Genomic DNA, 285,339 nt, shown 5'->3' with positions numbered 1-285,339 from the left:
TCTATTATTGAAACTTTGTGGCCTTGAGAGGAGCTCAGAGCCGGCCAGGGCAGGCAGGAGGGAAGCCTCCTGCTCGCTCCAGCTCCATGGCCACGGCCGGCTGAAAGCAGGTATCTGGGGTTTGTTTATCTTCTATAATTGAAACTTTATTGCTTTGAGTGGAGCTCAGAGCCAGGCCGCGGCAAGTGGGAAGCTTGGCTTCCTCCATCGTTGGGGCAACCAAGCCTCCTGCTTGCTCCAGCTCCATGACTGCCAGCCGCCATCTTGGTTAGGTTAATTTGCATATAGTCACTCTGATTTGCTGGCGGGCGTGGCTTGAGGCATAGCGGAGATACAGTCAATTTGCATGTTTGTCTTTTATTAGTGTAAATTACAAGAAGTAGAATTGCTGGGTCAAAGGATAGGTGCATTTGTAATTTTGATAGTTGTTGCCTGTTTACCCTCTGTAGAGATTATACCAATTGGCATTCATACCAATAATTTTGAGAATGCCTGATCTCCACACTCTTGCCAATTATGTATGTTGTTTATTCATTCAACAAATAATTTTTTAAAATATATGTTTATTGATTTCAGAGAGGAAGGGAGAGGCAGAGAGAGATAGATACATCAATGATGAGAGAGAATCATTGATCGGCTGCCTCCTGCACGCCCCCTACTGGGGATCGAGCCTGCAACCCAGGCATGTGCCCTGACTGGGAATCGAACCCTGACTTCCTGGTTCATAGGTTGATGCTCAACCACTGAGCCACACCAGCTGGGCAACAAATAATTTTTTAACATCTACTCTGTGCCAGAGTGTCTTCTATAAGCTGTGGATTAAGCAGTGATGAAAATAGACAAAAAGCTTTATGTTCATGGGCTTACGATCTAATAGGTGAGATAGACATGAGCTGAGTGGATAAAATGTACAGCATGTGAAGTGGCGATAACAGCTAAGGAGAAAAAGAGCCACCAGGGGAGGTCAGAGAGTGCCCAGGAAGGGAGTGTTGACGTTTTAGATTATGGAAGGAAGGCTTCCCTGAAAAGATGACATTTGAGCCAAGACCTAAAGAAAGTAAGGGAATGAGCCATGTATGAATCTTGGGGGTGGGGCAGAGAATGCTCCTGGCAGGAGTGTACCTGGTGTGTTTAAGGAACAGCAAGATGGCCCAGGTGACTGGAGGAGGTGAAGTCAGAGAGTTAATGGTGGGGCAGGAGGAAGGCAAGACCATGCAAGGCCTTGAAGGTTGCATGTGGGCCATGTGTATAGGCCCTTGTAAGGACTTTGGCTTTTATTCTGAATGATGTGGAAGCCATTGGGGGATTTTGAGAAGAGTGATATGACCTGGTTTATATTTCAGCAAGGCCGCTCTAGCTCCTGTGTTGAAGATGACCTGTAGGAGGCGAGGGAGGAAGCAGGGAGATGCTTTTGGAAGCCATTTCAGTTTTCCCGATAGAGATGATGGAGGCTGGTAAAACCAAGGATGTTATTAGAAGAGGTTGTAAGAAGTGGTTAGATCCGGGATGTATTTCACAGGCAGAACTGACAAGGTGTGTTATGGAAGGAGAGACAAAGTTACAGAGAGAAGTCAGTGATGTCGCCAAGGTTTCTGATGTGTACAACTTAGAAAGAACTTTTGTTTACTAAGAAGGAGGAGATTTCAGGGGGAGCAGGTTTGGGAGGAGAAAAGTTGGGAGTTTGGTTTTGGATGTGTTCTGTTTAAGATGGGAATGTTGAAAAGCAGCTAAAAACATGAGTATGGCCCGGCCCAGCTTGGCTCACTGGTTGAGCGTCGACCTATGAACCAGGAGGTAACGTTCAGTTCCTAGTCAGGGCACATGACCAGGTTTCGGGCTCAATCCCCAGTGTGGGGCATGCAGGAGGCAGCCGATCAATGAGTCTCTCTCATCATTGATGTTTTGTGTGTTTTTTTTTTTATCTCTTTTCCTCTCTGAAATCAATGAAAATATATTAAAACAAAATAACAACAACACCTGAGTATAACTCTTTTTTTTAAAATATATTTTATTGATTTTCCACAGAGAGGAAGGGAGAGAGAGAGTTAGAAACATCGATGAGAGAGAAACATCGATCAGCTGCCCCCTGCACATCCCCCACTGGGGCAGTGCCCGCAACCCAGGTACATGCCCTTGACCGGAATCGAACCCGGGACCTTTCAGTCCGCAGGCTGACGCTCTATCCACTGAGCCAAACCGGTTTTGGCATGAGTATAACTCTTAAGGGAAAGATCCCTTGAGATAGAAACTTGAATGAATTAAATCATTCAAGGGAATGAGTGTTAACAGAAAATACAACAGGTTCCAGAACTTAATCCTGGGTACAGTGTGTGTAGGTCATAGAGATGTGGAAGTAGCAAAGAAGAACGAGAAGGAGCAGCCAGTGTAGTCAGAGGGAAGTCAGGGGAGTGCAGAACCCTAGATAAGGAAATATTCCAGAAAGGACACAGTGGTCAACTCATCACACGCTGCTGTGGATAAGATAAAAAGACTAAGGATTCACCACTGGACTTAGCAACGTGGGGAACTTTGGTGACATCAATAACAGCAATTTCCGTGGAGTGGAGAAGCAGAAGTCTGACAGGGTAGGTTTAAGAAAGAATGGGAGGCCCTAGCCAGTTTGGCTCAGTGGATAGAGCGTTGGCCTGCAGTCTGAAGGGTCCCAGGTTCAATTCCAGTCAAGAGCACATGCCCAGATTGTGGGCTCTATCCCCAGCAGGGGGCGTACAGGAGGCAGCCGATCAATGGTTCTATCTCATCATTGATGTTTCTATCTCTCTCTCCCTCTTTCTTCCTCTCTGAAAGCAATAAAAATAAAAAATAAAAGAATCACTTTTTTAAAAAAAATGAATGAGAGAAGAGAGATTAGAGACAATGACTAGAGGAATTCTTTTGAGTTTTGCTGTAAAGGCATCAAAGAAACGTGGTGCTGGCTGGAGCACAATGCAAGGCCAAGAAGAAATATATGGCTTGTTCATATGCTGATGAGAAAAACTCAGTACGAAAGGGGGAAATGATGATGCAAGAGACGGAAGAGAGAATTGCTAAAGCCATGCCCTTTAGTTGGCAAAGGGCAGGGGGCCCTGTGCACAGGACTGGTTTTAGCTGAAGCACGGAGTTACCCATGGAAACAGCAGTGAAGCTGGAAACCCGAGGGTCAGAAGTGGGTAAACGGGTATATACAATGCGGGAGCTTGCAGCCATTCTCTTCTGATTGCTTTGTTTTCTCAGAAAAATAAGAAGCAAGGTCAACAGTTGAGGATGAGGATGGAAAGGGAGACATTAAGGCATAACATAGTTATGTCCAGGGGAGTGAATGGCCCTGGAAATGTTGTGTGATTGCCAAGAAGCACTAAGGACCCGCCTGAGGTTTGTGGTCATAAATCTAAAGTGAGACCTTTCTCCAGCCATGCAGAGCTGCACATGAGAGGGCAGGAGAGTGAAAGTGTACTCAAGGGGTGTTTACAAAAATGGAACAAGAAATTTAGGCTGGTTAAGGAGAGGACTGTGGGAGAGTGAAGAGAAGGCAGGATAAGTGGAACATGGGTTCTGATGGAGCCAGAGAACTACTGGAGTTGAGGTCCTAGGGGGAGGTTAGAGAGTGGGCTGCCTGTGGGTAGGACTATTGGGGGATGGCCTTTACTGGTATTGCGTGACCTCGGGAGGTTAGAGAGTGGGCTGCCTGTGGGTAGGACTATTGGGGGATGGCCTTTACTGGTATTGCGTGACCTCGGGAGGTTAGAGAGTGGGCTGCCTGTGGGTAGGACTATTGGGGGATGGCCTTTATTGGTATTGTGTGACCTCGGGAGGTTAGAGAGTGGGCTGCCTGTGGGTAGGACTATTGGGGGATGGCCTTTATTGGTATTGTGTGACCTCGGGAGGTTAGAGAGTGGGCTGCCTGTGGGTAGGACTATTGGGGGATGGCCTTTACTGGTATTGCGTGACCTCGGGGGGCTGGAGACTAGGCTGTTGCAGGAGGGATGCTCAAGGAGTGGAGAAGAGAATGTGTTGGAGGAATGATGTATCTATATTGATATTGAAATAACCAAGAATTATGACAGGACCAATGTTCAAGAGCATATATAGTGATCCAGGGATAAAATCTTCAAGGAATAAAGGCAGGTGATCTCAGGGTTGAGGAATGACTGCAACAAGCAGTGATTGCCATAATTTTCCCCCACCTTTCTTCATCATACAAGTCAACTGTGATATCGGAGTGAATTCCATTGCTCTTACTCTGAGGTTGAGCACACTGTCATGTACTTAAGTCCATTTGTAGTTCTTTTTCTGTGAACGGTTAGTGCATATGCTTTGTTTATTTTTCGGTAACGGATTGGCTTTTGTTACTGATTTGTAGGAATATATGTTAAGGAAATTAGGCCTTTGTCATGAGTTGCACCAATTTTTTTTCCAGTTGGTTGTTGTCCTTCAACTTTTTTATGGTGAAATTTACCCAGTCCCTCAATCTATTAAGTACTTTGAATCTTCATCATATTTAGAAAGTTCTTTATCATGCCAAGATCATTTTTAAAAATTTATCCTGTAGTTTCTTTCAGTACTTTTATAGTTTCATTGTTTACATTAAATACTTGATCCATTTGAAAAAAATTGTAAGTTATACCTAGATAATACAGAGTAAAGAAAATATAACAAAATAAAAATTAGGAAGCATGATAGCCAATGTACATTTGTGAACCTACCGACAAACTTAAACTTAGAACATTAAAAATAGCATTGATGCCACCACCATCTTCCTTCCCCGTCTCATACCACTGCCTGCCCCCTCCTAAAGGTAATAAATAAATTGAGGTTTGTGTTTATCATGACCTTGCTCTTTAAAATAATAAATGATCACAAATTATATAACATTAAGCATGTTGTTTAGTTGTGCTTATGTTTAACTTTATAAAAATTGTTATTTTATATATAGTAGTCTTCTAAAATGTTTTTTTAAATTCAGCATTATATTTCTACATTTTTCTGTTACTATATTTAGCTGTAGTTCATTGTATTTCATTTTTGCTATGATAGGCAAAGCTGCTATGCACAGACTTGTTTGTCTCTCCTAATGTGAGTAGGTACAAGAGTTTGTTTAGGATATAAACCTGGCACTGGAATGCAATGTTTTTTATTCATTTTCCTTGCTGGGTTGTACTAGCCAGGCCTTCCAGTACAATGTTGAATAATAGCACTGAGAACAAACATCTGTCTTGTTCCTGATCTTAGGCGGAAATACTCAGTGTGTCACCATTATGTATGTATGTGCGCATGCATGCATGTATGTATGTTTGCATGTATGTTGCTATGTGTTTTTCATAGATGCCTTTTAACAGGTTGAGGAAATTCCCTACTCAATTTAGTTACTCAGAGTTTTTATCAGGAATGCATGTTAGATTTGTCATGTGCTTTTTCTGCATCTTTTGAGATGACCTTTTTTTTTAGTTTGTTATGAATTACATCAATTGGTTTTCCAATGTTAAAACCAACCCTGTATTTCCCATATAAACTTCACTTGATCATGGCATATTAACCTTTTAATATACTGTTGGATTTGATTTAATAACATTTTACATAGATTTTTGCATCGATGTTCATAATGGATATTTGTCTCTCATTTTCTTGCAATTTCTTTGTCTGGTTTTGGTATCAGATATGATATGCTGGCCTTATAGAATGAGTTGGGAGGTATTTCTTCCTCTTCAGTTTTTTTAGAGTTTGGGTAGAGTTGGTATTACTTCTTCCTTAAGCTCTTCTAAAATGGGTTTTGTGAATTTGTATCTTACAAGGAATCTGTCCATTTCTTACAAGTTGCTGAATTTGTTGGCATAAAATTGTTAATAATATTCCCTATCCATTTAATATATCTAGAATCTGTAGCGATGTCACTACTCTCATTTCTGATATTGGCAAATTGTATCTTCTCTTTTTTTCCTGAGCAATATAGCTACAGGTTTATCCATTTTATTGATCTTCTACAAGAACCAGCTTTTTATTTCTTTGGTTTCCTCTATTGATTTTCTGTTTTCTGTTTATATTTATTAGTTCCTATCTTCTGCTTACTTTGGGCTTAATTTCCTCTCCTTTTCCTGGTTTCTTAGAGTGGAAGCTGAGGCCTCTCTTGTTGTCTAAAACAGGCTTTTAGTGCTATACATTTCTCCCTAAGTACTGCTGTAAGGGTATACACAAATTCTGATATGTTTTCATTTTTATTCAGTTAAAAATACTCTCTCATTTCCCTTTTGAGTGTTTTTTTTTTAAATACCTATGTGTATTTAGTTTCCAAAAATTCTCCTAGAATCTTGCCTTTTTTGATGTCTTATTAACAAAACTTTATTTTGTTACTTTAGTGATTACTTTAGGACTTGTAGTGCACATCTTTAAGTTACTGCAATCTATTTTATTATACCATTTCATGTATAGTATGCTATTGTATCGTGGATTTTTTTTCCATATGTTCTAAAATCCACAATACATTGTTATTATTTTTATTTAAACAGCCAAGTATTTTTAAAGAAAATTAAATAATATGAAAAAAATTTATATATTTGCCTATGTAGTTACCATTTCCTTTGTGTTTTTTTAAATATGTTTTTAATTTTATTTTATTATTAGAGGCCTGGTGCATGAAATCTGTGCCCGGGTAGGGTTCCTAGGTCTGGCAGGTGATCAGGGCCAATCAGGGCCTTCCGGCTGCCAGCTGGTGGTCAGTGCATCTCATAGTGAGCGATCGAACTCCCGGCCTCCTGGTCAAATGCCCAAGGGGACAATTTGCATATCAGGCTTTTATATATATAGATTATTGTTTTTTATTCCTCACCTGAGGATATTTTTCCATTGATTTTTTTTTTCTTTTTAGAGAGGGTGGAAGAGAGAGGATAAGACAGAAATATTGATGTGAGAGAAACACATTGATTGGCTGCCTCCTGCATGAGCCAACCAGGGCCCAGCCTGGGAGGAGCCTACAACCAAGTTACAAGCCCTTGATCAGAATCTTGTAGCTTCCTTTGACTTAATCCTTTTATCAGCATTTTTAAAATCATCTGAGGAGTGAGGATATTTTTTTCCATTGAGTTTAGAGAGAGTGAAAGGGAGGAAGGAGGGGAGAGAGAGAGAGAGAGAGAAACACCGATATGACAGAGATATTTTGATTGGTTACCTCCCACGGGCACCCTGGCAGGGGGTGGCGATTGGACCTGCAACACTGGTATGTGCCCTTGACCTGGAATCAAACCAGCTACCTCGAGTGCACAGGCTGACACTCTTTTTTTTTTTTTTTAATATATTTTATTGATATTTACAGAGAGGAAGGGAGAGGGATAGAGAGTTAGAAACATTGATGGGAGAGAAACATTGATCAGCTGCCTCCTGCACACCCCCTACTGGGGATGTGCCCGCAACCAAGGTACATGCCCTTGACTGGAATCGAACCTAGGACCCTTCAGTCCGCAGGCCGACACTCTATCCACTGAGCCAAACTAGTTAGGGCTGGGCTGACACTCTTAATGACTGAGCCACACTGGCCAGGGCTTATCAGCATTTATTGATCCTTTATTTCTAATAATATTTTTGCTTTAGTGTCTATTTTATAGATATTATTTATAGGCTCTATCAACTTACTTTTGGTTATATTTGCTTCATATTCCTTTTTACATCCTACGATTTTCAACCACTATGTGTCCTTATGTTTCAGATATTTCTCTCTTAACTGCATATTGCTGAATTTTTTAAAAAATCTAGTTTGTTTTTCACCTGGCAAGTTTAGTCCATTTACTTTATTGAGATTATGATTTATTTCAACTATTTGCTATTATCTTTTCTGAATAATATTCACTATGATCTTTGTACTTTCTATTTGTTCCACTTCTATTTTTTTTCCTTTCTTACTATTTAAAATGCTTTAACTACTTTGTTTGATGTGGTTGTATGTATTTCTTTTTTTAAAATATGTTTTTATTGATTTCACAAAGGAAGGGAGAGGAAGAGAGAGAAAGAAACACCAATGATGAGAGAGAATCGTTGGTCAGCTGCCTCCTGCATGCGCCCTACTGAGGGTCAAGCCTGCAACCCAGGAATGTGCCCTTGACCGGAATTGAACCTGGGACCCTTTACTCCACAGTCCAACGCTCTATCCACTGAGCCAAACCAGCTAGGACTGTATTTCTTATTTTATTTTCCCCTTTACCGGTTTGGAAATTTATTCATTTCATTTCTATTCTTTTAGTCATTATTCTTAAAATTTACTATATATTCTTAATAAAGTCATAATTTCTTTCCTGACTAATATTAGAGTCTTTGACAGTGGTGTGCTGGAGCTGGCTCATACTGACTCACAAGAGCTAATTATTAGTAATTCTGCTCAACTCCATATTCAGAGACTTCCCATTGATAGCTTGAAATCAGCCATGGGGGAACATATAACCATGGAAATCAACAAACACTATAAATCAGGGTTTTCCCCTCTCTAGAAATGGTTGTTAAACACTTGCCAGCACACCATCAATCTTAGGACATTCGATTACCCCATGAATTTTGATTATTTTTAAATTATACACATTATTATTATTACTAGAGGTCCGGTACACGATATTCGTGCACTGGGGTGGGAGGGGGGGTCTGGGACCCCTCGCTCCTTACTGTCCTCCTGCTTACTGCTTCTTACAGCTTGACTTGTTGCTCCCGCCACTGCCGCTGCGCTCGCCAGCTGTGAGCTGAGCGGCACTTCCCTGTGGGAACACACTGAACACCAGGGGCAGCTCCTGCATTGAGCGTCTGCCCCCTGGTGGTCAGTGCACATCATAGCAGCCAGTTGTTCTGGTTGTTCTACTGTAAAGGTCGCTTAGGCTTTTATTATATAGACTAGAGGCCTGGTGCTTGAAATTCATGCACTGAGGTGGAGTGTCCCTCAGCCCAGCCTGTACCCTCTCCAATCTGGGGCCCCTCGAGGGATGTCCGATTGCCCGTTTAGGCCCCACCGGGATCGGGCTTAAATGGGCAGTCGGACATCCCTCTCACAATCCAGGACTGCTGGCTCCCAACCGCTCTCCTGTCTGCCTGCCTGATTGCCCCTAACCACTTCTGCCTGCCAGCCTGATCACCCCCTAACCACTCTCCTGCCAGCCTGATCGACGCCTAACTGCTCCCCTGCTAGCCAATTGCCCCTAACTGCCCTCCCCTGCTTGGCAGGTCACCACTAACTGCCCTCCCTTGCCGGCCTGGTAGCCCCCAACTGCCCTCCCTGGCAGGTCTGGTCGCCCCTATCTGCCCTCCCCTGCCAGCCTGGTTGCCCCCAACTGCCCTCCCTCCCCTGCTGGCCTGATCGCCCACAACTGCCCTCCCCTGCCGGCCATCTTGTGGCAGCCATCTTTGACCACATGGGGGTGGCCATCTTGTGTGTTGGGGTGATGGTCAATTTGCATATTACTCTTTTATTAGATAGGATTATTATTATTATATATAAACTAGAGGCCCGGTGCACAAAAATTTGTGCAATCGGGGGGGCGGGGGGGGGTCCCTCAGCCCGGCCTGTGCCCTCTCGCAGTCTGGGACCCCTCGGGAGATAAAGACCTGCTGGCTTAGGCCTGCTCCCGGGTGGCAGAGGGCAGGCCCAATCCCTAGGTGCAGCCCCTGGTCGGGCTCAGAGCAGGGCCGATTGGAGATTTGGGGCGCTGCCCGCTGTCATGCACAGAGCAGAGCCCATGGGGTGGAGGTTGGGGCACCACCCTCTATCACCCACAGAGCAGGGCCGATCAGGGGGTTGGGGCGCCGCACCCTGTCACACACAGAGCCGCAGGGCGATCATGGGGTTGGGGAGCTCCCCCTATCAGACACAGAGCAGGGCTGATCAGGGGGTTGGGGCGCCTTCCCCTGTCACGAACAGAGCAGGGCCGATAGGGAGGTTGTGGCCCCGCCCCTGTCACACACAGAGCCACAGGGCGATCAGGGGGTTTGGGCGCTGCCCCCTGTCACACTGATCCCGGTGCCAGGAGGCCTCTCGGCTCCGCTGATCCCGGTGCTGGGAGGCATATTACCCTTTTACTATATAGGATGGAGGCCTGGTGCACGGGTTGGGGCTGGCTGGTTTGCCCTGAAGGGTGTCCTGGATCAGGGTGGGGGTCCCCACTGGGGTGCCTGGCTAGCCTGGGTGAGGGGATGATGGCTGTTTGCAGCTGGTCACACACCCTGCAGTGTGGGGGTCCCCACTGGGGTGCCTGGCCAGTCTGGGTGAGGGGCTGAGGGCTGTTTTCAGGCTGGCAGGTGACTGAAGCTCCCAACCGCTCCTTTTTTTCTTTTTTTTTTATTCTGGGCCAGCTTTAGCTTTGAGGCTTGGCTCCAGCTCTTAGGCCTCCGCTGCTGAAAGCAGGTTTCTGGCCTTTGTTTACCTTCTGTATTTGAAACAATGTTGCGATCATGCTGGCTGAAGCCCTGTGACTAAAGCAGGTTTCTGGGGTTTTGTTTAGCTTCTATATTTGTAACATAGTTGCTTAGAGTTGCAGCTCAGAGGCCGGCAGCGGCAGGCGGGGAACATTGGAGTCCTCCGTCACTGAAGCAAGCAAGCCTCATGTTCGCTTTAAGCTGCCTGGCTGCCGGCCGCCATCTTGGCTGGCAGTTAATTTGCATATCGCCCTGATTAGCCAATGGGAAGGGTAGCGGTCGTATGCTAATTACCATGTTTCTCTTTTATTAGATAGGATACTAGGGGCCCAGTGCACGTAGGATCCCTAGCAGCTGCCAGCTGCTGGCCAGGGCCTCCTTCCCTTCCCCCAGCTGCCTGCCTCCACCCCCTGGTCGAACTCCTGGGCAACTCTCAGTCCAGGGGGCAATTTGTATACTATGCTTTTATTATATAGGATTTTTTTATATTTACCAAATTTTTGCTCATCTTTTTCTTCTTGTATCTCAAACAACATTTTGTGGGGTTATTTTTGGAAGTACATCTGTTAGAAATCCCTCCTTCAGTAAAGGTCTGCTGATGGTAAACCATTCTCACTTTTGTTTTACTATAAATGTCCTGATATCATTCTTTCTTGAAAAATCGTTTTCCTGGGAACACAATTCTAGATTGATAGTTATTTTCTTACTTAGAGCTTTGAAAATATTTCCGTTGTTGCTGTTGAAAAGTATGACATAGTTGTCATTTTTTAGTGAGTAAACTCTCTTCTCTGGCTCTATATAGGAGCTTCTTTTTGTCTTTAGAGATTTTTAGTGAATGGATTATTCAATAATTTCTCTTGGGGCAAGTGGCAGCTACTAGAAAAAAAAATAGAGGTGGATTGAATAATTCATCTTTCCCCACCAGTTATAAATATCATCCATGCTATATTCTAAATGTAATTGTGTATATTCCTGGACTTTCCATTCTATTTCACTATTTCATCTATTTATTTATGTGGAAACATGATGCTGCTTTCTGAAGATTTATAACATGTTTTAGTAACTGGTAGGTCTAGCACTCCTTCACCATTACTCTTATACTTTATAATTTTTTCATCTCTCCTTGATTATTTTTTTCATATTACCTTAATGATTAGATTGTCTAGGTCACCTCAAAATTACTTCGCTGTGTCATTTTTAACCCTTTTTGGTCCAACGTGGAGGCTGACTCGACAGACCAAGCGCTAGGAGCAGGTCCAACGTCGAGGCTGAGGTCGACACCACGAACCAGTTCAACATTCAGTCCCGTCAATTAATTCGGACCAGACTGTTTAAATTCCAAAAATAAAATTGGACCACAAAGGGTTAAAACTGTGGTAAAGAAAGATATAACAGCCCGGCCCGGTGTGGCTCGGTGGTTGAGCATCAATCAATGAACCAGGAAGTCACAGTTCGATTCCCAGTCAAGGCACATGCCTGGGTTTCAGGCTCAATCCCCAGTGTGTGGTGTGCAGGAGGCAGCCGATCAATTATTCTCTCTCATTGCTGATGTTTCTATCTCCCTCTCCCCCCTTCTCTAAAATCAATTTAAAAAAAAAAAAGGAAACACATAACATGAAATTTACCATCTTTACCATTTTAAATACACAATTCAGTAGTGTTGAGCATATTCACATTGTTGTACAACAGATCTCCAAAACTTTTTCTTCTTGCAAAACTGAAACTATACCCATTAAACTACAACTCCACATTTTCCCTCTCCCAGTCCTGGACCCATCAGTCTCCTTTCTGTTTCTATGAATGTGTCTATTTTAAGTACCTCATATAAGTATAATGATACAGTATTGTCTTTTTGTGACAGGCTTATTTCATTTAGCATAATTTCTCCAGTTGATCCTGCTGAAGCATGTAACAGGACTTTCTTCCTGTTTAAGGCTGAATAATATTCCCTTTTATGTATATACCACATTCATCCATTAGTGGGCATTTGGGTGTTTCCATCTCTTGGCTATTGTGAATAATGCTGCTGTGAATATGAGTGTGAACATATCTATTTGAGATATCAATTCTTTTGAAGATATGCCCAAAAGTGGTATTGCTGGATCTTATGATAATGTTTAATAGATTTTTTGAGGAACTCAATACTGGTTTCCATAGCCGTTGCACCATTTTACAATCCCACCAGCAGTGCCCTAGGATTCTTATTTCTCCAACACTTGTTATTTTCTCTTTATACATTGTAGCCATGCTATTGGGTGTGAGATGATTTCTCGTTGTGGGTTCTTTTTTCATTTCTTTATTAAGTGATGTTGAGCATCTTTCAGATACTTTTGGAACATTTGTACATCTTTTTTGTTTTTCTTGTTAATCCTCACCCAAGGATATTTTTTTCCCATTGATTTTTAGAGAGAGTGGAAGGGAGGAAGAGGGAGAAAGAAAGAGAGAGAGATCAATTAGTTGCCTCCCTCACGGGGCCGGGGATTGAACCTACAACTCATTTATTGTATGAGATGCTATAGGTAGGGTTCAAATCTTTTATTTCCTTTTGATATTCTGGCTAGTAGTTGTATTCATTATTAAAAGTAGGGCACTGGATCTCCAACTATTATTGTTGAATTATCTGTTTTTTCCTCCAATTCTGTAATTTTTTGCTTCATGTATTTTGGAGCTCTATTGTCAGGTGCACATATGTTTACAATTGTTATTTTTTCTGGTAGACTGACATTTTTACATTTATAAAATGTCATTCTTTGTCTCAAAGCAGTTTTGTCTCAAAGTCTATTTTGTGTGATATTTTTAAAATATATTTTTTATTGCCCTGGCCGGTTTGGCTCACTGGATGGAGCGTTGGCCTGGGGACTGAGGGGTCCCGGGTTCGGTTCCTGTCAGGGGCATGTGCCTTGGTTGCGGGCACATCCCCAGTGGGGGGTGTGCGGGAGGCAGCTGATCGATGCTTCTCTCTCATCAATGTTTCTGGCTCTCTGTCCCTCTCCCTTCCTCTCTGTGAAAAAGCAATAATATATATATATATATATATATATATATATATATATATATATATATATATATATTATTGATTTCAGAGAGAAAGGGAGAGGGAGAGATAGAAACATCAATGATGAGAGAATCATTGATCAGCTGCCTCCTGCACGCCCCCTACTGGAGATCGAGCCTGCAACCCAGGCATGTGCCCTTGACCAGAATCAAACCTGGGACTCTTCAGTCTGCAGGCCGATGCTCTATCCACTGAGCCAAACCGGCTAGGGCCATTTTGTATCATATTAATAAAACTGGTCCAGGTCTCAATTGGTTAGAGTTTGATTGATATATCTTTTCCAATCCTTTTATTATCAACCTATTCCTATCTTTTAATTTAAATTATGTCTCACATAGACAACATAAAGTTAGATTATGTTTTTTTATTTTTATTTTAGGGGAGTTGTTTACGAAAATAGTTCATTTAATAATAATGTGTTACAACAAATATATGCATTCAAACAACATGAAGTAATTGAAGTAACATGATGTTGACAATGGCACTCTCCAAAATGCTTCTGATTCACAATTGTGGGATATTCAATGTATTTAAAATACTAGGTGAAATACAAACAATTACTATTTCATTTCAATTTTAATGTTTATATTTATACTAGATTTATTCATTAAAATTATATAAATTAGTCTTTAGCATTTAATGTTTTGAAAGTAAATAACTATTATTGATGAGTCCAAATTTCTCTCTGTTTTTGCATGGAAAACTGTCTAAAAATGCACATCAAGAATAATTGTATTTAAAGGAAGCATTGTCCTGGCATCAATAAGCCCACTATTTCTTTAAGAACACCAGTATTCTTGCTGATAGGGCACAACCAGAAAACAGTGTTTTATACACTGAGTGGCCAGATTATTATGACCACCCCGTCAGTACTTCAGTGACACTTCCAAAAATACTGAATATTGAAAACTTCCTAAGCAAATACTCTCAAGGTTTTATTATTATTATTATTTGCATAACTAATTCACTTCATTGTACTGATGGGGTGGTCATAATAATCTGGCCGGTCATAGTAATCTGGCCACTCAGTGTCTTTATTTAAGTAGCACCACATACTTTTCATTCATGATCAAAATTTATTGAGTTCCCACTAAATGCCAAGCATTTGCTAGGCTATGAGGAATATAAAGCAATAACAAGACACAGACTCTGACTTCAGTAAGCCCACAGTCTATTAAGGGAGATGGACATATAGAAAAATAATTATAATGCAACATTATAAATTACCATGCATGTAGAATACAAGATATTCCTGGGATGATAATAAAGTAATAGTGGAGAAGTTCTAAATCCAAGGGAAATCTAATATATAAATAAGATGTGTGGGCTCTAACCTCTTCAGCTACCTATGCAACTCAACAGACTGTAAAACTTTAAATTTGCATTTTCTAAGTTTATTTTTTTTCTTTTTTTATTGAATTTATTGGGGTGACATTGGTTAATAAAGTTATATAGGTTTCAGTTGTGCAATTCTATAACATCATCTGCATATTGTATTGTGTGTTCACCACACCAAAGATTATGTTTTTTAATCCATTTGGCCATTCTTTGCCTTTTAATTGGAGTGTTTAATCCATTTACATTTAATGTACGTCCTGATAAAGTAGGATTTATGTCTTCGATTTTGCTTTGTGTTTTCTGTCTTATTTTTTGTTGTTGTTTTTTCTCTATTACTCCATTACTGTCTTTTTTGTGTTAAATGCATAGTTACCAGTATACCTTTTTTTGCTGTTGTTGTTATCTAATTTTGAGTAATTATCTTAGTAGTTTCCCTGGGAATATAAATTAATATTTTAATTTGAAATAATCTAATTTAGATGATCAAATTGGCTATAATAATGTACAGAAACACTGCTGCAATATAGATTCATTCTCTTTCCTCTCCTTTTTTAATTAATTCTCACTTGAGGATATTTTCCCATTGATTTTTAGAGAGAGTGGAAGGGAGTGGGAGAGACAGAGAGAGAGAAACATCGATGTGAGAGAGACACATTGATTGGTTGCCTCCTGCACATGTCCTGACCAGGGCCGGGATCAAACCTGCAACAGAAGTATGTGCCCTTAATTGGGAATCAAACATGGGACCCTTCATTGCACAGGCAGATGCCCTACCCACTGAACCAAACTGGCCAGGGCTCCTCTCCTTTTTTATATCCTTGTCAATCGCAGTGTATGTTTACACATCAAAAGCCCATCAACACAGTTTTATAAGTACTGCTTTGTGCAGTTTTCTTTGATATATTTCATTTTTTAGAGCAGTTTTCGGTTTATAACAAAAGTGAGCAGAATGTACAGAGAGTTGCCCTACCCCCCCAACCCCCACACACACATGCAGTTAGTTGTCTTTTAAATTAGGTAGGAAAACAAAATAATTATAAACAAAAATAGATATGTAATGTCTTTTATGTTTATCTGTATGGTTACTTTTACAAGTACTCTTTATTCATGTGGATTCAAATTACTCTCTTGTGTCCTTTCATTTCAGATTGAAGGATTCCTTTTAGTATTTCTTATAAGAAAGATCTGTTAGTCATTAATTCCCTCAGTTTTTGTTTATCTTCTTAAATCATCCTTCATGTTTATTTAATTTTAATTTATACTTCATATTTGAAGGATAGTTTTACTATAATTTTTGGTTGACAATTGTTTTCTTTCAGCACTTTCAATATGTCATTTTACTGTCTTCTGACCTTTATGGTTTTTAATGAGAAGTCAGCTGTTCATCTTATTGAGGATCCCTTGTCCATGATGAGCTGCTTCTCTCTCTTGTTGCTTTCCAAATTCTTTCTGTGTCTTTGTCTTTTAACAATTTGAGTATGCTTCTATGTGTGCATCTATTAGTTCATGTTATTTGGAGTTCATTAAGCTTCTTAGATGTGCAGAATAAGGTTTTTCATCACATTTGGGAAGTTTTGGGCCATTATTTCCTCAAACTTACTTCCTGCCCATTTCCTTTCCTTCTTTCCTGCTGGGGGTCCCACTATGTGTATGTTGGCATTCTTAATGGTGTCCCACAACATCTTAGGCTCTGTTCATTTTTGGTCGTTCTTTTTTCTTTCTGCTCCAGAGCTGGGTACTCTCAATTGACTTATCTTCAAGTTCACTGATTACTTTTTCTTCTGTTAACTCAGATATGCTGTTGAGTTCCTCTAGAAAAATTATTTTTAAGTTGTCCTTTTCAACTCCAGAATTTAAATTTGGTTCTTTTTTATAATTTGTAACTCTTTATTGATGTTCTGTATTTGGTGAGATATTATTATCATACTTTCTTTTATTCTTTAAACATGGTTTCCTTTAATTCTTAAAGTATTTATAATAGCTGTTTAAAGTATTTGTTTAGTAAGTCTAACATGTGGGCGTCCTCAAGGACAGTTCCTACTAACTGCTTTATCTCTCATGTATGAGTCATAGTTTCTTGTTACTTTGCATGTTTCATAATTATTTGTTGAACATGAATAGTTTAATTATATAATGTGGTACTTCTGCAACTCAAATTCCCTCTTCTAATGTTTGTTGCTGTTGCTGTTTGTTTAGTGAGTTTCCTGGACCAATTCTATAAAGTCTGTATTCCTTATTATGGCCACTAAAGTTTCTTCTGTTCATTTAGCTTAGTGGTCTCCTCATAATTGGACAGGTACTTCCTTAATTGCCTTGGACCAATAAGTCTTCACCTTTTGCCAAAAGGTTGTATGTATGTATTAGGGCAGCTTTCCTTTACCTTCACTTCTTGCTTGTGCAAGGTTTCAGGGTCAGCTAGAGATGGGAGACTAGGGAGGGCTTTCTGAGATCTTTTCTGGGCACCTGCTCTTCCCAGAGTATACATATGACCTTTTAAATTTCCAGGAATATATAAGAACTTTTCAGTCTCCTATAAACATTTCATTCTCACTTTTTCCAGACTCCTGTTTGCCCCAAGTAGTACCAGTGCCTCAAGCAACAGCAGTGTTGAACAGTTGCCACAGGTTGTTTTCAACAAACACCCTGAAGATAGGGTTTTTTCCCCACTAAGAAAGCTCTGAATCAGGGCAAATAACAAGTATTGAGAATGGGGCTGCTAGGGAGCTGCCAGGTAGGTCAAATAGTAACAATTATCTGGAAATACAGACTGTTGAGAAGTTCCAAACCCAATTTGTCCTTTCCAGTGGCTACTAGACTGTTGGTTGTCGTAACTACCAAGGTTTCAAGGCTGCTGGTTTTCAAAGCTACCACAGAGCTGGGGAAAAGGGAAGGGGATAGGACAAGTTAAAACACTGCATAGCTCTCTTTTCTTACTAAGATTACAGAGCTGTTGCTATAAAACATAATTGTGTAAGACCTGGCTGGGTAGCTCAGTTAGTTAGAGCGTCAGCCCAATACACCAAGGTTGTAGGTTAGATTCCCCAGTCAGGGCACATATAAGAGGCAACCAATGAATCCATAAATAAGTGGAACAACAAATCAATGTTTCTCTCTCTCTTCCCCCTCTTCTCTCTCTCTCTCTCTCAAATCAATAAATTAAAAACATAATTATGTAAGCTTTTACATAATGGTAAGAGGAAATAAAAAACAATGTAAGGCTCTAAGACAACACTGTCCAATTGAACTTTCTGTGATGATGGAAATGTTCTACACTGACCAATATGGTAGCCAGTAGCTACATATACGTATTTGGCACTTGAAATGTAACTACTGCAGCTGAGGAACTGAATATTCAACTTTATTTAATTTTGACCAATGGAAAAACATTTTTAAAATTTATCTTTATTGTTGAAACTATTACAAATGTCACCCCTCCCACCCCCCAAATTAAATAGCCACATTAAAATGACTGTCTCATTAGACATCACAGTTCTAAGATGAAATAGTTGCTTGATTGGCCAGAATGACCCTGGTGCAGGAGTAGGTGAGGAAGATTTCATCCGATGAGGGGCCCACAGCTCTCCTCCTCTGGCTCCTGGGGGTGGACAGGAGCTGTGGACTATGAACGCTCTGCATGTAGTTGTACCTGATGCACAGTGGGTGTTGCTCAATAACTATTGAAACAGGTCATGTCTGAGCCACCTGGCTGATGTAAGCTTTCATCTATCCTATTGGTGGCAAACGTAGACCTCAATCCCTAGATCAAGTACAAGCTGACAAATTCACTTCGATGAGAAGGGGTTGTAGAAGCTGTGAAAGAATATGCCCCTCTTCCTAATCCAGTACTTCATGGGACATTTCCCGTTTTCCTCTACAGCCACAAAACAAGCCCATGATAGCATCTGTTTCCTTCCACCCTTTCCTGTAGGGTCTCTTTTCTCCCACACTGCTGCAGGTACAGGCTTCTGTCTAGGGTCCATTCTGTCAATTCCCCCTTGAGGTTCCAGAACCTTCCTGCTGATTCAGTGCTGAAGCAGGACTGAAATTTTCCCTCTTGCCAGAGAATGAACTGCACTTCTTCCCCTGACCCCCTTTCAGAGCTGGGAGCATTTGAGGGAGGAAGTAGAGAGGGTTCATGAGAGGTTCCTCCATGTGCCCTAGGGTTCATGTGGGCTAGGATGCCAATCATAAAGCAAGGGTCCCCAAACCACCCCTAATCCAGGGATTTAAGGTAAAGTATCTGGGCAGCTGAAACTAAGCTTGAGATCAGAGTGGCTCCCATGCTGAGGCTGGAGGGTGCTGTGGACGATGCCTCCAGAGGATGTTGGTGGAGAGTGTGAGTATGGGCATGATGAGGCCTGGGGACTATAATAGGCGGAGTGGGAGATAGATAATAAGTGGACAGTCTGCAATTTGAATGATAAATTCTCACCATAAAGCTAAGGGCTATTCAGGGTTGGGGACTGAAGTCAACCTGGAATGTGAGGCCATATGACTCTGAGCAAGGTCTCACCTTTCTCAGCTCCAGTTTCCTCATTAGTAAAATCGGGCTGACTTGCCCTAGCTGGTTTGGCTCAGTGGATAGAGTGTCGGCCTGCGGACTAAAGAGTCCTGGGTTCGATTCCGGTCAAGGGCACATGCCTGGGTTGCGGGCTCCATGCCCGGTGGGGGGTGTGCAGAAGGTAGCTGATCAATGATTCTCTTTCATCATTGATGTTTCTATCTCTCTCTCCCTCTCCCTTCCTCTCTGAAATCAATAAAAAAATTAAATGGGGCTGACTCTTAACCTCAGCTGGTAGGAATGTTGTAAAGGTAAGTGAGAAGTGTTTACACAATGTCCTGTACAGGGCCTGCCACAGTATAATTTCTTACCCCACCTGCTCTCAACTCGATTGACCGTCTTAGAAGGTAGTGCAACTGAGCCTAGACAGCAACAAGAAAGTCAGTTAGAGGCAGGGATGAACTTCCTGACTCTGACTCACAGAGATGAGCAGGAGAGAGGAGTTGGGCCTCTGTCTGAGGCCCTGGGATGTCTGGGCTGGGAATGGATCTGTTTCTGAAAAGGAAGGAAGCAACACTCAGTCTTCTATATGTTCTCTCTCTGTCCCTTGGGGCATTATAGAAGGTGCCAGCCCCGCATCTCTGCCTCTCTCATGATTCATAAAGAAAAGGTGCCAAGATCCCTGGCTTTGGAGCCTGGCTCACCCACCCAAGGACAGAGGAATATACAAGTTCTTCCCTTCAGTCTCAGGACCTTATGTCCCCAATTACCCACAGTACACCTCTTCCCCTGTGGCTTCCCTCTGCCCATCCATCCCCAGCCCACCAGTCATCCCACATTTTCTCCATCCCTCCTCTTCTGTTCTCCCCATCCTGCATTCACAGAAGACTCCCTGGGCTGGGGTACATGCCAGGGGCACATGTATCTCTGTGTCCACAGGGACACAGTGTGCTTCATGCTTAGGTCCCTGCCACTCCACATGGGGTGCCCAGAGGCCTCCCATTAGCAGCCTCTCCCCCTTCCCCTCAGGCCCCATTAAGGGAAAGTGAAGTCACCACCACTCTCATGGGCAGCTGGGGGCCGCTTAGCAGTCTCTCCCCCTCCTCTTCCCTTCTCCTCAGGCCCCATGCCCGGCCCTGAGGTTTGGAGAGCCTAGTAAGTGCCCTATCAACATGTTAATCAAATTACTTAGGAGCTAAAATTGACGCTGTTCATTAATTATACAAGATTATGCTAATTGTGCATGCAAATGCATGCAGGGGAACAGAAGGTGTTCAGGCACATGGTGGGCCATTAGCATAGAGGATGGGGTTCGGGTGCATTGGCATGCTAATGTATGCGCCCTGGCTATTTATAGTCCCCCAGCCCATCTGCACTGCAGCCACCTCTGCCCCAGTGAGGATCTTGGTGGGGAGACCAGGTCCAGGCCTGGCAGGTGGCTGTGGCCCTGGGGACACTGGGCCTTGGCTGCTGCCCCAGGCCAAGACCAGGAAGGGTCACTCCCACCTGGGCCTGAACTACCCCTCCTACCAACCTCCTCATCCACCATCCCTTCTCTAGCCTAGGCCCTTTGGTGCCTGCTTCTCCCTGGATGCAAAATGACTTTTCCAAATGACACAGCCAATGAGGCATCCTCCGCTGACTTCCTGTCACCCCCAGGGTCCAAATACCGCATGATTTGGTGCCAATACCCCACGCCCCCCAGGCCCTGGTCCACAGCTGCCCTCCTCAGTCTCATCAGGCACCACTGGGAAAGTGCCATGCATCCCGCCTGCCCCATGGCAGGGCTTTTATTCCCTTTGCATGTGGGGCCCCTTCCTCCTACTTCTCTTCCAGGGAAGATGTCTCTGGTGCTCCAAGACTCCAAATGCCCAAGGCCACATGTGACCTCAAGGACCCCTTCTACTTCTCCAGGCCGAGTGGCTGCTACAGATTACACTTGGCAGGTTGTCCTGTCATGCCCACCACTCTGTCCTACTAGCTGTGCTTTTAAGTTTCTCTCTTTCCTGAAGTATTGTACTTTTCTTAAGATCGTGTTCATCTCTAGATTGCACTACCTGACACCTAGAAGGTGTTTAATGCCTCTTTATGAATGGGTGTGTTGAATGAATGAGGGAATGAATGGCCCAGCCATCTGTATCCTCTTCTGTCCTTGAGCTGGGGGCAGGGGCAGCAGACAAGAAAAACAGTGGGGAGCACAGACCCTGCCCCAGATGTTCTGTTTTTGCTGAGGCTCCTGAGCTCAGAGGGAAACCATTCGAGGTGAAAATTAGTGGAGGATTTCCCCACCCCTGCTCCCACCCCCCACTCTGCTTTTCCCCATCCCTGGATGCAGTGCCATCTTTGGTCTTGGAATAAATAACGAGTTTTATTCCACCTTTTGCTCCCAATCTGCATTTTTCCCCAAGGCCTTCGCAGGACACGTGCTTTGGAAACCCTGCCCCAACCCATGTGTCCCTTCACATTGCTTCCTCCTTCTAGAGTTGCACTGTCTGATATGGTAGCCATGAGCTACATGTGACTGTTTACATTTAAATTAATGAAAATAAAATGGAAATTTTAGTTTCTCAATCACACTAGCCACATTTCAAGTGCTCAATAGCCACATGTGGCCAGTGGATATCATTTTGGGAGAGGTTCTATTGGACAGCACTTATAATCTAGACATTCATTTCCTTGCTCTTGACAGTCCTGTATTTGCAAGGACCCTTGGGCCCAGTTACTAGCAGCTTTCTCTTTGGAAGTGGGAACATAATTTCAGCTCTAAGTATCTCACAGGAATATGAGGAGGGGAAAAACAAAACACTGGTAAAAAGCTCTGCAGCCTGGTTTCTTAGGATGACATTCCTGGAAGCAGGGCTAGAGATGGGGATTCATGTGAACGTGGTGTATTGGAGCCCTGGTCAGTGTGCTCAGTGGTTAGAGCGCCAGCACCTGCACCAAAGGGTCACAGGTTCGATTCCCAGTCAAGGGCAGGTACCTGGGTTGCAGGTTCGATACCTGGCCCTGGTCTCTCTCACATCGACGTTTCTTCTCTCTCTCTCTCTCTCTCTCTCTCTCTCTCTCTCTCTCTCTCCCTCTCCTTTCCCTTCCTTCCACTCTTTCTAAATATCAGTGGAAAAAATATCCTCTAGTGAGGATTGACCAACAATTTTTTAAAAATTCAAAAAAGAAAGTGATGTATTGGAAGAGCATTCTGAAGAGACAAGCGAGGGAAGCAGGACCCGGCAGGAAAAGGGATTTAGGAAGAAGATGGTCTCAGCTAGAGTCCAGTGTCAGCCTGATCCTTTGGGGAGTTTGGGAGTATGAGTAGCACTAAGAGTTTATCATCCCTGTAATGTCAGTCTGTGGGCTGCTGGGCAGGAGGGGGACCTTGCTTCTGGCTGAGGATAATTCACAGGTAGTGGGTTCCTTAACAGCCAGCAGGCGCAGAGGCTGGGGTGAGGGAACCCAGGCAGGCACCAAGTCGCCATGTGATGCCTGGACATTGCCTTCCAAAGAGCAGCTCCGTCCACTCTGCACTCCAGCCCCAACGACCCAGAGTTGAACAGTGAGCTCACATCGGTCACCTCCACATTTCCCTTACGTCTTGCTTCTTTTGAGTAAAGTACTGTGCTAAGGGAGGTTTCTTTAGGCAGTGGTGTCACACCTGAGAAGTTGTGTATAAGTCAAATGTTTGCACTTGAGTCAATCCAGCATCTGCTTTGATAGGGAATATTTCATTGACAAGGAAGGTTCATTTTAATTTCATCTTGAGTTGTTTTTACAGGAGTGAATAAAAAGCACTTATAGAAATGATTAAGAAGGCTAAACTAAGTTCAGGAAGTGGTAAGGTAGGAGTGTGAGTGGACTGCATCCAGAGTCATGACGAATACCTACCACTCTCAATGGCTTTATTAGTTGGATGACCACTGTCCACAGCTCCTCATCTGGCATTTTATTAAGCTTTCCATTATGGAGGGTGTGGAGCACACAGACAGAACAGAATAATGGAACCATGCGTACCCTTCACTGAACTGCAACGCCGGCCAACTTTTGGCTCATATTAGGCAACTGTTCTCTAGTTGCCAAAGTCTTCTCTGGCTGAGAAGGCCCCAAACTAGGAGTAAGGACACCTGAGTCTCCTTTGCAACCCTGAGGAATGTGTAGCCTTGGGGAGATCCCCGTTCAAGGGCGAGCCTGGTCCCTGCATGGCCTGCTTCTTTTGAAGGACGGCTCACTGAACAGCCTGGCTGGGGCTCGGTTGGACACTGAGAGCCCCACTTAGAGGGATTTTTCCATGATTCTTATCAATGTCAGCAGTGCATGGAGTCCCAAATTGATACCCCAACTTTGGCACTCACCGTGACTTTGTAGCTTATCCTGTCTTCTCATCTGTAAAGTAGGAATGATTGCAGACCTCGGGACTATGAGAGGATTACACAAGATAATGCGAGTGAGAACTCAGCAGTTTCCAGGCTCTTGCTGAGTACTGTACTTGTAAATTAGACCTGGATGACCTTTTTTCTTTTTATTGTTTCAGAGAGGAAGGGAGAGGGTGTGAGAGATAGTAACATCATTGGTCGGCTGCCTCCTGCATGCCCCCTACTGGGGACCAAGCCCGCAACCTGGGCATGTGCCCTGACCAGGAATCAACCGTGACCTCCTGGTTCATAGGTGGACACTCAACCACTGAGACACCCCGGCCTGGGTGGATGATTTTTTAAATTAATTTTTGCAGTTTTATAATTTATTTGTAACTCATGCTTGTAATTATGGTGTTTTCTTCTAGTAGTTCCAATGGCAGCTCCTGGAACTTGACCTTTCTCTTACCACCCTTTCTGTGGGATCACACCCGCAAAGAGCCTCATGGCCACAATAGGGAAAGCTCTGGGCACAGGCTCTGTCTGACCCAGGGGCATAGTAAAATGCTCACCCTCCCTAGGGGTACTCAGCTCAACCAGGGCTGTGGGCTTGACTCTGCCCAGCCAGGTAAAGGTAGCTTCCCCAGACTTCCAGCCCCATGGGAGTAGTGGGGCTTTTCAGAAACCCCCTCCCCTCTTCTCCCATCTCCTCTTTCTTCCCCACCCCTGGAATCATACAGGCTTGAGGGGTCATCAGAGCTTCACAGCCCCTCAACACAATTCACATCCCTTCCTGTCTTAGGTCCCTGTAGGATGTCCCCGGCTCCGGAGCAGGATGGCTCATCCTCACTTACCTAGACCCTGCCAGGCTCTCTTCCTTCCAGGAGAGTATGTAGTTAGGAAACGGGGGGGAGGGGAGGAGGGAGAACTGGAGAAGAAATGGGATATGTGAAAAATACTGGAATGAAATTGCCAAGTTAGATATGAAGCTAGTTAAAGTCCATAGGGCAATCAATAAAATTGTAACCGTTAGGGTTAATTTCTCTACCAAACAGAAATATTTACTTCTCCCAACAAAAATCATTTGCATCTTAGTAATTTTCTGTAGATTAGCACCTAACTTTATGTCATCTGGGCCCCATCAATAGCAAATATGAGTCAAAGTTACTTTCCCCTGGATAATCAGCTAACTCTTAAATGGCTTTGTTAACATAATACTCTATAGCAACATAGTCAATATAAATATAATTCAAGCCACATATGTAATTTTACATTTTCTAGTAGCCACATTTTTTAAAAGAATGGTAATATTAATTATGAAAATATATTTAATTTAATCTAGTATATCCAAAATTATTATCATTGCAACATGTAATCAATACCAAATAAGTTACTAATGAGCCCTGGCTGGTTTGGCTCAGTGGCTAGAGTGTTAGCTCATGGACTGAAGGGTCTCGGGTTTGATTCCTGGTCAAGGGCACGTACCCTGGTTGCAGGTTCGATCCCCAACCCAAGTTGGGGTGTGTGTGTGAGGTAACCAATTGATGTCTCTCTCTCTCTCTCTCGCTTGCTTGCTCTCTCTCTCTCTCTCTCTCTCTCCCCCACCCCACTTCCCTTCCCTCTATTCTCTCTAACAAAAAAAATCAATGGAAAAAATATCCTCCAATGAGTATTTAAAATCACACACACACACACACACACACACACACACACACACACTAATGAGGTATTTTACATTTTTTCTAAGTGACTGAAATATGACAGGTATTTTATACTTACAGCACATCTCAGCTCAGACAAACTGCATTTGAAGTGCTCAATGCCACACGGGGCTTGTGGCTGCTGTGCGGGGTAGTGCAGCTCTGGAGCAGTGCTTCTCCAACTTTAGGGAGCATCAGAATCACCTGAGGGCTGCCCGGCTGGTGTTGCTCAGTGGTTGAGCATCAACCTATGAACCAGGAAGTCACTGTTCAATTCCTGATCAGGGCCCATGCCCGGTTGTGGGCTCAGTCCCCAGTGGGGGGTGTGCAGGAGGCAGCTGATCAATGATTCTCTCTCATCATTGATGTTTCTATCTCTCTCCTCCCTTCCTCTCTGAAATCAATAAAAATATATTAAAAAGAAAAAAGAATCACCTGAGGGCTTATGAACACACAGATGGCTAGGCCCCACCCCCAAGAGGTTCTGATTCAACGTGTCTGAGGTGAGTCCCAAGAGTCTGCATTTCTAGCAAGTTCCCAGGTGATGTGGCTACTGGTGGTGTGGGTGCCACACTTGAAAACCACTCTTCCAAAATGTGTTTGAAAGGGCTCACAGGCATCTTTCTGCCTTATTTGCAAGTTGTGGATAACTTTTCTTAACAGCTCCGAGGCTGACAGGGCCGCGGCATGTGCTGCTGCTGCAGCAACAGGCTCTCAGGGGAGTGTGTGCATTGGCTGGGCCTCCGACGGGGTGGGAGCAGCCCATGGACGACCAGCTGGCAGTGGGTGAGATTTCAGCAGCAACACCATTGATGGCATTGACTGTGTGCAGTTCTGAGCCGCAGGCTCAGAGGAAAGGGAAAAGGGAACTGACTCTCATCACCCCCACGGAAGGCTCAGGCCTTGCGTGGCTGCTTTTTACTCAACACCTCTCTGCAAGTAAAGCCAACCAGGCTCAAACGCTGAGATGTCCTGGGGCAGGTCTGCACAGCTGGAGGTGCCAGAAGGGCCCTGGGGCTCTCAGGGAGGCGGGGTCCCCAAAGGCCAGACAGGAAGTGGGAATTGGTGTGGACCCAAAGGACAAAAGCAACCTGTACTGGAAAGGGAAAGGGTGGGAAGACCTGCGGGCAAGGGCTGTAGAAGAGGCCAAGACGGGAGTTCCCCCAGGGGGAGCCAGGACCCTGCAGGAAACAGCAGCCTGAGGCATTGGGAGGTAGGAACTAAAGCAGCGGTTCTCAACCTGTGGGTCGCGACCCCTGAAAATACATCCTGCATATCAGATATTTACATTACGATTCATAACAGTAGCAAAATTACAGTTATGAAGTAGCAACGAAAATAATTTTATGGCTGGGGGTCCCCACAACATGAGGAACTGTATTAAAGGGTCGCGGCATTAGGAAGGTTGAGAACCACTGAAAGGATGTCCAGAGGCAGAACTGGAAGGCGCCTCAGCAGCCATCAATTACTGCTCTCCTGGTTTATGGCTGAAAGTGGATGCCAGAGATGCGGGATTTACTCCAGACCACACAATGAGCCTGCCTGGGCCAGAGCCTAGCTCTCCAGCCCCATCCAGGGACCCTTCCTCTGGAGACTGTAGGTTGGGAGTGGATTTCATGCAATGGGCACATGTGAGCATGTAAGAGAAGTGGTGTCATCTTTGAAGTTGAATCATTGGTGACATCCCAGGGTTAGCATTAATCCCCTTTAAGACTATGTCCTATCCCGCTATTTTGTCCTCCTCAGTTTAGCACCTTGTAAAGGACTGAGTACATTAACATGGAATTTAAATAAACTGGTCTACACTGTGTGTGATTAGGGAGTCAACACTGTCATAAATGTGGGGCATGCATGGTGACTACTGTGGGCAAAGAAGTGTCTGTACCATGGGGTATCTTATAGGGGTGTAAGGAGTCCTTATGATGGCATATAATGTGATATAAATGGAGTGTCTACACTGTGCAGGTGTACTGTTTGGGAGCATTTGAGTTGCCTGCACCTTGGGGGGGACCTATTGGATTATATATGGCATCTACACTGTGGTGATGACCTTATGGGGACATAAAAGCTGTCTGTCTGCAGGGTATCTTATAGAGGTGGATGGAGTGTATACATGATGGCTGTGCACTATTTGGGGTCACATGACATGTCTGCACCTGAGTGTTCTACAGGGGTCTATGTGTGAGCGAGATCTGCTGTGCGTGAGGGGGATTTGTTGGGGAGATCTGCTTACTATATGTGATGACTATACAGTACTTGCAATGGCTGTATTTAGGGTGATCATATATAACAAAAGGGTATATTAATGCATACTAGTATACTGTCATATTCTTTCTGTGCATATACTATGAACGATGGTCATACACTGTGAGTAATGGAGAGACTGCATGTGATTAGTGTACCATATGTATGTGATAAGTACAGACTGTGTGTGGAGTACATATTGAATAGGCTTATATGAAGGATATACCCTGAGTGTGGTGAGTATACACTTTGTGATGGCTATGTTTTGTGAGTAATAGTATATAAGGCATCTACAGTGTATAGAATGGATATACTTTTATGACAAGTATACACTGTGTGGGTGATGGGTACACTTTGGGGAGGCACATGCTATGTGATATGGATGCACTACCAGTATATGTGAGATGGGCATATACCAGTGATGGCAAACCTTTTGAGCTCGGCGTGTCAGCATTTTGAAAAACCCTAACTTAACTCTGGTGCCGTGTCACATATAGAAATTTTTTGGTATTTCCAACCATAGTAAAGCAAAGGCTTATATTTTTGATATTTATTTTATATATTTAAATGCCATTTAACAAAGAAAAATCAACCAAAATAATGAGTTCGTGTGTCACCTCTGGCACGCATGTCATAGGCTCGCCATCACTGGCATATACTATGACATATACATGGAGTGGGATAGGTTTACAGGTAAGTGTGAGTACCTGCTGCATATGTATACATTGTGTGGTGGGTATAATCATGAGTAATAGGTATATATGGTATACATAATGGACATATTCTTTAAGAATCCACTTTGTGGGACAAATAGGCATGGTGTGATTCGTACGCTATGGGGGGTAGTCTGTGTATGAAATAGTTGTTGGGATGGGTCTACTGTGTGGATATCAGGCATCCTGTGTGTGTGTCGCTTGTGATAGGAATATTGGGTGTGTGTCTGCATGTGAGCAGACAGAATGCAGTCACTCTACTGGGAGGGGGCATAGCAGGGAGCAGTTGGATCTTCATCTGTTTCCAGAACCTCCAGACCCTTGAGCCCACCGCCATACTGTTTCAGGTTCTTCCTCAAGTTCTTCCTCAAATGCAACCAGAACTGCCTAAAGAATGCCGGGAATCCCCGAGACATGCGTCGCTTCCAGGTGGGTCTGGGGAGAGGGTTCACGCCTGCAAACCTGCCCTTTCCTGTTAGTGGGAGTCAGGGGTACCCCTGCCACCCCGGGAAAGGCCTCGAGGGCAGATCCCTGCCCAACCCAGCCCAGCCCTGTGCTTCAGGGTCTGATGCCTGCTGGGGGTGGGGTGGCTCCATCTCAGCTTATGCTGGCTGCCAAGGGAGGCTTCATTAGAGCCCCACTTAAGGAGATGCTAATTGTGACATTTTTACATGATTAACGACCCAGCTAATTTGCATAGCGTGAAGCAGCGAGCAGCTGCCCTTAGCACATCCCCAACCTGCACACCCGTCCCAGGGAAGGAGGGGGGAAGAAGGCAGCCCCAATTTCCTCCCAAGGGTGGGGGCTCCTGCTGGTGGGCTCTCAAGCTGATGCTGACCCCCTCATCAAAACTCTCACTTCACTTGCCTAAGACCCATTCCTGCCATGGAGCCCCAGGAACAGAGCCTGGGCTACTGTGTGTCTGCAGAAACCGTAGCCACTCCACCCGAGGAGACAGCCTCCCCCCCCCCCCCCCAACTCTTGACTTTTCTAGCTCCGGGGGTCAGTTGCCCTGGGCCGTCAGAGACTGGGCTTCTGGGAATGTCACCTGCCCCAGCTGGCTCCCTTGCACAACCCTGCGGGGCTGAAGCTCTTCCCCATGTCCATGACCCTGAATTCCAGCCTCCAGGTGCTGGCGCCCCACAAGTTTCCTCCTGGGGGCCTCCCCCATCCCCAGGGCTCCAGCCAGGCTGGCCTCGGCTCTCCCCGCAGGTGGTGGTGTCCACGACCGTGAGCGTGGACGGACACGTGCTGGCCGTGTCTGACAACATGTTTGTGCACAACAACTCCAAGCATGGCCGCAGGGCGCGCCGCCTGGACCCCTCCGAAGGTCAGGACCCCCGGTTCAGGCCCCGCGGCCGCAGGCCCAGCCAGCCTCGCGTCCCCACCCTGGGGCCAGCCCCTGACCTGGCTCCTCTCCCGCCTCCCAGCTGCCACCCCCTGCATCAAGGCCATCAGCCCGGGGGAGGGCTGGACCACGGGCGGCGCCACCGTCATTGTCATCGGCGACAACTTCTTCGACGGCTTGCAGGTCGTGTTCGGGAACGTGCTCGTGTGGAGTGAGGTGGGCCACCCCCCTCCCCGCCCCCGTCAGACTCTCTCGGGGCTTGGGGCTGGGCCTTTCTCTCCCGGGTCTTCACCCGCAGGCCTCCTCTCTCCCCTCGCAGCTCATCACGCCCCACGCCATTCGGGTGCAGACGCCCCCGCGGCACATCCCCGGGGTGGTGGAGGTGACCCTGTCCTACAAGTCCAAGCAGTTTTGCAAGGGAGCCCCCGGCCGCTTTGTCTACACAGGTGAGGAGTCAGGCGGGAGAGGGGAGGCCTAGGGTCCCGGGAGGGAGCCCTGGCCTCGGGGTTAGTCAGATCTACCTGTGGCCTCGCCCCCTGGCGGCTGCTTTCCTCCCTGTGCACCTCGCGCTGCGTTCTTTCCTTGCGATTCTCTCTCTCCTGGCCTCTGGCTCCTCGTTCCCCTCCCAGGCGCCGAGTCCCAGCCCTCCTCCGCCTTCTCTCGGCCTCGGGCCTTCTCGCCAGGGTGTCCAGAGCACCCCACTCCTCAGGGTCTAGATTAACATCTCCACGGGAATGTTTATTTCCAAGGTGCCCCCAATAGGCTCTGCTCTCTGAATCCTCCCTGGGTGTCTTGGTTCCTCCAAGCCTCACTCTGCATGCGTGTGTGTACACACACACACACACACACACACACACACACACACACGACCCGAGTGAAAGCCACTCCCTGGAGATGCGGGGTAGAAGCCTTCATCCCGGCTCTGTTTGGCCACTGGCCATAAATTCCCACCTAAGCCCAAGCCACGCACTTCTCCACTCTCCACCCCCCACCCCACCCCCATCCAACAGATATTCACGGAGCCCTTCGTGGGGCTCCCCCACTGGGCAGTGACCCTACTTACTGACAGGGAGTGCCAGCCTGGCTGGGGGCTGGAGATACACGCGGAGGGGATGTCAGCCAGGGGATTCCTCCTGCAGAGTGTGTGTGTGTGTGTGTGTGTGTGTGTGTGTGTGTGTGTGTGTGTGTTGGGGGGGGGGGTAGGCATCCAGGGAGAAGGGAGAAGGCATGCAAGTGCAAGGACCCGGGGTGAGTGTTCTACACTTTGGGGTAAACGAAAGGAAATTCTCTAAATCTGACGCCGAAGGTGAAGGAAGGTAAGGCTTCCGCTGGTGCGTTAGGTTGGGGTGAGGTGCTGCTGAGAGTGCACCTGAGCTGTGATAAGTGGAGATGGTTGAGGGGTTTCTTTTTTATGGCAAATAATTTACTCCTGATAAGACCAAATGCAGATGATTAATAAAAAAAAAGCTTTCCCTCCAGTCCTGCAGAAGCTAACATGTATATACAGTTTCCTTTTTTGTCATAAGAGAGGAACTCAAGAAACGTCTAAGATCACCGACCCGGGATTTTCCGAGAGGTTGGGGCGGGGCTGGGTGGCGGCTCTGCTGCGCCGGGCGCTGGGAGGGGGCGTCCTCCACTCGCTGCCGCTCTCCCCAGCCCTGAACGAACCCACCATTGACTACGGGTTCCAGCGGCTACAGAAAGTCATTCCCAGACACCCCGGCGATCCCGAGAGGCTGCCCAAGGTACTCGGAGGGGCGCGGCGGGGCGGGGCGGGGGTGAGGGTGTCCTGTGGCCGAGGCGGGAGTCCGGCTCCCGGCCCCTCCGTCGCCCCCAGGGACTGCTCCTTGGTCCCGCTGTCTCCTCCCCTGCCCCCAGGAGGTGCTGTTGAAGCGGGCGGCCGACTTGGCGGAGGCCCTGTACGGAGTGCCCAGCAGTAACCAGGTAGGGCGCGCCCGCCGCCGCCGCCCCTCGCGCGCTGCCTGCGCCCCGGCGCCCCGGCTGCCCGGCCTGCCCTGCTCCTGTCTTCGCAGGAGCTCCTCCTGAAGCGCGCGGCGGACGTGGCCGAGGCTCTGTACAGCGCCCCCCGAGCGCCCGCGCCCCTGGGGCCGCTGGCCCCCAGCCACCCCCACCCCGCCGTCGTGGGCATCAACGCCTTCAGCAGCCCGCTGGCCATCGCCGTCGGGGAAGCCACGCCGGGCCCGGAGCCGGGTGCGTCCCGCAGTCCCCAGCGCGCGGACGCCCCCTTCCCGGCGGCGCTGCACCCCTGACCGCCGCTCTCCCGCAGGCTACGCGCGCAGCTGCAGCAGCGCGTCCCCCCGCGGGTTCGCGCCCAGCCCCGGCTCGCAGCAGAGCAGCTACGGCGGCGGCCTCGGAGCCGGCCTCGGCGGCTACGGGGCGCCGGGAGTGGCTGGCCTCGGCGTGCCCGGCTCCCCGAGCTTCCTCAATGGCTCCACGGCCACCTCGCCCTTCACCAGTGAGTGTCCCCTGCCCGCGGAGGGAGGGACCGGACCCCCGGGAGCAGCGTGGGGAGCAGCCCTGCGCCTCCTAGCCCTTGGGGCGGGGGGTTTGGAGGGGGGGAGGCTTCCGGCACCTGTCCCTTGAGCATCGACACTGGCCTTGCCATTGGGAGCCAGGCCAGCCCTCGGCGTGCGCGATCTCTCTCTCTCTCTCTCTCTCTCTCTCTCTCTCTCTCTCTCTCTCTCTCTCTCTCTCTCTCTCTCGTTGGGCTCCCGCCCCTCAACTCCACCCCTCTGCTTCACATCCCGGGCCCTGGGGGACAGTTCTTGCACCGTTAACTCTCTTTGCTGACTTCATCGCTTCTAGCCTTCCCGTCCCTTTAAAACGGGCTTTTAACTAGGGAGCGTCCCTCTGAACCTGGCGGACCGCCACCTTTTGGTCTTAAACCAGAACTTCTGGAGGAGCATGGCGCCCCCTGCCGGAAGCCTGAGGGAACTCGGGGATCAAGAAAAGGGGGTTTCCACCTGGCCCCATGCTCCCCTGGAGCGTTGGTCTGAGAGGCAGGGGAGACGTGGCTCCCTGCGATGGGGTCATGCAGAGCGAGCGAATTCTGTGTGGTCAGACGGCGGGATTCAACGTTTGAGTGTCCAAATCAGGAGCTGTCTGACATTCAGCTAGTTATTTACTTTGAACGTCAGTTTCTTTGCTGTAAAATGGGATCATTGTCACCCCCTGCCAAGGGTTGTCCTCAGGGCACTAATCATTCTCTGTCTGGCTTCTTGGGGTGGAGCATTTCAAAGGTAGGTGGATGGGCAACAGGACATTTAGGCTTTTACTGTTTGCACTGCCCTCAAGTCCCTCTTTTCAACACCAAGTTCCAGGGCAGCCTGTTTTCAGCTTCTTATAAGGGTGTCCCAAAATTTACGCAAGAAGTAATTTTGATAGAAAACACAGGTTTATAATTAAAAATTCTAAATTTTTTATTGATTCATAAAGTATACAGGATAGGGTTATGTATGGAATAGCATATCGGGTAAATGGCCTCCACGGCACAAAAAACTGGATTATCATGTCGCGATAGTGAGCACCACTAACTGTTATTGCCTGAGCAGCCGCATTTCGGTCATGGAAAATTTCAACAAAAGAGTGCGTATGTGCCAGCAAAGCCGTGGAGGCCATTTACCCGAAATCCTATTCCATACATAACCCTATACTGTATACTTTATGAATCAATAAAAATTTTGCAATTTTAAATTATAAACCTGTGTTTTCTATCAAAATTACTTCTTGCGTGAATTTTGGGACACCCCTTAACTTAGCTATTAAGCTGACATTTATAAAGCACCCACTGTGTGCTGCAAAGCACCTCCCTATCAATTGTAAGAGAGATTGTACCTCAAGTCTAGGGGGATGCTGCTGAGCCAGAGAAATGAGGAAGGCTGTGCGAGAAGCTGGTCGTGGCTTTTCCTGTGCTTTCCTCACCTGCCCCCCATCTTATGTTTGCTATTGCTGAGGATCAAAGTCTCTGGCCACCTGTCTAGCCTTCCTTGCCAGTGACCTGCACCCTGGGTACTGCTCTTTCTGACTGTGGGTTTGAGTCTGGCACTCTACTCCCTTCCCAGGCTCAACTTCTGGAACCCTAAGCCCCGTATTCCAGCATCCACACAGGCGATATCCCTCCGGAAGCCTCTGTCTCTCCTGGCCATTTTCTCAGGCCAGGCTCCACTGCTCTTACTTCCCTTCAGTTCTAGGAAAGCACTCTCAAACCTCTCTCTGGGTGCCCCTTGGATTTGGAGCTGCTGGAGTCTGGAGCACCAACCTCCCTCCTCCACTATAACACAGTGCCATCAGCAGTGGAGGAACTCACTGATCCAGTGGGCAGAAGCCAGGCCACCTGGGGTCTCCCCATTCAGCCAGAGGATCGAGAATTCTAGAGCTGCTTATACCCCACTTCCAGCATCAGCTGGGGACACCCTGGCCTAGCCCCAGTGCCAGTCCCATCTCGTAATATTGTAGTGCTGACCCAGGTCCCCATCCACTCCTCATGTGCAGAGGACATTGTGGTATAGCTTCAGGGACTGTCATTTTCATTGAGTGATAGGATGTGCCTGGAATGACATCCAGAACTGTCCCAGCCAGTGGGTCTGGGCTATCTGTGTGGACTGCCCCTTGGTCTTTACTTTGGCCACCAGCAGCCCTGGACTGACCCACAACTCCCATCCTACTCAAGCTGCAAAATGTGGCTGTGAGCCCCTGGCCTTGAGAGATAGAGTACATTTGTTTCAAGCCCTCCGTGGAGCTCATGTGGAGCTCATGGCCTCGTCAGCTAGCAGTGAGCATTGTCTTAAAGGAGATGACCATTCATGGCCTGAGGACATTTGGGACAAGGGCAGCAATGAATCAATGGGAGGAGGAGGGGTGCTTTGATGCCAAAGGCAGCTAGCCTTCTCAGGCTCTTGGTTTCTTCCAGAAAGCCTCTGCCCCACCCCGCTGCTCAGACAACACTGAAATCACAGCCGGATTGGTCTTTAGGAAAGGCAGGGAACTGGGTTCAGATGAAGATATGGAAAGAGGAGTCCAGAGATACAGTGGGCAGGAGCCCCCAGGAGAGGAGGCTGCAGGGAGGAGGGACAGACAAAGCCTCTATGCAGGGCTGCAAGCCACAGCTCCGGGTGACTAGGGGGTTGGAGGACAGGAAAATCTGAGGATGTGATCCCTACACTTCATTTATTTTTTTTAAATATATTTTTAGCCCTAGCTGGTTTGGCTCAGTGGATAGAGCATCGGCCTGTGGACCAAAGGGTCCCGGGTTTGATTCCAGTCAAGGGCATGTACCTTGGTTACAGGCTCCCCTCTGGCCTGGGCCCTGGTCGGGGCATGTGCAGGAGGCAACCAATCAATGTGTTTCTCTCACATTGATATTTCTCTCTCTTTACCTCTTCCACTCTCTCTAAATATCAAAGGAAAAATATCCTCGGTGAGGATTTAAAATATATATATATATATAAATTTATTTATTTGATTGATTTCAGAGAGGAAGGGAGAGAGAGAGACAGCAACATCGATGATGAGAATCATTGCTTGGCTGCCTCCTACACGCCCCCTACTGGGTATGGAGCCTACAACCCAGACACGGGCTGCCCTGACCGGAACCGAACCATGACCTCTTGGTTCATAAGCCGATGCTCAACCACTGAGCCACGCCAGTCGGGCCCTATGCTTTTCTTTAAAATTGACCAGCTGGACGAGGGTGATGTAGGACCTGGGCTGGAGATGACAAGGACCTACATTAAACTGGGAGAAAACAAAATACCCAGAGTGAGAGGTGATTGATAAGGGGAGCATATTTGTGGAGGAAGTTCAAGTGCTTGTTGTGTGAGCTCTGGCCCTGGACAGAGAGCCTTGTAACAGGAGCCTTCATCTACCCCCAAACTTTACCCCTGACCATTTGCCCCAGCTCCACTATGAACCCCAATCTTCAACTCTGAGAACTTTGGTACTCTAGGGGCCATAAATATTTTTCAGCTTCTCAGACTTCCAGTGGTTTTCAGCAGGAATCCTAGGCTGTTCTATCTCTTGCTCATCTTTGGAGCCACCTCCCAGTATTTGATTTTGTTGGATATTCTGGTTTTGCTTTTGTTTTTACCTAATCTGACTCTGTTACCTCCAGCCCCAAGAAAGGGTCTCCAGAGCCCCCCAAAAGGCAAGTGTTGGCCCAGGACCTCAGAGGCTCCCAGCCTGCCTCCAGACCCTGCCCTGTATGGGTCCCCCCAGGACCTTCGCAGCCCCGAGTGAGGTCTGGGCCTGGGGTCAGCAGCCCACGCTGCTCACTATGGTGCTGTCTCCCTGTTGTGTCTCCCACTGCCTTCCCTGCTGCACCTGCCCCTGCCCGCCCCGCCCCGGAGTCATGCCCTCTAGCCCCCCGCTGGCTGCTGCCTCCTCCATGTCCCTCCCGGCGGCTGCCCCCACCACCAGCGTCTTCTCCTTCTCACCTGTCAACATGATCTCCGCTGTCAAACAGAGGAGCGCCTTTGCCCCCGTGCTGCGCCCACCAAGCTCCCCAACCCAGGCCTGCCCCAGAGCCCACGGAGAGGGGCTTCCAGGTGAGTGAGTGGTTCATTCTGCCCCACTGTGGCCTGGTGGAGCAGCTGGGCTTGAGGGGCCCATGCCATCCACATCTCACCAGAGCCTCATGCCAGTTGACCAGGTCTCCCAGTAGGGTACAGAGCAAAGAGCTTTGTAGGAGTCCAAGGGGACCCCATTTCCCTGTCCTCATAGCTTGGGATGGTCACCACTCCTGATGCTATCAACTGGCCACTTGACCAAGGGAAAGGGGACTCAAATTCCAGTTGGAGAAGGTCTGAAAACCATCCCAAGGCCCCACCCCCATCCAGTTGAACCCAGGGCAGAGACCTAATACTCAGCTGGAGGAACCCCACGTGGACTGCGTGCTTTTTAACTGTGTGTCCACTGGAGGGTAGCACACACCACTGTGAGGGACTGGGTCTCTTGCTGATGGAAGGGGACTGGCCTTGGGCAAAGTTTAGCCCAGCTTCCTCTCCCCCATTTTCCAGATAAGAAATTGAGACCACATCATCCCTCCACATCCCAATTGTGAAATGGTTGTCATTTGCCACTTCATTTATCAGTCTCCTCTAACTCAACATCCAATTTAACAGCCTGAGCCCTAACCAATAGTGTATAGCGAGTCAAAAGAAGTCACATCCCCTAGAAGATGACTGTTAGGATGGGCTTGGTAGATAATGCTCTAGGATGATTTGAAAGGGCAATCCTTTTTTTGCCTTGTTGTTTTTTTTTAACCCAAGACAGTTTAAAATGTGAAGGACATCAATACCAACCATGGGAGGGGGGTAGGCAGGGGCAAGGGTGATGGGAGTGATGAATGTCATGGAGATAGGGGAGGAAGCCACGCTGCTGCTGCCGCTGCATTGGCTATCAGTGCTCCTGGAGGCTGACCTCTTTTCTTTTCTGTCCTGGTACCTGGCCATCTGCTTCCTCACCTCGAGCCAGGCCCTCTGGCACGCCTCGCCTAACTCTCTGCAATGCTGGTTCCAGACCAGAGCTAGGGCTGGCTAACTACCTCCAAGGCTCTTGATAGCACTGTACTCAGCCCTGTATACTGTCCCCAGCCCAGAGAGGACAGGCAGATAAGCTCCCCAGGCCACACATGGCTCATAGCCCCTCCCCTTTGTTACTACAGACCAGCCTTTTGAGGATTCTGAGAAGTTCCACTCTCCAGCCCGGGGGCTTCAGGGCCTGGCGTACTCCTAATTACGGTAAGTCTCTGGCTGGTCCTTTCCCGGCCTTAGATGGGCTATCTCTCCCAAAGACCTTAGCATGTATGGGGAGCTGGGTTACAGGTCTTCCTCTCCAGGGCCCATCTAGACCACTGTCAGGGCCACGGAGCCCGTGCAGTGGCCCATACTGAACAAGTGTCAAGAAGTGGCTTCCTGTCCCCTGCAGCCAGCCTTCATTCAAGACCTTCTCTCCATCTCCCAACCAGGTCTGCAGGTCTGGCCCCTGCTGGCCCGGACTGGAGGTCCCACCAGGATTCACACCCATGCCCTGGATGGCAGCACAGACAGAGGCAGGGCCAGGGCTGTGGACAGACCTCAACCCATGGGCCTGAATGGGGAGAGGACTTCATCCCCATGCTCCCGGCCCTCCACAGGCTTCTTTCACCTCCCTTTCTTGGGGCTGGTCGAAGCCCCAGCACTGTGCTGATGCTTTTGGCAGGAGAGCATCCCAGGGAGGTGCTGGGATGTAGGACTTCACACTCTGGACCGGTTCCTGTGGAAGAGATGGACTTTGTGCAGACCTGAGGCATCAGGTGACAGGAGCACAGGAAGTGGACTGTGGGAAAGAGGATAGCTCAGGGAGAGGTGGCCTGGGAAGATCCCATTTGTGTCTGGCCCATCTCGCTGGGCCAGAGCCCACTTCTCTTTAGGGCAAGGGAGATGTCCAGCAGCCTCAGAAGGCTTGCCCAGGCTCCCATGGAGCTTCCGATGGTCGCTTGGCCCCATGGCTGCCCCACTCCCATCGCAGCCTGCACTCTCACGCTTGCCACATCATGAATCCCAGTGGGGGCTTCAGGCATGGCAGTGCAGAAGAGGGGGTGCTAGGCCCCTGAATTATGGGTCTTCCTCCCAATAGATGTCCCATGGACTCTGACCCACACACACATGACTCTGCTGGTCCCATAGAACCATGGAACGGGCCCAGCTGCCCCTGGACTCACACTCTGCTCTGTTGGGGTTGGAGAAAACAGAACAATAAACACAGATGCGGGTGGCCACCCAGCCTCTCCTGCCTGCTTCCTTGGCGTGGGTCTGCTTTTCTAGGCTTCTCATGAAGCCCGTCTAAAACATGCCCCTGGCAGTGTTCTTGCACGTTGGGCTTTTTCAACAGCCCCAGAGTTCAACTGAGCAACTATTCCCTACCCAGGTCTGCTTTCAGGTACTGTGTCGGGGTGTGGGGAGAAGGCGTACAGGCCTGAGGACCCAGGACATGGGCTGAGCCCTGAGATCTTTGGCTGGGAGCACATTCTGGCCACTGAGGGCTCCATCCCCTAGCTGTCTGGCAGGACCAAAGTAGGAATTTTCACCCCCCAGCGTAGGGGTTGCTGGGGACCAGAACATAACAAATTAAACATTACCTAGGTGTACACAGTCCCAGAAGTAAGATCCCTCCTGGCTAGAGGCTGCAGGGCCTCACTTGGGCTGGGTGGGGTGGCTTTTGGCTCCCAAAGTTGCTATCTGAGCGAGGTCTGACCCCAGGCCTAACCACTTTCTGGCTTTCCTGTCTCAGAGTTTTGGAGGAAGGATAGTAAAGATGCAAGATTCCTGGACTCATTTACCCCCTCTCCAGGATGAATCCCTGTTGTTCCCCTGAGACATGTGCCTGAGACCTCGGACCCGGGGAGCCATTTTTTGACTTATTGTCCAGGGATCCCAGTGTCCAGGCTGGTGGCACTCTTTTGCTCTGACCTGGGGAAATCCTATTCTTTCCCAACCCATGTGCCCATGCCCTACAGCCCTCTGGGCAAAGACACTTGCCAAGGAAGATGGGCTGGTCCTGCCACTTCCTTCTCTTGTGATCCTGGCCAACATCTGGGACCATAACAGGTAGCCTTCTGGTCACCCTCCCCTATTTATAGTGCTTGCCTGGTCTCCCCCTCAGTTCCTGTTTCCAGCCTATGTTGCAGAGCCCTGAAGGCTACCATGCCACACCCTGCTCCATTCAGACTCTGAGCAGTTTCCACTGCCTGGGGCTCTCCACTGCAGTCCACTGGACTGGATGCAGATGGTAGCCGGACAATGGTCATATTCTGGTTCCTGAGATGGGTCAGATGCCATGGATGATAGGAATGAGATGTGATATCTGTCTTCAAAAATCTCTCAACTGTGCTCAGGCCACCATTTGAGTCGGCACTGCCCACTCCCTGGTCCAGAGTAGGCAGAGCTAATCAATTATGTTTGCTATCAGTTTGATGGACTGAATTGTGTCCTCCCCAAATTCATCCATTCAAGCCCTAACCCTTTCCCCCCATATGACTATATTTAGAGATAGGGCCTTTAAGGAGGTGATTAAGGTTAAATAAGGTCATGAGAGTCGTGCCCTCGTCTGATAGAATTGGTGTCCTTGTAAGAAGAGACCCCAGAGCTCTCTCTTCACTATATGAGGACACGGTGAGAAGGTGAGACTGTCTACAAGCCAGGAAGAGAGTCCTCGCCAGGAACCAAATCAGCTGGCACCTTGATCGCTGGTACTTGTAGTTTCCAGAACAATGAGAAAATAAATTTCTATTGTTTCAGCCACCTCGTATATGGCATTTTGTTATGGTAGCCTAAAGTAACTAATATAATTTTCTTTTTCACATGTCCTAGATTGGGTTCCCCTAGAAGCAGAATCTGAGACAAGCTTCCTGCTGGAGAACTGGGGTAGACAGTGTAGAACACACCTCAGAGTTTTTCCACCTGAGGAGCAAGGGAGCTGGAGTATTTATACACCAACTTCCATCAGTCAGTGGGTGAGGGCTTCTGTGGGGAAGGGGAGCATTACCTTCCTGGCACTTCCAGTCAGCCCATGGGTGGTAAAACAGGTCCCAAAAGCTAGAGAAAATCTTCAGGCAAAAAGATGCAGGTGTTGGCAGATGGAGTCAGACAGGTGTGCACTGAAGAGATCAAGATGAGGAGGTGTGGGTGGGACACAAAAGTGTCTACCGTGGAGATAGTCCCGGGGTGTCAACCTGTGGAAAAGGAAGTTGATTTTTGTACTTGAAATAAGTTCAGAGCGGGCGTGAATTTTCCTTTATCTGCAAGTCCCAATTCTCCTGAGACCACATGACAGAAACTGCCCACGTTATTTCTAGATGCCAGGTGACAAAGAGCCCCTTCTCAGCATCAGCCCACCCACAGGGCCAATCAGGATAAAGATAAGACAGTTGGTTACTCGATCTTCAGAGAGACAACATCTCCCAGAAATCCTCCGCTTTCTTCCCATATGTTTCCCAGCAAAACGAGGCTGCTGTGTTCTACATCCTATCCGGGGATCAGACAGCCTCTGAAGCTGCATTTCGCTCAGACAGGACCCACTGGGGGACTGGACTCAGTGATTCAAGGGAAGCCAGGTAGCAGCTGAGACCAGCCCAACTGCTGACTATTCTGCAAAACATCTTTCTCCCCATCCCACCCAATCGGTGGGCCCCTTACCCTCTTGCAAAAACAAAAGTCTCCCAGAAAAATGGAAACTGCCATGCAAATGGGGAAAGGATGGTTTTTTAATCAATGGCATTGGGTCAATTGGATATTCAAATGAAAAAAATTAAACTTAACCTCTACCTCACAGTGGCAATTTTATCATAAAACAAGTATCCATAAATATATGGGCTTGTTCTGGATTCCCTATTCTGATCCATTGATCTTTTTGTCTATCTTTATACCAATACCACACTAATATAATTACTAGAGACCCAATGCATGAAATTTGTGCACGGGGCCTTGGCCCCGGCCCCTGCCCACCACTGCCGTGGCCCCTGCCCACTGTGGCTTTGTCTGGAAGAAAGGACGTCCAGAAGGACGTCCAGTCTAATTAGCATATTACACTTTTATTATTCTAGACTAGAGGCCCGATGCACGAAATTCATGCAAGAGTAGGCCTTTGCAGCCGTGGCGGCTGCTTGGATCCCTCCCTCGCAGTTGTGGTGGCTTCCTTGATCCCATGGCTATAGCCCAAGTTTCGTCTGGAAGGTTGTCTGGAAGGACATCTGGTCTAATTAGCATATTATGCTTTTTTATTATAGATGTTAAATTAGTAAGGTTTTTTTAAATATATATTTTATTGATTTTCCACAGAGAGGAAGGGAGAGAGGTAGAGAGTTAGAAACATCAATCAGCTGCCTCCTGCACGCCCCCCACTGGGGATGTGCCCACAACCAAGGTACATGCCCTTGACCGGAATCGAACCTGGGACCTTTCAGTCCGCAGGCCAACGCTCTATCCACTGAGCCAAACTGGTTTCGGCAGATTAGTAAGTTTTTAAAAATATCTTTTTAATAATTTTTTAGAGAGAGAGAGGAAGGGAGAGGGATAGAGAGATGGAAACATCGATGAGAGAGAATCATTGATCAGCTGCCTCCTGCACGCCCCCTACTGGGGATTGAGCCCGTAACCTGTGCATGTGCCCTTGACCGGAATTGACCTGGAATGCTTCAGTTCGCAGGTCGATGCTCTATCCACTGAGCCAAACCAGCCAGGGCTATTCTTAATTTTATTTAAAATTTTTAAAATTATGAATAGATGCAAATTTTATGAACTTCTCTTCTGCATGTATTGAGATAATTGTGTGACTTTCTCCAATATTTTGTTAATGTGCTGAATTACACTCATTATGTGTCTAATGTTAAGCCATTGCATCAACTGTCTAATTACATGTTTTAACGGTCAACTCCAGTCTATTTTTTACCCCACTCCCCATGCCCCTCTTCCTCTCTGTCTTTGCACTACTCTCTCTGAAGGCACCTATTGGCTCTTTTCTTCCCCACAAGAAGCTAGGCTTTTGGGAAACAAAATGTAGAGATCTACAGACCAACTCAGTCCTTCACCCTGCCATGCCGTCTTCAGCTAACTTCTTGAAGTAGAGGGGGGAAAACATAAGAACAAACACACGTTAATCTCTCACTAAGTCATTCTACCTCCATAACCTGCCTCTTCCCAGCTGGACTCATAGCTCTGGGTCCCCCTATTGGAGTTCCAGAATAGCACTCATGGGTAGTCTGTCCAGCAGCCCCTGCTTCCACTCTCCAAAGGAGAAGGTGTGCAAACCTCCCCCCTGGCCTCAGCCTTGGAGCTTCTGGGTTTAGAGCTGCAGGGACCGCCAATGAGAATAAGTGGGAGGATTCTGAGTCCACAGACCCTCTCTCCGCTTCCACTGGCAGCAGAACAGAAGAGACTTCATGGCCCTAAAGATGTAGAAGAGGCTTTCCAGCAGGGCAGTAACAGAAACAAGTACATTTTTATTTTATTCCCTGAGAGGAAAGGAGCCAAGTGTTTAAAGGGGGAAGGAAAAATGCTGTAAAGTAACAGGTCTGCTGCTCCTTGGGGCCCAGCACCCTGGCATCTTGGTTCTCCAAAGCCCTTCCTTCCATCGCCTGCCTGGGAATGAACGCTGCTCCTGATGCGCCCTTGGCTGTGCGTGGGCCTCTCAGGCTAGGCTGCCAGGGCTCCTTGGCTGAGTCGGGGAAGCTGTGAGCTGCTGGGAGAGGAGAGGTGGGGAGGTCTCCCCATGGCAGGGTTGAAAGGGCTGTCTATCTGGCACTGTGGCCAAGGGCCACTCCAGAGCTGGGCAGCCACCCTGTGGGTCCAGTTCCTGATGGCCTGTCTCGGGATGGAGTGTCATCAGGAAAGCCCTCTGGCCTGGGTCCCTGCTTCTGCTTCCTTTCTTGGCTTTCACCCACCTGGGGGTCTGGCTCCCCTCCATTCATCCTCCCCCTCACCACTCTCCCAGAGCATGAGTCCACTTTTAGGGGCGCGGGGTAGGGTCCGACCACTTTTGGGCTGGCACCAAGTCAAGCCCAGCCAGCATTGGCTTCTGTGGTGAAAGCTGGTTTGTCCGGGCTGCCCCTGGGCCCTTCTTGGAGCGGGGCCCAGAGGGCCACCTTGCCAAGACAAACTTTGGCTGCCGGGTGGAATGTGGTGGAGCGGCTGCTGAGCAGGCCCAAACCTGGCAGACCTGTCAATGGTGTCCCCGCTGTGGTTTCCACAGCACGCGGTCCTACAGGGTCCCCGGGGTCAAGCCAGGCCAGGAGCAGGTACCGAGAGGCCACTGGACATCGCTCTGCTCCTGTTGAGTAAGGCTAAAGCATCACCTCTTGATCGCACCTGAAAATCAAAACCCCCTAATCAAGCCTCAAAGATCAAAGAATTCCTCCAAACCCCTTCTTTGGGGTGTGTGTGTGTGTGTGTGTGTGTGTGTGCGCGCGCAGTTCAGTAGCAGAGGGAGGTGTGTGTGCACATGCACGTGTGGGGTTGGGAGAGGGGGGTGGGGGGCTGCCAAAGCAGAAGAAAGAGCCCCAGCAAGGTTTCTTCTTCCCTCAGAAGTGCAGTATGAGGGGACTCCATTGCCATTAGCTCCCCCATTTCTTCGGCACTTGCCATAATCCCATTCCATTAGCTGGGATTCCTTGAATGCAGGACCTGAAATGGGAATTCGTGTGCTCTCTGGAAGAAAAGGGGTGAGAGAGGCAGGGTAAGGCAGGGGAAAGAGCGAAGCAAGAATGTGCTCTCAGCCCTAGCTGGTTTGGCTCAGTGGTTGGAGCGTCGGCCCGTGCACTGCAGGGTCCCAGGTTCGAGTCCCATCAAAAGCACGTACCTCGGTTGCAGGCTCAATCCTTGGCCCTGGTCAAGGCATGTGTGGGAAGCAACCAATCGATGTGTCTCTGTGTCTCCCTCCCTTCACTCTCTCTAGAAATCAATGGAGAAAATACCATCAAGTGAGAATTAACAAAACAAAACAAAAATGTGCTCTCAGCAGGAATCCAGCATGATTCTCTACCCCCGACCTCACCAGGGTCTGGAGCATGAAGGGCAGGCACCACAGTTGGACCTTCTTTGCGGCAAGGAAATGGCTATCACACCCCTGTTCCAGTCCCGGGCTGCAGACTGCCGCAGTGGGGTGGAGCATGCAACCTCTGGGTCAAGCAGCTCCCATTTGGCCAACCGTAGTCCTTGGGGGAAGGGGGCAGTTGTGAGCTGTTATCAGTCAACACTCCACAGTTAGGGGATGGGTGCGCTGGCTGGCAAGGACGATCTGGGTGGGACACCACGGGCCTCCAGTATACCCATCTACCTAGTACCTCCAAAAGCAGGGGCTAGGCCTTTTTTTATGACATCACAATCTCTTGGGTGGCAAAGACTCCCCTTCTGTATATTCCACTACCATTTTGGGGAGTGTCCTGGGCCATTCACATACCAAGGGCAGGAAGCCGCCCAGGGAGCTGAGATGAGGTTCAGCAGAACTCTGCAGCAGAGGTGGATACATATAGCCAGGGGAACAGTTGGCTCAATAGTGGTCGCTGGGGGAAGGGCAATGGGTGGTGTCTACATTGGCTCTGCCGACCTGGGGCTCTGCAGCCATTGCCCAGACGCCTCTGAAAGCTGACCCAGCCTCTTTTTCCTGTCCTTTTCCTCCTCCTCAACCCCACTATACAAGTTGGGCCCCATTTCCCTTCTCTTCTACCTCCCAGATCAGGTGACCCTCAGCCAGTTCCCTAGGTAGGGGGAAGGGTGGCAGTCTTGCTGTTCCTCTAGTCTCTTTCCAAGATATTATCTTGGCATCAACTCCTGCTTCCCTCTGGCTTTCCCTTTTGATACTCAAAAGCCAATTTCCAAAGCAAAACAAAAAATACTGAGCCTGCTCTGTTTCTCCCTCTGAATTTCTGGGGCAGCCATCCTAATTCTACTTTGGGCAATGTGAACACTACTGACTGTCTAGAGCAGCGGTTCTCAACCTGGGGGTCGAACGACCCTTTCACAGGGGTTGCCTAAGACCATCGGAAAATACATATATAATTACATATTGTTTTTGTGATTAATCACTATGCTTTAATTATGTTCAATTTGTAACAGTGAAAATACATCCTGCAGATCAGATATTTACATTACGATTTATAACAGTAGCAAAATTACAGTTATGAAGTAGCAACGAAAATAATTTTATGGTTGGGGGTCACCACAACTTGAGGAACTGTATTAAAGGGTCGTGGAATAAGGAAGGTTGAGAACCACTGGTCTAGAGGGAAGAGCACAGAAATGAGAAAAGACAGGAGGAGGGGAAGTTCAAGGGGAGGTGATATAGTGTCCAGAGAGTAAAAATAGCAGTGGGCTGTGGGAGGGTCAGCTCTGGGAAGGGAGCACTCAGCAGGAAGCTCCTGGGAGGGAGCATTAGGAAAAAATAAAGAATGGGCAGAAAGCACTTTATGCACCAAAAACAACAAACAAAAACAAACCAACAGAAGAGCAGTAGAGACTTCCACTCTGAAAGAATGGGGTAGTTGTGCATCTCTATTCCTCCGCTAAGTATAACTTAAAACCCTGGACATTGTATATAGCAAAGCAAACGTAAAAAAGACTCTCAAAGGTGGAAAAAGAAGAAAGATTATCTGGGGACCTCAGTACTGAGGAAAGACTCAATAGTGAGTGCCGCAGCCTTTTGTAGCAAGGGTTCAGGAATCTGGAGAAGGGGCCGTGCGTAAATTGATACACTAGACAAGAAATATAAATTTAGAAGGCATGGGGAACCAGGCAGAAGCTTCACTCTAGTGATGAAGCTAGCTGAATCTCCAGACCCATATTCTTTTTATTTACTGGAATACATATTTGCCCTTTAAGAATGCAAACAGGCATATCAAAGGTAAGGTTTGGTAAACAGTAAAACATTATCAGGTTAGGGCAATGGTCGGCAAACCGTGGCTCGCGAGCCACATGCGGCTCTTTTCCCCTTGAGTGTGGCTCTTCCACAAATACCACGGTGCGGGCGCGCACGTACTGTGAGATTGAAACTTCGTGGCCCATGCGCAGAAGTCAGTATTTTGTGGAAGAGCCACACTCAAGGGGCCAAAGAGCCGCATGTGGCTCGCGAGCCGTAGTTTGCCGACAACTGGTAGGGGATCGTCTTCAGCATAGTCTTTAGCCCTTGCTAAAAGCCCAAGGTCCATCAGCCTTCTGAAGACTTCTTGCATAATTATGACCTGCTGGTCTTAGCCTCCAGCAAGTGAGTTCTTTGGGTTTTCTTTTTGCCTCATAATTCCTAGATTTGGAACTGTAGAGGCCAGAAATTCAGAAATGCAAGTGTTACGCAAGCAACAACAACAAAAAGCACCGCCCCCCAAATGTGCCCTTTCCAGCCAAGGGACCAAGAAAGGAACAACTCAGGAAGACAGAAGCTTTGAGACAAAATGTTCCTACTCTGGCCAAACCTCCGAGCTAACTAATTAATGCAAAAATATAGGAACAGACAAGTTTTCGTGTTTGCCTAAAGTTGGGATGGGAGGGGAGACTGAATACAAAATTCTTAAAATATTCATGTAGTACACCCACACCAACAAAGGCCCAGTGAGGAGCCTCAACTTTTACCCCTCCAGGCTGCAGTGGTGCCCCAACACCCGCTCCAGAGTGATGTTCGAGAAGACCAGTGGAAAGCTGAGACTTTCATCCCCACCAGCTGGTAATGAGATTTCCCCACCCCACCCACGTGTTCTCACTGGCTCCTCCGTGAAAACCATGTGAGGAACTTGGATTTCCACCCCACTCAGCAGTAACAAGGTGACTCTTGCCTTCCATGCTGCAATAGTATCACAGCAAACCTAATAGAGTCAGGACTTTCACCGCGGCCCAGAGGTGAATTGCTATCCCCAACCCATGGAATCAGTGGAGATCACACTTGGAGCCAGACCTCCCACCTCTGCCCATCAGCAAAAAGGAACCACCCCCACATGCAGCCCCTCCACCCCTGGTCCCACCAAAAGACCAAATTTCAAGGGCGTTTTAGAGTGGACTGAGTGTCTCTGTGGGCGTTTTGGACAGGATCACATGTCCTACAAGGAAAAAGACAAATAACTTCAAAGTTCTAAGAAGCCAGTGGAGTAGGGGCGCTATAGTGGATGTGCTCCCCTAATTCTTTCTGCACACAGATTTTTAGTGAGTGACAATTTGACATTAAAGCGTGAGCCTGTGGCCTTTATTTCCTCCACACTGCTTTCACACACTTGGGGCATTTATCTTGAGATTTATCTGTCACTGGCTGAAACCATCTTTGTCTTTCTTTCCATGGACATTAAATAGCTTTCATCCCAAGCATATGCTAGTACATACGGTCTCTGTACAAATTAGAAAGAGATGTCTCTTCCTCAAGTGTTATGTATTTCTTAACAATAATAATTAGGACAAACATAGGGAAGCACTTGGTCACCCCAAAGCTGAAAGACAGTGACCTTGCTAAACTTGCTTATTAGTTCTAGGCCAGTGACGGCGAACCTATGACATGCGTGTCAGAGGTGACACACGAACTCATTGTTTTGGTTGATTTTTCTTTGTTAAATGGCATTTAAATATGTAAAATAAATATCAAAAATATAAATCTTTGTTTTACTATAGTTGCAAATATCAAAAAATTTCTATATGTGACACGGCACCAGAGTTACGTTAGGGTTTTTCAAAATGCTGACACGCCGAGCTCAAAAGGTTCACCATCACTGTTCTAGACACTTTTTAAAAAATGGATTCTGTAGGATTTTCTGCATGGATGATTATGTCATCTGTGAATAGGGAGAGTTTTATTGATTCTTAACAATATTAAGCCTTTTATTTCTTTATCTTGCCTTATTAAACTTGCTAGGACTTCCAGTATTGCATTAAATGTAAATTTGGCTATTGTGAGTAATGCTTCTATGAACGTTGGTATACAAGTATCTGTTTGAATTCTTGCTTAAAATTTTTGGGGTATATCTGATATACCTAGGGGTAAAATTGCTGGGTCATTTGTTAATTCCACATCTAACATTTGAGGACTCATTAAAATCTTTTCAACAGCAACTGTAACATTTTACATTCTCACTAGCAACACGCAAGGGTTCCAATTTCTCCACGTTATTACCAACACTTACTTTCCATTTTATTGGTAATAGCCATCGTAACGGATGTGAAATGCTCTCTCATTGTGGTTTTGATGTGCTTTTCGCTAATGACTAATGATGTTGAGCATCTTCTAGGGTACTTATTGGCCATTTGTATATCTCCTTTGAAGAAATGTGTTCAAGTCCTTTGCCCATTTTTTAATTGGTTTGTTTTGTTGTTGAGTTGTAGGTGTTTTTATATATTTTGAATACTTAAATTTTTATAAATATTTTCTCCCATTCTCTGTATTCTCTTTTCACTCTCCTGCAGTACTTTTACACTCTTATAGTATTCTATGATGCACAAAAGTTTTTAATTTTGATGAAGTCTAATGCATCTATTTTTCTTTTGTTGCCTGTGCTTTTGGTGTTATATCCAAGAAGTTATCAAAAACTATAAAATTCCTAGAAGAAAACAGGAATCCCCTTAAGTTTTGACTTTTGATCCATTTTTTAAAAAATATGTTTTCATTGTTTTTTTGTTTTTGTTTTTGTTTTTTTGAGAGAGAGAGAGGAAGGGAGATTAAGAGAGAGAAACATCAATGAGAGAACCATGGATCGGCTGCCTCTTGCACGCCCTCTACTGGGGATCAAGCCCACAACCCAGGGATGTGCCCTAACCAGGGATCAAACTAGTGACCTTTTGGTGCATGGGATGATGGTCAACCAACTGAGCCACACTGGCTGGACTGACCTATTTTTGAGCTAATTTTTGTATAAGGGTCCAATTTCATTTTTTTTTGCATGTGCATACTAGCCAACTTTACGATGTGTCATAAAGCTACAGTCATAAAGACAGTGTGGTATTGGTGAAAGGATAGATACATACCAATGCAACAGACTATAAATTCCAGAAATAAACCCACACGAATGGCATTCCAATGCAGAAAGAACAGTTTTTCAACAAAAGGTGTTCGGAAAACTGGACCTTCGTACGCAAAAACAAGAAACCTTGACTTACATCTCACATGTATAAACACTAACTCAAAAGGGATTCTACATCTAAATGTAATATGCAAAATTCCCAGAAGAGAACATAGGAAAAATCTTCATGATTTATGGTTAATCAAAGATTTCTCAAATAGGACACAAAAAAATCTACAAAATAAAAAATAACAAATTGAACTTTATCAAAATTTAAAACTTCTGCTCTGCAAAGAACACTATTAAGAGAATAAAAAGACAAGCCACGGATTGGGAGAAAATATTTGCAAATCACATATCAGACAAAGGACATGTATCCAACTCTCAAAACTCAAAAATAAGAAAACAACTACCCAATTTGTCTAATGGACAAAAGAACTCTGTTTTGTCCCCTGTACATGACGTGTCACTTCACTCCCTTGCTGCTGTCAGGGTTCTCTCTGTCTTTGGCTTTTGACAATTCTATGTCTAGATATAGATTTCTTTGAGTTTATCTTGCTAAGAGTTCATTGAATTAATGCAAAAATATAGGACCAGACAAGTGATTCATGTTCGCCTAGAGTTGGAATGAGGGGAATCTGAGTACAAAGGGACAGCACAAGGGAACTCTTTATGCCTGCGCCTATGAATCCATACGTGTGACTCCCTGAAGTGTTCATCAAAAAACTGGATTTTAGCCCTAGCCAGTTTGGCTCAGTGGATAGAGCCTCGGCCTGCGGACCAAAGAGTCCTGGGTTTGATTCTGGTCAAGGGCACATACCCTGGTGGCAGGCTCCTCCCACGCCTGGGCCCTGGTCCGGGCTTACTGGAGGAGGCAACCAATTGATGTGTTTCTCTCACATCAATGTTTCTCTCTCTTTCCCTCTCTCTTCCACTCTCCCTAACAATCAATGGAAAAATATCGTTGGGTGAGGATTAACAACAACAAAAAAACCACACTAGATTTTAGCCCTGCCTGGTAATCTCAGTGGTTAGAGCATTGGCCTGTGTACCAAAGCTCCTGGTGGTCCTGGGACCACTGGTGGTTCGTGAGGTCCGAAAGGTTGGCGACTGCTGCCCCAAAGGGTTGTTGGTTCGATCCCCAGCCCCAGGGTGAGTGTGGGAGACAATCAATTGATCTCTTTCTGTCTCTCTCTCTTCCTTCTACTCTCTCTAAAAAGCAATGGAAAAAATATCCTCAGGTGGAAAAGTATATCGCTAGTACTCCGGAAACCCCCATGTCCTCCTCCATGATTGTCATTCTATGGCTTCCCCAGAATCAATCACTATCCTGAATTTTATCATAATTATGTTCTTGATTTTCTTTATCAGTTTATCACTCATACATCCATAAACAACATAAATCAGTTTTCCTTTTGTGTTTTGCTTATTTCACTCAAAAATGTTTTTGTGAGCCATCCATGTTGTGTGTGTATAGTGATTATTTTCATTCCTGTATACAATTCCATTACATACATGTACCATATTTTATTCTACATTCTACTCTTTTAAAAAAATATTTTTTATTGATTATAGAGAGGAAGGGAGAGGGAGAGAGAGATAGAAACATCAATGATGAGAGAGAATCATTGATTAGTTGTCTCCTGCATGCCCCACACTGGAGACCGAGCCTGCAACCCAGGCATGTGCCCTGACCAGGAATCAAACCGTGACCTCCTGGCTCATATGTCAGCGCTCAACCATTGAGCCATGCCGGCTGGCTCATCCTCCTCTTGATGGACATTTGGGCTGATTCCAATTTGGGTCTATTACAGATAAGGCTGCTATAGGCATTTATATAGATGTACCTTTTTGCACATGGAAGAGTTTCCCTATAACATACATTGTACACAGGGACATCTGTGCCTTCAGTTTTACTAGATTATGCTGAAGGGTTCTTCATCTTGTCTATAGGTCAAGAGAACGGCAAAGGCAAATGCCTCTAATGACACATGGTGCGGACACAATTGTTCGGAGTGTATTTGAGGGAACTTTCAGGCAAAGCGTTGGGAGAATGCATATATTGCCCCAAAGTCCCTTTATCCAAAAGGTGGTTTGCTAAGCCAGACAGGGCTGATCTCACTGTTAAAGGAGCTCCAGGAGGAGGGCCCCACTCCCATTAACTTTACATAGTTATGAGGAAGGAGGGATCTGGGAACCTCTTGGCAGCTATGCAGCTTTCTGGCCAGGGACATGTCTTGCTAGAACTGGGGAAAATCCAAAGCCTGAACATCAGCTGGGGGAGTTCACATGCCATTTCAGTTTTGCTGAACTAGTTGATTCTAAGCTACCCAAGGGACAATCCTGGGTGTGTTCAGTTATTATATAATGATGTCCTTTTCTGTCTCTGGTAATTGTCTTTGTCCTGAAGTCAACTTTATCTGATATGAAGATAGTCACTCCTGCTTTCCTTTGATTGTTTGCATGATACATCTTTTTTCATTCTCTTCCTTTCAGATGCCTTTAGATGTTTATATTTGAAGTGAGTTTCTTGCAATATACAGTCAGGCCATGTCTTTTAATCCACTCTGCCAATAAGCTGTGCACTTACATGTATTTTCATTATGTATATTAAACTCCGATGAATAAAAACAAAAATTTTTTCAGTTGATGCTGTATAAGAGGAGTTGGAGGTGGGGGGTGGGGGCGGTAGGGGAGGAACAGGGAGCAGGGAGATGAGGCACTATATCCCTGTGGTGATCTCAGATTGAAAATGTGAGAGGCAGAGACAGAGAGACCTCAGGGAACAGAGAGCACAGCAGCCCAGCACTAGGCAGAGCTTACATCACAATAGGCTGCATGGCTGTCTTCGCCCCATGTTTCCTGCTAGTATCTGCCCCATTCCTGCCCTTGCAAGCTCCCCTCGAAATTGCAGGGGTGCGGGGAGCCTGGAAAATACATTTTGTGAGCCTCCTTGTAAGCTGGGTTACAGTTATATTTGCCAGTGGACTTCAGAGGTTGGAGATTAGAAAGTGGGAGGAAGAACTTCTGCTCGTAGCTGTAGCCAAGGCAGGTGACCACAGTGATGATAGGTGGCCCCAGGTCATTGGCACCGGAGCACCAACATCAGCAAAGCACAGGCTTACAGACGCCAGAACATGTGTCCTCAGCTTTCTGAATTCTAGGGGAAATTCCCTTCCCCTCTTTTTTTTCCATTCAATTCTTCCAACCCCTTGATATCCAATTTCCAGCACTACGTTTTCCTCTGCTTCAAATACCTAGAGTGGGCTGTTTTCCTGGCCAAACACAGACTGACACACAACTTCCCCTTCAGTCTGAAACTAATCAAATCCTACCATTTGTACCACCACTTTCCAAAAATGGCTGGTGAAGGAAATTCAAATGTTCAGCTGTTCTATCCTTGGAGGTGTCCCTGTCCATATCTCCACACTTGGCCCACCTCCCATCTAAACTCCTAGAACCATCACCTTTATCGCAACCTTGACGGTTTGAGTCCCCGGGGATCTGCAGTGCTGTATTTCACGTGTACTAGTATGTGACTCCCCTATCTGTGCTCCCACAGCAACCAGCCTCTACCTCGGCACACCTCACACTGTACTGAACAGTCCCATCCTTGACTGGGAGCCCCAGGTTTGGGGAGTGGGGAGGGGCACTGTCTAGCCTGGACTGCTTGCATACTTGGCACTGAGAAGGTGCTTCCAGAATGTTCCACAGCTCTGTATGGCACCAGCTGCAGAAGTTGATGGGTTGGTGAGATGCCCTGCCAAACCCTAAGTTAAAAAAAAAAAAGGAACCCAGGTGGGGTCCTTTTTTCACTCTATTTTTCCAGAAATCAACTGATGAGAGTACGCAAGTGTGTGCAGGGTAGGATGGGGTAGGACGGAGAGCTGAGGCCTGGCCCAGGCAGAGGATTTGGGACACAGAGTTCACAGAAAGACTGGCTGAGGGGCCACATAGCTTTAATGAGCCCGAGCACCTTTTCCCCACTTTGTCCCTCCCTCCCCACTCTTCGTCCCCCCTCCTTCAGTTCTGGACAGGTCCAGCCTGCCCAAGGCTCTGCAGCTGACCGGAAGTGCTAATCCTTCTGTCCCCTCAGCCTCTCCAGTCGCCTCCGGAGGTCTGGGGGCACCTTAGCCCCAGCTGCCAGCAGCTCTCGCAGTCTCTGCTTGGGAGTCTTGGTGAGGTGGAAATTGCAGGGGACAGGGCCCTCTTCAAAGGTGACCCGGCAGCTCCGTGTCACTGAGTGGTAACCTTCAGCACTGGCTGTCACCATATAGTCCCCTGGGGTCAGCAGGCGCCAGTAATCTCCACCCCACGCTGAGAGGAGTGAAAAGCAAGATCAGGGTCCAGTGATCCTCAGCCTCTGACCCAGCCCAAAGCCCTCTCACCCCTCCACCATCCCCTCTCCGCCACACACACCCGTGGTTACATCATGGTTGATCCCATCCACGGCGATGACAGCATCAGCAATCCCGAGCTCCGTGTCCTTGTCCCGCACAAATCCTGCAATGCCCATGCGCACCTGTGTGGGGAAAGCTTATCAAACCCTTTCCCTTCTGCATGAGACTGTGACCTTCAATTCATTTTTCTGGCTGTTTCCCTGCAAACTTGATAAAGCTGGTATGTCTATGTTCCTGGGTGACAGACTCTGATAAAAATATCTCCTATTGATAAATTACACCGGGACTGGGAGAACTATAACTCCCTGGTAGGAAGGAGCATCATCGGGCTTCCCCAAGTTCAATGACCCTGGTTATGAACTTGTCATTTTGGAACCCTTGGAAGCTATCCTTATGGAGTCATTGCAAGGGACATGAGTTCCTGTGGAATCTGAAGCATCTACACCACAGCACTTCCTGGCCTAATGGGAGTCATTTCTGAGAACAGCTCGGGAGCACGCTGTGGACCACAGCCTAGACTGCTGTGGGGTCCACTCCTACAGGCAAACAGTGTCTGATGCCGCCTCGCTGGCAAACTGTGCTTCCTGTCCTATAGCCCTCCACGCCAACCTGCTGGCCCGTGGCATCTTGTGAGTCAGAATGCGGGCTGCGGAACCTTGGATGGATGACCCCGGGGTGGGAGCTGCAACCTGAATGGAGAGCAGGTCAGTCGGGAGTGAGGGGCTGGCTGGGGGTGAGGATTCGGGTCCCACCTGTTCCAGGTAGGTGAGCAGGGCCTCTTTGTTGTTCTCCCATTCCTGGGGCAGTTCATTCTCGTGCGGGAACTTGTCACAGGACAGTTCCACAGTGATCTCAAAGCAGTTGGTGTGTAGGTAACTGAAGTCATTCATGCCTAGAGGAACCACAGACACTGGAGCCCAAGGCGGCAGGCAGCCTGCCCTCCTGGTACCCTCCTCTGCGCGACACTCCCCAATGGGAAGTGACACCAGCATTGTGTGTGACAGCAGATTCTGATTGGGACCACCCTCGGGCACATACTCCCAGGGACCGTGTGCCAGTCAGCCCCGTTGATGATGTTGCCATGTAAGGAGAAGTCCTGGTTGTGGCACGGTCGGCGATCCGGTTCCTGCATGGCCCAGTTGGTGCCAGCATAGACGGTGCTGAGCCAGCGAAACACAGGATCATCCGGGGTGGGTGTGAGTTCGCGGGCAGCCCATGGGGTCCGAGTCATGTCAAATGGGTAGGACACCACGAGCTCGCCCCCGTGGAGGTTGGCACTCAGCACAAAGGGGATCCGCACCATCCACTCGATCACCGCCCGAGTTTCAGGAGCCACCTGGACAGGGGCAGGTCAGGACAGGTGGGAGTCAGAGACAAGGGTCCCCAAGGTGGCCCTCCACCACTGCCCCCAGAATACTCACAGTGGCGTTAGGCAGGGTGTAATAAGTGGGCAAGGGCAGGTGGTGGTTGGGGACAGTGTCGGGCATCAACCCGTCGTCCTCCGCTTCCCACAGTGGTGTGTTGAGGTCAGCAAAATTATGGTTAAGGTCAATGCCCTGCTGGTTCCAGCGGCCCTCTGCCCAGCCCACCAGCTCCGAACCCTGCAGGAATGGGGGCTTGGTCAGCCACGCAGGCTCCAAGCACCAGGGGAGAGGGAGCAGGGTGGCCCTCGGCCCAGGTGGCTTACCCGGCGGAAGGCAGTCTCATAGCCATCAGGGTTCATGGAGGGCAGCAGGTGAATGCGTGTCTCCTTGAGCAGCCGGGTCACCCGTGGGTTCCCTCGCAGGAACTCACGGCACAGGAACTGCATCAGGAGCAGGAGCAGCTCCCGGCCCAGGGCCTCATTTCCGTGCATGCCAGCCACATAGCGCACCTCAGGCTCTCCTGGGAACACACAGGGGCTCACGTCCGGCTCGTGCCCAGAGCCCTACCAGCGCCTACCTCTCCCACCCCACCTTCCAGTACCCAGCTCGTGCTCCCCAGGATGGTCCGACATTTCCATCACATACAGCTTCAGACCCTGGTAGCTCTTCCCGATGCTGTAGACGCGGGTGATGTTGGGGCATTGCTCATTCACCTGCTTCATCAGCTGGGGGGAGGGGGCGGGTAAAGTGTGATGTGTGAGACCCAGGGGTCAGACCCCATGTGGCCATGGAAGAACTTAAAAAAGCCAGTGGCAAATGGGGATCCCATGGCACAGTACAGGCAGGGAACAGCAGAAGTGAAGAAAGGCTCAGACAGGGAAAGGGCCGTAACAAGGGAATTTGGAGCAGAGTTTACGAGTCAACAGGAAAGAAAGGTGAGACAGCGAGGGTGGGAGAGGGGACATGAGGGTAGTCACAGCAGGTTATGCTCTGGTGAGAAGGGGACCTGAGGCAGGCAGCTCCTCCCTCCTGGTCACAGGGGTTAAATCTGACCTTCCTCATGGCCTTATAATTATGATGCCGGAAATCCAGAGGGTCAGAGGATGCCAGTGCAGGGGTCTCAGGGAATGGATCACTAGGATCTGGTGAAGGGCAAGTTCATGGTTAAAGGTAAGTTCACAGTGAAGGGTGCATCCTGCCCACCCAGCCCCTGTCCGACTGCCCACCTGAAACCGGGCAGGCCAGGATCTCAGCCCGGAGGCAAGATGCGCCTCCCTGGAGCCAGGTCCGGGGCAGCAGGCGGATGAAGCGGGCCACCTGGGGCTCGGGCAGGAGGTTCAGCACTGGCGACTCTGGATCCGAATTGGCAGGAAATACCTGGGGGTGTCAGGTACTTTGATGGGGCTGCTCGAACCCCAGCAACCCAGCCCAGGACCCACACTCCCCATCAGACCCACCCTGGTGGACTCAGGTAAAAATTTGCACTTGGCATCCTGCCCAAGGGCAGCCCTGGGCAGCCATGCTTTCTGGCTGGCTCACAGCTCATTATACAAATATGGCCACATGACTCAGAAGCAGCCAAACCTAAAACCAGCCAGGACCCCACACGACAGCCCGATGTATAAACGGGTCCATGAGATGGGGAGGTGAGAGGTGATGCAAGAACCAGAGACCCATCGCCTCAAGGGGTGTTCCAGCAGGAAGCCATGGCATGAAGTGGCACCCACCCCATGGAAGAAGTATTTGGGGAGAATACGGGCATGTTCCAAAGCAGCCTGGCTCCTGAGATTGCCTGCTTGGTGCCACTCATCCTGAACCCCTTTCTCCTGGAATGCCCCAGTGGGAATCTGTTCCCTGTCCCCAGGCCAGCCCCACGCCAGCCCAGCACCCTAAAATGGGCTGGGTGCCCAACCCTCAGCTCAGAGGGCCCAAGCCACATGGCACTACGCACCGCATCCATGCCAGTGCTGCGGTTCCTACTTCCCCACCAGGTCCGACTGTCATTGCTGAACTGGACCTTGTATGAGGTGACCCAGTCGTACCTGGCGGGAGGGGTGGGGAGAGATCATGGGTGGCCCTTAGGACTCCCGCCCAGCCCATGAATCCCTGGCCTGGGGCTAGCCCACCTCACCTCCAGATAGAGTTCCTGCCCTGGGTGATAATGCCTGAGAAGCGGACAGGGTGCCTAGCGTCCACCTGAAGCCACGGCTCAGCATCCTGCTCCTCAGCACACCAGGCCCCATCATACAGATCGCCATCCTCTAGGCCTGACTGTGGGCATAGAAAATGGTGATCAGGCCCAGGTGGGCAGGGTGGGGTGGACTAGAATTGAGGGGGAGAGCAGGAAAGAAGGGTCTAGGGGTTGCCTTGCTCTGAGCAAGGTGCTGACCTGAATATTGAGCCGTCCTCGGTGTGGTCCAAGACCAACGGACTGGCTGCTGGATGCCTCAAGCTGGTTATCTGAGACTCGAAGGGACTCCAGGCCCAAAGGTGGACAGCCTGGGGGCAGGGACAGAGCAGTGGCACAGGACGAGAGAGAGATGTTCATGGCATGTGGGAAGCTGGGCCTAAGCTGGCGCAGCTAGGGGCATGCCTATGTTGGTGAGGTCGTTACGTTAGTGCCTAGGTGCCCCAGGGGCTGCAAATCTGGGCAGGGCCCCTGGAGGGACAGTACCTGGTTCTTGCACCTCAGGAAGATCAATGGTCCCTGCAGGGCTAGTGGTCACAGGAGGCCTGGCAGTCACCAGGGGACTGGGGCTACTTAGCTTCTTTCGTTTCTTCACAATGACCTTTTTCTTCTTGATGACACGAATCCGGACGCGCTGTCGTGAGGCCCCTGGGGACCAAGGAGAACAGCACGGGGGAAGGGAAGAATGGCATGAAATTCCAGGTGGAGAGGGCTGCCATCCCAAGAAGGCCTGCACGCCACAGCAGGTTCCACCACAGGCATCTCCAGAGCTGAGCACGGCTGAAAGGCCTGCACAGTCTGATCCCAACCTGCCTCTCCAGCCGCTCCCTTGGCTCCTTCCCCTTCCCGATGTGACCACATGCTTGGCCGGCCTCCCCTGACCCCCTCCCATGGAGAGCGACACCCCGCCACTAGGAACTATGTGGCAGCTCCAAAGAGCTGAGTGTGGTTCTTTACCTCTAGGCCAGCGGTTCTCAACCTGTGGGTCGAACGACCCTTTCACAGGGGTCCCCTAAATACATCCTACATATCAGATATTTACATTACGATTCATAACAGTAGCAAAATTACAGTTATGAAGTAGCAACGAAAATAATTTTATGGTTGGGGGTCCCCACAACATGAGGACCTCTATTAAAGGGTTGCGGCATTAGGAAGGTTGAGAACCACTGCTCTAGACCTTTGCACTGGCTGTCCCCTCCCCAGCATACCACCCACCACCGCCTCTGATTTTATTGCCTAATTCCCATCCTTCCTTCACATCTCAGATGCCCTTTGAGGAGCCCTCCTTAGCTCCAGACTCGGTCTCTAAAAGCCCCCGTGCCACCTCCATCACTGCATCTGCCCTCGGGGCGGCGATATTCTGTCCTCAAACCCATGCCTGCCTGGTGCTCAGGCCTCCCGGGGCTGGACCTGTGTCCCGCTTGCCCTTCAGCACAGGGCCTTACAGGGCAGGTGCCACTAGCTCCCCACGCACTCAAGCTCCACAGGGACCTCCAGGAAACGCCATACATTTTAACGTCTGGTGCCCTGTGCCTTTCGCACACGCAGTGTCCTTCTTGGCTGCGCCGCCCGCCCCCTTCAGCAAATCCTGATTCAGAGATGCCCACTCTTTGTGAGCAACGACCCAACTCCACATGCCTCCTCTGAGAAGCCCTCCTTGACTGCCATCCCCTTGCCTTTCTCCTCTATGCTCCCACATCTGGAGGTCAGGCGGCCTGCCTCTGCCCCTGCCCCATTCCTCCAGACAGCCTCAGCAGAGCTCTCGCCCCCGCCGTCTCTTGTTCCTTCCTTCTAGCTCCTGCCCCCCAACTCGCTCCCGCACACACAGTCCTGCTCTGAACCTTTTAGTGTCAGTGCCTTTGTCTGCCTCTTTCCCCCTCCTCCTGACTCTGGTCTCAGCTTCCTTATCTAGGAAAAGGAAGGTCTGGGGCTGCAAGAGGCAGCATCCCACTGGCTCCGGTCCCAGGACTGCTGACTGGGTCTGGCCGGGAACTGGGGCTGCTGAGTCAGCATCTATTGCACCGGTCGGAAAGCGTGTGTGTGTGTGTGTGTGTGTGTGTGTGTGTGTGTGTGTGTGTGCTGGGGAAGGGTCGTCGCCCGGAGGACGGGGGTGTGGGGGCACCGACCTGTGGGAGAGGCGGGCCCTGCGGGAGAGCCACCGTTCTTCTTCCCCGCGGGCGGCTGCGCCGGGCTGCTGGGTAGGGCTGAGCTAGAGATCGGGGCCTCAGTGGTCCTGGGCGGCGCAAGGCCCAGCACGGAGGCGCCGGGCGCCCCCAGACCCTGACGGACGGCAGGCGCGAAGGTGGCCACGGTGAGCAGGAGAGCCCACATGGCGAGGTGCGGAGGTGCGGAGGCGCTGCACCGCGGCTGTGGGTGGGTTGTCTTTTCCTGCCCGCTGCCCCAGAGCCCCCCGCCCCTTCCTGCGGCCGCCACACGCCCCCTGCGCCTCCGGCCCGCCCACAGCCCGCTCACTGGCCCGGGACCCCGAGGAGGAGGGGGAGGGAGGGCGGGGCGGAACGTGCGGGGCGGACCCCCGACGGGCAGCGGACGTCTCGGCTCTCACCGACCGCGCCCCTCCCGCTCCCGCCTCCCTCGAGCGATGCCGACACCGTCTGCAAAGCCCCTCGGCAACCTCGGCTTCAGTGCGAGGCTCCTCCCCGCACGAGGCACCTACGAGGTGCGGCGCACCGTTCCAGATGCTGTACGCGTGGCCGCTCAGTCCAGCCTCATTCTCCAAGCCGGTCAACCGAGGCGCACAGCGGCCGCTGCCTTAGCCAAGACAGCCAAGCTCGGAACTTCGGAGGAGGCAACTACAACCCCAGAGGGAAATCCGTCCAGACTCAGCCAGAGGCCGCCTGCCGTGGAAGAGTGAGGGGACACTGAGACGGGGCGGGGGTGGGAGGAGGGCTGGCCCACTAGGAATCCTTCTGACCGACAGCCCGAGGGGCCCACCAGAGGCGGCGCCTCCCGGCACCACCGCACCCCCACCCCGGCCCCGCCTCCCCTCTCGCCTTTCCCTCCCTTCGCCTCCTCCTCTGCTCGCCCGGCTGCCACGTTCTGGTGTTATGTAATCCAGGCAGAGAAGCGGATACCCACGGGGCTGGGGCCCGGGATGGATGGGGCCAGGTTTGCTGGGCGTCCTGCCCTCTCGCCTTCCTCGCAGCCCTTGCCTCAATTCTCCTCCCCCGGCCCGAACCTCGCAGCCTCGGGTGCCCGGCCGCGGGAATACCCGCATCCTTGGATTCCAGAGCGCAGGACCCTGCTCATCCCTCCGCGCCCCCCCCCCCTCCCGAAGACCCTATTGACTCTCCCACGCCAGGGCCGCCTTCCCAGAAGGAAGGAAGTGCGTCCGCTGTGCGCCTCTGGCCGACGCTTTGCCCTTGCAAGGAGCCGGCAGAGAGAGACTGCTATGCCCACGGGGAAGGGATGCCCAGAGGTGGCCAGGAATCTAACGGAGGACGAAGGGCCCCGAGCAAATATTTTTGGCAGGGCCACTATCTATCTAAGCAGTTCGAATCGCCCAAAGGCAGCGTCTCAGCACCGTCTGGTGGCTCTATCTGCAGGATCTCTAGAAGGAAATAGCGTCCCGCATTCCTGGAACTGAGGACACCACCAGCCCAGTCCACTTCATATAGGGGAGTCCTGGAGCTCCCCAGGCATCTGGTCCACCCACCCGCGCTGGGTAGGCGCCCTAGGCGTTGGGGACGGCCAGAGCATCACCAGGTGTCAGACCGGTGGGGTCAAACCGGGCCTCGGTTCAGCAGACTCGGTACAGAACTTGAGTTCTGGCTAGGAAAGAATTCAGATCCAAGACTCAAACTGTAAGAGAACATTTATTTGGGAAATCACAGAGGTAGGAGAAGTAATTCATAGAAGAGATGGGCTTAGGAAATAAGTTATAGAGGTAAAGGAGAGGCCCTTGGGGCTAAGAAGTGAGGAAGGTAAAGGGGCGTGGCCTGGAGGAGTGGTGGTGGGGGGGGGGAGAAAGGGGAGGGGATAGGCACTGGCAGGCTCCTGGGAGGGAGAGCGCACTGGGTCCTCAGTCCGAAGGGTTTTAAGGGTGGAGAGTTGAGGGGAGGTCCCGGGGGATGATCTCAATAGAATATTCAGCTGCTTTCCACGTGTGTCCTTTCAGGGTCCGGGTCTCCACTGATTGATTGGCTGTCTGGGCAGGGGGTCATTCTTTATTCAGTGCAGCTGGTTCTGAGGTCAGCGGTGGTGTGGCCTTGCTTGTCTGGTTTTGCTGCTTTTCTGGGCCTGAAGCTGAAATACAACTGAGACCTAGATGTCATCCCTAAGGAGAGAAAGTCACCCCTCCGACAAGGTCCCACACTACAATTATCCTTTGCTAGGCACTCAGGGCGTCCTGCCCTGGTAACCTTCTGTACCTGGCCCCTCAGCCTTGCTCTGCTCATGTCTGTCTAACTACCTACCACAGCCCGAAAGGGAGTAACCTGGACAGGACCCACCGTGGAGTGCCCTGCCTGGACGGCACTGCCAAGGCCCCAGACACCAGAGGGGCACTTAGAAAAACTCAAGGTAGGTGCTCCAAGCCAAGGCTCCTTGAAGTGCAACCAGATCAGAGGCAGAAGGATGGTACTACAGGCCACGGCTTGGTGGGAGTGGGGGTGGGAGATGGAAGGCTGGGACAGGCTCCTATAGAGAAGCAGGTCTGAACAAAGCCCAATCTGTCCACTTTCCTGTCTTTGGCACCCACCCCCTCCAAGTTGGTCCCCATACAGCAGCCAAATCCTGTCAAGTTCCTCCTGGCTTAAGTCCCTACTGGGCTCACCTGCAAGGCCCTTCATGACAAGGTTCTGCGCCCACACCTTTCCCACCTCATCTCCCCACGCTCACCCCCTGGCTCACATCCCACCAAACACACAGGCTTTCCAGCTATTTCTCCAATGCACCAGCCCATCCAGCCATGGGGCCTTCACATTATCTCACTTCCTTATTCAGATATGCATCCTCATCATCCAGATGGCCTTTCAGTGTCACCTGCCTCCTAAGGCCTTCCCTGACCATTCCGATGGAATAAGCTTCCTCCTCTACACACACACTCAGCTCTCACCCTTTTTTATTACGTTGTCTTCAAGGCACTTCACATGACTGAGATTATCTTGTTTAATTTGTTATATGTTCACTGTTAGGTCTCTCCTCCCCTGTAGCCAGAGGTAAGCAACCCTCCAAGAAAGCCTTTTTTTTTTTAAATCCTCACTTAAGGATATTTTTTCTATTGATTTTTAGAGAAAGTGGAAGGGAGAGGGAGAGACAGAGAGAGAAACATCAATGTGAGAGAGACCCATCGATTGGTTGCCTCCCACACACTCCCTGACCAGGGCCAGGGATTAAGCCTGCAACCACGGTACATGCCCTTGACTAGAATCGAACCTGGGACCCTTAAGTCTGCGGGCAGACACTCTATCCACTGAGCCAAACTGGCTAGGGTCAAGAAAGTCTTTTGCACCCAAATGTTCACTGCACCTCAGGGCCTAGAAAAGTGCCTGGTCCCTAGTCAGTGATCAAAATATTTGTATAATATATTCAAGGTTAGAGAGAAACAAGAAAAGCTGGAGGGTCTGGCTGGTGTGACTCAGTGGTTGAGCGTGGACTCAGGAACCAAGAGGTCGCTGGTTTGATTCCCGTCAGGGCACATGCCCGGTGGAGGGAGTGCAAGAGCAGCCAATCAATGACTTCCTCTCTCATCGATGATTCTATCTCTCTATCCCTCTTCCTTATTCTCTAAAAAATCAATAAAAATAATAAGAAGAGCAGAAGGGAAGTTGACCCTTCCCAACAGTACCAGGTTTTGTGGGACAGGAGATGTCAGGCCATGAACCGGGACACCTGCCCCCACAAAGGGACTGGCAGGATAGGGCATGCTGGCCACTTCCCACCATTCCCTTAGCTGCTGGGATTTGCAGGATATTCATACCTTTTGTGTCCCGTGTACCTCTTCTTACCCCTCTTACCCCTTTGTGCCCCTTGTCTCCCTGCCTTGTCTATTGCGACCTTTAGGGCCTCTTTACATCCCTCTAAGCCTCAGCACCTTCTCATGCCCCTTTATAACTTCATCCCCTGACACTCCACTGTGTTCCCAGCCAGGCTACATACTGCCTTTGGCCCTTGCCACTGGGTCTCTGGGGCTGCAAAGCCACCAAGCCTGGAAGCAGGTTCTGGAGGTAGCAACTCCTAGGCTACAGGTTTGCACCCAAGTGAAACTGGACCCCCCCAAATCAAGGCCGTTACTGCCTGTCACTGCTGAGCCAATAAGCAGAGACAAGGCTGAACCATTTAGGAGTGTTGATTTCAAATTGCCAGCAATACGGAATGAGCAGCGGGCTTCATGCCCTAGAAATTAAAAAAGCACTCCCTCCTTCCTTCTGCCAGCTGGCTGATTATATAGGGGTGAGGGAAAAGAGCTCTGTGTAGCTGGGAGGGCAACAGGGTCAAGGGAGCTTTAGGGTCTGCAGTCTGTGTGTCTGCCCTCAGGAAATGGAAGTCCGATAAAAAGGTGGCTTCAGCTCAGCCCGATCCTGGGACCAGAGAATGGTCAGCATTCCTGAGGCAAACTCCCGGAGGGGGCCAGGGTCCCGGCACAGCAGCCAAGTTAAAGCATGTCCTGTCCTCGGTTTGCTCTCAAAATGTATTTTCTTTTCTGAATAATGGACCCATCTGGGCTTCTCCAAGGTCACCGTATTTTTGCAGCCCTGTTTTTTCTTCTTGCAACACATCCTCCAGTTCCCCAGGGTCTGTCAGAAACCCTCTTGGCTTTGGTTAGCAGGTGAATAATCTTTAAACAACTGTGGTTCTATTCCGATTTAAGTGCCCTTCTTCCCATCATAAGTACTTGCACAGCCAGATCGCTAGCCCCAGGAGCCAGGGAGAGAATCTTTTGTAGCCTCACAAGGGCTACTTTACAAGCACAATGGAGCCAGACTGGGTGGGGACACCTGCCTAAAGGGATCCTGGTTCAAGGGATGGGCTGGGAATTGCCTGCCAGCATTGCCTGCCGCTAGTGTGGTCGGGTGGCTGGATGTGGAGAGGATAAATGACTTGGAGCCACACTGGTTTAATTTCACATCCGGTTTCTGCCGTTTACTTGTTCAGGTATCCTTGAATAGTAATTTCTCACCTCTTTGAGCCACAGTTTTCTCATCTGTAAAATTGGAATGATAATATTTTCTTCCCAGGGCCGTGATGATAAAGTGAGACAGTAGGTGGTTCTAGGAACTGGTTCTAGGAACCCTGACATTAACCAGATGAATTAAAGATGGAGAAAACAGCTTAACACAGTCTCCTTGCTCCCACACACATGGATGGAATAAAACAATATTAAGAAAAGAAAGGAGGTTACGTATTTGGCTGCACAAATAGAAAAGTAGCGAAATCTACTGCCTACTTGTGTCTCCTAATCTCCTGTCCTGGTGCTGAGGAGAACTCACTGCCCACTAGGTACCCTCCAACCCCATGGTGCATGTGAGCACTAATGGGGACTCCCGTGGCACCTAGATGCACAAGAGGCACTTTCCCACATGCCCATCCTTCCCTCACCACCACCTCCCCAGCTCTCTCTTTCATACATCAATGTCTTGGAGATCCTTGCTCCTCAAAGTGTGGCCAAGGACCAACAGCATCGGCATCTCCTGGGAGCCTCTTAGAAATGCAGAATCCCTCCCCAGACCTACAGATTAGAACTTGCATTTTAACAGGACTCAGCCCCAGGAGAGTCGTGTGCATATTAAAGGCTGAGAAGCCCTAGGTGGAGATTTAGGGCACCTGCCCTTAAAATGCATGAGATTCACAACTTCCTGAGTTTGATGTTGCCACTGAAAATGTTAACTCAAGCCACAAGAATACATCCACATAACATTAGGAAATCAGCCCTAACCGGTTTGGCTCAGTGGATAGAGCGTTGGCCTGTGGACTCAAGGGTCCCAGGTTCGATTCTGGTCAAGGGCATGTACCTTGGTTGCAGGCACATACCCATTAAGGAATGTGCAGGAGGCAGCTGATCAATGTTTCTCTCTATTCCTCTCCCTTCCTCTCTGTAAAAAATCAATAAAATACATTTAAAAAAGCAAAACATTAGGAAATCAGTTTCATTCATCATGGGAGGTTGTACTTCTGACCTCCACAATGTGAGCTATATTAATTTTTCATTTTTTAGCAAAATTATTTTTATCAAAATGATTTATAATAGTTTTAGAGGCAACTCACATTTAGGCTTGTAATAGAAGACATTTTTATGCTTCTCCATTCCCAAGTCAACCACTCTAAATTCTATTATTTTTCCTTGTATTGACCTCTATGCTTCTATTGCTATTTCTTGATTTTTCTATGGTTAGATGTTATCTGTGGGTTTCTTGCTATGGAATTAATCTCTTTCCTCCCACCCTCCCACCCATACACATCCAAATACATAAACATACGTTTCCCCTCCTTCCATTTTCCCAAAAGAGCCAAATCACTGAAGTCAATATGCAGAGCTTATGTTATGAACATGTAAATGTTATTGTTCAACCTTTTGTGTTCCCTGGAGTTATTAATTACTTTGTTTTATCATTTGCTTGGTTTTCTGGGCACCAATTGTAAATTCAATCTCAATGTTTCCAACAGAACTGAACATTTATTTTGAATATGTCCAAAACCAGATAATTTCATTTTCTTCCGGAAACATCCCTCTTTGAACATCTACCTTTTGATTCCAGGCTGGGTTCTTTCTTTCTTCCTTTTTAAATAGTTTATTGATTTTTAGAGAGAGAGGAAGGGAGGGGGAGAGAGAGAGAGAGAGAGAGAGAGAGAGAGAGAGAGAGAAACATTGATGTGAGAGCACAACATCTATCAGCTATCCTGGGGATTGAGCCCACAACTCGGGCATGTTCCTTTGACCAGAATCAAGTGGTCAACACATGGGATGAAGCCCAACCAATGGAGAATGGAGCCACATCGGCCAGGGTGCTTTCTTTCTTTACCTGGGAGCACAGCTGACATACCAGGCCTTGCTCATCATTCTTCTTCTGTGTTTAGCCTCATTTATTTATTTTTATTTTTTTGTTAATCCTCACCTAAGGATATTTTTTCTTTTTTTTTTTTTTTAGAGAGAGAGTGGAAAGGAGGGAGGGGGAGGGGGTAAAAGAGAGAGAGAGAGAAAGAAACATTGATGTGAGAGAGACACATAGATTGGTTGCCTCCCGCACATGCCCTGACCTGTCCAGGGATGAACTTGCAACCCAGGTACATGCCCTTGACTGGGAATGGAACCCGTGACCCTTGGTATGCAGGCCAATGCTCTAACCACTTAGCAGCGCCAGCCAGGGTTTAGCCTCATTTCTTAAAATTCCATACTGCCCTCTTTCTAGTTTAATTCCTGTTTTTCTGAAGTACACACTCTAGTAACTTTCTAAGAAAAAGTATATGCAAAATCAAATTGCCGAGACCTTGTATGGCTTTAAATGTCTTTATTCTGCTTTCACACTTGAAATCATATGAACAGATACATGTTTCTAGGTTGAAAATCATTTTCCCTTGAAATTTTGTGGATATTGCTTTATTTCCCTGGGAAGAGCCATACCAAAGGCAATCACCAAATGGTCCCGAGGGCTGGTGGCATTGGCTCCATGGATTGTTGAGCTCATCGCCTTCAAAGATGTCAAGGCCACCACCTTGAGTCTTTGGACAGGGCCTGCTGGAGGCAAATATGCAGCCTGATTCTCTGTCTCCTCCTCTCCTAGGGGCTGTATGGCCACTGTTTCCCTGACTCCACTCCCTTCAGTTTTCCTTCAAAGTATACTATGTGGACAAAATTAAGTTCTCTCAATTACAATCTATTTCCATTCTTGCCTCTCAGGTCACTAAACTAGGATGTGTTGGAACCATCACGCAATCACACATCATCAATGGAAGTAGGTTTCTTTCCTAAGTGACCAATCCCTTTATTACGTGTTCATTTTCCTTAACTGCATTCTCAGAGAGTGACTCTAACGTCCAGTTTGGGGGTTACTATGTTGTAGCCCTCTATGCCATTTCTGGAGTCCCAGTATCCCAAACACCTACACACCATCGCACTTACATGCTTAACAGCTGCCTCTTGCCCCACTCCCATGTCGCAGGTCCATGGGAGCTCAGCCTTAGAAAGCCTCTGGTTCCTTCCTGACAGAATCTCTGCCTTCCAGGGCTGCAGTCCTGAAAAATCCCCCACAAGGCCCACAGGCATCACCCTGCTCTCAGGGCAGAGAGCAGTGGACGGGAAGATTGAATGACTTGTCCCTGGACACAGCTCCAAGCATCTGCAGGAGAAAGAAAGCAGCCCCTTCCCTTTGGTCAGCCACCCATGTAGTGATGGGGTTAGAATGCCTTCTTGGCAGCTCAGATCCCTATGGGAGGGCCCTAGGGCAGAGAGATAGCAGAAGCATCATGGGAGGGCCCTAGGGCAGAGAGATAGCAGAAGCACGAGGGCGAGGGCGAGTCCTAGTTCTCAGAAAGAACTGACCTCTGGCTGAGCCCCGCCTGAGCCACCAGCTGCTTGTGAGGCCAGAACCAGCAGCAGCCCCTCCCTACGACAGAGCCCCACCTAGCAAGAGGTCACAATGTCCCAGCTGCCCAGTCCCAGAATGGCAGACCGAAGTGGCAGGAGGTGAGGAGGATTGGTGGGTGGGTGAGTGGGTGGGTGGCGAGGGGGAGATTCCCAAGGAGCCCAATTCCCCACTCCCTGAGCTCATCCTTGCTTGTCTGTCAGCCATCCCCTCCCACATACTTCCATCACTACCTCCAGGACAGCCCCTTCCTATAACCTCCCCCTCCCTCCATGACCCAGCTCTGTTACCCGGGCCTGAAGTCCTTGCTTATCCTATCCCTGTCTCTCCCAGGGGCCTGGGTGCTGGGGAGGGATTGGGTAGTTCAATGGGTCCATGTGTGTTCGTTCTTCTGGGGCCCTAGCCCCGCCCAGCTCCTGGACAGTGTCCTAGGGCTGGGAGCACTGGGGTTGACAATTCGGGCAGTCTTTTCCATGGCTGGGCCAGCCTTGCTGCTGCTGCTGCTGCTGGTCAGCTTCCTGGCCTTCGACCTGCTCCACAGGTAAATGGGCAGCAGCCTGGCAGGTGGGCAGGTGCAGGCAAGCAAGCAAGTGGTCAGCCTCCCGAATCCCAGCTGCTACCCTCTCTCTCCACAGGCCCACAAGTCCCACCCGGCCACAGCACACACTTCTCACAGGGGGCCAAAGTCAAGGGGCTGGTGAGGGCCCAAGACAGCAGGAGGCTCTACTCCTGCAGACAGTGGCAATCACAGGACGACTCAGCCTCCAGGAGGCTCTCCTCCTACTGCTCCTGGGCCTGGAGCTGCTCTTGGGAGCCCGAGGCATGCCCTTGGCCCTGCTTGGCATGGCTTTCTGCCTCTATCCTTGGGCCTGACTGCCCTCCAGAAATACACTGGCCATGCTGCTTCCCCAGGCTTCCTTTCCTCCATTATGGGCTGGGCAGGTGGGAGGGTACACCTTTTGCCCCAGCCTGAACATCAGCAGACCTCCAGCAATGATAGGTGAGATGAGGTAAGGGACAGGGAGCCCAGGGCAGGATGTGACAGCCATCTCAGAACCTCCAGGTTGCGGCTGGCCATTCTGGCCGCCTCTGTGGTTCTAAAGAATGAAGGCCCAAAGAAAGACTTGTGAGAGAGCAGAGTGGGACGCATTATTAGCCAGTAGGGAAGGGACGGGATCCAAGAGGGCTTTCCACAAGAAAGCATGAGGAAGTACATCTGTGGGCTCCCAGACCTCCCTGCTAGCCTAGAGGGTCCCCAGAGAGAGGCCCAGGTGAGGCTCACACCCTGGATTGGCTCCTTTCTTGGCTGGACCCCACCCCAATCCGGGTCACAATGGGGGTCCTCTAGGGAGGGGGTGGGGGCGGGAGAATGAAAGAGGGGCTCAACTCTGGCTGCCAGGCCATCCTGGGCGCTGCAGGCAGCAACATGACTTAGGGACCACTGCCCAGAGGTAAGACCCAGACCCCAGCTCAAAGCCCCACCCCACCCACACTGGTGCCCTCCTGACCCCTGCACCCCAGGCACCTCCAGGGCTGCTCCTGCAGCTGGCCTAGCCTCTCCCCAGGTGCACCAGCTGTGATGCAACAGCCTCGAGTGGAGACGGACGCCATCGGGGCCGGTGAGGGGCCGCAGCGGGCGCTGCCCTGGTCGGCCTGGGTCACGCGGCAGGATTGGGTGCGCTGGTGCCTGTGCCATGTGCCCCAGAGCTGGACCCAGTGGTGGACCACATCGAGCTGGCGGCAGCCGCTGCAGCGTATGCTGTGGAACCTGGAGGGGATCCTCTACCTGCTGCTGGCACTGATGCTGTGCCACGCGCTCTTCACCACCGGCTCCCACCTGCTGAGCTCCCTGTGGCCTGTGGCGGCCGCCGCGTGGCGCCATCTGCTGCCCGCCGTCCTGCTGCTGATGCTCAGTGCCCTCCCGGCCCTGCTCTTCACCGCCTCCTTCCTGCTGCTGTTCTCTACGCTGCTCAGCCTTGTGGGCCTCCTCACCTCCATGTCTCACCCAGGCTACGCTCAGGACTTGGACCAATAGAAGGGCAACCCATCCCGCTGCCTGTGTCTGTTAGCCCTGGCCTAAGGCCTGAGGCCCCGAGGGAGGGGGAGGGCAGTGAGACTAGAGCCTTCCTGCTTCAACAGGCCCAGACCTCCAGTCCCTAGCACAGGTTGTGGCATGGGTGATGTTGCTGGAGCTGGCAAGGTAGACTGGCCTGACCCTGGGCACCTCCCTCAAGCTGATGCTGCAGGTACTTGGTGTGGGGGGCCAGGGGCTTTGAGGAGAGGGGATAGGGCAGAAGGCTTAGCGAGGGGTAGAGCTTGGCCAAGCCACCAAGAGCTCCCATTGGGTGTGGTGACACCACTGGGGCGCCCTTAGAAACTGGCAACATCTTTTTTCTTGCAGCTGCCTCAGCTTCAGGCTCATTGAGAACTTCTACCCGGGTACCCCTGGACTTGCCATTCCTCCCACCAACCCTCTTTTTCCACTTCCCCAAGCTCTAGGAAGGGCCCACTGACCGAAGCCTCGCTAGAAGAGGGCTGGCCACAAGCTCCATGAGACTTCAACTAACTCACCTCCCAGGCCTGCCTGCCTAGACATTCCCCTGCTCCCTAGATACCTTAGCTCCTGCCTTAGTCCACATCCCCAAGTCTGGAAAATGGGCTGAATAGGGTAGTAAGGTTCCCAGAGAGTACCCACTCTTTAAGTCTCCTGAGATCTGTTCTGGAAAAACAAACAAGTCCCAATTCACCCACCTACACATGGGGCCTTGGCCAATTAATTCTTTTGAGCTTGTGCTAAGTGCGTCAACAGCAATACCTATGTATGAAGTGCTTTGTAAAGTCCAGGAAACAATAAGATACTATATTGAACTCTTGAGAACATTCTGTAGACTCAAAAGGTCTTTTGAGCCCTAAGGCCACAGAAAGAGCAAGACGCTTCCCTGGGCCTTCGGGGAAATGTTCCGCCATGAGTAGAATTATAGTGGTAAACAGAGGATGGATGGGTGTGGACAAGATGTAAAAATGTCATGTGTCATGAAATCTCAAAATCTGCAGATGTCGAACTCTCCTGATTGTGAAATGCTTGGGCCTGGGGCTTAGTGCCAGGAGATGCTTGCACAGCTATGTGAGTGGGAAAAGCATAGCCCATAGTTTCCAAAATGGACCCAGCTGCTCACAGCTCCAGGCGGGTCGTGAAAGGTGGCTTTCCTGATGCCCAGGGGGCTGGCTGTTTGCACATCTGCTAACCCTCCAAACAAAACAGTGAGCGATCAACTGTTACCAAGTAAGACACATGATAGACAGCTTTACCCATAGCTAAGACCCAACCACCTGATCCCTACCCCACTTCTAACACCCACCCAATTCCTGATCCTCCCAAATCCTGTCCATCCCTGACCTAGTGTACTTCTAAGCCTACAAGCCCTGCTCTTAAAGCCCTCGACCCAAAGTCCTCCTCTCCTGCCACCTAAATACTCAAGCCCTGAGGACCAGCCCCTAGACCAGTGATGGCGAACCTATGACACACATGTCAGAGGTGACACACGAACTCATTTTTTTGGTTGAGTTTTCTTTGTTAAATGGCATTTAAATATATAAAATAAATATCAAAAATATAAATCTTTCTTTTACTATGGTTGCAAATATCAAAAAATTTCTACATGTGACACGGCACCAGAGTTAAGTTAGGGTTTTTCAAACTGCTGACACACCGAGCTCAAAAGGTTCGCCATCACTGCCCTAGACCCTAGGTTCATTTTTGCCAAAATCCATTTGCTGTAGAATTTCATGACCCTCCATGCCACTGGTTAGAAGCCTTCAGCATCCATGCCTGAAAACCCAGACATAGTTCTTCCTTCCCACTTCCTTGTGACTGTCCCTGAAATATGGCCTGGTAGCAAGGGCAAGGCAGGACATGGAGGTGGATAGCCTCGTGGTTAGCACGGGCTCTGGTGTATTAACTGAGGCTGGGTTTGAATCCCAACATTGTCACTTTCTATCTCCATGGCCTTGTGGAAATTGCTAAGCCTTCCTGAACTTCATTCTCCTCATGGGTAAAACAAGTAAGAACCCCTGTCTTAGGGCTCCTGTGGGGCTGCTGGCATGTGGGTGAAGTTCCTAGACTGACTCCTCACTCTGCAAACCATAGCTATGCTACTGCTGTTCCATTTTCGAGATGAGAAATCAGGTTCAAAACAGCTACTTGCCAATGGGAGGGCCAGGTTGTTGGAGTCCTCGTCTACTTAACAGGACACTAAAAGTAAAGCAATAGAGAAAATGCAACCTAATGGGAGTCTCCTGGATGCTATCCTCAGGTCCACCATAGACTTAGCCCAGCATTGCTGGTCAGCAATATCACTCCCGAGCCTTGAGCCCATTGGTTTGGGCCCAGACCAAACACATTGCGGGACAAGATGTGGGCAGAAGCAAGGAGAAGGCCTTCTTCCCTTCCCCACATAAATACAGGGAGGGGCAAAAGTAGGTGTACAGTTGTTTTTAGGGAAAATACAAGAATTAATAAGTAATACAAGAATAAACTCTGTGATTCACATACAACTGTAAACCTATTTTTGCCCCATCCTATATATACTTCCCACTCTCCTGCTCTGCTGATGTGGAGTAAGGTGGTACAACCAGACTGGGTAGCAGATGGGTAGTACTTACCAAATTAGATCAACACATGCCCTGTGACCCAGCAACCCAACATGAGTTCTCACAGAGGCCCCTAAGGGCCCTGCTCAAAGTGTGGCCCCAGGACTAGCAGTATCAGCCTCATCTGGGAGCTGGTGAAAAATGCAGAGTTTTGGGCCCCACTCTCGGCCTGTGGAATCAAAGCCTGCATTTTTTAAATTTTTATTTCAGAGCCGGCATTTTAAGAAGAGTCTCAGGTGATACACAAGCACACTGTTTGAGAAACACTGCACAGGAGGATGTGTTTGAGAGTAATGACTGCACTGTTATTAGTGGTGGCAGGAGATAAGAAAAGTCAGACATAGTGTGAGCACCGCTGAGAGGAAGCAGCAGAAGGGGCAGGAGCTATAGAGATTGATCTTGAACTCCTAGCTTTGAGTGGCAAACTGAATGAGAAATAATACAATTCTTTGGATGAAAATTTCAAATGCATGCCAGCAAAACACACTTTGGCGGAAGGTGGCAAGAACACATGAAAACAAAAACGGTGGAATGGCTGGCTCTAGGGGGCAGGCAGAGGGGAATGGAGTGTTCAGTTAAAAGTGAATGAAGTGAGGCACCTGACAGACGAAAGGAAAATGATAGCATGATCATAATCCCTGAAATTCCTTTAAATGTAGACCAAGTCACCCATGTAGGGTTAAAAGGCTTAAACATGCAAGCTCAGGGAGAATGAACATGCTGGAGCGAAGACGTCCTAAGCCTTTGGGTTTGGGCCAGAGGGAGAGCTGCGATGTTCCAGTGGCCGGAGTGACCTGGGAGGCTGAGTGGGATCTCGGCCTGTCCTCCCCCGCCAGCCACAGCCTGCTCTGTCAGGATTGGGACGGGGTGGGGGTCCGGCCAGAAAAATAATCAGGTTGGGCGGGGAATGAAGAACGTCAGCCTCCAGAGGCCTTCCATGTAAGAAAACAGGAATCCACAGCCGCATGTGCAGGAGCAGGAGCGACCAGCGGCAGGGCTTCCCTCTGCCCCAAGGAACAGGGATCGGCCAGGACACGGGAGGGCCCGAGAGGGCGGTGTCAAGGGGACTCCTGAGGCTGGGGGACCACTTGAGACAGTTGTCCGTGGCCATCCTGGGGAAGGAGAGGGGTCCCTGGAAGGAGGAGGCGCTCTCCCTCAGACCCGTGTGTGCAGGGGAAAGGGAGGCCATGTCCTCGCTGGAGGATGAGGGAAGCTGCTCTCCTCCCCCGCAGTCCGTGGCCACAGAGGACTTGGGGGAGACCGGGTCATGGCGGGAGGGGGTGGGGGAGGCAGCCTGCGCTGCATGGGAGGTAGCCCCTAGGGCAGGTGCGAGGTGCGCAATTCCCCAGGCTCGAGTGCGCCGGAGGGGGACCAGTTGGGCGACGGCTCGAGGGCGTCCAGGCGGGCGCATTGTCTGTGGGGGCGGAGCGGGGCGGACAAGGACCTGAGGCTGGAAATAGCAAACCTCCTAGGGGTTTGCAGGGCTGTGGGCACCCACCCAGGGAAGGTGCTCGGTAGCCGTCCGGGAAAATCGACAGCCAGGGAATCCCAGCTTGCGGACCCGGCGACCGACGGTGCAAGGGCGCCCTCTGGCGGCTATCTCCAGCTCTGGCCGCGAAGAATCGGGGTGGGCTGGAGTGTTGGTTGAAGGAGGGGAGACATATTTCACAGGCCAGGCGAGGGTGGATTCCGGGGAGCGTCATCTCCGGTCCACGGTCCTCACAGTGGCGGCTTCGTTGATTCCTCACCCCTGACCCCAAATCTTCAACCTGGGTCCCCCAACCAGAAACCCAGAAGCATAGAGGGCTGAGCTCCTGGGAATCCTGGAGAAGGAAGGGCCCCATCTCGCAGGCTTCACTGTGTCTCAGACTCCTGGCCCACCCCTAGTCTGTCTGCCCGTTCCTCCTGGGGTAAAAAGCTGTCTTTTGTGAGGTCTGTCGGGGTCTGGAAGTAACCAACTTTGGACAGGTTATTTTTTCCTGAGACAACATTTCCTTCTATAGTTTGGATCGTGCATCCTTTATACTGCCTTCTTACTTTTCAAATATTTCCCATTTTAAAAATAAAAGAACTTGATTTAAGATCTGTTGTTTCCACCGTGCCCAGCGTGCTCAGTGGTTAGAGCGCTGGCCTGCGCACCGAAGGGTTCCCGGCAACCAATTAATGTGTCTCTCACGTGATGTTTCTCTCTCCCCCCCCCCCTCCTCTCTCTCTAAAAGTCGATTTAAAAAGAAAATCTTAAAAATACCCAACATACAACCCACTTACTAGAATGACTAATATTAAAAAAACTAATATTAAGTGTAGGCAAGGATATAGATGAACTGCAACCCTCATACACTGCTAGGGGGAATGTAAAATTGGAAAACCACTTTGGAAAATAACTTAGTAGTTTCTTAAAAAATGAAACATACATCTACCACATGATTCGGCCATTTCATTCCTAGATGTTTACCCAAGAGAAATGAAAATATATGTCTATTCAAAGATTTGTACATAAATATTCATAGAAGCTTTATTTGTAATTGCCAAAAACTAAAGTACACAAATGTCCACCAACAGGTAAAAGGATAAATAAACATTGGTTTAGCCACAAAATGGAATACGACAAAATTATGAAAAAAGTGAACTACTGATACACACAATGACATGGATGTTGTTCCACCAATCCCATTAATTAGACTGAGTGAAAGAAGCCAGAAGAAAAAGAGTACCCATTGAATGATTCCATTTATATAATATTCTAGGAAATGCAAATTGATCTATAGTAACAGAAAACAGATCAGTATCAATAGTTGCTGGGGGACAGGAGTAAGGAGATGGGATGGGAGGCAGGAAGGGATTCTAAAGAGGCAGGATACATTTCGTTGATTGTGATGATGATTTCACAGATGTATACATGTCAAAATATATCAAATCGTACATTTGAAATATGTGCAGTTTACTGTCAGTGACACCTTAATGAAGCAGGTTTTTAAAAAGTATAGGTGTATTTCTTTGCAATCAGAAAGTTTATCTTTATCTTTCACCAACATATGTGAACTAAGATGAACTCAACACACAATCTATGCGACAAATTGGATTATATAACAGAAGGCAGGTCATCGGTTTTTGTTGGGACACTTTGTTTGGTTAAACTGTTTTGAAAAAAAATCCACTAATTTTCTTTTATTAAAAGACTTCTCCCTCCTCCCCCAACACACACACTGGGAAAATAAAGGCTGGCATCACATCTGAAGTGCTCTTGCATCCTCTACTCCTTTCAGGAATATATTGGTATGGCAAAGAAAAGGATACTGGAGGCATTCTTTAAAAAACAAGAATCTAGTGGAAAAACAGTATGGAGTCATCTCAAAAAATTACAAATGGAACTGCCTTATGACCCACTGATTCCTTTTCTGGGAATTTATCCAAAGAAACCCAAAATACAAATTCAAAAGAATATCTGAGCCTCTATGTTCATTGCAGGGTTATTTACAATAGCCAATATTTGGAAGGAGCCCAAGTATCATCAGTAGATGAGTGGATAAAAAAAGCTATGGTACATTTACACAATGGCATACTATTCTGCTGTAAAAAGGAAGAAAATTTTACTCTTTGAAACAGCATGGATGGACCTGGAGAATATTATGCTAAGTGAAATAAGCCAGGCAGAGACAGACAAGTACCATATGATTTAATTCATATGTGGTTTCTAATGAACAAACTGAACTACAGCAAAATAGAGACAGACTCATAGGTAAAAATCATACAGACATCTCTGGTGTGTGTGTGTGTGTGTGTGTGTGTGTGTGTGTGTGTGTGTGTTGGGGGAGTATTATGGGGTGGAGGGATTGAGCAAATAAGAAAAAAAAAGAGCCGAAACCGGTTTGGCTCAGTGGATAGAGCGTCGGCTTGCGGACTGAGGGGTCCCAGGTTCGATTCCGGTCAAGGGCATGTACCCTGGTTGCGGGCACATCCCCAGTAGGGGATGTGCAGGAGGCAGCTGATCGATGTTTCTCTCTCATCGATGTTTCTGGCTCTCTATCTCTCTCCCTTCCTCTCTGTGAAAAATCAATAAAATACATTAAAGAAGAAAAAAAAAGAAAAAAAGAGAGAACTCATGGACAACAGTGTGGTGATTGTGGGAGGGGCTGGGAGGGGAGGTGAAAGAGGGCATAGAAGGGATAAATGGTGATGGAAAAAATTAAAGTAGATGAAATAAAAAAAATAATGTAGCTGGGGAAAACATTAAAACCAAGAATCTAGTCTGGTTGATGTGGCTTAGTGTTTGAGCGTCGACCCCTGAACCAGGAAGTCATGGTTTGATTCCTATTCAGGGCACATGCTCAATCCCCAGTAGCAGGCATGCAGGAGGCAGCTAGTTGATGATTCTCTCTCATCACTGATGTTTCTCTCCCTCTCCCTTCTTCTCTCTGAAATCAATACACACACACACACACACACACACACACACATGCTGGAGGAACATATGATTTTCATCGTTTTCATATCTCAAAACAATGGCCGGGAAATAATTCAAATGCATGTAATGACTTGTATGTGGCTGTTTAAGTTTCTTGTTTCCAGTCATGACTGAATAAAATCTATAATGCAGAGGTCAAGTGTCTTGTATTGTAGGCTTATATGACAACAAACTGAAGATAACTTATCACCATCCATTGTTGTGATGACCTTCAAATCTATGTTGGGGCACTGAAGAAAATGTTGGGAGACACACAGCAAGGTGGGGGTGGAAATTAGACGTGCAGAGGTAAGATGATGGGGACATGGAGCCCTCTGCAGTCTCAAGGTGCTTACAAGGTGAGAGTTCCAGAACTGGGATGGGGTTTGAAAAGAGTGGAAAAGCCTAGGAAAGGCTCAATAGGGAAGGTGACGGAATTCTTAGAGAGCAGGATGGCAAGCAACAGAGAGGGGTCCCATGAGGCTGAGTAATTCATGATTTTCTTCTGTAAATCTGTCCAGGTGTAGTTTTTCTCCGGCAGTACCGAGAAGCTTCAGAAGCAGAGGTGCAAAATGTCCAGACAGAGAATAGGTTTTGAGGAAAGGCAGAAAGGAGCGAACATGGGATTGGACAAACTGGATGCAGCTGAAGAGGGCTGCTCAAAGGATGGGTATTATTAACAAAGGAAGTATTTTATCTTATCTCCTGAACAAAAGGCTTGCTTTTATGTATGTATGTTCCTATCCACTTTGGGGCTCTACCCAAGAAAACCAACCTTGTTTCAGGCACTGTCTCCTTTGATTCTCAACTGCTCTGTTGAGGTTGCTCTCTAAAGGGCTCTGTCTACTAGTGTACCAGTTTCCCCAACACCAGCGTGTGCTAACTTAGCAGCTTCACTTGCACTTAGATTGCTAGCAAGGATCAACACTTTTGTGGTCTATTTCCATTTGTTAGGTGTTATATCCTTTGCCAAGGTAAAATTTCAATAAAGTATGTAAAGAATGCCTGGGTGGGAGGCAGGCCATTGGCACATCTCTGCATTCCTCTCTTCCATCCAATTCTACTTGAAGATTATTTGTGAGTCTGTTTCCTTGTTTTCCTACTCCACACTCCATCCTCCACCCCATGCCACCATTTAGCCCGTCACCCCTGATGCTTAGTCACAAACTTAAAGTCGCTCATCAAAGCTGAGACCCTGTACTCTCTTCCTTACAGAGTTTGACACATCCTCTACCCTCACCCTGGAATTCCTTCCCCCCCACCCACCACCAAATAAGGTCTGTGTTCACTTTGCCCTTAGTGCACATTCTATTATTAAATAATGGATTTCTAATCAGTCTCCCACTTGGGTTTGGGAGCTTCTTGATTAGTTCCAATCACTTGAGTGTCCACTATATGCCAAGAACTGTGCAAGGTAAGGTATATGTCTATTTCCAGGAACAGATGAATGTTGAATGTACACATGAATACATGAGAGAGACTGGTATAGATAAGAATTAGCCAGATCCATAAATTCCATATAAAATGTTGACAATTTCGCTCTGGCCAAATAGCTCAGTTTGTTAGAGCATCGCCCCAATACACCAAAGTTGGGGGTTTGATCCCTGGTCAGGGTGCATACAAGAATCAACCAATGTGGGCATTGTCCTGTGCACCAAGAGGTTGCTAGTTGCTGGTTTGATTCAATGTTGTGCTCCCACAACGATGTTTCTCTTTCTCCCTCTCTCTAAAAATCAATAAATCTTTTTAAAAAATCAACCAAGGAATGCAACAATAAGTGGACAATAAATCAATGTTTCTCTCTTCCTCTCCCTAAATCAATTAATCAACCAAAATTCATTAAATGAAGTAAAAATGTTGACAATTTCAACTCAGCCCTTGCTATCCCAATCCCGGAGAACTGCTGACGAGAGGTAACCTGCCAAGATCTTTTTTAGTGTATATGTGTCCTGGTGGGAATGAGGGTGTGAGGCAACAGGAAAGTCACACTCAGTGATTTCTAACAACGTGAGGTGAAAGGTCCAAAGCCGGAAAGAGCCCAGAGGCAGCCTCCCAACTCTTAAGGTCATGGTTTGGAAGACACAGGAAGATGCCACTCTGTTCTTCCAGGCCTTTATTGGTGACAGCAATGGACAAGAACAATGCCAGGCACAGCAACACCATGGCCCAGCACCTGGGTGGCAGGCAGGCCCTGCAGGGCCATTGGCACATCCAGCCCCAGCCCAAGGTCCAGTCTACCCCGGCCATGTCCCCGAATGTGCCGGAAGCCGCCTGTCCAGTTTGTATGTGTGGACCAGTCTGTCTGAATGTCTGAGCCGCTGCCTGCAGGGTCCCCCCATCCTCGGCACATGGTAGGGGCTGCTGGGAACACAGCGTGGCATTCCCCGGTGGACCACCGGGCCCCGGTGCTGACCGTGGGGGAGAGGGCCAGAAACTGGAGGTGGCAGTGGACCAGGCACAAAGTTCACTCCAGGGCCACATCCTACAAAAGAACATCATTTATCAGAGTGGGCTTCCAGCCAGGGGGAGCCCAGCTCTGCCTTTAGGCTGCTCTGATCCTCCAGGGTGAGTTTCTTTGGGCTTCAGTTTCCCCATGTACAAAATGGTAATACTTCCTCCACATCAGGAAACTGTGACAATCAATGAGCTGATTAATGAGTCTACATATGCTGTTCTAGACTCAGCTATGACTGAACCCAATCCTGAGGAGGGGGTGAGGAGGCTGGAGGACAAGGGTTACCCAACTACTCTCAGCCTGCCTGAACACAGGAGGCTAGGCTGGGAAAGGTGCAAGGAGAGGCTGGGAAAGTTGTGATGGGAGGCTGCAGAGGCACCTACCTAAATGGGGTGGCACTGAGAAGTCTTCCGTTGTATTATAATTGAAGAATTCATGGGGTGGGAAGGGCTGGCATGGGAAGAAAGGGGCATCCTGGGGCAGGGGTGGGAACAAGGGAGGTGGGGAGGGCTGAGGAAGGGGGTAGAGAAAAGGCATGGGAGGGGGCAAGGGAGAAGGTGGGGGCAAGGCCAGCTGCTCCCCAAAGTCTGGGGGCTGCCCCTGGCTTCCCTGGAACAGATGATCCGGCTCTGGCCAGTCCTCAATCCATGGGTCTAGGAATGGGATGGTTGTTTTAGGAAGGCCTGAGAGGCCAGGCTGCCCTGAACTGTAGCCCTCCACACTCCTAAACCTCTACTCCCTCCTCCAGGCGGGAGTACCTTCTGCCATCTACCCAGTTTTCCTCATTCCCTCTCATTTCAGGCCAAGCCCAAGGTGTGCTCCTTCTCCCTTGCCTTTCTCAAAAGTCAGCAGATCCACCTTTGTTCTGACCTCATGCTCCCCTCCAAAGAGCCTTCTACCTTTGTTTGCCCAGATCTTGGGTCTTTAGTCTTTCCCTCTCCAAGCAACTAACTGCAGAGCAATAAATAAGTTAGTAAATCTTCTCTCTTATAAACATAAAGATCCTGTCACCCTCTTCCCCAAGTAGTGCCTGCTCCTTTCAAATGTCCAGAGTATTGTGCCCAATTTCCATCCCCTCAGCAACTGCTCACTACCTCTTTTACCCCTGCTCCAATTCTGCAACACTTTTCCCACTAAATGTAGCCACTTCCTGGCAAATTTAACAAATTCCTTTCTTCCTGAGGGTCACATGACATGGCCAATAGCCTTGTCCTCCCTGAAAATGCCTCTAACTTCATCTTTTGTTTCCTCCATTAGCCTCTCTTTCCTTCCACCTCCAAAATGTGGCTGTTGTTCTGTCTCCTCTGAGGTTCACACTCATGTCCTTGAGCTTCCATCTCTGTGAACACCACTGACTCCAAGTCTACTCTACCTTTCCACAGTACCTCAAACAGAACTGTCCTGACCAAACTCACCAACTCAGTCTCCCATCCAACTTTGCCTTTTGATGCCCCTATTTCTGTAGCTGTAAACTGGACTCAGGAGACCTGAGCCACCACAATCTAGCCTTACAGCCTTTAGAGCATCCCTTCTTTGCTGGGGATCAGTTCTTTCATCTAAAAAAACAAGGAAATTGGACCATTATATAGTCAAAGTCCTAATTTACCTCCCTGATGCTCCAAATCCTGGCTGCCAAGCCCCAGAAGTCTGCCTCTATGACATTTCTGGCCTGCCCACCATCGCCTCCAGTGCTTTGATAAACAGCTTTCTGACACAACTCATGTCTCTCATTCATCAAACACTAACCTGTAGATACTGTGCACACAGCAATTGTGCTAAACATGGAAGCAAAAGGGCTCGTGAGCCGTCAACAAGGGAGACAGGAAACTTTTCCTTTGAGGCTGTGATCCAGAGGAGAAGCAGACGGAAAAACACTCAGCCATGATGTCCCCTTTGGAGTGGGCGGGAACTGAGCCTGACAGCACCAGCCAAGGGACTTCTGCACACTGCCTGGCTTGGCCTTCCTCCCTGTCTTTCTTTCTACCCTTCACTTCCATGCCTAGCTCAAAGTACTCCCATTTCTTTCTAGTTCATCTGCAGGGTAGGGATCTTTTGACAGGCTGTCTCATGTACTCAATGCTTGTAGAAGACCGAAGAACCAGAACTTGGACTGCCCTGTTGCTCCTGTGATCTTACCCTCCCCAGGGGGGGAGAAAGAAGCCATCCTTAAGGGGCCTCTATTCCCCTAGAGTACCTCTGTTCTGTTCTGTTTGTGCGCCCTGTGCTATGAGGGCCCTCTCTGCATCACGACCCTCCCCACTCATGATAGGGCTCACCAGGGGTGTAGTCACGCTTGGGCAGCTCCACACCCCAGGCGTCAGCCACATGGGTCAGAAGCAAGTGTGAGAGATGTCGGTGGGCATGCTGGTCCCAATGGACACCATCCCGGTGCCGGTGCCGTACTGCATGCCGGAAATGAAAGTGGAGGTCCAGGACGTCGAAGCAGTGGTCCCCAGCCAGCGTGGCGCTGTAGAAGTTCCCTTCAACCACATCCCTCCGCAGAGAGGCCGCCAGGGGCTGGAGCTGAGAGAAAGTACAGCATATAAGAGCCACAGAGTGAAGCAGGCTGGGGATGGGCGGTCCTCTACCTACTAATCAACTGTCCCCTCCTTCCATCCTGGGGCTGGGTCACTTGCCTCAGGCAGAAGGAAGCCCCCAGTGACACGCTCTCCCAGGGGCATTGCCATATTCCACACCAGCAGGCAGGAGTCTGGCAACACCTGGTCCATGCGCATGAACACCCGCTCCAGGTTCTCTCGATAACTCTCCATTGAGAAGCGGCCATACCTGTTGGGCAGCACAGGGGGTGGGCAACAGCACAGAAGCAGATGGCCTCTGAGCCATACCTCCACCCCCAACCAATGATTTCCCTCTCCCCTCGCCTCAACCTGGACAGATCCCAGAGGCAGGAGTTGATGATCACCAGGTCCGGAGTAGGCCCATAGGTCAGCTCCTCCAGGACGCCCTCCAGGTACTCGGAGTAAACTCGGGTGAGGAAGTAGAAGCGCACAAGGTGGTGGCCAGAACCCGAGCAGAACTGGCGGACCTCTCGGTACTGTGTCCCGTTGTGCAGCTCGCCCAGCTGACCCCCAGCCACCAGCTGGTCCTGTTCAAAGCTCAGTTCCCCCTGCCCACCCCCATACCCAGCTGGTCAGACCCATGCCAGGGAGGAGAACCCTGCCAGGCCAGGGTCTGTGCCCACCCACCACTGGCATGGCTACCGAGTTTCCCTCACCTTGGCTTTCAGCTGGGCGGCTGTGAGCAGCGAGTCTTTCTGGAGCAGGAGCACCAGGTCCTTGTACACAGCTCGCTGGACTGCAGGGAGACAGATCCCAGGGCTAAGGCAAGCCTCACCCCGTCCCCGTGTCTCCCAAGTCCTAGGGCTGGGGTTGCCCAACACCACTTCTTTGGGGTGCTGACTTTGAGGCAGGAGAAAGGGTGAGGTTCAGAAGTCCTGGCACTGCCACCGATCCTTCTAGTTGTGCACCACCCCCACCTTAGTACATATACAGGGACCTGAGATCACCTAGCTAGCAGAAGTCAGCCGAGTCACCTGCTCCCATAAGGGAAATTATGGGCGATGTCAGGGAGGAAAAAAAACCACTAAGCAAGATGGTGTGAAAAGCCTGACAGGCTACATCTGTCAGGACACCTGTGAAGGTGCACAGGGAAATAAAATGAGAAAACCTACTGGCCTGGAATAAACTAGGGGTCAGAGAGGAGGTGAGAGATGGAGGCAAAGTCTCCAGACTTAGAAAACAGGCTGCAGGTGCGGGCCTGGGACGTGTGATCCTAGAGGAGCACTCACTTGAGTCCCCCAAGATGACCACGAACTTGTTGTGTAGCAGCTGTTGGACTTCCGAGGCCTGGAGGTGGACCATGGTGCTTCGCCGGGGGCGGCGCGGCTCCGTGTTCTCCAGACAGAAGACCATGGCGCTGTGGACACGGACCGGGCTGCAGGGAGAGGCCACTTAGCCGCGCGAGGGCGGGAACGCGGGGAGGGGCGGCCGCAGGGCCCAACGCGGGAGAAATGAGAGCAGCGCCGGCCCCTCCCCGGCAGCTCCAGGCTCCAGGGACCAGGAGGCGGCGGTGGCGGCAGAGTGGGGCCCATGGTGGCGCGGGCCTCGGCCACCGCGGGCGCCAGAGGCAGGGGGTCGCCAGGCACGGAGGCCTCCGGGGCACAGAGGCGCTTCCCGCCCGGCGCCGCCCAGCGCCCCGCCACGTGCCCGCCGCCGCCTCGCGCATGCGCGCGCACCCGCTCGCGCCAATTACCGATTCCCGGAGCGCCGGGCAGTTCACCCGCGAACAGGGCAGGCCCGCGCCCCGCGCGCCTCGCCTGCAGTGAGCTCCAGGCCTGGCCTCATGTTCCCGCGCCCGGGGAGGTCGGTCGGTGCGGCACAGTCCCCGCCCCGCAGAGCCCGTGCGACCCGGCTAGCCGTCGGTACGAAGCCCGGCGCCCATCGTTCTCCATGCGTGCGTCGCGGCGGCCCCGACGGCGCCTCGAGCCTCGGCGCCCGGGGCAGCGACGCTCATAGCTCCCACTTCCGGTCACCCATGTCCCGCCCTGTGCACCCTCAATGCCCGAGGGGACAGGAAGGAGGCGGGGCTGGCTGCCGTGTCGGGGCAGGAACCAGAGCCAGGCCCACCGAGGCGGGCACTAGGCCCGGGTGTGGGCGGGGGAGCGGCGGCAGCCGAACGCAGCTGCCCAGAGCGCTCCAGGCAGTGGCGGCGGCCTCGCCACGTGACCCGGGAGGGCGGAAGCGGAAGTGCCGGCCCGGAGCCCTGGCTAGGCGGGAGTCCCTTCAGTGCTGCCCCGCAGCCCCCTGCACCAGCCATGGACTGCTACACAGCGAACTGGAACCCACTCGGGGACTCTGCCTTTTACCGGTGAGCCGCCCCGCCCTCCCACCCACCCACGGCCTGGCTTACCCCGCTCTCCCGCCGGCTCCAGTCGGGGCGGAGCCCGCCGCGCGCGACCCCGTCACTCGGCGCTGGGGTCCGCCCCTCGCCGGCTCTCCCCCGGCGTCTGCCACTGAACGCACGGAAACTGAGGCAAGCCTAGTGGTCACACAAGTAGGGACCGAGCCCAGCGCTGAAGCCCAGGTCTGCCAGCCTCCGGAATGATGCTCCGGTCCCGTTGGAGGAGGCCGCCGGGTGATAGCGCGTGCCCAGTCTCCTGCCCGGAGGTCCTGCTGAAGCCAGACCGCAGGGGCGCGCCGGGAGGCGGAGGGGCGCGCGGCGGGCGGGGGAGCAGTGCTGACCAAGGCGGGGAGAAGGGGACCAGTCGTCCGTGGATCCGGGGCTGCGCGAGTTGGGACCCCCAGCTCAGGACAGCCCCCTCGTGGGAGTCGTAGAGCCCACTCATCTTTCTAAAGCGTACCTTGTTTACATCATTATCCTTGGTGCAGACGACTCTCGGTTCAGCCGTGGGCAAACTACGGCCCGCGGGCCGGATCCGGCCCGTTTGAAATGAATAAAACTATTGAAAAAAAAGACCGTACCCTTTTATGTAATGATGTTTACTTTGAATTTATATTAGTTCACACAAACACTCCATCCATGCTTTTGTTCCGGCCCTCCGGTCCAGTTTAAGAACCCATTGTGGCCCTCGAGTCAAAAAGTTTGCCCACCCCTGGTCCACAAGTCGGCTCCTGTTGATCTCTCCAACTTCATTTGCCCTCTTGTACCCAAGTTTTGTGTTCGGTTGCACAGAACAGGACCCCAATCTATCGTGAGGTTTCATGGCTCCCTGTGTTTGCCCCAGCCTGCAGTTACTTCTGTGGGCGCTGCCATGTCCTTCATTATTTATCTGTCTGGACCATTCGTGCTCATCCTTTAGGATAAGTTCAAGGGCCCTTTCTGTTCTCTTCCCTGACCCAACCCAGTAGAGACAGCTGACCTTCCTTTGGACCCAGTGCCCGGGTCTGCTATGTATGACACAGTAGGGCCATGTTTGTATAGTAGGTTTCTTCTGCCAAACCAAGTTCCTTGAGGGCTGAGAGCATATTTCTTACATCTCTTTATCTCCAGTGCTTATTTAGAACAGTGCCTGCTATGTAGTAAGTAGTTGCCCAATAAAGTTTTTTTAAAAAATACTTTATTGATTGCAACTAAAGATCACAAAGACATCTCCTTGGGGTCTTATATCAATAAAAGACACCATGTTGCCCTTAAGAGGGACAAATGCCTTGTGGCAATTTTTAGACCTCGGTTGCATTTGTTATTTCTAATAAGTATGTTTCTACAATATGGGGAAAAAATGCAACAGTTAAAATCGGTAAAGTGAGGAAATAATATCTATTTTTGTGGAGAAGGGATGTAGTTGGCATGAAATTTAGTGTCTACAACAACACAGCCATACACTTTTGAAAATATTAACTCGTATTACTTTTGAAAATATATGTTGCCTATGCAGGCTTGTTAAACAGGAGAGTACTAAAAATAATGGCCTCATTATTACAGAACTCCTATTTATGATATGAAGTTTTAGCTTTGTTGATGCACTAGGAAGTGGAAATGTTGGCCTGCGTGGCTAGCCCACGTTTACCTGTCTGTGCTGTGCTGCAGAAAGGAGTAGAAGTCTAAGCCTTGCTGTGGAGCTATATTTTTTTTTAAATATATTTTATTGAGTTTCTACAGAGAGGAAGGGAGAGATAGAGAGTTAGAAACATCGATGAGAGGGAAACATCGACCAGCTGCCTCCTGCACACTCCCCACTGGGGATGTGCCCGCAACCAAGGTACATGCCCTTGACCTGAATCGAACCTGGGACCTTTCAGTCTGTAGGCCGACGCTCTAGCCACTGAGCCAAACCGGTTTCAGCTGGAGCTATATCATTTGGGCTAACAGCAGTTGTGCCTTTCTATGTACTATACACTTTGCTAAGTACTTTTGTCTGTATTAACTTAAGTCTCACAATCCCACGAAATTGATAATCATTATTGTTGTTTGGGTTTTTTTGTTTGTTTTTAGGTATCATTTTTTTTTTTTTTTTTTAGGTATCATTATTAACACCATATTACTGATGAGGAAACTGAGACACAGAGAGGTTAGGTGACCAGGTTACACAGCTAGTAAGTAGTGGGGTGAGGATTTGAACCCAGCCTTATTCTAGAACCTGTGCTAAAGCATAGGTTTGTTTGGTTGGTTTTTACAGGAAAATAAAATAGTATTTCCTAGCTTCTCCACCAGAGTGGAAATGCTTTAAGTGCAGATACTTGGTGTTTATCTGTATTTGTGTATAGCCTTACTACATGTTCGAGTGAAATGAATGAATGATAAACAGGTGGCAGGCAGAGCATTTTTGAGTCCTATCTATAGGATAGGATTCTTTTTCTTTGGAGGTGGTGTTCTGGAAAACTTACTAATTGGAAAAGGCAAGGAGAGGGAATGATGATTAATTCTATGGGGCTTCAGAATTTTAGCTGTTTTTATCCTAGAAACCCAATTTGGGATAATCCTATTAATTAATTTTGCTCAACCCTCTGCCAGGCTGAATGTATCAACCAAAGAAAAGACATGGGCCCTGTCTCCCCTCATAGAACTTACAGCTAGCAGGGGAGACTGTTGATAAACACTAATGACTCAGTATTTGTTTGGTCATAATCACTGTAAAGGCAGGGTATAGGGTTCTAAGACAGCGTATAATAACAGAGTTTATTCTTGTACTAGAGGCCCGGTGCACAAATTCATGCACCAGTGGAGTCCCTCAGCCTGGCCTGCAGGATTGGGCCGAAACTGGCTCTCCGACATCCCCCGAGGGGTTCCGGATTGCGAGAGGGTGCAGGCCAGACTGAGGGACCCCATCAGTGCACCATCGGGATCAGGGAGGGACGTGGGAGGTTGGCCGGCCGGCCGGGGAGAGACCACGGGAGGGCTCCAGGGTGTGTACGGCCTGTCTTGGTCAGTCCCGATCAATGGACCCCAGCAGCAAGCTAACCTACTGGTTGGAGCACATGGTCAGTGCACATCATAGCAACTGGTTGACCGGTCAACTGTCTGCCCACTGGTGGTCAGTACACATCATAGTGAGCGGTTGAGCAACCTTAGCATATCCTTAGCATATTACACTTTGATTGGTTGAACGGACAACAGGACACTTTGCATATTAGGCTTTTATTATATAGGATAGGATTATATATTTTTCCATATGAACAACTATAAACTTACTTTTGCCAAACCCTGTATATTTCTGAAACTCTTCTTAGAAGTAGACTATTTTAGCAGATTTTTTTGGAGTTTGTGTGTTTGGGGTTGTTTTCTTTTTTGCATATATAAAGATAAACGTTTTAAAACTTGTAGTTAAACACATATGATAAAAAAAATTACTATCTTATTCATGCAAAAGTACAATCTGGTAGTGTTAGGTATTTTCACATTTTTGTGCAACCACTCCCCCAAAATTTTTCATCTTGAAAAACTGAACCTCTATACCCATTAAATAATAATTCCTCATTTCCCCCTCCCCCATCCCTGCCAACCATCATTATGCCATTTTCTGTTTTTATGAAATTGACTACTCTAGATAGGTCATATAAGTAGAATCATACAGTATTTGCTGCTTTGTGACTGGCTTATTTCACTTAACATACTGTCCTCAAGGTTCATCCATGACACTAGAATGTATCAGAATTACCTTTCTTGTTAAGTCCATTGTAAGTATATCTCATTTTCCTTCTCTGTTCATCCTTTAATGGACACTTAAGTTACTTTTACGTCGCAGCTGTTGTGAATAATGCTACTATGAACAGTAGTGTAAAAATAGCTCTTCAAGACCCTGTTATCAATTTTATTGGATATATACCCAGAAATGGAGTAGTTAGATCCTATGGTAATTCTGTTTAATATTTTTAGGAACTGTCACACTGTTGTCTGTGGTAGCTGAATCATTTTACATTTCCAGCAACAGTGTACAAGTGTTCTTCAGTAGTATTTGTGTTTGTTTTTTTGGTTTGGTTTTTTTTGTTTGTTTGTTAATCCTCACCCAAGGATATTTTTTCCATTGATTTTTAGAGAGTGGAAGGGAGGCAGGAGTGGGGGAGAGAGGGAGAAAGAGACAGAGAAACATCAATGTGAGAGAGACACATTGATTAGTTGCCTCCACATGCGCCCTGACTGGTGCCGGGGATCGAACCTACAACCCAGGTACATGCCCTTCACTTGGAATCGAACCTTCTACCCTTCAGTACATGGGATGACACTAATCATTGAGAAACACAGGCCAGGGCACTATTTGTTTTTGAAAGAGGTAGGAGTCAAGGGATTTCAGGGATGATGATGGATTCTCTTTAGGGTCTAGAAATTTTGTAATTAATAGATTATTCCCCAAGGCCAGATGTAATCTGCTTCTTCATTCCCAGTTGTTTGTCAACCCAGCCTGGAGGTCATATATTTTTTCTTCAATGTTTTCGTTGATTTTAAAGAGAGAGAGGAAATATTGATGAGAGAGAACCATCGATTGGCTGCCTCCTGTGTGCTCCCTACCAGGGATCGAGCCTACAACCCCGACTTGTGTTCTGACTGGGAATCGATCCAGCAATCCCTGGGTGCATGAGAAAATGCTCAACCAACTGAGCCAGAGCTGGGGATCATCTATTCTCACACCATACTGGATCACTGGATTAGATTCTAGTTGAACATTTTCGGCAGAAATGCTTTGTAGGCAATGACATGGTGTTTGTGCTGCATCACATCTAGAGTCATCATTATATTGGGTTGTCTGCTGTGAAGGATGTTGACATTAACAAGGGGGTTAGGATGGTGATGGCAGATCCTTCATTGTGAAGTCATATGTCCCCCTTTGTAACAAGCAAGTGGATTGTGGGATGGTACACTGGTTGCATCAGTATGAGTCTAATCAGGAGACAGAGAGCAAGGACTGACTAAATAGGTGAAGTTTCATGTAAAGAACTCTTAAACTGTGATAACAAAGTAACTATAAGATAAAACTCTGTCCTCCCGTAGGGCTGAGGAGAAAGAAAGGACAGACTTAGAAGGAGATGGAAGTACCCTCCCTAATTGGTGTTCCAACCTTGATGGGAAAGGTATAGTTGCAGCCCACTGGATAGTGGAGAAGATTGTTGGTTTGCCAGGGCCAGAGCTGGTCCATAGTCACTATACAAGCAGGAAGCAGCCCTCCTTGACACAGATGAGCCATAGCTGGTGGCCAGGTTCCTGGGGTTGCACAGAGAGTGAGAGCACCAATGTGAGTGGGAGACCTGAAGCATGCACTGTCTGTGTGGAGAGAGCCACAGGAAGATGGACCCCAGTCTAGGCCACGGCTGTGGGGTTATCAAGGGATTGTTGGTTCTGGGTGTATGGTTGAGGCAGAGCATCACCAGGTGGCCTCATACCCACACTGCTGACTGACCTTGCTGCTGCTGGAAACAGAGTTCCCTCCTCCTGCAGTGTCCCTACACTGCCCTCTACTGAGAAAAGCTAACATCTAGTTCACGAGCAGCACGTGTTGAAGGGTAAATTTGGAGTTGACAGATAAATTGGTAACTACTTAGCTCCATATGCACCCTCTATACATTTTCGAACTTCCTCATAACAACAAAAGTCTATATTTTTGCTAACAAAGCTACCACTATTCTTCTTACAAGTAAATACTCATTCCCAAAATTGAGAAAACAATCTTAACAGTCATTATATCTGTCACCATATTAATTTCTCCTTCAGTCCCACTGAATATTCGTGTTACCCAAAAATGAAATTGTAAAGTTAACCTCCAATTATTTGTGTGTAAATAAAAAATGAGAAGGAGAGAGAAGATAATGGCTAGTGTATACATATAAACACATGCATATAACAGGCATGAAGAAAATGTGCACAGTGACTATAGGCTTCATTTCTGTAATTGGTCATGAGATTGTAGTTGTTATCTATGGCTTCCTTCAACTGCCCATTTCTTGTCCTCAGCCAGAACCTCCTCTCCATTTTTTATTTACACACAAATAATTGGAGGTTAACTTTACAATTTCATTTTTGGGTAACACTAATATTCAGTGGGACTGAAGGAGAAATTAATACAGTGATAGATATAATGACTTTTAAGGCCAGCCACTTCTGGTGATGGGGTATTTGGGTAAGACTAATTGATCTCATGGACCTGAGCCCACTGATGCTCTGGTTCTTTACATAATGGAGTGACCCAAACCTTCATTTCAGTCATTCTGCTTTCTTTGGTTGCTGAGGTTTTTCGTTAAACTTTATGATCAGGTACAGAAGTACTAAGAGGTGCCGCAGGGGATCCCCTGGGTGTCAGACATAGTCCTTCTTGCCTCCATTATGTAGCAGCAACTCAATTTCCCCTTGGTAATCAGGATAATCACTTCAGCCAGTAAATTAACACCATTTTCTTAAGCCTGTTGGTTCAGTGGCTTAAGGAGCCCAGAATGGCAAGGCGGCACTCTTACCTTCCAATTCAGTGAATTTATTGTTGTATCTCCTGGTGGAAACATTCTCCCCATGGAGACTAACCTCTCCAAACCAAGAGATCTCAAAGTTATGGAACTGGAAGCAACATGTTTGTAAGAGTCAGTAGGTGTAATAATGAGAAGAGCGAGCCACTCTCACTTCCATCCCTTGATTCTGACTCTAGAGCGGTGGTTCTCAACCTTGGCTGCACATTAGAATCACCTGGGAATCTTTTTAAAATCCTGATTTCTGGGCCTCATTCTCCGGAAATTCTGTTTCTTTGTTATGGGGTAAGGCCAAATAAGTAATTGTTTTGGGGGTGATTTGACCTCCAGGCTAACTAGCTATGAGAGTCCGCTGTGTCTGCAGTGGGAGAGCTTCTGTCATGGATTGTTGTTTTCATCTGGGTCTAACCAGATATCTTCCTTCCAGTTTTCAGGATTCCTTTCTTTCCTTACTAGTGCCCTAAGGTTCACATGAGAAATGACATGTTGGTGAATTCAACTGTTATAATTTAACAATCCATGTAATTAAAATTTGCTTTTGATTTTCAGCAGTAACAGCTGTGTGGCTGTAATAACTATGAGATTGTTTTAGGGCTGTTATAGACGCTTTCTGCTTCTCAGACCATGACTTGAACTGAAAGTTAACAGACTCAAGCTTGTAATTTTCTCTTTGTAAATGTTCAAGTGCACTCAAAACAATCCATCCACACCACAGCCCTTACAATCATTATTATTGCCATACAATCAGGCACAGAAGTCACTCCCAAAGCATATGTTTGACTTGGCATGTCACCACAGAAAACTGCAGGCTGGATTAATTGTGATGTCACTGGGTGCAATGGGTTACTAATATCCATTTCCCATTGGCAGGGAGCTCAGCAATGTTCCCAAGCTTTAAGCACACGACCAAACTAATCCTCAAATCCCACCTTTGGGGTCTGTCTCTTGGGACCACTCTCAGAGTGAAGTCTTTATCAGTCTGGGTCCAGTCAGGAGACTTAAACTGGGAAAGTTTGAGAAATATAAGGAATTATTATATTAGCCGTGAAAAAAGAGTAAAGAGATAAGAAAATGTTATATGGTAGCCTAGGAGAGTACCCAAGGAATGACAAATTAAGAAGGGGGGCCCTTCCCAGGCTGGGGTTTAGGCCTCATTAGAGAAAATACAGGGTGGGGCAAAAGTAGATTTACAGTTGTTCAAATGGAAAATAATAAATAATAATACAGGAATAAATTGTTTTGAATACTCATAACTGTTCTTTTGCCCCACCCCGTATAGTTTTAGCCCACTAGATGGCAGAGAAGTTCACTGGTTTGCCTGGCCGTAGCTGGTCCATAGTTCCTACGAAGGCAAAGAAGCAACCCTCAGCCCTTGGCCAGATTGGCTCAGTAGTTGGAGTGTCAGAGCACAGACCAAAGGGTCTCGGTTTCAATTCCTGGTCAAGTGCAGGTACCCGGGTTGCAGGTTCCCCAGCTCAGGTAGGGGAGCATGCAGGAGGTAACCAATGGATGTGTCTCATGTAAATGTTTCTCTCCCCCTCCTCCATCTTTCTCTTCTCCCTTCCACTCTCTCTAGAAATAAACAGAAAAGATATCCTTGGGTGAGGATTAAAAAAAGAGGAAACCCTCTGGGGTTCAGGGGGTAGGGGAATATAGGTGAGCTGCAACTGGTGGTCAGGGTTGTGGGTGTGCAAGGGTGTTGGGGTAGCTGGTGCAAGCAGGTAGCCTGGGACACCAGTGTCTAAGGTGAGCCACAGCCAGTGGCTGGGAGCATGGGTTTGCAGAAGGGATCAGAGGAAACGCTCAAGTGGGCAGGCAGGACAGCCAGTGGCCAAGCATCTCGGCATGCAGAGGAAGTACAGCCTGGGCAGGAGGCCAGGAATGTGGCATCTGTCCAGGGAGCCGTGGGAAGGTGATCACTAGTCTGGGCAAGCCTTCTAGGTTGTTGCAGGGCTGGGGCAGATCTCCCGGTATCTTACACCCTGGCTGCTAGCTAAGCCTTGCTGGAAGCAGCAGTAGAACCCCTTCCTCATTCAGTGTCCCTCCAGCGCCCTCTACTGAGAAAGTGTAGCATCTTACTCACTGTGAAGGAAAAATGTATGCTGTCCCTTAAACACAACACACTGAAGCGTGAATTTGGAGCTGAGCAGCAATGAATTGATAACTGGCATGAAAGGTCTGTGTGGCTCTATTTTCCCATCAGATTTTCACCCATGATTTTAGTAACAAAGTGTCAAAAGAAAGGCATATGGGATTGTAAAAAATTCAAATAATACAAAAGTATATGGCCTACAAATTGGAAGTCCCCCTATCTCCTTCCCCCACTCACCACCTTCCCCCAAAGTGACCACTGTCTGGTTTAATGTGGAGGCCTCTGAGCATTTGTTCTATGTATTTTTATACATTCATGTGATTATATGTAAATATGCTTGTAAAAATATACATATGTGTGTACATATATATAAAGGTGTATACACACACACACACATACACATACACTGAGTGGTCAGATTATTATGACCGGCCAGATTATTATGACCACTCCGTCAGTACTTCATTGACACTTCCAAAAATACTGAATACTGAAAACTTCCTAAGCAAATACTCTCAAGGTTTTATTATTATTGTTATTTGCATAACTATTCCACTTCATTGTACTGATGGGGTGGTCATAGTAATCTGGCCAGTCATAATAATCTGGCCACTCAGTGTATATATACACACATATGCTCAGCCTGGCCAGTGTCACTCTGGTTGAGTGTCGACCCATGAACCAGAAGGTCACGGTTCAATTACTGGTCAGGGCACATGTCCGGGTTGTGGGCTCAATCCCCAGTAGAGGCGTGAAGGAGGCAGCTAATCAATGATTTTCTGTCATCATTGATGTTTCTATTTCTCTCCCTCTCCCGTCCTCTCTGAAATCAATAAAAATAGTATCTTTGGCAAATATGTTCTCCCACGCAGTGGGCTTCCTTTTCATTTAAGAAAAATATATGTGCTCTGTTTTTATTACATAAATGAGTTCATACTGAGCAGCAGCTTACATGTTTTATTTAACATGTTAGTTCCCTCAGTCACCTTATTTTGTTGTTGTTGTTGTTGTTAATCCTTACTTGAGGATATTTTTTCATTACTTTTTAGAGAGAGTGGAGGGAGAGAGGGAAAGGGGAGAGAGAAAGAGAGAGAAACATCAATGTGAAAGAGATACATCGATTGGTTGTGTCCCACACGTGCCTCGACCAGGGCCAGGGATTGAACCTGTAACCCAGGTGCTCTTGACCAGGAATTGAACCCGAGACCCTTTGGTGCTCAGGTTGATGCTCCAGCCACTGAAAACACCGGCTAGGGCCAGAGCCACCTTATTAATAGCCACATGATATTGCCCAGAATGGGCATACCATCGTTTATTTAACCAGTCCTCTTTTGATGAACATTTAAGAAGGTTTTTCCAGGATTTTCTGAAACTATTTTAAATAGTGCTCAGTGAATTCATACCTTTGTGCACTTGTACAAGTAGTTTTCTAAGTTAGGCTCTTGGAAGGAAACTGGTAAGTCAGAGGGTATACATATTTAAAAGTTGAATAGCTATTTCATGTAATAAAATCTTTTCCTTGTTAATTTCTGGGTTTTGTGTCTTGCTCTAAAAGACTTTTCCATGTTCACATTATAAAAATATTAGATTATATTTTTTCAAGATTTTTATGTGTAGTTTGAAAAGTGTTTTCACATAAAGTAGTATGATATGGCTTTTGACTAGCTTTCTACTTTAGTTTTATTTTCATTTAAAAATTTTAATTAGAAGGTAAAGAGGAGATAAATGGTGATAGAAGGAAACTTGGCTTGGGTGGTAAGCATAATACTAAATATACAGATGATGTGTTGTAGAATTGTATACCTGAAACCTGTGTAACTTTGTTAATGTCACCCCAATAAATTTAATAAAAAAATAAAGAAAATAAAATTAATTAGAGCCTTTTGTATTTTTTAAGAAAATATCTCTTCACGTGTATCACATTTTTCCCATAGTTTGTCTTCCTGCTTTATTTTAATGGATATTTTTTAATGTATAAAAGTTTTTTAATGTTAATTATCTTAACAAATAAGTATTGGCCCTTGCCAGGTAGCTCAGTTGGTTAGAGCATCGGCCAAGTACGCCACGGTTGTGGGTTCAATCCCTGATCAGGGCACATAGAAGAATCAGCCGATGGTCCTGCCCAGCATGGGTCAGTGGTTAGAGCATGGGCCTTCACACCAGAGGGTCTCTTGGGTTTGATTCTGATTAGGGGCGCATACCTGGGTTGCAGGTTTGAGTCCTGCCCCCCCACTTCCCAAATCCCCATTGGGGCACATGCAGGAGGCAACCAATCAATGTGTCTCTCTCATATCCATGTTTCTCTCTCTCTTCCCACCGTCACCCCCTCCCTTCCACTCTCCACTCTCTAAAAATCAATGAAAAAAATATCCTCACTTCTTAGGTGAGGATTTAAAAAAAAAATAATTAGCCAATGAATACATAAATAAGTTGAACAACAAATCGATGTTGCTCTCTCAAGTCAGTAAGTTAAAAAAAAACTTTCTTAAAAATTAAAGAACTGTTAATGTTTAAAAACTCAAAGTCTCATTCCTATCCCTGGTCTTATTCAACTAATTCCACCCCTCACCTACAAGTAACCATTGTTACTAGATTCTTATAAATCTTACCAAAGTTTCTTTTTTTCAAATGTAAGCAAATGTGTTGTTTTTACCCCTTTTTACATAGAAGTATACAGAAGTTCTTAGTTTTGTTTTTGTTTTTTTTTTTAAATATATTTTATTGATTTTTTACAGAGAGGAAGGGAGAGGGATAGAGAGTCAGAAACATCGATGACAGAGAAACATCTACCAGCTGCCTCCTGCAACCCCCCCCCCCCACTGGGGATGTGCCCGCAACCAAGGTACATGCCCTTGACCAGAATCGAACCCGGGACCCTTCAGTCCGCAGCCCGACGCTCTATCCACTGAGCCAAACCGGTCAGGGCAAGTTCTTAGTTTTTATTTGTTGGTCTTTTTCACTGTGGCTTCTGGGTTTTATGTCATGCTTAGAAATCATTTCTACTTTGAGATTGTTAAAATAGCCAAGATTTTTTCTGATGTGGCATTCTTTTTTTAACATTTAAATTTTGAATTCCATCTGGAAAATATTTTATTGTAGAGATTAAGTAATGAAATAGTATTTACTATGAGTCTTCCTGTATGGGCCATTGTCTCATTTCAGGTATCATTTTGCACTTATTTGAAATGCCAATTTTATTACATGTTCAAGTCTCAGGTCTTTTCCTGGATTCTGTTCCCTTCCATTGATCTATTTGCTTATTCCTGTGCCAAAACAAGTTTTAATTAACTTTAGTTTTATATAGTACTAGAGGCCTGATGCACGAAATTCGTGTGAGAGTAGGCCTTCATTCCCCTGGCTAGCTGCCGGCACCTGCTTCTCTCTGGCACCCAGAACCCAGGCTTCCTTCGAAGCCCTGGCTTCGTCCGGAAGGTCGTCCGGAAGGACATCTGGTCTCATTAGCATATTGCACTTTTATTATTATAGAAGATACTTGATATCTAATATACATGTGTTCTCATATTTTCAAATGTTTCTAAATATCTTCCAATATTTACTTTTTCAGATTATCTTTTCCCTCCAGACAAACTAGAATCAGTTTGGACTTCCCTTCCCCCCAAACATTGGGGGTGATTTTTATTGAAATTCTTGTGCATTTATAGATCATTTTAAAATATTTTCTGTCTTCTATATCCTTGAGTAAATTTTGATATGATTTTGTAAAAATGTTTTTATGTTTATTTTGGGGTACCTTATAGTTTTATTGCTGTCATGATCAGGCTCTTTTTAAAGTTACGTTTCTAATTGGTTCTTGCTCTAGTTATAGACAGTTGATTGGTGTAGACAATATATTGACTTCTGCCCGGCTGGTTTGGCTCAGCCGTTGAGTGTCGACCCAGGAACTAAGAAATCACCGGTTTGATTCCCAGTCAGGGCACATGCTTGGTTTCAGTCTTGATCCCCAGTAGGAGGCGTGCAGGAGGAAGCCGATGGATGACGTTCCTCTCTCATCGATGTTTCTATCTCTCTATCCCTCTCCCTTCCTCTCTCTCTTAAAAAAAATTTTTTTTCAATAAAAATATATTTTAAAAAAGAAAATACATTGACTTCTGTTGCTCACTCAACTGAGCTCTTTTATTCATTGTTCCATAGACTGGTTTGGATTTTCTAAGTAGACAATCACATTATTTGTAAACAGTAACAATCTCACTCCTTTTCCAAAATAGAAACTTCTCTGTTTTGTTTTGTTTTTTTTTCTTAAATTATTTTGGCTAGAACCCCAAGAAGAATGTCAAATAGAAAGACGGTAATGGTGAGCATCTTTCTGATCTTTAATGGGAAGGCTCCTGAAATGATACCAGCCAAAGCACTCTCCGTAGCCACCGATTTTCCTTGACATCCTGGAATAGTGCCTACTCCTCTGTTCCCTGCTCCCCTCCTACTTTGTCTTCTCATGTGGCACACACTGTCCTCACACATCTCAGATTGCAGTCATCTTGTGCTGGCTTGTGATTTCAGTTTCCTATTGTAAGCCAAGCATTCACAGATTGACATCTCTAACCCAGGACTCTCCCCAGCTCTGGACTCACCGAAGAGCTCCTCTTGGGTTTCTTTCAGGCACTGCTAACTCAGTACTTCTGAAACTGAGTTCTTTATTTAACCAGTGCTGAGCTGGACCCCCGGGTATAAAGCCCATGACCTGACTCAGTGTTATGAACCAGAAATAGCCCTGGTCAGTGTGGCTCAGTGGGTTGGGCGTCTTTCTGTGCACTAAGAGGTTGCTGGTTTGATTCCCTGTCAAGGGCACAAGCCCTGATTGTGGACTTATGGGCTCCTGGGCTCAATCCCCAGTAGGGGGGTCATGCAGGAGGCAGCTGATCGATGTTGTGCTCCCATATTAATGTTTCTCTCTCTCACTCCCTCCTTCTTCCTTTCTCTTTAAAAATCAATAAACTAAAAATAAATAAAATAAAAAATTCAATAAACTATTCTTAAAAAAAATCAGAAATAGAAGAAAGGCTCTCCATCCTGAGAGACCCTCTGGCAGGGTTTTATTTCCTGCTAATACAGACTCAAGCCGGCCACCCACCCCAGTCCTATCTCAGTTTGTGTCCTGGATATTGGCCACACAGCCTGTCTGTCCCAGGAGCTCCTGCCATCCTTGTGTACTTGCCCAAGAACCCCATCCTTGCCTGCTGCACCTAAGCATGCATATTGTTTCTAGTCATCACCTTCCCTCCCCGCCCCTAGAGGGGCCTCAAGTTTCCTGTGGAGAACAAATGGAGGTTTTAGGGGTTCCTCTGGGGCTCACTTCATCTAGATGCATGGGCACGAGGAGGCTAATTTCTGTTCACCTTTCTGTGGGCAGGAAATATGAGCTGTACAGCATGGACTGGGACCTGAAGGAGGAACTCAGGGACTGCCTGGTGGCTGCTGCGCCTTATGGAGGCCCCATTGGTAAGTCACCCCTCTGCCTCGGCATGCTCTGGGACCATGGGATGAACTCAAGGTCCTGATTCGTAGGGGTCTTATTGTTGGGTTGTTCTCGCTGGCATATGCCACCCTTCCCCCAAATTGAGATGCTTTTAATTCTGGTTCTCGTGAGGCCTGCTTCATATGGTGGGCCTGAGGAGCAGGAGTGAGGCCTGCTTCACGTGGGCTGGGACTAGGGAACTAGGACAGGAGGTCTCTTCTCCAACTGCAGCACTGCTGAGGAACCCCTGGCGGAAGGAGAAGGCTGCAAGTGTACGGCCGGTACTTGACATCTACTCTGCTTCTGGCATGCCTCTGGCCAGTCTGCTGGTGAGCATCCTTGGCCTGCCTTGGGGGTGGGGGCCAGGCAGTGCTTCTGCGTCCCAAGATAGTCTCATGAACTTCTTCTTCTCTACAGTGGAAGAGTGGGCCAGTGGTGTCCCTGGGCTGGTCAGCTGAAGAGGAGCTCCTCTGCGTGCAGGAAGATGGTGTAGTACTGGTTTATGGGCTTCATGGAGACTTCCGGAGACACTTCAGTATGGGCAATGTAGGGGCCACAGGAAGCTGGGGAAAAGGGATGGAGTCTGTGACCCTAGGATTTTTTCAAGGTCCCTCTCCACTTGTCCCTCTCCCCAGGAGGTGCTCCAGAATAGGGTTCTAGATGCTCGAATCTTCCATACTGAGTTTGGTTCCGGAGTGGCCATCCTCACAGGGGCTCACCGCTTCACCCTCAGTGCCAATGTGGGTGACCTCAAACTCCGCCGAATGCCAGAAGTGCCAGGTGAGCGCTGACTCCCCCGAGACAATCATTCAGTGCCCACAGACGTGCTTCCAGACTGCGGGATCCACAGAGGCAGAAGCTTTGGGCTCTGGTCATCCTGGGGTTGTCCTCTTGCCTGACCACAGGTTTGCAGAGCGCCCCCTCCTGCTGGACCACACTGTGCCAGGACCGAGTGGCACACATTCTTCTGGCTGTGGGGCCCGATCTTTACCTCCTGGACCATGCAACCTGCTCCACCGTGGTGAGGGCTTGTGAAATGGGAGTGAAATGGAAGGGTTGGGGGAGGCCTGGAGAAGGCTCTGAGAAGTTAGTATCTTTGGGTGTCCTCCCTGGCCCTGCCCCAGACACCCCCTGGCCTGGCCCCAGGAGTGAGCAGCTTCCTGCAGATGGCTGTTTCCTTCACCTACCGACACCTGGCACTCTTCACAGACACAGGCTATATTTGGATGGGGACAGCTTCACTCAAGGTTTGTCCTGGGAAAACACAGGGGCATTTTGCCTTGTCCAGGGATTCGGGTAGAGAAGGGGCTTTTTAACTTGAGCTCTTGGACAGGACCATGACATTCCCTGCATCCTTTCAGGAAAAACTCTGCGAGTTCAACTGCAACATCCGGGCCCCCCCGAAGCAGATGGTCTGGTGAGGATGGGAATCTTATGCTGCGGGTGAGGGTGGATATAGCATTGTTTCCTGGGACACTTTGATTCATCCTGTCTACTGGCCACGCCAAGTGGAGCTTGCATCATACCTTCTCTGCCAGTGCACACTGGAAGGGAACCCCTGCCCGCTGTGGGCCTCAGCTGGAGCTGATAGCACAGGGTCAAAGGGAAGCCCTCAAGTCAATCAGAGGACGGGATGAGGAGCAAGAATCAGGCACAGACTATCCCGAGGCAAAGTGATGTAAATAAGCAGTGACGTGAGAGAACTGGCTGAGGGCCTGGCGTCGGTGTGTGTCTCAGACATGATGTGTGGCGCTGCCCACAGGTGCAGCCGGCCTCGCAGCAAGGAGAGGGCTGTTGTGGTGGCCTGGGAGAAGCGGCTGATGGTGGTGGGTGATGCACCCGAGAGCATCCAGTATCCTTGAAGGGCTACCTGTGGGGATGGGAGAGGAGGGGGAAGGGGGGGTCATCTGGCCCGTCCCATCTTAGGAACCTTGACCAAGCTCAGGTTTGTGCTGGATGAGGACTCCTACCTGGTACCTGAGCTGGATGGGGTCCGCATCTTCTCCCGCAGCACCCATGAGTTCCTACATGAGGTTCCAGGTGAGGCCCTCACAAAGGCACCACAAGACCTGGGGCGGGGGCACCTTGGCACCACAGCTGCTGTGGGGCAGTGCTCCAGAGTAGGATTAGAGCCTTGAGGGAGAGCTGAGGGTTCCCTGCCTGCCTCCTACACTCACCATATCTCTTCCCCAGTGGCCAGCGAGGAGATCTTCAAAATTGCCTCAATGGCCCCCGGAGCACTGCTGTTAGAGGCCCAGAAGGAATATGAGGTAAAGCCCTGGGCCTCTCCCTGAACCCTAAAATGTTTTCCTTCCCTTAATTGGCCCAGCCCCCTGCCTGGGCATGGGAGGGTACAGCCAGGTGCCACCTGTGAAGAGGGCGTCCAGGCAGGACACTAGGCTGGGCTGAAGAAAGCCAGCTCAGGTGGACTAAAGTGACATGGGGCCCTCCATGTGATCATAGAGAGGGGCAGGGAGGCCCCACTATCCCCAGCCCAGGCACAAGTCAGGGCTACTATCAAGAGGTCTGAGGGCCGCCCTAACTGGTTAAGCTCAGTGGCTAGAGTGTTGACCTGCGGACTGAAGGGTCCCAGGTTCGAATCCGGTCATGGGCACATGCCCAGGTTGCAGGCTTGATCCCCCTGGCCATCCAGATATGCGAGTACTTGCGCCTTCCTGAAGTGCAGGGTGTCAGCAGGATCCTGGCCCATTGGGCCTGAGGCAGCTGATCTCTCATCATTGATGTTTCCATCTCTCTCTCTCCCTTCCTCTCTGAAATCAATAAAAATGAAAATAAAATAAAAGAGGTCTCAGGGCCTCTCACAGGCAATTGTGGGGAATACTGAACACCTTGGTAGACTGAGTGGGCTGAGGTAGCTTGGGCTCTAGCTTCTGCAGCACATTTGAACCACATTCCAGAGGGACGGGGGGCCAGATGTGGGGGTATTCTCCATCATGATGTTCCATCCCTGGCATTCCCACTTCCCCCAGAAAGAGAGCCAGAAAGCTGATGAGTACCTGCGGGAGATCCAGGAGCTGGGGCAGCTGACCCAGGCCGTGCAGCAGTGCATTGAGGCAGCGGGACATGAGCACCGGCCAGACATGCAGAAGAGTCTGCTCAGGGTTGGCTTGGGCTACACGGCTAGTGGGAGGGGCACTGGGCAGGGTTGGGCTGGTGTGAGGGGAGCTCGCTTCTATTGTCCTCTGGTTCTTCTCCGAAGGCTGCTTCCTTCGGAAAGTGTTTCCTCGACAGATTTCCACCTGATGGCTTCGTGCGTATGTGTCAGGACCTGCGTGTGCTCAATGCCATTCGGGACTATCACATCGGGATCCCCCTCACCTATAGCCAGTATCCCCAAGCCTGCTAGAAGGGTGTTCACAGCCAGGGGTGGCAGGGTGGGGGTGGGGTTGCCAGGGATACAGGGGGAAGAGGTACTGCCTGAAGGTCTTTAGCAAATAAGCCTTATTTACCAGCTGGATCCTTAACCAGGTAAAATGCAGATACAAGCAGCTCACCATCCAGGTGCTGCTAGACAGGTACAGTAAGCCCAAGGATGTGGGAGGAGGGCACTAAGTGGACAGGCACTACAGCCCCTGGTGGGCTCTTGTGGCCACTGCTCCTGACCCATTGCTTTGGAATCTGGGAGGCCCAAGGTACAGACTGTGGCCACTGCGCTCACTCTCTACCCTACCTCACCCATACCCTTACCAGGCTTGTGTTGCGGAGGCTTTACCCCCTGGCCATCCAGATATGCGAGTACTTGCGCCTTCCTGAAGTGCAGGGTGTCAGCAGGATCCTGGCCCATTGGGCCTGCTACAAGGTGAGGATATAGCACAGGGTCCAGGAACATATAGGGACTTCCACACCCTGGTGAGGTGTAGGAAATATGAAGTGTAGAGCTGAAGGGCCAGGTTCTGATTGAGGGCAGGTGGGGTGAAGGGTGAGACCCAGGTGTGTGTAACACCCCCTCCCTCTGTAGGTACAACAGAAGGACGTGTCTGATGAGGATGTTGCTCGGGCCATTAACCAGAAGCTGGGGGACACACCTGGTGTCTCCTACTCCGACATTGCTGCTCGGGCCTATGGCTGTGGCCGCACAGAGCTGGCCATCAAGGTGTGGGTGCCCAGCCCTTTCTAAATGCTCTGACCTGGGTTTCCAAGACCCCCAGGCCAGCTCCTTCTCTCTCTGTCTTCCTCCCCACCCCATAGCTTCTGGAGTATGAGCCTCGCTCTGGGGAGCAGGTACCTCTTCTCCTAAAAATGAAGAGGAGCAAACTGGCACTGAGCAAGGCCATCGAGAGTGGGGACACTGACTTGGGTGAGTAAGGTTTGGGTGAGGCCAAGGCCAGGGCCCCTGGGCTGAGCAAGGGACTGCTGGAGTCCCCACCCCACCTTATTGTCCCGTAGTGTTCACGGTGTTGCTGCACCTGAAGAACGAGCTGAACCGAGGAGATTTTTTCATGACCCTTCGGAACCAGCCCATGGCCCTGAGCTTGTACCGACAGGTGTGTGCAGTGGGCAGCGGTAGGCCTGGAGCCTCCTGAGCACCTGAGTTGTTCTTACTGTCTGATTGCCTGCCCTGGCTCCAGTTCTGTAAGCACCAGGAGCTAGAGACGCTGAAGGACCTTTACAATCAGGACGACAACCACCAGGAGCTGGGCAGCTTCCACATCCGAGCCAGCTACGCTGCAGAGGAGGTCTGAGGCCCACAGGGTGGGTGGGGCCTGTGGGCTGGGCTGTTGGTCTGGTTCCTTCACCAGGTATCTAGGCCTCATATTTGGCACACACCCCATCTGGTCCTCGCTGTTAAGGGAGAGTCTGAGAAGACATGAGGCCAGAATGAGGGTTGGTCCCACAGGAACTAGCCTTCCCACTAGGGGCACCAGAGTGGTTCACCCAATGGGTAAGGCTGGTCCTGGTGACCCTTGGCACAGGGATCGGGGAGAAAACTATCCTGGGTGGGGAGGGCTGAGATTTCTAGAGTGGTGAGCTCAGGCTTCCCTTCTTGCCCTCATAGCGTATTGAGGGGCGGGTCGCAGCTCTGCAGACAGCAGCCGACGCCTTCTACAAGGCCAAGAATGAGTTTGCAGCCAAGGTTTGGCCTACTCTTTTCTCCCTTGCCTCTTCTCCTTGTCTTCCACCTTGCCCCTCTCCTCTCCATCCTGCTTTATCCATGTCCCCAGGCCACAGAGGATCAAATGCGGCTCCTGCGGCTACAGCGACGCCTAGAAGATGAGCTGGGGGGTCAGTTCCTAGACCTGTCTCTACATGACACAGTCACGACCCTCATCCTTGGTGGGCACAACAAGCGTGCAGAGCAGCTGGCACGTGACTTCCGCATCCCCGACAAGAGGTTGGTGAGGGCTTCAAAAAGGTCCTGGGATCCCTGTCCCTCCTACAGCACCTCTAAGCCCAGTTTCCCCACAGGCTCTGGTGGCTGAAGCTGACTGCCCTGGCAGATCTGGAAGACTGGGAGGAACTAGAGAAGTTTTCTAAGAGCAAGAAATCACCCATTGGCTACCTGGTGAGGCAGGGGCCCTCCCTCCACCGCCTGACAGGGAGGATAGTCCTGGGGAGAGAGGACCGGGCCTAGAGATAGGCTGATGACCTACTGGCACATCTGTTCGACTGATGAAAATAATGGGTGCTTTCTGTGTACACGTGTTCATGGGCCAGGTACACAGGAGAATGGGCCTGAGTCGGCCTGCAGATGTCCAGGAAAAGTCCAATTTGAGTGGAGGGTGGAGGGGGACAGGGAAAACATATCTGCCAGGCAGTGGAGCCTATTTTGAGGGGGGTTGTTTTCTGTGGCAGACAGTTCAGAGGTGTAGGTAGGTGGGGCAGCCATGAGAGAAAACACAGGGCCTGAGAGGACAGGAAACACCTGTTGTGGAAGGGTAGCAGCAGCTGGTGGAGTGGGTGCATGGAAATAATTGGTCTCTGGGCTCTAACAGATCTTTGATTTCAGTTGTTTCTGCCCTGAGAATGTGGAGATCACACCTGTTGCAGGCGTGTGTCAGGGCAGGGGTAAGGGGATTACAGACACTGAAGGATATAAAATATACAAGGACAATGTATCCAGTTAGGGTTTTGCTCATAAGAGATGACAAGGGAGCTCTGCCTTATCTTCTCCCTTTATCCCCTTCCTCTCTAAGCCCTTTGTGGAGATCTGCATGAAGCAACACAACAAATACGAGGCGAAGAAGTACGCCTCCCGAGTGGGTCCCGAGCAGAAGGTCAAGGCCTTGCTTCTTGTTGGGTGCGTCGGCTGAGAACCCTGTGGGTGCTAGGTGGCTGAGCCAGTGGACTGGTGAGGGGCATGGTTTGTGTTCTTGGTCAGCCCAACACCATCTCCCCTCCTGCTCAAATCATAGGGATGTGGCTCAGGCTGCAGACGTGGCCATCGAGCGCCGGAATGAGGCAGAGCTGAGCCTTGTATTGTCCCACTGCACTGGAGCCACAGATGGGGCGACAGCCGACAAGATTCAGCGGGCCAGGGCACAAGCCCAGAAGAAGTGAGGGGCCCACCCTGCACGTCTCTTCAGGTCCTGAGCGTGGCAGAAGCGTCACTACTCCTTCAGCTTCTCCCCCGGAGCTGAGCTGAGGAGCTGGGGTAGGAAGGGAGCCAGGGGTCTGGTTGTAAATAAAGTTGAACCTTTTAGAGTGCTTTATGCAGTCCCACCTAAGCAACAGCAAGCTAGAGGCAGAACCATACAGACACCTCAGCAAAACTCCATGGTTGTGGTGGGTCTGGAGAAGGAGCTACATTTATAAGAGACCTGCCCCTTTGTACAGTTACCAAGGAAAGCTCTCTCAAGCTCCTAGCCCCCAGAAAGATTATGGGAAGGGATGACACAAAACTTAAGCAACAGTTCGTCCAGAACCATACCGAGAAGCATTGTACACACATACACAAGAAGGATGCTAAACACTTGACCATTATTTCATTTATTCCACATGCCAGCCCTGTGAGATAGGCAACATAACCCCATTTTACAGAAGAGGAATTTTAGGTCCAGGGAGGTTTGGTAACAGCAAATATGTGGCAAAATGGATTTGAAACCATGTTAGACATTTGGGCGTCTTAGAGCTTCTCCTTAGATGTTTGTGGTAACAGGAGGGATGACTCAGAGCTGGAACTAAAATTGGGCCCTTTGTAAGCAGGGGACCCTGATCAAGGCCCCGGTTTGCACTGGTTTGCACTGCAGTGCGAATTGGAGGACTAATGAGAGGAATGTGGCCAGCAGATTGTGGGGATTGGAGGAGGAGTCTTTGGAGACCCAACCACTGTTTGTAAACAGTGGTGATAATTCCTGAGTGGTTTCTGAGCTGGAGAGAAAAGGATGGAATTCTTTTGGCAATTCTGCCAAGACCTGCAAACAAGACACTGGCTTCACTCTACCTGGGAAGGAGGTTTCATCCGCAGTCAGTAGGAGCGCCTTCTTGGCCCTCTAGTGACCCTCTCTCTAGCCTTCAGTTTGCAATCCAGTGCACCTTGGCTTCATGTCCCAGTGCCCCAACCCAACACTGAGGACATAACTTTTTCCTCTTGTTACCCCCCCAGTCTAGAAGGAAGACAGAGGAGGAAACCAGAGTCCAGAGGAGGGCAAGCCTCATCACAGAGTGAGAGGCCCAGTAAGGTCTTTTTCTTCCCCCACCTGATTTGTAAATGTAAATTTGTGAGAATCCTCCCAGTAAATATAAATCAAGTTGTAAAACAACCATTTATTATGCTTACTACTTACACGAGGGTCAGGAATTTGGACAGGTAAAACAGGGATGCTTTGTCTGCTACAGTGTCTGGGGCAACTGCTGGAAGACAAAGGTTGAAGGTGACTTGATAGTTGAAGGCTGAAATCACCTGAAGTCTTGGTAATAGTCTGTGGAAGCCTGTTGTTGGCTGGAACCTTAGCTGGGGCTGTTGGTCAGAACACATACAACCTGCAGTACCTACCAACATGACAGCGTCCCAAGAGGGTCAGGCAGAGCTGTGTTGCCTTCCCTAACCGAGCTTTGGGAGTCACACCTGCCACATTCTGTTTCTTGAGGCAGTCACATAGGCACACCCCACCCAATTTCAAAGGGAAATCAAGCCTGGCCAGCGTGGTTCAGTTGCTGAATGTCAACCTATGAACCAGGAAGTCGATTTGATTCCTGGTCAGGGCACATGTCGGTTGCAAATCAATCCCCAGTGGGGGATGTGCAGGAGGCAGCCAATCAATGATTCTCTCTCATCATTGATGTTTCTATTTCTCCCTCTCCCTTCTTCTCTGAAATCAATAAAAATATTTTTTTTAATAATAAAAATAAAATAAAAAAGGGCGTGGGGGATCGACTCCACTTCTTGATAGGGAAGTTGCAAGAATCTGGAAGAGAGTGCAGAACTGGGAATGTGGCCAGTTTTTGGAATCACAATCTGGCACAGTCTATCAGATTTCTCTCAGAATCAGCAGACACCTCCAGGGAAAAGAAAGAAGATCTCCAATACTAGGCTCATCCCGGGCTTTTTTCCTCTCCAGTCTTGGCCCCACAATTCTTCACTTCCTTGGTAGCTTTACAATGCCTTTTTAAAATGTTTTCTCCAGCTTTTTTAGTTATTCTCAATGAAAAGGAGTTGGAACCATATAACTCAGTCCACCTTCTGAACAGGGTACCCTAGGCATTGCTTTTAGAATGTACACAATAAAAAGTCTGGCCGAAACCGGTTTGGCTCAGTGGATAGAGCGTTGGCCTGTGGACTGAAAGGCCCCAGGTTCGATTCCGATCAAGGGCATGTACCTGGGTTGCGGGCACATCCCCAGTAGGAGATGTGCAGGAGGCAGCTGATCGATGTTTCTCTCTGGATGTTTCTAACTATCTCTCTCCCTTCCTCTCTGTAAAAAATCAATAATATATATATAGGTCTGTATCCCCAAAGGGACATATAGCATATTTACTCCTGTCATATGCTAACATTAAACATTGAACACATGAAGTTTTAGAAATGTGAGAAATAATGACATATACAAACTAATTACAGCTTCATTAAAAAAGTTAGCCGAAACCGGTTTGGCTCAGTGGATAGAGCGTCAGCCTGCGGACTGAAAGGTCCCAGGTTCGATTCCGGTCAAGGGCATGTACCTTGGTTGCAGGCATATCCCCAGTAGGAGATGTGCAGGAGGCAGCTGATTGATGTTTCTCTCTCATAGATGCTTCTAACTCTCTATCTCTCTCCCTTTCTCTCTGTAAAAAATCAATAAAATATATTTAAAAAAAAAAAAAAAAAAAAAAAAAAAAAAAAAAAAGTTAATGCCTTTAGAGAAGTACTGGAGCTGTTCATGAGGTTGAAAATTAAAGGCAGCCATGTGTACTTTTTTTGTAAAATTAAACACTGATTTTCCCCTCTCCAACATTTTATCATGAAAACCTTCAAACATATATAAATTGAAAGAATTTTACAGTGAATACCTGTACCACCTGGAGTCTATCACTTACATTTTAACATATTTATCACACATCTTTCCATCCCTATATCCATCTTACTACTATCTTATTTTTTAAATTTGATGTGTTTTTATTGACTTCAGAGAGGACGGGAGAGGGAGAGATAGAAACATCAATGATGAGAGAGAATCATTGGTTGGCTGTCTCCTGCAGCCCCCAGGCATGTGCCCTGACGGGGAATCAAACCATGACCTCCTGGTTCATAGGTTGACATTCAACCACTGAGATACAAGGGCCGGACAATCTGCCATTGTTAATGCATTCCAAAGTAAGTTGCAGTCATTTGCACACCTACCTCTAAATATTTCAGAATGCATTTCACTAGTTAGAGTTCATTTGTTTGTAATTTGTGTTTTTTTCCCCCAATCCTATATAATAAAGAGCTAATATGTAAATGGTCCTCATGCCCTTGAGCCAGAACTGTTCAGACACTCAACACTGGGGAGAGAGGAATGGGGACCAGCCAGGCACAAATGAGCTCATGAGAGAGGAATGGGGACCAGCAGGCTGCGGCCCTGGAGAGGGACAAGCTGTCTGCCCTGCAGTCCTGGGTGCCAGTGCCTGTGGCTGCAGCCTGGGCGAACCACCCGCCCACGGTCCCCTGTGGCTGCAGCCGGCCGGGTCCTGGGTGCCTGCGGCCAGCCAGAGGGAGGGAAGCCCTGGTCCTGGGTACCTGCGACCGGCTGGAGGAGGGAATCCTGGGTCCTGGGTGCAGGGCGAGGCAGAGGTGGTTAGAGGCAATCAGGCCAGCAGGGGTGTAGTTAGGGATGACCAGGCTGGTAGGGGAGCAGTTAGGGGCAATCAGGCAGGCAGGCAGAGGTGGTTAGGGGTGATCAGGCAGAGGGGTTAGGGGCAAGCAGGCAGGCAGGCAAGTGGTTAGGAGCCAGTGGTCCTGGATTGTGAGAGGCAGTCAGACATCCCCCAAGGGGTCCCAGATTGGAGAGGGTGCAGGCTGGGCTGAGGTACACCACCACCACCCCTGTGCACAGATTTCATGTACCAGGCCTCTAGTCTATATATAAAATGTTCAGATCTTAAGTGTACATTTGCTGAGTTTTGACAAATGCACATATATACCTATAGTGACATCTTAAAAACAACCAGGATTTTTTTTTTCTTCAAATCCTCCACTGATCAATTTATAAATTTGTGTAAAATGCCTTCTACCACCCTAGCCGGTTTGGCTCAGTAGATAGAGTGTCAGCCTGCGGGCCGAAGAGCCCCAAGTTCGATTCCAGTCAGTGGCACATGCCTGGGTTAGGGGCTTGGTCCAACATGCAGGAGGCAGCCAATCAATGATTCCCTCTCATCATTAATGTTTCTATCTCTTCCTCTCTGAAATAAATAAAAATATATTTTTTAAAAAACAACTTCTACCCTGAGAAATTTGCATGGCAGGCCTGGGCCGACAGTCTGGGTGGGGCCAACTCTTGGCCAATGGATAGGACTAGCATTGGGCCTGGGACCAGGATTTCAGAGCTAGGGGCAGAGAATTTGGAAACATTTCTTCTACTTTAGGATATTAATGGCAACCCTGGAGTGAGAATCAGAGCAAAGACTCCTACTGGGCACCTTCTCAGGAGAGGGGGCTGCACTCTGTTAGGTTCCGTGCTGGCAAATGACCCTTGGGAATAGAACAGCGGCCTGGAAAGGCACCGGGCTCTCACTTCAACCTTCTCTCGTATTGCCTTGCTTTGTTTTATTACAGCATTTAAGAAGTTTTCTTACTCACTTGTTAATTGTCTGTCACCCCATCCAGAACGGTTCATGAGAGTAGAGACCTTTTCTGTCTCATTCCCTGCTGTGTCCAGCACATAGTCTGCACTCAATAAGTATTTGTGAGTAAATGACGCATTGTTCCATTTACTCCATGGGGAAAGGAGGCTCTGAGAGAGGAAGTGGCTTGTCTGCAGAAACAGTGCTTTACCCCAGCGATCGCCAACCTTTCGGACCTCACGGACCAGCAGTGGTCCACAGACCACCGGTTGGCGACCACTGCTTTACCCCATCCTCCAGCTCTCCTCGTGTAGTTTTTTTCTGATGACCCCTGAGCCTCTTGGGGCACTTATCTGTAGGTATCTGCTCCTGTGTGGTAAGACAAGTAGGACTGGGAGAAAGGGTTTGGCCTCCCACTTGGTCGGGCTTGATACAGGAAGCCTGTCTCCCCTCCTTATCTCAGGTCTTCTCTCCTCTTTGAAGACAGCCCTTTGTCCTGTGGTGATGGGGGGGAAGCTGTGTACACCCCAGTGTCAGATAGGATGGGGAGGCTGGGCTGGTCTCCACAGGTGGGCAGCTGAGGATGGGACTCTGTCCTCTTCCACTGGAAACAGGGTATGTGTGGTTGCCAAGCTGAACTCTCCTCCACGTCTCTGGAATGAGCTACCCAAGACCCTGTCTCTTTTTGGTCTGAGGTTCTGTCACCCCTGCACACACACCACAAATGGTCTGACCACAGTGCAGCTGTCTCATGGAGAGAAGAAACTGCATTTACTGAGACAGGGTTACTTGCCAAACTGTACATGCCTGCAATTCTCAGTACAGTCCTGGGAGGTTCCAGGAAGAGCAGCAGCAGGAGATTCAGGTCATCTAGCCAATGCAGAGGCTTAAGCCCCAGGGTTCTCTCCCACACCCAGTTGAAGCATTTTCCCAAGTGTGCTCAGTCAGGCTGGGGATCCTTTTTTTAAAGGATCTTAAAGAAACAAAACTAACTACTTCGCCCTAGCCTTTTTGGCTCAGTGGATAGTGTCGGCCCATGGACTGAAGGATTTTGGGTTCGATTCAGTCAAGGGCACGTACCTTGGTTTTAGGCTTGACGCAACCAATTGATGTGTCTCGCTTTCTCTGCCTCTGTCCCTTCCACTCTCTAAAAATCAATAGAAAAATATCCTTGGGAGAGGATTAACAAACAAAAAAAAAGCTATTTTAATGTAAGAAAATATAAATAGCATGTCAAAAATTTTATGGTAATGTAAGTAAAAATATAAATGAACCAAAAGAAATGTATTAAAGAAATATTAGTGTAGCTCAGATGTAGATGAAGTAAAACCACACTGGTCAGGTGTGTCCTGGGGTGCTGCGATTCTAGTTCCCCAGGTGCTTCCTACATTCACAGTCATTGTTTTTCAGGATTTCTAAACACTCCGAATGCAGACTTTTCACTTCCATCGGTGTGCAGATACTGAGGTCGGGCTTCCTGGGAAACATGAACAGTGGGCATATGAAAGAACCTGTCCTCTTTGGGTCTAACCGGACATGGGGCTTGTGGCCTGGGCGCCTTAGAGCTGAAGTGTCTGTCCCACAGGGGCGCCTTGGGTTTGGCCATTTCACACTACTTCTGGGCAAGCGCTGCCAAGAGGGAGTGAGAAACACATCTCCCACTCGAGAAGGGACTTTTCTCCTGGGGAGGGGGTGGCCCGACGGAGGCCCCCTGCATCCCAGATTTGTAGGCCGTAGCTCTGGTCTGCATACATTCACTTATTTCACAAACACCGGGGAGGGGGTGCATAGAATTTTAAGTCAGCGCCCCAACTGCTGGCGGTGGTGGTGGAGACTGAACATGGTAGGGGCACCAACCCCGTGAAAATGGCAACTGCTGTGGCCTCCTTCTGCACCAAAATGTCCCCACCGCACTCGCCCCGCCAGGAAGAACTGACACTGGCCGCAGACGCTTTCCCAGGCGGTGGGAGGGAGGGTTCAGGGTCCAGGAGGAAAGGGCCGCTGCATCCCACCCCCGGTCGCGCAGACTCCTGGTCTCGGGTGAAGGGTCATTGCCACGCTCTGCTCGCACACTGCTGTGCCATCTGTCTCCACTCTCCGGGTGTGGGTCCCGGTGTGTCGGAGGGACGCCGAATGGTCTCACCCCCCACCCGCCACGACTCCAATTGGCCTTTAGCCCCTGACGCCCACGGCCTGCAGCGTGGGAGCCCGCTCCTACTGGACAAACGGCCGGCCGGCTTTGGGGCGCCACACTGGGACAGGGAGCACTGGCGAGGAGCTACGCGCCCCCAACCCGGTCCCAGTCCGGGGGGGGCGGGGGGGGCGACGACGGGGACGCATCTTCAGGTCCTCCCTACGCTTTGAACCTCCCTCCTCTCCCCCGCCGGGCCTATCGGAAACAACACCCCACCGCAGAGCACCCTGTGTTGGGTTTCTACCCGGCTCCGTGGCGAGCCAGGCCCCGGTAGGTGCATCCGGAAGCGAAGGCTATTTCCCTGGGGCTCGGGTGGGGATGGCGCGGGCCGACTTGATGTAGACGACACCCACAGTGCCAGACCCGTTCTCGGGGCTCTGCAGTTCCTCTCCCCAGTGAGAGGCTTCTTCCTTTAAATACCTTGCAGCAATTAGGAAACAAAAAGTCCGGATGGAACACGGTTGGAGGGAGGAGTGGAAAGGCGGCATTTGAGTCCCAGGCCGCCCTCGTCGCTAGGCTTTGGTGTAACTTGTATCTGGTCTCAGTTTTCGCATCTGAACACCGGGAGGGAGGCCCACGTCTAAGGGGCTGGGACTGTAGAGAGGCGGAAGGCGTGGGTGCACCGGTGGCCGGTGCTCCCGGGGTCCTGCTCCCTCGAGGACAAGGGCTTCGACGGGCGCACACCTCCAGCGCGGTGCGCGAGACGGAACCAGCTCTGCGGCCGCGGCAGTGAGCAGGCGCTCGGAGGCGCACGCGGGCGGGACCCGGGACGCCGGGAGACGCCCTTTCGGCGCGGACCAATCGGCGCCCGCCTCTGAATGGCCAATAAGGAGGCGCCTTACAGCCGAGGCCGGCTCGGGAGCGAGGCCGCGGGGAGTGCGGCGCTGACAGAGACGCGCGCGCGCGATCCAGCCCGGACCCGGGGCCCCTGCAGCTATCACCGCCGCCCGCCCTAGTCGCCCCTCAGCCACTTCTCCTCGCCATGGAGGCGAGGCCGCCGCCGCCGCCGCGGGGCTCCAAGCCGCGGGCCGGGCGGCGGCCCTGAAGGCGTGTGGCGGGCCGAGACGCCGCCGCGCAGCCGAGGCGGAGCCGCGGTCCTCGTCCCCAGCGGTCCCGCCCAGCGCCGGACTCGGTGAGTGCTCGCGGCCGCCACAGCTCCGGCGGCTTTGGAAGTGGCGGGGCGGGGAGAGGCTGGCTCCGGGGCACGGGTGGGAGGGGTCGCTGGCGGAGCCCCAACCCCTTTTTATCCGGGAGGAAGAACCCTTCGGGTGTCTAGAACCCAGTCGGCTCTCACATCCTCGCGCTGTCCGGGGACGAGGGCGGGGGGTCCCCGGAAACGTGCGGGACAGGACGCTGACCCTGTCGAGCGCCCAGGAACTTTGCATGCGGACCAGGGCTGCCATAGTTTATTCTGAAAGAAGAAACTTGGAACGGCGAGAGCAGAATTTGCTCAGGTCCATTTAAAAGAGGGAAACGCCGCGCATGAGAAAATTTGCTCTTGCAGAGACCAACTTTTCTTCCCCCGAAAGGCCCCCAGGCCCCTCTCCCGGGCCTCCCTTTATTCGGCCCATCCCAACTGTTGAGGCCGCCGAGGAAGGGGAATTGGGGCTCAGAGCTGCCCAGAATTCAGAATAAGCCAATTGGGAATGCAGATTCCCCCCTCCCTGTTGACTTTTGGTAGAATAAAATAGAGAAGATCGTGTTGTTGTTTTTAAATTAGGTCCTAGTTGTATTTCCTGAAGATAAAAATAATAATGCCAGAGCTGAGCCCAGTGTGGAAGGGATTGTGTGTGTGTGTGTGTGTGTGTGTGTTTGAGGTCAGGTTGTTTGTAAGGCAGGAAAAGAACGTTCCGAACCTCCCTGGGCAGGGCGAATGCCTTCAGGAGCCTTTGCCCGGGCTAGGGTGGGGATTCCTGCTCTAGAACCGTCACATCTCCCCAGAGGCCCCCTCATTTGCCACCTGCTTGCTCTGGAGGCAGCCGGGGAACCAGAAGATGGTGGGCGGGGAGAGGCGTGACAGGGAACATGGGCGAACATCTTCCTGCCTGGCCACTCCTTCAAAAAACACAGAGCTGATGCTGTCACTTGTTTACTTAGAAATTCCCTCACTCTCCTTTTCCCGTGGGATGAGCGCAGCCTGAAATGTCTTATCAAGTCGTACAAGGCCCTCGGCAGCGTGGCCTCCGCGTATTCTTTTAGTCTTGGCTGGATTCTCGGACGCTCCTTCCCCAGGGCCCCCTCCCTAGCCATTCAGAGCTGCTCGTCCGCCTTTTCACGTGTCTGGATGCCGATGCTCGTGTGAGCCTCTTGCTTTTACCTACCTGGTCAGCGCGGTCTTTTCCTTTAAAGTCCTTTTCACTGGAGCAGCTTCGTGAGGGCAGGAGCTGTGCCGCGTCCACCTTTTCACCTCCCATGCTCAGAGAATTTTCCTCTCAATTGGCTTGTAGGTCCTGTCCCATCTCTTTCCCCTTATATCTTGGCTCTGTTTACTTCCAGGCACTCACTTCCCAAAAGAATCTTTGTTGACTGTTTCCTGAAGGCTTTCTTGGAGTGCCTGCCTAGGACTTTTGGGATCTCTGATTCTCCATCTTCCCATTTTCATCCCAGTCAGCTCCCCCCCACCCCCCATTAGTAGTTAGCAGGCAGGAGCTGTCAGGTCTCATACCCCACTGGCATCCAGGCTTGCTTGACTGTCTCTGAAAGGCCGAAAGCCTCACGGAGTCTTCACCTCTGCCTTCCTGAAGTGGTCTGCCCGATACGTGCACTCTAAGGCAGCGGTCGCCAACCTTTCGGACCACCGGTTGGCGACCGCTGCTCCTAGGCATACCGGATCCAGGAGGCTGTTTACTGGGACCTTTTAGCTGCTTATTTACCATCTGGGTGAAATTCAGAACCAGAAAAGCCAATCCTCTGACCTAAGTACATTCATGTGCCTTCTATTTGTTAGGGGAAGTGCTTGGGATACAAATTAAAAGTGAGGAGATCCAATTTTTTTTAAAAAAATATATTTTTATTGATTTCAGAGAGGAAGGAAGAGGGAGAGAGAGAGAGAAACATCAGTGATGAGAGAATCATTGATCGGCCGCCTCTTGCACGCCCCACACGGGGATCGAGCCTGCAACCCGGGCATGTGCCCTGACCGGGAATTGAACCGAGAACTCCTGATTCATAGGTCGACGCTCAACCACTGAGCCGCGCCGGCTGGGCAGGAGATCCAGTCTTAACCTTTGAGGAGCTCAGAGTCTAATGCAGGACAGATGAATACAAATACATCACAGGTGGTATGAAAGTGTAATAATAACAACTATTTCCTTTTATTTGCTTTGTGACAAGCTATGTAATAAATTTCCATGAATTATTTAATGCTTTCAACAGTCATGTAGGGGCTTATTCCTATTTGACAAGGGTGGAAACAGACTGTACAGTGGGCAGATGAGAGAATAAGCAGGATTTGATCTTGGCAGTCTAGTTCCAGAGCATCTGCCAGGCTGTGTAGAAGGCATTGCCTCCGTAGGTGGTTCAAGAAAGCTTTACTGAGAGGGGGCCTGTGGTCATGAAGGACGCATAGGAGTTTGTGTATGGTGGACAGGATACAGGAAAGAGGGAACAGCGCAAGTGGGTTTGGAGGTGGAAGGAACCCACTGTCCTTGGGGAGTCTGGAGGGGTTAAACATAGTTGGACTGGGTAGGAAGAAGGGTGGAAGATGAGAGCAGGGTGAGCTTGAGGGCTATATGTGCTGTGTTAAAGTTTGGCCAGAGGAAAGCCACTGGAGGATTTAAAAGAAGTCAGGGACTTGGGCTGACTGGGCTTTAGAAAGGTCATTTGGGGTATTGTGGGGCCAGGTGTTGTTACCCCTGCAATGGCCAGGCTCTACAGAGGCAGAATCACAGCCTTTTAGACTCAGATGAGGCCTATAGAGAATCCTGCCCAGTTTTAAGATAATAAATACATATAAGAAAAAATTCCAACAGTATACAAGAGGGCATAGAGAAAAATAAGTCTCCCTCATACCCTGACTTCCCCAGAGATGGCTGAAGTTTCCAGTTTTGTGGCCTTACATAGACACTGTTCCTTTATAAACATGTGTCTGCTTACCCATACTCTTCCCCTATGTAAGTTGTTTCCACGTTTTTCTGTAAAACAGTTTTTCTGTATTACAGTTTCTGTAAAACTGTGATACAGTGAATGTCCTTATACATACTTTATGTGCTCATGTATAAAATTATGTGAACAATATATTTCTGAGAGTGGAATTACTAGCTCAAAGGATACATGTGCATTTTAAAAAAAAGAAATTTTGTTGACTTTTTAAGAGAGAGGAAGGGAGAGGGGGAGAAAGAGAGAGAGAGAGAAAGATCAAAGGGAGGGTAGTACATCCAACGGCCGCTTCTTGCATGACCCCCATTAGGGAACACTCCCCGCTTGGGGATCAAACCTACAAATCTGGCCTGTGTCCCGACCTGAAATTAAACCAGCAGCCTTTTGGTGCTTGGGACAACGCCCAACCAACTGAGCCACACAGGCCAGGGCAATTCATGTGCATTTAGAATTTTTAGGCATATAGCCAAATCACCCCTTCTAAGGGGTTGTATTAATTTATCCTCTCTCCCCCAAATGTGAATGGGACTCAGTGGATCTTCATCAGAATATGCACCCCCTCCCCACATGATCCTAACATTTCTGTCAATTTACAGGGGGAGACATTGAGGCTCAGAAAGATAAAGAGACTTGTGTAAGACAGTGTGGGTGGTGGTTGTTTTTTTAAGCAGCTCTGATATTTGTATTTGCCCAACACCTTTTATTGGAGGTGCTTAGAGTCTATTTGTAATCATTGTTGCATTATTTTTCTCCACCTTCATGTGGAAAAAATGAGATACAGGTGAAGTGAAGTTTGAGGTATAAGCAGGAAGCTGGCCAAATTTAGAATCTTGTCTTTTATTTCTAGTTCAGTACCTAATAAATGTCCTCAAATGCCAAAACTGAAGAAATGGTTTTTGTTTTTTTTTTTAAGAAATGTTTTCTTTCAGTGAGTCTAAGTACAACAAAAATAGCTATAACTCTAACTTGATAAAACTGACCAGTAAACCTACAATAACCCAACGTTAAAATTTGCCTTAATAGCCGAAACCGGTTTGGCTCAGTGGATAGAGCGTCGGCTTGCGGACTGAGGGGTCCCAGGTTCGATTCCGGTCGGGGGCATGTACCTGGGTTGCGGGCACATCCCCGGTGGGAGATGTGCAGGAGGCAGCTGATCGATGTCTCTCTCATCGATGTTTCTGACTCTCTATCTCTCTCCCTTCCTCTCTGTAAAAAATCAATAAAATATATTTTAAAAAAGAAAATTTGCCTTAATATATTCTTTGTAGAAAAGAGAATCCATTAAATGTTAAACCTTACTCTATTGTAGAAAAGAGAATCCATTAAATGTTAAACCTTACTCTAAATTCATATCCATTTGTGTCATTGTAGAGGCATAGCTTTTTTTTATAGTTCTAATCAGTACATACAGAATATTTTTATATTCTTTTTAAAAAAATATTTTTTTATTGATTTCAGAGAAGGGAGAGGGAGAGAGAGATATCAACACCTGGGCATGTGCCCTGACCTGGAATTGAACTGTGACCTCCTGGTTCATAGGTCAGTGCTCAACCACTCAGCAAGACTAGCCAGGCTATTTTTGTATTCTCGCATAGCATCAACTATTTTATATTTACTTAATAGTATCCTACGCATTGATAACTGTAGTTTGTGCATTCTTTTTTATTTTGATTCTTTTCTCCTTTTTACTATTAAAAATGGTACTTCTGAGCATCCATGTTCAAAAATGTTTTTTGGATTATTTTCTTGGACTTTTATCACTAAAGTGGGTTCACTGACTTCAGGATATGGCTTCAGTACCAAACTGCTGTCTGGAAAGGCTGAATTAATTTATAACACCATCAGCAATTTATGTGTCCTGACAGTCTCCAGTTCTATTACAAACAAACACTGATATTTGATTTTATTAACTTAAAAACAGTGTAAGGTACCTTGAATTATGTTTAATTTATATTTCTTTAGAAAAAGAGACCAGTAGCTCTTTAGATTTTGAAAGTGTGATATATATCATACCCAAGAGTTATATAACTAAAAGCAACTTCTTTTTGAAGAAAGGCATTATTTTTTTTTAAAATATATTTTATTGATTTTTTACAGAGAGGAAGGGAGAGAGATAGAGAGTTAGAAACATCGATGAGAGAGAAACATCGATCAGCTGCCTCCTGCACATCTCCCACTGGGGATATGCCCGCAACCCAGGTACATGCCCCTGACCGGAATCGAACCTGGGACCCCTCAGTCCGCAGGCCGATGCTCTGTCCACTGAGCCAAACCGGTTTCGGCAAAGAAGAAAGGCATTATTGATGGGACAGAAGTAGCGTAGAAATTTAGGGTAAGATCATATTGGTGTGAAACAAAAGACTAGGTGCTGTTTGATTAAAAATAGCAGATCTTGTGCCAGGAGCTGGGAATACTCCAGAGTATCATAGATGTGATGCCTGCCCTTACAGGGCTAATACAGGAACAGGCATTAATCACTTTATGGTAATTACAAATATGATCAAAGGGGAAGAATAGGATACCTTGTGATTGCTAGAGAAGTTCGGTGTTACACAACATTTGTAGTTGAACATCACTTACAAAGGCCGTGAGCTGGGAGGGGGTTTTGGTATCTTAGGGCAGTGCTTCTCTAACTTGAATGCTCACATGAAACATCTGGGATCTTGTTAAAATGCCAAGTCCTGATTCAGTAGGTCTAAGGGGTTGGGACTTTGGATTCTGCATGACTAACCAGCTACCAGGGAGGCAGATGGCTACTGGTAGGTGGATCACACTTGGACTAGCAAGACCTAATTGAGAGTTTGGTGAGCACCGGAAGCTGACTGATCAAGATGACTAGGGGGAGTAGTTCTCTTCCCTGGCTGTACTATAAATTCACATGGGGAACTTACAAAGATTAGCAATGCAAGCCGACAGGTGGTTGAGCATTGACCTATGATCCAGGAGATCACGGTTCGATTCTCAATCAGGACACATGCCTGAGTTGCAGGTTCGATCCCCAGTAGGCAGAGAAGGCAGCTGATCAATGGTTCTCTATCATCATCGATATTTCTAGCACTCTCTCCCTCTCCCTTCCTCTCTGAAATAAATAAAAATATATTTTAAAAATATTAGTGTTGCAACTGCTCACCCCTAGGTGTTTTTTTTTTTTAAACTTTCACCCAAAGATATGTTTATTTGTTGTTGTTTTTAATCGATTTTTTAATTTTTATTAAGCTTAGGATTGTCACTGGTATCTTCTTGGGTCTACAGGTCAATCAGTGTCACCATGTTAACTACAGAACTTTGGGTGTCCTAAAGGAAGAGAAGGGAGTTCTGCAATGAGCATGCAGAGCCATATATATTTGCTTTTAGTGTATTGCAATATACTGGTAACAGTGTATATGATGCAGTTTTTATTAAACCTTTACAAAATGGACAGGTGGCTTAAAATTATTTCTGGAAAGAAATCAGTGATTGAAGAAAATGCCAATAATTTGAGCACAAACAAACAAAATGGCAGAGCTAATCATTATTCATCTCCTATTATGAACTCTTGGTGAATTGTTAAATCAGATTAAATAAGTCAGCTCTTACTATTTTGGAAATATCGAGAAGCCTATTTAAACCAGGGATTTAGCTCAGCCCTCATAGCTCAGTGTTTGAGCATCAACCTATGAACCAGGAGGTCATGGTTTGATTCCTGGTCAGGGCATATAACTGGTTGTGGGCTTGATCCCCAGTGTGGGGCATGAAGGAGGCAGCTGATCAATGATTCTTCTCATCATTGATGTTTCTCTCTCTCCCTCCTTCTTCCCTCCTCTCTGAAATCAATTAAAAAAAAATTAAAAAACAAACAATGCCCTAGCTGGTTTGGCTCAGTGGATAGAGCCTCGGCCTGCGACTGAAAGGTCCTGGGTTCGATTCTAGCCAAGGGCACGTGCCTGGGTTGCGGGCTTGATTCCCAGTAGGGGGTGTGCAGGAGACATCTGATCAGTATTCTCTCATCATTGATGTTTCTATCTCTCCCTCTCCCTTCCTCTCTGAAATCAATAAAAATATTAAAAAAATAAACAAACATGGATTTACATCCTCTGTCATTAATAGGAACCTTGCTTTGAGAGTATGTAGAAACTTGAGATATTAAATAATAAAATACTAGGCTATCACTAGCACTAGGACATTTGAAAACTAAGCATCTGGAGCATAAAAGGAACCTCTACATTTTTTTCCCAATGATTTTTAAACTCATAGGCTATTCAGTCAGATGCTGTGCATAATTTTACTAGCTTAATTATTGAAGTATATATTCTGAGGGTTTTTTTTGTTTGTTTTTTAAATATATATTTTATTGATTTTTTACAGGGAGGAAGGGAGAGGGATAGAGAATTAGAAACATCGATGAGAGAGAAACATCGATCAGCTGCCTCCTGCAAACTCCCCACTGGGGATGTGCCCACAACCAAGATATATGCCCTTGACTGGAATCAATCCTGGGACCCTTGAGTCTGCAGGCTGATGCTCTATCCACTGAGCCAAACCGGTTAGGGCTGTTTGTTTGTTTTACAAAGGGCAAAAAGGCACATACCATTTTGGCAGGTTCTTTCTGTCTTGTCCCTCCTTCCCCCCACCAAAAAAAGACTCATTAAAAAAAAAATGTACACATAATACTTAGAAAATAATGCATTCCTTTGTCAGCAAATACTCCTGTAAGATGAGTAGAAAATGTTGCTGAAGATTTGAACAATATTAAAACAAATTTTGCAGTGTGGGAGTTTTGCTATCTTCTATACTAATAAAAGGGTTATATGCTAATTAGACTGGGAGACCTTCCGGACCTCCTTCCGGACAAAGCCGTGCTAGGAGTGCCCATCGCAGAGCCCCAGCCGGGTGGGCAGGGCCTCCCTCTGAGCAGCATTGATCACAGAGCCCTGGTAGGGTGGGCAGGGCAGGTAGAGCCTCCCTCTAGGCGGGGATTAATGGCAGAGCCCAGGCCAGGTGGGAAACGCCTGCCTCTGCTCTGCCATTGGTCCCAGAGCCCTGGCAGAGTGGGCAGGCAGGTGGGGGCGGGGGCGGGGCAGTTGGGGGTGAGCAGGCCGGCAGGGTGGGAGCAGTTGGGGGTGATTAAACTGGCGGCGGGGGGGTGGGGGGGGCAGTTGTGGGTGAGCAGGCCGGCAGGCAGAGTAGTTAGGGGCGATCAGGCAGGCAGGCAGGTGAGCGGTTAGGAACCAGCGGTCCCAGATTGCAAGAGGGATCCCACATTGGAAAGGGTGCAGGCTGGTCTGAAGGACAGGCCACCCCCCCCCCCCCTGCCCCTGCACAAATTTCGTGCACTGGGCCACTAGTATAGTTATAAAAGTATAGAACAGCGGTTCTCAACCTGTGGGTCGTGACCCTTTCATAGGGGTCGCCTAAATACATCCTGCATATCAGATATTTACATTACGATTCATAACAGTAGCAAAATTACTTATGAAGTAGCAACGAAAATAATTTTATGTTTGGGGGTCCCCACAACATGAGGAACTGTATTAAAGGGTCACGACATTAGGAAGGTTGAGAACCACTGGTATAGAAGTGTTTAGCATGCATTCACTAGATTCTCTTTTTAATGGCAATTTACTTTTATTTTTAAATATGTTTTTATTGATTTCAGAGAGAGAAGAAGGGAGAGATATAGAAACATCAATGAGAGAATCACCAATCAGCCGCCTCCTGCATGCCTCCTGTTGGAGATTGAACCTGCAACCTGGGCATTTGCCCTGACCAGAATCTAACTGTGACCTCTTGGTTCATAGGTTGATGATCAGTTACTGAGCCACACCAGCCAGGCTACATTCTCTTTTAATAATTCCAAGAAAAATCGATTGTTTTGTGAGCTACTGGAGGAAAGTTGTACTGGAGAAGAAATTTTTTAAAAATATGTATTTTTATTGATTTCAGAGAGGAAGGGAGAGGGAGAGAGAGAGAGAGAAACATCAAAGATGAGAGAGAATCATTGATCGGCTATTTCCTGCATGCCCCCCACTGCGGATTGAGCCTGCAACCCAGGCATGTGCCCTCACCGGGAATGGAACTGTGACTCCTGGTTCATAGGTCAGTGCTCAACCACTGAGCCATGCCAGCTGGGCTGGAGAAGAAATTCTTAATGATAAATGACTGCCTTAATAGCATTGCTATATGGAATAATTGTCCATAGTGCTTTCGCTGAATAAAAAGATGAAATTTATTCACTGCCTCTTCATGGACTATTGAGGCAGGTAACCATTCATTGGTTATCTAGTAGAGTTGTTGATGTTATACATTTTTCTTTTATTAAAAAAAGCCAACTTTTCCTGTGATAAATCGCTACCTAGTAAATATTACTTGAAAAATTAATATCCTTAATCCTTTCTCTTCAAGTAAAGGTATTATTTTAACAGTGAATGAAAAAGTAACTGCTTTTTTCTTATAAAGAAATTTGCTATGACATAGATTTTTTTGTAATTTAAAAAAAGAGCTTTATTGAGATATAATTTACATACCATGAAGTTCATCCTTTTAAAATGTACATACAGTTCAGTGGTTTTTAGATCATTCATGGAGTTGTGCAATCATCACCATTGTCTAATTTCAGACCATTTTCATCACCCCAAGAAGAAACTCTGTACCCATTAGCTTTACTCCCATTCCACTTTCTCCCCAGCCACTGACAACCACTAATCTGTCTCTGTGGGTTCCCCTATTCTGTACATTTCATGTAAGTGGAATTATACAATATGTGGCTTTTGTGACTAGATTTTTTTATTTAGCACAATGTTTTTGGGTTTTTTTTCCCATGTTATAGCTGTATCAGTACTTTTTTACCTTTTTATAGCTGAATAATATAATATTCCACTGTATGGACATCACATTTTGTTTATCCAGACATCAATTAGTGACTTTTTGGCTTGTTTCCACTTTTTGGCTATTATGAATAATACTGCTATGAACATTCATGTACAAGTGTCTGTGTGGACATATGTTTTTATTTCTCTTGGGTATATCTAGGATTGGAATTGTGCAGTTAAAATTTTTAGAGGAGCTGCCAAACTATTTTCTAAAGCAACGGCACCATTTTATTTTCCCAGCAGCATTGCACAAGGGTGCCAGTTTCTTCACATCCTTGCCAACACTTGTTATTCTTTGTCCTTTTAAAAAATATATATTTTTTAATTAATTTCAGAGAGGAAGGGAGAGGGAGAGAGAGATGGAAACATCAATGATGAGAGAATCATCTGTCAGCTGCTCCTGCACGCCCCTACTGAGCATTGAGCCCACAACCCAGGCATGTGCCCTGACCAGGAATTAAACCATGACCTCCTGGTTCATGGATCAACACTCAACCATTGAGCCACACTGGCCAGGCAAGTCATGTATGCATTTAAATGATTAATACATGTACATGTTAAAATAAATAGTACTGAACATGCACAGTAAAAGATAATTCTCTCTCCCTCCTCTTTCAAGTTCCCCTTTCCAGAGGCATTCCCAGGTACTGTGAACAGTATTTGGAAACCTTTCAGAAATAGTACAGGTGCATACAATATAGGACTTACTTAAGTTTTACATTTCAACTAAGAATAAAGGAGGGTACAAGAATTTTATCAAATGGGGTGGGTATTAAGGCAGATTGAGATGTGTTCTTACCTTTCGGTGAGGGGTTATATGGCATTCAGTCTGATTCTCCATTGTTAGTAGGAGAAATGGCTTAAACAGTTCATACTTAACTCAGTTGAACTTAGTTTCAAAGGTTCTACTTCGATGAAGGCTGCTATAGAGCGAGTAGTGGTTAACAGAGCAGCTTGGTTATCTGTGTTTTTAATGTCTGAGTGGGATTTTGTGCACGGAAAGAACTATTTAAAATTACTTGGGCTTCAAATAAATATTCCATTTAAGTCATAAATTAAAAACCTAGGTTTTTTTAGCCTTGTCATTGTACTTGTAAGCATTGTAATTTTTGTATAGAAATAAGAACAATAGCTTTCACTTGCTCTTTAGTTAATGTTAATTTAGGCTTAACCGATTAAATTTCTTCATACCCTATGTCAGTGAATTAAATTTCCTTAGATATTTAACACATTTCGTACCGATCAGGAGTTTTCTCGTGTTTCGCGCGCCATCTGTTAAGGACCCCTCACGAGTGTTCTCGTTTTTCACGCCCATGGAAAAAGGAGCGAATCTAGGTACTTATGTAAATTTTGTTTGGTAACTCTTCATAGAGGAAAATGTTTTACGCAGTACCATACGTTAAAAAAGTAGTAGGAACTTTAATTGTTTAATTGTTTTTGTAAATAAAAATGTTATTGAAAAACAACACCTAAAGTGCATTATGATGATTTAAATAACATGCAGTTTGCCCAAAAATGTGCGGTCCCTGGCGTATGTCTTAGAGATTTCTATGCAGTACGCAATGTGTTAAAAATACATTTATAGGATTTGCCCTGACCAATTTGGCTCAGTGGATAGAGCATCAGCCTGCAGACTCAGGGGTCCCAGGTTCGATTCCGGTCAAGGGCATGTAGCTTGGTTGCGGGCACATCCCCAATAGTGGGTGTGCAGGAGGCAGCTGATCGATGTTTCTCTCTCATCGATGTTTCTAACTCTCTATCCCTCTCCCTTCCTCTCTGTAAAAAATCAATAAAATATATTTAAAAAAAATAAAAATACGTTTATAGAATTTCAGAGAGCAAGACATTACAGGGAGACAGATCAGGACCAGGACCTGAATTTTGTTTAAAAACCTACATCTGGGAGATTAAAAATGGCGGCAGAGTAGGAGGATTCTGCACGGACATACTCCCAGGAACAAGATGGAATTACAACTGAAATATGGAAACGCTTCCTGAATAATCAGTGGAAAAGTCACAGGAGAGAACCCTGATACTCAAAGACCAAAGGAGACCGCGTAGAGACTGGTAGGAGGGGCAGAGGCGCAAAAGAGCTGGCCAGACACCCACAGATGGCAACTGAAGTCCTGTGGGAGGGTGCCACTGAGAACTCAGATCTAATCCCGAAGTTGGGATCTCCAGCAGAGAGCATCAAACTGAGGAAGGTACCCACATAACATCGTTTTTCTTGAAATAAAAAATAAACTGAAAAAACAAACAAACATTTATACATTCAGTCTGTCAAGCACAACTTTCTTGACAGGTCAGAGTTACCACTTTAACAAACAGAATCTCCTTAAGTACTTGAGCAGTATTAAAAAATTAAACTTAATGTAGCAAAGCAGGTTCTTTTAAGACTCAAGTGCTTTTCATTAGCCAAATCTGATCAACTTTTTAAAAAAATATATTTTATTGATTTTTTACAGAGCGGAAGGGAGTGCGATAGAGAGTTAGAAACATAGATGAGAGAGAAACATCGATCAGCTGCCTCCTGCACACTCCCCACTGGGGATGTGCCCGCAACCAAGGTACATGCCCTTGACAGGAATCGAACCGGGGACCCTTGAGTCCACAGGCCGATGATGCTCTGTCCACTGAGCCAAACCAGTTAGGGCTGAATGATCAACTTTTAAAAGACACATGTCCTAAACTTAACTCAAAAGTATTAGCATCTTTTTTAAAAATATATTTTTACTAGAGGCCCGGTGCATGAAATTCATGCACGGGGTGCGGGGTCCCTCAGCCCAACCTGCACCCTCTCCAATCCGGGAGCCCTCAGGGGATGTCCTACTGACGGCTTGGGCCCGCTCCCCATGGTTCTCTGCTCTCTGCGGGGCCTGCCTGCTCCACACCACTGCAATGGGCAAGCAGGCCCTGCTGGGTGCTGCCTGCGGGCTGTGCTTGCCTGCTTGTGGGTCGCCGAGGTGATGCCTTCTGGGCTCACGTTGCTGGGACGACACCGCCAGCATCCTGCCCTGGCCGCTATGGGTGTCGCCATCTTTGTTGCAGAGTGATGGTTAATTTGCATATTACTCTTATTAGATAGAATTGGTTTCAGAGAGGAAGGGAGAGGGAAAGAGAGATAGAAACATCAATGATGAGAAAGAATCATTGATCAGCTGCCTCCTGTACACCCCCTACTGGGGATCGAGCCTGCAACCCAGGCATGTGCCCTGACCTGGAATTGAACCTAGGACCCTTCAGCCCACATGCCAGTGCTCTATCCACTGAGCTAAACCAGCTAGGACAAAAGTATTAGTATCTTGAGTTTAGTATGCCTTATCTTATTGCTCACATCTTTTTCTTCTGGAACTGTAGTGTCACCCAGGTAAGGAGACAGCCTTTCCATCTAAGCGAGTCAGGGTTACTGGATTGAAAATACAGAACTACAGTACAGTGATTTATTAATCAGAGATTCGAGACTGAGAAAAGAACTAAAGGCTATATGTTTTTATGATATTCTACTTAAGAAGATGTGCCCTTATATAAGAGTCTTAAATCTTGCATCAATGGGGGAGTTCCATATCTGGGATGTATTTTACAGCCCCCTGTACATTTTTTTTCAAACTAACTTCTTTTTCTAGTTAATTCTAACCTGAGAATATTTTTTCCATTGACTTTTAGAGAGAGTGGAAGGGAGGGGGAGAGAGAGAGAGAGAAACATCAATGTGAGAGGCCGGAGATCAAGCGTGCAAAGGAGGTACGTGCCCTTGGCTAGACCCACAACCCTTTAGTCCGAGGGCTGATGTTCTAACCACTTGGCAAAACCGGCTATGGCTTTAACTTATTTTTATTTTATTATTATTTTTTTAATATAGTTTTACTGATTTCAGAGAGAAAGGGAGAGGGAGAGAGAGATAGAAACATCAATGATGAGAGAGAATCATTGATCTTCTGCCTCCTGCACTCCTCCCACTGCGGATTGAGCCCACAATCCAGGCATGTGCCTTTGGCTGGAATCGAACCCTGGACCCTTCAGTTTTCAGGCCGACACTCTATCCACTGAGCCAAACCAGTTAGGGCTCAAACTAACTTCTTTTTTTTCTTCTTCTTTTTTTTTTTAAAAAAAATATTTTATTGATTTTTTACAGAGAGAAAGGGAGAGGGATAGAGAGTTAGAAACATCGATCAGCTGCCTCCTGCACACCTCCCACTGGGGATGTGCCCGCAACCAAGGCACATGCCCTTGACCGGAATCGAACCTGGGACCTTTCAGTCCGCAGGCCGACGCTCCATCCACCGAGCCAAACCAGTTAGGGCTTTTTTCTTCTTTTTAAAAAAATATATTTTATTGATTTTTTACAGAGAGGAAGGGAGAGGGCTAGAGATTTAGAAACATCCATGAGAGAGAAACATCGATCAGCTGCCTTGTGCACACCCCCCACTGGGGATGTGCCCGCAACCAAGGTACATGCCCCTGACCGGAATCGAACCTGGGACTCTTTAGTCCACAGGCCGACGCTCTAGCCACTGAGCCAAACTGGTCAGGGCTTAAACTAACTTCTTAATCAAAATTTTTTTCTAAATAAAATTGGACTTTGTATTTCTTTTATATATTCTGTCAGGCCATAGAGTTATTTTAATTTTGGGAGTTGAATGTGATTAGGATTCATAGCCCATATTGGCCATGCTTTGTGAGGTTGAACAAAGTAGTACTTCACTCTTCTGAGACTCAGTTTTCTCACCTAATAGATTCAACACTAGTATTCTTTTACTGCATATGTTTGTTGAAGGGTTAGTGCATGTCAACTACTTAGCATAATTCTTTCTTACTTAGCACATTGTAAACCTTCAGTAAATGTTAGGAAATATTATAATCTTGATTATGTCTCTTTCCTCCCTCATAGTTGGGATACAGTGTAGCTATATTAATTGTCACAGAATAACTTTTATTTTCCTGGTTTTAATAAGGGAAATATGGTAAGGATGGGAGAAGGAAGAGAGAAGGAGAAGAATTAAATAAATATGATAGTTTGGACAACATTTACTCCCTGAACTATCTTTCCTAGAGTTCTGTGACACACTCTCCTGGTTTTTCTCTGTTTCTTTAGCTCAGTTTTCTTAGGCCCCTCTCCTCAGACCACTCTTTGTTTGGCTTACCAAAGATTCCATCTTCAGCCCTCTTGTGTTTCATCTGACACATTCTTCCTGGAAGCACATGCCTATGCCCATGGTTTCAGCTTCCAGCTCCTTGCTAATTAGGAGAAAATTTGTTCTCAGCACAGACTGGATGATAGCAAACAACCTATACTGATCATTTCCATTGGACTCTTTCCCAGGCACCTACAATAAGCTCAGAACTGATCTCATCTCCCCTTTAAATGGTGTTATTTTTATATTCTCTATCTTGATAAATGCACAGTCCAGTAACCCGAACCACAGACCTGGATAATGTTGTTCATCTGGTTGGTAATGCATTTCTTTCTATTTTATATCTTTAATTTAATCTTTCAAATTTGCTTACTTTCTCCTATCTCTTTAGTCCCTTGGTTCAGGGTCCTCCTCACTTAGATGACTGCTGCAGGTTCTCTACTTGTCTACTCACTGTTACTTCCTTGTTCCAGGTAATTTATCACATTGCTTCCAAGAGTGATCTTTTTGACTTCCTTAAATATCACAGCATGCCCTATCTTAAAATCCTCAGGATAAAATCTTCTTATTAGAGCAAGCTTTTCTAGTACAACCCCTCTTAACCTTTTAGCCTTACCTTTTCCTGTGCCCTCTACCTTTGGCTGGATTGCTCATCTCCCTCTTTACTTGGCATTATAATTTCTTAGAGATTAACTCTTCCGATCAGGATTACCTTACTGACTGTCCCAAGTCTAATCTAGGTATAGATCCTGTGCTTATTTCTATCAGTCACTTATATTGTGTGATAATACATAAACTTATATTGAATGATAATCCACACATTGGCACATGCAGATTAATGGTTTTAGAGGGATTCTGATGGTCCAAAATATGTAGTCATATGTAGGCATAGATTCATATTACTTATATATTGTTTTGGTCATAGTAGATGGATGAGTTCTCTTAGCTGGTCAGTGATCTTAATGTCACTTAGTATCTAAAACTATCTTTTTTTTTTTATTCCTGGATTTTTCTTATTTATCTTTTAGTTTTGTATCTTTTATTTTCTGATTACAAAACTGGAAAATACATTTGAATAAGAAAACTTAAGCCCCTATAATGCCCTCAAAACTTAGAAGGTTTTTAGGCCTTTTTCTTTTCTCCTCCTCCCATCCCCCTTATCTTTGGCATTTAGTCAGGGGATGCAAATTCCAGTATGTCTTTGGAGGCCAGGCATGCAATATGAATAAAAGAATTAGATCTATTGGGTCCTGTGCCACACTGGAGATTCCATGGCCTATCTAAAGGAATTTGTAATCAATTTTTTTTTTAACACACTGTGCTGCCAGTTTTCAACCTTTACTATAACTGCCAAAGACTATGTATATGATTCAGTTTATCTTTGTTTTTGAAGCTGAATTCATTAAAAAAAACTTAAAGTAACCATACTACTATTGATTTTTCTAGACCTAGTTAAAGTATCACCTACTTAGTGAAGTTTCCTAAATTCTCCCAGAAATTGTTTTTCCTTCTTTTAGGATTGCCATAACAACTATAATATTGATCACAATGTATTTTATTTATTTATTTAAAAAAAACATTTTTTTTTATTTTAGAGAGGAAGGGATAGGGAGAGAGAGATAGAAACATCAATGATGAAAAAGGATCATTGATTGGCTGCCTCCTGCACACCCCCTATTGGGGATCAAGCCTGCAATCCAGGAACATGCCCTTGACTGGAATCGAACCCAGGATTTTTCAGTTCTCAGGCTGCTGCCCTATCCACTGAGCCAGATCGGCTTGGCCGCAGTTGTCGTCAAACTCATTATCAACAGAGCCAAATATCAACAGTACAGAATTGAAATTTCTTTTGAGAGCCAAATTTTTTAAACTTAAACTATATAGGTAGGTACATTGTTATTAACTTAATTAGGGTACTCCTAAGGCTTAGGAAGAGCCACACTCAAGGGGCCAAAGAGCCGCATGTGGCTCGCGAGCCGCAGGTTGCCGACCACGGGGCTAGGGCGATCACAATGTATTTTAATTACTCTTTTCTTGTCTATTTTCCTGGTAGTTTATAGAGGACAATTATTTATTGAGGAGCATGTATATTTTTAAATTTTCTTTTTTTTAATAATATTTTTTTTAAATGTTGTTTTATTGATTTCAGAGAGGAAGAGAGAGATAGGAACATCAGTGATGAGAGAGTCATTGATCAGCTGCCTCCTGAGTACCTCCTATTATGGATCAAGCCCAAAACCCAGGCGTGTGCCCTGGTTCATAGGTTGATGCTCAACCACTGAGCCACACTGGCTGGACTTTTTGTTTCTTTTGATGATTTGAAGGGCTATGTGTCTACACTAATTGGCTGAACGGACAACTGGACACTTAGTATATTAGGCTTTTATTATATAGGATAGTTTCCCAGAATCAGAAGGGACACCATGCTATGCAGTGCTACCTGGGGAAAGCACCAGTGTCAATCAGGAGGCAGAAGAAGTGAAGGGAAAGTGGTGAGAGTCTTTATTACTATAGTGGTGGGAACATCCACTGTTGGGCAGGAAGTAAAACACAGATGTTGGGGTTTGTGGTTATAAAGGTCGTAATGTTTTCATATATATATGTATGTAAACATATAAACATCCATATCTGCCTGTAAATATTGGAAGCCATAATTTCAGTCTGATACTCATTCCAACACCACAGGGGTTTTTTTGCTAGTCTTTCACCTTTCTGAATTTGTACCTCCTTCTCTGACATTGAGAATCTGGCTTTCTAGCCTTTTTGCTCCACCCCCTATAGGGAGTATCTTCAGACCAGGAGGGCCATCCCATTGCTTCCAGCCCCCCTAAAGTGTTGGCTGAGCACTTCTATCTAGTTCAGGGGTGGGCAAACTTTTTGACTCGAGGGCCACAATGGGTTCTTTTTTTTTCTTTTTTTTAAAAATATATTTTATTGATTTTTTATAGAGAGGAAGGGAGAGAGATAGAGAGAAACATCGATGAGAGAGAAACATCGATCAGCTGCCTCCTGCACATCTCCCACTGGGGATATGCCCGCAACCCAGGTACATGCCCCTGACCGGAATCGAACCTAGGACCTTTCAGTCCGCAGGCTGACGCTCCATCCACTGAGCCAAACCGGTTTCAGCCACAATGGGTTCTTAAACTGGACCGGAGGGCCGGAACAAAAGCATGGATGGAGTGTTTGTGTGAACTAATATAAATTCAAAGTAAACATCATTACATAAAAGGTTACGGTCTTTTTTTTTTTTTTTTTAGTTTTATTCATTTCAAATGGGCTGGATCTGACCTGCGGGCCGTAGTTTGCCCACGGCTGATTCTAGTTCCATGTACCATTTTTATATACAGTTCAGTTCTTACTTTGTTTGGTTCTAATACACAGGAATTTCTAGTTTAATGGTTTAATTAAAGGACACAGGTCCCCAAATATCAGTTGAGGAAATACAAAATATAACTTGTAACCAGGAATAGCTTTCTCAAAATTTAAAATTTACTCTGACCCTGTAATAGCTGTTTATTACCTCTCTAGACATCATTTAATTGAAGGTAGCCTTAAAAAAAAAAATTACAATCTCTGCACTGCTCTCAGCTGAACTTTTCACAACTCTGCATTTCCCTCTGTCAGGTCCTTTTGGAATGGTGGGTGGGTAGCAGAAGAAAGGATATGTACAATATGTATTTTTAGTTCTTTTGAACAGAGGGGTTGCTCCAGCCATTGCTGTTGATGACAGGAAGTATATTTTTAGCTCCAGGGAAGGAGAGTCCTGGTTTAAGAAAACCTAGGAGGCTCTACTTAATATGTTTCTTTAAAGGTCATTTGTACTTCATAGGAAGTTCTTACCTTAGAAATGTAGTTGAGATGAATGGATCTGTAACTTATGAAGTATAGATACCTCATAAGCATATTCAATCTGCTCCTACATTTGGAAAAACCTTACATTTAAAAACTTCACAATTTTAAGCACTTAAACCAAAGGACATTTCTAGGTTGTACAGGGTGTGTGTAGAGAATTTAGATGGTAGCATGCAGTTTACAGTAAGGATATTGAGGAGGTACTGAATATTGTTACTAATTAGATATTTATGAAGTTCTTATTGGCACAGCTTTTGTTATTGTCTTTAAAGATTGAAACCAAAATACTATATTTGTAGCTCAAATGAAGTCCTAGAAGTATTTTTAGGACTTCAGTGAAAGTGCAAAGAAAATTTCTATATTTTAAAATCTAGCAGCGCAATTATGGAGCTTCCAGCTAACCTTCATTTGAAACTAATTAACCTGCAATGTAATGATATGCTAAAAGGTAAATATTAAAAGGAAAATTGAATACAATTTTATGTGTTTCCCAAGTTATTAATATGCTCAATTAAATCATATGCTTGTGGGCTGATACTAATATTTGGCTGTACTCTGTGTGAAGACATTTTCAAAGGTGAAATACATAAAATTTCATTACAGATCAGCATTAATAGACAAGCATTTTAAACCAATTTTGATAGGACACACTAACTCTGAACTCCAACTAAACAAAATGTATCACCCTAAAAAAGAATTTAATTTTTCTCATTAGTATACCTATATTACCAAAAGTTATACTTAGTAGCAACTCATTCATTATTAATAAGAAATTTGTGTTTTCTTATTATAAAGTACCTACATAATAGCCCCAATTTTGTTTTTTGACCTGCAAAGCCTAAAATGTATACTTTCTGACCTTGTACAGAAAATGTTTATGACCCCTCCTTTGGAGAAAGGCTTTCCCTTAACATCTATACTAATAAAAGCCTATGTGTTCGTCATGCCCTCATGTCGTCACATTCCATCACTAGGAAACTGCGTGTGCAGCAAGCACGCGAGGGTGGGTGGGGCTTGATGTTGTGTGCCTGCTGCGGAGGCGGGGCCTGGCAGCTCCACGCTGAAAGGCCTGGGGGTCCCGCAGCTCTGGCCTACCTCTTTGGGGCAATCCATTGCTGGGCTCCCGCACTGTGAGAGGGCACAGGCCAGTCTGGGGGACCCCCTCCCTCCCAAGTGCAGGAATTTCATGCACTGGGCCTCTAGTAAGCATATAAGAGAATCTCCTTTATTTCCTCTAGGGATTGGTAAAAAACTTTACCCAACACAAATAGGACCTGGGCTACTTATATGAAAATAAATACAGTAAATCAAGTCATAAAAAAAAATATATGTAACTTAAATATTTGATTTTTTTTTTTACTTAAAACAAACACATGTACATTCATCAGTCAATATTTTGGTAGAAAGCCAAGACTTTGAGTATGAATCTGCTAAATAATGTTTCACATGTTCGCTCTTGTATATATCACATCCATAATACATATCTTTGATTTCAAATTTGAATTTAAGATGGAGCAAGAACTTAGACAACTGTAAGACAATTGAGCATCCAGACCATTAGTATGATTTCCTGCCCATCTTCCTTTTTTTTTTTTTAATCCCCACCGAGGATATTTTTCCATTGATTTTTAGGGAGTGTGGAAGAGAGAGGGAAAGAGATAAACATTGATGTGATAGAAACACATCCATTGGTTGCCTCCTGCACGAGCCCTGACCAGGGTCCAGGCAGGGGAGGAGTCTGCAACCAAGGTACATGCCCTTGACCAGAATCGAACCAGGGACCCTTTGGTCCACAGGCCAATTGCTCTATCCACTGAGCCAAACCGGCGAGGGCTCCCCCCATCTTTCAAAGTGTTCATGCTCACAACTAAAAAGACAGTAATGGCGGGGGGAGGAATCTCGTGTTTATCCAATTCTTTAAAAATTTTCAACTTAGCTTTATTAAAAACAACTGTTTTATACTCATTTCATTAGTTTATATAATATTTAATTAGGTTCCAAAAGTACAGTAATGAATATAAATGGCATAAACAGGTTTGGAACAAACTTGACACCTCAAATTATAGGTAAAATTCAACTATGATTGCAGTAGCCAAGGTATACTAGAGAGCAGTCAATTAGCCATGAGTTAATTCTTATTTTTAAGAATCACTTAGTACATTCTAGAGAAGGAATGAAGTGTGTGGTTAATTCAGTAATTTGGTTAAGTAGACTTTATAATCTGGTGATTATTTGAGCAATCTGAAACTGCAGTTACACCAGTTAGACAAAAACTAATACGTGAATCATGAGCCATGTTAAGGTGCTTTATACACTTCCTGTGCTGTCAAAAGTTCAAACCAGAAGTGAAATCTACATTCCCAAACAAAATTTTAGGGTGAGACAAGAGTAGGTTTATAGTTGTGAGTATGCAAACACAGAGTTTAGTCTTCTATTATTATTTATTAATTATTGTATTATTTTCCAAATGAACAACTATAAATTTACTTTTGCCCCACCCTATAGTGGCTGGAAGAGGTCTTATTGTTTTGAAAATTTTCAGTCTCAGTCCTGGTCTTAAAAAAAAATTACAATAAAACTTTACTGCTAAGCCATCATACTGCTTTGTGGTCAGGCAAGTCAGGTTATTCAGCTTTTATTTATGACAATTGTTAAGTCCATGACAGCAAATCACGTTCACCATCAACATTGTTGATTGAGTAGCACGTGATAAATTCAGATATTTTCCAGTGTATGTGCTAATGAAAAATATAAGCCCTTTTCTACTCCACATGTATTTTTATCACCATCAGTTATAACACATCTTAGCAGATTCCACTTTAGGTTGTACTGAATTAGTATTTTGTTCACTTTAAACTTGGCATTGACTCTTTGAGTAAACAACAACTAAGCAGTATTGGTAACATCTGTCAGCTCATCAAGTGTTAGGGAAATCTATTTTTATAAAAATACATTTTATTGACTTTACAGAGAGGAAGGGAGAGGGATAGAGAGTTAGAAATATCACTGAGAGAGAAACATTGATCAGCTGCCTCCTACACAACCCCTACTGGGGATCGAGCCGGCAACCAAGGTACATGCCCTTGACCGGAATGGAACCTGGGATCCTTAAGTCCACAGGCCGACGCTCTTTCCACTGAACCAAACTGGTTAGGGCAGGGAAATCTATTTGAAATCATTTGTCTTGTGTTTTGCATCTGCCTTTTCTCTCTATACATGTTTTATTCAGAGACAGAGCATACAAAGTATAGGCTCCATCAGATTTCCCCACCCCAGTCCTGCCTTTTGTATCTTCTTGGGTGTTTTACAAGGACAACCTAATGGGCATTACTTGCATTGATGCCATGTTAACTTGAAAGTTTAGGTTGTGATTTCTCAAGTGAGATAGAACTTTATTGGTTTCATTAAGCATCTGATAAATATTAATGATGTTAGAAATTTGAAATAGCTTTTTGTTGTTAATATTTTCCATTGATTTTTATTTATTTTTAATGTATTATTTAAAATATATATATATATTGTTGACAGTATTACAGAGGTCTCTCATCCTCCCCTCCCCTCCTTTAGTCCCCTCTGCCCAGCCCCTATCCATCACCTCAGGTCTTCACCATCCTATTGCCCCTGTCCATGGGCTATGCATATAAGTTCTTTGGTTTATCTCTCCTCGCCCATTGATTTTTTTTTAGAGAGAGAGTAGAAAGGAGGGGGAGAGACAGAGAGAGAGGAACATCAGTGTGAGAGAGAGACATCAATTGGTTGCCTCCCACAAGCGCCCCGATTGGGGCCAGGGATTGAGCCTGCAACCGAGGTATGTGTCCTTAACTAGAATGGAACCTAGAGCCCTTTAGTCCAAGGCCCAATGCTCTATTCACTGAGCCAAACCAGCCAGGGCAAAATTGCTTTTTAATTTTATTTTTGTTGTTTTAAGTAACTATCAGTAGAAGTAAGGGGGTGGAAGAATTTTTCTTTCTTTTAAAAAAAAATTTGCCAAACCGGTTTGGCTCAGTGGATAGAGCATCTGCCTGCGGACTGAAAGGTCCCAGGTTCGATTCCGGTCAAGGGCACGTACCTTGGTTGCGGGCACATCCCCAGTGGGAGATGTGCAGGAGGCGGCTGGTCGATGTTTCTCTCTCATCGATGTTTCTAACTCTCTATCCCTCTCCCTTTCTCTCTGTAAAAAATCAATAAAATATATTTAAAAAAAAATTTTTTTTAATATGTTTTTATTGATTTCAGAGAGGAAGAGAGGGAGAGAAAGATAGAAACATCAATGATGATAGAGAATCATCAATTGGCTGCCTCCTGCGCGCCCTCTACTGGGGATGGAGCCTACAACCTAGGCATGTGCTCTGACTGGGAATCAAACCTTAACCTTCTTGGTTCATGGGTTCATGCTCAATCAGAAAAATCCCACACCGACCGTGCTGGAGGGATTTTTCTAAACTCTTGTTTAAAACAGTTCTATCTTTGGTAGGATTCTAGATATTCCTAGATTTGTTAAATATTTCTGAAGATGTTTGGCATAGGTGCTAACTTCATGAGTGTATTTTTTTTTCTAGTTCTGAATTAAGTCAGTCATGAATAAAAACAGAACCTGTTTTTAGGCATTAGGTTACCAAGGTGAATCACAAGTAATGAGAATTCTACTTTGCATTTATTTTCAAATCAAGAGTTGTAGAATTTGATGTGCATGAAACATGCTGTTTTTCTTTTCCTATAATCTATGTAGGTGATGTCATTAAACTAGACTTTGGCTTTTAGATCTTGATTTAAAATATTGGAATGATTGGGTAAGTGATAAGTGATAATTAAGTATGTTTCATGTGGACAAGAAATAATACACTTGTCCTGAAATAAACTGATCTGATCAGAAGGAATCTTATCTTGAGCATGGCAGGAAATAAACCTGTAATGCCAGTTATACACAGTGTAGCAGCTATAACTGAGTAAAGTAAAATGTAAATTATAAGAAGTTTGGGAAAAAGTGACTTTGTGATCTAACTTTGTGAGAGCCCAAGGTGGGGATATTGGATAGACATGTACATGTCCCTAGATCTTAGGAAAGCATACTTCAAAAAGTAGAAAAGACATGGGTATGAATCAATAGGAATGATATTCCAAAAGGAAAGTCAGTTTAAAGTAAAACAAAAACTGCTCTCAAATTAAAGATAGATAGGTGTTTGCTTCTAATAGATATTCAGATTTAAGAAATTAGAAGACAAGAGTTTTGAAAAATATATGGGGCCATTAGTATTTCAATAAGTATAGAAAAAGTAAAGTAACGTAACTTGTTTTAAATCTTTGGTTTTTTTTATTGACTTTCATTTAAAGAGAGAGGAAAGAAGAGGGATAAAGAGATAGAAACATTGATGAGAAACATCGATTGGCTGCCTCCTGCATGCCCCTTACTGGGGATGGAGCCCGCAACCCTGGCATGTGCCTGACTGGGAATTGATCCAATGACTTCTTGGTTCGTGAGTCAGTTCTCAACCACTGAGCTACACCAAGCAGGCTGTTTTAAAAACTAATTAGTATTAAAATATTTTTTATGAGAACACTCTTTAATCTTTTATGGCTTTTACTGCTATTTTCTAGACCTGCTATATCCAATATGATAGTCATCAGCCACATGTGCTATTATTGGGCAGTACATATGTAGAACATTTTCAACATCACAGACATTTCTATTGGGGAGTGTGTGAAACTTTGATACATTATTATAAAATCTAGTAAAAGTAAGTAGGGGTATTGGGGTACTTTTTATCCAGAAGTTTTACTAAGGAAGAATTGGGCATGTGTGCTTTTTGTTGTTGTTGTATTTGCAGATGTGCTTTATTTTGAAATAATTTTAAATTTATAGATAAGTTGCAATAATAGTACAAAGAGCTTTCCCCCTCCCTGAACCATTTGAGAGTAAGTTGCTCACTTGATGCCTATCAACCCTGAATACTTTAGTGTGTATGGTCTACAAATAGGGACATTCTCCTGTGTAACCACAATACACCCATTAAAATCAGGGACTTAACAGTGATACAGTAGTACCAGCTAATCTCAAATCCTATTCAAGTTTTACCAGTTGTCCCAGTTATATCCTCCATAACAAAAGGATCCAATTCAGAATCACACATTGCATTTAGTTATCACGTCTGTCTTTGAGTTGATCATATATAGACTGATTATTTTGAAGAATATAGACTATTTTGAGGACTATTCCTCAATTTGGGCCTGATGTTTCTTCATGGTTAGATTCAGAATATGCATTTTATCAGGAATACCACATAAATTGTACTGTATTTTTATTCTATCCTGTCAGAGGTACACAGTGTCTATGTATCCCATTTCTATGTGTTAACCTTGAACACTTAAGATGGTGCCTGCCAGTTCTCTATACTGTAAATTTATCTATTTTTCCATTTGTAGTCAATAAGTTATTTTGTGAGAAAGAGGCACATTGTGACCATGTAAATATCATTTGTCAAACTTTGGCCCACAAGTTTTAGCATCATTGATATTTCTTGGCTGGATTACTACTACGATGGTTGCCAAATGATGATTTTTCTAATATCATTTCTTCTACATTCATCAGTTAACATACCATTGTAAAGAAAAACTTTCTTTTCTCATTTATTTTATTATATTAATGTGGATATATGGATTCCCATTTTATTCAGTGAGTAATTATTATCTATTAATATAATTTGTTGTTTGATACTAAATTTGTCCCAGATTTGGCCAGTAAGCTGGTTCCTGTATCCTTTTGGCATGTCCTATCATTCTTTGATCACATCCCTTCCTTACTTTCTGGTACAACAAGATGTTTCAGTCTCTTCCTGTTTTCCTGCCCTAACCCTGAAATCAGTCATTTCACTACGGAGCCCTGGTTCTTTTTATTGGAGCAAGTATTTAGAAACCAGATCTGGATGCTAGGTATCATCTACTGGGGCATCATTGCTCTTAGGCACTCTCAGTGCAAGGGAATATACGACTTTATGTACACACACAAATATATATATACATATGCGCAAATGTAGCCAAATATATACTATTTCTCTCCTTAAAATGCTGTGAGTTTACACTGGTACCTCTGATTCCAGTCTAATATCTCAAGAGTTCATTTTATTTTTCTCCCTTTCATATATGTAACTCTTATCTGACAGAGAAACTTAGCTCTTATTATTCTTAATATATTTACTTAATTGATCAAGCCCCTCCAATGTACCCAGTCTGTCTTTTCCTTATGAGACTATATGGATGCCAGCCTTACTCAGCATCACCTAATGGTTCTGAGGCTGAATTATTCATGAACTAAGGAAGTACAGTGGACCATCATTATTTGCAGATTCACCTACTTGCTGAAATTTATTTGTAACCCCCAAATCTACTCGCTTTCATGGTCATTCATATACATATGCAGAGGGGTGACAATTTTGTGTGGTTCAACACATACATTCCTAGCTAGGTCATACAAGGTATTGCTCTGCCTTTTTGTGTCATTTCTCATATTGTAAACAAGGATCTTTTTGAAGTCTGTGTGGTGCCATGTATTTTGGATTTTTTTGGTGTGCTTTTTATTGATTTCATTGTTTAAAATGGCCCCCAAGTATAGGACTGATGTGCTGTCTAGTATTCTTTGGCTCAGGAGGGCTGTGATGTATGCCTTATGGAAAAAACATGTTAAGTAAACTTTGTACAGTCATAAGTTACAGTGCTGTTGGCCATGAGTTCATTGTTAATGCATCAACAATATAATACATCCAGAAAAAGAAAGAGGAAGTTTGCCAATCTGTACATGGTCACTCCAGAAAGTGACATCTATCGTGCACGGCGAATTTGTAGAAAGAGGAAAGAGTGGGTAAATTTGTGCATTTGTGAGATGGTGAACAGTAAAAAGGCATAGTGGATAGCATTGTTGACCACTATGAGCATTGTTGAGTGTTTTTGTCACAAAGAGGTATTTGATTTTGTTAGATGCTTTTTCTGCATTGAGAGGATCATGTTTCCCTCTTTATTAATATTGTATATAACATCAATAAATTTTGTTATTATAAATCCTCATCTGAGAATATTTTTTCCATTGATTTTAAAATATATATATATTTTTAATTGATTTTTAGAGAGAAAGGGAGCGAGAGAGAGAGAGAGAGAGAGAGAGAGAGAGAGAGAGAGGGAGAAACATTGCTGTGAGAGTGAAACATCAATTGGCTGTCTCCTGCACACCCCCCACCGGGGATCCAGCCTGCAACCCGGGCATGTGCCCTGACTGGGAATTGAACTAGCAACCTTTCAGTGCCTGGGACAATGCCCAACCAACTGAGCCACACATGCTAAGGCTCCATTGATTTTTAGAGAGAGGCAAAGGGAGGGAGGGAGGATCAGAGAGAGAAGCATTGATGTGAGAGAGACACATGATTGATTGCCTTTCACCCGCATCCTGCCCGGGGTGGAAGTGAACCTGCAACTTAGACACGTGCTGTTGACTGGAAATCGAACCCAAAACCCTTCAGTGCGCGGGCCGATACTAACCACTGAGCACACCGGCCAGGGCATACATTTAGTTCTAGGTCTGATATCATTTCAAGTTAATATTTGTGTATGGCATGAGGCTAAGAGTCAAAAGTTCATTTTTTTCCATATGCATATCCAGTATATTAGCACTATTTGTGGGAAAGACTGTTATGTTCCCATTAAATTGCCTTGGCATTTTTGTACAAAATCAGTTGATTATCTGTGTGTGGTTCTATGCCTAGACTCTCCAGTTTATTCTCTTGGTGTATATGTCTGTTCTTATACTCATAGAACATTGTCTTGTTCACTGTCAAGTAGTCTTCCAACTTTTTTTTTTCTTTATCAAAATTGTTTTGGCTATTCTGAGTTTTTTGCATTTCTATGTAAATTTTATAATTAGCTTTATATCCTTTATTCTGCAGTTATTTTTCTAGATGAGAGAATGTTTATTTTTCTGTGAAGTATTTTAGATAAATTCTTCTGATATATATTTTTCAGTTTATTAAATGTCTCTTCAGCTGAGTCTTCTCCAGTGGTTAAACCATCTATAGAATTTTAAATTTCATTGACTTTATTTTATTCTGGAAGTTCCATTTAGTTGTTCTGCTTTATTTTCTTTTTTAAAAAGTGTTTTATGTCCTCCTTATTTTTTTTTCTTAAATCCTCACCGAAGGACATGCTTAGAGAGAGGAAGGGCGAGAAAGAGAAACATTGATCGGCTGCCCTCTGTATTTACCCTAACTGGGGATCGAACCCGCAACTCAAGCATGTGCTCCCACCCGGAATCAAACTGGCAACCTTACAGTGCACAGGACAATGCTCAATCTTCTGAGCCATTCCAGCCAGGCACCTTCCTTTTGGTTTTGATGCTTTTATCTTTAATATTGTTAAACATACTTATTTTATAGTCTTTATAAGACTATTATGTTTTCTGAATCCTGTCCATTTTATGTTGAGGTATTGCCTTTATACAGTGGTTTCATTTTGTTTCTACTAGAGATGTCTTGGGGCATTACTGGTTCACTGGCATGGGCCAGTTTTGTTAATTTCCCATGGGGGGGGGGAATTACATATATATATATATATATATATATATATATATGTCTAAGTGACTGAACAACTGAATGACCGGTCAGCCAGTCGCTATGATGTGCACTGACCACCAGGGGGAGACGCTCAATGCAGGAGCTTCCCCCTCATGGTCAATGCGCTCCCACAGCGAGAGCGCAGCTCAGCTGACCCACTGGCGCCAGATGCAGGGATCATGGCTGGCGAGCACTGCTGTTGCGGTGGGAGCCTCTCCCGATCAGGACTGACTGGGCGTGAGTTGGTGGCAGGCGTGACAGGGCCGGGATGAGCGGGAGCGGCAGGCAGGAGCAGCAGGTGGTGTTGGATTGCAGGTTTTGGCCCAATCACCACAGGCCACATCGAGGGATCCCACCGGTGTACGAATCCATGCACCGGGCCTCTAGTTATAAGATAGAGTTAGTAAATTTAGACCTCAAATCTATATGAGGTCTATGTTTGTGGTTTCAAATTCTCAAGGGGAACCTTTTCCTCACCTTACCTATAGCTTAAACTGAGGCAGACAAGCTTTCTGGTCTTGTTCATGCAGGTGAATTTTTCCTTGTTTATTGTCATTGAAAGTATAGGCCTTTGAGAGTCACAACTTTGCAAGAAATCTTAGATCTAACTCTCCACCTTTCTGAAGTGCCTTTTCTACTTTTCTCCTGCTTTCTGTCTCCTTTTCTCCACTTCCATCAGTTACTGAAATTTCTTAAATGCTTCTGGGGCCAATACAAAGATCAGCAGATACTCCCATTTCTGGCTTTTGGTTCACATTTTGTTTCATGCTATTGGCAGTTTTCTCTCCTTTCTTGAGAACTTAGCTAAGCTTTTCAAAGGTCATTTATCCAGCATTTCTAGACTTAGTAGCTAGAGAGTTTTAGTAGATTTTCTAGATTGTTGTATTGCAAGATAAAAAAGGTAAGACTGTGTACTTTCAAGATTGAGTTTAATATACAGAAATATAGGATGTCAGCCAAAGTATAAAATTACTTTTTACATATATATTTATTAATTTCTATTTTTAAATGGCAACTCCTCTTTAAAAACGTGATCAGAAGCCTGATTTTCCTGTCTGCTTCCTGAGGAAGCGAAAAGGCAGAAACTTGGTGAGTTAGCAAGACCAGTTGTTGCTATAGTAAACAGGGAACTTCCTGGCAGTGGCTCTATTAACAGTAGGAAATGAAACCATGGCAGTGTTGCTTTAATTTGTCACAAGATTGTGTGTTTTGGTTTTTTAATGTTTTCATTACTTTTAGAGGGGGGAGAGGGTGGGAGAGAGGGAGAGAGAAAGAGAGAGAGAGAGATAGTGACATCCATTGGCTGTTTCCTGCACGCACCCTGACCAAGAATTGAACTGGCGACCTTTCGGTGCACAGGATGACATTCAACTAACAGCCACATGGCCAGGGCTGCCACAAGGTTTTGTTTCCCATCTTTGACATAGGTGTTTTAGGAACTGGCCTTTATATCAAGGAATTGCCCTTTCCAGTTTATTTTACTCATTGAGTCAGACAGTGATAGAAAGTCTCACTGATTGAGTACATGGCACCATACTATGAGTTTGTAATTATTGGACAATTATGATAAATTTCAATCAGGTTTTTAAAACTTTCCATTCAGCTCTTAGAGGGGAGTCCTTTTCCTCATGTGGCTGTTGACATACATCAACCAGGGGGTAAGAGCACAGATTTCAGAATAAGATATATCTGGGTTTGAGTCTTGCCACCAATCTTTGCCTTTTTGGAATTGTGTGTTTAATGTGCTGTCTACATTTAGATGCATTACCAGTACAGCTGGAAAGAGAAACAGACCTAGGTATTGAAAAACAAGGCCAATGATTATTCTTTGCTCATCCTATGTGATCATTGGTCTCATCTGTGAGAACGGGAGGGCGAACTGAGCAGCCTCCATAGTCTCCTCTAAAAGTCTTTAAATTAGTCCAACTTTGGATTAACAAATGAGGAAGCTGAGCTTAGGAAATGTCTGTAAAGCCCACTGCCTGGTCTTTTAGTTCTTAGTACTTGGGCATATGCTTCCTTTTTTTTTGAGAGAGAGAGAGGGGGGGGCAAGGGAGAGGGAAGAGAGAGAGAAGCATCTCGCTCCAACAGGGGAGGGAACCTGTAACCTAGGCATGTACCCTGCCCAAGAATTGACCCGCAACCTTTGGGGATACAAGACGATGCTCCAACCAACTGAGCCACTTGGCCAGGGTGGGCATATGCTTTTTTGGAAGGACCCCAGCAGTTTAGTTTTGATGCAGCTCTTGGTGAATTTGGGTACATTGTGTACAACATATAACAGTTTTTCCTGCCATAAGAATATTTCTTCAGGAGCAAAATTTAGCACAAAATCTTTTTTTAATTTTTTTTTATTATGTATAAGTAATAGATGATACTTGGATAGTACAGAGGTCCCAACATTGTTAACATTTTGTTTTATTTATTGGGAGTCCTCTTTCCCCCAGTGGTTTTTGTTTCTTCATCACTGTAAATACATTTAATAAATGTGCCGGTTAGGTTCTTAGAAAGCAGATTGAGATGGAGTAGGGGAGCAAAGGGCTTATTGGTGTGAATGTAAAAGGGGCTACAGAACCGGCAAGCTCAGAGTACATGACAGGCTTCACAAGCTCAGTGACTGAAAGTGACCACACAGGATGGTTTGATCATAGATTGCTAACTGGGCAGGTCAAGGTGGTTAGTCATGCACCAGGCCTATAACTTTCTCAGCAAAAGTCAGTCTTTACCTTAAGTGAGCCCTGTGAAATATCAGAGTATGAAATCTAGATATATAAAAGGCTAAGCGACTGTCCAACTGGTAGCTATGATGTGCAATGACCACCAGGGGGCAGACGCTTAACGCAGGAGCTGCTGAGCTGTGGTAACTTGGCAGCAGTGGTTTTCTGGTGACACACCCTGGAACCAAGAGGAGGGAGCCTGATTCCAGGGTAGTCGCCCGAGAACCACCTTCTCACAATCCGGGACCCCTTGGGGGATGTCCGAGAGCCGGTTTCAGCCTGATTCCCGCAGGCCAGGCTGAGGGACCCCACCTGCCGAGGAACCCTGCTCACTGCACAGATGCCCTTCGAGCCACGGCGCCACCCCGGCTGGCCAGGGAGGGATGGCACATCTCACCCAGTCCTGCCAGCCATCTTCCAGTTAATTTCTTTTCAATGTTCATGAATCCCTGCACTGGGGCATTAGTATCAGCATAGTTTCCAGGCTCCTCAGAGTCACAATCTAGCACCAGAGCACATGACCATGAAACTCCTCATTGTTATCTTATTGCCCACATACCATCTCTATTTACTATAAATGTTAAATGTTAACTATCCTGTCCCCACCACTGTAAAAGAAGTAACTGTCTCTTCATTTTACTTTTTATCCAATCCTAGATATTTCCTTGCTTTGTTTTTTTCCGTCTCCTTAATCTGCCACCAGTGGATTTCATGTAGCCTTTCTTACGTCTTCTCTTTTGATTCTAAATGTATAAAAAAAGAACTGCCAAACTGCCATTCTCTGAGGCATTTTCTCAATTTGTTGAGATCTTGCTCCTGGGCATGTCCTCAGATTTTGTGTTCAAATAAACGTTTATAAAATTTTCCTATCAGTTTGGATTTTCTTTTGTCGACATTGGGGAATAATGACGATGAGGAAACAGGAAAAGGGTAGGATCGGGTAGGGGGAGCCACCAGACTGCAGCGCACATCTAACAGAGTCTCTGTCAGCCCAGATTGCCCAATAGTGGAGTATCTCACTGGACAGAAACACTGGGGCCTTGAACCACTTCATTGCCTAGTCATTGGCAGTCAGTGAATGTCTTTGTATGAAGTTTTCTTTTACTGTATTTAGGATTATTTTAAAGAAGTGTGTGAACATTCGGAAGGCCCTCTGTTGAAAGGGATTGTCTTTTACTGTACAGTGTCAGTGCAAGGTATGAGCAACCTATGGCATCAGGTCCCCAACAGGTTTAGATCTTGTTTTCCTAATCTTGGCTAGTTTGTAGCTTAAAAATGGTGTCTCTTCACCGTTTTGGGTTTTGTGTGTGTGTGTGTGTGTGTGTGTGTGTGTTTCAGGTTTTATTTTTATATTTTTAAAATTTTTTATTGATTAAGGTATTACAAATGTGTCTTTATCCCCCCATTGTCCCCTCATCCTCCCAGTCTTGCCCTCACCCTCACCCCCTGTTGTCTGCATCCATCACTTATGCTTATATGCATGTATACAAGTCCTTTGGTTGATCTCTCCCCTTTACCCTCACCCTCCCCTACCTTCCCTCTAAGGTTTGAGCATCTGATCGATGCTTCTGTGTCTCTAGATTTATTTTTGTTCATCGGTTTATGTTGTGCATTATAGTCCACAAATGAGTGAGATCATGTGATATTTATCTTTCTCTGACTGGCTTATTTCACTTAGCATAATGCTCTCCAGCTCCATCCATGCTGTTGCAAATGGTAGGAGTTCCTTCCTTTTTACTGCGGCATAGTATTCCATTGCATAGATATGCCAAAGTTTTTTAATCCACTCATCTGCTGATGGGCACTTAGGCTGATTCCAAATCTTAGCTATTGTAAATTGTGCTGCTATGAACATACGGGTGCATATATCCTTTCTGATTGGTGTTTCTGGTTTCTTGGGATATATTCCTAGAAGTGGGATCACTGGGTCAAATGGAAGTTCCATTTTTAGTTTTTTGAAGAAACTCCATACTGTTCTCCACAGTGGATGCACCAGTCTGCATTCCCACCAGCAATGCATGAGGGTGCCTTTTTCTCCGCATCCTCGCCAGCATTTGTCATTTGTTGATTTGTTGATGCTAGCCATTCTGACAGGAGTGAGATGGTACCTCATTGTCGTTTTGATTTGCATCTCTCGGATGATTAGTTACTTTGAGCATTTTTTCATATGTCTCTTGGCCTTCCTTATGTCTTCTTTCGAAAAGTGTCTATTTAGATCCGTTGCCCATTTTCTGATTGGGTTGTTTGTCTTCCTTTTGTTAAGTTGCATGAGTTCCCTGTAAATGTTGGAGATTAAACCCTTATCAGAGATATCGTTGGCAAATATGTTCTCCCATGCAGCGGGTTTTCTTGTTGTTTTGTTGATGGTTTCTTTTGCTGTGCAGAAGCTTTTAATTTTGATGTAATCCCATTTGTTTATTTTCCCTTTAGTTTCCATTGCCCTAGGAGCAGTATCAGTGAAGATATTGCTTCGGCATATATCTAAGATCTTGCTGTCTGTGGATTCCTCTAATATTTTTATGGTTTCCTGTCTTAACGTTTAAGTCTTTTATCCATTTTGAGTTTATTTTTGTGTATGGTGTAAGTTGGTGGTCTAGTTTCATTTTTTTGCATGTGTCTGACCAAGTTTCCCAGCACCATTTATTGAAGAGACTCTTTTTTTTTTTTAATATATTTCTCACAGAGAGGAAGGGAGAGAGATAGAGAGTTAGAAACATCGATGAGAGAGAAACATCGATCAGCTGCCTCCTGCACATCTCCTCCTGGGGATGTGCCCGCAACCCAGGTACATGCCCTTGACTGGAATCGAACCTGGGACCTTTCAGTCCGCAGGATGACGCTCTATCCACTGAGCCAAACCAGTTTCGGCAAGAAGAGACTGTCTTGACTCCATTGTATGTTCTTGCCTCCTTTGTCAAATATTAATTGAGCATAGTGGTTTGGGTCAATTTCTGGGTTCTCTATTCTATTCTCTTCACCATTTTGAACCTAAAGTCTCCTATGGTATTTAGTGGGTGGTGAAATTAGGGATATGATTCTTAATCCTCTGTCCAAGGGGATTAAGAACCACAGTCATTACTCCTCAAATCCAAGCGGGATGGTGAAGATAATGATAAGAATGAGGCCCTAGATAGAATCAGGTTGGCCAGGTTCAGATCCTGGATCTGCTGTTTACCACTTTGTGACCCTAAGAGTCTGTATCAGGTTATGTATTTGGATAATGAGGCTAATGATAGCATCTGCCTATTATAGGGTTAAATGTGGTAGAGCACATAAAACACTTAATATAATGACTGGCCCATTGTGTATGCTTAAAGGTTAGGCAGTATTTCAATATAAATTTGATTATTTTGGTACCGTGAGAATTAGAAAAGAACTTAATTCAGGCTTTACTCTTTTTCCAAGAGAAAAAAAAACTGAGGCTTAAAGAGGTTAATAGGTTTGGTTTGGGTCACTTAGCGAATGAGTTACAGAGCTTGGACCAGAAGGTGGGTCTTTGACCAATACTTGGTTATGCAAGGACTATCCTGTGATTTGTAAGACAGTTAAAACTAGCTTTAGGCATTGCCAAATGTCCCCTTGCAGACTATTCCAGGTTTTGGGAGAAGAGAGAAGTGCTCCATCTTGCCTCCACTGGAAAGACCTAATTTCTCATTGAGTTCTCATGAGCTCTTCAGTGATTTAAACTATTTAAGATGGAGCTTTGTTCTATGGCTACTGGAATGTTAAGCACAGCTCTATAAAACATCTCCTTAGAGTGTACTCCCTGGGAACAATCCATGGGTTTAAATAGGGCTGTTTTACTTTTCTAAAGGTTTTTTTTCCCCTTTAGTTGCAGGTGACAAACTAAAAAAAAAGTATTTATGGAATTCCAGTGAGTGGGGATGGATGATGCATCTCAAATAATTAAGGTAAGAGCTAAATAATTAAATAATTAAAACGAGAGCTGTGAGGAGTCTTTGTCCCCCAAGTTAGTATTCTCACAAAACAAAGCTAAAATCAGGTTTTCTCCATTCCATTTTATTTGCAGGCTGTAGAATAACTTATTTTTGTGATTAAAACATTATAATTATCATTATTTATAATGGTGGCCTTCATCCTGGTCATGAATCCAAAACATGAACACAGTAAATTTTTTCATTTATTTAGGTTTAATTTGATTACTGTTTTATCAGTGTTTTGCATTTTTCAGCATATAGATCCTAACATGTTTTGTTAGAGGAAATACATAGGTATAAGTCCTTTGGGGAAGTTGTTGTAGGCCAGCGGTTCTCAACCTGTGGGTTGCGACCCCTTTGGCGTTCGAACGACCCTTTCACAGGGGTCTCCTAAGACCATCCTGCATATCAGATATTTACATTACAATTCATAACAGTAGCAACATTACAGTTATGAAGTAGCAACGAAAATAATTTTATGGTTGGGTCACAACATGAGGAACTGTATTTAAAGGGCCAGAAGGTTGAGAACCACTGCATTACAGTATCATACAGAATAGTTTCACTGCTCTAAAAATTCTTTGTGCTCCACTAATTCATTCCTCTTTCCCTATCCCTGAAACACTGAATCCATTTATTTTTAACCTACCTTGGTTGTTATGTTATATCTGAAGTACATTTCTTGTAGGCAGCATATAGTTAGGTCTTTTTCCTTTTAAAAATTTTTATTTTTCAATTACAGTTGACATTTAATATTTTGTACTAGTTTCAGGCATGCAGTATAGTGGTTAGATAGACATTTATATAACTTAAGAAGTGATTTCCTCAATAAGTCCAGTAACCACCTGACATCATACATAGTTATTATATTATTAACTATATTTCCTGTGCTATACTTCCATATCCCATGACTATTTTGTAACTTCCAATTTGTACTTCTTAACCTCTTCACCCTCTTCTCCCAAACCCCCTCCCATTTGGCAACCATCAGTTTGTCCTCTGTATTTATGTGTTAGTTTCAATTTTGTTTGCTTATTTTGTTTTATAGATTCTACATATAAGTTAAATCATATGGTATTTGTTTTTCTCTGTCTGACTTATTTTATTTAAAATGATATCCTCTAGATCCATCCATATTGTCACTAATGGTAAGATTTCATTCTTTTTTTAAGGCTGAGGAAAATTCCATTATATATGCCACAACTTTTTTATCCACTTGTCTATTGATGGGCACTTGGGTTGCTTCTATATCTTGGCTATTGTAAATAAAGCTGCAATGAACATAGGAATACATATATGTTTTCAAATTAGTGTTTTGGATTTCTTCAGATAAATACCCAGAAGTGGAATTGCTGGGTCATAAAGCATTTTCATTTTAATTTTTTGAGGAACCTCCATACTATTTCCATAGTGGCTGCACCAATTTTCAATCCCACAGTGTATGAGGGTTCCCTTTTATCCACATCCTCACCAACATTTGTTGTTTACTAGTTTATTGATGATAGCCATTGTGACAGGTGTGAGGTGACATCTCATTGTGGTTTTAATTTGCATTTCTCTGATGATTAGTGACATTAAGCATCTTTTCAAATGTCTATTGGCCACCTGTCTGTCCTCTTTGGAGATATGCCTATTCAGGTTCTATGCCCATTTTTAAATCAGATAGTTTCTTTTTTTTTTTATGTTACGGTGTATGGGTTCTTTACACATTTTGGATATTAACCCCTTACTGGATGTATCATTGGCGAATATCTTCTTCCATTTAGTAAATTGTCATTTTGTTTTATTGATAATTTTCTTTGCTCTGCAAAAACTTTTTGGTTTGATATAGTTCCATTTGTTTGTTTTTTCTTTTGTTTCCTTTGTTTGAGAAGATATATCAGAAAAAAACATTGCTATGAGAAAGTTAGAGATTTTACTGCCTATGTTTTCTTCTAGGAGTTTTATGGTTTGGGGTCTTACATTTAAGTCTAATCCATTTCGAGTTTACTCTTTTATATAGTGTAAGAAAGTGGTCTAGTTTCATTTTTTGCATATATTACTCCAGTTTTCCCAGCACCATTTATTGATTAGACTGTCTTTACCCCATTGTATATTTTTGCTTCCTTTGTCAAAGATTAATTGACCATAAGGCATGGGTTTATTTTTGAGCTTTCTGTTCTCTTCCATTGATCTATGTGTTGTTTTTATGCTCTATCTACTGAGCCAAACTGGCTAGGCCTAGGGCTCTTTCCTTTTAAAAAAATATATTTTTATTGATTTCAGAGAGGAAGGGAGGGGGAGAGAGAGATAGAAACATCAGTGATGAGAGAGAATCATTGATCGACTGCCTCCTGCATGCCCCCTACTGGGGATCGAGCCCACAACCCAGGCATGTGCCCTTGACTGGAATCGAGCTTAGGACCCTTCAGTCCGCAGGCGGATGCTCTATCCACTGAGCCAAACCAGCTAGGGCTATACCACTTTTTTTTTTTTTAATATATTTTATTGATTTTTTACAGAGAGGAAGGGAGAGAGATAGAGAGTTAGAAACATCGATGAGAGAGAAACATCAATCAGCCGCCTCCTGCACATCTCCTACTGGAGATGTGCCCGCAACCCAGGTACATGCCCTTGACCGGAATCGAACCTGGGACCTTTCAGTCCGCAGGCCGACGCTCTATCCACTGAGCCAAACCGGTTTTGGCACCACTTTTAAGTGGAATGTAGAAACCTTACCACCTTTTAGGTTCTTTTACCTCACCCCCCCTTATCATGCAGTTATATTAAATATTATCTCTTATATATGTATTGAGAATCATAAGACAATGTTAGAATTTTTATTTTCAGTATCAGACATAATTTTTAAAATCAAAGGGGGATTGTTTAATTGGTGTATATGTGTTTATGTGTAACATAAATATATGTGTGTATATACACCCTTTCCACTACTCTTTATTCTTTCTGTGATCATTTATTTCCTTTCTGAAGAAATTCAGCCATTCTTTTAGAGCTGGTCTGCTGGTGACACATTCTTAGTTTTCATCTGCCATTGTTTCTATTTCACCTTCATTTCTAAAGTATATGTTTACTCTATATAGAATTTTGGCTTGATTCTTTCAGCATTTGAAATATATTGTACACTTCCTTATAGCTTCCATGATTCCTGATAAAAAAAAAAAATCCTTTGGATTGTTGGTTTTCTGTAAGTAATGTGTCATTTCTCTAGCAGCTTTCAGGACATTGTCTTTAGTTTTTAGCAGTTTGAGGTTTCTATCTTTAACTAAATTTGGGGAATTTTCAGCAGTTATTTCTTAAATTATTTAATCCTTACCTGAGGATATTTTTCCCCATTGATTTTTAGAGAGAGTGGAAGGGAGGGGGAGAGACAGAAAGAGAGAAACATCAATGTGAGAGAGACAGACTGAATGGCCCCCCAACCCGCACTTGCCCCAAGAGGGCCTGAGGATTCAGCCTGCAACTGAGGCATGTGCCCTTCACAGGAATCCATCTCGTGACCCCTTCCATCTGTAGGCTGACACTCTAATCACTGAGACAAACCACCTAGGGCTCAAATTTTTTTTTTTTTTTTTTTTTAAATCTCTGAACTTTTCCTCTCATTTTTGGGACTGTAGTGTAACAAATGTTTGAGCTTTATTATTGTCCCACAGGATTCTGAGTCTTTGTTAATTTTTTTAATCTCTTTTTTCTCTGTTGTACAAGCTGGACATTTTCTATTTATCTCTTTTTCAATGTATTGATTGTTCCCTCTCTTATTTCTGCTATTGTACCCATCTAGGGTGTTTTTTCCCCCAGTTTCAGCTATTGTGTTTTTCACTTCTAAAATTTCAATTTGATACTCTATATTCTGGTTGGTGAGTGTTTTCAACTGTGAGCATTAGTTTATGAACATTAGTTTTGTACCTAATTATTTTTTAAGTACACAGACTTTCACCTGCAAATAAGTTTTTTGGGAGGTTCTTAATAATTCTATCTTTTTTATCTTTTCTCATCCCATTAGTTAGAACTTCTAGAATAGGGGTCAGCAAACTATGGCCTGCCTCCCATATCCAGTTTACTGCCTTTTTTATATGACATTTGAACTCAAAATGTTTGTTATACATTTTTAAATGGTTGGGGAAAACTTGAAGAATGATATAGTTATATTAAATATGAATAACATTAATTTCAGTTGAGTTCAGTTGTTGCAACAGAAACCGTATGTTGGCCCTATTCTAGATTAATAAATCAACCCTGGTCAGGTAGTTCAGTTAGTTGGAGTGTCATCCCGTACACCAAAGGGTTGCAGGTTCAATTCCAGTCATGGTACATATCTGGGATATGGTTTCAGTCCTGGGTCAGGGCATATACGCAAGGCAACTGATCGATGTTTCTCTCTCACATTGATGTTTCTCTCTCAAATCAATTGAAACATAATAAATAAATAAATAAATAAATGTTAGTAAATCATCGTGGTGATAGCCAACATGCTTTTCTTGTCCTGATTTATTGATAACTAATTTCAGTGTTTTGCTTTTCAGTGTGTTGTTGGCCATTCTCATTATAAAGGACATGTGTATAGAAATGGAAGGAGTTTTTTTTAGCTACCTTTGTAAAAATCTAGGACCCTCCTCACCCTCCCGTGCTGCTTAAAAAATTTTTTTTAATTCTTGGATTTTCAGAAGTATTACTGTGGTATCTAGACACAAATTTTCTTTTTAAGTTTGGAGAATTTTAAGCCTTTGTCTCTTCAGATATTTCTTCTGTCTTCTTTCCTCTTATCTTGGACTGAAATTATATGTAGGATAGGTCATCTCACTATATTCTCTATACCTCTTGCCTCTCTTTTGTATATTTTATCCTCTTGCCTCTCTGTTTTTTTCCAGATACTTCCTTTTGATTTACCTCCATTTCCTTAATTATCTCTTCAGCTGTATTTTATCTGTCCTTAAATCCATCTATTGAGTCTTTACTTCAACTGTGTTCTCAGTTTTAGAATTCCTACTTTGTCCTTTTTCTTTTTTAGATTTGCTATTACATTTTATTTATGTATGTGCATAAAACTGATTCTGGGCTGAAATTTTTTATAAATATATTTTTATTGATTTCAGAGAGGAAAGGAGAGGGAGGGAGGGAGAGAGAAACATCATTGATAAGAGAGAATCATGGATTGGCCGCCTCCTGCACTGCCCCTAGTGGGGACTGAGCCTGCAACCCAGGCATATGCCCTTGGCCAGAATTGAACCCGGGACCCCTCTGTCCGCAGGCTGACGCTCTATCCACTGAGCCAAACCGGCCAGGACTGGCTGAAATTTTTAATGCTGTGGTACTGTTCTTACCTATTTTCTACTTATTCCCATGTTACTGCCTCATGGACCAGACATATTTTAAAAAATTGTTTATAATATGATTTGAAAGCTAGGATGATACCTTTTTCTAGATAGAATTTACATTTATTTCTGGCCTTGCCTAGGGTATTGAATCATTTTAATACAGTTTCAGGGGCTGAGATTCTTTTAAGCTTGACTTTAAGCCCTATAGAGGCAGACTGATCAGTCTACTACCTGGGATACCTATTATGTGTGGGCCACTTTGCTAGGTGCTGGGTAGATCCTATGAACATAGCAGTCATGTGTTTGATCTACATGGAGCATAGTCTTGATTATAATTGACAGGTAAATATCTATAATTAAGTTCTGTGAAAGCAGTGAATAAGTTGCTATGATAATGAATATTATGATATGGGGTAGGGGTAAGAATGGTTCTATTATAACTAACGAGGGCAGGTTTCATTTAAGCAGAGACCTGGCTAATGTGAAAGAACTGGGAGCAGAAGCTTCTAAACAAAAGCAGTTACCAATGTAAAGACTGGATGAGTATGGGCCCAGTGGGCATGGTGGAGGGAGAGTTGAGATTGATTTAGAACTATATTAATGAGGTCCAGGAGATACCCTCCTACACATACACCTCCCACCATTTTTCTCCCCTTTCCCTTCAGAAAAGGGAAATCCAATTAGTCAATTGGGATTTGATGATCTATCTAGCTTTGCGATCTTGGATAGTTACCTAATTCTGCACTCAAGGCAAAATGGAGGAAGGAAGGGACGGAAGGAGAAGACACACATGAAAGTGGGATGGGAAATTATGAAAGGAGCACATGAGGAAAGAGACATGTCAAGTATTTTGTATTCTATACAAGTGTTTACAGTTTGGCATATGTAGTAGGCATTCTGTAAGTTCCTGTTAATTTAGCAAAATAAGAACAGGTCAGAGGATTTTTAAATGGGAAACTAATCGTAGAGGAGAATAAGAGAAGAATTTTCCAGTTTATATTTCTATGTAAAGGAGAGAGAGTCAATGAGAATCAAAATGGGAAAGAGCCATATTCAGCTACCTCCTGGATCATAAGAATTTTATTGACTAACCTGAAATGTTTGGGTAACATGAGAAGGGTAGGTGAGAAAACACTTGAGATGTGAGCTCCTCTAAGGCATGAGCTTCTCTCTCCTTTACTTTCCTACTTGGCACATGTTAGGGAACTTAGTTGAACAGATGAGCAAATGATTGATTCTCTACTTTGAAGGAACTTATACTGGTCTTACCTTTCTACTTTTCATTTTTTTTTCAACTATTGGGGTATAATTTACATATAATAAATGTGCCATTTTAGGAGTATATTTAGGTGTGTTTTGACAAATGTGTACACCATGTAACCACCTGTTTAGTCAAGATATAGAACATTCTTATCAGCCTCCAAAGGGTCCCTCATACCCTTTTGCAATTAATCCTCATTTCTATCCCCAACCCCAGCTGCTTTCACTTTCTTTTCCTTTGTAGAATGTTATGTAAATGCAATAATACACTTCTGATTAAGATGGCAGAGTAGGTACCAGTCCAGCGATAGGCATATAGAGTTTCCTGGTTATTCAGACATAATGTAAAACAAGTAATCCTAGTGGTTTTTGTTGTAGTTTTTAATTGATTTTAAAGAGAGAGAGGAAGGGAGAAAGAGATAGAGACTGAGAGAAATAGAAACATCACTTTGATATTCCACTTATTTATGCATTCATTGGTTGATTCTTGTATGTACCCCTGAATAGGAATCGAACTTGCAACCTTGGTGTATCGGGACGGCACTCTAAACAACTAATCTACCTGGCCAGGGAAATATGTTGTTTTTGCTGCATATTCATTAGACACAAATGGTAATTTTAATAAACATTTAAATTATAACTTTAATAAATGAAAAAATAAATGCAGTCATACAGTATATACTCTTGTGTCTGGTTTCTTGCATTCAGTTCAGTATAATGGTCTTGAGATTCATCCATGTTGTTGCATATTGTCCATTCCTTCTTATTGCTGAGTGTGTCCTTATCTTTCAAGACAGGTTTACCATCCATTTCTTTGCATAAGGTCCAGGAAGAGATCAATAAATTATTTCCTCTTATAATATTATTAGCCCAAACTTCTGATCTGATCAGTGGATTATAGAATTTAAATTTCCTCGCCCAGCCGTCAACAAATTGTTACACTGAGGTAAACAAGAGCATACCTCTCAGAGCCTTACGAAGTATATTTTGTCTCTGGCCATAGGTCTTAGGTCTTGAGCTGATATTTGAGAGGGAAATATTAAAACTTAGTCGAGTCATACTCCTTGTGTCTTAATTTTCCAACCATTATGTAAGGTTTTCTTTTTCTAGAAAGAGACTAATCTGGAATGAGAATTAATTCTCATCAGTAGAAGCAAAGCTTTAAGTAGGTCATCTGACTTTACTTTGTGTTCCACATTCACCATAGTTATAAAAGGGCCTTTCATGAGTTTTCTAGGCTTTCCTTGCTGCCAGACTCTCCACAGGCATTGCGAAAGAATAAAACCACCCTCCCCTGCAAAGCCTGTCTCATGGACTCTTTCATAGAGTACATACTGCACTATGTTTAGCTCAGCAGGGACTCTTTCCAGACACTGAATATATGAATAGTCCTCCTTCCAGATAAGAAATTTCAGTATTAGTGTCATAGCCATCGAAGTTAGTGTCCATCAGTATCTAATAAATAAAATGACTTGCAGCCAAATTTTTACCAAGTAATTAGGCCAGAGTTTAAGTGTTTATATTAAAGTTATATATAAAATTTGCCTCTAGATAATTATGTCAAATCAGTTAGGAGATTGATAAGATGCTTCAAATAATCTGTGTACTCATTATTCACTTTTTAAAAGAAGATAACACAGAAATATGTAGTTAGTTTTGACAGCAGGAGTAGAGGAGGAAAGTAAACAGGGAATTTTGAAACAAGGGATATTAAACAAGATGCTTGTGACATCATCTGGGGATAGTAAAGGATTTTTATTTTACTGGCATTGAGATCCATATGTCTCAAGGAAACTGTAACTATATAGAGTTAACCATATCTATTGATTTTTCCCCCCCAGGAACTAGAGCCTATCAGTTATAATAGTTTCCAAACAGTTCTGGTGAAGTTAGTCTCTTGGTGCCTTCCAGTTTACCTGTTCTGTAGTTCTCACTGTAAAACATTCCCGAACATCTTCTGAGTTTTTAGTCACTTAAGTACTTTATTTTCTTTAGTCATCTTTAATATCTACCTTCCATTCCTATCAAGGCTAGACTCTGGTTCAGCTATTCAGCTAATTCTCTTGTCAGTACTCAATTCTATTGCTTAGAGTTCTGTCACATTCACCCAGCAAAACTTTAATTTTGTATATTCTCTAAGCTATTACGGCTTAGAGCAGCGGTTCTCAACCTTTGGGTCGCGACCCCTTTGGAGGTCGAACGACCCTTTCACAGGGGTCGCCTAAATACATCCTGCATATCAGATATTTACATTACGATTCATAACAGTAGCAAAATTACAGCAACGAAAATAATTTTGTGGTTGGGGGTCACCACAACATGAGGAACTGTATTAAAGGGTCGTGGCATTAGGAAGGTTGAGAACCACTGGCTTAGAGCATTTTTTTAGAAAAGAATTCTTGAAAAATGGGTCTTATCTTACCTGGGCCCTCAGGGCTGCCCAGTGTCAGCATTTCCTGCCATTTTCTGAAGCAGCATTCTAAGTCTTACCACATCTTAAAAGTTTATCTCACTATCTCCTCCAGTTTTTTAGCCTTTGACTTTTCTACAGACTTTACAGGAAATCATTAGCATTTACACATCGTTTGTTCCTGCTCAACCTAACAAATAAACCCTTTCTTTTCTTCTCTTTTTTTCCTTTTCTTTTCTTTGTTAATCCTCACCTGAGGATATTTTTTCCATTGATTTTTTAGAGAGAGTGGAAGGGGGTGGAGGGGAGAGACCAAGAAACATCAATGTGAGAGAGACACATTAATTGGCTCCCTCCACATGCCTTGGGACCAGGAATCAAACCTGCAACCCAGGTAAGTGACCTTGACCAGGAATCAAACACGCAACCCTTTGATGCTCAGCCGACACTCAACTACTGAGGTATACTGGCCAGGGCAGCAAACACTTTTCTTGAGTGCAAATCAGTAGCTCTTTTTGCTAGGGTATATAGGGTCTTTTTGACCCTGAATCTAGTTACCTTGATCACCTTCTTTATTAACTCTCCTTTATTATTATTAACTAGAGGCCCGGTGCACAAAAATTTGTGCACTCGGGCGGGTCCCTCAGCCCGGCCTGTGCCCTCTCACAGTCTGGGACCCCTCAGGGAATGACCACCTGCTGGCTTAGGCCCACTCCCTGGGGGGATTGGGCCTAAGCTGGCAATCAGACATCCCTCTGGCAGCCTGGGAGCCCTCGGGGGATGTCCACTTGCCAGCGGGGAGCAGGCCTAAGCTGCAGTCAGACATCCTTAGTGCTGCTGAGGAGGCAGGAGAGGCTCCCACCACCACCACTGTACCGGCAGCCATCTGCCTGGCTTGTGGCTGAGCAGAGCTCTCCCTGTGGGAGCACACTGACCACCAGGGGGCATTGAGCATCTGCCCCCTGGTGGTCAGTGTGTGTCATAATGACCAGTCATTCCCAGTCGTTCTGCTGTTAGGGTCAATTTGCATATTACCCTTTTATTATATAGGAGTGCCTGGCCAGCCTGTGTGAGGGGCTGATGGCTGTTTGCAGGCTGGCCACAACCTCCACCCACCCAAGCTCCCAGTCGAGGCTGGCTGGAAGCAGGTATCTGGGATTTATTTGTCTTCTATAATTGAAACTTTGTTGCCATGAGCGGAGGCCACAGCCAGCTCAGGGCAGGTGGGAAACTTGGCTTCCTTCTTTGCCTGGGCAACCAAGCCTCCTGCTTGCTCCAACTCTGTGGCTGCTGGCCGCCATCTTGGTTGGGTTAATTTGCATATAGCCTCTCTGATATGCTGGTGGGTGTGGCTTAGGGCATAGCAAAGGTACAGTCAATTAGCATCTTTGTCTTTTATTAGTGTAGATAATTTACCTGTAGGTTCTTCTGGATTTTCTATGCAGCATTTCCTGCAAATAATCTTATCCTATCTAATTTTTGTACTTCTAATTTCTTTTTCTTATTGCAAAGTCTAGGACAGTGATGGTGAATCTATGACACGCGTGTCAGAGGTGACATGCGAACTCATTTTTTTGTTTGATTTTTCTTTGTTAAATGGCATTTAAATATATAAAATAAATATCAAAAATATAAATCTTTGTTTTACTATGGTTGCAAATATAAAAAAATTTCTATATGTGACATGGCACCAGAGTTAAGTTAGGGTTTTTCAAAATGCTGACGCGCCGAGCTCAAAAGGTTCGCCATCACTGGTCTAGGACCTCGCATACATTATTTAATAGAAGAAGTGATGGTGGGTCACCTTGTCTTATTCCTGATTTTAAAGGGAATGCTTTTAGTGTTTCCCGATTGAAGAGGATAATTGTGTAGGATTATTGTTTTAAACAACTGTTTTATCACCGTAAAGAAGTCTTCTATTCCTAAGTAAGAGAGTTGTTGTTGTTTTTAAATCATGAATCCATGTATTTTTATCCAGTGCTTTTTTCCTACGTAAGTTGAAATGATTATATGATTTTTCTTCTTTAGTTTTTCTTCTATAAGTATAAATTTTATATAACAGATTCAGTTTGTTAATATATTGTTTAGGATTTTTAATTTATAATATTGAGTGGAAGTGGACTATAATTTCCTTTCTTGTAATTTTTTTATTGATTGATTTTAGAGAGAGAAACATTGATTTGTTGTTCTGTTTATTTATGCATTCATTTATTATTTCTTTGTATGTGCCCTGACTGGGGATCAAACCCGCAACCTTGGCATATCTGGATGATGCTCTAACCAACTGACATGGCCAGCCAGCACCTCTTGTAATGTTTTTTGACTAATTTTACTGCCAGGTTTCACTCACCTCTTAGGATGAGTTGGGATTTATCTACCCACCCACCCCACCCCAATCCTCTATCATCTGGGCCCAATGTTTTCTTTTTGGCAAAAATTTAAACTTCAGGTCAACTTCTTTAATAGTTACAAGATTATCTAGGTTTTTTATTTATTTCTGAGCTAGTTTTAAGTTCTGTTTTTCCAGAGATTTGTTCATTTCTTTCAAGTTTTCAAAATTACTTGCTTATAGTTGTTGATAATAATCTTAGTTTTTTTTCATCTGCTGTATGTTATTTCCACTTTTTATTAATATTTATGCTTTCTCATGTGTAACATGTATTGTTTTGACATGTGTACAGCAATGAAACTATTACCACAATCAAGAGAGTGTGAAAATAACTATCAACCCCCAAAATTTTCTTGTGCCCCTGTGTAATCCCTTTCTCTTGCTTGGGCTCACAGCACTGTCCCCAAGCAACCACAGATCTATTTTTTGTTGCTGTAGATTAGTTTGTACTTTCTAGTGGCTTATATAAGTGAAATCATGCATTATTATATTAACCATGTGTCCATGATGATTTGACATCAGGACCTTGCTGACTCTGGAGAGACTGCCGCCTTTAGGGTTAGCCAGTTTCTAGAGACAACTCACCTGCTACTGTGCCTTTTATATGCAAACCAATCAATCCAGACCCCAAACCCCAACCACCTGCTTTATTGGGCTCTCACACTCTGGACACTATTCACCTGGTCAGTTCACTCCATGGCCAGGTACCAGGCAACTAGGGACAGCCTCTAAACCAGCGGTTCTCAACATGTGGGTCACAACCCCTTTGGGAGTTGAACGACCCTTTCACTGGGGTCGCCTAAATACATCCTGCATATCAGATATTTACATTATGATTCATAACAATAGCAAAATTACAGTTACAAAGTAGCAATGAAAATAGTTTTATGGTTGGGAGTCACCACAACATGAGGAACTGTATTAAAGGGTCACGGCATTAGGAAGGGTGAGAACCACTGCTCTAAACCATAGAGCTGGCTGATACTTTTCAAAATAGCTGATCCTAAACCTGTTTACCCAGCCTCCACCATTCCTTCCTGTAGAAACCCCAATAAAGGTTTTTACTTTTCCCCTCACTCCCTCTTGCCTCCTAACCAACCCTGGTACTTCCCCGTGTGGCACCTGTGTGGCATTGTGTGTCACCTCCTTTTAGGAACTATGATATGAGTAACAAACTAATAAACTGTCTTTTCAGTGGCTGGTTTTTTGGTCTCACCATACCTGAATAATAATAAAATCTACACTTTAAAGCAAGTATGTACTCTCTTTTGTTTTGCTTCTTTTACTCAACATAGTTATTTTGAGATTCTGCCATGTGGTGTGTATCAATACTTCATTCATTCTTACTGCTGAGTAGTGTTCCTTTATATCGATACTAGTGGCCCAGTGCACGAAATTCATGCACGGGGGCGGGGGGGGGGTGTCTCTCAGCCCGGCCTGCACCCTCTCCAATCTGGGATCTCTCGGGGGATGTCTGACTGCTGGACATCCTTCTCGCAATCTGGGACTGCTGGCTCCTAACCACTCACCTGCCTGCCTGCCTGCCTGCTTGATTGCCCCTAACCACTCTACCTGCTGGCCTTCTTGCCCCCAACTGCCCCCCACTGCCCTCCCTGCCAGCCTGATCATCCCCAACTGCCCCCCACTGCCAGCCTGCTCGCCCCCAACTGCTAAAATATTCGTTGCTGGTATTAGTGAGAGAAATGGTGCGCCTGCATGTAAGGCGTGTAAGGGAAATGAATGCAACGCGATTATAGTAATTAGTCATTAGCAGATGTTGTAGTTCATTATTAATAATTATGTATAACAGTATATTGTAAAAATTAAGTTACAAAATTTTTATTAAAATGTTTCTTACATACTGTTAAATTGGCTGGGCCGCAAAAATACTCATTGTGGGCTGCATGCAGCCCGCGGGTCATGAGTTTGACATGCTTGATATTACAAGCTTTTGTATGAACATACTAGTACATATCCTGGTTTCTTGGATGAATTAGGTAAGAGTGTAATGACTGAGTCATATAGTAGATTTATGTCTAACTTTTTAAGAAATTGCCAAATGTTTTCTCAAAGTGGTTATATACCATTTGCATTCCCACCAGCATTGCACAAGGGTTCCAGTTTCTCTCCATTCTTGCCAACACTTAATATTTTCTATTTTTGTTTTTTCCCCCCAAACTTAAAAAAAAAAAAAAATGGGCCTCCTACTGGGGATTGAGGCCACAACCAAGTATTTGCCTTTACTGGGAATCAAACCCTGACCTCCTGGTTCATGGGTCCATGCTCAAGCATTGAGCCACACCTGCCAGGCTATTTTTGTTTTGTTTGTTTGTAATAGCCAGTCTAATAGGTGTGAAATAATATCTCAGTGTGATTTTCTTTTTTTAATCCTCACCCAAGGAACTGCTTAGAGAGAGGAAGGGAGAGAGAGAGAGAGAAAGAAACATTGATGTGAGAACATCAATCTGTGTCCGCCTACATGCTCCTGACAGGATCAAACCTGCAACCCAGGGATGTGAACTGACTGGGAATCGAACCTGCAACCCTCTGGTGCATGGAATGATGCTCAACTTACTGAGCAACTCCAGCTGTGCCTCAGTGTGAATTTGATTTGCATTTCTCTGATGATTAGTGATGTTGAGCATCTTTTCATGTTCTTATTAGTCACTTGTATAAATTCAAGTCCTTTTGCCCATTTTTAATGAGGTTGACTCTTTTGGTTGTTGAGGTGTAGGAGTTTACTTTTAGGGTGTTCCAAAAAAATGTATGCACACATACTTTGAATAATTATAAAGGCAGTGTTTATTAAAATACATTTCACTTTCAAAATTGAGCTATCAGCTGTTACAGTGTGTATACATTTTTGGGGGACACCCTACATACAGTATTCTGGTTTTCAATTCCTTATCAAATAGCTGTTTTCTCCCATCTGTGGATTTCCTTTTCATTCTGTTGATAGTGTCTTTTGATACACAGAAGTTTTTAATTTTGATTAAGTCCAACTTACCTATTTTTTTGTTGTTGACTGTGTTTTTGGTGTTATATTTTTTAAAATCATTGCTAAATCTAATGCTGTGATGCTTTTCTCCTATATTTTCTTCTAAGGGTTTTATAGTGTTAGTTCTTATGTTTAGGTCTTTGATCCATTTAAGTTAATTTTTATATATATGGCATAAGGTAGGAATCCAACTTCATTCTTTTGCATGTGGATATCCAGTTTCCTAGCACCATTTCTTGAAAAGGCTGGCCTTCCTCCATTGAATTGCTTTTGCACCTTTGTCAAAAATTATTTGGGCATATTTGTGTGGATTTGTTTCTGATTCTCTATTTTATTCCATAGATCTGTTATGTTTATCCCTTTGCTAATACCATATTGTCTTAATTACGGTAGCTGTATTCTAAGCTTTAAGATTGGGTAAATGGGTTTCTCCCATTTTATTCCTTTTCAAAATCATTCCTGGTTTGTTTTTTTATGCATATAAACTATATTTTCCTTTGGGTTCATATATTTTTAGTTTATTTTTAGTTTATTTCAAAGTGAGCTTTAAGTAGAACCACATACTTTTTTATATTGTTTCTTGTTTTAGTTAATCAGCAATATAAATTTGTACCAGACTGTTTTCTGTGTTTATTTGAAGTAATCTGCTTGACCTTTTTGCCTCCAGGCTCCTCTGTCTAGGGCAGCCGTGGGCAAACTACGGCCCGTTTGAAATGAATAAAACTAAAAAAAAAAATGACCGTACCCTTTTATGTAATGATGTTTACTTTGAATTTATATTAGTTCACACAAACACTCCATCCATGCTTTTGTTCCGGCCCTCCGGTCCAGTTTAAGAACCCATTGTGGCCCTCGAGTCAAAAAGTTTGCCCACCCCTGGTCTAGGGCCTAAACAAATCTAATTCTAACCCTTAGGACTCCGTGGTTCTCAACCTTCCTAATGCCGCAACCCTTTAATACAGTTCCTCATGTTGTGGTGACCCCCAACCATAAAATTATTTTCGTTGCTACTTCATAACTGTAATTTTGCTACTGTTATGAATTGTAATGCAAATATCTGATATACTATATGTGTTTTCCAATGGTCGCGACCCACAGATTGAGAACCACTGCCTTAGGTGAAAGTTAAAGGGAGTAGAATTTAACAATCCTCTTTTACAGGCTTACTATTCCTGTTTCATTCTCTGCATAATTTCATCTGTGGGAGAAAGCTGCTCTTTAGGGCCTCAGACTCCTACTGATTTTGGGGGGTCCTCCTTCCTTTATTTTGGACCTCTCTCACCACATTGCTTTTTTCAAGAAAAGATCTGTAGTGAAAGTTTATTTCTGGTGTTCTAGAACTTCTTCAGAAGCCTCCAGCAGTTTTTCAAGCTCTTTTCTCTAACTGGCAAGTATTCAGTGTGCTGTTCTTATTCCACCCTCCCTTGGTGGCATGTATCAGTTTTGTACTCACCAGTGCCCACCTACTCTTGCCTCCTGTGTTTGTCAGATGTCTCCTCCCTGGCTTGTTCATTGTTGCTTTTGTCACCCTTACAGCTGTTCTCTTTCTTTCTTTGGCTTACTGCCTAACTTCTGTGGCAGCTGCTCTATCGTTGCCTGTCTGCCATTCTGCCCCTTCTCCCCCCTCCACCCACCTTGCTCTATGTAGATACAGCATGTACATTTTCCTTGTTCAGCTTATAGCCTTCCCCATGATATGTTCCAAAGCAGTCATCCTCTTGCTTATAGCATTGTGTTTCACCTAAGTCAGTCACATGAGCCTTTCTTACCTCTGACATCTCATTTAAATCTTTAGTTCTGCCCCTGTAAATTCTCTTATCAGTATCCTCTGAATATTTCTGCCATGCTCTGAGGTTCTCCTGGTTTGGTGGCTAGGCTTCAGTTAACGGCTCTTCTAACCTCAAACACCACTGGTTGATCCTCCACCCTGCTGTCTGTCACTCATTCTTTCTAAAATCCAAATTGTTCCCATCAACCTCCCTGTGCTAAAGCCTTTGGTGGTTTCTCAGTGTGTTCAGTGGAAAGTTAAAACTTTTTATGTGGCCGAAACCGGTTTGGCTCAGTGGATAGAGCGTCGGCTTGCGGACTGAAAGGTCCCAGGTTCGATTCCGGTCAAGGGCATGTACCTGGGTTTCGGGCACATCCCCAGTAGGAGATGTGCAGGAGGCAGCTGATCGATGTTTCTCTCTCATCGATGTTTCTAACTCTCTATCTCTCTCCCTTCCTCTCTGTAAAAAATCAATAAAATATATTTAAAAAAATTTATTTCATATATATACATTTAAAAAAAAAAACTTTTTATGTGGCCAACAGCCCCTTTGTGATCTGATCTCTGCTTCCTCTATCATCACCACTTGCATTTCTTCCACATATCCTCACAAACTCCAATCTTACATGTTTGTAATTTTCACAGTCATTTAACAGGTATTTATTAAGGTCCTGCTTGATGCCCTTACCCAGCTCTTTGCCATGCCTGGAACCAGATAAGCTTTTTCATGCTTCCAAGTCCTCTCTGCTTGCAAGACTGTTTCTGACCCTTCTCTTGGCTAACTAACTACCCTTTATCCTTCCAAATTGAGCTCAAACATTACCTCCCCTGAAAATTCCTCCCCTGGTCTGAAGTTTTACCACTTCATCTTAGTGTTAGTGTTCATTCAAGGTTTGAATACATAGTTTATTTGTGCCTCACTACTGGTTTGTGAGCTACTTGATGACAATGTCCATATCTAAACCTTCTGTATGTTCTTAGTATCTGGTGGAGTATGAAGGAAGATGTGAGCTTTGGAGTTTTAAAAGCTCAGTTTTTGGCCCTGGCCCAGTGGCTTGGTTGGAGCATCATCCCATATACTGGAAGGTTGCAGTTCGATTCCTGGTCAGGGCACATACCTAGGTTGTGGGTTCGATCCTGGTTGGTGTGTGTATGGGAGGCAACTGATCGATCAATGTTTCTCTCTCACTCTCCCTTTCTAAAAAATAAAAAATTTAAAAAATCAGTAAAAGTTCTGAGTTTGAAATCCTAATAGCTATTTATTTAGATATATGGCCTTGAGCAAATTCCTTAACCTCTGTGATCTTTAGATTCGTCATCTGTAAAATGGGAAAACAATACCTCACTCATAAGGTGGTTCTGAGGATTAAATGGGTTAAAATTATGGAATACCTAGTACAAGGGCCTGCTGTAGGCAACCAAGGATTGTAGTTGTAAAAATGGTTTTTATTTTTAATGTAAATAACATAATGTTGATTGAGTGAACAATTAGCTGAAGAAGCTGAATCCTTCTTCTAGGTGACTTTTTTTCAAATCAGAGAACATGAACAGCTCTAGGAAAAGGCCTAGGGCAGAGCTTAATATTCCTGGCTGCCACTTACTTCTTTGGTTCTCCCACACCTGGGAGATATCCTCAATAAGGCTGAGAGTTGAGTACATACCTTTCCCAAAGGGATATTCATCTCTGCAAAAGAGTGAGTGTACTTAAAATCAGTAATAGTACTTGAGCAGACACATATGTATATTGAATATCTGAAAATCAGTGGTTGATTAATGAGTGCATTAAAAAAATCACTGCCCCTTTGTTTAGAAACTCATAAAATGGAAATAACCATCAATTAGTTTTATTTCGCATTAGGAAGATTTTTCTGTTTCTTCATTAGTCTTTAATCTTTTGAAGGATAATAAGATATGTGAAGAAAGGTAGTCCTAGATTTATTCCACTTCCACAATTTACCAGCTACATGACCATCTTTTAATTTCTTTGTCTGCAAAATGGGAGTCATAGTATCTAGCTGGTAGAGTTGCTATTAGATTTAACTGAAATAACATATACCTGATATTTGATCAGATTTTATCAGTATTAATGTATGGAATATTGAATGCTTAACTTTCAATAGATAGACCCTTGATGGATGCTATCCCAGCCAAAGCATAAACTTTGGGGAATGTGCAGATGGGCTGAGGTCTCCTTTGCTAGTGGGGGCTTCATAATATTGATTTCTCGTAACATTTTTTTTTTTTAGTGAATGTATGCAGCATTGTACTTTCTATCAAGAGGGCTGAGAAAAATGCATTCAGGAGCAGCCTCATCATTCCTATTCCTAGGTCATCACAAGTCTTATTTCTTACTAGTGGCCTGGTGCACGAAATTTGTGCATGGGAGGGTGGGTGTCCTTCAGCCTGGCCTGCACCCTCTCCAATCTGGGACCCCTCGGGGGATGTCCGACTGCCAGTTTAGGCCCTGTGGGATTGGGCCTAAACCGGCAGTCAGACATACCTCTACAATCCGGGACTGCTGGCTCCTAACCTCTCACCTGCCTGCCAGCCTGATTGCCCCCTAACCACTCCCCTGCCAGGCCAATCGCCCACAACTGCCCTCCCCTGCCGGGACCCACCTCCTCCGCGCAAGGCGGCAAAGATGCCAGGACCGGCCTCCTTGTGCTGCACAGAGCCACGGGACCTCTAGACCTCATTGTGCGGAGCAGCCGCCAGGCCCCGCCTCCACTGTGCACATGGTCATCTTGTGGCAGCCATCTGTGTATGTTTGGGCCATCTTGTGACGATGTCGCGCACGAGGGCCACCTAGGCTTTTATTAATATAGATAACTAGCTGTTTGGGGTTGGTTGGTATATCAGAAAATGAAACAGGTTTATTTATTTCTTATTTATATATATAAAAGGCTAAGTGACTGATCGACCAACCGGCCGGTACAGATGATGCACACTGGCAATTTAAAAATAAACGTTGACTCGCACATGCGTGATACATATAGCTCTCACTGACGCCAATCACACGCGTTTTGACACTAGCCTCCCATTTAAATTAATTCAAAGACAGTTTCCCGTGATGCCAGCATTTGTGATGACTATTAATAAATCACAAGGACAAACTCTAGGCAGAGTAGGAATATTCCTACCTGAACCCATTTTCGGACATGCTCAGTTATATGTTGCTTTCTCTCGAGTTCGAAGAGCATGTGACATTAAAGTTGTAAATACTTCATCACAAGGGAAATTAGTCAAGCACTCTGAAAGTGTTTTACTCTTAATGTGGTATACAGGGAGATATTAGAATAAGTTTAATCAATTTATCAGTCATTGTTTTTATTAGCATGTTTTTGTTGTTTTATGTCATGTCTTTGTTATTATTTATTAATCAATTTATTATTTTCATATACATTTTACTAATTTTCAGCTCTGGCACTTCTATTATAGAGAAAGGGCAAATAGCGATATTAAAATATTTCTTCTAATTAATTTCCTTTCAGTGTGCACGAATCAGTGCACCAGGCCACTAGTATATACAAAATTTGAAAGTAAGTAGGGCCAGTATAGCAGTTTCACAGTATCATCGGAGAACTCAATCCCTTTCTAACTCTCAATTCTGCTATGCTCAAAATCACTTCAGGGTCCATAGTGACTACTGGTTATCACATCTAAATTCCAGATTCAGGAGGAAGGACTTGGGGGGGGGGGGCGGGGGAGAAGGCTCACACCCTTCCGTTTGCACCACCTTCCTAGAGATCTCGTAATATACTTTATCTTATATCTCCTTATCTAGAACTCAGTCACTTGTCCACACCTAACTGAGGAATAAGGATTTCCTTAGCACCCAATTTTCCTCTCCTTGCTTTAGACCAGGATGGCAGGATGGCATGTCTCTCAGGGCCTCAGGGTCCACTGACAGGGAGTGTGTGTTTGGGTAAGGAGTGTTTCTCTTTGGCTAGAAGCCAAAGAGTATATCTGTGGATGATTCCTTCATCTTGGGTGCAGGATATATATTTCACACAGTTTATCCATGATATGTGTGTAAGCATGTATAATTGATTGCTTATGAATTTAATATTCAAGGTTTCTGTCGTTCAAGCCTCTCCTCCCCCCACAAAGGTGCACAGTATGGTAAGTTGTAACACCAATGGCATCATAGGATTGGGGAGGATTAAGTGAGAGGGGGCATACAGAGAACTTAGTACAGCTGGGTTTTGAGATAGGAGGGCAAGGGTGAATGATTTAATAGCCAGCAGACACTGTCCACCATCCATGCCCCCACTGTAGAATTCAGAGCCTCCACATGTATCTCTGGAGAATGTCTCAGATCAACTATGCTGAATTTGAATTTTAAGAAAATTTGGGAAATGTTCTTAGAGACTCAAATATTGGGAAAACAACAGCCATAGTTCTTTTTAAAATAAGTTTTTATTGATTTCAGGGAGAGGAAGGGCAAGGGAGAGAGGGATAGAAAAATCAATGATGAGAGAGAAGCATCGATTGACTGCCTCCTACGTGTCCCCTACTGGGGATTGAGCTCAGAACCCAGGCATGTGCCCTGATGGGAAATTGAACTGGTGACCTCCTGGTTCATGGTTCAATGCACAACCACTGAGCCACACAAGCTGGGTGACAGCCATAACATTTTAGAACTCCTTTGTCACTTATCCTAGGGCTTTTTACAAAGTATTGCTCATGGAATCTTAGTTTTCCTTTTCCTTTTTTAAAAAATATATTTTATTGATTTTCTACAGAGAGGAAGGGAGAGGGATAGAGAGTTAGAAACATCAATGAGAGAGAAACATCGATCAGCTGCCTCCTGCACACCTCCTACTGGGGATGTGCCTAAAACCAAGGTACATGCCCTTGACCGGAATCGAACCTGGAACCTTTCAGTCCGCAGGCTGACACTCTATCCACTGAGCCAAATCTGTCAGGGCCCTTTTCCTTTTTTTTTAATGTTAAAATTTCTGAACTGAGCACCCTAATTAATGTATGTGCAGTAGAGACAATTTTTTAAAGAAAGAAATGTCTTTGTAGTGAAATAATAACTGTATATTGGCCCTTTTTCTGGGTGTGGTGTAGGATAGGAGAGAGAACACAATGTGTGTGTGCCATTGTGTCCAATAAATTAGGGGAACTGCCCAGATTTCATGACTCATCTCCCAAAGCTTCCCTGCTCAGCTCTCCTATATTCACAGTTAACCAAAGGCTTATGATTCACTTTTTGAAACTATTTAGTGATCACTTTTGGGAAATGGGACTGGCAAGAGGTGAATGAGACTTATAGTTTGCTTTCTATTCCTCTCTTCTGTTTGTATATCTTGTAATGAGCATGCTTTACCTTTTTTTTAAGTTGTTTATAATTGCAGTGAAGAAGAGGACCAGTGACTTTCCTATATTATAAAAGTAATGTTTTAATAAATAACATTAAAATATTTGCTTTCATATTGATGCATGTTGAAACAATATTTTAGATATATTGTGTTAAATAAACTATCATTAAAAAAAAGATTTACTTTCTGCTGGAAGGTGAATGTGGTCTGGGGATTGGTGACTATAGTTGATAACACGGTTTTATATTATTCAAATTTGCTAAAAGAGTAGAACTTGAATGTTCTCCCCAGAAATGAATAGGACAAAAAAACAACACAGTTACACTTTGAGGAACATAAAAACTTGAGTAAATGCATAAAAATTTCTTTTTATTTTTTTTTAAATATATTTTATTGAGTTTTTACAGAGAGGAAAGGAGAGAGATAGATAGTTAGAAACATCGATGAGAGAGAAACATCGACCAGCTGCCTCCTGCACACTCCCCACTGGGGATGTGCCCGCAACCAAGGTACATGCCCTTGACCGGAATCGAACCTGGGACCTTTCAGTCCGCAGGCCGATGCTCTATCCACTGAGCCAAACCGGTTTCAGCAAAAAATTTCTTTTTAAAAAAATTTTTTTTATTGATTTCAGAGAAGAAGGGAGAGAGAGAGATAGAAACATCAGTGATGAGAGGGAATCATTGATCAGCTGCCTCTTGCACACCCCACACTCCGGATCAAGCCCACAATCTGGGCATGTGCCCTGACCTGGAATCAAACTGTGACCTCCTGGTTCATAGGTTGATTCTCAACCACTGACCCATCTAGGCTTGGCGAGAAAAAATTCTTTACAAAATTCTAAGTAAGAGAAAAATTGAGAGAATTTTATATCCACCACCTAGATTCTACAATTAACATTTTATTATACTTGTTTTGTCACATATCTATCCATCTGTCTATCCCACTATCCATCAATTCATATTGTTTAAAATATATTTCAAAGTAAATTACATATATCAGTACCCATCTTCCCAATACTTAAACATGTATATCATTTACAGTATTTGTTAATGGGTAGAGTCTTTTTTTAGAGGTAAAATTTATGTACAGTGAATGCCCAAATCTTTTTATTTTTAAATCCTCACCCTTGGATGTGTTTACCATTGATTTTTAGATAGTAGGGGGGGGAGGGCGGAGAGAAAGAGAAGGGGAGGGGAGATACACACCGATTGGTTCCAACTGGGGGCAGAGAACAAACCCCCAACCCAGATACCAGCCCTTGACCCAGAATCAAGACCCTCTGGTGTACAGGCTGATGCTCTAAACACAGAGCCATGCCGGCCAGGCTGTAAAATGCACAAATCTTAAGTTACCATTCAGTGAATTCTAAGAAATATACCCAGGCAATCCAAAACCCTGTTAAGATATGGAATACTACTATTGTCCAGAAAGTACCCTTATATTCCTTTCCAGTAAATCCTGTGTCTTTCCCATGCAACAATTATTATTTTTTCCACCATAGTTTTACTTTTTCTAGAACTTCATATGTATGGAATCATGCATTATAATATGCTCTTACATAAGGCTTTTTTCACTCAGTGTGATTTTTTTTTTTTTTAGATTCATGTAAGTGGTGTGTATCAGTAATTCTTTTCTTTTTATTGCTGAGCAATATTCCATTGTTTATATATTACCACTGCTTATATATTACCTTATTGTTGGTTACCTGGGTTGTTTTCAGTTTTTGTTATTATGACATTCTTATACTAGTCTTTGCGGACATAGTTTCTCTTAGGTGAAAATATAAGAATAGAATTACTAGACCGTAAAGTAGGTGTATATTTAGATTTATAAGATGCTGTCAGACAAACTTTTTAAAAATATCACAAATAGAGCTCATCCTAAAAACTCATCCTGTGACAAGGTGGAACCATTTCCACTATTAGACTTATGCACAGGGTGTCTGGTATTGTGCAGACTACAATTGGATGGCTGGGCTGGTTTCCTTTTGACATTTGGTAGTGCATATTTTCCTTGGATTTAAACCATTTGTTCATTCATGTTGAAACTAGACCTTAGTCATAGAACCAGTTTTTAAAATCTTCAGTTCAGAGAGAGGTGTGGAGAAGTGATGAATTTGAGACAATATGGGGTATCAGTGAGTCAGAGGTGACAGAGAGAGGTTGAGAGATTTAACAACAAAAAAGCTGTGTGGGAGATGTGGGAAAGAGGATGTGTGGGGAGAGAAAGAAATACCAGTGCTCCCCCCCCCCCCCCCAGTGAATTTTAATTTAATATATTTGTAAAAGTTATTTTTAAGTTCAAAATCAAAGGTTGTCTTGTATACTAAAATGGATTTCCAAAAACCCTCCTCATTCTGTTTAACAATTACATAGTATTCCATTTTGTGAGTATGCCATGATTTATTTAATCATGTTCACTTTTCCTATTGATAAACATTTAGGTTATTTCGAGTATTTTTTTTTAATTGCAGATAATACTGCTTTGAATAACCTTGTACATAGGTCACTTTTAAAATATGGGTATATCTGGAAAGTTCTTGGACAGAATTGTGTCAAAGGGTTTGTGCTTTCATAATTCTGATAAATATTTACAGATTGTATGAGAGTATCTGTTTATGAAAATTTTTGCCAGTGCAGTGTTGTTCAAGTTTTTATACTTGCTTCTGATAGTTAAAAATGATATTGCGGTATAGCTTTAAATTTGGCTTTCTTTGATCATGAGTGAGGTTGAGTATTTTTCATATATTTAAGAGAGATTTTTCATTTTCTGTGAATTGTCTTTCTCATGTCTTTTGCCCATTTTGGGGGTTTTTGGTCCCCTTTTTATTAATCTAATCTGTAGGAGCCCTTTATATATTAGGGAAATTAGTCCTTTGTGAATGAGTTGGAATATTGTAAACGAGCTCAGTCTTTAAAATATGGAGGTAGTTTTAGTGGAATGGTGATAAAAGAGGTCAGATTGCCGTGTACACAACTCTTTCTAGAAATTTGGCTGTAAAGTGTAGTAGGGAGAATGCTAGCTGGGGGATTGATGCAAATTCAAAGGAGTTATTATTATTTGATAAATTCTTGTGTTTAAATGCTGTTATGAAAGGGAGGAATTAAATCTAGGAGATGGTAGTAGAGGGTAAGGTTCCCAATGAACTGAGGTTCTTGGAAAGACTGCAGAGGAGGAAATTTGTAAATATGGTGATGAGAATTAAGGATGTCCCATGGCTTCTATTTTCTTTGAAGCGAAGGCAAGGCCAATAGCCAAGGGTATAGGAGGAGATGGTTGGAGAGGAGAAGAGCTTCTTTGAAATCACTGCTATGGAGAATTGGTGAGAAAGCTGAATAGGGAAATACAGAAAGATTGCAGATTTTCAGAGTTCCACTGAGGCAGAAATAGTGATATAAACTTTATGGATTGTTTGGTTTTCTTAAGCAGCATTTTGCAGTACAAGTGTAAGATTAGTTCAGGATTGGGTTTGGGTGAGGGGGTTCCCTCATCTATATGTAATGGAACAATGTAGCAACAGAACTTAGGATATTAGCAGGGAAGTGATTGAACTGACACCAATTCTTGATTATGTAGAGAGGAAAATAAAGACAGGACAGAGATATTGGAAATAAAATTAGAGAGGAACTGAAGGAACCAAAAGCCTGATGAGGTCAGAGAACAGTTTGTAGTAGAAGTAATAGCGAGAGAACTGCAGGGATAAAGGAGTGTGGTGGAGAGTGGGATGAGAGCTTTTCTTGGTGATGATAGAGCCTAGAATGAGCCATTGTCATAGGGCCCAAGTAGAGTAGAGGTATAGGTTGGAATTGAGGAAATCAAGGAACTCAGAGGCTGGCCCAAATGTGAGTTGTAGTGACTGATGTCTGTGAGGATGTTGAACAGCTTTCTAGGAGATTATCAGGACTTAGGGGTGGAAAGAAAACTGTGAACCACATTTCAATAACAGAGGAGTGCCAGCAATCATTAGGCAAAAAAGTCCTCAGGAGCAGGGACTGTTAGAGCAGGCTCCAGGAAAAATGGTTTGCAATAGCATCCATAAAGAATGAGGAAACTTCAACCCTAAATCCCAACATGCAGCTCTAGGATGCTTGGATAGAAGACGTGGTGATTAGAGGAGGGGAAGTAAGCGTAGGTGTGGTTGCAGTTTAGTCTGGAGATCAGGAAGTCACGGGAATTAGCATGAGGGTCTTTATATCCTCTGAGAAGAATTAGGCCTTCACTGTGGTTTTCCTAATTATGGTTTAGTGACATGGGTCTTCTTTTATATATATATGTAGTCCAAGCTGGCTGGACTCTCTAAATCAATATATATAATTTTATTGATTTTTTACAGAGAGGAAGGGAGAAGGGATAGAGAGCTAGAAACATCGATGAGAGAGAAACATTGATCAGCTCCCTCTTGTACACTCCCCACTGGGGATGTGCCCGCAACCAAGGCACATGCCCCCGACTGGAATCGAACCCTTGAGTCCGCAGGCTGACGCTCTATCCACTGAGCCAAACCGGTTAGGGCGACACGGGTCTTCTTAAACTGACATCTCTCTCAGCCCCAACTTTATGCATACAAATCCTCTCCAACCTGCCATCTATGCGTTTGTTCTTTTCCCTTCCTTGTGCAGTTTTCCTTCTTTTAGTTTTGTTCCTTATATTCAGACTTTTAGTTTTGTTCCTTATATTCAGACTGTAGTGAAATTTATTTTTTAACTTAATTGTATTGATTTTTATTTATAAAAATAACATGCTTTTTATTTTTAAAATTTAGAAAATAAAAAAGTACAATATAAACAAAATAAAAATCATAAAGTACTATGCCAAAATTTTTATAGATTTTTCCTTCTAATCTTTTATGCATATACATTTATAAATTTAGTTGAGATCATATGGTATATTCAGTCTTGATCTGGCTTTTTAAATTTTTTTGGTTAATCTTCACCCAAAGATATTTTTTCCATTGATTTCTAGAGAAAGTAGAAGGGAGGGAGGGAGAAAGAGAGAAAAACACCAATGTGAGAGAGACACATTGATTGATTGCCTCCTGCATATGCCCTGACTGGGGCCAGGGATTGAATCTGCAACCCAGGTATGTGGGTTGACCAGAACCTGAGACCCTTCGGTTCACGGGCTGACGCTCCAACCACTGAACCACACTAACCAGGGCTTGGGCCCCCCCCCCCCCCACCTTTTTTTTTTTTTTTTTTTTTTTTTAATGAAGGGCTTGCCTTGGCCGGTTGGTCCAGTTGGTTGGAACATCATCCCGTACACCAGAAGGTTGCTGGTTTGATTCCTGTTCAGGGCACATGCCTAGGTTGGGTGTTTGAATTCTGGTCGGGGTGGTACCAGAGGAAACCAGTCAATGTTTTTTTGTTTTCTCTCTCTCTTGAAAAAATTAATAAAAACATATCCTTGGATGAGGATTTAAGAAAAATAAATGGTTTGTTCCACTTTCTTATACTCTTTGAATGCAGCATTTTGAATCATAATAATGTATCATCTTGAATAACAACATAATACTTATTTCATCTTTTTCCTGTTTTCCCTAGTGGGTATTTGGATTGTTCTTTTCCACTTAATGACTATCTCTATATCATTTTAAAATATATTTATTTACTTATTGATTGCAGAGAGGAAGAGAGAAGGAGAGAGAGATAGAAACATCAGTGATGAGAGAGAATCATTGACTGGCTGCCTCCGGCACACCCAACACTGGGAATCGAGCCTGCAACCCAGGCATATGCCCTGACTGGGAATTGAACTGCAACCACTTGGCTCATAGGTCAACGCTCAACCACTGAGCCAAGCTGGCTGGACTCTCTAAATCATTTTAGTTTGAGTTATAGTTTATTTATATTCACTTCAGAATAGAACCTTGAAAATGGGTTAGAAAACAATATGAACATCTTTAAGATTCTTGTGTAATCTTACTGGAAAGAAATTTGTTAGGTTAGGCTAGTTGGCATTCCCACCAGTATTTGTGTTCTTTTCTGTGACTCTTGCGAGTGTGAGGGAGGAAGAAACTGTCCTCTAACCCAGGTTCTTTCTGCTGGTCTAATAACTAAATTCACCTGATAAAGATTAATAAGAGAAAATGACCTAATTTAATTACATGTGTATGCATGGGAAATTCACTTACTAGTACATGAGAGAGTCAGAGACCTCACGTGAGAGGTTCAAAGACAGAAAGAGAAATTTAAATAAATGATATCCTGAGCTAAGGATGAGGTAAGGTGCCTTGAGGTTTCAGAGGGGAGGAAGGTTATTGCAAAATGATAAGGAGAGTAGATGTTCAGTAATTAGTAGTTTGCCCTGCCATATAGATGGGTCAAAACATTTTTTTTCTGGTGGTAACTCTTATTATGGGCAAGGCCCCTAATTTAAAGTCTGGTGTGCTTGCAGGGTCTTGATTGCCTTCAGCTCAAAATAATTCACATGCCAAAGTGGCACATTTTGGGAAGGCTTCTTGTGGACCCTTATACCAGCATTAAATATTTCAAATGATTGATCTTTTCTGATTTGGAAAATAAAAATGTTATCTCATATTCCTTTGATTAGTGGGGATGGTCAGCACTTTTCATGTATTTTCTTAGTTGTTTGTTTTTCTCTTCTGTAAATTACCTGGTTAGGTTCTCCAGGTTTTTCAAAGTTGGGGTTTTAATGTTTTTCGTATTGGTATATGAGTTCTTGTTTTAATCTTTCTCTTATTTATGAAAATTTCCCCAGTTTATTTCTTTAAAAAAAAAAGACTTTTTAGATTAGTTTTAGGTTCACAGCAAAATGGAGTAGAAATTATAGAGCTCCCAAATACTCCCTTCCCTAAATATGCACAACCTCCCCCACTATTGACATCTGCCACAGTGATCCTTGTTGAACCTACATTTTGACACATCATTATCACCCAAAGTCCATAGTTTACATTAAGGTTCACTTTTGGCTTTGTACATACATTCTATGGGTTGTGGCAACTGTATAATGATATCTATCCCCAATTATATCATCATATAGAATAGTTTGACTGCCCTTAAAGTCCTGTGTTCCATGTATTCATTCTCTTTTTCTTTCCTAACTCTACAACCACTAATCTTTTTAGTATCTCCATAGTTTTGCCTTCTCAAGAGTATTATACAGTATGTAGCTTTTTCAGATTGGTTTCTTTCACTTGGTAATACATGCATTTAAGGATTCTCCTTATGGTAAGAATATGCTTAGTTTTTATAAGAAACCACCAAACTGTCTTCCAAAGTGTGTGTATCACTTTGCATTTTCACTAGCAATGAATGAGAGTTCCTGTTGCTCCACATCCTCACCAGGATTTGGTGTTGTCGGTGTTTTGGATCTTGGCCATTCTGATAGGTGTGTGGTGAGTGGTATCTCATGTTTTAATTTGTAATTTCCTAATGACATATGTTGCTGAACATCTTTTCATATGCTTACTTGCCATCTGTAAATCTTCCTTGATGAGATGTCTGTTCAAGCCTTTTGACTATTTTTTAAAATATATGTTTTTATTGATTTTACAGAGAGAGAGAGGAAGGGAAAAGGAGAGAGAGAAAAACAAACATTCCTGAGAGAGAGAAAAACATTGATTGGCTGCCCCTGCATGCCCTCCCCTGGGGACTGAGCCTGCAACCCAGGCATGTGCCTTGATTGGGAATCAAACCAGCAACCTTTGGGTGTATGGGATGACACTCAATCAACTGAGGCACACCGACCAGGGCTTGACCATTTTTAAAATTGCGTTAATAGTTTTCTTATTGAGTTTTAAGAGTTCTTTGTAAATTTTGGGTAACAATCCTTTAGGAGATGTGTCTTTTGCAAATATTTTCTCCTTATCTATGGCTTCTCATTCTCTTGACATTGCCTTTTGCAGACCAGAAGTTTTAAATTTTAATGAAGTATAGCTGATTGATTATTTCTTTCATGGATCATGTCCTTGGTGTGATATCTACAAAGTCATCACCATACCCAAGGTCATGTAGATTTTCTCCTATGTTATCTTCTAGGTTTTGTAGTTTTACGTTTATATTTAGGTCTATGATCAATTTTGAATTATTTTTTGTGAAGAGTGTATGGTCTGTGTCTAGATTTGTTATTTTTTGACATTGTATGACCATTTGTTCTAGCACAGTTTATTGCTCCATTGTATTGCTTTTGCTCCTTTGTCAAAGCTCAGTTGACTATATTTATGTTGGTCTGTATTTTGGCTCTCTCTTCTGTTCCACTCTCCTATTTGTATATTCTTTCACCAGACCACACTGTCTTGATTACTATTGCTTTGTAGTAAGTGTTGAAGTAGGATAGTGTTAGTTCTCTAGCATTGTTCTTTGGTACTGAGTTGACTATTCTCAGTTTTTTGCCTTTCTCTATTATAAACTTTAGAATAAGCTGGTCAGTATCTATAAAACAACTTGCTAGGAGATTGAGATTGTATTAAATCTATAGACCAAAATTGAAAGAACTGGCAATATTAAGTCTTCCTTTCAATGCACGTTATTTTTAATTGATTTCTTTTATATTTAGAATCATTTGTTTTTTTCTATTGTTAGGTTTCCCATTTTTAACCTTGGTGTTTTCTTATGTTGCCTTTATGTTTTTCTTCCTCATTCTGAACTCACATAAATATTTATTCCCTTTTAAAATGTACATGCAAACATTTAATTCTTCAACTGAATTTTATTTTGGTCTATGGAATGAGGCAATGGTCTGACCCCCTCTCCCCAAATACATATTTTCCCAAAAAACCATTTCATATTGATTTATCAAGAATAGACACATATACATATACAATAATCAGCCTTCCAACCTGTTTCCTAATCCTATGGAGGGAATTGTATGTTTTTCCAGTTTTGGATTATGGTCAGATGGGAAGAATGGGAATATGGTCAAATCTTGTATGGCCGCACCTTGGAAAGGCTACTTGCTGGACCCACTTCCCTGTTAGGCATGGTTGCTGGTACCAGAGGCAGCTCCTGGGATATATATTAACCATCTGCACGTCCCTACCTTTCCTCTGGAGAGGCACTACCATATTGAATTACTCTCTAGGCATGAGGCCCATGAAGATAAGACCTATGACTATTGCTCTGCAGTTGTTTCCCTCAGTGTAGGGCACAGAAATCTGAATAGATGAATGAGCCACTATTAGTTGTGGAAATGTGCCACAGCCCTTTGATATGGTTTGAGGTGGAATTAAGGTTGAGGACAGCTGTATAATGTCTGCTTCGAAGGGCACTATGCGGTCAACCTACCATTTTCATATTTCTCATTCTGAAGATGCTAAAAGTGCACATAGCAATCACCTTTTAAAAGGACAGCTACCCAGGTCTCACCCCCAGAGATGCAGTCTGACATGGGGATTTTTTATTTATTTATTTTTTTAAAATATTTTATTGATTTTTTTTACAGAGAGGAAGGGAGAGAGACAGAGAGTCAGAAACATCGATGAGAGAGAAACCTCGATCAGCCGCCTCCTGCACATCTCCCACCGGGGATGTGCCTGCAGCCCAGGTACATGCCCTTGACCGGAATCGAACCTGGCACCCTTCAGTCCGTAGGCCGACGCTCTATCCACCGATCCAAACCGGTTTCGGCAACATGGGGATTTTTTAAAGTTCTTTGGGGTAATTCTAAAGTGCAACTAAAGTTGAGAATCACTGCTCAAAAAAGTTTGTTCTTATTAAGTCTTATTTATATGTCTATAAAGATTAAATGAAGTAGTTGGATTCCTGGGGAAATGTACATATCAGACTCCTAAAAATTATTGGTCCTGTGTGCACATTTTAATAGCTGGGAAAATTTTACCCAAAATACTCCTTTGGTGAGTATTTGGACATAGTTACAATAATATAGAATTTTATCTAACATGGCTCTCTATTTTCCAGGTCAGCATGGATTCCTGGATCATTCTTATTCTGCTTGTCAGTAGTCTGATACATGTCAGTGCCAACAATGCAACCACAGGTAAATTGTCATTTAATAAGGCTGTAATATTTTACTTTAAAAAAATATTAAAGTTTTACTTAAAAGTAATGGTAAAATAAATGTTTTCAGAAATCTCTGAGTCCTAGTGAATGCTCATCATTGTGGTATACACCATACTACATACTATGACATATACCATATACATACTTCTTTAAGTAAATAAAAAGGTAATGTATTCATTCCTGAAAAGTACAAAAAAAATTTTGTTGCCATGACCGGTTTGGCTCAGTGGATAGAGCATCGGCCTGCGGACTGAAAGGTCCCAGGTTCGATTCCGGTCAAGGGCATGTACTTGGGTTGCGGGCACATCCCCAGTAGGAGATGTGCGGGAGGCAGCTGATCGATGTTTCTCTCTCATCGATGTTTCTAACTCTCTATCTCTCTCCCTTCCTCTCTGTAAAAAATCAATAAAATATATTTTAAAAAAAAATTTTGTTATTTAAGACCCTATATATTAATTCTGAGGAACTAAGTAAAGAATCCAGTTTCTTCCTCCCTTGGACTAGTAGTCTTTTGGGTTAGTAGAAAGGGTCCAGCACTAGATAAATGTGCCCACACTCTTGTTTATTTTATTCACTCTTTGGTGTCCAAGTGTTTGAGAGCTTATTAAGACTTGATACTTTGTGCTTTGTAATTTTTAAGCTATCACATTCTTCCTGTGATGTTTCCTTATTTTCTTGATGTTTATAGCTTCACCTACAAGATCTAATGAAGCATTGGTAGCAGAGTCAGTAAAAGAAGAGATCAAAACTTCAAATCCTACTTCTTCAGTAACTTTTCCTGTGACACCAACTTTCAGCCCAAATCTAACTCTGGGACCCACCTATGTAACCACTGTCAATACTTCAGATTCTGAGAATGGGACCACAAGAATAGCAAGCACCAATTTTGTAGTTACTACAATTTCACCAAATGGAACATGGCTTCCAGATAACCCGTTCACAGATGTCAGAACAGAATCTTCGGAAGGAAATTCCAGCACTGCAGCAACCACTCCAGAAACTTTCCCTCCTTCAGGTACTAGAGATGGTTTCTATTCTTTCTTTTGCTATTTGAGTTTATTCACCCTTTATTATTTTTTTGTGTGTTTTCTAGGCATAAAATTTCTTGAAATAAGTAAAATTGCCCAAACAAAGTAATGAAATCTAGATATAGGGAACGCTCAGTGATGTCTGATTAATATAGGGTTAAGAGGAAAGAAGAAAGATTCTGGAGGATGTCCTGCTTTGCATGGGTTCCTGGTTAGATTGGCGAGGTTTAATCATGTTTAAAGGCAGAGAAGAATGTTGAAAATATAAGAGAAAGAGGGGAGCTAAATGATTATACAAGAGCCCTAACCGGTTTGGCTCAGTGGATAGAGCGTTGGCCTGTGTACTGAAAGGTCCCAGGTTCGATTCCAGTCAAGGGCATGTACTTTGGTTGCAGGCACATCCTCAGTGGGAGATGTGCAGGAGGCAGCTGATCAATGTTTCTCTCTCATTGATCTTTCTAACTCTCTATCCTCTCCTTTCCTCTCTGTAAAAAATCAATAAAATAGATTTTTAAAAAAATAAATGATTATGCAAGAGACTGAAGATGCAGGTATACAGAGGTAAGTAATAGTATTATCCCTGAAAAGAAAGGAATCTATGGAGACCATGGGAAGTAAAATGGGTCTGGATGGCCTAGGCAGTTAGATATGGAGTGGGAGACCTGTGTCCAGGGGTGGAGTTAGAGATGATCTCAGAGAAACAGTTGAATTGCAGTGTCAGTTTGTTCAGGGCTTCAGCCCAGCCTAGGCAAAGTATATCAACAGAAAGTTCTCAGAAAAGGAAATATAAATGATCCTTTGAAAAACCTCACTCAGTGAAATGCAAATTAAAGCTATACCGAGCCTTGGCCAGTGTGGCTCAGTTGGTTGGGCCTCATATCTCTCTATCCCCCCACTCTCTGAAAAGCAATGGAAAAAATATCTTCATGTGAGGATTAACAAAACAAAACAAAAACTTGGCAAATACCTCCAGAACAAAGTTAGGAAACAAAAGCAGGCAGCCTTGTCTTGTACTGACTCTAAGAAGGATGCTCTCTGTGGTTTTCCATTAAACATGGCTTTTCTGACTCATTTATTGAAGCTTTTTAATATTAGGAAAATGAGCCATTTGTTTACCTGTGATAAAACTACAAATACTGCCCCCTAGTTGGTCATCTAGCTTTTCTGCATTGCAGAAACTATTATTAGCAATTTAGAAAATTTTTTAATTAAAAATTTATCATATTCAGGATTTGTCATTTTATTCCTGTTTCAAAGAGCACTTATGTCACAAATGGGTGTTAAATTTTGCCAATTACCTGTTCAACATTAATGAGCAAGATCTATATGATTTTCTTATTTTTATCATGCTATGATGAATCATATTAACAGATTTTCTATTTTTGAACTCTTTACATTCCTACAAAAACAACTGTATTTGGTTGTGGTGTATTTTTCTTCAATGAATTGTTGTAATGTGTTTGATAATTATTTTATTTGGGATTTTCTCCATTGATATTCGTAAGTTATTTCCAAATGAAATTGGTCTGTGTGTTTCCTTTGTATTTGTGCTACATTAGTTGTCAGTATTTTGTTTTGCTTCATTGAAAGAATTGAAGTTTACCTAGAAAACTATGTTTTTCATTAATGTTTTCAAAATTATTTGAATGGGATTTGAGGAAAAGCCATCTTTTAAGATCAATTTTTTATATAGCTATGAATATTTATTTTATATATTTATGGTTTTTTTCTTGCTTAGATTGGCTAACCATTTATCTGTTTCATGACTCATTGTTTTTTTTTCTTCCAAAGAACCTGCTATTATGTATTTATTAGTTCTGTCTTTTTCACTTTTTATTAATTTCTTTTTTATTCTTATTCTTTTTTCCACTTTTCTTAGATTTATTTTGTACCTTTTCTGTCTTCCTGAATTGAATGCTTAATATATTTAATGCTGTGAATTTTTTTTTATGAGTATAGCTTTAACCATATCCTATAGGGGTTCTTGTAACTAGTTGTATAAGTTAGGGTGCAGTCTAAACTACTTTGACAAAGGCACAGCAAAATTAAGTGACTTAAATTAAGGCAAAAGTATCTTTCCCCTATCACATTCTATTTTTTAAAAAATATATTTTTATTGATTTCAGAGAGGAAGGGAGAGGAAGAAAGAGATAGAAACATCAATGATGAAAGAGACTCATTGATCAGCTGCCACCTGCACGCCCTCTAGTGGGGATCCAGCCCAAAACCTGGGCATATGCCCTTGACCAGAATCAAACCCGGGACACTTCAGTCCGCAGGTCAATGCTCTATCCACTGAGCCAAACCGGTTAAGGCCCCTGTCACATTCTAGAGGTAGATAGAGAACTTCGCTTCCTCACCTAGGACCAAGTTCCTGTATTCTTGTGGCCCTGTCATCAACAAAATTTCCCTCATTTGTTTGGTTAAAGATGGCTCTCATTATTGGGTTCTGGTTTCAGCCCCTGTAAAGGATAAACAGAGGCAGTGGGAACACAAATTTTTTTTGCAAGCGATGTGACCAGATATTGCCTTCATCAGTTTCACACACATCCCACTGGCTGAATTCCTTATATGACTACACCTAGCACAAAGGAGTCTCAGAAATGTAGTTTTTAGCTAGGTAGCTTTGTGCTCAGCTGAAGAAAACAACAAAACAAAAATGGGTTCTGGCCAGGCTGGAATGGTTCAGTTGTTTGAACCTCGTCCTGTTCACTGAAAGGTTGCCTGTTTGATTCCCAGTCAGGGCACATACCTAGGTTATGGGTTCGATCTCCCATTGCGGCACCTATGGAAGGCAGCTGATTGATGGTTCTCTTTCATATTGATGTTTCTCTTTCTCTTTCTTTCTCTCTCTCTCTCTCTCTCTCTCTCTCTCTCTCTCTCTCTCTCTCTCTCAGCATGTCCTCAGATGAGGATTTTTTTTAAAAAAAAATTGGGTTCTGTACCAAAGACAAGAGATTGATATTGGGAGAGCGTTGGTAGATTTTGCCACAAGACTGATTGTTTGTTTGTTTGTGTTAATTCTAACCCGAGGATATTTTTCCATTGATTTTTAGATAGAGTGGGAGGGAGGGGGAGAAACAAAGAAAGAGAAACATTAATGTGAGAGAGACACATCGACTGATTGCCTCCCGCATGTGCCCCAAACAGGGATGAGGAGGGAACCCACCACCCAGGTATGTGCCCTTGACCAGGAATGGAATCCGAGACCCTTCGGTCCGCAGGCTGATGCTCTAACCACTGACCAAACCCAGCTAGGGCTATATTCTTGTACGTTTTATGAATATTGATGCTGCATTGTTTTTAGACTCACAGAGAAGGACAAACCACTGATTAAAAGTTAAGTGAATCTGGGAAATCTCATTTCACAGGTGTTGGAGGTTGCCTCATTCTAGCTCCAATATATATAAGGTGAATGTATCTGTATTCCTAGAGTTTATTTTGTCTTACCTTAGGTTGAATAGTAATGTTTTAATTTGAATGAATGTTTCTATTTTTCACTTGTAACACAGGTAATTCTGACACGAAGGACAGAAGAGGTGAGCCACTCACCCTATGTCTGACCCTTTTATAATATTTGTTATGTTTCCTTTCCTCAGTCTGTAGTAACCTTGTGCATTTGTGACTGTTATGTGTTTACTTTCCCTAAAGTTGTTTTTATATTAACCTCATAGGAAAGAGTAACAGGGACAAGTACTCATGTTTTTTTAAATGTAGATTACAGATTCTAATAGCTATGATGCGTTTTAACAAGTAATGAAACAACTATATCTTACTTGATCATGTCACCTTGTTAATATTACCCTGTGGTGATATTAGGCCATAGTTACCTTTAAAATACCGCCTTTGTGTTGTTTTTCCCTAGTCAACAAAATGTCAACCCTTTATCACTTTATATGGATTTCAGCCCTTTAGTGTAAAGTCCCTATGACTGGAGAAGCTGTGTCGATGGTCTGAGCAGTACTGCCAAATCCCTGATCACCAGAGAGCAGAATATGTGGTACACATCTGTAGAAATGGCATGTTTTACTTAGGACAACAATAAAGCTATAAAGAACATAAGAGAAAGAAATCATCCAACAGCCTAAGAAATGAAAATTGCATTTGAGTTTGGAAAATGTTAATCTGTGAAGCAATCTTTCTCATCATGAATTTTCTATTAAATCAGACTTTTTGAGGTATTTTTTTCTGATTCCATTATTTAACTGTGCACAATTTTTCCTGCATTAATTACGTAATGGAACATTTGAAGGCTTATGAAGTCCGCTAAGTAGGGAGCATTTAAATCAGAAAAGTAGGTACTCCAACCTTTTATGTGTTATCCATCTGCCACTGTATTTGGTGAGGAATAGTGAGATGTTACTATACTGTGTACAGAGTTTCCTCAATTTTGCAGCTCTTGCTTTCCTAAACTTAGGAACTAGATTCAGTTAATGCAGTATCCTGGCTATTCACATCCTCTTACCTGATTCTAACTATTAAATGAAGAAGTTTATAGATTTATGTTGCAAATATATTTTCTCCATAAAACTGCTCTTTTAACCAATCTTACAAGAAAGTCAAAAGACAAAGTGGTAGGCTTCAAGATTAAACATAAGATGTGTGATTCCTTCTACTTAATGTATATTTTCTTAATATTCAGCCTTTCTCTTCCCTCAGATATATCCCTGTTTTACCTAGCTAACTAATATGGATTTGAGTAGTTTCAATATTATGATTAAAAAGAAACAAAATTAGCCCTAGCCAGTTTGGTGAGAGCACCGAATCCCGACCACTAGACCAGCAGGGAGGACAAGCCAGTTTGGATCAGTGGATAGAGCATCGGCCTGTGGATTGAAGGGTCCCAGATTCAATTCCAGCCAAGGGCACATGCCTGGGTTGCAGGCTGGATCCCCAGTGTGGGGTGTGCAGGCGACAGCCAATCAGTGATTCTCTTTCATCATTGATGTTTCTATCTCTCCCTCCCTCTCGAGCCTTCCTCTCTGAAATCAATTAAAAAAATTTTTTTTAAAGAAACAAAATTACCTTAATTATCAAGATTATTGCTAATTATGAAATACTAATATAATTTTTTTAAATTTAAATTCTTTTTGTTTAAAGTATTATATGAGTCTCCTTTTTTTCCCATTGACCTCTCCCCGGATGCTCCCACCCCCAGTACATGCTCTCACCCCCCCCCCTACTGTCTGTGTCCATTGGTTATGCTCATATGCATGTATACAAGTCCTTTGGTTAATCTTTTACCCCCCCATACCCCGCCTTCCCTCATAGGTTGGACAGTCTGTTCGATGTTTCTATTAAATCTTTTTAAGTTAAAAAATAATTTTGGCTCTAGCTGGTGGTTCAGTTTGTTGGGCATCGTCCCCTGCACTGAAAGGTCGCTGGTTCAATTCCCAGTCAGGGCATGTGTGGGGGTTTCAGGCTCGATCCCTATCGGGGGGCATGCAGGAGGCCACTGATTGATGTTGCGCTCTCACATCAGTGTTTCTCTCCCTCTCCTTTTTTCTCTCTCTAAAAAAATCAATAAAAATATTAAGAAATAATAATTTTGTATATTGTTTTTGGCCAAACAGGAAATTGAAGAGGCATACCAGTACATATTCTCAGCAGTCTCTAAAGCCCTATATGTAAAGATGATTTTACCAGAGCAGATCTTTTGTGGTATTGCTGTAAATTTTTATGTCATGTTCTAATTTTAAAGGCAAATATTTGTTTTTTGAGAAATGAGGCAGTTGTTTTGAAATGCTTGTTATAAATTATAAAGGGTTTGCTGAGCAAAATATTTCTATACAGATGAACTAAGGGTTATAAGTTTTATATACTGGCCTTTGTGGTGCTTTGAACAGCAATGGCTGGTGTTTTAATTATCAAAGCAGGAAGGAATAAAAAGAGGAAGGGAGGCAGAAAGGAATAAAACGAGGAAGGGATGCGGGCAGCCTTACTTTCTTTCTTTGAAGTCCAAGAAACTGGTTATTTTTCTCAAATACATTATTTTTAAAATGTATTCCAAATTATTTTGGAATATATTGGTAGAATCAGCTTTTGTCCTAATTGTAAAATATATATAATATAAAATTTGCCATTTTAACTGTACAGTTTAGTGATATTAAGTACATTTACGTTGTTGTGCAACCATAACCAATCACCCATCTCCAGAACTATATTATTATCACAAACTGAAACTCTGTAACCCATTAAACACTAACTCCCCATTTCTCCTTCCCCTAGTCCATTCTTTTTCTGTCTATGAATTTCACTATTCTAGGTACCTAATTTAAGTGGAATCATACAATATTTGTTCTTTTGTTACCAGTTTTTCTTTCAAAGTATTTTTACTGGTGTTAATTTGGATGATTAGTGTAATACAGTAATGCATACTAGTAAATCCAATTCTAGCATTGAGTTCATTGACATTGTTGTGCAGCCATCACCACCATCCATCTCCATAACCCTTTCATCTTGTAAAATTTGAACTCCAGACTTAATAAACAATAATTTCCCAGTTTTCCCTCCCTCCAGCTCCTGGCAACTACCATTCTGCTTTCTCTCTGAATTCGACCACTTTAGGTACCTCATATAAGTGGAATCATGTAGTATTTCTTTTTTTGTGACTGGCTTATTTTTTATTTAGCATAATGTCCTCAAGGTTCATCTATTTTGTAGTATGTGTCAGAATTTCTTTTTAAAGCTGAAAATATTCCATTGTATGTGTATACCACATTTTCTTATTTATCAATCAATGGAAAATTGGTTGCTTCTACATTCTAGCTGTTGTGACTAATGCTTCTTATGAATATGGGTGTCCAAATATCTCTTCATGATCCTGCTTTCAAGACTTTGGGGCATGTACCCAGAAGTAGAATTGCTGGATCATTTGGTAATTTTATTTTAAGTTTTTTTGTGTTTTCCACAGCAGCTGTATCATTTTACATGCCTACCAACAGTGCATAAGAATTCCAGTTTCACCACAACCTGGCCAACACTTAGTATTTTCTGGGATTTTTTTATAGTAGCCACCCTGGCTGGTGTGAAATTGCTCCTTGTTTTATAGTGGCTTTTAAAAAATTAACAGTGCCCTCTTGCACAAATTGCCACATATATATTTTAAATATATTTTTATTGATTTCAGAGAGGAAGGGAGAGGGAGACAGAAACAACAGTAATGAAAGAGAGTCATTGATCAGCTGCCCTCCACACGCCCCACTCTAGGGATCAAGCCCACAACCCGGGCATGTGCCCCGACTGGGAATCAAACCGTGACCTCCTAGTTCAGCGGTTCTCAACCTGTGGGTCGAGACCCCTTTGAGGGTCGAACGACCCTTTCACAGGGGTTGCCTAAGACCATCGGAAAACACATATATAATTACATATTGTTTTGTGATTAATCACTATGCTTTAATTATGTTCAATTTGTAACGATGAAATTGGGGGTCACCACAACATGAGGAACTGTATTAAAGGGTCGTGGCATTAGGAAGATTGAGAACCACTGTCCTAGTTGATAGTTCGACACTCAACTACTGAGCCACATCAACCGGGCTATTTTTAAAGAGTTATTCTATTTTTTGTATCACGTCTTCTTCCCAGGATTACGATTGCTCTCCTTGATTTTTGTGAAGGTCACCTGTAGGGCTCTGGTTAAGCTTTGCTCTGGAGCACTGAGTGGACTGCATTGTGCTCATAGTAGGTGTCCCTTCAGGAGAACAAACAGGGACCTATCCTAAACTAGAGGTTCAGTCCCTCTCCCTCTACCCTCCTCCCTTCCTCCCTTCCTCCCTTCCTCCCTTCCTCCCTTCCTCCCTCCCTCCCTCCCTCCCTCCCTCCCTCCCTCCCTCCCTCCACCCCTCCCCCCCTCCCTCTTCTCTCCCTCCCTTCCACTCTGTCTAAAAATCATTGGAAAAAATATCCTCGGGTGAGGATTAAAAAAAGAAGAAAAGAAAAAAGAATCCTTATCACTTAGTGATACATACTAAAGTAATTACAGTTGCAGTAATACGTCTCAGATTTGCTTTAAAATAACCCAGTGGAATGGATATGGAACAATGGTTCTCAACTCTGGGCAGTTTTCCCGCAGAGGACAATTGGTATTGTCTAGAGGTGATGATTGGTCATCACAATTGGTTAGCTACTGGCAAATACTAGGTAGAGGCCAGAGATGTTCTTAAACATCCTACAATGCCCATGACAGCCCCACACAACAGAGAATTATTAGTGTGAGGTTGAGAGGATCCTAGTATAGATGTCAAAAACTGGCATAATAGTGATAATGTTGAAGTGAAGTGATAAGTATATAGTGATTTATTTTAGTGTTCACTTTACTCCTGTGTAAGTTTGAAAGTTTCCCATAATAAAAAGTTTAAAATATATACAGCATTTAAAAAAAGAAGCAGCAGCAGCAATCAGCACTCTGTGACAATTTCCTCTCCCCCCACTCTGGATAGTGCTCTGTTTTTCCAGCTGAGTCAGGATGGGACACCACAGCTTGTTACACAGCTTGTGGGTGTACCGACTCTGCTTTGGCAGGCCTTTGGTTAAATGCCATCCTCCTACCCCAAGGCTCACTTTCATCCCCAGTCCTGGTTGACTCTAGGGTATTTCCAGGCCCAGACTGGTAGAACTAGTACTTGCCTTTCAACTGAAGGTTCTTGGGCTCTGATTGATCTCTTCAGCAGTCCAATTCCATCTGTTTTGTCTTACAAAAACCCCTCAAAGGTTTTGATCTACTGAGGCCACCCTTGCTGCCTTCCCAATATGCTTTTGGTTCGTTAGTATGTTTATATTCTATTAAATCAGTGTACTTTTGGGAAGAGAAATAAGTAAAATTATTATTTTTTAATTTGTGCCAGTCACACCCAAGGACAGGGAATAAACTCATTTTATCCCATCAGCATAAAGCTGATGAATAGAAAGAAGTAAAATTATTGATTCAGCGAACCATCTTGAGCTAGATGTCTCTAATTACCCCCTTTTAATACCCCATATACAGCCCTCTGTGATTGGCATTTAATAGACATACTTAGTGATATATCAACCATTAATTCTTTTATTCACTCACTCAATATATAGTCCAGTATTTGTTTATTGCCAATTGTGGGTGAAATTTTGTGTTAGGTTTAAGGTATATCGTGAGAAACAAAGTAGGTATGTAATCTTTGCCCTTGTAGAATTTATGGTGTAAAGAAGGGATACTCATTAGTCACTGAACTCAAATAAAATAAATAATTACAAAGTGTGAGAGGTAATATCAAGGGAAATAACAGAGTGCTCTGTGAGAATAATAAAGAAAATCCTAGCTAACATTGACTGAGTACATAATGTGTGCCAGTTACTGTGCCAAGAATTTTACATGGATAATCTCATTTAATCTTCAGAGTAACTGATTTTAGAGATAAGAAACACTTAGGATCCTAATTTAGTATTAGGAAACAAAATATCTCTCTGGGGAGAATAACACTTAAAATGAGAACTAGATGACTAGGAGTTGGCCTGGCAAAGAATGGAAGGAAGCTATGTAAAAGCAGAATGAAGTAACAACATGTGACAGGCCTAAGGGAAGGATGAACTCAGCATGGAAGGACTCCAGTGGCTGAAGTTTAGTGAGCAAGGAAAGAGTGGTGGGAGATCTAGTAAGAAGAGACCGAATGGGGAGGTTTTATGGACCAGGTTAAGGATATTAGATTTCCTCTAAAGCAGTGGTTCTCAACCTTGGCTACACATTAGAATCACCTGGGAATCTTTAAAATCCTGATTTCTGGGTCTCATCCTCCGGAAATTCTGTTTCTTTGTTATGGGGTGGGGTCACAACATTAGTAACAAAGAAACAGAATTTCCAGAGGATGTGGCCCAGAAATCAGGATTTTAAAAAGATTCCCAGGTGATTCTAATGTGCAGCCAAGGTTGAGAACTATTGCTCTAGTCTAAAGGCTTGGGAAACCATCCAAAGTTTTTACATATGAGAGGAACGTGATCTGATTTGCTTTCTTAGAGATCCCTCTGCCTGCTTTGTGTAGAATGGGTTGGCAGGGTGCAGAGGCTTGCTGTGATCCAGATGAGAGAGGATAGATAGAGACTATAGTGAGGGCAACAGAATTTTTAAAAAGGGCAAACAAATTTGAGACATTCATTTTAGCCTGAGAATATATTACTTGCACTGAGTTGGATATAGAAGAAAAGCATCCACATTCATTACAATGGCCCACATTTCTTACTTTAACAGGGTGGATGGCAGAGCTAGCTTATTGAATGGAAAGGAAAATGTTTTAGACAGAAAGTTTGTATTGCCTGTGAAATTTAAAGTGGAGATGCCTTATAGGCCCAGAAGAGAGGTCTAAACAAGCAATGCAAATGTGGGGATTGTTAGCATATCATTTCTGCTTACCACCAGCTATCTGATCAGATCAACTACATAAAGTATAGAGAAGAGTTCCAAGGACAGAGCTGTGAGGAAATCAGGCATTTATAAGATCTCATGTTGGAAGAGGAACAACTAGCAAAGAAAATGTGATGGAGCAGCCAAGAGATAGAAGGAAAATCAGATGAGTGCTTTGTTGTGGAAACCAAGAGGAAAGTTCTTCCAAGAGTAGAGAGTAGTCAGCCAGTTTGAATGCTCATTTTAAGATGAGAGGCACATACCAGGGTATGTTGAAAATTGTCATCTCCCATCTCTTAAAAACAAACAAACTTTGCACTCCATATCTTCCTCACATGTATTCCTTTATGGCAGCAGTTCTCAACCTGTGGGTCGAGACTCCTTTGGGGGTCGAACGACCCTTTCACAGGGGTCGCCTAAGACCATCGGAAATAATTACATATTGTTTTTGTGATTAATCACTATGCTTTAATTATGTTCAATTTGTAACAATGAAATTGGGGGCCACCACAACATGAGGAACTGTATTAAAGGGTCGTGGCATTAGGAATGTTGAGAACCACTGCTTTATGGTAAAAGTCCTCACTTCACATAAGGAATTGATATCTTACTATCTCCTCTTTCCCTCTTTATTTCACTCTATTTAGTCTTCCTCACCAATCTTGAAAAGTTTACCAATAGCTGCCATCTTGTCAAATTCAGTTTCACTTCTCTATCTTCATCCTACTTAATCTATCACTAATATAAGATTGAACTGATCACTCTCTACTTGAAAAACTATTTTGGTATCCATAAGACCATATTCCGCTGGATTATCTCCCACTTTGTAACTGCTGTTTATGAGTCATTTAGCTAGCTGAACTTTTAAAAGAATGTAAATCCAATTATTTCTCTACCATGTTCAAAGCCCTCCAATCAGATAGTGTTTCTCATCACAGTCAGAATTAAATCCACACTCACTACAATGGCCTACAAAGTCCTAAGTTTTCTGGCTCTTGCCTCCCTCTTCAGCAACATTTTACTAAAACTGGATTTTGTGTTGTTTTTGAACCTGCCAAGCTCCTAAGAGCTATTGTACTTGCTGTTCCCTGTGCTAGAAATATTTGCCCAATATTTGCATAGTTCACTTCTTCACATTACGTAGACCTCATAACCACTTCAGGCCTTCCCAAACTACTCTAAAATAGCTGAATCTGCCCCTTCTTACCCATCACTCCCTAATTCCCTACCATTCTTTTCTTTCTTTAAATTACTGATGTTTTATTTTTATTTTTTTTAATTACAGTTTATATTCAATATTATTTTCAGGTATAGAGCACAGTAGTCAATCTTATACTTCACAAAATGCTTCTGCCTCCCCAATATTTCCAGTATCCACCAGGCATTATACATAGTTATCATATTATTGTTAACTATATTCCCTGGGACTATTTTCTAACTACCAATTTGTACTTCTTAATCCTTTCCTTCACCTTTACCACCCAGTCTTGCAAACCACACACACACAACCATCAGTCTGTTCTCTGTGTCTATGAGTCTGTTTCGATTTTGTTCACATGTAAGTGAAATCATTCCTCTTTCTCTGACTGACTTATTTCACTTAGCATAATATCCTCTAGGTCCATCCATGCTATCACAATGGTAAGATTTCATTATTTTTTATGGCCGAGTAAAATTCCATTGTATACATATACCACAACTTTTTTATCCATTCATCTATTGAGCATTTGGGTTGCTTCCATATCTTGGCTATGTAAGTAACGCAGCAATGAACATAGGAGTGCATATATTCTTTTGAATTAGTGTTTTGGATTTCTTTGGATAAATACCCAAAAGTGGAATTGCTGGGCCATAAGGCAGTTTCATTTTTAATATTTTTGAGGACCCTCCATACTGGTTTCCATAGTGGCTACATTCCCACCAACAGTGCATGAGGGTTCCCTTTTCTCCACATTTTTGCCAACACTTATTGTTTGTTGATTTATTGATGATAGCCATTCTGACAGGTGTGAGTTGATATCTCATTGAATTTTCATTTCTCTGGTGATTAGTGACATTGAGCATCTTTTTATATGTCTATTAGACATGTGTATGTCTTTTTTTTTTAATTGATTTCAGAGAGGAAGGGAGAGGGAGAGAGATCAATGATGCGAGAGAATCATTGATTGGTTGCCTCCTGCACGACCACCACTGGGGATTGAACCCACAACCTAGGCATGTACCCTTGACCGGAATCCAACCTGGGACCCTTCATTCTACAGGCCGATGCTCTATCCACTGAGCTATTGTAAATGGGCAAGGCAACATCTGTATGTCCTTTTTGGAAAAGTGTCTATTCAGATTCTTAGCCCGTTTTTGAATTGGATTGTTTGGTGTGGGTTTGTTTTTTTTTTTTTTGGTGGTCAGTTGTATGAGTTCTTTATAAATTTTGGATATTAACTCCTTAATAGATTATCACTAGCAAATATCTTCTCTCATTTGGTAGATGGTTTATTGATGGTTTTACTGATGGTGTCCTTTGCTCTGAAAATCTTTTCAGTTTGATGTAGTCCCATTTGTTTGTTTTTGTTTTGTTTTGTTTCCCTGTGTGAGGAGATATATCAAAAAAAATCATTGCTATGAAAAATGTTAGAGATGTTACTACCTTTGTTTTCTAATATGAATTTTTTGGTTTTGAGTCTTACGTTTAAGTTTTTAATCTGTTATATAATGCAGGAAAGTGGTCTCATTTCATTTTTTGCATGTTATCTGTCCACTGTTTCAAATACTATTTATTGAATACACTGTCTTTACCCTATTGCATGTTCTTGCCTCTTTTGTCAAATAGCACTTGACCATATAAGTGTGCGTTTATTTCTGGGCTCTTTATTCTGTTCCATTGATTTATGTGTCTGTTTGGTTTTTTGTTTTTTTTTTAATATATTTCTTTATTGATTTCAGAGAGGAAGGGAGAAGGAGAGAGGGATAGAAACATCAATGATAAGAGAGAATCACCGATTGGCTGCCTCCTGCACACCCCCCACTGGGGAACGAGCCCGCAACCCAGGCATGTGCCCTTGGCCAGAATCGAACCAGGGACCCTTCAGCCCGCAGGCCGACGCTCTATCCACTAAGCCAAGCCGGCCAGGGTGGTTTTGTTTGGTTTAGCTAGTACTATGCTGTTTTGACTACTATAGACTTGTAGTATACTAGTAGTTTGATATCAGATAGCATGATTGTTTATTTGATATTTTTTGTTTCTTGAGGTAGACCTGTAGTTCTGTGAATTTACCTTTTAGGACTGCTTTCACTGTGTCCTATAGATTTTGTGTTTTCATTTTCATTTGTCTCAGGTGTTTCTTGAAATTTTTCCTTTGATCTCATTGTTAACCTATTCATTTTTAGTAAAATATTATTTAGCCTTCATGTGTTTGTGTTTTTCAGGTTTTTTTCTTGTAATGGATTTCTAATTTTACACCATTACAGTGCTTGATATGATTTTATTGTTCTTAAATTTATTGAGACTTTTTTGCATCCTAATATGTGATCTGTCCTGGAAAACGTTTCATGTGCATCTGAAAAGAATGTATATTCTGTTGCTTTGGGGTGAAATGTAAATTAAATCCAGTTGGTTTAGAGCAGTGGTTCTCAACCTTGGCTGCTCATTAGAATCACCTGGGAATCTTTTTAAAATCCTGATTTCTGGGCCTCATCCTCCAGAAATTCTGTTTCTTTGTTGTGGGGTGGGGCCACAACATTAGTAACAAAGAAACAGAATTTCCGGAGGATGCGGCCCAGAAATCAGGATTTTAAAAAGATTCCCAGGTGATTCTAATGTGCAGCCAAGGTTGAGAACCACTGGTTTAGAGCAGTGGTCGGCAGACTGCGGCTCGTGAGTCACATGCGGCTCTTTGGCCCTTTGAGTGTGGCTCTTCCACAAAATACCGACTTCTGCGCATGGGCCACGAAGTTCCAATCGAACTGTATGTGCACGCCCGCACGTGGTATTTTGTGGAAGAGCCACACTCAAGGGGCCAAAGAGCCGCATGTGGCTCGAAAGCCGCAGTTTGCCGACCACTGGTTTAGAGTATCATGTAAGGCCACTGTTTCCTTATTGATTTTCTGTCTGGAAAAACAGTCCATTTATGTCAATAGAATGTTAAAATCCCCTACTATGACTGTTTTACTGTAGATCTCTCCCTTTATATCCCTCAATATTTGCTTTATTTATTTAATCCTCACCTGAGTATATGTTTTTTATTGATTTTAAAAAGAGAGGAAGGGAGGGCGGGGTGGGGAGAGAGAGGGAGAGGGAAACATCTATGTGAGAGAGAATTGATGGTCAGTTGCCTCCCAGACGCACCCTAACCAAGGATCAAACCTGTAACCCAGACATGTGCCCTGACAGGGAATCAAACCTGCAACCTTTTGATGTATGAGATGATGTTCCAACTGGCCAGGGCCAGTATTTGCTTTATATATTTATGTGCTCCTATGTTGTTGGGTACATAAATGTTTACAAGGGTTTTATGCTCTTGTTGGATTGATCCCTTTATCATTAGGTAATGTCTTTCTTTGTCTCTTATTACTGCCTTTGTTTTAAAGTCTGTTTTGTCTGATGTAAGTATTGCTACCCAGCCTTTTTTTTTGTTTTGATTTACATGGAATATCCTTTTCTAACCCTTTACTTTTAGTGTGTGTATATCTTTCATTCTGAGGTGGGTCTGTTATAGATAGCATATACAAGGTAGGGCAAAAGTTAGGTGTACAGTTGTGAATACGTGAAACACAGTTTACTCTTGTAATATTATTTATTAATTATTGTGTTATTTGTCATATAAACAACTATAAACTTTTGCCCCACCCTGTATATGGCTGTTATTTTCTTATGCATTCAGCTATACCAGGGGTGGGCAAACTTTTTGACTCGAGCGCCACAATGGGTTCTTAAACTGGACCGGAGGGCCGGAACAAAAGCATGGATGGAGTGTTTGTGTGAACTAATATAAATTCAAAGTAAACATCATTACATAAAAGGGTACGGTCTTTTTTTTTTTTTTTTTTTTTAGTTTTATTCATTTCAAACGGGCCGGATCCAGCCCGCTGGCCGTAGTTTGCCCACAGCTGAGCTATACTATGTCTAATTGGAGCATTTAATTCTCTTTTTTTCTTCTTTTCTTTTCTTAAAGAAGTCCCTTTAACATTTTTTGTGTAATATTGGTTTGGTGGTAATGAAAACTCATTTAGTTTTTTCTTGTCTGTGAAGCTCTTTATTTCTCCTTTAATTTTAAATGATAGCCTTGCTGGGTAGAGTAGTCTTGGTTATAGGTCCTTGCTTTTTATCACTTTGAATATTTCATCCAGTCCTTCTGGCCTGAAATGTTTCTATTGAGAAATCAGCTGGTGGTCTTAAGGGAGATCCCTTGTAGGTAACTGTCTTTCTTTTGATGCTCTTTGTCTTTAACCTTTGCCATTTTAATTATGATGTGTCAGGGTGTGAACCTTTTTGGGTTCATTTTGTTTGGGACTCTCTCTGCTTCCTGGACTTTTTTTTTTTTTTTTTTTAATATTTTATTGATTTTTTACAGAGAGGAAAGGAGAGAGATAGTTAGAAACATCGATAGGAGAGAAACATCGATCAGCCGCCTCCTGCACATCTCCCACTGGGGATGTGCCCGCAGCCCAGGTACATGCCCTTGACCGGAATCGAACCTGGGACCCCTCAGTCCGCAGGCCGACGCTCTATCCACTGAGCCAAACCGGTTTCGGCTGCTTCCTGGACTTTTGGGTCTTTTTCCTTTACCAGTTTTGGGAAGTTTTCAGTCATTATTTCTTTAAATAGATTCTCAGTCTCTTGCTCTCTTTCAATTCCTTCTGGAACCCGATGATGCAGATATTATTACTTGATGCTGTTCCAGAAGTTCCTCAAACTAGCCTCATTTTTTAAAAAAATTCTTTTTCTCTTTTTGCTGCTCTGATTGCATGTTTTCTGCTACCTTGTCTTCCAAATCACTGATTCATTCGTCTGCTTTACTTAAGGTTATTGATTGCATTTAGTATATTCTTCATTTCAGACATTGCATTTTTCATTCATGGCTGGTTCTTTCTTATGATTTCTGTGTCCTTTTGTATGTTTACTATCTATTTGCTTAAGTTCTCTCTAGGTTCATCCATTCTTTTCCTAAGTGTTTTGAGCATTTTTATAACCATTGTTTTGAATTCTGTATCTTGTAGATTGCTTGCCTCCATTTCATTTAGTTCTTTTACTGGGGATTACTCCTTTTCTTTGAGGCTTTTTTTCCTCCCCATTTTGGCTGCCTCTCTGTACTTGTTTCTGTGTATTAGGTAGATCTGCTGTGTTTCCCAGTCTTGGTGTTGTGGTCTTATGTAGTAGGTGTCTTGTGGAGCTCAGTGGTGTAGTCTCCCTGATCACCTGTGCTCCAGGAATGTTTCTTGTGTGGGTCATGTGAGCCCTCCTTTTGTAGTTGAGTCTTACAGTTGGCCTGTCCGTGAGTGGGATTGAGTCTCAGGTTGGCTATGAGAATCAACACCAACCACAATGTACGATCGTCTGTGTGGGGCCTGACCCCACAACATGGAATTCATGCCTGCAGGGTCTGGTGCCTACCAAGAGCTCCTTTTGGGTATGCCACTTGTGGAGCTAATTAGGTCATGATCTGATGTGGTCTGAAGCCTGCCACCAGGTGTGTTGGTTCTGGGGCCTCTTTGAGAAGGACATGGGTGCAGATCAGTATCAGGGGCTGCCCGTGCCTTGCCCTCGGCTACATGTTTGGAGCTACAAACTAATCCATGGTTTGGGTTTGTGGTTGCCTCTGCTGGGCATGGGTGTGCATGAGAGAGGGCAAATTGCGTACCAAGGCTGGCTTCCATGGGCACCAAGTTTAGGGACAAGTCAGCAAAAGGCCCAAGATACCCTGAGATCTGCCGCCAGCTACCTGTTAGGCTAGGTCACTGAAAGTCTCTGGTGGTAGGCGGGTTGCATGATAGCTTCTCAGTTAGTCACTAGGTAGGGGCTATTGTTGTTCTCCAGGTTGATACAAATTAAGACTTGGCACCAGAACTGAGTCTGATGATACTCAGCAAAAGTCTCAGGGTACAACAAGGCCAGCTGCCACCTACTAGGGGTCTGGGGATCTTTGTGGTGGCTGGGATCTCAGGGAGCTGTCCTGGTGAGGCCAGCAGAGTTCATCAGGCTAAAACAGACCAAGATTTGGCTATGCGGAGGAAGGGGAGCTTGGCACGGCAGGCCACAGGGAGTTGGGAGAGTGGGGCTAGTGCATTTACTTAGTCTGATGCTATACGGAGGGGAGTACTTGACCTAGGAAAGGTGGTTTCTCTTGGCAGTGCGGGTGAGGGAATCAGCACAGGACCCTTGGCAGCTGATCCTTTAACCTTCTCCCCAAAGCCACACAACCCTCTGAGCTGCCTTTCTTCCACTGGAGCCCAGGGTGAGTGCCCACAAATGAGATTTTGTGCTTTGGCCCTTCAAGAAGGCGCCTGGGTTTCTAGCATACTCCCTGGTGGATAGATCTTCACTGATTTTTCACAGCCAGATATTATATGGACATCTCTTCCCTGCTCTGGTGCTCCAGGCTGGGGAGCCCCGCATGGGGTTAAGACTCCTTGCACATCAGAGGGAACCTTTGCACCTGAGATACCCCTCAAGATTCTCAGCCACTGCACATGCCACCCCTCAAGATTCACAGCCCTTTTCGCATCTCCACCATTCCTGCCAGGCTGCTTCTGTAAATCCTTGGTTATAAGACTTCTGTTTAGCTAGTTCAGTTGGTTATCAGGTTTATTGTTTTATAATTTAGTTGTAATTTCAGTTTGATCCTGAGAGGAAGTGAGTGTGCTTTCCCCTTACTCTGCTGCCATTTGAATTAATCATACTGTTTTCTTCATAGCACTTGTCCCTTTCTGAAATTATGTGTTTACTTGTTAATGAACAGTATCCCCTCACTTTTCTTTTCCCATGGTCTAGAACAGTGCCTAGCATAGAATTGCTGGTCTATAAATATTTTTTTAATGAATGCTACTAAGAGGTTGAATCAGGTGTGAATGGGAATGTTTCCATTGGATTTGGTAATATGCCATTTGTGTGTTTTTGATGAGTTTTTTAATTTCTATTTATTTTTAAATATATTTTTAAATATATTTTTATTGGTTTCAGAGAGGAAGGGAGAGTGAGAGAGAGAGATAGAAACATCAATAATGAGAATCATTGCTTGGCTGCCTCTTGCACACCCCCACAGGGGATCGAACCCGCAACCCAGGCATGTGCCCTGACTAGGAATTGAATCGTTGATCTGGTTCATCGGTCCATGCTCAACCACTGAGCCACACCAGCTGGGCTTGATGAGCAATTTAAATGGAGCACTGAGGTAGGAGTCAAGAACAAAATAGGCTAAGGAGTTATCCAGAGGTAAAGAATTAGAGAAAATGACTGTTTTTATAAGACAACTGTTGTGAGAAGTTAACTGTGAAGCATGGGGCTGTTGGTGAGTAGAGGCGGATAAATGAGTCAAGAAGACAAGTCTTTGAGGTAACAGTAATAGATGTGTGGCAGGATTGACTTTCACATGGGAGGGACTTGTCCTCCCTTTTAGTAGGATGGAAAGTGATGCAGATAGTTACAAACTCAAGATGTTGTGTAGTTAGTGGTAGGGGCATGAGAGTGGAGGAGAATGAGCCAGCACCTGGTTAGCTGCCATAAGAAAGAAAGCTAAGTATTGGATGGAAAGGAAGCCAGGCCCTATGGAATGGAAATCCAAGAACCTGCCTTCCAATATATCTCCAAGCCGTATCTTGCTGTAGTTGGGATTCTGGCTGTAGAAAGAAGTAGAAAAGAGTACCGGCATTTTGGATACATAGTGCTTAAGGATCTAATGTCTGCTTGCTTTAATCAGGAACAGTATTCTCTATGCCAGGAAACAAGCTGAGTTTATGACAGGAAAATTCTTTTATCTCCTGTCTTCCTCTAGGTCAGTGATGGCGAACCTATGACACGCGTGTCAGAGGTGACACGCGAACTCATTTTTTTGGTTAGTTTTTCTTTGTTAAATGGCATTTAAATATATAAAATAAATATCAAAAATATAAATCTTTCTTTTACTATGGTTGCAAATATCAAAAAATTTCTGTATGTGATACGGCACCAGAGTTAAGTTAGGGTTTTTCAAAATGCTGACACGCCGAGCTCAAAAGGTTCGCCATCACTGCTCTAGGTGGAGCCCATTAAGGCTGGGGAGAGAGTATGTTGTTGACTCTCATACCTAGATTGCCATCAGGATTGGATGTGTTCATGCTTTCAAATATTTATTTGTTTATGTACTAAGCACTGTTTTAGGCTCTGTAGCAATGAACAAAACAGTCTATGCCTTCAAAGAGCTTTTATTCAAATGCAGGGAGACAGCTCTGGTCGGTTTTGTTCAGTGGAAAGAGCATTGGCCTGCAGACTGAAGGGTCCCGGGTTTGATTTTGGTCAAGGGCATATGTCCGGATTATGGGCTTGGTCCCCAGCAGGGGGCAGCCAATCAATGATTCTCTCTCATCATTGATATTTCTATCTCTCTTTTCCTCTCCCCTCCCCTTTGAAATCAATAAAAATATATTTTTTTTTGCTGTGGTCCAGCCCCAGCAGGTCCAGGGGTCCCCAAAGGTGTGGACGGAGTCGGCGAAGAAGGAATGACATGGAGACAGCGTTCAGTTGATCAGCAGCCTAGCCAGGATCTCTAGCCAAGTTCTGGTCAGGATCTCCAGCGAAGTTCTGGTTAGGATCTCCAGCCAGGTTCTGTGTCCATGTTCTCTTGCTAGGTTCTCCAGCCAGGTTCACCAGGTTCTCCAGCCAGGTTCTGTAGCCATGTTCCCTCACTAGGTTCTCCAGCCAGGTTCTGTACAGGTTCTCCAGCCAGGTTCAGTCACCAGGTTCTAGTCAGGTTCTCTTGCCATGTTCTATCCAGGTTCTGTAGCCAGGTTCTGTCTCTAGGATCTTCAGCCAGGTTCTCTCGCTAGGTTCTGTTGCCAGTTTCTGTCCAGGATCTTTTGCCATGTTCTGTCTCTAGGGTCTGTTGCCAGTTTCTGTCCAGGATCTTTTGCCATGTTCTGTCTCTAGCTTCTGTCTCTAGGTTCTGTTTCCAGTTTCTATCCAGGATCTTTTGCCATGTTCTCTCCAGCGAAGTTCTTCTGTCTCTAGGTTCTGTGTAGGTTCTGTGTCTAGGTTCTGTGTCCTGTTGTCTTGTTACATCTGTATTTATACCAGTTGATTCCAATCCTATCCATCTCTATTCCAAAGGTTAGGGCGTTTCTTATCTCCATTCCAGGGAGTAAAGATTATGTAGCTTAAGCATGATTGTTCATAGTTAAAGTGATTAGTTACCCGCCTGGCACTTAGTTAAGGGGTTTTATTCCCTCCCTAACTTCAGGGGAAAATCCCTACCTGGGGAAACAACCTTTCTCAGAGAGGTGACCTTGGTTAAAACACATAGTGCCAAGAAGGTGAGCAAACGTATTAAGAACAGTATGCCATATATGCCAGGTCCCTTGAAACAGCAAGGATGGACCGGCTCCCGGCATTTTTTAAATGCAGGGAGACAGAAAACAAATGTATGATAAGCAGAGATAGGGTAGCAGTAGGAAGTGTTGTCTCTCTCACTCATTTTGTTCATGCCCTGTCTCTACAGAAGCATTGAATGAGCCCTTCTTCCTGGGTATTTCCCAGAGCACCCAACTTGAGCCCTCCATTGCACACAATAGTAATGACATGTTTTCTTTTCTCAATTTCAGATGAAACACCAATTATTGCAGTGATGGTGGCCCTGTCCTCTCTGCTAGTGATCGTCTTTATTATCATAGTTCTGTACATGTTAAGGTGAGCATGTGAACTAATGCTTCTCCATTCTCGTGGCCTCTATTTCAGTAACCCCAGGGCCTCAAGCCTACATAGTTCAGAAGACAGTAGGATAAGAATAATTAAGAGGATAGAGGGAAATGACTCAGAATAGTGCTCATAAGATTAAATTTCTACTTAGAAATTATTTAAAAGCCACATAGTCTTCCTCAAGACCCAGCCCCGTCTCTTGGCTTCCACCTATCCAAGTCCAGCCTCCCAACTCTACTGCAATCTAAAGTCCAGGATGGTGGTTTGGAGGTTGAGGGAAGAAGCCACAGTCTGTATTATTATTGATAAGTGTTTAAGATCTTCATATCTAACCCTGTTGAAGCAACCCCTAAAAATCCCCTGGTCTCTATATAATAAAGCATATAAAATATTTATACCTGGGGCTTTGTCCCCAAACCCCTCTAGGACTCCTTACCCTGGCATACTGCACTAAACCATGTGAGTTATAGGGTTCCCCTTTCTGACTTTCTTTCAAGATCCTCCAGATAATACTACTCAAACGGAACAAAAGCAAGAAAGGGGAACCCAAGGGAGAGAAGAGGGAAGTGTATTTGTTATCTTCCTATCGCCCTGACTAATTAGGCTTAACTTCGCCCTTATCTTTGGCTTAAGCTGCTCTGTGTGCTCTCTTTCTGTTCTACAGATATAAAGAGAGGGGAACCTTAGACACCCCTATAATTTGTCATGTGTATCCACCATCCTGCAGGAGACTTAAGACCAGATCTGTGCTCACCCAGTCTGAAACTCTGATCTTTTCCCTGGTTGCACTGGGGAAATAACAGTATTTTTATTTGATATGGACATTCTTATCTACTCCTTCCCCCTACTATACTCTACCCACTCATCCTTTTTTCACCTGGTATGACTGTAATCTTCAGGGAGTTCTGGAACTAGAACTGCACAGAGTCACACAAGCTAGAACATACTCTTGGTGATACCTGGGTTGGATTCTAGTGCTGTGGTCGCCAACCGGTGGTCTGCGGACCACATGTGGTTCGTGAGGTCCGAAAGGTTGGCGACCGCTGTTCTAGTGTGCTGAGGGTGAGCAGGAGCATCAGGTGCAGGACCTGTCTCTTAAAAGAGCCTGGTTAGCCCTAGCTGGTTTGGCTCAGTAGATAGAGCACTGGCCTGAGGACTGAAGGGTCCCGGATTCGATTCCTGGTCAGGGCACATGCCTGGGTTGCAGGCTCGATCCCCAGTCGGGGGTGTGCAGGAGGCAGCCAATCAATGATTCTCTCTCATCATTGATGTTTCTATCTCTCTCTCTCTCACTCTCCCCCTTCCTCTCTCAAGTCAATTAATTTTTTTTTTAAAAAGCCTGTTTATTTGGTAAAGAAGGTTTAGAAAGGCTGAATTGAACGTGGAAATACAAAGCCAATGATTGGTCTCTTCTGCCTCTGTGCTTAGTTTTTCACATTTTCTCATTAGGTTTAAGAAGTACAAGCAAGCTGGGAGTCATTCCAATTCTTTCCGCTTATCCAATGGCCGCACTGAGGACGTGGGTAAGGAACTCTAATGGCATGGGAAACCTTCATGGAGAAGAAAAACAAGAAATTAGTGATTTCCCTATTCTAAAAGGAAAAAGACTTGAAGAGAGCAGCTCTAGTTCTTGGAAGCTCGGTCCATGAGATAGAATCCCGAATTTAGTTTCCAGAGAAGGACTAGTCCCCAGGGCACATAACTAACTTTCCCCTTTATGCATTGCAGAACCCCAGAGTGTGCCACTTCTGGCCAGGTCTCCAAGCACCAACAGGAAGTATCCACCTCTGCCCGTAGACAAGCTGGAAGAGGAGATTAACCGGAGAATGGCCGATGACAACAAACTCTTCAGAGAGGAATTCAACGTGAGTTTTTTGCTGAGACTGGTGTGTCAGCAGGGAGGAAGGCAGACCTAAGGTGTTGGGGGAGAAAACAGGTTTTTAATGGGTTAAGAGGTGAGAAAATGTTCACCAAGTTCTTCTGACTCCTTTCCTATATGATTATGGACAGGAAATAAATAATTTGTCTCACCTCCCTTATCTATCCATCTATTCATTCATCATCACATCTGTTACTTTGTTTAATAAATACTTATTAAGCATTTAATATGTGCTAGGTGCCAGAGCTTTGCTGGGGAGCAAAAACAGATTTAATTTCTACACTCAAGAAATTCACTGTCTATAAATAAGAACAAAAATAACTAAGTTCAAATAGCAATATAGGACATAAAGGACTGGCGCATAGTAGCAGGAGCCTGTATTAACGGTGGCCTTTTAGAGTTTGGATTAGGGATCCCAGAGTGTCTTAAGTAGACAAGGAGTAGCTCAGTGTGGAAAATGAGGACCATGGCAGACTGCAGAGTAAAGGCCTCATCTTGGGAATTTAGATTCGTATTTTTTTATAACTCCCTCAAGAAAGCAGAACATATTTGTGAATCTACCAGTTGGTGATTCTAGCCCAGGGGTGGGCAAACTTTTTGACTCGAGGGCCACAATGGGTTCTTAAACCGGACCAGAGGGCCGGAACAAAAGCATGGATGGAGTGTTTGTGTGAACTAATATAAATTCCAAAGTAAACATCATTACATAAAAGGGTACGGTCTTTTATTTTTTTAGTTTTATTCATTTCAAACGCGGCCCGCGGGCCGTAGTTTGCCCACGGGCCGTAGTTTGCCCACGGCTGTTCTAGCCCATCGGTTCTGATCCCAGGTCAGAACTTCTTTGAAGAAATGATGTTTTCATTGAGACCCAATCAAAGGCAAAGACATTGGGGAAAGGGAGATGGGAGGGTGTGGTGGGGGGGACTTTCCAGACACTTGAAATAGCAGGAGCAGACTGTTAATAATGAGGGTGGGTGAGGGAAGGGCCCATTCAGAAAATAAAGAAGGGCTATGTGTGGCCGAAGGGCAGAGACTCTAGAGAATAGTAAGAAATGAAACTGCAAGAAGATGAGACCAGGCTATAGATCTTACAGATTGTCGTGAAGGAAATAGAGCTATGGACTAACCAGGTTTGTATTTTGAAATAAAATGGTGCTATATAGAGAATGGCCCATGGGGAGATCAGAATAGGTGCAGGGAATACAGGGAGGGGCTACAACAGTGGTTGATACCAGAGGTGCTGATAGATTGGCATAAGCTGGTCATGATTAGGGAAAGGGGAATGGATTTGAGGACATAGAGGACCAACTTGGGCATTGGTAAACTCTCAGTCACTTTACACCTTTCAACTGAAGTTGGCTCCCCTTGTGACACCAAAATGGCTACCAGTTCAAGGCACCACATGGAGGTTTCACAAGATCCAGTGGACAAAGGATGACTGTTTCTTTCTGTGTGTCTCCTTTTACCAATGAGGAAAACTTTCCCAAAAGCTTCTGAAGACTTCCCTTGTCACATGCTTCTGTTTAAACCAGTCATAAGCAAGGAAGAAATAGGCTTACTGCAACTGACAGAACCCAGTCCAAATTAGTGGAGCTCTAATAGCAAGAAGGAAAGGAGCTTCAATGACCAGGTGGGTGGGTCACCACTCATCTGCTCCACCAGTGAAGGGTTTAGGGGAACAGAGATATGTGGTCAGTTTTGCACTCTGAGAAAATCATGAGCTCCAAGTGAAGAGTAGCTGGGAGGGAGGCAAGAACTGAAGCAAAAGACCGTTTACTGGGCAAGAGTTAATAGAATAACTTGGACCCTTTTTTCTGGCTGTTGAAAAAAACAGCATCATTTTTGCTCATTGTTGCTTGAGACTTGGTCCCACAATATAGCACCCAAGCGATGGCCGGGGGGGCTCAGTTGGTTGGAGGGTTGTGCCACACCCAAAGGTTTCGGGTTCAATCCCCAGTCAGGTTGCATTTGGGAGGCAACTGATCAATGTTTCTCACATCAATGTTTCTCTCTCAAAAAAAAAAAAATAATAGTAATAAAAACATATTCTCAGGTGAGGATTTAAAAAGAGTTCCCAGCCTCAGCACCATCACTAGGTCTCCAATAGACACACTATTGGAGCCTGTAGTGCCAACTGCTTCTGGGTAATGGAGTATGTGTCCCCATGGCCATACCTCTTTGTGTGTGAAATGAAGTCTTTGTTTGGAGGTAATAGTCACTGAGATCCCATGATAAGGCAACCCAGTAAATCCTTGAATAGAGGTGGTGTTCTTAGAGGCATGGTAGGCAAATTCAATAGATACTGTGGTGAGAGCCAATTGCCAGGCTACCATGGCCACTATATTCATGGGCTCATTGGACCAGCAATGGGATATTAAGGGAAAGGGCTAACCAAGATCTCCTTGGCGGTTAGCAATGAGTGCCATCTGGGAGGACATAACTACTTCCTATCTTTTTTATTTCAGTCGTCTAATACCTTGGGATCGGTTTAGATCCTGATCGCCAATGAAGTAGGTAGTGGGGTGCCTTGCTTGAAGTTCTGTTCATTAGAAGGATTTCTTTTTTATACCATTCAGGGCCATCTCTTAAGTCGATTATCTCACAGCAGTCTACCTCCAGAATGGGCTAGCATGTCTCAGAGCCATTTGTACACTAGGCTGGATGTTTTTCTTTGTCAGTCAACTGTTGAAATCATCGGGAAGTCAGAGGTGTCTATTAAAGGGAGTGGGTGTGTTGCAAATGTTCCATACACATCACTTCCAGCTGGTGGTGGAATTCTGCTGGACATGTCCAAAGTTATGGCTTGTTGAATCACATAATACTTCTTAGTTGAAGTCATTTGGATATCTAGTGTCCCATGGTTAGACTTACATTCTCTACCAGAGTATGCTGACAAGATCATGGTCTTGTCCCCCAAATCTTAAGGTTTTCTAATATGATTCTCCTGCTCAACCTTAACCAGACACATGGGGCCCCATATGCCAGTTTCTCCATGGCTTTGATCAGCTAGAGAGCCTTCTGTTTTCAGATCACTCAATAAATGAGTCAAAGCAGGATATCAACATGTGTTATATGCTGTCTCCAAAATCCAAAATGGCCCAGCAAGCATGGATTATCTCATCATTATCCTGCAACTTTTAAGTCTTCTATAGCACTTAGGATTTCTGTGACTCACCTAGGGACTTACCATTTGGTAGAGATTGCTCCTCCAGCAATTTGCATTTGCTCTTGCTACTGTATAGTCCTTATCCAAAGACTTCAGGTAGTCTAGTGTGGGGATTTTGCTGCTTGCTAAAGATATCTATTCTAACTATACATTGGGAAAATACTTTGTTCCTAATGTGAGGCCAGCTCAGCAGGCGAAAACTCCTTCCATCAGCTGGCCTGCAAAAGCTCCATTCTAGCTGGCATAAAAGAATGACATTCTGGGTTCTCAGGAATTAGTTAGCTCAAGGCCAGACCCCAAATGGTGATTCCCCTTTACCTAGTGAAGTTACCATGGCAAATGGCTTCAGAATCTTAGGGGGAAATGAAGACGACAGTTCATGGTATATGCCTGTTGATGTGCTGTGGACATACAAATTACTCGTATGTCAAATCACTGTGACGTTCGCTGCACCAACTAGCGGTGGGGTATCTGAAGCTGGCTCGTAACCCAAATTTTAGCTCCCAACTCAACTCAAAGCAAAAAATCGGCTGAGAGACGGCTCGTATCTCGAAAAACTCGTTAGTCATTACTCTCGTAAGTCAAGGCCCCAAATGCCGCATCCTCCGGAAATTCTGTTTCTTTGTTATGGGGTGGAGGCTCAGAAATCAGGATTTTAAAAAGATTCCCAGGTGATTCTAATGTGCAGCCAAGGTTGAGAACCACTGCTCTAGGATGTGTTATGCTTGCATCCTTATATCCATCAGCCGTGAGAGTGGAGAGAACTTTTCACCATGAAAACAAGATACAGTAGAGAGATTTTTAGAAGTTGGCCTTTGCCAACTCCTCTGTTGCCTTTCAGCATTATTTCAATTGTCTCACCAAGGCCCTGTCTTTCATACAAGCAACCCAGGAAAGATGTGAATTCCATTGTCATTAACATTTAGCAACCAGCAAAATTCTGAAATGTTAACATTTGGTTCAGCAAAAAACATAGCCAGTCATAGAAAGGCCCTGAGCCTCGCACTGTTTGTGCAGGTGAGCATTTGATATTGGAGCTGGGCTTTTTCTTGTTTTGTTACCAGACATTGTCAGAAGTAATTCTCAGTGTCAACATTTCTCATCTACTTTTAATTGGAATTCTCCCACCCCTTTACCACCAGCTGAAACACATTCCAGGTGATTACAAGCAGTAACTGAAGTTCCTTTCTCTTTATCTGAACACAGGAATCAGATTTACATCACCCACATTTCTCCCATCAGTTTCTCAACTACAACCCACTCACTGATACTAACTGCTAAGTCACTTCCTTTATTTAAAAACCAGAGAAGTCAACACAACTAAATGAAGCAAAACAACAAAACTGTCAGTTGGGGAGACACTGAAAAAGTTGACAGAACCAAAAGATGAGGTAGGCTACCAGCACTTGGGCAGAGCAGGCCCTGTTCTGCTGGCTCTAGGGTCCTTTCAAGAAGCCTCTGCTGCTTTCAAAGTCCTGCCTGGCAAAGAGAATCTGGTTGGCACCGTGTGGGGCAAGTGTGACTGTGCTTGCATCAGTTAACCCTATCAGGAAAGAAGCTGACAAATAACACCTAGGACAAACACACAAATTTGTGTCTTCTATCATAGAACAGTATTTTTATGATCATGGAGTAAGGAGGACCTTTCTAAGCAAAACACAAGATTCATTCCAAAATGGAATAGATTGAAAGGTAGTAAATGTATTTAAAATGTTAAACATCTCTATAAAAAAAATGTCTCCATATAAAGTGGCCAACTGGAAGAAGCTATATGCCACAGGTAGACAGACTATTCCATAATATATAGAGCTTCTACAAACCTGCTGTAGCAAAATTGGCAATTCACAGAAAAATAAAAGGTCTATAAGCATATGAAAAAAAGCTCAACTATATCTAGTCATCAGGGAAGGCAAGATTAAAACAACCATTATTTTGAGCCTGTCAGATATGAAAATTTTAAAAGACTGATACCAAGTATGGGCAAAGGTATGGGGATACATATACTGTCATTGACAGGTAGAAAGAGTTCAAATTGGTATAGCATTGGAAGGATGATTTAACAGTATCAAGCAAATTTTAAATACCCACACTATCTGACCTGACTTCTGAGACTCTAACACAGCGGTTCTCAACCTGTGGGTTGCGATCCCTTTGGCAGTCGAATGACCCTGTCACAGGGGTTGCCTAAGACCTTCCTGAATATCAGATATTTACATTACGATTCATAACAGTAGCAACATTACAGTTATGAAGTAGCAACGAAATAATTTTATGGTTGGGTCACAACATGAGGAACTGTATTTAAAGGGCCAGAAGGTTGAGAACCACTGCTCTAACAGAAAACCAAATATGTATTTGTACGTGGATGCTCATTACAGCATTATTTCTAATAGTAAAGAAAATAAAAAGCAGATATCTATCAAATAGCAGAATGGCTAAATGAGTTCTTGTGTCCATTATGAAATTCTGTACTGTCATTAAAATAAATGTGTTGGCATAGAAAAATCTAAGTTGTACTGTTAATGAAGAAAACGCATTACAGAGGACTATACATGGTATAATACCCCCTTTAAAAAATATATGAGTGTATTAATGCATTTTTTTAAATCTGGAAGAAGAATACTGTGACTGTGAGCAATGGGTTACCTATAAGGGAAAGTAGAATATAGGAGAGACATGATAGGGAATTTCCTCTTCTGAATTTATTTGACTTTTACAACAAGCATATTCTTTTATAATTTTTTTAAAGCAGAGGTTTTAAAAAATATATATGGTAAATAAAGCTAATGGAGCTTAGATTTAGGATGGATGTACTGCATGTAGAATAAAGAATTGATGTCTCTAGCTTGAACTACGCCAGGAGTCTTGTGGTCAGGTCTCTGTGAAAAGGAATGGGAAGTTGTTTTGGAGAAAAAAATGTACCATGGGGGTGAACAGCTGAAGGAACAATAGGCATAGGACACAACAGTTTGTTTTCAGATATTTGACAGGCTTTATGAAAGAGTATAGCATCTACCACGGTTGAAAGTTCCATGAGATTGTGTTTGTCCTAGAATTATAAGCTGCAACTTTTTTATTGACCAGTATTTGTCTTAGAAGGAAGCACTGAATTTGTTTAAAAGAAACATTTGAAAAGTCACTTATTGAGGTCCCTAAAGCATGTTCACACACACAAAAATTTGGTTAGCTCCTGAGAGGAAGTGGGGGATAGGGAGCGAGAAGAGAAGGAATGAGGTGGAGCTGGTGAGATGGTTAAAATCTGTGCATTGCAAGATGTGACACCCCATTGCTCAGGATCCTACATCTTTTTTTTTTAATATATTTTATTGATTTTTTATAGAAAGAGAGAGGGATAGAGAGTTAGAAACATCAATGAGAGAGAAACATCGATCAGCTGCCTCCTGCACGCCCCCCACTGGGGATGTGCCCGCAACCAAGGTACATGCCCTTGACCGGAATCGAACCTGGGACCCTTGAGTCCGCAGGCGGATGCTCTATCCACTGAACCAAACCGGTTAGGGCAGGATCCTACATCTTTAATAGAGACAGCTTAATTCTTGGATTTCCAGATGAAAAGACTTGTGTGTGTAATCTGGTGACAGGACTGTGTGACATTGGAGTGAGATAGAAGCAAAGTAGCATCTACACTGATGAGTTGTCTCTAAACAAATGAATTAGAGCCAAACACAAGAATTTAGCAGGCGCTGTGTCAAAGGCTTTGAATTCAGCATTCTAGGGAATTGGGGTTTCAGAGCTTCCAAGAGGCAGAGAAGGTGCCAGCTGATATCTGAGTTTTACACTAGTCAGTACAAGGGAAATGCAAAAGAAGTTGTGTATCTGAGTGTTGGGTCCTTCCAAATAAACTGTTCCAGGATGAGATAAACTACCTTGGAAGGTGTTGATTCCCCATCACAGCAGAATATTCAGGCACTGGTAGCTGTTAGGTGAGAGTATTTAAAAGGGAATTCAAACATAAAAGTGAATGAATGAGATTCAAAACAGTACTGGAGATCTTAGCATAGTGAAGCAGGAAAAGAAATGAAAGGTATTAAAGATTGGAAAGGAAGAGACAAAATACGCATTTTTCACAGAATAGAATATTGTCCTCAGAGAAATGCAAAGTCTCATCAGATAAATTATCAGAATTGGTAAGTTATTTTAGTAAGATTGATAGATACAAAAACAGCATTAAAAATTAATGCATTTCTTTGCATAAGCCACAGTCAGAATCTAATACTAATTTTTAAAAGATGGCCATTTGCTGTAGCATTTAAAATATAAAGTACCTAAGAATAAATTTAACAAAATATTTACAAAATCTTTAGAGAAAATATTTAAATGTTTGAAGACATTAAAGAAAAAGCCTAAATTAAAGGCTCAATATTGTAAAGATGTCAATTCTCCCCAAACTGATATGTAGATTCAATGCAATTCCAATAAAAATCCCAACAGGTTTTTTGTGGAACTTGACAAGCTGATTCTAAAATTTATATGGAGGAGAAAAGATTCAAGAATAGCCAAGACATTCCTGAAGAAGAAGAACAAGGTGAGGAGATCTGCCTTACCAGATTTAAAGAGTATTATAAAATCTAGTAAGACAGTAACGTATTGGTACTGGGATAGACGGATTGATCAGTGGAATAAAATAGAGAACTCCAAAGCAGATTTGTGTGTAAGTGGAAGCCTACTCATGACTGAAATGCTGTTGTAGTTTTGTTAGATGAAAAGATGGTCTTTACAATAAATAATGCTGGAACAATTGGGTAATAAATGAAAATTAATTCTTGTCTCATACCAGAAACAAAAATCAGTCCCAGTTAGTGTGCACACTGAAATCTAACAGACACAGTGATGAAACATGAATGAATGTAAGAAAATATAATCTCACAGTAGGAAAGGATTCTTAAGACTTAAAATGTTGATAAAGGGAAAGATTAACCAACTTGACTACATTATGATGTAAAACTTCTGTTTATAAATAGATACCATAAAAAATGAAAGGGCAGGCCACAAACTTGGCAAAAAATATCTGTAACACTTATAACTGATGAAGAATGAGTGGAATATATAAACAACTCGTACAAATTAAGAAAACAAACAAGCAATCCAGGAGAAAAGGGGGAAATACTTGCTAGGTAGTTCACAGAAGGAGAAACCCTGTTGACCAGTCATCTGTGGAAAGATGGTCAACTTCATTAATAAATCAGGAGAAGTATAAATTAAACCGACATTTGATACATTTAAAGTCTGACCATAGCAAATGTTGATGAGTATACAAAACAACTGGGAACACTACATTGCTGATGGGAGTGTAAATTGTTACAACTACTTTGAAAAACAATTTGGCCTTATCTGGTAAAGTTATATTGATACCTAAAACTCTTGCACATGTGCATGAGGAAACACATACCAATTTGTGTTTGAAGTAGGATTGTTCACTGTAAACAACCCCAGTATTCGTCACTAATAGAGTGGGTAAATAAATGTTGGTATGGACTCAAAATGGAACACTACAAAGTAAAGTGAATGAACTTTGGCTACATGGAACAACCTAGATGAGTCTTCAGAACATAACATTGGACAAAATAAAAACAAGTTACCACTTGATTATGATTCAATTTTTATCAAAAAGTAGACTGAATAATAAAAAATATTATTTAAGGATACAAGATATATGGGGTACAAATAAATTAAAGCAAGGTAATGATAAACACAATATTTTTAAGTTTATTTGTGAGGAGGAGTATATGATGAGGGAAAAGACCAAAGAGAACTTGTAAGTTAAATTATGTGATGGATATATTTGTATTTTTAGAAATATAAAAACTGAAAAACAATGTTTTAAAAAACAACATGTTTTTTAAAAATGGCTTAATCTTGCTTCCAATGAAGGCTTAAGCAGGGATGAAATGGTCTTTGATGCCACCTAGTGTTTCAAGAGATTTTATATCTAAACCCTTCTGGTTATCTGCTGCTTCCTAGCTCTGGGCTAGGTTTTTCAGGTTAGAAAGGAAAAGGAGTAGGATTCTCCTTGTTTTCATCCCTGACATAGGCTCTTCAGCCTGACCCTTTGCATCTAGCACCATGTTCTCTAGAGCAGGCCCTTTTCTATTGTCAAACAATAGCTCCTGTTTCTTCCTCACTTTGCTTTTAGGAACCTTACTTAGCATGGCTGGAGAACTAGTTTTTCTTCATCATGACCTGAGGAGCTAGGGATGCTGATAGGAGTATGGTCATGGTTATTAGCTGATAGGACTATGGTCATGTATTACTGACCCTGGGGACTATTTTCAAGCCTTGCTGTCTACCTTTGTTCTATATCATTTTAGACAAGGCGTGTACTGGGAAAGTAATGCCTCTGAATTACTTGTGGGGGCTTTAAAATCTTGTATCTTATCTTGCTCTGACCAGGGTGGAAACATGGAAATCTAGCCTATCTGGGTAAATTGGGAAATTCCAGTCTTAAGCAGGGTCTCTGTTCATGTGTAAGAGTCCTGCTCAGGATACTCTCCCTCCCTCCCGCCTCCCCCCTCTTAAGTATTGGCAGCATCAGGTCTAAAGAAATTGCTTCTCAATAAAATAACATGTAGCCCTAACTGGTTTGGGTCAGTGGATAGAGCTTTGGCCTGCGGACTGAAGGGTCCTGGGTTTAATGCCAGTCAAGGGCATGTACCTTGGTTGCGGGCACATCCCCAGCAGGGGGTGTGCAGGAGGCGGCTGATTGATGTTTCTCTCTCATCAGTGTTTCTAACTCTCTATCCTTCTCCCTTTCTGTAAAAAATCAATAAAATATATATTTTTAAAAATAAAAATAACATGTAAAATCTCCAGGGTTTTAACTCTGAACGGAAAATCGTAAGTGAAGGCAGATGGACTATGAGATTCTGACTCCCTTTATCTTAGGATCCTTTAATTTCTCTTTATCACTGTCTTGATGGTTCCCAGGAAACATGTTTGCTCCCTTCTTAGAGATCTTGCTTTCATCTGGTAAAATTAGTTCCTTTTAGGCTGGCATTTCCTTTATTTAATCATATTTTTTATTATCAAAATTAGAAACCAACGAGTCACCCTTTATTCCTGTCTCTTTCTCTCCCCAATCTACATTCCTTTCAGTCCATCTCTCAATCTAGTAACTCTTCTCCAGAATATATCTCAAATGCATCTATTTCCTTTTACCTTCATCTTTCCATGTTTCTATTCTTGTTTGCCAGTCCATTTTCCATGTATCAGCTAGAGTGATTCTTTAACATGTATATTGGATTGCAGCTTTTTTTAAAAATATATTTTTATTGATTTTTTACAAAGAGGAAGGGAAAGGTATAGAGAGTTAGAAACATCAATGAGAGAGAAACATCGATCAGCTGCCTCCTGCACACCCCCTAGTGGGGATGTACCTGCAACCAAGGTACATGCCCTTGACCGGAATTGAACCCGGGACCCTTCAGTCCGCAGGCCAACACTCTATCCACTGAGCCAAACCAGTCAGGGCATGGATTGCAGCTTTAAAACCTTGAATGGTTTCCTCCTGCACTTAAAATTCAAGCTCTCTATTGAAGGACCTATGTGGAAAAATGTGAATTAACCTTACCAAGCTCATCTCCTCCCACTTCTTGCCATCCCCACCAATCACACTTTCTGTGTAATATGCTCACTGACCTTTTAGTTCTTCCCACAAACCAAGCCTTCTCCTCTCTCTCTGAGTCACCACAGATGCTGACCACTGTGCCTAGAATACTGTTTTCCACACTCATCCTTCCTCTAATTTTGGGTATACTTTCTCTAATAGCATTTTGTTCTTTCATTACATTTATTGTGGTGTATAATTTTATATTTATTTGTTTAATGTCCGTCTTTCACACACAAGTTTGTATTGTCTATGAAAGCAAGAACTGTGTATATGATTGATTCACCACTGTTTGCTCTGTATCTAACCCGGTATCTTGAGAGGTATACAATATATAATTTGTTAAAGGAGTAAGTGAAAAATAATACATGAACCATAATTTACTTACCTCTTTTACTACTGCTGAATATTAAAGCTGTTTTCAGTTTTGGGTCATTTAATGAAGTAAATAATTTGAACATAGAGATTTTTATTTCTTTAGGCTAGATTCTCAGAAGTGGAGTTGCTAGATCAAAGAGTATGAATATTTTTAATTTTATTTTTAAGGCTTATAAAACATATTTCCAAATCACTTATTAGAAAGGTTTCTAGGTTGGAATTTTTAACTGTTTCCCTTTTTGCTTTCTTAGTTTTGAATATATGGAACATATCAAAAGAAAACAGTTCAAATAATAAGGCTTAGCTTCCTGCTCCTTTTTAAAATTAATTTATTAAATGCCTATTCTATGCCAGACAGATTATTTTATTTATTTCTTATGTGGCAGATATTAGCATCCCAATTTTACAGATGAGGGCATTTGGGCCTAGAAAGTTTAACTGTTTTGCTCAAGTTCAGACAATCCAGACTGTCTCATGTGAAACCATTTGTACTTATCCATATACCTACCAATACACATGTCCTTCAGAATTGCTGCATAGTCACTGCCACCTCACCAGGTCCTCTGCTTCCTAACTGCTGAATCCCTGTGAATGCCTGTCCTTGTTTCCTTGCTACATGATGCTAGAGGCTGGGTTGCCATGCTCCTTTGTCAGGGCCCTAGAGAGGACCTAACTCAGCTAACCGTCCAGAGCACTCCTGTGTGGTTCATTCTGAGATGCATCTTATCTTTGCATTGTGGTTAGCATGAGGAGAAGTGGCTCATCCCTTCATGTCTCCACTCCAATTAACAGGGTGGTCCATTTTGACCCAGCATTGTAACAGACCCCTAACCATGTAGTAACCATATAAAGAGCATGCTGCATAATAACAGAAGGCATTCTGCTCCTGGGGATTCTTGGTGGTAAACTCTAAGAAATTTGTAGGCACTTTAGAAAAAGGAGCACGCTCTGTGTTAGGCTGCAAGTGTTCCCTTGGGCCCATCTTTTTCCCCCAAGGAAAGGCAGAACTTGCTGCCAGGTCGGGAGTTGGTGTAGCAGTCTGCATGTTTGGTGTTTATCCCTGTAAGTAACTCCTCTAATTTCTCTTAACCTTTCAGGCTCTCCCTGCTTGTCCTATCCAGGCCACCTGTGAAGCTGCCTCCAAGGAGGAAAATAAGGAAAAAAATCGATATGTAAACATCTTGCCTTGTGAGTGTTTGTAGGGTTTCTAGGGATGTAACCTGAAACTGCATCTCTAGCCAGTTTTTCTGAGGCTGGAAAGAACGTTGTGTTTAATCATAGGCGGGTTGGTAAAGAGAGTAAGGTCAGGCCTTCTCTCAATCTAAAATTGCCTTTATGGTTCCCAAGGCGACTCCAGGTGCTTACAAAGTCAGTAGGGGTGCTTAACTAGTTTTTTGTGGCAGGCCTAAAGTTTCTAGGAGGTTAGGGAGAGCAGTTTCACTAGGACCAGATAAGAAGTGGGTTGTTCATGGGGGGCTTTTTTGTAGTGCTCATTGCAAAGAAATTATGATACAGAGTTCTCTTCATAAACCTTCCCAGAGTTAGTCATTACTCATTAGTTGATCTGTGTAGCCTAACAGACATTTTTCTAGACCAGGGGTCTCCAGAATGTGGGATATACATAATCCAGTGGGATAAGAGAGCAAAATATTTGAACTTTGTCTTGTTTTTATAATGACTTTTTTTGTGTGTACAAATTATATAATTTATTATTTAAAGACCTGGTATATTTTTGAATGCTAAACATATTAGAGATCACTATATATTTATATATACATACTGTAATTATGTCTTCCTATTTGTGTATGAATATATGTGTGTGTATTATATATATATGTATGTATGTATGTATGTATTTAATGTAATTGGTATATTGTATACATTGTTCAGACCCCCTTTTTTTTTTTAATCCTCACCGAAGGATATATTTTCTGTTGATTTCTAGAGAAAGTGGAAGAAGCATCGACATGAGAGAGACACATCAATTGGTTGCCCCCTCTCCCCCACCCGACCCTTACCAGGGCTGGGGAACCTGCAACTGAGGTACTTGCCCTTGACTAGGAATCAAACCTGAGACCCTTTGGTCCTTGGGTCGATGCTGACCACTGAGCCAAATCAGCCAGGGCAGACCTTTTTTCTTTTAACAATATATATACACTGAGTGGCCAGATTATTATGACCACCTGACGTTTGTAGGCAAATTAGCTATAATTTCGCGCTGAAGTTGCTAGAGCGCCAGATCTTATAAACGTCTGAATAGCACAACATACCTAAGTATCGTTGCTGATCAAGTTCATCCTATCATGTTGATGGCGTATCCCAATGGAGATGGCTTCTTCCAGCAAGACAATGCGCCATGCCACGGTGCTCGTATTGTGCAGGAGTGGTTTCAAGAACATGAGGGAGACTTTACCTTGCTTAGGTAGCCCCCACAATCACCAGATCTCCATCCAATTGAGCATTTGTGGGACGAAGTTAAAAGAGCCATCAGGCAACTGGTTCCACAATCATCAAATCTCACAGAACTGGACAGTGCTATTCATCAGGCATGGTGTCAGATTCCTTGCATCACTTTTCTACATCTTGTGGAGTCAATGCCAAGAAGAATCGCCGCAGTATTGAAGGCAAAAGGTGGCCCAACGAAGTACTGATGGGGTAGTCATAATAATCTGGCCAGTCATAATAATCTGGCCACTCAGTGTATATTGTCAATTCATCTGTTGAGAAACAAAAGTACTCACTTTCCTCTTTATCAACTGCTTACTATTCCATATCTTTTTTTTCTTTAACAATAGTTTATTGATTTTTAGAGAAAAGGGGAAAGAAACATCAGTGTGAGAGCAAAACATTGATCTGCTGTCTCTTGCATGCCCCCTACCAGGGATCAAGTCTGAAACCCAGGCATGTGCCCTGACCAGAATTGAACTGGCAACCTTTCAGTGCACAACCAACTGAGCCATCCCGGCCAAAGCTGTGGACATATCTTAATTTATTTAACTAATCCCCTAATGATGATTGAGATATGTCCAAATTTTTGCTGTTATAAATAGTTGCTGCAGTGACATCTTTATACATCTGTGTCTCTATACACATAGGCACAAATGTCTTATCTGGCCTGATTGTGTCAGGACCAGTGAGAAATAAAATTGGATTTAACTATTTTAATATTAACAATATTTAAAGATTAATTTTTTTTCCTAGATGATCACTCTAGAGTCCATCTGACACCAGTTGAAGGAGTTCCAGATTCTGATTACATCAATGCTTCATTCATCAATGTAAGGAACTCAGGCTTTCTCATTCATTATCTTGAACTGTGTCCTTCCCAGTTTCATGTTAAGAGGAGTATTTGTCATTTCAAGTTTTCCCTGAGGAGTCAATTTTTTAAGTGACTGGAAACAAATTTTTTTAAATTTTCATGTATTTTTATTGATTTTAGCGGGGAAGGGAGAGGGAGAGAGAGAGATAGGAAACATCAATGACGAGAGAGAATTATTGATCAGCTGCCTCCTGCACCACTCCCACTGGGGATCAAGCCCGTAACCTGGGCATGTGCCCTGACCGGGAATTGAACCGTGACCTCCGGGTTCATAGGTCGATGCTCAACCACTGAGCCACGTTGGCCAGGTAAAAGGGGTTTATTATAAGATACTGGATAGCTTAAAAAATCTGTGGGAGAGCCAATGAACCAAGCTAAGGTGCTGCTCAGTGAGGAATAGAGCAGTCCCAGAGGTACCCAACTACCCTGTAACTCTCATAGTGAAAGCTCTGCAGAAGACCTGGATGCTTCTGCCATGCTTGCCCAAAGACCAAATCTTGCTAGCACAATCACTATCTCACATCGCTCACTTCTACCCCTGGTCTTATGTGGGAGCATCTGCTAGGTCTGTGCAGAACTAAACTGCAAGGAATGAATCTAGGGAATTTAGCTTTTAGTGTCTTGGCCCCTGTAGTAAGAAAGTAAGGATAGCAGTGGGTGAGACTGGGTGTTGAATAAGCCACCTTATAGTAGCTGCAATTTTTCAGTACAGCTAAGGGTTTTAATTAATTCTCTGGGCAATGGGGTAGTATCGAAGGTATTAAAGACAAGAAGTGACATGGCCACACTTGTATATTGGTCACTCAGGTTACTATGTGCAACATGGATTTAAGAGGACCAGCTAGGGGCTGTTACAGTAGTAGGTTATAGATGATGAGGGCCTGTAGAAAGGTTGAAGAGGAAGCAACAAAATAAAAGCTACTTTGGAGGTAGACTTAACAGGACTTGGTGATTGATTGTATATTTTCGAGAGTAGAGCTTATAGAAAATACAGTGATCCATGTGGATGTCCAGCACACAGCTGGTCATATTCATCTGGAGCTCAGAGGAGATATTCCAAAGCCATGGTCTTGGAAGTTATTCAGAGGGAGAATATTGGGCCCTGGGGCCCACCAGCCTCTGCCACACACACATTGAGCAAGAGACACTCATGAATAAGATAAAAGGAGACTGGGAGAGAAGAGCACCTCAGAGGGCAAAAAGTAAAGCATGGAGGAAATGTCAGATGGCCAGCAGGGTTAAGTGCAGATGAGAGATCAGTGAGAAAGAGGGAGCAAATGTGCCTTGGATTTGGAGTATAGGGGTAGACAGTGTCCTTTGAAGCAAATCAAGGCCATTTGTTAGAGGCTGCCAGTTATACTTACCAAACCCTTTTTCTCCAGCTTAATTGAGGTATAGTTTATATAACAGAAAATTGGTCTATTTTAAAGTGTAGATAGAAGTCAGTAAATTTTATAAAATTTACCAAGTCATCCTGCCATCACCCTAATTGTTTAAGAATAGTTTTAACAACTTTAGTATATGTAATTCATATACCATAATTTTACCCATTTAAAGTGTACAATTCAGTGGTTTTTAGTATATTCACGGATATATGCAGCCATCACCAGTCGATTTTACAACCTTTTCATCACCTCCAAAAAGGAACCCTATACCCTTTAGTTATTGCCTCTTAGTTTTAGAACATTTGATTACTTCAATAAAAACTTCTTGTCCAGATACAGTTAAACCCCATTCCCATCCCTGGCAACCATTACCAAGCCCTTTTTGCAGAGAGCTAAGATCACAGATGGATCTTGAAGGGAAGTGGTGGCAACTGCCAGTGGAGACTAGGACCTGTGGTGTGGGGAGCACAAAAGTGTGAAAGCAAACCTGACATTGGTCACAAGGGGAGGCAAAAGAAGCAGTGGCATAGTTGGCAAGTGGGTTCCAGCCTGGAGTCTTAGAAGGAACCAGTCTCCTCACTCACCTTTCGATGTCTAAGAGTGTATAGGTCTTCAGCAGTTACTGCCAGTTGTTGGTTTCTCAGAGGCTCCTTAGCTATGTCCCAGTGCACCTTTGCTTCTTCTCTCACTGCCTGTAGTGGAGAACCCAGAACACTGGGAGCTGACCTGCCATACCCACAGGTTATTCCCCGAAAGTCTTTGCACCAGGGTAAAGCATCATCAAGAAAATAACCATTTTCTTTCCAAGTGTGAGCCCAGCTTCATCCCTGGAACCACCACATTTGCTTCTGCCTTAGAGGGTTCCTATCCATTAATACTAAGACCCAGATTGTAAGGCTCTGAGACACGTCAGAAATAGGGTCTAGCCTGGGATTTGGGATTTGGATATTCTTCATTAGTAATTTACTTGGAGAAGACTACCTAGATCATGTAATCTTTGATTCCTGCTATCTAAAGCTAATCCCTTGGAAATTTCTAGAATGGAAATTCTTGTTAATTGCCTGGACCTTTTTGTAGGGAGGCCGTGTTAACTGGTTGGGAGTCTGGAGAATATTATTTCCAACCCATTTTTGGTTTTCACTTTCTTTTTCTTTCCCACTCTCCTCTCCCCTCAGGGCTACCAAGAAAAGAACAAATTCATTGCTGCACAAGGTAAAGTAATGATTTTTGAAACAGTATTTTTTTATTGATTTCAGGGAGGAAAGGAGAGAGAGAGAGAGAGAGAGAGAGAGAGAGAGAGAGAGAGAGAGAGAGAGAAATATCAGTGATGAGAGAGAATCATTGATCAGCTGCCTCCTGACTCTGCCCTACTGGGGATTGAACCTGCAACCTGGGCATGTGCACTGACTAGGAATCGAGCTGTGACCTCCTGGTTTATAGGTCAATGCTCAACCATAGAGCCACTCTGGCTCAGCAAGTAATTAATGATAATTTTTTACTCACGCTTATCCATGAGCTCATAGTGGGTTTGGGTTATTTCTTCCAAATGCTAAATAGATTAATCTGAATGCAGTAGCCTTTCTATAAAGATTACTATCTAAAAAAAAAATGTAATCCACCTTGCAATTTTATAACTAAAGGCCTTGAACTTGATGACTTAGTATCCAGGGGTCATTTAAAAGAAGTCCTTTTGTAAGTGTGCATAAAAAGACTGGAGAAGGCTATACACACATGGTGTGACCCTTTGGGAACATGAGGTTCTAGTTAGGCTGCTCAGAATTTGAATTTGTAATCAATCTCCAGAAAGGATTGGCCACCTCCCAGGGTCCAGGCTGGCTCATTTCCTCCCTGCCACTCGTGGGCCTGAGCTCCACTATTATTAATAGACTAGAGGCTGGATGCACGAAATTCAAGCAAGGGGCTCAGCCCTCGAAGCCACTGCAACTTTGTCCAGAAGGACGTCCGGAAGACGTCTGGTCTATCTGGTCTAATTAGCATATTACCCTTTTATTAGTATAGATAAGTGGTCTAGGAAACTCAGAGCAGGGACCCAGTACCATGGACCCTTTAGTTAGTGGAGGACAATGTACAGGGAAACAAGCATAAATTTTGGTAAGTGGCTATGCTTTTAATACAGTAGCCAATAGCCACGTGTGGCTATTTAAAAGTAAAAATTTAATTAATTAAAATTTTAAATTCAGTTCTTCAATTATAGTAGTCACATTTTAAGGCTCACTAGCTACATGTATAAAAAGACTGGAGAAGGCTATACACACATGGTGTGACACAGTAGTGCAGATATAAAACATTTTCACCATTACAGAAAGTTCTGTTAGACATAAAATAGAGATTGAGGTAAAGTAAGTTAGGAAAAGCCTCAGATCCTCCTTACCCTCACAGTCTCCCACTGGGGTCAGGCTTTTACATAACCAGGCCCTGCTTTCTCTTCCTCTGTAGCCATCTGTCAATTCAGATCTGTCTTCTAAGGCCCAATTGTGCTAACACCTACTCAGTGATGATTTTGGCACCAACAACCATGTGCAGTCTTTTCCTCTCATTATCTGCCATAGGACTTTGTTGACACTAAAATATTTGTGAATTAAGGTCTCCTGTGACTTCCTGGTTGACTTTTTTTCAAAGTCCCGTCCTCTTAAGCCTTTCCTCAGTACTTCACACTCCTTGAAATTCCTCCGTTATTTCCTGATGTTCAGTTACCTTGATTTTTCTCACTTTTCTTTCCCTGGCTGTTATTCTTCATTCTGCCCCTTAAATGTAGCTTCTTCCCAAATGTGTGGGTGACTGCTTCCTTGAAACTCCATCTCTGTCTTTCATGGCACCATTTTCTCTCAGTTCTCTTGCCTCTCCATCTGCTCCTCCTTATCTCCTTGCCAGCGTTTTTATTCTATCTGAACTGAATGATGCTGAGAGTCCTCAGCATTCTCTGTCTGACCCCTTCTGTTTTCTGTATTCTCTTTGAGACAGCTCATCTAATACTCACCTCTGGCTGCTGCCTCTCTTGACCTCTCCTAAGCCACATTTTCAAACTAGTTTTGTACTCTTCCACCTGGATACCCCTACATACTCTTTAGATTTAACATCAGAAACTAAAACATGACTCTTCCTTAGACCCCAGACTGCTTTCCTCCTGTATTCTTTGGCCATCACCATGACTGGAATGTAATCTACCCAATTAACCAAGCCAGTTTAGGATAATCCAGATCTTCTACCTGTCCCTTAGTCTAATGCAGGGGTGGGCAAACTTTTTGACTCGAGGGCCACAATGGGTTCTTAAACTGGACCGGAGGGCCGGAACAAAAGCATGGATGGAGTGTTTGTGTGAACTAATATAAATTCAAAGTAAACATCATTACATAAAAGGGTACGGTTTGTTTTTTTTTTTTTTAGTTTTATTCATTTCAAACGGGCCGATCTGGCCCACGGGCCGTAGTTTGCCCACGGCTGGTCTAATGACTAGTCCTCTTATTTCCATCTTCAAAATCTCTCTTCTCTTACACATTGCCTTACTCCCATCTTTTCTTCCAGCTCTGTTACAGTAGCCTACTGACTGATTCTTCTACCCCTCACCCTTGCTCCTTGCATTCTTTCCACCAGAATGTTCTTTTTCGAGGAAAACTTATGTCATGATCCTCATGATTTTCCATTATCTATCTTTCAAATTGTAATTTAACTCTATTGGGAAGTTAAGGTACAAGGACAGGCCTTGTACCTTACCTATCTTTCCAGCTCCGTCTTCCACCACTCCATGCACTCTGCACAGTTACCTCACTGAATTCATTACATCACTGGGTATCTCGTGCTCTCTTTCTTGTTGCCAGCCGCCTGTACCTCTGCCTGGAGTGCCTATTCTCCCTGCTTCCTCTCTAAGCTCCCATCCACTGATCTACCCTAACATATAACTCAGATGTCACCTACTCTGGTAGATTTGTCCTGACCTTGCCAGGCAATGAAACAATTACTCTTCTGTATATCTTTCTGGCATATGTTCACTTCTATCATTGTTTTTCTTTGTAATTTTTTTTTTCATTTTTACCACGGGGAATATAAATTTTAAGGAAGTCAAAGTTATTACAAAGGTTATAAAAATAATGTTCTTCCCCCTTTCTCCCTTACTCTTTTAATCTAATGCAACCATTTTTATCTGTTGATTCCTTATGGGTAGATGATATACTTTATTTAATTCTCTACAAACAACCTCACACTCAATCAGACAGACATGCATATACATGTCTCTTTTCCCCACTCTTTTTTTTTAATTTAATTCTTTATTTAAAGTATTACATAGGTCTCCTTTTTCCCCCATTGCCCACTCTTCCCAATAGAGTTAAATTACAATTTAAGGTTAAGATGACATTTGTTGTTTACATTATTACTATACCAATATTATTTACCACTGAAGCACATAATGTATAATTTTTTTGGTACAATTTTTGGTTTTCTCTTTTCTGAGAGTTAATGATTACCCTTTTTTCCTATTCACTTACTTTTTTATATAGCTAACATTGATTCTCCCTCCACTCCCCCCCACAAAAAAAATTCTTCTCTAGAAATATATTCTCTCAAGAATTCAGATACATGGAGTTTATTTTTTTATCTTGGGATCCTTCAAGAACCTTCTTTCTTTTGCCATTCTGGATAGCTTTAGTCTCCCTTATGTGTTAGATTCCATCTCTTTCTCTTTCTTTGTTGGCTCCCTCATTTTTGTTTGGAAATCTTCTAGTGGCTTTCTGGGAAGGACTGTGTGGGAAGTAAATTTTAAATTCCAGTCTGAGCAAGTCACCTAACCCCTCTGTGGTTGATGACACCTACCTCAGAGCATGGTGGAAAGAAGTAAATGAGATATAAAACACTTAGCTCACTATCTGGCCCATAATGTGATATTGAATGAATAGTAATGCTTTCTAATCTCAACAATATATCTTTGGGAGACATTGTTCATGTTCTCTTTATATTTTGACAGCCTCCCACTCCCACTTCACTTTTTAGTGAAGTGCCTGGTGGATACATGGGGAATGTTCAGTTAGCAGGTGGGTGGGTGGATCAATGTATTAGATATTTAGCTGGAGATATGTGGGCACAGGCTTCCAAAGTCAAGAATGAATGTTTCAAATTTCCCAGCATCTTTCTTCCCCTTGGCATGGGTTCTCATTTTTGCTATTGGCTGCTTTAGGACCAAAAGAAGAAACGGTAAATGATTTTTGGAGGATGATCTGGGAACAAAACACAGCCACCATTGTCATGGTGACCAACCTGAAGGAGAGAAAAGAGGTAAGTGGAAAATTTGTTAGGAGGGCCTCTGATACAGGCATGACCAGCAGAGGGTCTTTGCTGGAGCTGTGTTTGTGTCTGGACTGTCCACCCTTTGTGGCTCCTTGCCAGTCATTCTTGCAGACAGAGCCCAGGTTAATATGCCTACCAGACTTTCCTATGTCCCAAAGGCCTCCGATGATCCCAAGGGTTGCCTAGGGCAATGGTCGGCAAACCACGGCTCGAGAGCCACATGCGGCTCTTTGGCCCCTTGAGTGTGGCTCTTCCACAAAATACCACGTGCGGGCGCGCACGTACAGTGCGATTGAAACTTCGTGGCCCATGCGCAGAAGTCGGTTTTCAGCCTGGGCGAGTCTATTTTGAAGAAGTGGTGTTAGAAGAAGTGGGGGGTGTCGGTCGGTCAGGCGACGGGAGACATGGCACAGGCGGCCCACGGGATATGCAGCGCGGGGGAGGCACACGCGATTCATGCACGAGTTGAGTGAGCCAGTCAGTCAGCAGTCTCATTGTGCAGTGGTTAGTGCTAGTCGCGACCGCAAATTGCATGTGGGTGACAAAAGTACCTACTCAAAGCATAAAGTTACCTGTATTTTTCCAACCAGCTGCAAATCCTAAAGGTATTTTTGTCATCAATTTAAGAATTGTAATTATTTTGTGTTGGTGGCTTTATTATTATAAAATGAAACATTTTTTTAGGTGCCCTGTTTGACATGGCTACAAAGAAGAAGCAAACTACCTATATAGTTTAAGTTTAAAAAATTTGGCTCTCAAAAGAAATTTCAATCGTTGTACTGTTGATATTTGGCTCTGTTGACTAATGAGTTTGCCGACCACTGGCCTAGGGCATGTTCCCTGTGTCTGGTAGTCAGACAACTCACCCTGGTTCCAAACAGCCTGACAGAAAGACTTGGGCCATTGGCCAAAAAAGCACCACAGAGGGGCTTTTTCTCTTTGGCTTTCTAGTTCCTCCTTCCTGTGGTTTCCTGTCACTCCTCCTGGGTCGGCAGAGGGAGCTATATGAAACTGAGACCCTGCACCAAGTGCAAGGGAATCTGAGGCCCTGGCCTGATCCTTGAGGCAGTCTTCCGACTGGTCATTTTATTTTTGACCGCCAAGTCCATACCTGGCCAACTCCATCACTGGGTCACAGCCAGCCCCAGTCCTGAGTCCTGGATCAATCCCCAGGAAGGAATCCCCATCATGACAGTTTTTCTCCAGGATGGCCCTTGAGTCACCTTGATCCCCACACGAGTGTTGGGGTACTGTTCAGCACCTCCACGGTGCTTGGGAAGGATAGCATTAGGTCTGGGCGTTAGGTTCATTTCTTACAACCAAACCTCTGGCTCTTGAAGGCTGTCCAAGGACCAGACACCAGAGAAGACCTTGGGCCTCTTGTGACAGGTTTACAGCCTGCATCAGTCCACCCTGGTGGCCTCCTCATAGGTTGCTGATTCCAGGGAGTAAGACAAGCTCGCCTCTAGAGTATGACAAATTTGCCCTGAACTGACGGAATAATGGGAATGGGAAAGAACAAGTATATGTGCGTAAGTTCAGAGACTGCGCTAAACAGGATGAAAACTGAGGAACTTGGAAAAAGAGCAGATAAAACAAATAAGTAGGTAATTGTTTGAGGTGAAAAAACAGGCCATGGGACTTTCCCAGGACTTCAGTCTTGGCTATTGTGGTCCTTTTCTTTCCGGCCCTTTCCATCTACCAAGGGCGGGAGGTTTAAGGTCAGGGGATGCATGTTTGTTCCTTTCCAGTGTAAGTGTGCCCAGTACTGGCCAGATCAAGGCTGCTGGACCTATGGGAATATCCGTGTGTCCGTAGAAGATGTGACCGTCCTGGTGGACTACACAGTGCGAAAGTTCTGCATTCAGCAGGTACTGTTTTCTACCTCCTTTTCTTGGCTCTTGCTTTGGATCTGCTGACCATTAAGAGGGCAGAATAGGTTGTGTTACTGCCCCTTTTCCTCAGGGTGGTCAGGAAGCTGATTGTGTGTTGTGTTTGGACTCTGAAACCAGAGATCTGGCTTCCAGGGAACTTCTTTTGTGAAAACTAAGGAGCATTTTTATGACTGGGAGAAACGTGATTATTATTTTTTTTAATATATTTTATTGATTTTTTTACAGAGAGGAAGGGAGAGAGAGAGAGAGAGAGAGAGAGAGAGAGAGAGAGTTAGAAACATCGATGAGAGAGAAACATCTATCAGCTGTCTCCTGCACACCCCCTACTGGGGACGTGCCTGCAACCAAGGTACGTGCCCTTGACCGGAATTGAACCTGGGACCTTTCAGTCCGCAGGCCGACGCTCTATCCACTGAGCCAAACCGGCTAGGGCGAGAAACATGATTATTGAGATGGAGTTTTATCATCTTAGTATGAATCAATTGCATCAGGAGGTGGTTAATCTTCTGGGTACTTGACTCGCTTTTTCTTTTTTATTCCAATGGCTCCTAACATCAAGGATGTGATAAGCCCTGCTCCTGGCCCTCCAGAGTGACCCTGGAGGCTTAAACAGAGGTCACCTTGAGCTGAGGGCAAGTGTAGTGCTATAAAAAGAGAGCCTCCCAAGAGTCAGGAGACCTGCATTTTAGTACTGACCTTGCCATTTACTAGTTCTGAGACCATGACCAGGTCATTTACCTTGAGTTTTACATTCCATATATGTAGACTGAGAAAAATAGTAATAGTTTACCCAGTGGGGTTCCTGGGATGATTGTTCATTGTTAAAACTTTCTTGGGTACACCCTCATTTCCCTATTGTCACTAACAGCCACAGCTGGCCCTGGCCCCTAAGCCTCACCTTCCCTTCACTGGGGCTGCCCCACCTACCCCAGGATTTCAGGGCCAACACACAGGATTTCCTCACTTCACAGGTGGGCGACATGACCAACAGAAAGCCACAGCGCCTCATCACTCAATTCCACTTTACCAGCTGGCCAGACTTTGGGGTGCCTTTCACCCCCATCGGTATGCTCAAGTTTCTTAAGAAGGTGAAGGCCTGTAACCCTCAATATGCAGGGGCCATCGTAGTCCATTGCAGGTCAGTGTGGCCTGACCCTCATTTTCCCACTCATACCACACTCTGTTCCCAAGGGAAAGCACAGGCCCTGGCTGAGGAGGCTGGCATAACGCAGATGAGCTGTTAGGTCCCTAGGGTAGCAGAGAGACTCCTCTCTGGTGCTGGTTAGAGATACTCTAGGAAAAAGGGAAGGGCAGTCCTCCAAGATCAGGGTGGGGGTGGGGGTTGGGGGAGACCACTGCTGTGAAGCCAGGAAACTAGGTTGATTGCTGCCTTGTGCACTGGGAGCCTTCAGGCCCCTATAAGTGTAAAGGTTCTCTAACCCTAGAGGTAAGGAGTTCAAGGTACAGTGGGGTTTGTTGGTTCCCTGAGAGTTCCAGCTCTACCTCATTCAGAATTAGAATTTAGAGGCTTAAAGAAAGAGCCCTGGCCTGTGCTGCCCCCTCCTTACATGCTACCACAAGGCATGTAGGCCATGCCTGTAACACCCCTACTCTCTGGCTACAGTGCGGGTGTAGGGCGGACAGGTACCTTTGTTGTCATCGATGCCATGCTGGACATGATGCATACAGAGCGGAAGGTGGACGTGTATGGCTTTGTGAGCCGGATCCGGGCACAGCGCTGCCAGATGGTGCAAACAGATGTGAGTGATTTGCGGGTGAAGCAAGGTGGGGGCATGCCAGGACCAAAACATCTGCCACCTCATGGATTACTCAGTCTCCCAGGTTATTGTGAATGATCATCATACAGTGTGATGAAGGGCCCTGGTAAAATGTGCATTAAGAGAGACATGGAGCACAGAGGGCGTTGTACCTAGGGGAATTGGGAAGGCAGGTGTCATTTGCACTGAGCTCATTTGCACAGGATAAGGAACAGGTCCTGAGGGAAGCAGGCATGCAGCAGCTGAAAGAGCTAGTCCCTGCAGAATTGTGACACAGTTCAGCTATATCCAGCTTATCCTTACTGTTGAGATCAACTCTGTGGTTAGGGCATGGGGCACAGTGCTGGGAGGCAGGCTGGCACAGGTTTTGTGTGTCGCCAGATTTTGATAGTCCCTTCAGACTATCAAATCTTTCCTCTCAGAATAGGCAGGAGTTGGATTTGTTTTTCTCTCCAGGCTTTCACTCCAGAAGGTTGCCAGAGTAGGACCCTCTCTCCCAAGCTCAGCACCCCAGGGTGACTCATAAATTTCAAGCCCTGTGTCACTGAATTGGGACAGTTAGAGTGAATTGTTTTATCCCTGCTAGGATCAAAGGAGAAGTGGACTGGAGGGAAATGGGGGTCGGAAGGGGTAGGTCTGCCACCATAGGGATAGTGTTGTGTGTAACTCAGAACTCGGGTACCATCTGGCTTCAGATGCAGTACGTCTTCATATACCAAGCCCTTCTGGAGCATTATCTCTATGGAGATACAGAACTGGAAGTGACCTCTCTAGAAACACATCTGCAGAAAATTTACAACAAAATCCCAGGGACCAGCAACAATGGATTAGAGGAGGAGTTTAAGGTGAGTTGGACCTGAACCACCTTTTCAGATTGAAGGATTCATGTGATGTGGGAAATGTGGGATGCTTGACTCCTTGTAGATTTACCAACAGATGATGAAAACACTTACAAGGTATGCGAGTGGTTAAGGAGGTGCGCCTGTGGCCCTTTGCTCATACCCTGGTCATTCTCAACCCATCCTGCACATTAGAATCACTTGGTTTGTTTTGGGGGTAACAGGCAATGGTAATTTTTTTTTATCCTCACCGAGGATGTGATTATTGAATTTAAAGAAAGGAACGGGGGAGAGAGAGAGAAAAATATTGCTGTGAGAGAAACATCCATCAGTTGCCTCCAGGACACACCCCGACTGGGGATCATACCCACAGCCTAGGTGTGTGTCCTGACCAGGAAGCCAACCTGCAAGGGATGGCGCTCCAACCACTGAGCCACATGGCTAAAGCAGCAATGGTATTTTTTGTTGTTATTGTTAGTCCTCACCCGAGTCAGAAAGTGGTATATATTTGAATAAGGTTTTCTAAAGAGTCAAAGACAGCCTCGGGTGGAACAGCAGGGAGAGGGAAGGTGGACCTCCTGTCAGGCTAAGATCTTTGCTCCATGATCATTAAGTTCCAGCCCAGGGGAATCCAGAAGGGTTCACAGGAGCCTGGAAGGAAGGCAGTTTCCCAAACACTTTTTTGACTTGTTGACTGAGCTTAAAGACAGAAGAAAGTGTTCCAACAAAGACATGGTGGAAATGAAGGTCAGGGTTATGGTGAGGAGCTGTATGCAGCCAGAATGGCTTGGAGACACAGATTCAGTGACAGGCATAATCTTGTCAAGTTCAGTTACTGGGATCAGTAATGTTTTCCCTCCCCTTCCCAATTCAGAAATTAACATCAATCAAAATCCAGAATGACAAGATGCGGACTGGAAACCTTCCAGCCAACATGAAGAAGAACCGGGTTTTACAGATCATTCCATGTAAGAGCCCTCTCCCCACCCCCAAAGCCTTCGCCTCCAACCCTTCCCCTATACCTTTTCCACTTCTCAGGTACTAGTTAATGATCCGCTTGGAGACAAGAATTAGGGCATTGCCTCTCGTTGCCCTCAGTTCTTTAATGGCTTCAAAAATAAAAGAGCATGAAAGCCAAAGGGATTCTCCCTCCTGGTCAGAGAACAAGCATGTTACTGCCCAGCTAGAATATATCTGCCCAGAGCCTGGGGTCGGGGGGAAAGATGGAAAGAGAGGGAGGAGAGGACAAGTGATATTGAGGAACCACAATCTGCTGTCCTTCCTACAGATGAGTTCAACAGAGTGATCATTCCAGTTAAGAGGGGTGAGGAGAACACCGACTACGTGAACGCATCCTTCATTGACGTAAGTGCTATCTGTGTCCCCAGAGCTCCCAACACTCCATGGAGATTCATCTGCGCCTTGCATTCCCCTCATCCCCCAGGTGTTGGGAAAGTTATCTTTGAATCAATCATCAGTTCAGAACTGATCCCTACCCTAGATCTGTCGGGTCCCAGAGAGCAGAAGATGGGGGGAAGCAGGGGCTATACCAGGGTTATAACTGGAGGAAAATGTTCACAACACAAACCACAGCCAAAGGCTGAAAACCTCTGATCTTCCCATTCCTACCGGCAAAAGGACAACATCGCCAACCAGGGCCCACTTCTCCCTCTTTCCCTCACCCTCATAGAAAAAGACCAGCTTATCAGACAGAGTTTGGTCCTTGGCCAAAAGGGATCTCTGCCTAAAATGGATTTGCCTCCAAGCAGCCCCATCCCTTCCTAGTAGCCTCTTCTCCACTGGCCCCTCCCTGATTAAACCACCTCACTGCTACCATTGACATGGCCCGTACAGGGCTACCGGCAGAAGGACTCCTACATCGCCAGCCAGGGCCCTCTTCTCCACACAATTGAGGACTTCTGGCGAATGATCTGGGAGTGGAAATCCTGCTCTATCGTGATGCTGACAGAACTGGAGGAGAGAGGCCAGGTGAGCACAAAAAGGTCCTGGGCTGTAGGAAACAGAGGACACATGAAAGCTGGTGGGGTGGGGAGGGGGTTATGGGGTATGTTTGGACCTTTTCTTTAACTTAAACTGCCCAAAGAGCCATCTCTAGGCAGTATTGCGCAGTCAGTTGGTATCTGAGCAATCAGGAGTTTCTCTCAGGACTGGAAGAGCAGTGTGGTCTGAGCTTGCATTCAGTTTTCAGACAGCTCACACCCTCTCTTCTCCTGAATACAGTTTGTCCTCCCTACCCACAGCCTAGCTTTGTGCATACTCTCCTCCCACCTCCCCAGGCAGGGCAGGGCTCTCCATCAACAGGATCCCAAGGCATCTTTAGCCTGGGCCACAGTGGGTATAGCCACTGCGAGCCCCTGGTCCGGATTCCTCAGGCCCATGTTATACCTCCTGAGGAAGGCAGGGAGTCCCTGCCCTTTTGCCTAGAGGAGAGTCATTTTCAATAGATTTGTACACTGAAGTTTCTCTTTTTAAATATTCCAAAGCCTCTACCTTCTCCCCCAAAACCTTGCCTTCCAGCTGCTTAACTCAGCCTTTGAACTAGTGCTACCTCAGTAACAGCTCTCTGCCGTCTCCCACCTCACAGCCACAGGAAGCGCCCTGGAGTTCCATTTGCCTCCGTTGTTCCCCTTTTCTCTCAAGTAGCTGGCTTTAAGTCCACCTGCTTCCTTGTTTGTGTTGTTCTGTCCACATGGAGGGCTAAATTAAATAAATCCTGTAGCCTTCACCTGGCTGAGTAGGATAAGTTCCTGCCATCAGTTCAACATCTGTATTTGTCTTAATGTGGCTTCTCTTTATTCTTTAAATCCTTAAATTTTACCAGGCTTGTTTTCTCTCAGCACACCATACCTGCTTCCCTACAATAACTGTGTCACCTTGAAACTCAATCTGCAGCGCTAACGTAATTCTGATCTTCCCATTCCTACCGGCAAAAGGACAACATCGCCAACCAGGGCCCACTTCTCCCTCTTTCCCTCACCCTCATAGAAAAAGACCAGCTTATCAGACAGAGTTTGGTCCCTGGGGACCTCCTTCCAGTCTGCCCCTTTTCTTCTCTGTTATGCCTCTTTGCCTAAACTAAAATCTAAAATATCTTAAAGCTGTTAGGTGTGGGACCATAGTACAGTTGACCCTTGAACACAGGGGTTGGGGCCCTGACCCCCCTCACAGTTGAAAGTCCATGTATAACTTTTAACTCTCCAAGCACTTCAGTCATCTCTTGCTACGTTCGGGGGATTGGTTCCAGGAATCGCCATGGATTTCCAACCACAGATTAAAAATACTGTTTTCAGGCCATGGTTGGTAGAATTCACGGATGTGAAACCTGGGAATACAGAGGACTGACTGTGTATTTAATGAAAAACAGGCCCATATTAGTAACCTGTGTAGGTCAAACCTGTGTTGTTTGAGCATCCACAGGATATTTTTCTTGTCATTGTGTGATTCTAGCTCATACTCTGTTACTGTCAAGCCCGTTTGGATCTTAGCAGTTCTAATAATTCAAAAGCCCCAATCTTCAGTCCTAATAACTGTGTAAAGGCATGTTGGGAGGGAACTGTGGTAGAAAAATTCATTCTAGCCCCAGCTGGTTCAGCTCAGTGTATAGAGCGTCAGTCTGCAGACTGAAGGGTCCTGGGTTCGATTCCAATCAAGGGCACATGCCCGAGTTGCAGGCTTGATCCCCAGTAGGGGGCGTGCAGGAGGCAGCCGATCAATGATTTTCACTCATCATTGATGTTACTATCTCTCTCTCCCTCTCCCTGCCTCTCTGAAATCAATAAAAAGATATTTTTAAAATAAAAGAAAGAAAGAAAAAGAAAAAGAAAAATTCATTCTAGCTCTGGGCAGTATGGCTCAGTTGGCTGGGCATTCTCCTGTGCATCGAAAGGTTGCCAATTGGATTCCCGGTCAGGGCACATGCCCAGGTTGCGGGATTGATCCCCAGTAGGACACATGCAGGAAGCAGCCAATTGATGTTTCTCTCTCTCCTTTTCCCTTCCCCTTTCTCTAAAATCAATTTAAAAATAAAATTCAATTTAAAAAAAGACAAAGAGGGGGGGGGAAGAGAATAAATAATAAAATAAAGTAGAAACTTATTCTACCCGCCAGAGCCCTAAAAACCAGTAGAATCTATGCAAATGATCCTTATTTAGGATTAACTGAAGAGTGGGGCTCACCCCAAGGCCACCCCTGGCTCCTAGTGGGCCCACGTATAATAGCACTGGTCTGTGGCATTTATTTGATCCACCACTTTACTAATCCTTACCCGAGGATATGTTTATTTTTTTATTGATTTTCAGGGAGAGAAACATCAATATGAGAGAAACATCGATTGGTTGCCTCCTGTATGCACCCCACCGGAAATCAGATTGCAACTTTTTGGTGAACAGGACAGTGTTCAACCAACTGAGCCCCTCATCCAGGGCCAATAATCCTGTGTTTTAAAATAAGCTCATTATTATGTATAAAGGGGGTAGTGAATGATCACAAATATAAAAGGCAAGAAAGTGTACTAAAATTGACTTTTTTTCTTTGAGAGTCAGAAAGCTTTAACTATCAGTGGTATTTATTTTTCTACTTAATTTCCCCAAAGCTTTTATAATGAACATAGAACACATTTATGGTTGAGGATTTTTTTTAAATGTGTTTTTATTCATTTTTTTAAATCCTCACCCAAGGATATTTTTTCCATTGATTTTTAGAGAGAGTGGAATGGAGAGGGAGAGACAGAAGCACCAATGTGAGGGAGACACATCGATTGGTTGCCTCCCACATGCCTCCAACCAGGGCCGGGAACTTGCAACCAAGGTATGTGCCCTTGACTGGAATTGAACCCTTCAGTCCAAAGGCTGATGGTAGGGGTTATTAAGGATTTTTAAATTGCCAGTAATGAAGTATCTAAGATACTCCCCCAAATGCTCTAAAGAAATGAACAGGATTTTGTTTTATTTATGTGTTTATTAGAGGCCCAGAGCATGAAATTCGTGCACGGATGGGGTCCCTAGCGGCTACCAGCCAGGGCCTCCCTTCCCCAGGTGCTGGCTGCTGGCTGGGGCCTTCCTTCATTCCGTGCTGCCCCGTGGTGGTCAGCGCACATCATAGCGAGTGATCGAACTTCCGGTCGGTCGAACTCCTGAGGGGACACTTTGCATATTAGGCTTTTATATATATAGACTAGAGGCCCGGTGCACAAAAATTTGTGCACTCGGAGGGGAGAGGGGGTCCCTCAGCCCGGCCTGTGCCCTCTAGCAGTCTGGGACCCCTCGGGAGATAACGACCTGCTGGCTTAGTCCCGCTCCCAGGTGGCAGAGGGCAGGCCCAATCCCTAGGTGCAGCCCCTGGTCGGGCTCAGAGTAAGGCCGATTGGGGAGTTGGGGCGCCGCCCCCTGTCATGCACAGAGCAGGGCGGATTGGGAGGTTGTGATGCCACCCTCAGTCACGCTCAGGGTAGGGCCAATTGTGGGGTTGGGGCACCGCCCCCTGTCACACTCAAGGCAGGGTCGATGGGGAGGTTGCAACGCCACCCCCTGTCACGCACAGAGCAGGGCCAATCGGGGTTGGGGCACTGCCCCCTGTCACTCACAGAGCAGGGCCCATCAGGGGGGTTGGGGCTCCGTACCCTGTCACGCACAGAGCAGGGTCAATCAGGGGGTTGGGGAGCTCCCCCCTGTCACTCACAGAGTAGGGCCGATATGGGAGTTGGGGCACCGCCATTCTCACACTCAGGGCAGGGCTGACGGGGAGGTTATGGCTCTACCCCGTCACTCACACAGCAGGGCCCATGGGGGCGGGTTGGGGCGCCGCACCCTGTCACACACAGAGCCACAGGGCCATCAGGGGGTTGGGGAGCTCCCCCCCTATCAGGCACAGAGCAGAGCCAATCAGGGGGCTGGGGCGCTGCCCTGTCACACACAGAGCAGGGCCCGTGGGGGGAGGTTGGGACGCCGCACCCTGTCACACACAGAGCAGGGCCGATCAGGGGGTTGGGGCGCCGCAGCCTGTCACACACAGAGTCGCAGGGCGATCAGGGGGTTTGGGCGCTGCCCCCTGTCATGCTGATCCCGGTGCCAGGAGGCCTCGCGGCTCCGCTGATCCTGGTGCTGGGAGGCATATTACCCTTTTACTATATAGGATAGAGGCCTGGTACATGGGTGGGGGCTGGCTGGTTTGCCCTGAAGGGTGTCCTGGATCAGGGTGGGGGTCCCCACTGGGGTGCCTGGCCAGCCTGGGTGAGGGGATGATGGCTGTTTGCACCTGGTCACACACCCTTCAGGGTGGGGGTCCCCACTGGGGTGCCTGGCCAGTCTGGGTGAGGGGCTGAGGGCTGTTTTCAGGCTGGCGGGTGACTGAAGCTCCCAACTGCTCCTTTTTTTATTATTATTTTTTATTCTGGGCCAGCTTTAGCTCTGACTCCAGCTCTGAGGCCTCTGCTGCTGAAAGCAGATATCTGGTTGGTTTGGGTTCTGTAATCGAAACACTGTATCAACTCCAGCTCTGAGATCCCAGCTCGCTGAAAGCAGGTTTCTGGGGTTTTGTTTAGCTTCTATATTTGTAACTATGTTTCAAACTGCAAGCTCAGAAGCCGGCAAGGCAGGTGGGGAAGGTTGGTTTCCTCCGTCACTGAAGCAAGCAAGCTTCATGTTAGTTTCAAGCTGCCTGGCTGCCGGCCGCCATCTTGGCTGGCAGTTAATTTGCATATCGCCCTGATTAGCCAATGGGAAGGGTAGCGGATGTACACTAATTACCATGTTTCTCTTTTATTAGATAGGATACCTTGGGTTGTTCTTAGACATTGAACAAATTCATTTATCAGATACTTACTGAGACCTAACATAGGCAGGCATTGTGAAAGGTGCTGGGAATACAAAGATGAAGAGAAGCAGCCCCAGCCCACAAGAAGCTGTAGAGGGAACTGAGTTGGGTATAAAAAAAAAAATACAACACAACAGACGGTAGTCCTGGCCTGTATGGTTCAGTTGGTTGGGTATTGTCCTGTCCACTGAAAGGTTTTGGGCTTAATCCCCAGTAGAGGGCATGCAGGAGGCAGTCGATCAGTGTTGCCCTCTCTCTCTCTCTCTCTCTCTCTCTCTCTCTCTCTCTCTCTTTTTCTTCCCCCCCCTCTCCCTCTCTCCCTCCCTCCCTCCCCCCCCTCCTTCTCCCTCCCTCCCTCCCTCCCTCCTTTCCCCCCTTCCCCTCTCTCTAAAAGTCAATAAAAAAATCTTTAAAGTAAAAAACAGACAGCGTGCCGAAACCGGTTTGGCTCAGTGGATAGAGCGTCGGCCTGCGGACTGAAAGGTCCCAGGTTCGATTCCGGTCAAGGGCATGTACCTGGGTTGCGGGCATATCCCCAGTAGGAGATGTGCAGGAGGCAGCTGATCGATGTTTCTCTCTCATCGATGTTTCTAACTCTCTATCTCTCTCCCTTCCTCTCTGTAAAAAAAAAAAAATCAATAAAAAAATATATATTAAAAAAAAACAGACAGCGAACCATCTTCTCACTAGCAAGGACAGACATGCAAGTGCTAGCAACTTTAAGGTACCATTGCAGATGAAAGAAATAAAGAAAAAGAAGAATGACGGCATATTGTGGACTGGGCTGTGGTAAAGCACCATGGCTAGGCAAGGGTGATATAATTGGGTTCGGTTTTTCTGGATTAGCAGTCTGGCATGTAAACAGCTATAAGATATGGGAACGCTCCAAGGAAACAAAGGGAGGGGAGAAGTTGGAACAAAGATATTCATTCCTCCTCACCCTCCACCCTGCCACTGAGTGTTGGATGCCCCTATGGGGTGATGGTCGAGTTTTTCTAGGACTCCATCAGTGTTGCAAAGTACACCGTAAGTAAGTAACACCAAATGCTTAATTGATTATCTCTGGTAGTGGAAATAAGTTGTTAAATATAGATGTCCTGGAGTAATGTTAAGTAACGTTATGACCCTCTGAGTTTTCAATACTTTGGGGATGACGTGTATTGGGTAACAGGTAGCTGTGCTGGGAAGAGGGCAGGCAGTTCATGGGGCAGCCCTGCCTCTTCCACACATGGTGTTATGAGCCGCTTACACTCTCATTTGTCCTTCCAGGAGAAGTGTGCCCAATACTGGCCCTCAGATGGACTGGTGTCCTATGGAGACATCACAGTGGAGCTGAAGAAGGAGGAGGAATGTGAGAGCTACACCGTCAGAGACCTCCTGGTCACCAACACCAGGGTAAGATGGCTGGTGGATGAGGCTTCTCCCACAGGGAAACCTGGGTGCCCCTACCTCTCTGATGGCCCTTCCTCCAAAGGAGAACAAGAGCAGGCAGATCCGGCAGTTCCACTTCCATGGTTGGCCTGAAGTGGGCATCCCCAGCGATGGGAAGGGCATGATCAACATCATCGCAGCCGTGCAGAAGCAGCAGCAGCAGTCAGGGAACCACCCCATCACCGTGCACTGCAGGTACCGCTCACTCCAGCCCTCAGAGGGGAGAGAAAAAAAGTGATGAGAAGCAGGCCAGTTGGAGGCAATCATAAGCATGTATCAGACAGTGAGGATGGGTGGACGAGAACAGTTTGTTGGTGAGCACATGGCAATCAAGTTCCATGACCCTAGGACTGGGCCAAATGATAGGAGAGGATCCTGGTGTTTGAACTTCGCACATTATGTGCCGGGGAACCTGGCCTCCTTGTGAAACACAGGAATAAGAAAAGCAATTATTGAAGACAGTTTGGAGAAAAATGAACAAGACTAAGAACATAGTTGTGAAAGAGAAGAGGAGTCAGGGTGTCTCCCGGGTTTGAGACAGGGTTACTGGTAATGGTGTCACAGAAGAAAGATGGTAAAAGGGGTCTCATTGCGGGAGGGAGGGGAAGGTGAATTTTCTTTGGAGCATGTTCGCGATTACATTTTAGAAAAAATATTTACCATGAGTTTGTAACTAGGAAAAATATCTATTTTAAAGGGGAAGGAAGAATATATTAAAAATTTCTACAGCCCTAGCCAGTTTGAATAGAGCAGCGGTTCTCAACCTGTGGGTCGCGAGCCCTTTGGGGGTTGAACAACCCTTTCATAGGGGTCACCTAAGACCATCGGAAAACACATATATAATTACATATTGTTTTTGTGATTAATCACTATGCTTTAATTATGTTCAGTTTGTAACAATGAAAATACATCCTGCATATCAGATATTTACATTACGATTCATAACAGTAGCAAAATTACAGTTATGGAGTAGCAATGAAAATAATTTTATGGTTGGGGGTCACCACAACATGAGGAACTGTATTAAAGGGTCGTGGCATTAGGAAGGTTGAGAACCACTGGAATAGAGCATTGCCCTTGGACTAAAGGGTCCAGGGTTCAATTCCATTCAAGGGTACGTACCTAGGTTGCAGGCTCAATCCCTGGCCCTGGTCGGGGCATGTGCAGGAGGCAACCAATCGATGTTTCTCTCTCTCTCTCTCTCTCTCTTTCCCCCTCCCTTCCACTTTCTCTAAAAAGCAATTGAAAACATCCTCACGTGAGGATTAACAAAAAAAAGAAAAGAGTAAGTTAATTTAATAAAAAATTCCTGCAAATTAGTTTGAAAATAGATAAAGGAGCAAAGGAACTTCTAGGAATGTATCCAGAAAATGTTCTTCAAGTGGCCAAAATGAAATAATTACAAGGATTGAACCACTGCTTCTAATAGTAAAATATTATAAATAATGTAAACATATTAATAAGGGACTGATTCAGTAAGCTCTGATATGTCTCATACTACAGAGCTGTAAAAAATTGATGAGGAATCTGTTTATAGACTGGTATGGAATAATCCTCTAGATTTATTTTTGGTGAGAAAAGTAGTGGGAGACAGGAAAAGAATATGTATATGTTTATGTTGGTTTAAGCATAAAATACCTCTGCAAGGACACACAGGACCTGATGACATTGCTTGTTTCCCAGGAGGTAATTTGAAGGGCAGAGAAATGAAGTAGGAAGGAGAGTTTTGGACCTTTTTGAAATTTGAACTATGCTAATTAATATCTGTACAAAAATAAATCATTTTAAAAGGTGAAGAGGAAAAAGGCAAAGTACATTAACTAATACTAACGAATAGTAAACATGGAATGATGCTAGACCTTCCTCAGAATATGAGAAATGGGAATGCAAACAATGAAACATGGCTCTTGCCCATTGGACCAGCAAAAGTAAAAGGATTCAGTGGCCTAGAGACTTCCTGCCCATACTTTTTATCCCTTGGTCACCCTTGCTCTTCACCCTTGGTCACCCTCTCTTAGGACATCCCAGATTCTCTAGCTACCATGCCTGCACCATGCAGCTGAATGTGGCCGAAAAAAGCACTGTGTTATGGGCCTCATTTTACATTTCTGACCCCTGACCTCGTGGTTGGCCCTTAGTGCTGCCCTGCAGTCCTCTGCATCTCCCAGTCTCCTAGACCAGAGCTAGGCAAGTAGGGCCCGTCACCAAATCCAGCCTGCCACCTGGTTTCGCGTGAGCCTGCAAGCTAAGAACTGTTTTTATATTTTTAAGTGGTTTTTTAAAAATCAAAAGACTATTTCATGGCATGAAAATTCCATAAAATTCAAGGTTTATTGGAACACAACTATGCTCATGTGTTTGTATTGGTCGGGGCAGCTCTCATGCTCCAGTGGTAGATCTGAGGTCTTAGTGGGGCCCTCCTCATCGCACAGTGCTGCTCAGCACACAATAAGTTACAATTGCCCAGTTATTACTCAGTTTTATCTCTTCCCAGAAAAACCTAAAATATTTCTATCTGGCCCTTTATAGAAAAACTTGTCAGCCTTTTTCCCAGATGATTATTTCATGCCTCCTTTCAAATCTCAAACCTCCAGCACCTCTCCCATCCTCATATTTAAAAGGTGACTGTGTTTTCTATCTAAGAAAAGAGAAGCAATCAGAGAGAACTTCCACATACTCCCACCACCACAGCTCATCATCTACCTGTGCTGGTGCTGTGGACCCTGCAGCCCTCCTGTTCAGTGGATGAGTTGTCTGACCTCTCTGAAGGCAGCTACGTTAATCATCTCTTGTTGTGTAATATTACCACAAACTTAACATCTGAGAACAACACACATTTATCTCTCAGTCTCTGTGATCAGGATTCTGACATGTCTCAGCTGAGTCTTGTGCTTCAGGGTCTCACAAGGTTACAATCAAGGTGCTGGCCAGGGCTGTGGACCCACCTGAGGCTCAGACAGGGAAGGATCCACCTCCAAGTGTGTTTGGTTGTTGGTAGCATTCAGTTCCTTGTAGGTGCTGGACTGGAAGCCTCTTGTTTGAAGTTTCTTGCAACATGGACCTCAGTATGGGTGCTTGTTTCTTCTAAGCCAGCAAAGGAGAGAGCATCTTGCAAAACAGGCATTAGGATCTCATGTAACATAATCATGTATATGTAATTGTATACATGCTATCACTTGCTCTTTCTGTTGGTTAGTAGCATATCACAGGTCCCTCCCACACTCAAGTGGGATCACACAAGGGCATGAACACCAGACAGGCCACACTAGAGCTTGTCTACACCCTGACCCTCCACTTAGATACCAGTTCTGTCTCCTTTTATCTCCTCAGGGACATGACTTCACTATGCTACATGATCTTCTCAAATAACTACCTACATAACTACATCTTCATACAAATTTGCTATAATTTCTCCCATCTTAATATTTTTAAAAAAAAACTCTGCCTCCAATTCTCCCCCAGCTACTCCTCTATTTCTCTGTTTTCCTTAATATTAATTGTTCTTAAAAGCTTTGTTCATACTTACTCTCCAACTAGTCTCCTCCCTTTCTCTCTTGATTCCATTCCAATTACAAACACACACACACACACTCATACTCCATTGTAGCTGCCCCTGGGAGGGGCACCTGTGACCTTTCCCAGGTCACAGTCTCATTATCCTTCACCTTCATCAGTACAGTGGGGCCTTGACTTACGAGTTTGATTTGTTCTGAGACCAAGCTCATTAAGGAGCTTGTTAACTCAAATTACTCTGTCAACTCAAAGCAAAAACGGTGGAGAGACAGCTGGTATCTCAAAAAACTCGTTAGTCGGGACACTCGTAAGTCAAGGCCCCACTGTATTGGACAGTTGATCGCTCACGTCTCTATGGAATGCTTTCAGCATAGCTTCTCTCCTGCAGCCCTCCTGTTCAGTTTTTGTCATCAGCTGTTCCTTCTCTGTCGCCTTTGCCCATTCCTTTCCATCTGTGGTCTGGGCCCTAGTCCTTGGACCTCTTCTATGTCAACTAACAGTCACTCCCCTAGGTGAGCCCGTCTGAGTCTCCTGGCTTTGATACCAGCATCCAAATCTTTTTTTTAAATCCTCACTCAATATTTTTTCCATTGATTTTTAGAGAGAGTGGAAGGAAGAGGAAGAGTCAGGGACACATCAATTGGTTGCCTCCCGAATGCCCCTGACCAGGGCAGGGAGCCTGCAACTGAGGTATGTGCCCTTGATTAGAACTGAACCTGGGATCCTTCAGCCCATAGGCCAGCAATCTATCCCGAGCCAAATGGGCTAGGGCAGCACCCAAATCTTTATATATATATATATGCACGCACACACACACACAAATACACACATATATACATGATTTCAGAGAGGAAGAGAAAGGGAAAGAGAGAGACATCAATGATGAGAAAGAAATACCCCACACTGGAGATTGAGCCCGCAACCCAAGCACGTGCCCTTCACCGGAATCAAACCCGGGACCCTTCAGTCTACAGGCGGACGTTCTATCCACTGAGCCAAACAGGCTAGTGCAGCACCCAAATCTTCATCACCAGTTCAACCTCTCCCCTAAACTTCATATTCATATATCTTAACCTCAGCAGTTCCACTTGAGCATTTCAGTTTAAAGGGTTTCAGTCAGAACAGATACTTCTTTCTAAGCCTACTGTTGCCATAACCTTCTCCAAATCAGTAAGTGGCATTTCAGTCACCACTCGACTCAAGTGAGATGCCTTAAAGTCTTCCTGTTCTCCTCTTTTTTTCTCACACATGTTCATCGAATGCTCTACCTTGCTCTACATGCAAAATAATTTCAGAACCAAGTGTTCTCACTCCCTCCACCAGGACCTCTCTGTCCAAGCCACATCCCCTTTTCCCAGCAATTATACTGGCCTCACTGCTTTTCCTGTTTCCACCCTTTCCCCAGCTCTCCCCGCCCTTCCTAGAACTCTTGTTTCTCTTTTTCCTTCCTGTGCTGCGTATCTTACCATCTGGGGATACTGCTGCCCACCACAGTCCCTACCACACAGCAGGCACTCAGTAGGGTCTGGTGAGTGAATCAGCTGGTAACTTTAAACAGGGTGGACAGTGTCATGGCGAGAATTTGGGTTCCTAGGATTTAGGAAGAAAATGAGAGGCGTGGAGAAGAATCAGCACACACATACTAGTGCAGAGAGGCAGGTGTGTCAGGGGAAAGAGAGGATGAGAACTCTAACATGAGTGAGCAGCAGGTCAGGGCAGTCCAGGCTTGTTTGTAGGTAGACACCAAAGGCTCAGGGCTGACCCATAGGCTAGTCCCTCGCCAGGCAAAGTAGGCGGTGCAGGGAGGGCAGCAGGGGTGCACCTGCCTCCCCAGAGCTATGTGAGCAGGGGCTTATGTGGTGAGGAGCAGACGGGCCTCCTGCTCCCCCCCCAGCACCAACTTCAGCCTTTATCCACTCACTGCCACCTTCACTCACCTTGTCAGCTCAGAGGGTTGGTGTATTGTTTGTCTCCTCTATTACAGTGCGGGGGCAGGACGGACAGGGACCTTCTGTGCCCTAAGCACAGTCCTGGAACGGGTGAAAGCGGAGGGGATTCTGGATGTCTTCCAAACCGTCAAGAGCCTGCGGCTGCAGAGGCCACACATGGTCCAGACACTGGTATGCTGCCGCGTGTGTCCACACCCCCTCTAGCCCTTCTTCATCAGGGGAGCTCGGGGGGGGGCTCTTCCTAGTTGTCAGAGCCTATGTAATTGCAGACCCGTTCTTCCCTTCCCCAGGGCGCCCCAGACAGAACAAGCCCTGTCACCAGTAACTCTCTGCCTGGTGCTCCCCTGCCTGGCCTGGGCAGGGCACCTCATGGGCTGGTCACACTTCTCCATGAGTCCAGGGAAGGGAAGACTCAGGAGTGCCTCCTCTCTTCCGCTCAGGCTCCCTATGAAGAGGTCTGGCTCCTGACAGTCTGACCAGTAACCACTGAGTATGGGGAAAGTAAATTTTAAGATATTTGGGAGTTAATGAGGTGCCTCAAGCGTGACAGGCATAGTGAGGTGTGGGCCACACAGCCATCTCCCCACCAGCTCTACCAAACCAGCACACATCTGACCGCTTCTTCTCTGGTCGCCTCCATCTGTAGATGAGCTGTCCTCACCCAGAAGGGGATGCTGTCAGAACTCGGGCAGGAACCCCGTGTATGTTCTCATCAGTAACCCTGGCTTCCCCCTTTCGCTCTCCAGGAACAGTACGAGTTCTGCTACAAGGTGGTGCAGGAATATATCGATGCATTCTCAGATTATGCCAACTTCAAGTAAGGTGATGAGACCGTGGACAGGAGCATTGCCTTTAATATTTTGTAATATTCTGTTTGTTAATATACCCAAAATTGTGTATATATCTTATAACTGTTTTAGAAATTGGTACATAGGCTTCTATTACTTATTAGGTGGAGATTTTATATGTAAATGTGATAGCACTGATATTCCTTTTTCCAATGTTTTATTGGGGAATTAAATAGTGTGATGTTTGGACTGATATTGTGAAATTCTCTGCCTGGAAGTTGGGCTGAATTGTTCTGTATTTTACACATCTTTTCCTAAAGAAGAAACACGAAACCCTTTCCAGGTAGCTTGGCATCAACTAAGACAAAAGCACAAAGCTCTCAGAGCTCTTGAGGAAATTGGTTGTCCCAAGGCCCTGTCAGGCCGCTATTCCCTCCCTGCTCTGTAAGTAATCCCTCCCCTCCCCCTCTACACAGCCTCTTCTCCCACCACCCACATCCATCATGGGAGTAAGGGAACCAGAGTGGTACCTCTGTCACCACACAAGGGATTATCAGGTAATAAAAGCTTTGCCTCCCTGAGGAAACGTCTCTCCCTTTGTCTGGGGTGGGGCAGCCATACCAGAGCGGGGGCTCTCCTGGCCACTCCTGACCCTGCTGGTACTGTTTGGTCTCAACTGGCCCCAGAGAGGCCAGTCCTCCTGACTCCTCCTTTCCAATAAGTGCAGCCCCTCCAGCGCTTGGCTACATGCCAAGGACCCACCTTCCCTTCCCAGCCCATCTTTGGTGCAGTGGTCCCAGCCAGCCTGGCACTCTGGGAAGATAGCCAAGGGCATTGAGGAGAGAGGAAGTGGCTCGGGGCTAAGGCCAGTCTGACCTCTCTGGTGCTTTGTTACAAAACTACCTGGATTGTGTCACTCTGCCCAGAATAAGTCTTTATTCTCACACTTACTGTGTAAATAGCTTCAATTTTCTTTCACATCTGTCATCATTTCCAGGACTTCTATGTGGAAGTGCCTCAGATTCTGGATGGTGGGAGTCTTAGATTCCAACTTGATTTTGAGCTGAATATTAGGTCATAGTGTTTAACTTTTGTGTCTCAAATAAGGTGGATGTTCATTTATTTCTCATGTAATTGTCTGCCCAGTCCAGAGGCTCAGTATCCTCCCATCTCGTGGTTCCAGTGTCCCTTAGGGTGTTATTCTTTTCTTCATGGTTGGAGCTGGATCACTGTCTTTTCCCATGGAGAACGAAAAACAGTGGAAAGCAAGCAACTTCATTTTTAAGGACATGAAGCAAAATTTGCACTTTTCATTCTCATACATATCCCATTGGTTAAAACCTAGTCATAAGGCCACACCTAGCTACAGTGAGGCTGGGAAATGTAGTCTTTGGGAGCACAGCTGGGAGAGGGGGCCTGTCCACTGCCTCCTATCCTCACAAGCAGCTCATCATGGGCACAAGAGAATAAACTGTTTGTCATGGCTGTCAGTGCAGGACTGAGAGAGGCCTGCAGCCTGGCCTGGCCTGTAGGGCATTTCTTGAGGAGCAGGGCCAGGCCCTGGGCCTTCTCAGGCTCAGGACTGAGAGGTGACACCCTAGCCTGGTCCATGAAGGCACACTTGAGATATCAGTGCTGCTGTGCTTCTTGGAGGTGGGACTTGAACTGGACCCAAGGGATGCTGGATATTCAGATGAGTGAAAGGAGGAAAGGTCAGGTGGAGTCACATTACAGAGGACCTCGGAATCCAAGCAAGCAAGGACACCACGGCTCCAAGACGGGAGCCAAGTTTGGTACCACGTTCAGGATGTCTGCAGGGACACAACAGACCACCTCTGGAAGCTTGCAGGAGGTGAGTATGTGTCAGTGGAAGTACTCAGTCCCTTCTGTACGAACTAAGGAACTCCACGGGGCAGTAAACTCCGATTTCAGTAGTTTTAAAAGAAGCCTGGATAAATTAAGCAATGACAGAATCTGATGAATTTCTGATGAGAGGAGCTGTGTTTGGGGAAAAGACCCTGGCTCCTCGAACAAGCTACTTTTTGGTGTTTCTGTGTGACCAAGTCCAGGCAGATGGAGGAGGGCAGGCTTTGGGTCAGTAGGCTGTGCCGGAACGAGCAGAAGAGCCCTCGACATGCCCTCCACAGGCCCTGCCTCCCCTCCTCCCAGCAGGCTGCTCAACTGTTACCAGGGCTGGTACTGAGCAGCTGCACACTATTTTGGCCCGATGATTTTCTGCTGGAGTCCATGCTGATTTGACCAGTGGCTGGGCCAGTATTGTAAATATCACCTGGTTAACAGACGTCTTCAAGCAGGATTCACATGATTTCAAGAGACATAAACCCAACAGGAACTAGTCTGGGCTAAAAGGAAAGTGTATTGGGGCTCACACAGCATGATTGTGTGGGAAGGGCAGGGGTGACTACTTCATTCAGTGACCACCCGTCAGCCAGGATTTCTCAAAAGGGGAAGAGTGGTGTCCATTGCCCACCACACACCAAGAACTCTGGGGTCTGCCACACCCTCAGAGACCTCACTTCAACTAGTCAGCTCTCTCCTAGGTTTTCTGTTTCTTTCATCCCTTCCCCCACCAGATCACTTTCTCCAGCTTAAATTCTTGCCCCTCTGATAGACTTCTTGAAAAAGTCTGCACTCCCACTCTTGCCTCTGTCCCACTTCATTTCCTTCCTTACCTGTTCTCGCCAAGGTGACCTGTGCACTGAGCCCCAGGGACCCCCCCCCCATCTGCCCACTAGTTCCCCTTTAGTGTTAGTGACTCCTTCACGCTAGCCACTCCTCCACTGTCTCCTCAGAGGTCAGGCATTCCTGCTGTCTGTGTGCTGTGCATCCTCAGCCCTTCCTCAAGCCTGAGTCCCCTCCTGAGCTCCAGGTCCACATTTCCTGCTTCCTGCTCAGTGACCCCACATGGGATGACGCACAGGCACCTGTCCCTGCTTCCTGCAGCCCTCTGGCATTCTCTGCACTCCTTTCACCTCCACCCCCACCTGGCAGTTCCTGTGTTGACCCTTCTCCATTTTGTTCCTTACAGTGGAGCACCCACTGCTGCCCTGTTCCCCACAACTCCAACTCACTCCTTTCTGCCTTCACCGTAGACCACCTTGGTCCGGGGGCGGTGCCCTGCTGTGCTCCAACAGCACCTGAGCACCGAGCTCTAAACCTCTCTAAACAAGAGCTCCCAGACTGGAATGATGTCCTCTCCCCAAGGCAGAGAATTAGCAGGAACTTACGGTGAACAAATGGCTTTCTGTGTCCTGCTGAGGATAGGAGGATGAATTCCAGAGTTTATAGTCTGGACGGGGACAGCAAACATTCCTGAAAAGCTAGGTATGTTGCCAGAAAGGGCCCGGTGTTTCCCCTGGGAAGCTTAGTTCTGGTTTGGATCTTTTAGCAAAAACCACAAATTACAGAAAAAAAGCCATCCCCATTTCTCTTTTAAAATAAACATTCTGTAAATACAAGTCAAAACTAAGCTTGTTTATTAAATTCAGTCATGTTCACTAAACTACAAAGCAAATGTTTTCTAAAAATTACTTGGTTAACCCATGCATCTAGGAACAAAGCTTATTTGGTTTTTTTCCCCTCAAAACAATTTAACTGAACACACTGATTTCAGGTCCCTGCTAAATAAGCCAATTTGGAAAATCACGTGTGCCCTCCTGCCTGGGCGGCTGAATTCCAGGTGCCCATGACCTACCATGATGCCCATTATGCCATTCCCTCCCCCATCTTTGCCACAGGATTTGATGCACCTGTGCTCCCAGTGACTGGGCCCCATGATGTCAAACCTGACCCAGGCCTTTGCATTTGCTGTTCAGCTCAATTGCAGAAATTGGTTATTATTAACAGGCCTCTGCTGCCCTGCCCTTCCCTGCCGCCACCCCTATCCCCCACCCCCCAGCCCCCACCCCCAGGCAACAGAAAACTGAGCTGACCCACACTAAGTAGGTAAAGGGTTTGAAATCCAGGAGAAAGTAGTTAAGGGGTTTGGAATTCAGGGAAAAGGTTTAATCAGAAAAAAGCTGCAGTCAGGTGATTTCCTGAGCATCCCTTCATCTGCTGACCTGTGCTGATTCTTTATCTACATCCTGGGCAGCTGACCTCTTCCTGGAGCACAGTGGCTCAGATACCATCTTGGTCACTTACAGCTCTCCTGGGGCACAAAGGTCAAATTGCTTGTGGGTCTCCTGAAGTCAGGGCAGGTCGAGTCATACATTCCAGTCCTGGGAATAATAGCTTTTCTACATGCATTAATTACCAAGCCTATTAACTACATATCTACAACTAAAAAGTCTATGTGGAGTAAGTTCCCCCTGAACTTAACTTTTTGAGTTCCCCATCAGGAGCAGCCCTGCTATGGCCAGCTCCAAGCTAGGCCTCTTGCTGCTGCTGCTGCCCACCCAACCAGGACCCTCAAAGACTCAGCACTGGTCCCACGACTGGTACAGTGGAGGAAAGTGAGCCTCCAGCTCACCCCTGCACTGCCAGCATGCCCCAAGGCCCCCAGGTGGGTGACGGGTCTCCCCAGCCTGAGTGGGAGGAAGGTGCTGACTAGGGCTCCGCCTACCTTGAGCCTGTGGTTGGGGGTAGTGAGGGCAGTTTGCAGCCTCGACTATCTTTGAGGAAGGATTCTGGGCACTGCAGCAAGCGGCCCAGACCAGACTGCCATAGCCCTCAAAGCAATGCCCTGGCTCTCCCCACACACACACACTCCAGGTGGAAAGTGTGCCCTGGGAGGGCAGGACCACAGGCCAGGGGACCCTCCATACGAAGCAGTACCTGGTGCAGACACGTCTGGTAAGTAGAGTGAGAGGCCCCAGGCATTGGCCACCAGGGGCCATAGTGGCTAAGGACTGGGGGCTATGTGAGTGGAAGATGGGGTGGACAGCACTGAGACACCCCTACCACAGCACCCCCAGCTGTTAGTGCCCCCTGCTTCTTACAAGCAGGGTGCTGTCTGCTATTCTATTTCCCAGAACTCTAAACAATTTATAAGATACTTATGTTAAATTTAAAGACTGGAAGTCACTAATGGGGTAGGAAATAATTGTACTGCACTAAGAAACCTCCATAAGTAAGGCAGTGACTGCAGTGGGGTCCCCCAGGCTTGTTTCCTAGGGAAACCATTGTGTTCCCCGGCCAGCAGAAAGGTGAGAGGCGGGACCTCACACTGACAGGTAGCAAGGCCTGGAGGACCAGGTAGGCACTGACATGGCACTAGAAATGGTAGCGATTGCAGTCCTCCGAAGCCCTAGCAGAACACAGGTGTGTGGAGATGGATTACTACTATTTTGCACATAGTATTTTAAAGTGCACCAGGACAGCACGGTAACTAAAGGAGAAAGTAATAAGATTCCTATACGGCAAAACCTTATCGCCTAATTTAAGTCCGTGTGAGCTCAGGTTTTTACCTATCAGGTTTGTTTAGGAGGTGAAGGACACCCTGGATCCTCTAGGCTAGGAGCCTGTCAGCGAAGCCAGGTCAGAAGGGTGGGGACGGGGGGAAGCGGGGGCCGGGCCGGGCCGCTGACCAGAGCTTCCGCTGGAATGACCGTCCCTTCCCCGACAAACTGGACACGAGCGCTGCGCACTGCCGCCCAATAAAGTTATGAGATCCCCGAAGTTGTTGCCTCGAATTCTCCGTCCTCTTCCTCTCCCACTCACACTGAGCCCCTTCTCCGCGTGGGTTCTGGAGGGACGCGGACGTGACCGGGCCCGCAGGAAGGGCGCAGCCAGAGCCCGTGGCGGGGGACGACGGCAGACCTCGGCAGGGCCTCGTGTGCCGTCGGAGCGGGCTCCCGGGTACGGCACTGCAGAGGGAGGATAGACCTTGGACTTCACGCCCCATGGTGCCCCGCGCCCGCTTCCGGGCCCCCGTGATGCACTGCGGCGCGCCGGACGCGAGGCGGCCTCGGTCATGCTGCGCCCTCTGAGCTACCTGGGCGCGCGGCCCCAGTGCGGGCCCCCGGCCCCGCTGCTGCTGCTCGTGCGCGGACGCAAGACCCGCCACGACCCGCCCGCCAAGTCCAAGATCGGACGCGTGGCGACCCCGCCCGCGGTGGACCCTGCGGAGTTGTTCGTGGTGACGGAGCGTTACCGGCAGTACCGCCAGATCGTGCGCGCCCTCAGGTGTGTGAGACGGTGGACAGGGAGGCGGCCGCCGGGAGTGTCGGGGCGGGCGGGCGGGCCGAGGGTGCCGACCTTGAGTGCGTCTCTGCCAGGCAGCAGTTCGTGTCCGAGGTGCGGAGGAAGATGCACGAGGCGCGGGCCGGGGTCCTGGCGGAGCGCAAGGCGCTGGAGGACGCCACTGAGCACCGCGAGCTGATGGCCTGGAATCGGGCGGAGAACCAGCGGCTGCACGAGCTGCGGTGAGACGGGCGGGCGGGCGGGGCCCCCTGTCCGGCCCGCGGGAACCCTGCCCGCTCAGCCTCGGCCTCTTGTTCCTCCCAGGATAGCGAGGCTGCGGCAGGAGGCCCGGGAGCAGGAGCAGCTGCAGGCCGAGGAGCGGGCCCGTAAGGCCCGAGAGAGAGAGGCCTGGGTGCAGCTCAAGGAGCAGGAAGTGCTGCAGCTGCAGGTGGGTCGCGTCTCCACGGGGTGGGTCTGGAGACCGGGAGCTCATCCTGGGAGGCCGGCAGAGTCCTGGGTGCAGCGAGGTGGGACACCGGCTGCGTGCAAATGGAGAGGGCAATCTTGAGAGAGCAGGTGAGGATTTGCGAGAGGAGTGCAAGGAGCGTGCCTGGCAGGCACAGAGACCTGAAGTGAGCGCTGACATTGGAAAGTGTCCACGTAGCTGGTGGGTGGTAGGCTGGTGTCTGCGGGAGGGACCCCTGAAGTCCAGAGTTCGTCTTTGGGTGATGTCACTGAAGGGGTAAATATTTTGGCTGGGTTGGCAGGAGTGATCCAGCAAGAATGGATGAGGCTTGAATTAAAGTGATGGAGGGAGAAGGCGGAGTTTGAGAGAGACCGAGAGGTAACATTGTCACAGCTGGTGTGCTGTGGTTCCGGCAGAGCTGTCCAGTGGATGGTTAAGAAAGAGGAAGGTGACAAGGCTGCTCGCACGTCAGCGGGGCACTCAAAGAGGACCTGGGCTCCAGGCATCCTGCCCAGGGGAGAGCTGGAGCTGTCAGTGGGCTGAAGGCCAGCAGGCAGGGTGGGCAGGCTGGCCCGTGCTGGGGGCTCCCACTCAGCCGCCTTCTCTCTCAATAGGAGGATGCAAAAACCTTCATCACCCGAGAGAACCTGGATGCTCGGATAGAAGCAGCGTTGGACTCCCCAAAGAGCTACAACTGGGCCATTACCAAAGAGGGACAGGTGGTCAGGCCACAGCACAAGGGCGACTAAGGGCCCAGTAAGGACAGTGCCTGCCCAGGGACTGTGTGTGGATACGGGTGTCACCTGGGATAAAACAGGTGTTTCTTCTGAAGGAGGAAGCTCAACCTATTCCATTGTGGCCCTCTTTTGGCCTCTGCATCTACCCCTTGACCAGGGCCCTTTGCTGCCCCATGTACAACTGCCAGCACAGCACCAGGCCCTCAGGTTTCCATCTTACAGGGGGGCAGACTGGACCATAGGCGTGAGGTCATCTCCTGAGTATCATCGAGGGTGGTCAGGGGTCGGCAAATCTGGTCTACTACCTGTTTTTGTAAATAAAGGTTTGTTTGAATACAGCCACACCCATTCATTGACTACTTGGATGCTACGATGGCAGAGATGATTAGTTGCAACAGGGACCATAGGTGACTTGCAAAGTCTAAAATATTTGTTGATATGGCTTTTTAAAAATATATAAAAATTCTTTTTTATTGATTTCAGGGGGAGAGAGAGAAACATCAATGATGAGAGCGAATCATTGATCAGCTGCCTCCTGCATGCCCTTTACTAGGGACTGAGCCCACAGTCCAGGCTTTACAAGGTTGGTGTAATTTGTCCAGCACCTGGATCAAACCTTGAGGGTACAGGAATACTTGTGGTTAAAGTTCACAAGACTGAATACGTGAACATAGAGATCCGTTGCCCCTGTTCATACAAGCCTCGAGCAACATCTGGGCTGAGGTTGAAGAGCTGTTTCTCCGAGCCAGAGCTGCAGCCCCTTTGCCACCGTTCACTTGAACTTGCCCAGATACCACGGGAGGACAGAATCCCAGCTTCTTTTCCTGAACTCCAACATTGTAGAGAGGGTCTGGGAACACCCAAGAAATGAAAACCTTTTAGAAAACATGGGCACCCCCCACACACATTCAGGTGAGGATGCAGGTGACAGGTATAAGCTTAGAGCCAGTGGTTATTGTGCCTTGCACCCCGCCTCCATCGGCTTTGCACCCCTCAGAGCAATGGTCTCCTTCCTCAGGCTGGTGATAGCCCTTTTCCCTGGTACCACACCTGGGCACAGCACAGTGGAGTCCTTTCAGATGCTCAACATAACTTCTGGGGTGAGCTGATGGACACACATTGTGGGCCATGGATTGGCAAGTGTGCCCACAGCCTTGGACTTGATTGTGAGGAGTGGACAGACCGTCTGGTCCCCAGCAGTGGAAGCCTTGGTGAGCTTTCACATGGGCCCTGGGCCTGTGTTAGGAAGTCCAGTTTCATTCTTCCCAAGCCCCTTGCCCTCTGCTGCAGGCTGTAGACCCAAGTCTGTCTTTCAGTAGAGGAGACAGTGTGATACGTTCTTGAAGTTCTGCCTTTGGGCTGCTTTCCCCTCACTGCCATTTAGTATCCTGCATGGGGCTGTAACGCCTTGACGTTCACTGCTGATACCAGTGTGTCGTGCAGAGCCACCTCTAAACCAAGCTTCGTTTTTATCCACCTGTAGTCAAAAAAAAAAATTTGATTTTTTTTCTTTACCCCCAGGAACTTTGCTGGGTAGGCACTTTCCCCCCAGGATTTATCTCCCCAATTAAGCATTGATGTTTTACCAAGACACCTGGATTCTTGCTCCTTCCAATTCTCCGGGATAAGTAGCAGCACATCAGTGAAGTGGACCACCGTGATGTCCTGGGGGTGGGTAGTCAGGGTCTTGAAGATGAAGTTGTACAAAACTGTTAGTTGCTCACCACTTGGCCTGGGCGGTGGTGACACGCTGCCAGGGGAAGGAGCACTGCTGGTAGTGGTCCAAGTAGGCAGGAAACGAGCAGAATATTTGCCACATGAATGGGTGCTGGGTGCCTCCATCTACTCCTCATGGAGCCACACTGGGCCTACGTAAGCCCGAAGTCATTCCCATGGTTTTCCAGTAGACTCCAAATTTTCTGCATGGAATACAGTCACAGGTGCACAATATTCCTTGAGAGAGCACACTTTCAGTTTTCTATGGAAGACTGTTGCCCGACTAGAGCTGCAATATTGGCTGAGCTGCAGCACAGGAGCAGAGCCGTCTGACTGGGCTGAAACTAACACCAGAGCGGTAACTCCTGCGCCATAACACTGGTCTTCTTCTCTGGAGCCACCTCACAGCCACAGCCGCGCTGGAGCTGTTTCACAATTGAACTGTTTGCACGAATAAAGCATCTCTTCCTTCACCACATGGAAATTAGGGTTCCTACTAGCACTGAACTGGCAGCAGTGACCTTCAGTTGACACAAGTAAATGCAATGAAGCTTGTAGGTGCTATGGGAAAAGTCACTGTGGAGTAAAACAGGTTTATAAAGAAGGGTGGGACTGAAAATCAGATGGGACAACAGGGTGTCAGGATGCTGGTCAGTGGAGGAGAAGAGGCCTGAAGTCAGCCTAGAGAATGTGCTGGTATTCATCAGGAAGTAAAGGTTGTGCAGGCCCTCAAAGGGGAGCCATGTGAGTCAGGCACAGTGCTAGGGAACATTAGAAGGACTCAGTACGTCATTGTTATGTGAGCATAAGATATAAGAAGAGCTGGCTTCAGTGAGCTATGATGCTAGAGAGGAGAGCATGAGTCAGAGCAGAGAGCCTTGTAGATTAGGTTGAAGTTAAACAAACTCATAGAAACCAAGCAGAATGGTGGTTGTCAGGGTATGGGGAGATGGGGAAATGTTGGTCAAAGAGTACACACTTCCAGTTATAAGATGAATACATAATGGGGATCTAAGTATAGCATGGTGACTGGTTAACAACACTGTATTGTGTGCTTGAAAGTTCCTAAGAAAGTAAATCTTAATGTTATCACCACACACACACAAAAGTTCCCCCTGAACTTAACCTGTGGTTGCTTTCCTGACATACATGTAGAGGTGAAATAAATACCTAGGAAACCAGCCCAGGTCACTGCTGAAATATGGGCAATTCTGGCAGGAAGAGTCAAGCTTGGAACTCTTCTTCCTACCAAGTCAAAAGCACTTTTTGCAACCCTCAAATCCTGAGGAAGACAGGCCCAGTGATGATGCTGGTCATTTCTTTCATGGTGCATATTTCCTCAGTATGGGTAAGTGCTTAAACCATAGATTTGAAGCTTAATGAATTATTTTGAAGGCAACATCCATGTCAAGAAACAGAACACCGTCTGGATCAAATTCATAGTTAAGTTTACAAGGCCTTGAGGTCAAGAACCTGTAAGGAAGGATCCCACTGTATTGCCACAAAAGGCAGTAGAGGGACCTGAAGGAGCTCAGAGCTGCACAAACCCACCCTCACCAGGACTCCACGGTGGCTCTGTGGGTCGCATAGCCAATACTTTACCCCAAATGTTTGGGCATTGCCCCTGGCCGAGGGCAAAACACAGTTAAGTCATTGACAGTCTTTGGAAAGTTGTTACATTTCACACTGAGAGCACATGTATTAAAACCAGACAGTGAAACCAGGGAGAGCTTAGGATAGAAGCAGCGGGAGGGAGGCTAAGAGGCACTGCCTCGGCTCACTGAGAAATGTCGTGACAAGTGAGCCAAGGCGGAGCTGCTACTGGCTCACTGAAGAGTACGAGAAAAGGGGGCCTTGAGACAGGCTCGGGGGGGTAGCTTGAAACGAGCTGCCCCCAACACTGCTCCCCTGGTTGCCAGTCTCCTGGGGATCATAGTGTTTAGGAGATGCACAGCAGAGAGGGAAGAAAGGCATAGGCATGCTCCCCAAAGGGGAGCCTATATTTCACACTTCTTTTTTTAAAATATTTTTTTATTAATATCAGAAGGGCAGGGGGAGAGAGAGAGAGAAACATCAATGATAAGAGAGAGAATCATTGATTGGCTGCCTCCTCCCCTACTGGTGATCAAGCCTGCAACCCAGGCATATGCCCTTGACTGCAATCAAACCCAGGACCCTTAAGCCAAACTGGCTAGGGCTATTTCACACTTCTTAGAAAATTTATCTTTATTGTTGAAAGTATTATAGATGTCTCCCCTTTTTTTCCCATTGACCCCCCCTCCACCCTGCCCCCACCCCTCCCAGGCCTTCACCACACTATTCTCTGTGTCCAAGGGCAATGCATATAAATTCCCCCAGTTAATCTCTCCCATTTCACACTGTTTTATTTTTCCTTTTAAATACTAGCCACTGAGGGAGAGAGATGGTCTGAGAGTGGGATTTTGTGTCTGGGAAATTTGTAACTGAGGTATAAATGTCAACCATGGCACACACACCTTTGCTGTCAGTGCCAGAGCCCGCAAGGTGCTGGCTGACCTGCTGCTGCTGTTGGAAGGAACCCCATGGCCCTGGCTGGAACCCCGAGCCACACTCATCTGCCACTGCCGCTGCCGCTGCCACTGCCAGAAGTCCTCAGACCTCAGAAGCAGAGGGATCCGAGGGTTCACCCTTCCTCTGGCCTCAACAACAAATCTTTTGCTGATGACTCCTAGGGTGTTGCCATAATAGAAGCCAGGTGGCCAGGAAGTCTGGGGAATCACAGTGTACAGGCCTCCAGCCTCCTGTGGAGCTGTAGGCTTTGGATGAACAACCGGATAAATGGATTTTTTAGAGGCACTGTTTCTCACAATTTACAGTATTTAGAGTGGGATAGAATTGTTTTATGGGGACTTTTAGAATAAGGTGAAATGAAATTTGAGACTAATATATTTTGACAATTCGGGATTTATACTTTCTGAAAATCTACAAAAGTTATCTTTAACTACAAACATAGCAAGTCACTAGCATGTCTTTTAATTTGAAAAATATTCTTATATTTTTTACTTAAAAATACTTATTTTTTTAACATTTAAAAAATATATTTTATTGATTTATTACAGAGAGGAAGGGAGAGGGATAGAGAGTTAGAAAGATCGATGAGAGAGAAACATCAATGAATCAGCTGCCTCCTGCACACCCCCTACTGGGGATGTGCCTGCAACCCAGGTACATGCCCTTGACCGGAATCGAACCTGGGACCCTTCAGTCCGCAGGCCGAGGCTCCATCCACTGAGCCAAACCGGTTAGGGCTTTTTAAAACATTTTTTGTTGTTATTCCTCACCTGAGGATATTTTTCCATTGATTTTTGGAGAGATTGGAAGTGGGGGTAAGAGACAGAGAGAGAGAAACATTGATATGAGAGAAACAAATCGATTGGTGCCTCCCACCCAAGCCCCAACCAGGGCTGGGGATCTAGGGATCAAGCCTGCAGTGGAGGCACGTGCCCTTGACCAGAATCGAGCCCAGGACCCTTCAGCCTGTAGGCCAATGCTCTATCCTCTGAGCCACACCAGCCAGGGCCATTCTGATACTTTTCAATGTAATTTTGTCTAAAAATAAATATAGTTTAATTCCAAGTTTTCATAATAGACAAATTGTATTTGTAAAGTAAGGTTTTATGTAAAATAACTCCAAGATAACATTTGGCAAAAGTCACCATTAAAATATATATATATATTTGAAAGCAGCAGTTTGTAAGTTGGTCTACACCCCCCTTTTATCATCATTTGTCAGGATTTCCGTTTCCTTGTGTGAGACACTTGGTCTTGTTGTTGTTATTAATCCTCACTCAAGGATATTTTTCCATTGATTTTTAGAGAGAGTGAACAGAGGTACGTGCCCTTGGTCAGAATCGAACCCAGAACCCTTCAGACCGTGGGCTGACGCTCTTATCCACTGAACCAAACTGGCTAGAGCAAGACACATGGTCTTTTCCTCTGAAGATTTTATTGCTACTGTGACATTCAGAACCTGAGAAAACAAAATTAACTAACAAATTTCCATGATTTCAGTTACTTCCTGACCTGGTGAAACTTAAGTTTGTGTTTGTTTGTTTTTGGATGCTCTTTGCAAGTATACTAACTTCTCTGGGTGGGAGAAACTGATTTGGGAGTGACTGGAGCTGACAGATATCCCTCATGGCTTCCTGGGACCTTTTGTGAGTCTATCCTATACTAGAGGCCTGATGCACCGGGCCTCTAGTTATAGAAATAACGTAAGACTTTGTAAAGAAATCTCCAAAAGAGATGGTTGTGTTTGCATGATTGCCCTACTCACTGCTTCACTCCAGAAATCCATAGGAATAAACTGAAAATAGAGAAGCACTTTGGATAGTGATTAGGAGCCTGGTACAATCTGCCTGGGTTTGAATCCCTATTTCCCCTCTTTCCTTTTTTTTAAAAAATATATTTTATTGATTTTTCCACAGAGAGGAGGGGAGAGGGATAGTTAGAAACATCGATGAGAGAGAAGCATCGATCAGCTGCCTCCTGCACACCCCCCACTGGGGATGTGTCGGCTACCAAGGTACATGCCCTTGACCGGAATCGAACCTGGGACCCTTCAGTCCGGAGGCCGACGCTCTATCCACTGAGCCAAACCGGGCAGGGCCCCTCTTTCCTTTTTTTAAAGAGGGAAAGCTAGTCCCCAATGGATGACCCTAGCCCAGAATAACCCAACCTCACCCAGGAGAGTTGAGCCCAGACCCAAAGGGGAGAGCCGAGCCCCTCAGAGTGAACCAAGTCCCTAAGGGCCCAGCCCAGCCCCGAAGGGCGGAGCCCAGGTCCTCGGAGCCCTCTGCTCTGTAAGGCATGCTTTCCTTCATTTGCTTACTTATACCAGTAGAGAGATAGGCTCCATTCTTCTGGGCTAAGCTCAGCTCCCTTCAGAGATGCGCCTCGCCCAGAACAGCCGAGCGTACCCCCAGAAGCGGAGCTAACCCCAAAGAGCTGAGGGAACCCCAAAGAGCCGAGTCTCGCCAGGAAGGGCCGAGCCTAGCCCTAAGAGCTGCAGCTAGTCCTGGAGGGACGACCCTAGTGCCTAAGAGCAGAGCCTACCCGCAAGGACCCCAGCCGAGGGCGGAGCCGAGTCCCGTAGGGCGGAGCCAAGTCCCGTAGGGCGGAGCCAAGTCCCGTAGGGCGGAGCCAAGTCCCGTAGGGCGGAGCCTAGCCCCGCACAGCTGATTCCATCCAAAAGGTTGCAGCTTAGCCCCTAAGCGCCTAGGGTAGCCCCAGGGAGTCAAGCCGAGGCCTGAAAAGGGGAAGCTAGTCCCCAGCAGATACCCTAGCACCAAATAGCCAAACCGAGCCCGGGAGAGTTGAGCCCAGACCCAGCGTGCAGAGCCAAGACCCTCAGAGGCAAACCAAGTCCCTAAGAGCTGAGTCCAGTCCTGAAGGATGGCGCCTAGTCGGAGCCTGTGCTCTGTTCCTTTTTCTTTCTTTCTTTCTAGTTACAGGTTACATTCAGTACTATTTTGTAATAGTCTTATATGTACTGCATAGTGGTTAGACAAGCATACTTTACGCAATGGTCCCCCCGGTATTTCAAGCGCCCACCTGGCACCGGGCATAGGCAGTACAATATTATTGCTATGCGGCCTGTGCTGCACTCAGCCCCGGGACTATTCTGTGACTACCGATTAGTAGTTCTTAATCCCTTCACCTCTGGCAGCCGTCAGTGTTTTCTCTGCATCTATGGGTCTGCTTCTCTTTTGTTTGTTCATCTTGCTCTTTTGATTCCACATATAAGTGAATCATATGGTGTTTGTCTTTCTCTGTCTGACTTATTTTACTTAGCATAATACCTCCTAGGTTCATCCATGCTGTCCCAAATGGTAACATTTTATTCTTTTTTATGGCCAGATAATATTTCATTGTATATATACACCACAACTTTTTTTTATCTACTCTGCTATTGGTGGGCATTTGGCCTGCTTCCATATCTTGGGTATTGTAAATAACACAATAAACATAGGAGTGACTATATCTTTCGAATTAGTGTTGTTTTTGTTTCTTCAGATATATACCTGAAAGTGGAATTGTTGGGTCATAAAGCAATCCCATTTTTGATTTTTTAGGAACTTCCGTACTGTTTTCCATAGTGGCTGCACCAGTCTGCATTCCCACCAACAGTACACTCCCCTCTTACTTCCTGAGTGTCCTTGGAAACATTCCTTGGTCTGTCTGTGTCTCAGTTTTCTCCAAAGTAAAATAAATCAAATGAATAACATACTGGTATCAACCTCTAAGACTGTTGTAGCAATTAAGTGAAACATTCATGTAAAGTTGAATTAAGTGCCTTCGAGATAATAAGTGTTCAATACATGTTAAATGCGGCCATTATTATTTATTATTATTATTAGTAATAATAATGATAATAATTTTAATGAAACTAGAGAATGGCCTCAAACTCATACCAGGGTCTAAAGATTATGTGCCAAATACAGCCTAATTGGGAATGAATTGCTGGGGGCCAAGATCTGCCCTGCAGCTCCCCTTAACTCCAGCAGATGGAGCCTCCTCAATACAGTAACAGGTCCTTCAAAATGTAAAATGTAACATTAGTAAATCTGACTAGATTACCCCCTCCCACCCCCCCTTATCCTGGAATATATTGTAAGACCCCTAGTCAGCGGTTCTCAACCTGTGGGTCGCGACCCCTTTGGGAGGTCGAACGACCCTTTCACAGGGGTCGCCTAAGACCATCGGAAAACACATATATAATTACATATTGTTTTTGTGATTAATCACTATGCTTTAATTATGTTCAATTTGTAACAATGAAATTGGGGGTCACCACAACACGAGGAACTGTATTAAAGGGCCGCGGCATTAGGAAGGGTGAGAACCGCTGCCCTAGTGGATGCCTGAAACCACAGATGGTACCAAACCCTATATCTACTGTTTTCTTCGTATACATACCTTTTTGCTTGAAAGAAGCACTTTATGGCTTCTCTTCGGCGTATCTGAATTGCCAGCATCACTACTCTTGTGCTTGGGGCCATTATCAAGTAAAATAGGAGTTACCTGAACACAAGCCCTGTGATACCACGACAGACCGTCGATCGGGTGACCAGCCGGCTACTATGACTAACAGCGGGCAGACTGTGCAGCATGGACATGCTGGGCAAAGGGATATGCACGTTCTGGAAAGAACAGGGCAGGTTGGCTTGAGATTTCGCCATCCTGCTCAGAACAGCATACAATTTAAAACTTAGGAATTTTTTATTTCTGGAATTTTCCATTTAATAATTTCAAACTGTGGATGACTATGGGTAACTGAAACCACAGAAAACAAAACCACAGAGAAGGGGGCACTGCTAATTCTATTGAATAAATTGATTTTATTTTACTGTTGGTGGACATCTGGGCTGTTTCCAGTTTTGGACTATGACACAGAGTGCCACTGTGACCAACGTCCTTGGACATGTCTTTTGATGCTCATGTGCACGCATTTCGGGAGTGGAATTGCTGGATCACACGGTGCACATGTGCCCAGCTTTAGTGATGCTACCAACCAGCTTTCCCAGGTAGCTGTGCTGTCCATACGTCTCCACTGGTGTATGGAGGTCCCCACTGCTCTGTATTCACTTGGTAAAGCCGGCCTTTTAATTTTAGCTGTTCTAGTGAGTGTGTATTTCTTTTTTAAAAAAATATATTTTATTGATTTTTTTACGGAGAGGAAGGGAGAGGGATAGAGAGTTAGAAACATCGATGAGAGAGGAACATCGATCAGCTGCCTCCTGCACACCTCCCTCCTGGGGATGTGCCCGCAACCAAGGTACATGCCCTTAACCGGAATCGAACCCGGGACCTTTCAGTCTGCGGGCCGATGCTCTATCCACTGAGCCAAACCAGTTAGGGCGTAGTGAGTGTGTATTTCATGATGGTTTTAATTTTAGTTTCTCTATTACTAATGGGATAAGTTTCTTTTGTTTTTATTGGACAATTGCATAGCTTCTTTGGCGGCTTTCTCCTGGCTTGTCTGTCTTTTTAAGTTGATTTCTCAGAGTTCATTGTATGTGTGGGCTATGAGCCCTGTGTTGAGTATATATGCTGTGCTAATAAGAATGGTTTGACCCACAGGAGGTGCTAATGGTCATGGATCTCCCAGGACAGAAACAGCCAGGAAGCCCATTAAGGCCCCACTGTTCTGTGTCCAAAACTACTCTATCTGTAGTGAACTGGGGCCTAGCCTGATCCACCACAATAGACTCTAGTTCTTTACTCAGTAACCAGACCGCCAGATGAAGGAAGAACCCAGGAATCACCTTATATAGTTCACTGTAAACCTTCCTCCTAGAATTTGTCAAGGAGTCTTGTGACCTGTGTAAGTGCAGTGAGGGAAGAAAAATACCCAGACCACCCCAGCTGGTTTGGCTCAGTGGATAGAGCGTCGGTCTGTGGACTGAAGGGTCCCAGGTCTGAGTCTGGTCAAGGGCACATGCCCGGTGGGGGTGTGTGCAAGAGGCAGCCAATCAATGATTCTCATCATTGATGTTTCTATCTCTCTCTACCTCTCCCTTCCTCTCTGAAATCAATAAAAATATATATAGTTTAAAAAGCAACTATTAAAAAAAAAATACCCAGACCTTCCTGGAATTACTGGGGACCCAGAGTACCACTCCCATCCACTGAGCAGAGCCAAAGCCTGTGGTCGTCAGGAAGCAAGTGGGACCTAGGAGGCAGGAGGAACATCAGCCCTATAAACATGTGTGTTGGGAACTAGACGGTAAATCCTGTAAAAACACAGAGCCTTGCATGTCCATGAAATTCCTGGGAATGCGGGGGTAGTGGGGGGGTGGGGGAGCATGTCTGGATCCTGTCCAAGTGAAAGAGAATTCTCACACTGTGCTGGTAGGTAAAGCTAAACACACAAAGAGTCTTGAATCTAGCAATTCCACCCAGGAGAGATGATGCTGATGTCCACCAAAAGATAATAGCCAAACCTGGAAACAACCCAAAAGTCCACCAACAGAATAATGGATAAACACAGTATGTATATTCTTACAACTGGGTAGTGTATATAACTGTGTATTGCTCTTATAGCAATGAGAAAAGGGACTGTCTTTCTACCCCATCCCCTCCCAAATGATGCACAAGCTGCTATGCCCTGCACCCCCTGTCCCTGCAAGGGAGATGCAGTGCGTGGTGGGCCTCTGCATTTGGAGCCCACATTGGCCACATTGGAATGTGCCGCTCTGACCCATCTCCCAGGAGCAGAAGGGCAGTGGGCTTTGAGAGCCATCCAGGGCCAGAGGACACCAAAGCAAATCCTGCTGCCAGGCAGCAGCTCTGCCTTTTAGGCCTTATGGGCCAGGGAGTCCCCTCAGGCTCACGAGGCCCACAGCCGATCAGAACGCTGGGGGAGCCTGTGGCCAGCTCCAGTGGGATCTCACGTCAGACGCCCCGAGGGTTGTAGAGCAAAGCTAGAACCCCTTTTGAGAAAGCACTGGCTCCTTCTGAAGACAGCTCTTTGCTTGTCCCCCAGGCCTGTTAGAGACTGCCTGCATAGCCCTTAGCTTAGCCTATATAGTAAAAGGCTAATCTGCAAATTGTCCCCTCGACTGGGAGTTCTACCAGGGGGCGGGGGCAGCCAGCCAACCGCCTGTGGACCCTACCCCCGGCCAGCCCCGCCCCCGATCGGCTCCCCTACCCCAATCGGACCCCACCTGTGCACGAATTCATACACCAACCTCTAGTTCTGAAGAAGAAGCCACTCCAAGCCTTGGTGGTGCGAGACAGTAAATGCTTATGACGGCTCATGAGACTGTGGGTCAGCCGGGTGCACTGCTCTGGGCTGGGCTCATTCAGGCATGCGTGCTCGCTGTGGGGCAGATGGTCTCTTCCCGGACTCCTGCTCCTTCCTCACTCGTAACTGTGATCTCATAGGGAGTCTTAAACGTCCAGTTGACCAAAGAGGCAAAAAAAAAAAAAAAATGGAGTCCAGGTTTCAGGCAGCTCACATCCAGATGGCCATGGCTGTGGTGCTCCTGTCCTGCAGTGAGTAGCCCTGAAGGACATTAGGAGATGAGTTTCTCCACCTGAAACACTACCCTGCAACCACTTTACCTGGAACCAGGGAGAATCCTAGAGACTGGAGACAAGTAGCTAATGATTTGGAGGGAGGATAAAGGCTTGGGACTTAGCAGGACTGTGTTTGAAGGATGGAAACATGAAGGCTTGTGGAGAGTATGTGGCTGGACCTCTCAGAATGGACCTAAAGTTGGAAGATATTTGTGCCCCGAAAGACCCACTGCACAGGTGATTTGTGCACATCAGACATCCTCTAGCCCCATCCATCCCAATCCTTGCTCTTTGGACTCTTGGACAAAGTGGTCATGGTGGCAGGGACTGAGGCTGTGTGTGGGCTCAACCATGGGGACTTCACTTCACCAAGGCTGGCCTGGCTACCACCACGGCTGAAAGCCCACCTCTCCAATAGCAGAGACCAAGGTGGACGCCCTTCCCTGGGGCCAGGCCAGACACACTGGGGCCATGACAGCTATCCCACCACATGGCTTTTGATCAAGGAACTCCCTTTATAGGAAAAGAAGGAGGGCAATGGATTCTCTGGTCTCACCATACATCATGCAGCAGAAGCAGCTGGCCTCAGAGAACAGCCTACTGAAGGCTGACAATGGTACCAGCTCATAGAGAACACATGGGTGCATTATATTCTGCACCGATGGTGGGGCTGTCTCCCCGTAGCCAGTGACGTGGGAGAGAATGGGTAGCCGCAGCAAAGAAGGAGAATTCATGAACAGCACCAAAAACCTCAGTGAAATTAGATACCGCTACCAGGGCTGCTATCACTCGTTGTAGCTGGGAGATTTCATCCGCACTGCTCCGCCACTCTGGCAAAAGGAAGGAGAAGGCAGCTTCAGCATCAAAAACCAAGGTTGTGTCAAACAGCTTCTTACACCATCTCAAAGTCCTCTCCCTTGTCTTCCTCCAGCCACCGCTGGGGGCCCAGTCCCTGCGGGCTTCAACCTGAGGAGCTGTACTAAAGGGTCGCGGCATTAGGAAGGTTGAGAACCACTGCAAAGGGGAGGTGAGAACTGCTCACCTCTTAAAAAGTTAACCAGACACTTACCCTCTGACCCAGCAAGTCTACTCCTCGGTCACCACCCAAGAGAAATGAAAACATGTGGCCGTGCAAAGACTTGTGCATAAGTATTCATAGCAAGGTTATCATCACAGCCAAAATTGGAAGCAATTAAGTGTTCATTAGCTGGTGAATTGTGAACAAAATGTGGTCCATGCTTGGACTACATCTCAGTAATACAGAGAAATGAACTATTGACACACGCCATCAGTAGGGTAACCTCAAAAACACTCTGGTAAGTGGAAGAAGCCGGACATGAATCATTGCACACTGTACAGTTCCACTGACATGCAATTTCTAGAAAAGGTGAGTCTACATCAGTGGCTTCCTGGGGGCTGGAAGAGAGTCGTGGCACACAGGCGTGAGGGACCATTTTTGGAGCTGGGAGTGTTCCCAACCCGATTGCAGGATGGCTGCCCAACTGATTCCTAAAAATCATCAAAATGTACACTTACAATGGGTAAATGTGATGGCATGTAAATTAAGCCTCATCGAAATGGTTTAAATAAAGAAGTTTAACTTTCATGCCCGCAGCACTTGGCACAGCTGATCACTTCCTCCTCCCGTCTTCACTCCCCACGCTTCTTTCCGCAGACCTTACTCAGAGTGCAGCCCGTGGTCCCCTTCCCCATCGCTACTCTCCTAGATGTTCTCACTCAGGTCTGTGCCGATAAATGACTCCAAATTAACGTATCCTCAGCCTAGACCTCTTCCCGAACTCCGGGCGCTTATATCCAAATGCAAACTCAAAGTCTCCTTTGGGTGTGTGATGTCATCTCAAATGTCTGTATGTCCTCACTGAGCTCCTGCCCTTCCCAGCCCAAAATCTGGGCCACCCTAAGGGTGCCCATCCCAGCTGATGGCAGCTCCATCGATCCCATTGGTCAGGCCAAAAGCCTCAGAGTCATCTTTGACTCCTCCTTTTCTCTCCCACCCATATCCAACCTATCAACAAACCCCAAACTTTCTTCCAAAGAATGGGATCACTTCTCGCCACGGGCACCCCATCACTTTGGTCCAGCCCACCATCATCACACAGGGCCTGCTCCAGTCGCCTCCTCACTGGCTGCCCGGCCTCCGCCTTTCCCCAGGTCTTTTCACAGCATAGTATCCGAAGTTCCTTATGACATGCAAATCCAGTTACGTCGCTCCTCCACTCAGAACCCTCTCTGGTTCCCCGTTTCACTCGGTCCTATGTGACCCAGTCTCGCGTGACCATTCTGCCCCCGGGTCACTACGCCAGCCGCACGGGCCTTGCAGTTTCTTGAACGTGCCAGACAGACTGCCACCCCTTTGCACTTGCTGCTTCCTCTGCCTAGAATACCCCCCTCCGTGGTAGGGAGAACTTTAAAATGGCCCCTGTGATTCCTGCCCTTGGCATCCTTTGTGTAAACTCCTATTGCATGCAGATAGGACCTGTGACTTTCCTAACAAGCAAAAGCAATGGGTATAACTTCCATGATTATCCTACATTACGTGATAACGGTGAGGGGATTTTGCAGGTGTAATTAAGGCCCCAACTGTCCAAATTAGTCAGGGTGACTGAGTTAAAAAGATGGCAGTCCCTGCGCTCAGAAACTCGAAGCACCAAGGCCTGCCTGCTGCTGGCCTTGAAGGAGCAAGCCGCCATCCCTTCGACGGCCACAAGGAAGTGAGTCCTGCAACAATCTCCCGGCTCCAGAAAGGAGCAGCCTGGCCGACATCCCCTGAGACCCTGAGCAGAGGACCCAGCTGGGCCTTGCCCAGACCCACAGAAGCTGGCGAGAGTAAGTGGGTATTCATCTGCTCAATTTGTGGGTTGTTACACAGCGACAGGAAATGAGTCTGCCCTCGGATATCCCCGTGGCTCCTGCCCTCCCTCCTCCAACGGGCAGGTGTCACCTTCACAGGCCTACACTGAGCCCCCTGAGGGAAACTGAGGCACGCCCCACCCTTTTCTCCATAGCACTCACTGCCCCCTGACCTGCTGAAGTGGGTGTATTGTCTAATGTCACCCTCCCATCCCCTCCCGACCACCCCCCTAGAACATAAGCCCCTGGTTCCCTGGGGTTTCCAAGCATCTGGGCTGGGACCCCAGTGCATCTGCAGATGAGCAGTGTTGAATGGATAAAGAGATGCGGGCCCTGAGGGGGCCGTTATGCTAAAGTAATTTATGTGCATGTGTTAACTGGGTGAGGTCAGTGTGCTCACGGAGTGGTTGGGAGGCCTTTCTGGGCTACCTCTAGGGTCAGATGCTTGGCCTTCCAGTCCAGCAATGCCAATGAGCTGATTTGGTTGAGAAACAAGGCCGGCGCTGCCTGGTACCCGGGAGGGTGCCTAACCAGCTCAGAGCTGGAGCGCTCACACGGTGGCTGGGGGTCAGCAGGCTCTGTGCCCTGGTGGCCCCCCTCACCCTCCTCTGGGAGAGCAAACAAGAGTGCAGGACTGGCCGGACCCACCCGGTCTCCTCGCTGCTGGGTCGACCTCTAGGGATCGGTGCTGTTGCGTTTGTACTTTCTGACATGGACTCATTTCGTCCATGCCTTTGCCAGGGGGCTCCCCAGGGAGCAGCCTGAGATGGACTTGAATGGGCTGGATGTTTACCAACAAGGGCCCTGGGGACCCACCCCTGTGGAAGGGGCGGAAACAGCATTGGGCCGAGGGAGAACACCTATGCTGGCCTCGGTACTAACTCCACAGGGAGGCCCGGAACTGAAATGGTCCGTCAGAGTTGCCCAGCACTGGGTCAGAGTGGACCAGTCATTGGTTGTGGGCACCTGGGAAAGGTGTGCCCGTGAGCCAGGTGGTTCTCTGCCGCTGAGGCACACCCTGGACCAAAGGCCATTCTGCTGACCACGCTACCACCAGCTCGGTGACAAGTCCCGTCTTGAAAAAGAATCTGTGCTGCCCATCTTCCTGTTCATGACACTGACCTACACCCCCTCCCCTGGGGCAGTCTGTCTTTCTTTCATGTGCAATTATTTTCATTTGAGATATGTTTAAAATGCAAAAAAAAAAAAAAAGCACTGTTTTTAAATGCATGACACAAAGACAAAGGAAACCGATTATATTTGCATTCAGGTATGAAAATGTTAAAAGAATGTGTGACAGCCACAGATTGTTTATTTAAAGCATCAGGTAACAAGACCGAGTGCAGGTCCAGTACCTGCCCAATACAAGCGGGTGGTGGTCTGCGCGCTGTGCGGAGAGCGTTGCAGTAGCGGCGGTGACAGGAGGGCATCTGTCATTCCAGTTCTGACAAAGCCCCAGGGATTGCGGATTCCCGGGTGGAGTGTTCCCCCTCACAGCTGAAGGAAAGGCTGACTTCCAGTTAGAGGGTAGAGAAAAATGAAGGTCGTTTCCTATGAAGTTCCGGTGCGGGGAAGTGGATATTGGTGTGCGAGTCGGGGGTGGGGTGGGGTGGGGGTGGGGAGTGAGCTCCAAGACATGTGGGTTCAGGAAGAGACCTCCCCAACCGAGGGGCAGGCTGCTCTGTGGCAGGGGTACAGGGGGTGGGGGAGGCCTGCCCGGTCCTGCCACAGCTGCTTCTGGCCTGGAGGCGTCCAGGTGCCCTCCCCACCCCCCGGGTCCGGGGAGTCCAGCTACGTAACCCCTGGGTGGGCCCCACCCCCCACCCCCACACTCCTCTCTCACCCCGGGGCCCAGGCCACCCCCCCACCCCCGCCTTCCTTGCCCGCCCCGCTTCTCCCCGCACCCCTCCCCGCGCACATGGCTGGAGCCAACGCAGTGACCTCGACCAGACTGACCCCTGCAAATGAGGGGCGCGCAGGGCCTGACCCGCGGCGGCCGGCCGTGCCCAGACACCCGCCGGCCCTCTTAGGCCGCGCGGGGCTGCGCGGGCCCCGGGCATAAAAGGACGGGAGCGGACAGCCGGCCACAGCCGTCGACGCCGGACCCCGCGCCCGCACCATGGCGGTCCCCAGCCTCGCCTGCTGCCTGCTCGGCCTCCTGGCGCTGACCTCCGCCTGCTACATCACCAACTGCCCCGTGGGCGGCAAGCGGGCCGCGCTGGACCTGGACGTGCGCGAGGTGAGCAGCGCCCTCTCCCGCCGGGGCCGACGACCCGCGCCACAGGGTCGCCCCTGCCGCCCGCCCCTCGGCCTCCCGCCCCTCGGCCTCCCGCCCCCGCCCCGCACGGACCCCCGCCCCCGCCCCCGCCCCCGCCCCGCTCAGCCCCGCTGGCTCCCGCCCCCCCAGTGCCTCCCCTGCGGCCCCGGGGGCAAGGGGCGCTGCTTCGGGCCCAGCATCTGCTGCGGGGACGAGCTGGGCTGCTTCGTGGGCACCGCCGAGGCGCTGCGCTGCCAGGAGGAGACCTACCTGCCGTCGCCCTGCCAGTCCGGCCACAGGCCCTGCGGGGACCAGGGCCGCTGCGCCGCCGACGGCATCTGCTGCAGCCCGGGTGAGCGGCCGCGCCGGCGGGTCGGGCGCGGGGTCCGGGGACGGGGACGGGGTCGCCGGACAGCGCTGACCGAGTCTCCCCCCGCAGACGGCTGCCGCACCGACCCCGCCTGCGACCCCTAGGCCGCCCCCAGCGCTGAGGACCGCGCCCCGGACCTCGGACCTCGGGCGCAGCCCTCGCTCCCTCCGCAGCCACCCCCGAAAGAATGAAAATAAACGAATGCACCTTCCCCTCTACCCCGACTGGCGTCTCTGTCAGCACTGGGGGGGGGGGGGGGGGGCACGGGGTGGGAGAGCGAGGCCGGCCGGGCCTGTGTCTGCAGCTCCGGGCATCGCAGAGCAGGAGCCGGGGGGCAGCGCGGGGCGCGGAGCGGGCGGCTGCCCCGGGGCGGGGGCGCCGTGCTCTGAGTGCGGTCGCAGGGAAAGGGCCTCAGGGGCAGCTCCTGGCGTCTGAAGGCGCTGGGCCACACCCGGGCCGGGGCAGGACGCCCTCCACCCTCCCCAGCTGCGGGCCGTCAGTTCCCAAGGAGCTGAACGAAGGCTCAGGCCACGGAGGCCCCTGGTAGCAGATGAGGCCAAGCTGGGGACCCTGCAAACCAGGGTTCCTGCGAGCACACGGCCGCAGAAATGACCCTGAAAGGCAAAAACGCCACCAACAGGGCGACTCTTCTCATCGATCGATCCCTGGGAATCACTAAAAGCCGCATCCTTCTCCCCTGGAACACACCCCTCCACCGACCTCCGCATGGCCAGCCTTCCAGGAGGCCTGTCCACACAAAACAGGAGCACAGCGCTGTTAGTGATAAAAAAAAAAAAAAAAAAAAAGTTACCTGCCCGGCTCAGGTAACTGGTGTGGCTCAGTGGTTGAGCATCGACCTATGAACCAGGAGGTCACGGATCAGATCCTGGCCAGGGCACATGCCTGGTTGGGCTTGATCCCCAGCGTGGGACGACCGGGAGGCAGCCAATAGTGATTCTCTCTCATCATTGAGTGTTTCTATCTTTCTCTCCCTCTCCCTTCTTCTCTGAAATCAATAAAAATATATACATTTTTAAAGTTACTTCTGTGGCTTTCTCACACTGGAGGACTGCATACCCCCCGCCCCAACCTAACTGTTTGTGGAGCTCACAGACATAGAGGAAAGAGAAAAAAATACTACCGAGGTCTGTAAGAATGTCTTCATGTAAATCACAAAAACAGGCAACGCTAAGCAATGGTGCCAGAGGTCTTGGAGGGGCGGTGAGGGGGAGAGTGAGGGCGCCTCTGGGCGCAGCCTATCCTGCTTCTGGGCCGGGGAGCTGGTGAAAGGGGTGCGCTCCGTTTATGAAAACTCATCAGCTGCACACGTGTGAATTGTTCACTTGTGTGTGTGCTATACTGGAATAAACGTTTTCAAAAGTGAGAAAAAGATCATTGCTAAGGGTATGAAGATAATAGAAATGAGGTTTTTGAAGCCCCAGTGACCAACAGCCATCTAGACTGGGGTTCTTGCTGGGGCTGTGAGAGGGGGTCTCTCTTGGGACCCCTGCATCTGGGGAGTAGTGAGGGGTTACTAGGAAAGGATCAGGAGATGACTCAAATCAGAGTCCTGTTCAAATCACCCATGGGGAAACATGTGACACACGTAAATGGGTATCTGAGGAAAGTCGTGCAAATTCTGTGGTCCCTCAGACATCGCACAGGGAACCACACTCCTCAGCTGGAGAGATGTGGTCACGGGTTTGTGCTTGGCAAGCTTGGGTGTCCACCCACCACCTCAGCGGGAATTCAGAATCACCCCCCTGGGTCTCCTTTCTCAGCCCTAAGTGCCCTGCATCCCCTCCCACCCCAGTGGCTTACACAGAAGAGGGGTATCAGTCCAGATTTCTTACCTTGGGACTGAGTTCAGGGTCCCTTCCTTCCGACACCCCACCCACCCACTGTCCCTTTCTTTCCCTAAATCCAAAGGCCAGCAGTATTTTCTTTCCCGCCATCAAAAACAGAGTCTAGCCCTGGACGGTTTGGCTCAGTGGCTAGAGCGTTGGCCTGCTGACTGAAGAGTCCCAGGTTCGATTCCAGTCAAGGGCACACGCCCAGTAGGGGGCATGCAGGAGGCAGCGGAACAATGATTGTCTTTCATCATTGATGTTTCTCTCTCCCTCTCCCTTCCTCTCTGAAATCAATAAAAATAAAAATAAATAAAACATAGAGTCTGGCCCAGCCGGCGTAGCTCAGTGGTTGAGCATCGACCTATGAACCAGGAGGTCACGGTTCAATTCCCAGTCAGGGCACATGCCTGAGTTGCATGCTCGCTCCCGAGGACCCTGCAGGAGATAGCTGATCAATGATTCTCTCTTATCACGAATGTTTCTCTCTCTCTCTCTCTCTCTCTCTCCCTCTCCCTTCCTCTTTGAAATTAATAAAAAACAACAACACAGAGAGAGTCTGATTAACAACCTTTTTCTGAGGACATCAAGCTAGGTCCCATGGGTGAGCTGGGAGAGGTGCTGAGGGAACCCAGGCCAAGTGAGGTTGTCCAGTGGCCAGACAGACCGGCGCAGAGCGAGCTGCTGTCATTATCTTCTTCCTGGCTCAGTCCCTGGCCTCTGGCCCTCCTTGGAATGACCAAAGTGCTTGGGGCTTGTCCAGGACAGTGGTTCCAACTCCCCCTTTGTCTAACTAGTACTCTGTGAACCCACTTTGCTACCTCACAGTGAAATTCCCAGATAATATGCCTACCTGCACTCAATTTCAAAAAAATATATAAATAGTCCTGGCAGTAATATAGGGGAAAGGAGAGTAACATATTACAAAATAAGATTATTTTAACATGTAACTAAACAGGCAAAATAACTCTAGGTGACATCCACACAGTAAAGTCATCTGATGACACCTGCTGGTAATGAGCACAGTAAAAAGATTGGAAGTCATGCTCTACAGGAGGCTCAGGAAAATAAGAGTGCAGAAGGGGCATGAGGATTCATACTCTCCTTTGTGCCTGAGGGGAAAAGGGACTCAGATATCAATGACTTGCAAAGGTGTGCTCCTGGAATACCTGAAGAAATCTGAATAATGCCTGAAACTGGATGATACAGGTATATCTCGTTTTATTGTTTCGTCTTATTATGCTTCACAGATGTTGCATGTTTTACAAATTGAAGGCAAGACCCTCCACCAGAAAAGAGCTTACAACTCACTTTATTGCCATATTCACTTTATTGTGGTGGCAGTGTCTCTGAGGTATGCCTGTATTGATATATGGTTGAGTGTGCCATGCCTGCACGGCCAAGGGTGATCCCAAGTGGGGGTGATGAAAGGATTAAGAAAAGACAGACATGCCCTAACCGGTTTGGCTCAGTGGATAGAGCGTCGGCCTCCGGACTGAAAGGTCCCAGGTTCGATTCCGGTCAAGGGCATGTACCTTGGTTGCGTTCACATCCCCAGTGGGGGGTGTGCAGGAGGCAGCTCATCGATGTTTCTCTCTCATCGATGTTTCTAACTCTCTATCCCTCTCCCTTCCTCTCTGTAAAAAATCAATAAAAAGTATATTTTAAAAAAAAGAAAAGACAGACATGAGAATGAAAGCTGGGTCTCGGTGGAACGCTGCCCCTCTGATGGAGAGAGACAGTGACCACGCCCACAAGCCGTGTCTTTATTTTATAGCAGATGCCACGAGGCAGAGTAAGGGCGTGATCAAGTTGTTTACAACATTCTCACTCCCACTCCACTACTCTATCACTCAGGCGCGTGGGGCCACGTGTCCGGATCACAGGTTCAGGCTTACAGCTACAGCTGTTGGCTAATTGTGCTGGGAGGGCTCTGCCCTCCACGCTGGGACTTGCACGCGGCCATGAGAGGACTGTGCCCCCTCAGTAGTCCAAGGCTCGAATCTGTCCAAAACACTCTGGCCGCGCCCCACAGTGAGTTTTGGTTTGGGGTTTGCATGTGTGTGAGAGCAGTCTGTGGTCATGTTTATCAGAACAGTCCATATATTTTTGAGATGCGCCTGGAAGGTTGTAGATGAAATGGTACGACAGCTGGCTTTGACTTCAAGATCATCTGAAAGTGGGAGGAGAGTCAAGGTAGAGATGAAACAAGCCACCCCCTGATGATAATTGTCATAACTGGGGGTGGTGGGTGCCTGCAGGGTTTGGGTCTAGTAGCTCTAGTTTTGGTCTATTTGAAACTTCTCATAATAAAAACCTACAAAACCAAAAGATGGTGGTGGAGGTAAATGTTCTGATTTGAAAAGCTGCCCCAAATTTACTTTATTAAAAATGGTGCAAATCAGCACATATGGATTGTGAAATGACACGAACTTGTAAAGTGAAAATGCCTGTGTGCACCCAGAGGACTGTGGGCAACAGAGGTGAGCTCCACGCAGGAGAGTGAAGCCTCAGGACAGAGCATTCCAGTCTGAGAACTGGAAGCATCGGCCACATCCGTGAGCATCCACGGCTGTGGCTTACTTTTATGTCGCACTATCAATGCCACGGACCCTGCAGCATAGGGTTCTTGGCGATCAAGACCACAGGCATGATCACAAAAGACAAGGGACACAGACAAGGAGAGACTCCCTCAGCCTCGGCTAATTAGCGACAGAAGCCCCACCTCCTGAGCCTGGTCAGGGGTGACAGCGGAGCAGAGCTCTGAGGCCAGAAGAGAGCTTGACTTTGGCTTGGCTCCTGGACCTGCCCCCCCCCCTCGCACCCTCCCCCCTCCCCAGGGCTGGCTGAGGCTGTCAGGAAGCTGTGCCCCAGGCTGCTTGTTGGGGTCGGGGCTCAGAGGGACTTTTCTCAGCCTGCGCTCCACGCTGGCCTCCAAGACCTGGAGCAAGACATCCCAGGGAGAGGCTGCCGCGACAAGCTGGTAGAGAAAGGAGGATCCGAGGTAACTGAAGGGTAGAGGGCAGAAGAGAAAGGGAGGGGTGTAGGGGGACAGGGAGGGAAGCAAGAGAAGAGTTGAGGGGGGAGGGAAGGCAGGGGAGTGAGGGGAAAGGGGATACATGGGCAAAGGGGACAAGGAGGGACACGGGACGGAGAACAGCGTTGGCCTGTTAGTGGACATCTTTGCCCCGAAGCTGCCTGTGTCACAGGGTGGCAAGTCCGTTTGCCCGGGAGCTCACGTGGGAGCGTGTGTGTGTGTGTGTGTGTGTGTGTGTGTGTGTGTGTGTACATGGGCCCGCCCGTCCTCAAGCCTGTTGTGTCTGTTTCTCTGAGTGTGCGTGTGCCTCTGAATGTGTTCCTCGGACTATGTCTGTGACTGTGGCCACGGGGCTGCCCCGCACAGTCCTTCCCTGTCTGTGTCTGAGGGAGTGTGGTTTGCAGGGCTGTGCCTGGGGGGCCCGCGGCCAGGGTCTCAGTGACGCTGTCTCTCAGGCTGGTTGAGAGTCAGATGGGGTGCCCTTTCCTCTGGCTTCTCTGCTGGGTCTGGGCAGCTGGTCCCACTCCCCCGCCCCTCGCCCACCTGCACCCCCCCCCCCCCACAGCCTTGGATGACAGACATTGGACGGACCCTGCGGGCCAGGATGGGTCCCTGGAGCTGCTGTCCCTCCGCCTCCGGGGAGTGAATGGGGACCGGAAGCCCTGCTCCCGTCTTGGCTGGTCCCTCCATCTCTCCTCCTCTCCTGTCATTCTCGAGGTCTGTCTCTCACTGTGTTGTCCACGACATCTTCCCCCCACGCTTCCCCCTTTATTCCCATCCCTCCGCCCTGAGACCCCCCACCCAGCCCTGCAGGACCCGCCCGGCCTGGCCCTCCCCTCCGCCCCGGCGCCGGTCCATCGTCCCACCTACACCTTCGCTGGGGCAGGATCGCTTCCCTTAGGGCCCGGGCCTCGTCCGGTGCATCTGCCTGTGTCCTGGGGTCCGGGAAGCTCCCCCCCCCCCCCCGCCCCCAGACAGACAGACAGACAGACACCGGCCAGTGCATTTAAAAGGTTTATTTTCCGTGCTCCGAGGGCGGGCGGGAGGGCGTGGGGGCTCAGTAGACGCCGGGCGGGGCGGGCTCGGGCGCCCCCGCCAGCTGCACCAGCCGCAGCAGCAGGGCCCCGGCCGGCCCGTCCAGCTGGGTCGCGTTGCTCCGCTCGTTGGCGCGGGCGCGGCGGGGGAGGCCGGCGCCCTCCCGGCACTCGGGCTCCGTCACGCAGCTCTCTGCGGGGGACAGGGGCTGAGCGCGCCCGCGGCGCCGGACCCACCCAGGTCGGCGCCCGCCCGGCCCGGCCCCCAGGCCCCCCGCCCGGCCCCGCACCCCCCCGCCCTGCCCCCAGGCCCCCCGCCCGGCCCCGCACCCCCCGCCCTGCCCCCAGGAACCCCGCCCGGCCCCGCCCCCCCCGCCCTGCCCCCAGGCCCCCCGCCCGGCCCCGCACCCCCCGCCCCGGCCCCCAGGACCCCCGCCCCGCACCCCCCGCCCGGCCCCGCACCCCCCGCCCCGGCCCCCAGGACCCCCGCCCCGCACCCCCCGCCCGGCCCCGCACCCCCCGCCCGGCCCCCAGGACCCCCGCCCCGCACCCCCCGCCCCGGCCCCCAGGCCCCCCGCCCGGCCCCGCACCTTCGTCGCAGCAGATGCCGTCGGCGGCGCAGCGGCCCCCGCTCCCGCAGGGCCTGTGGCCGGACTGGCAGGGCGACGGCAGGTAGGTCTCCTCCCGGCAGCGCAGCGCCTCGGCGGTGCCCACGAAGCAGCCGAGCTCCTCCCCGCAGCAGATGCTGGGCCCGAAGCAGCGCCCCTTGCCCCCGGGGCCGCAGGGGAGGCACTGGGGGGGGGGGGAGGGGGGAGGGGGGAGGGGGGAGGGAGGGGGCGGGGTGAGCGAGGCCGCTGCACCGGGGGTGAAGGTCAGGCCCCTCTGGGTGGGGAGGGAGCTCAGGGACCGAGGTTCGGGGTCGCCTTGGCGCTGCTTTGGCCCCAAAAGGGTCCCAGCAGGGGAGCCACATCTACCAGCCTCCCTCATTTCCAGGTGCCTCGGACTCTCTGTGAATCACTCGGCATCCTCCCCACCCCACCCCACCCGCAGGGGGTCTCCCAGGGCTGCGGCGTGCGGGCTGCCCGCCACTTTACCCCCAACACGGACCCCCTCCCCATTACTCACGCTTGCCTCTAGTCTAGCACCATCCCTGTCCCGCCCCCCCCCAGGCCCTTCCTTCCGTTTCCTGTCCCCCCTCTGGCCATGCCCGGCCCCCTCACTCCCTCCCCTCCCTCCCCCATCGCCCCCTCCCCCTGCCCTCCCTGAGAAGCTGGGGGCCTCTGCTCCCCTGCCTGTGCGCTAACCAGGGGGCGGCAGAGTCCTGAGCCCTAGAGGAGCCCCCCCCCCCAAGGCCAGCAGAGGGAAGGGAAGTCTGTCTGCCCAGCTGCCCATCTACTTTGTTGGGCAGCTCAGAGCTGAGCCTCCTGCGGCCTGGGAAGAACTGAGACAGCGTGGTGCCTGACTCCGTCCAGCTCTAATGCAAATGGACACAAGGAACCGACTGGACATACAGCAGGAGAGAAGCGGGCGAGGCCCCTAGCAGAACGGCCTGACGGGGGCTTGGCTGGCACCTACCCTCCGGCCAGCTCCGACCACGGCCAGTGACCGACCGTGTGGAGGCCAGGCCCATGGCCGGGAGAGGCTGGGGCTGGAAGGGGAGGCCTCAAATGCTGAGTAGGGGCACACAGGAGGCCTTCCTGCCCAGTTCTCCCTGCCCCAGCCCCAGCCCCAGCCCCAGCCCAGTTACTGCGGAACCCTCTCTCTCCTCCATCGTGTCTGGATGGGGACAGTGTCCAGGAAGCCTCACGGCCCGTCCCCGCCTGCCCGCGGTCCAGTCCCCTGTGCCCATCCCTGCCGGCCTCGCTGCTTCTGCTGGGCACTCCTCCGAACCCCACTCTCCCACAGCCCTGCACCCTGGTGCCAGCCCCAGGGCTCTGCCCCTTCCCGCAGCCCTGAGGCGGACCTTGGTCATACCTGTCTCAGCTCCAGGTCGGACATGGCCCTCTTGCCGCCCCTCGGGCAGTTCTGGAAGTAGCAGGCAGAGGTGACGGCCAGCAGGCCGAGGAAGCAGGCGGGCAGCATGGCCTCGGGCATCCTGGCGCAGGTGGGCACAGCGTGTGGTGCTGCTCGGCAGGCTGTGCTGTGCTGCCTTCGCTGCTGCCTATTTATGGCCGCAGGTGTTTCCTCCGAGGTGACGTGGCCACCACCCCCTCCCCAGTGGCTCCCCAGGAGCCCACGGCCACCAGGCCCCAAGCCGTCAGCAGTGATTCAGGCGCCTGGGGACGCACGTGGGCCGCTCTGTGAGGGGCTGACGGGGGAGGAGTGCCGGCCTCATGACTGTCGCTGGAGTGGTGTGGCCGCGGTGTGGCAGGAGCTGCTGCGACTGTGATTGCAGCTCTCAGGGCTCGAAAGAGGGACAAATGGGGGTCACTTGGGGGCTGTCTCTAAGCTTCCTAGGGGTACATGGGCCTGTCCCCCATCAGTCTCGTGAGGAGGGGGCGAGGGGGACTCACGGGGCTGGCGTGTAAGAAATCGGCTCTGGCGGGCCCCGGGGTGGCGGGGAGAGGGCAGCAGGCCTGCGGACCCCTTCAGAGGCTGACCCTGTGAGAGGACAAGTGACAAGACCAGCGCGCACTCCAGGTGGTGTGAAGGGAGGTGGTGCTGGCTGCACCAAGAAAGGAAATCGCTGCCTTAAGGGCCCAGCAATCAGGGGCCCGTTCCCACAGGTGGGTGGGCGGGCAGCTCCTGGGGAGTTCGGGGTTGCTCCGTCCCATCCACACACCCAGGGTCCAGGGTCTCAGAGACGGGGGGCCTCGGAGGCAGCTTCTTGGCGTGTCCCCCTCTCTCTCTCCCAGCAGGAACGTGGGGGTCGGGAACCCAGCGAGGTTCAGAGGGATGGGGAGAGTCCCAGGGCACCTGGCAGCCAGCCTGCCCCAGTTCCTACCCCACCAGGGCAGGTACCATCTCAAGACTGGGTTGAGGGTGAGGCCATCGGGGCTGTGGGGTGAAGGAAGGGAGTAGTCATAGCCAAAGAGGCCCAGCCTGAGGAAGGAGCACTTGGTTCATGACCCCGGGCTGATGGGGTGAAGAGACTCAGCCTCCCTCCCCCAGGGCACAGAGCACCCCTGTAGCCCCAGCTCTTCCAGCCCCCAGGCTCTTGGCCTCCTCTCCAGGGTCCTGCAAGGAAGCTCCTAGAAGTGCGTGTGTGTGTGTGTGGGGGGGGGGGGGTTGACAGGGCAGCCTCCTCCCCACAAAGTACCATGAAGGGTCCAGTGTTGCAGGGAGGGGCCTCCTACACTCAGAACCTGGTGTCCATCTTCTCCGGAACGTCCCCTCAGGGGCCGTGAGGACGCTGGAGCCCAGTGGCCTGTTGCAGTCTGGCCGCTGTGGCGGGAAACATGGCCTGGGCAGGTCGCTTGTCCTCTCCGTGCCTCACTTCCGTCCAGTGCGAAGCAGGGTGGACGCTGACACCCGCTCCGAGGGCAGTTGTAGGGGCTTCAGGAACGTGCTCGCGCCCGTGCGAAGTCAGCGAGGAGGAGCACTGTATCATCAATGCCATCATCCTTGTTAACAGCTGACAAGCTCTCTTCGGAGAGAGTATCTTTCTGGATTAACCCAGGAGGAACATTCTCATTCCATCATCACCAGAAAGAAGCTTGGTGTGAGCTGTTGCCTCCCTGACACTCTGTGGAATGGGGGCCGGGCCGGGGAGGAGGCCAGAGGTCCAGGTGGGCCAGCTGTGTGGCTACGCCCAGCTTCCTTCCATCTCTGCCCTGCAGGTCTGAGTCGCCTTCTAAAAATGGATGGGGCTCCCCTAACTCCAGGGCTCAGGCCCAGGGGCAGACCAGCCTTGTCTACCAGCATCATCATTCTAAGACTTGCCCCCACACCAGAGCCCCTTGAAGAGCCCCAACGCCACCTCCACACGGACGCCAGAGGGCCTGCTCCTCCCAATGCCACCTCCTGGGGGCCGGCATGGGCTGGGAAAGGTCTCACTACTGTGCTGACTGGCTCGCTGTAAATACGTCACCTCACCTGTCACCACGACCCTCGGAGAGCCCGCCCGCTCTGTAGTTCCCTTCCCCAAGGCTCCTCCTCCACACCTTCATCTGTGAGTTAGACTGCAAACGCGCCCTCCATGACCGACCCATCGCTGAGCACCTGGTTGCATTTCCTGGAGTTAAGGATTGCCCTGGTTTCCCATGTGGTCCACCTGCCATTTTTAGACGGCAACATTTACTTTTCAACTCCCTCCGCTCAGGCTTCTGCCCAGACCAACCCACTGAAACGCCTGTGATCAAGATCATAAATTACCTCCATATTGCCAAATGCGGTGGCCACGTCTCTGTTCTCATTTCCATAATCCCCTAGCGGCTTTCCACGTGCGTGAGCACTTGTCCTTTTCAAAAATATGCTTCGTCTGGCGCCCGGGACACCACACTGTCTTGGTCTTCCTTCCGCCACCCTGGGTGCTCATTGTCCGTCTCCTTTGCTGGCTCGCCCTGTTTGACCTTGGCTTCTAACGTCGGACACCCCAGGACTCAGGCCTGCATCCCTTTGTTTCTCCTCCCCCTGGGTGATTGGTTCTCTAACCCCATGATTTTATATATTTTCTACAAACGAATCGTTTCCAAGTTGGTATCTCCATTCCAGGCCTCTCCCGCAAGTGCCAAACTTACAGTGACACCTGCCCAATGACACCTCCCCCTGGGTATTCAGGTAATTATAGGCCTCTCCAACTTACCGTGGTCAAACTCAACTCCGGGTTCTTAGCTGCTCCCCTGCTCACGCCCAGGGTCCCCAGCTCTGTAATCATGCCACCACCCGGCCAGCAGCTCCTCCCAGAACTCCCCTTGGCCCTTCTCTTTCCCTCACTCTTAACAAAGTCCTCCCTCTAAAATATATTCCAGATCGAGCTGCTTCTTACTGCCCCTGCTTTCAAAGCTCAGAACCTGCTGTTTCCTGTCCTAGAAGACTGACCTGCCCTCCCCCCTCCCTGAGAGTCACCTGGCTGCTTAAATGTCTTCTCCAAAAGGAGCCTTCCCTAACCACCCATCAGGAGTACGCATTCCTTACCTCCACCTCGACTATTTTCAAACTTGGGTCCATGCTGATGGGTTTAATAGCATCTACGATCACTTGAGGTCCACCCTGAGACAGTGCTTGCCACTCGATGTGTTGTGGTTTTTTAAAATTATCTTTATTGCCCAGCCGGCATGGCTCACGGTTCAATTCCCGTCAGGGCACATGCCCAGGTTGCAGGCTCGATCCCCGGTAGGGGGCGTGCAAGAGGCAGCCGATCAATGATTCTCATCATTGATGTTTCTATCTCTCTCTCTCTCCCTCTCCCTTCCTATCTGAAATCAATAAAAATATATTAAAATAAAATAATCTTTATTATTTCCAAAGTATCATCTTTAGTTTTGTAAACTTTAATATTTTTCAGTTTACTGTTTCATTAATTTCCACTCTTGTTCACACCTTTTTCATACCATAGTTCACTTTGAGTTTAATTTGCTATTTTTTTTCTAATTTAAGCTGATGGTTGAACTATTGATTTAAAATCATCCGATTATAGCCCAGCTGTTGTGGCTTAGTGACTGATCGACAACCCATGCACCAAGAGGGCGCAGGCTTGGCTCCCGGTCAGGGCACATGCCAGGGCTCTGCAGGCGCATGCAGGAGGAAATGGATTGATGCGTCGATGTTTCTATCTCCCTCTCCCTTCCTCTCTCTTTAAAATCAACAAAAAGATATATTTTTTAAAAATCATCCTAATATAGGTTTGGGAGCTATAAAATTCCTAATGTATTGCTTTAGCTATATCCCATAATTTTTTAAATGTTTATTTTTATTCAGTTTAAATGATTTAATTGTTTTGTTTTCTTCTACCCCTGGGTGATCTTTTATTTTTATGTTTTTATTGATTTCAGAGAGGAGGGGAGAGGGAGAGAGAGACAGCAGTGATGAGAGAGAACCATCACTCGGCTGCCTCCCGCACGCCCCGCACTGGGGAATGAGCCCGCAGCCCGGCATGTGCCCTGACTGGGAATCGATGCTCAACCTCTGAGCCACACCGACCGGGCCTTCACCTTGTTTTTAAGACCCCTCACTACTCATTATTATAAAACCCCACGCCCCCTCTCTTTGACGCTAGATATTCTGTATCTCCTGATGGAGGAAAGAAAAACATTTCCCCCGAGATCAGTAGCTGCATACGAAGCCCGGGGCTGTGCTGGTTTTCTCCAGTGAGAAGGCTGTATGTGGAACGGATATCCAGTAGATGCCCCTGGATTCAATTTAGAAAAATCCTCTGGGCCCTGCCTGGGTAGGTCTGTTTGTTGGAGCATCGTTCCCATACCCCAAGTTTGCAATTTGCCAAGGTTGTGGGTTCAATCCCCAGTCAGGGCACATACGAAAATCAACCAATGAATCCACAAATTGATGTGTCTTTCTCTCCCCACTTTTCTCTCCCCCCCCACACACCTTTCTCCCTCTCAAAAAAAATTTAATAAATATAAAATTTAAAAAAAATCTTCTCATTTTCCAAGACCTATCCATCTTCTGCACCAAACAGGGAAGATGTATAAACAGAGAGGGTGTGGATTAGCTACCGCTCACAGCACGCTGACAATGTGTTCCCAGTTCATACGCTGCCAGTCGCACCAATGTCATGAGGTGTGTTTATCACCATCTTATTCATGTGGAAACTGAGGCACAAAGGGGCTAAGCACATTTCCTGAAGAGCCACAGGTAGCAGAGCCGAAGCAGGCTCCCAGCCCAGCATCCCAATGCCCGCGCAGCCCTGAAACGGAACACAGCCTGTGTCTTTCGAGGCTCTGATGGGTTCGCCCAGGTTTTGATTTGTCATTTTGATGGAAAAAGGAACTCCAAGAGTGCCCACCATTATGCCCTGAACTTGTTAACTTAGTGCCCTAATTTACTTCAAAATAACATGAGAGGGGCAGCTTAGGGGAGAGTAAGTATAAAAGAAACAAATGGGTACATGAGATTTTACATGACTAATGTGTATTTTTGTATGTGCATGAACTTTTCTTAAGAAACATTTTTTTGAAGTATTGGCCTCACCTTTTGTGACACCTGGTATAAAATATGACCAAATGTTTATTTTATTTTTTGTTAATCCTCACCTGAGGATATATTTCCTTTTGGGGGCGGGGGGAGTGGAAGAGAGAGGGAAAGACAGAGAAAAACATCAATGTAAGAGCAACACATCAATTGATTGCCTCCTGCACACACCCCAACCAGGGCCCGGTCTGGGGAGCAGCCTGCAACTGAGGCTTACCCTTGACCGGAATCAAACCCAGGACCCTTTGGTCCGCAGGCCAACGCTCTATCTACTGAGCCAAACTGGCTAGGGCCTGACCAGGTGTTTAGAAGTTGTAAGTCAAGCTAACAAATTGTTAAATAAAACATTTCCCTCCTCCTACCTTGACAAATACGTCTTCATGGTGACCTGAACCCAAACACAAGTTTGGAATCCTTGTGCTCTTCCGAGTTCTGCCGCTGGGGGAGCTGGCCTCTCCCTGCAGCTTTGTTTTGTCCCATGTCCCAAGGGATGTGGGCATTCCAGGCTGCAGGCTGCAGGCTCTGCCTGGCACCGCACACACTGCCTCCCCTTCTCACCACAAAGGCGCATTTGCATACCTAAGGTGGGCCCACCTGGGGCACATGCCCAGGGAAGAGGACTCCTCCAGCCATAGAAACAGTTATGGGAGCCGGTCCGTATGGCTCAGTGGTTGAGTGTTGACCTATGAACCAGGAGGTCATGGTTCCATTCCCCATCAGGGCACATGCGGGGTTATGACCTCCATCCCCAGTGTGAGATGTGCATGAGGCAGTTGATCAATGATCCTCTCTTAGTATTGATGTTTCTATCTCTCTTTCCCTCTCCCTGCCTCTCTCTGAAATCAATAAAAATATTTTTTTAAATCAATGAACTGAAATGAAAATATAATTGAGTGCCCTATATTAAAAAGAAATAAAGGAAGGAAGGAAGAAAGGAAGGAAGGAAGGAAGGAAGGAAGGAAGGAAGGAAGGAAGGAAGGAAGAAAGAAAGAAAGAAAGAAAGAAAGAAAGAAAGAAAGAAAGAAAGAAAGGAAAGAGTCATGAGAAAGTTAGGCAGGGCGTTCCATGCCGCAGCCCACAAGGTACACATTCTGGGTGGGCATATCCCCTGGCTTCACCCCAAGGAGGGCCAGAGCAGGCCTCTAAGGCAAGGGTAGGGCCTTTCTTGTCTGGGTCTTAGGCATTAAGGCCCTTGAGTCTGCCAGCACCCTGCCCTTGGGAGGCACATGGCTGTAACGACTCAGCTGCTTCATCCCACCTGCCATAGGACACAGGACCAAACCAGCAGATGAACATGTTTCACTGTCTCCTGGCCTCAGCTGCTGGTTCTGTGCTGTTTGGGGCCATTTGAGCAGAAGGAATTTACTAGAGGGCTATTGAGAGCTCACAATTTAAGGGAAGAGTCGAGAACCAGGCTTGGAAGCTATAGTTCTTGAGGGCCACGAAACAGGAACCCATAAAGTTTCATGACATGGTGTGTCAGATCCCCCAGGAGCAGTGTCTGAGACTGGAACTCCTGTGGTTCATGAGGGAGGCTCTCAGGAGTGAGGGAAGTAGGATGGACGAGGAAGAAGCCAGGTAAAGATGGAGTCTAGCTTCAGCCTGACCCCCCGGAGCTCCTGAGTGTGAGTGGCACCACAGAGTTGTCCTATCATGAGGCAAGAGGGTTAAGGAGGGAGGAGAGAGAGAGGAGAGAGAGAGAGAGAGAGAGAGAGAGAGAGAGAGAGAGAGAGAGGTGAGAAACATCAATGGATTGCCTCCTGCACACACCCCACCAGGGATCAAACCCGAAACATAGGTATATGTCCTGACTGGGAATCGAACCCGCAACCTTTTGGTGCACGGGAAAAATGCTCAACCCACTGAGCAACATCGGCCAGGGCCGTTATACATGTATATAATTTGCATACTACTCAGTCATTGGTCGAGGAGATTGGGGAGAAGGAACCTCCCAGGCATTTTCTTGGTGAGGTGGCTCCCATAGGCGGAGGGCAAGTCTTTGGAGACAGGCCAGCAACAAGCCATTAGCAACCAATTCCCACAGCGTCTGGGGCATGATGGGTGCAGAGTCCAGGGCATCCATTCTAGGGATGCTTCAAGTGCCGCCGGCCTTGCCCCTGTGCCCAGGTTCCCATCCCCAGGAAGGCTGTCTACTCGGCTTAGCTTCTATCCCTGAAGCGCCGAATAGAGCTTCCTCCGACTGTGTCCGGGGAGGAACGGTCATGCCTTAAAAGACAATCAGGGTGCTATCATAAAGGGACAGTGGGGATTGTGGAGCTAAGCCCCCCAAATCCCCAAGATATTTTTCTGAAATCAGCACCAGAGTCCCGTTTGTCCTGCCCCCACCTCTAACCTCCTTCCTACAGGTCGATGGGGTTGGCCTAGAAATGCTTCAGTCACGCCTCCCTGTCCCTCTGCCCTCGTGGACAGTGTCCTGTCATGAGCGTGCCCCAGGGCCCTGCCGTGGGCCCTCACCGGGTCTCCAGGAAAGGAGTTAGCGCCTGGCCAGCCCCGATGAGCCTCCGTTTCTCTAGCTGTGGTGACTGCCTACAAAATTAGCATAGGAGCATTTCAGGCTGTCGCCTCCCGGCTCTGCTACGGGGGTTCTGGCTTCGCCCTCCCCTCCGGGTCCTCCTTCTAGACCCCTCTGCAGGAGTCCTTGCGGATTTTGTGGTTGTTCTAGTTTCTACTTGCTGTGTAACAAACACCTGCAAACGCAGTGCACACAGTAACCACCGTTTTATTAAGCTCGTGGATTCTGAAGGTCAGGAGTCCAAACAGGGCACAGCAAGGACCGCTTTTTCCACTCCACCTGGTCCGGGGCCCCCGTGGGAAGGAGCGAATGGCCAGGGGCTGGAATCAGCTGGAGACTCTTCACTCACATGCCCAGGCACCTGGGCTGAGGACCCACAGGCTGGCTCAGCGGGACTGAGCGCCTGCCTCCTGTGGCCTCGGTGTGTGGCTTTTCACAGCTTGGTGGCCTGGGGATATGTCGGACACTGGCGAGTTCCAAGAAATGAGTCAGAAGTCACGTGGTCTTTTACGACAGCCTCGCAGTCCAGTAGGGTCACTGCAGCCACACGCTGTGGGTCTAAGCCACCCCATGCCTGTCCAGAGCCAAGAGAAGGAACAGAGCTCCCCTTTGGATGGAACGAGTGTCAAATAATTAGCAACCAACCATGGAAAGCCATCACAGTGGCGTGAAGTCAGGAGAAAAGGATGGGGACGAAGTTTTGGGGTAGATTTTTCCAAGGAGCTTTGCAAGGTATGGGAGAGCTGCAGGACAGGAATGCGGGAGGCAGATGGGCGGGTGAGAGGGGAATTTAAAGAAGTCTTGCTGAGTAACACCAGTGTGAAATGGCAGGTTGATTCTCGAACCTATGTTCCTTTGGCTCCGACTCACTCTAAGACTGATCGCACGGCTCGGGCAGGTGCGCAGGCTGCCCCCCAGCCTGCTCCCGGGCTCGTAATGAAGAAAATTTTAAGGTTTGAGGCGCTTACCATCATTTCCGTCTTCTCATCATAGAAGGTCAATTTGCCAAGGCCGTCTCATGCCTCAGCGCGTGCCCCCGCATCTCATTTCCCCTGGCCTCCTTGCTCCGGCCCCTCCTCGTTCCCAGGGGCCAGCTCCCCGGAGCCTGATCTCATCCGTGGGGTGGGAGGGGAGGAAGGCAGGTGAGAGGGGCTCTCTCTGGAGGATCCTGGTTTCTGAGACAGGCTAATTACAGGCTTCCTAATTAATGAGCCATGGGGTTGCATTTCATCAGCTGAGTCACAGTTGATGTCTGAGCCCTGGGCCCAAGGGGAGGGTATCAGGAATTGTGGGAGGGGGAAGACCAGCCTGTGTCTCTGTCTCCCCCACCCTATTCTCTGCTCCCTCTGTTCAAACCCAGCTCTCCCCACCGGTGTAGAGAGGGTCAGCAGCCCCCATTCTTCCCTACTCTTGCCTCTGCTTCCTGACCCCGTCCTGGGACTCCGCCCTCCCCCCCCCCCCCCAGTCTGTCCATCCCTCCTATCTTCCCGTCACACCAGGACCACAAAGGGCTCATTTGGTTACTGTTTCCCAGCACCCAGTTTCTCTTTCAAACTGAGCCTCCCTCAGCCCCCTTATCACACAGCGGGGTCACTGTCTGCGGTGCGGCAGCCACAGCTGGTGGGACCCTAGCCCCCACCGCCCTGGCCAAAGCCTGC

The 285,339-nt window shown here is 46.0% G+C and overlaps 10 protein-coding genes across 24 annotated transcripts in view; 7 read left to right on the top strand and 3 right to left on the bottom strand.

The window, feature by feature from the left end:
• EBF4 (EBF family member 4) overlaps positions 1-38,416 on the top strand; it is a gene marked incomplete at its 5' end in the record, with an annotated part of 56,681 nt that extends 18,265 nt beyond the window's left edge. The window contains 11 exons of the mRNA XM_081097647.1: positions 28,613-28,694; positions 29,478-29,595; positions 29,696-29,829; positions 29,933-30,059; positions 31,270-31,358; positions 31,492-31,557; positions 31,647-31,824; positions 31,901-32,089; positions 35,979-36,176; positions 37,295-37,370; positions 37,598-38,416. Of these exons, the coding sequence (XP_080953773.1) occupies positions 28,613-28,694; positions 29,478-29,595; positions 29,696-29,829; positions 29,933-30,059; positions 31,270-31,358; positions 31,492-31,557; positions 31,647-31,824; positions 31,901-32,089; positions 35,979-36,176; positions 37,295-37,365 (1,252 nt within the window). The 3' untranslated portion in view covers positions 37,366-37,370; positions 37,598-38,416. The remainder of the gene's footprint in view (positions 1-28,612; positions 28,695-29,477; positions 29,596-29,695; positions 29,830-29,932; positions 30,060-31,269; positions 31,359-31,491; positions 31,558-31,646; positions 31,825-31,900; positions 32,090-35,978; positions 36,177-37,294; positions 37,371-37,597) is intronic.
• A 14,653-nt stretch (positions 38,417-53,069) lies between these two features.
• Positions 53,070-59,412, bottom strand: CPXM1 (carboxypeptidase X, M14 family member 1; the record flags this gene model as incomplete). 3 transcript variants are annotated; one of them, XM_081096714.1, is made up of 14 exons in its annotated part: positions 53,070-53,443; positions 53,546-53,648; positions 54,279-54,418; positions 54,565-54,862; positions 54,948-55,127; positions 55,214-55,410; positions 55,492-55,615; positions 55,944-56,032; positions 56,117-56,267; positions 56,842-56,932; positions 57,022-57,161; positions 57,280-57,389; positions 57,565-57,726; positions 59,208-59,412. In XM_081096714.1, 14 exons carry the CDS (start codon positions 59,410-59,412, stop codon positions 53,202-53,204), a joined length of 2,232 nt encoding a protein of 743 aa, XP_080952840.1. In that variant the 3' UTR covers positions 53,070-53,201. The 3 variants fall into 3 exon arrangements, with proteins under 3 accessions (XP_080952840.1, XP_080952841.1, XP_080952842.1); XM_081096715.1 differs by having other exon boundaries at positions 59,241-59,412; XM_081096716.1 differs by having other exon boundaries at positions 54,787-54,862; positions 59,241-59,412.
• Positions 59,413-67,891: 8,479 nt separating this feature from the next.
• LOC308523099 (uncharacterized protein C20orf141) lies at positions 67,892-68,492 on the top strand (the record flags this gene model as incomplete). The annotated part of the gene is given in 4 exon segments (XM_081096772.1): positions 67,892-67,910; positions 67,913-68,001; positions 68,003-68,160; positions 68,255-68,492. Coding segments are annotated over 4 exon segments (504 nt in total).
• Positions 68,493-69,180: 688 nt separating this feature from the next.
• Positions 69,181-69,654, top strand: TMEM239 (transmembrane protein 239; the record flags this gene model as incomplete). Its single annotated transcript, XM_081096442.1, has 1 exon — positions 69,181-69,654. The coding sequence occupies exon 1, from the start codon at positions 69,199-69,201 to the stop codon at positions 69,652-69,654; it is 456 nt and encodes a 151-aa protein (XP_080952568.1). The 5' UTR covers positions 69,181-69,198.
• A 9,157-nt stretch (positions 69,655-78,811) lies between these two features.
• On the bottom strand, positions 78,812-84,194 carry PCED1A (PC-esterase domain containing 1A). 6 transcript variants are annotated; one of them, XM_081097238.1, is made up of 8 exons: positions 84,098-84,194; positions 82,977-83,122; positions 82,404-82,483; positions 82,057-82,295; positions 81,805-81,955; positions 81,445-81,691; positions 79,552-79,821; positions 78,812-79,195 (listed from the first exon to the last, which is right to left on the bottom strand). In XM_081097238.1, the coding sequence occupies exons 2-8, from the start codon at positions 83,098-83,100 to the stop codon at positions 78,948-78,950; spliced, it is 1,359 nt and encodes a 452-aa protein (XP_080953364.1). In that variant the 5' UTR covers positions 83,101-83,122; positions 84,098-84,194; the 3' UTR covers positions 78,812-78,947. The 6 variants fall into 6 exon arrangements, with proteins under 6 accessions (XP_080953364.1, XP_080953363.1, XP_080953365.1 ...); XM_081097237.1 differs by lacking the exon at positions 84,098-84,194 and adding an exon at positions 83,441-83,911; XM_081097239.1 differs by lacking the exon at positions 84,098-84,194 and adding an exon at positions 83,441-83,751 and having other exon boundaries at positions 82,977-83,104.
• On the top strand, positions 83,876-105,870 carry VPS16 (VPS16 core subunit of CORVET and HOPS complexes; the record flags this gene model as incomplete). 2 transcript variants are annotated; one of them, XR_013996329.1, is made up of 25 exons in its annotated part: positions 83,876-84,055; positions 98,052-98,140; positions 98,388-98,485; positions 98,574-98,702; positions 98,792-98,936; positions 99,062-99,177; positions 99,281-99,403; positions 99,518-99,573; positions 99,919-100,008; positions 100,102-100,196; positions 100,350-100,426; positions 101,147-101,278; positions 101,377-101,504; positions 101,657-101,692; positions 101,868-101,976; positions 102,136-102,270; positions 102,366-102,474; positions 102,564-102,661; positions 102,746-102,853; positions 103,174-103,251; positions 103,340-103,509; positions 103,584-103,680; positions 104,312-104,415; positions 104,531-104,769; positions 105,721-105,870. XR_013996329.1 is itself a non-coding variant. In XM_081097236.1 (24 exons), 24 exons carry the CDS (start codon positions 84,003-84,005, stop codon positions 104,673-104,675), a joined length of 2,520 nt encoding a protein of 839 aa, XP_080953362.1. In that variant the 3' UTR covers positions 104,676-104,825. The 2 variants fall into 2 exon arrangements, 1 of the variants encoding a protein (XP_080953362.1); XM_081097236.1 differs by lacking the exon at positions 105,721-105,870 and having other exon boundaries at positions 84,003-84,055; positions 104,531-104,825.
• A 6,519-nt stretch (positions 105,871-112,389) lies between these two features.
• On the top strand, positions 112,390-243,771 carry PTPRA (protein tyrosine phosphatase receptor type A). Of its 6 annotated transcripts, XM_081096824.1 has the most exons (24): positions 112,401-112,681; positions 147,620-147,698; positions 176,458-176,539; positions 177,057-177,161; positions 179,073-179,146; positions 179,858-180,184; positions 201,352-201,436; positions 202,895-202,968; positions 203,174-203,310; positions 215,590-215,680; positions 217,694-217,770; positions 220,372-220,408; positions 224,385-224,482; positions 226,246-226,365; positions 227,361-227,527; positions 228,014-228,149; positions 228,863-229,012; positions 229,881-229,974; positions 230,295-230,371; positions 230,861-230,995; positions 237,107-237,232; positions 237,312-237,463; positions 242,766-242,901; positions 243,477-243,771. In XM_081096824.1, exons 5-24 carry the CDS (start codon positions 179,074-179,076, stop codon positions 243,549-243,551), a joined length of 2,367 nt encoding a protein of 788 aa, XP_080952950.1. In that variant the 5' UTR covers positions 112,401-112,681; positions 147,620-147,698; positions 176,458-176,539; positions 177,057-177,161; position 179,073; the 3' UTR covers positions 243,552-243,771. The 6 variants fall into 6 exon arrangements, with proteins under 6 accessions (XP_080952948.1, XP_080952947.1, XP_080952949.1 ...); XM_081096820.1 differs by lacking the exons at positions 176,458-176,539; positions 177,057-177,161 and adding an exon at positions 183,710-183,736 and having other exon boundaries at positions 112,402-112,681; positions 179,068-179,146; XM_081096822.1 differs by lacking the exons at positions 147,620-147,698; positions 176,458-176,539; positions 177,057-177,161 and adding an exon at positions 183,710-183,736 and having other exon boundaries at positions 112,390-112,681; positions 179,068-179,146.
• A 5,360-nt stretch (positions 243,772-249,131) lies between these two features.
• MRPS26 (mitochondrial ribosomal protein S26) lies at positions 249,132-251,203 on the top strand. Its single transcript, XM_081097512.1, has 4 exons — positions 249,132-249,665; positions 249,758-249,904; positions 249,987-250,110; positions 250,743-251,203. Exons 1-4 carry the CDS (start codon positions 249,454-249,456, stop codon positions 250,875-250,877), a joined length of 618 nt encoding a protein of 205 aa, XP_080953638.1. The 5' UTR covers positions 249,132-249,453; the 3' UTR covers positions 250,878-251,203.
• A 16,343-nt stretch (positions 251,204-267,546) lies between these two features.
• OXT (oxytocin/neurophysin I prepropeptide) lies at positions 267,547-268,359 on the top strand. The gene is made up of 3 exons (XM_081097987.1): positions 267,547-267,753; positions 267,922-268,123; positions 268,211-268,359. Exons 1-3 carry the CDS (start codon positions 267,634-267,636, stop codon positions 268,243-268,245), a joined length of 357 nt encoding a protein of 118 aa, XP_080954113.1. The 5' UTR covers positions 267,547-267,633; the 3' UTR covers positions 268,246-268,359.
• Positions 268,360-274,026: 5,667 nt separating this feature from the next.
• On the bottom strand, positions 274,027-277,234 carry AVP (arginine vasopressin). 2 transcript variants are annotated; one of them, XM_081096441.1, is made up of 3 exons: positions 276,034-277,234; positions 274,650-274,851; positions 274,027-274,252 (listed from the first exon to the last, which is right to left on the bottom strand). In XM_081096441.1, the coding sequence occupies exons 1-3, from the start codon at positions 276,151-276,153 to the stop codon at positions 274,083-274,085; spliced, it is 492 nt and encodes a 163-aa protein (XP_080952567.1). In that variant the 5' UTR covers positions 276,154-277,234; the 3' UTR covers positions 274,027-274,082. The 2 variants fall into 2 exon arrangements, with proteins under 2 accessions (XP_080952567.1, XP_080952566.1); XM_081096440.1 differs by lacking the exon at positions 276,034-277,234 and having other exon boundaries at positions 274,650-275,161.
• Between the last annotated feature and the right edge of the window lie 8,105 nt (positions 277,235-285,339).

The sequence above is a fragment of the Myotis nattereri genome (assembly GCF_964212035.1).
Source record: "Myotis nattereri genome assembly, chromosome: 8".
NCBI lineage: Eukaryota > Metazoa > Chordata > Mammalia > Chiroptera > Vespertilionidae > Myotis > Myotis nattereri.
The sequence above is the reverse complement of the archived record's forward strand: the minus strand, read 5'-3'. Positions and strand labels throughout refer to the sequence as shown.

Bases quoted from the DNA above. Each gene is read 5' to 3' on its own strand.
- PCED1A (XM_081097238.1), bottom strand. From the start codon at position 83,100: ATGGTCTTCTGTCTGGAGAACACGGAGCCGCGCCGCCCCCGGCGAAGC. The intron at 81,956-82,056 runs GTTGAGGCGAGG...GCTGCCCAACAG, and splicing joins TGCCTCTGGGATCTGTCCAG to GTATGGCCGCTTCTCAATGG. The intron at 79,196-79,551 runs GTAGGTGCCTCT...GTTCTTTTGTAG, and splicing joins CTCAGTGCCACCCCATTTAG to GATGTGGCCCTGGAGTGAAC.
- PTPRA (XM_081096820.1), top strand. From the start codon at position 147,672: ATGGATGATGCATCTCAAATAATTAAG. The intron at 229,013-229,880 runs GTGAGTTGGACC...TTCCCAATTCAG, and splicing joins GATTAGAGGAGGAGTTTAAG to AAATTAACATCAATCAAAAT. The intron at 237,233-237,311 runs GTAAGATGGCTG...CTTCCTCCAAAG, and splicing joins TCCTGGTCACCAACACCAGG to GAGAACAAGAGCAGGCAGAT.
- MRPS26 (XM_081097512.1), top strand. From the start codon at position 249,454: ATGCTGCGCCCTCTGAGCTACCTGGGCGCGCGGCCCCAGTGCGGGCCC. The intron at 249,666-249,757 runs GTGTGTGAGACG...CGTCTCTGCCAG, and splicing joins CAGATCGTGCGCGCCCTCAG to GCAGCAGTTCGTGTCCGAGG. The intron at 249,905-249,986 runs GTGAGACGGGCG...TGTTCCTCCCAG, and splicing joins CAGCGGCTGCACGAGCTGCG to GATAGCGAGGCTGCGGCAGG.
- OXT (XM_081097987.1), top strand. From the start codon at position 267,634: ATGGCGGTCCCCAGCCTCGCCTGCTGCCTGCTCGGCCTCCTGGCGCTG. The intron at 267,754-267,921 runs GTGAGCAGCGCC...CCGCCCCCCCAG, and splicing joins TGGACCTGGACGTGCGCGAG to TGCCTCCCCTGCGGCCCCGG. The intron at 268,124-268,210 runs GTGAGCGGCCGC...CTCCCCCCGCAG, and splicing joins CGGCATCTGCTGCAGCCCGG to ACGGCTGCCGCACCGACCCC.
- AVP (XM_081096440.1), bottom strand. From the start codon at position 275,046: ATGAGGGAGGCTGGTAGATGTGGCTCCCCTGCTGGGACCCTTTTGGGG. The intron at 274,253-274,649 runs GTGCGGGGCCGG...TGTCCCCCGCAG, and splicing joins CGGCATCTGCTGCGACGAAG to AGAGCTGCGTGACGGAGCCC.